The sequence below is a fragment of the Pleurodeles waltl genome, chromosome 1_2 (assembly GCF_031143425.1).
Source record: "Pleurodeles waltl isolate 20211129_DDA chromosome 1_2, aPleWal1.hap1.20221129, whole genome shotgun sequence".
NCBI lineage: Eukaryota > Metazoa > Chordata > Amphibia > Caudata > Salamandridae > Pleurodeles > Pleurodeles waltl.
The window spans coordinates 1224112637-1224400994 of NC_090437.1; the positions used below are offsets into that span (position 1 = coordinate 1224112637).

Genomic DNA, 288358 nt, shown 5'->3' on the forward strand with positions numbered 1-288358 from the left:
GAAGCCTTCTAGTGCGGAGACCTCACCCAGCCACTTACCCCGCCAAAGAGGGGTCTGCTGAGTGAGGCGGTTCCACCAACCCGTTATCCTCTGGGCCGCCCGCCACCCCAAGAGAATCACTCTGGTCACCTCTGGGATATTTTTCAGGATCGAGCCCCCATATAGTGCATTAAAAATTCCGTTATAACCCATTACTTGGAGTTCTAATCTGTATGTTGGGTCTGTCCATCCTCCAGCTAGCCATGCATTAACCACTAGTAAGTGCATAGCCAAATAGTAAAAATAGATGTTAGACATCCCTAGCCCCCCGTTGTGGACATCCCTCTGGCATGTGGCGAAGGATATTTTGGGCCGGGAACCTTGCCACAAAAATTGGCGCGCTGTTGCCTCCACATCTTTGAACCATTTCCGGGGGACCGGGAGTGGGAAGTTCTGTAATTGGTAAAGAAATCTGGGGAGTATCATCATTTTATATAGTGCTATTCTGCCCAATAAATTGAGAGGTAAATTCCGCCAGCGTGTGAGATCTTTCTTGGTGCTCTTAATGAGTGGGGCGGCATTTAGTTCCCATGCAAGTTCAGGTAACATAGCTATATGGACACCTAAGTATTTGAACCTATTTCGACGGATCGGGATGTTTCGTTGCCAGTCAACACAGTCTCTGGAGGGATGCAAAGGGACCAGTAGGGATTTGCTCGGATTCAAAGTCAGACCAGAGGCCTGAGAGAACAGGTCTAGAAGTTGCAAGATTCGGGGGCCACTTGTGGCCGGGTTAGAAAAGTATATGAGGACGTCGTCCGCGTACAAGGGTACCCGGTCTTCTGGGCCCGCGGGCCACGACCAGCCCTCTAACAGGGGGTCCTCCCTCAACAGCTTCGCCAGTGGTTCAATCGCAAGAGCAAACAGCAACGGGGACAGTGGGCATCCCTGTCGAGTACCACGACGAATAGGGAATGGTTCGGATGCTACCCCGTTCACTTGAATGCATGCGGTTGGGTTGGAGTAGAGAAGCCTGACAAGGCCACGGAATTTGGGTCCGATTCCATTATGTCTAAGGACTTGTTCCAGGTAGGACCAGTCCACAGTATCAAAGGCCTTTTCAAAGTCGAGTAGGAGAAGGGACAAAGGGGACCGAGTCAGAATGTTGCGGTGTGCCAGTGCGACGTTCAACCTTCTAATGCAATGTCTGGTGCTACGCGACGGCATAAATCCACACTGGTCTGGGTGTACCAGCGAGGGGAGCGCTTCCTTCAACCTGGTCGCAAGTGCAGCTGATAACACCTTAATCTCGGTGTTCAGGAGTGAGATGGGTCTATACGCCGAGCGGTTACGCGACGGCGGTTGGGTCTTCGGGATTACTACTATTGTAGCTTGATCGATCCCAGCAGGGAAACAGCCGGACTTCTCAGCTTTGTCATACATGCTGAGCAGGTGGGGGCCCAGAATGTCAATGTCTCCACATCTGTTGTAAAGTTCAGACGGGAAGCTGTCTGGGCCGGGCGTTTTGCCCGAGGACAGGCTGGATATTGCTGCTGTAATCTCGGCCAGCGTTAAGGGTTCATCTAGGTTTTCCCTGGTCGCTGGTGATATCTTAGGAAGGGCAATGTCGTTCAAAAGGGGAGACTCCATCTCAGCCGGTGGTCGTGGGCGTTCCGCGTATAATTGTGCGTTGTAGGAGGCAAAGCTCTGAGCGATTTCGGTAGGAGTCTTCGCGAGTGAGCCCGTTTCATCTGTAACCTCGGGGATATCTCTGCCAGCTAATGGGCGCGAGGCTAACCAATGTAAGAGTTTGCCGTTCTTGTCTCCCCAGCCGTACACGCGGGCTGCCGATGCTCTCCAGGCATGTTTTGCAGAATCTAGTACTAATTGTTTTATTTCCTCCCTAACCCTGGTAAGGCGTCTCAGAACTGACGCTGAGGTGGAGGAGGTCTCCAATCGCTCAAGGTCTAATGCCTTGGCTTCGAGATTGCCACCTGTGAGTTGCGTGCACGTTCTCGGGCGCGCGCGCAGTGTTTAGCGTAGCCTCTAAGTGTGGCCTTACACGCCGCCCATATCGTGCCCGGAGACTTCACGGACCCTAAGTTCTGTTCAAAATATTGAGTAAGATGGTCCCTTATCTCTAGGGTATAGTCGTTGTCTTGCAGGTACCACGCATTCATACGCCACGTTGGGCGTTGGGTCGGGTCGACGTCATCTAACCGGATACGTACCAGGGAATGGTCTGAGACACCGCAAGGTAATATCTCTGCGCCGGTGACCATAGAAATATCCAGCGCGGGCATAAACACGAGATCGATCCTGGCCTGTGAGTGGTGGGCGGCTGAGGTGTGTGTGTATTGTCTCGACCTGGGGTGTCAGGTCCTCCACACTTCACAGAGGCCCAGACCCGTGGCCCATCCGTTCAAGGTTGACGCCCTCCCAGAGCGAGTGGTGTATATAGATCCAGACACATCGAGTTTTGGGTCCAGGACAGAATTGAAGTCCCCCCCAATTAGTGTGAGTCCCTGGGGGAGGCCCGTCAGCACCCGGCGGAGTGTAAGTAAAAAGGTGTCAAAGCCGGCTGGTGGTGCATAGGCACACACACGATTAAACTGCAATCCCTGCAGCGTGCCGGTCACCGTTACAAACCTACCCTGTGGGTCTGAATGCGTGGTGGTAACCACTATGGGTAGTGAACGGTGTAATAGAATAGCTACTCCCCTAGAGCCTCTTGCGAATCCTGCATGGAAAACCCTGTCAAAGCCCCCCCGTGCCAACATGGGGCATTTAGTGCCGAGTAGGTGAGTCTCTTGTAGTAGGACCACCGAAGGGGCATATCTGCGCAAGGTGCTGAATACTGCGGATCTCTTAATTTTGTCCAAGAGACCGTTCACATTCCACGAAAGAATCTGTGTCAGAGAGGGAACTGTGTGCATAGTGGCCATGTGTTGAAGTGTCGTGAGCCCACTCGGGGACTCGAGGACGAATGCTCTAAGTGAAGAGGATCGTTATGACAGGTGTAGGTGCAACTAAGGAAACTTACCAAAACAACTTTACTAAACCCTAATGAAACCTTTGTACCCTTCAACCTCCCCCCACCCCATACTTCTACCCTGGAAGCATCTGTCGCCCAAAAACCCAACTGAGGTGTCACAGTCATAAGGACTGTCACTAAATGGAGTGTTGGACCCCTCCTTCGTAACGGATCATTTGCAATCAACTAATGAACTCCTGCCCTAAGGGGGAATTGAAACATGTTGCGTTATGTCAATATGTATGTGGTCCTGTTCCACCTGAACAGCTAAGTATCCTTTGTAGTTATTGTAGTCTGGCCCCTGGCCAGCCGGAGCCCAGTATATTTAAAGCCACATTAACCAAGTGCTGGGGACTGTCTCAGACGATCGGCTTCCGCATCTCCTTTTGGTGCCCGGGATACTGAGGAATCCTTACCCCCCTCAGTCGTCGGGGAGTTCAAGTCGGGTTGAGCGTCCCCCTCCGCTGGTGCACCAAAGTTCCTTTGCCTCCCGCGCCTGGACCTCGTGCGCTTCCGACCTCTTCGCGTGTCATCTCGGGGGTCAGGTCCCCCCTCCAGGGGCCCCCCGGAGGAGGAGCCGGCGTGACCCCTTCGGGCCTCAATACTTTCCTCTGTGAGCCATTCCGACGCCTCCTCATGTGATTCAAAAAAATGTGTTTTGCCGGCCAGGATGACCTTTAATCGTGCGGGAAAGAGGAGCATGTAGGAGAGTTGCATCGCTCTTAACTTTTGTTTTACCTGTTCATACGAACGACGCCTGGCCTGGACCTCTCGGGTGTAGTCTGGAAAGATAAAAATTTTTTGGTTATCCCAGAGGAGGTCGGGGGAGCGCCTGGCTTCTCTGAGGATGGCGTCTCGGTCTTTAAAATTGAAAAAGCGTGCGATCATGGGACTCCGAGGCCCGCCCGGTGGAGGCCGCGGGCCAGGGCTCTGTGTGCATGTTCAATCGCAAACCATGGTGAGAGAGTGTGTTCTGGCATCCAGGACCTAATCCAACGTTCCAGAAACTCAGTGGCTTTGCTGTCTTCTGCTCCCTCCGGAATGCCAACGAAGCGTAGATTGTTGTGCCAGGAGCGGTTTTCGGCATCCTCGGCCCGGCGGTGTAGCTCGCCAGTTCGAGTTTGTAGTTGGGCCACCTTGGTTCTGAGGTCAGTCAAGTCGTCGTCTGTTTGGGAGACACGGCTCTCCACCTCCGTGATTCGGCCCACTGCATTTCTAAGATCTTGTCTCATGAGGCCCATGTCTTCCCTCACCTCTCCAATTTTGGTTTCCACTGCCCGCTGTGATGTTTGGATTGCCTGAAGGATAGCATTGACCCCGTCTGGGGCAGGGTCGTTGGACGAAGTGTCGCCACCATTCCGAGGAGCCGCTGGTGTGGTGAATTGATCAATCCTCTGCTGGGAGGGCTGCGTTTGTCTTGAGGCTCTGTCTTTTCCCATCTTTCTTTGGGGCAGGCGAGGGCAGTTGGCACGCTGTTCGTCCGTGTGAACCAGGGTTGGTCACGTCGCGGGTCCTCCCCTTACCCCCACAAGGCAACTCCAGGTCCGCCAGACCGCAGTGCGTGAGCAGCCAAAGATGCCGGTGTGCGGATCAATAGTCACGGGGCGGGGTATCAAGTTCTTCGACGAATTCACGATACCGGAGGCAGAGAGGTTCTCCACCCCCCAGTCACAGCGAGCTTCCCGGCCCGTTCAGCGGAGGGGGACTCCCCTCCCGTCGGGTCAGCAAAACCAGGCAAAGTTTTTAATTGGATGGCCGGGGCCACTTACCGGGTGTACCCAGTGCTGTTCTGATCCAGCGGTTGCCAGTCGTTGGTCATCTACGGCGTTCCGGTGCCCTGGTGCGCTTTCGCAGACTCTGGTGTGGCGGACACCACAGCCTCCAGAATTGGTTTCATTTCTTTCTTTCACTTGCGGGGACAAAGCTGTCCACGTGCATCCAGGCCGTGCGGCGGGGATCCGGGGCCCCCAGTGGTCCCTCCAGCCCAACGATGTCGCCTCTAATCGCTGCCGGGTGGGTCCCGTCCGACCGCCACCCAACACAACGGTGGGCCGGCCAGACCACCCAAGTCCCTCTGGACGATTCACTTTGTGGGCGCCCAGGCCCGGTTTCTGCCACCGGACCCTCCTCGTTCAAATTCCCGCTGGGGGGGGGTGGATCCCACAGCCCCTGCATCCCCTCCCCGACCTCCACAAAAGTCAAGTTCTGACCCCCGAGGGCCCGAGGTGACTCCGCGGCCTCTGCTCCAGCCTCGGGCCTAAGGGGGGAGCGTCCAGGTCTCGGGGGGGAGGCCAGCCCCCAAGAGGATCAGGTGTGCGCGGGCCGGCCGGCCTCGCAGTCCTTCCGACCCGGCCACAGTCAATGGGAACGCGCCGGGTACCGCCCAGGCCCCCGGCCGTCCCGGCGCAGCACACGCGCCCAGCGTTCAGCGCCGGCAGCCTCCGCTCACCCTCGTGGAGATGCTCTGGCCGGGGGCCGATGCTTTAGCCCCAGGCGCTGGGCGGCCTACTCCAAGCGCTGCGCACCAGGTCTGTTTTCGGAGCCGCGTGGCTCCCGGGCGTCCCCGCTTTCGGCCCACCAGGGGCTACCGGCACCAGGGCACTCTTGGCATGCTACGGAGCCGGGGAACAGGACCCAGGAAGGCAGAACGTTCGGGCGGATGACGGAGGGGTCCAGAGCACTCTCAGAGTGTGACCGCCATCTTGACGCCCGTGGCCACGCCCAAGACTCCCTCAGTATTCTTTATGCATGACTAATCCTCTACTGTGTGTACCTGCAGACTGTGGGAACTTTTTCAGGAGTTTAGGCCTGTCATGGGTTACTGGGCCCAGATCATGAGATTTAGAGGCAGTTACCACTGGTATCCCAGGCTCTGCTCGTACTATTGGACTTAAAACACTCACTTAACTCTCTGAGAAGTGTAGGGGACCAGTCTGAGGCTTACTCTGAGAGCTGGTGGGGGGCTGGAGACTCTGAACTCAACAAGAAGCAAGTAATATTGAGTGATAAATAAATTGTGATTCAGCAGGTACTTTGGTTTATCAAAAAGTACTTTATTACACTATCCTACAAATATACTTTTTATGCATAATGAGCAAAAGACATTCCCTGTTACTAATGGATAAATTGCCCAGGTGGATCAAAGGGACATTCTTTGAGGGTAAATATCTTGCTTCTTAGCTATTTGAGAGGGACATCTCAGTGATATTAGGTGGGAGAACCAATCCTGTTGATTATCTCACACACCCAGTCACGAGTTATTACCTTCTAACCACTACCCGTTTACCTGGAAGTCAAGCTCGCAGTACTTGGTGACAAGGAAGATCATGCAGTCTCTTTGGCTGGAAATTCTTGCTCTGTTGTTGCCATCATGAGCGGGCCTCGTCCGTGTATTGGGCTGTGCATGGTCTGCTGTGCATTAAAGCTCCATTCTGGCTAGAACCCACAACCTTTCTGCAAGTAACAAGCAGTAGTGCCAGCACTTACTGGAAGTGTGTGATCGAGCTCGCTGTTGCAGGGATCTTGCGGTTTGTCTTCCTTGGGCCCAATTGCAACTGCCCCTCCTCGCAAACAAACAGGTACACATGTCTGGTCTGAGGGGTGGCCATCCTCAAGCTTGTTTGACCTTTCCTTGGCACATGTAGATTCGTGAGAGTCCCAACTGCTTTGGACGGTCGCAGTTTGTAGAGTTTCAGCTCTTGCTGGTTCTTTTGGCATGTGTTGTGAGGTGTGTGTCAAAAGGCTTCATCTTGCTACGAAGTGGGTCCTTTCTCCAACCCAGCACATGCATATATCTAATTTTCTTTAGTGTCATGTATTGTGTGACACTCGGCATGCCTGCACCTAGCATCCTTGAAAAATAAAATCCTATGCAACTTCTTTTTGTATTTATTCAGCCTCATTTCACTACCAAATATTCTAATGTGTAAATTATTTTGACTTAATGTACATCAACTAACACCGTGGTCGGACTGGGACAGAAAATGGGCCCAGGCACCAAAATAAAAGGGGCCCTATTAGTGAATTAGGTTGCTAAAAAGGTGTTTGCAAATGAGGAGCAGTTTTGAACTTGTAAAGATGCATTACATAAGTGTTGTTCAAGAAATGATAAACTGTATGAATTTGAAATTGCTGCAGGCAATTTTTTTTTTAATATCAGAGAAATCAACAGTAAAGACCAGCCCAAAAGAATATAAAACAGACTCACAAACCGCTAGAAAACCGGCCCACATTATCACTTATCACACTAGCCATTCGGCCAGTGGTTGATTGCCTTATAGACCAGTCCGACCCTCACTAACACTCTAGTTTCAGCTATTAATTTGTGCATATATTAACAATAAATCAAATTTGGAAATTCTGGGCTACTGACACAATTTTAATTTGTTGTAGGGTATTAAGGAGCATGAGCGCAATCTCTTGGACATTCACTACCTTGAAATGCAACTTGGGGCCCATGTGTAACGGGACACCAACGTGGTTTGACCATTAGGGACAGTAGTTGCATGTGATAACTTATGCGATAATGTGCCCCTATGTATGTAGTTCTGCAGTGAGGTGTAGCAGATTCTTTTGGGGATTATGCCACCCTATTTCTGTAAGTGTGCATTAAGTACCTTTTCCTCTTTTTGCCTTGTATCTGATAGCCATTATTGTGATTGTATGCGTGATGCCAGGGTAGATACATCTTGTTTCCTTTTAATGAAGAAGTTAGTTCATAAGAGGTCTTGACCATTGATAGTTTAATTTACCGTTCCAAGATAGGTGTTTGCCATCTTAAAATAGTAGGTTTAGAAAGAAAATCAGGCAAAATGAAGGCACTTCATGACTCATTCCAGCCGCGCCGACATGCGTAGTCATTTATCTTGTTGTATGAATTCAAATGGTACTGTGAAGAAGCATTTTCAAATCCAGTAGCTTGGCCATTTAAAGCCGAGACTTGTTAGCTTTACCAATGATTGTATTTTATTGATGCCATGCATGCTCAGCAGTTTTGAACTCACCAGGCAGTGACAGATGGGACTGGAGCAATGTCAGGAAGGTGCTCACATAGGAATTCAGTTGCTAATGGAATGAGATGCAATTTTATGGGATGCATTGACAGGGATATTGGAGCATTTGTTGGAAGCCTCAGCGAAGATGTTCAGATGTGAGAGCAGTTTGTGCAAGTATAAGACTCCAGTAGTAAGGATTTTGTCATAGTTATATGGATATTTTCAAAGTAGGAGTAAATGATGACCAACTATGTTACAAAATGTTTGGTTGAAGTTGTGTTGTCTTTTTTCCTTAGTGGTGGAGGCATGTCACATTTTGAGTTAGTGTTTTTGAGTGCTCCATGCTGTGACTGTAAAATGAGGGGTGAGAGAAGGATATGTGTGACCTGCTCGGAATGGTAGTTGGATTCTGTACAGCAGAGTGAGTGAACTGCAGCTGGTATTTGTATTTGTCCCATGCCGTGTTCTGCTGTCGTAACTTTTGAAGAATAAGTCGAGCAACCTTTATTCTCAAGCGGGTTGCCTACTAGTGTCTTCTGATAAGTGTGGTAGACTGGTAATCACTTGGTAATGATGGGATTGCCTGGTCTCGTTGGTAGGAGGATCATTACAGAGAATTCTCATTGTATACATTATTTGGTCTCTGTGTAAATCTCATCTGTTTAGCTTAATCTTTTACAGGAAAGAAAGAAGAATGCACAGTTTGCAGGGCTCGTTGTCGCATCATCTTTCTCACAGAGCAGGTACTACAAATTGTATTTTCTTGTATTGGATGTATTTTGAATGTGCAAAGGCTTTTATATTGCTTAAGGAGCAGGAGCGTGACTCAGTAACAATAATACAGTGTTTTAATGCTATCATGAAAACAATAAATCCAAAACGGGGCTAAGGGCCTGATTTAGATATTGGCGGACGAGTTACTCCGTCACAACGGTGACGGATATCCCATCCGCTGAAATCTAAATTGCATTATGCCTTGTGGGATTTAGATTCCAGCAGATGGGATATCTGTCACCGTTGTGACTGAGTAACTCATCCGCCAATATCTAAATCAGGCCCCAAGTCTCATTCCTCCAGGGAGTTTGGGTAGATTACAAACTTAAAAAAGTAAAATTGTCCCTAAAGAATCAATTTCGAGCTCCCTTGATGATTCACATAGGCCACAACTAAATTGTTGTCCTATGAAGAAGTGCTAGATGCACAGCATTCAATTCCCTCCAATTGGAAGAAAGCCTCCAATGTGCTGCAGACCAGGTTCAATGCACTAACTGACTCTCCACTATTCCTCCCCAACCTGTCCCACTCGCATCTGTGGTTAAGAGATATCGCTTTGGTCAAATTCTCCTGATCTACCCACCACTACAGTGCTTAAACTACAAGTTGATTGATGGAATGCTTAAATTTATCTCAGCCACTGGTAATCACTCGGGCCGCATCCCAATCCATTGTTTTTTTGCTCACCATGCCATCCCAGTTTGGACCCACCCATATGCAAATCAGTCTTGACCCTACTCCCATGGGAACAGTTCAACCCAAGCTGCCAGGCCAGTCCTCTCTGGACTGGGAACAAGCATCCTGGGACCAGTTTCAGGATACCACCCCTCATGAGCCAGACTAGCTTGAATCCAGTAGCACAGCGAGCCCGAGACCCATATCTGGGCATGCCCAGTGCACTTAAGGCAAAAAATGCAAAAACAACAAGTGCAGTACATGCCTCGTATTCCCTGCTATAATCCTGGTCTTGTATTGCATTGATTTGCGCTCCTAATGGTCTAGCAAATTGTTGACCAATGGATACAGGTGTGTTCTTGGCCATATTAAGATAAACACAGTTGACACCATCAAGCTTTGTACTGTCAACCATTCACTTGCTGTGGGAGGTTCTTTAGAGGGTCCAAATGAACAAAACTAGTCTGATTCTTCTGGTGATTGGCATAGAACGCCTTCCCTGACGTCCATTCTGAAGTGTGCCCTTATATACTGCAAATCCTGCATCAGAGTTAGATGGGATTTCTTGCAGTTTAGTAAAAACATGTGTTCTTCCAGAATGCCACATACTTCATCCAACAGCTGTTTCACCCTAAAGAAACAAAAAAAAAGCGATCAACCAATCATCAAGGTGAAGGAAGACATAAGTCCCTTAAAATGAATCAGGCCCACCAACTTTGATAAATACTCTTGGGGAAGACTTCAACCCAAAAGGCAGAATTTGAAACTGATAATGCATGCCTGCCCTGCCACTGCAAAGCGAAGACATTTCCGAGAATCCTGATGTACCAGGATGTGAAGGTAGGTGTCCAACAATTCTAACAACTCAAAAAGGTCTCTAGTCTTTATATATGACAGACATTTCTGTAGAGACGTCTTTTGGAATTTGATGTGTGCAACAAACTTGTTCATGTTCTTCAGATCCATCATCACCGGCCTGAAGTCTCTTGATGGCTTCTACACCAGAAAGACGAGCGAGTAAAATCCTCTCCTCTCCTGAGGGACTGGCACTGGTGTTATTGCATTCTCGAGTACTAGACTGTGAATTCATTTGAACAATTCCCTTTGTTTCACTGTATCCTACAGCAATTGTGTTAGACAAAAAAAATCATCTGGCTTTTCTTGAAATGGTATTCAGTACCGATGTTGTACAATGTTGAGTACCCATTTTTCCATCAGCAAGGTTTTCTGTTTGATGTGAAACTTCAGTAACCTTCCACTCACTTACAAGTGATCCAGATCCCCAGCATAGCAGTGTGTGGAGGAATGGCAGATTTGAAGAAGAAGCTCTAGCACCATGTGTATGGGATATGTTTGGATGAAGAGACTTTCCGGCTAGGTCCAATCTCGTCTGGAAAGCTGCTTTGAATGATCTTTATTCCCCAAAAGTTTTCCCTTTTTTTTTTTTTTTTTTAGGAGGTTTCACGGGCGTCATCAGTTTTCAGTCCTCTACGGACATTTTGACAAGAGTCTCCAGCTCTGTGCCAAATAACCTTGCTCCTGCAAAGGGAAAATGCATAAGCAAATGAGTTGTGTCTTCTTTCCACTGTCTCATCTATATCTGGGGCCTTTCTGCTTTTATTGACCCTGTGGCCATTGTTGAAGTCCCCAAAGAGGAAGCAGACCTGTTGCTCCATCATTGAGACAGTCACAGATATGTCAGAGCCCTGCTCAATTTGTTCTGTAAGCCTCTTTACAAATACTGGATAGCACAACTGGAATATACACGGAATATGCTGCTACTGTGACCCCAAAGTTAGCAGCTGAATATGTTCTCTTGCCAGTTCAAATTTCTTATCTATCAGATCACAGGGTGATGCCTCCTCCAAGATTGTCTTGCCCTTCTAGGACAGCCCGCCATTAAAGAGTCAGCTTTAATTTGGGAAGGAAACTCTACTGCAAAGGAACGAGGAGCCCAAAACATCAGGATTTTTACCTGGAGTTCTGTCTTGAGGCAGGAGGAGTACACTCTGATGGCCAGACAAGAGTCCAGGACCTGGGATCACCTTTTGGGTATCAGTACTCACTTTATCATAGGCCAGCAGCATGGCTCAGGCAGGTCCAGGTGGTGCTGGGCAGTTGCAGGTAGGCCTCAGAAAGTGTGTTGTGTCCTTGTCGGTCTCTCAGGAGGTCAACCAAGTGACCCTTGGAGTCATTAATGGGGATCCTCGGTTCAAGGCAAGCAGAACCAGTCTTCCTTTTTCACACAAGGCAGCCCTCCTTCAAAATCTTCCACAAGTACAGGAGTGTTCTGATAAAAGGTTTTGAAGGTGCCACATTTATACCTACGCCAGCCTTTCTGTGGGAGAAAATTCCTGGCTTACTGGTCAGTTTTTCCTGTTCCCCCTAGGTTTGGCTCCTAGCTGTCTAGGGTGGCAAAGGCAAGGGCAGCCCAGGCCTCGTGTCAGGTTCCTTTGTGTGTGCTGCAGGCAGGGTCTTTTGAAGTGTAATCGGGGCATGGCACAGCTCCTCCCTGCCTGTCCTGTCAGAAAGATCCGCTCCTTCTACACCTAGGCCCCTTTTGTCTGCATGTCTGGAAACAATACGCAAGACACCACACGAGAACCATCACAACCATGTGACCATGGGCACTGGTAGAAAGGAACATTTAGTTTAGCCTGAAAAAACTAACTTCACAAATGTGGCATTTTCATGATAGTAATTTATAAATCAGACTACAGTTAGAGAGGATTTTAAATCCCAATTCAGATGAGTGAAAGAAACATTTCTCTATCTTTTCCCAAAAGAAAGTTATCACTGATAAAGTATAATAAGGTAACCCAGTGTTAGTCTATGGACAAGATAGCAGCAGTCATCCTTCTGGATCTAAGTGCTGCTTTTGACAAAGTGGACCACGCAATACTGATCCAGAGACTCTCATGGGTAGGGATAAGCAACTGTACGCTAAAGTGGTTAATGTCCTTCCTCAAAGGTAAAACTTTCCAAGTACTGGACCAAACCTGCCACTCGGACAGTCTACCCTTGAAATGCAGAGTACCTCAGGGCTCCACATTAAGTCCTACCCTTTTTAACCTTTGTTTGCATCCTTTAGCAGAGCTAGTCCAATCTTTTGGTCAGACTATTGATTCCTTGGTGGACAATACACTGTAAACACTGTAAACAACTTGTTTCCTACTTAAAGGAGGTAGCCAGCTGGATGGCCACTTGCGTCCTCAAAGTAAGCGGAGACAAGACAGAGCGCATGCTGTTAAATAACAACAAAGCCAAGAGGGGGTTTCTCCCTTCGCAAGAATGGTTTGGGACCACACCGAGCCCGAAAAGCAAAATAAAACATTTGGGTGTCTGGTGAGATGACACTTTCCATGGATTCCCAGGCCAATACACTGGAAGCTAAGTGTCTTGGAATACGCAGACTACTAAAAAAAGAGTTAAACCTTCTACCCTTCTGTCATAGAGGCTCATCATTCAGACCCCGATCATTTCCCGGCTGGAATATGGGAATCTTGGATCTCAACTCCACATCAAAAGAAGGTTACAGAGCATCCAAAATGCTGCCACCCGCCTCATTTTCAAAATTCTAAAGAACCTGTCCATAAGATGTGCCTTGGCTGACCTTCATTTTGTTCCCATAGACCAGCGGGTGTGGCTGAAATCTCTTTACTTCATATTTAAGGCCTTCACCAGAAAAAGGACCTCAAATACTATACGCTCTCATCGAACTACATAATCCTGGAAGGTCCCTAAGATCCACCACCTATTTCCTCACTATGACACCCACAATCTGCAGATCTAGATGGGGTTTATCAGAGATGTGTAATGTTGTGTGTGGTGTGTGCTAGAATTTACCGCTGGTATTCCGGTGCTTTAGGTAGTCTTGCACTCCGATTGAGTAACCAACTTAACTAACCCTTTATACACTTGATGGAACAGTAGAAGCTTACTTCAGGAGGTGGTGGTGGAGTTTGAAAATTGAATACTGCATGACACAATACATTGCACTCAATAAACACAAGATCCAGTTAGCTTTATATACTTGAAAATGTATATTTACCATTTATTTTCTGATGCCCTACGAGCTAGGAAAGCAACATTACCTCCACATCCCTCATCTTCGACCCAGTCGTTAAACATGAGGATTGCCACTCAATCAAAGGACAGGAAACAGAACAAGAATAGAGTAGCATTCACTCAGCACTACCTGTCTAGCAATCTAGGATGTAGGAATGCTGAAGCTGGTGCTGGGTTCCAACTTCCAACTTGTTTCCTGTTGGGTTTGGAGGAATCTCTTCTACTTTCATGTGAGCATCACAGTCTGTGGAACAGTTGTAACGGATCCCCAAGTTGTTATGGAAAGGCTGCTGAACTGTGTATTGCATGGCACATAAGCATGCTAATTAAATGGCTACTTTCCTTGTTTGCCTTTGCCGTGGCAGCACTTCTGTTAATGATTCATCCATCCGCTTTTAAGTATAAAAAATATATGTAGTTTTGCATTTCTGGTGCAACGCACAGATGATTCATTAACAGCTATCGGATATAGTATTTCTGCACATGCACGATGGATCAGACTGCAGTGTCTGAGGCTCGCACATCCATAATGGATCAGACTGCACAATACCTTGTCCGGGAACTTCCAGTTGTCAGCGCTTACGGAGCATGTGGCTGTCTCTTTATTAAGAGAAGAAGAAACATGGTAGGTATTATGTTAGTATTGTTAGTATTGGATGTGGTTGGTGAATTTTTCTCTGCCATTTTTGATGATACAAGGCCTGAGAGCTTAGGTGATATTATTGGGAAGCGTGTCGTTTAAAAAAGGCACCTGTCGCCCTTCTCTTCTTCTGGCGGCAGGTCAGTTTCTTCGACTCCACCTTAAAAGAGTAAATCTTCATCGGAGGATGACAGACTTAAGACACTAATGCTAGAAACCTTGGTCTTACTCAAAAATAAGTAGAAGAAAAGGGATGTTCTTGAGAGCTTAGGTAATGAGAGTATTTGTTCTGATTTCTCTGTGATTCAGACATATCAGATAGTTCTTCACCGTCCCCCCTCCCCCCTCTTGATTTACTGACTCAACTTAAGGATGATATGGGTTTTCCAGCTGAAGAGGTCACTTGTTCATCTAAAGAGATAGTTCGGAGAAAATTTTAAAAACCTGATAGTGTTGAACTTCACGTCCATTAGTTTATTACGGACGTTATCCTCAACAAAAGAAGAGATCCAGATAAAATCAACATCCCCAAGATTACGGCAAAACTTTAGCCCCTGGAGGATTCTGTTCATGCGGTCTCGGTTGCTGCTACCCTAGTGGGAAGATCCTTGATGGTAGAGGAGAATATTTTGGGGGAGCCTGTGCATAAGAATGTAGATGCAGCTATACAGAAGGTCTTTACAGGATTTCACTCTGTGATAAATGGGGGCCACACGGCTCAGTTTGTCCTTACTGACTCAAACAATTTCAATGTATGCAGGAAGGTGTACAATGTTCCCATTTCTTGAAAATATGGAAAAGCAAATGGAGTATCTCTTGGACCTTTCTTTTGGTCCAGTGTTAGCCTCTGCATGGTGTGTGGAGCCTCTCTGGTGGTACGGGGAAACCTTTTCTTGGAAGACTGGAATACTGATTCAGCAGACAGAGTTACAGCTATTAAAATTCCTTTTCAGGCATCCATGTTATTTAGTTCAGAGCTTGAAGACAGATTAAATAAGCTTTTAAAAGAAAGGGAACATTATTTTTCTTTTCATAAACAACATCAACCTAAGCCTTCTTTCTAGTTTAAGAACAAATCTCTTTGCTAACCGTCTAGAAGACGGCAGAATATTGAAAAAAGAAGAATTTCTCATCACAATTTCAATGGGAACCAAAACAAGATTTGTCTAACACAACCAAGGTCAGTGCTCTTCTCCCAAAGTTCTATTCCAACTTTTTCAAAATAAAACATTCCAATTATCCCACATTGTGAGCCATACACATTCTGACTGCCCAAAATGTATTGTTCAAGTTAAGAACCCAACAGGTAGGTCTTCCCTTTTGGCACAGGAGGATACTGTTATCTCCTCTGTGGGTAATGGCTCTCTAGCCCCCTTCTATTCTGCCTTGTATTCCTTCTCCTTGAAATCTTGCAACCTTCTATTTCCTTTACATCTCACCAAATCAGTTTGGAGGTTGAGAGGCTAAGTTGTAAGAAACAGAGTTTATCGTCTCATTAACTTAAGGTCGTTCAGGTTTCTGGAACGGCTTCTACTCTGTCTGCTCACTCCAAACATCGGAGGACTTTAGATACATGGTGTACTTTATGAAACATTTGTTCTGTCTTTTTTTTCTTCTGTTCTTAAGCTTCTTTTGGATGACTTTTAAAAGTACACATCTCTATCCACTTTAAAGAAACAGTGGCCTTTCGTGCCGTTAAGGATGTGATTAAGGAAGCAGAGTTTTGGTAATAAGATGTTTAAAAACTTTACTATTTCTCATTCTAGTTCCCACTCTCCAGTACCACCCTGGGACCATCCTCTAGTCTTGAAAGCTTTGCAGGGTTCTCCCTGTGAACTCTTGAGTTCTATTGAGTTAAAAGTTTTTACTTAAAAAGTTCCTTTTCTAGTAGCTATGACATCTGCTAGAAAGTTGGGGGAACTATCTGTACTACTTCGCTGTCTGCCTTTCTTTGTTCTTGGATGATGCAGTGGTATTAAAATTGGACCTAATCTATAAACAGAGTGTAACAGTAGTTGGCCATGCGGGGGGAGCATGGAGACTGGGTTAGGTCGGATTGACCGCTGTATGCTAGGACAACATTTTTTATTGGAGGAACTGCTAGCGTCCATATGATCAAAGTGCCTATATTCCTGTATCTAAGAGGGTCCCTGCATTTTGATGAATAAATCCCTATCATAAGGTTCCAGAGGTCAAATACCTAGTTGACAAGGAGTATTCTTACTCTCTTAGTGAGGATTAGGAATTCTGTTGGTTCCTGATGAATCACTGAGAAACATGTTGCCCATTGGCTCTGTAATGTAGGGAATACCCACACACAGATTCTCCACACATACACCAACAGTTGAGGTTTTAGGTATACACGTTGTCACTTTATGGTGAACCAGACCATTATAATCTGCTGTTTTCCCTCTCTCTGTTTTTATTCTTGGCACTGATGTCAGGTTTGAGTAAAGATTGTTTTGTTGACACCTATAGTAAACTTTAGTGGTTTTTGTTCCTGTTCCTCACACATCCATTCATCATCAGCCATTTCCTCAAAACGATCTCAGGCAAAGAGCCCTCTAGAAGGGCCCATCAGGTATTGCAGTGCGGGCCAATGAGGACCATGGGCCGATGATGAAACATGTCACCTAAGGGGGAGTGGGGGCTATAGTTCCTAGTAAGCTAATGCTTGTGGGGACTTAAGACTTCCTCCCAACTAGGTAGAGTGTAGTCTTGAACCCGGAACAGTGCATCTCGATTTATAGATTAGGTTCACCTAGGGAGACTAATGCACTCGACCATATAACTCTCCCTGTTTTACGACAGCCTCTTCTTTTTGCAACAGTATTAAAATCTGATCCTGCCTTTTTGCCTGAAATCAAAACCTGAATTTCAGGAGCTTAATCCTTCTCCTTCCTCTGAGGGAGAACATATGTTGAATCTGTTGGATGTTAAGCGTACATTAACTATTTATCTTAACCAGTTCAGCAAATACAGAACAAAAAATATGTGTAGCCTTCCTGTAAGAGGTATCAAGGCTTCTAAAATAACTTTGAGTAGAGTAAATTGATTAGGTGACAGTTAGATTTGCTTACTCTGTTTCTGATCGGGAGTTTCCACACAATCTATAAGGATGCTCTACAAGGAGAATGGTGGCTTTATGGGTAGAGTTTCAATGTATTGCTGTACGGAAAATTCTAAGAGCTGGTACTTGGGCTTTAGAGCACATCTTCGCAAGACATTACAGACTACGTAATGTTCAACAGTACTGAAAGTACTCAGAGAAACTTTATTGAAGGGGTTTTACAATCTATACTACCTTGATCGAATATACTTTCTCTCTGAATGTTTAGTTTGTCATGATAATTGCAATTTAATCAGAGGTGTTGCATTACATCTTGATCTGGAGTGTGTTATTTTGTCAAAGGTCTTGTTGGTTGCTTTAGTATATCGCATGTGTTTAATGACTGGGTCGAGGACGAGGGACGTAGAGGTAATGCCCTGATTATTTACTGGGTACTTTGATTACACTTAGTTCTTCCTTTCTTCGACCTAGTCATCCTATCCACACAGCCCCCGATGCCTGGGTCTTACTAGAACACCTCACAGATCCATTCGAAATCTTGACCAGGATGTGGTGCTCCCAGGAAGGTAGACTCCCTTATATGTTTGAGCACAGCAACAACTTCAGAATTAAATACTTGGAGTTAGTGGGGCAGAGGTGCCAGCCAGTTTGAAGATACAACATATCCAATGGGAAGCTCATGCAGCTTTGATTCCAGAAAAAAGTCTGAAAAAAAACGAACACCAAACATTCATTGCCCAAAAAAGGAATGTGGTTCCTACCAGTCCACTTATAAAAACGTCTTGATATGCCACTGAGGTCTGATAGTCTATATCCACACAAGACTTCAAACCAGAGAGAAACTAGTTAAGAGCTTAACTGGCTTTAAGTCGATGTAGTGGTAGTGGGCTCTGGAAAGGGGCTAGCACTGACAACTGTGTTCTCTAGGACTGCCTGATGTTAAAATCTGTATCTTGGAATCAGTGAGTCCTAATTAGTATACCTGTTGGCAGATAAACTAACTGGAATATGGAAACCCATTTGATCCATGCGTTTGAACAGTATGGTCTTAAAGCTAGAGTTCAGAGTCCATCTATGACTCAAATAAGGTACTAGCTCTGTAATGGCCGTAGCTAATCTGGTGACTATCCACAACAGGTGGGTCACTACTACACATCCTGAATTGAACAGGAAAAACCTAATTTCCCTTCGTGTGCTACTAGAATGGCTCTACTTGGTTGGAGCTGGTCTTGGGCATATTGGTGACAGTGCTTCACAATAGCAGTCCTGTAATGCTTTTGTGTGGGTCTTTGACCTCTGTTCTCTCAAATGATTTTCAGGTTGGTTATGGCCAGCTTGGCTACATGGTTTTGGGTGCCCCTTCCTCCGGCCCTCCATATTCCACTGTGCCGCCACCCACCCTCCCTCTTGAAGGCATTGTCCACTGGTCTGCGACTCCCCTCCCCGTCTGCCCTGCATGGCCAGCTTGTTGTCCCTGCATCTGCCCCTGCCCTTTTTCCCTGCTCTGTGTTGTCTGGGTTCATGCTCCTATCCCTTCCCTTCTGCTTTCCATGGTTCATTGAAATGCTCCTTCCGCCTCCCTCCTGTCCTTTAGGGCCCATTGAGCTGCCACTACCACTTCTGCCCAGCCTGCATGTTCAGCTTGCTGCCTGTGAGAACTCAGTCAACTGGGCCTCAATATGGTCCTCCTGATTGAGGAATGCACTCTTCACCACTCTTCTCACACCTTGTCAGTACAGCTCTGCCTTTTCTGTGTCACAGTAGTTGACCTCTCCAGTTCCTAAGATTTGCACCTGAACATTATAGGAGTACTCCAGAAGCATGAACCTTATCAAATGCATCTGTGCTGATGCAAGGAGTTTCCTTCAGATGTCCCAGAGAGTTCATTCACTGGGCCACCAGGGTTTTTTTTCATGTGGGGGGAGTGACCCCTTAGACAAGGGTAGCTCCCCAAGGGGGAAATGCACTTATCCTTGTTTTGGCTCCCCTTGGGGTAGATAGGCTGTTTTGTTTGGCTGATTTACCTCCAGGGGGGCCAAAACCTTCTTGAATGCCACGGATAGATTTTGCTGCCATAATTTACCAGGAGCAACCCCTTGGGCAGTGGTCACTCCCTTGGGGGAAGCATGTATTTAGTTATTCCAAACCCCCACCTCCCCTCCAAGAAGGCAGATCAACTGTTTTTAGGCCGATCAGCCCTCTGGGGGGTGAAAGCACACTAAACCTCCAAGGACTTCTTTGTTTTTAGGGTAGCAACCCTTTGGGCAAGGGTTGCTGCCTTTAGGGGAGATTTTATGTAGTAATTCCATTCCCCCCCCTCCTGAACCCCCCACCCCCCAAGGGCGTATTAGACGTTTTAAGGGGGTGGAAGTCCACTAAACCACCAGGAATGTATTTGTTGTTATGGTTGCAACCCTTAGGACTGGAGTATTGCTGGTGATGTGTGTGGCTGGCATTAGGTGGTCATGAGTAGTTTTTTTATAACTGTTTTGTTTCTTGTCATCGTTTGCATTTGTGATTGTAATGCTTATATCTCCTTTTTATTCTATTGTAAAGCTTTTCATTTCCTTTGCTGCGGCTCTGTTTGCACTGTGTAGTTGCATGCGTTTGGTATGAAAATGTTTTTTGTACTATTTACTCTAAATGAGTATCATTTTCCTGCATGAATGTGTTTTTTTGTAAATGGTGTACCAATAGCATCATGTTTAGCTTTTGTTTTATGTGTGCTAAATTCTCCTTGCATTTGTGCACAATCTATGTTATGTTGTCTTGTGAGTAATTGTTTTTGTTTTTCTTTCCCAGTGGGATATCGTTGGTGCTTGCTTTGCCTGTGCACAGTAGGTGCTGGTGAGTCTAGTGGCAAGCAAGTGGTATTTTTTTTGAGTAATTAGGTCTTTGTGATAAAGCCACACTTTCTTTATTACTTATTTTACACTGTGTTGGTTATTATTGACTTGTTTGTCAAGTTACTTTCATTAGTAAGGATTATGGAAAGCTGCAGAATTACTGCTCAACAGGTTTATTATGCTTTTCTAATCTTCCCCTGACCATGATTCTGAGACTGACTCTGCATCTGAGGCAGAGGAGGAAGTACAAGATTCTGGCAATTAATTTTCTGTCTGAGAGGAATCATTTGATGATGAAGTATCTCTGTGAGAAAGAAGTGTCTTTTAGAGGAGGACACTGATGTGCAGTAAGAGGCATCTGGATTGCAGCCTGGGGCTTCAAGGCTTCTAATTGGAAGATCTGAGCTCTGGGTTGCCCCAACCATGGTGCATACAGTGTTGCCTGCCTTTACTGGTGCCGCAGAGTGTTGAGTGAATACTAAAAACTTCTTGCCTGTACATTTCGTTAACTTGTTTATGGACGATGTATTTTAGGATGAGATTTTGAGCAGGCTAATTTGTATGCTGAACAGTATGTGAGGGACAACAGTGCTAGAATTAAGCCCCACCATAGAGCTTAGCCGTTGGACTCCTATAAATCTGGTTGAGGCAAAGAAGTTTTTGGGGGTATCTTTTTTGATGGCTTTGATAAGGAAGGCATCAATGTCTTCATATTGATCTACTAGTCCCTTAATGGCAATAGCTGTATTTTCTGCAACCATGAGTCATGATCAGTATTTGCTGCTGCTTCAGATGTTGCATTTTGTTGATAATGCTTCAGCATTGCCAGAGGATCACCCTGACTGTAACCGTCTTTTTAAAATTTGGCCTGTCCTTGATCACTTTTTTGATCGTTTTTCAGGGATCTATCTTTTCAGGGAAAGAAATAGCTGCAGACAAGTCTTTAGTCCTGTTCAAGGGCTGTTTGTTTTTTAGGCAGTACATTCTTAGCAAGAGAGCACGTTATGGAATTAAGATGTATATGCTGTCTGAGAGTGGAACTGGACATGTCTATAATTTCAGGGTGCAAAGTAGGGATTCCAGTGTTGACCTTCCACTTTTGGAGTTGGTGAGAAAATTGTGGGGGAACTTGGTAGAGGACTTTTTAACAAAGGTTCCTATTTATATAGATAACATCTATGCTAGTGTGCAGTTGTTCAGGGAATTGGTCAAAGTGGACACTGTTGCTTGTGGCGCATTCCACTCTCACCGTAAAGGTTACCCAAACTTGGGTAAAAATCTTGAGTGGGGATAGTGCAGTGCCTTGCATAGTGATGAACTTCTCCCTGTGAAATTTGCAGACAGGAGAGATGTCTACATTCTGAGTACCATCCATGATGAAAGTACTTCACCTGTGACTGTTTGGGGTCAGGTTGCTGAAGTGCACAAATCTGTGTGCATTTTAGAGTAAAGCACATGGGTGGTGCTGACAGAGTAGATCAGAGGTTGGATCCCTACACTGCTGTTCAGAAGGCTTACATTTGGTATAAGAAGTTCGCTATTCATCTTTTCCACTTCACAACCTTTAATGCTCTTGTGGTGTTCAAGGATTGCTGCCCAGAGTCAAAGATGACATTTGTTCAGTTTCAGGAGTCTGTGATAGGCAGCCTTGTTGTAGTGGAACAGGCGAGAGTTCCTGGAGTTGTAGCGGTGCAGGATGTGGCTTGACTGAAAGATCGCCACTTTGCTGATCACATTCCTCCCACGCCCAGTAGGAGATGTAGAGTCTGTATGCTAAGAGTTATGCGGAAGGAGACTTGTATGTACTGCCCTGACTGTCCTTCCAAACGTGGGCTGTCTGTGCCCGCATGTTTTAGACAGTAACAGATGGAAAATATTGTTTGGAAGCAACTGTGAGCATAAAAGTGAACTGCTTGGTCTGTATCGTTTTTTATTTTTCGTTTAGTTTCACGGTTGGCATTAGTGTGATGTATTTAGTTACAGTGTTTGTAATTCTGTATTTACGGATAATTGGTTTGTATTTTTTTTTTTTAAAGTGTGATGGTGGTGTTAATAGACTGGTGCTTGGCTGGCAGTGTGCGTGGACTGGTGCTTGGCTGAAGATGTGTGTGAGCTGGCACTTGGCTGGCAGTGTGTAAGTAGTGACTTGCTAATGGTCACTACACACTCCGCTAGCCAAACATCACTGCACACATTCCATCAGCCAATATGATTGCTATGTCAGGCAGTGGGCGTATGAAGGTGATGGGCCATTGAATGGCACTGTTTGCTGATGTGAGTGTTGTAATGTGCTGGGCCCATGGCTGGTGACGTTAATGGTCTTTTGTGTGTCATGTAAGAAAGGTGTGTGAATGGACTGTAAAGCAAATGGTGCCTTGACGCAGTGAGTCATTGGTTCAGTTTTTTTACCTATCAATTATTAATTCATTTTTGTGAAATCTCTAGTTAATACATTTTTTATTTATTGAACCGTCACTCACACCAAATCCAACCAGCACGCGTGTGTACTTGATGAATATGTGGCTGTGTAGTAATAATAGTTTTCCTGTCTTTCTCTGCCACAGTGAACATTGTCTGTACGTTTTCTCTTGTTGTGAATATTGTAATGTGCTGTGCTGGCGGTGTGAATGGTCTTGTGTGTGTCACGTATCAAAGGAGTGTGTGTGAATGGCCTGTAAAGCAGTTGGTGCCTTGTTGCGGCTTTACAGCTAACGAGCTGTGAGTCATTGGTTCAGTTTTTTACAATTATTAACGGAGCGTTTAATTTCTGTGAAATCTCTTATTAATAAAATTGTGTATATTGAACCATCACTCACACTCGTGCCAAATCCAATCAGTAAATATATATGTTATAGGAACACTGGGCAGCCACAAGACCATATTATTGCACTTCTCCTCTCAGTTGAGAATTCTACTCATGAAAAAAACCTGCTCCACTATACAGAGTTGTCGAAGCACACCCCTGACACCTAGATATTTTGGGCGGGAGCCCAATAATGAAGCATGCCACTAACTAGGTTGGTGGGGGGAGGGGTCATTTCAACAAACCCTAAGGATGTTTTTTTCACACTTTGAAAGTTTGGGACATCACAGAAGTTAGAGACTTGGTAGCTTACTTGCCTCTTGTCTAGGGAAAATCTACCATCTCTAGAGATGATTAAAAAAACTACACACACAGGGGAGTACAAGGTGGTGTGTCTCTTGTGGACAGTAACACATTTTCTTACCCACAGTGCCCTGCAAACCTCCAAATGTGACTTAAATCACACATTTTTCTTGCATTTATGTGCCATATTCTCCCAGTGACAGATATAAAACACAAATTTCCTACCACCCAGCATACCTATAGGGCTCCTGATAAGAGTGATACCTCACTTATGTGGGTGCCCAAAGCAGAGTCAGCCTAATAACGTATTTTAAAAAACCTGCGCTTTTGGGCCTGCTTTGGTTTATCCTCAAACTCTACACATTTTTGACACCTCGATGTCACATGCACTTCACCCACTCACACACATGAGGTACCATTTTTATCGGGAGACTTTGGGCAATGCTGGGTGGAAGAAGGTTTGTAGCTTTTGTCAGATTCCAGAACTTTCCATCACAGAAATGTGAGGAAAAATTGTTTTTTAGACAAAGTTTGATGTTTGCAAGGGATTTTGGGTAACAAAACCTGGTGAGAGGCACACAAGTCACCCCACCCTGGATTCCCCTAGGTGTCTAGTTTTAAAAAATGTACAGGCTTGCTAGGTTTCCCTAGCCTAGGTGCAGGCTGTGATAGGGCCCAAGATCCGCAGCTTGGCACGCTGCAAAAAATTAGTCAGTTTTCACTGGAAAAATGTGATGTGTCCATGGTGCGTTTTGGGCCATGGTGCGTTTTGGGCCATTTCCTGTCACAGGCACTAGGCCTACCCACACAAGTGATGTACCCTTTTTTTGGGAGACTTGAAGAAATACAGAATAGCAGAACAAGTGTTGTTACAAATTGTCTTTCTCTGCATTTGTGCCTTCCAAATGTAAGACAGTGTGTAAGAAAGAAGTCATTTTGAGAAATGCACTCTAATTCACTTGCTAGTATGGGTACCCCCAAATTCAGAGATGTGCAAATAACCACTGCTTATCTTGTGCTCATTCCAGAAATACATAGGTTTCCTTGATACCTAATTTTGACTTTTGATATTTTACCAAATAAATTGCTTTATACCTGGTACGTAACAAAAAACAATTGCAAGGTGTAGTTATTGGCTCTGGGTATTTCGAGTTCTTGTTGAACTTACTCGCCCTATATATCCCCAAAACCAGAAGGGTCCAGCGGACGTAACAGTATATTGCTTTCGAAAATCTGCCATACTTAGAAAAACTTACGGCGTAAAACTTAGACACTAAGGGCTGTTTTTTTTTTAAATCAATTTTAATATCTTTTCATTTCAAGTGTTACTTTCTGTAGGAAAATTTTGAAGGATCTACACAAATGCCCCTTTACTGAATTCATAATTGTGCCTCCTTTTCAGAAATATATAGCTTTCTGGGATCCAGCATTGGCTTCACTCACATTTCTTCCACTAACTGGAAGGAGGTTAAAAGCACAAAAAACAGGAAAAATAGGGCATGTCCCATTAAAATGCCAAAACTGTTGAAAAATTTGGTTTTCTGATTCAAGTCTTCCTGTTCCTGAAAGCTGGGAAGGTGGTTGTTTTAGCACCACAACCCTTCGTTTATGCCATTTGCAGGGGAAAAAACTGATGCTTTCTTCTGCAGCGCTTTTTTTCCCATTTTTCCCCAAAAACCTAAAAGTTAGCTGTATTTTAGCTAATTTCTCGGTCCCCTCCAGGGGAACCCACAAACTCTGGGTACCTTTAGAGTCCGCCGGGTGGTGAAAAAAAGCTTATGTGGACAAAACGTTATGGGTGCCTAAGCACGAACCACCCCAAATGACCAAAAAAAGGCTTAGTCAGGGGGTTTGTGAGGGGCAGGGGGTGTGAAGAAGGCTTAGCAGCGAAGAGGTTAAAATATTTAGAGCAAATATACCATCAACAAGTTTTGGTTTTAAAAAACCCATGAAAGCTAAAAACAATACAAGTCTAGTACAGAATAAAAAAAACAAGAAAGTCAAAGAAACACAGCAACCCCAACTTCGGCTCTAAAGGTTAATATGTGAATGGGGGTCGTGCTTATCGACTTTTGTGGCCAATGGCCAAAAGCAGGTGCCAGTCTAAAGGTGAGCTTTACATACTTTTTGAACCCTCTGCCAGCCCTAGCAGATTCCCAGGCTTTTGTAAATCAGTGGGAGCATCTCATGTCCACTTACTGGGCTTGCAGTGTGCTGATACCAAAGTGAGCCAAAGTCTTCTCTTGCCAGGCTGCACCGAGCACAACGCAGCAAGGGAAAAGATGGTCTCTGATATTGAAACAGTGAAAGACTGATCGCTGGGAGCATATGTGCATTCTACCACTTAACGAGGTAGCTACTAATATTTAGAGCTCTTGGTTGTGAGGAGAATAACATGTAGGTTGTCACATGTGCAGTGGGACAAAGACAGCCTGGATGCAGTGCTTAATCTGAGCCAGTGGTTCCTGGTGGGGCCCACCGGAACTTATTTCTGGGGGTGGTGAGGCCCACAAGCACTTATTTTTCCTTACCATTCATTTCCGAGAGCAAGAGAAGGAAAGACACACAGACAGGGAAGAAGACCATGGAGAGATCAGTAGGTCCACTCACCTTCAGAGATAGAAATAAACAGGTCCATGTCTCTTGAGTACTTGTGAAGTCTTCAGATAACCTGGTCAAAAAAGGAAGATATCTAAAACCAGCAGAGTCTGATCAATGCTGTGAATCCCTACACCTTGCATTACTGTTAGGTCTTTTGACCCCATTGTAGCATCTGAGGGGGTTGCTGGCTTCCATCATCCACCATCCTCCCCACCAAATGGAGAACATTTTAAATCAAGCTTAGAACAGAGTCACCTGTTTTGTTCACTCTGCTCAGTCATGGTTTGTTCATTGTTTGAAGTCTCAATCAGAATTACTTCCATGTGGAAGTGAGTGAGCCTCCAAAATAAATGTTGACTGGGAGAGAACTAAAACTTTTATTCACTGTGAGAACAGAGAACAGACCAAAGTTTAAGTTCTTATATTCACTTTTCAGCCTGGGCTTAGGTGTTTCTAATAATGAAAAGCCAGTCATTTCCTCCATCGGTTGCTACAAATGGTTGTCTGTTGTGCATTCAGGTTCCTGGAGATGCTTCCTCACACCTCCGAGTGGTCTCAAAGGTTTGACCTTTGGTCCCAAGCTTCTTTTGGCCAGCCTCCCATTTCAACATCACTGGTTGAAATGTACCCCTGAGCTGGGGCCCTTCCATCTTGAACAGGAACTCTCAAGAATCAGGTGCTGGACTCTGTCACCCTCAATCTTTGGGATCAGACAGCTGCATTTCAGAACATTTTATGAGTCTCCCACAAATGACTCCTCAGGTAGGTGCTCATCAGTCAGGGTAGGTAATGGAGTGTTATACCCAACACATTTTCCTCCTGGACCAGGACAGGCCACACATTGGGTCTGATTGAATGCTTGGAATACAGGAAGATCATCTCATATTCTCCATTTTGTATCTGAATGGCAAGCAAACTCAAACCAAGGGATTCCTGATGGGTTTTTCCACTGCTAATTTAGTCTGTGACTTATCAGAGGCCCTTCTTAAGTGCCACATTTGTCTGGTCACCCACTGTTCTAATGACCCCAGTATATGAGACCAATCAGCCAGTTTGCAGAACTCCTTGGGAGTTGATTTATTCTATGATGGAGACATGTTGCTCATCCCCACTTCTCAGGGTCATTAGTTCTATTTGGTTGGGGGCAGTGTGGGCTTCTCTTGCATGTGAAGCAGAGTACTGTGTATTCGTTATGAAATTGAACACTCAGTTGCATCTTTCTCATTGGCCCTGTTCATTACAGTTAAATCAACCATCTGTGTGCTTCCAGTGGGCTTCTTTCCACTTTTGATTTTCTGGTACTGTACAGGTCAAACCTAATTTTCTTTTTGAAACAGTAAAATTCTGCCTGTAGTTCAATACCACAGAGTACTGTAGACCCAAGGCGCATTCTGGTTCCTCGTCTTCCTCACAAAGTCTACAGAATAAGAGCAGGAACTTCAGTGTAAAGATCAAACCACCTCCCCCATCCTCAGCTAAAGCCAAAAAGTCCCAGTGAATTTCTCGTGAGTCAGCCTACTGTACCTTCTCAGGAAGTTCGCTCTATGCTACTAGCTTAGTTGCATCTGCCCCAGTTCTGAGAAGTTTTGCAAGAGGTGCAGAGGATCCTCTTTTTAGCAGCTATCAAGCCACTGCTACTACTTCCTTGTAAAATTAAAATGGAGTGAGTTGTGTTTCATTGCATGTGGGATGTTCATGCTCACAGCCTTTTCCTCCCTGGCACAAGTTCAGAATGCTGACTTTGTCTCGTGTGCTAGGCAATGGCTAGACGTGCTCATTGGATGAAGCCTACTCATGTGCCTCTATGGAGCATAGGTTGTACTACCAGGTACATGTCACTGTGGGATACTAACATTCCCTTCATTGCCTTGTGTGATAAGTCATATATGTCACTGTATTTAACTTGTTAGAGCTAAAGACATTATTCTTGGCATTATGCAACATCCTGCTAGTAATGTGGTCAAGGGTAGAGGTAGTTTACACAGACAATGCTAAGACCCCCTTCTATTTAAGAATACAAGGAATAACAGCTCCCCATGACTCTGTTAGCTAGGTTTAGCTCTGAGAGAATGTGTACTGCAGCATGCCATTTTCCTGCTAGACTGCTTGTGGGGATCATCAAGACCACAGTTGACAGCCTAAGCAGGTATCTGTACTTGTTACATGAGTTTCTACTTGAAATCTTAATTTACATCTTCAAGTATTGGGTTCAACGTCTTATTTTAGATGCATACAGCCTATCTCAAGTGCAATTAATTAGCTTTGTGGTTGGACAGAGGACTGGTGAGTTCTGCTCATCCACACTTTTTCAGGGGAACGATCTGTGCATGAAGGTAGAAAGAGTTATCAAACCCTTTCAACCACCACTGAGCGTGCACACCTGGTTCATGAGGAGTTGACCTTTCAACATCTAGACCTCTTCTCAGAGAATATGAAAGTACTGAGGCTGCTTGAAAATCCTGCACCAGAACCTAGTGTAAATGTAAGGTGCTGAAGATGTGTCATTGGACTATAGTGAAAAACATCAATATCTCCTCATGCTTAGTCATCTGTCATGTTTTTATACCACCTGGCTGAGATGTCTACAGCAGCACACCTGAGAAAATTACCTCGCAGCCGTCAACACCTACCAGAACAGGACTGGCGAGTCATACTTGCCCAATAAGTCGGCCAAAAGGTTTCTGACAGAACTGGTGCTGTTATTTCCACTGCCGCAGCATTCCACCACCCTTTGTTTCCTTAATTTGGTTCTTGCCAGGCTGATGCAAAAGCGGTTAAAACCACTGGCATCATGTGACCTAAAATATCTTTTCTAGAAGACAGCCTAGTCAGAATAGTGCTGTCAGTGTTTCTAGCCTTGAACAGAATGTAGTGATTATATGTCGAGAAAATCCCAACTAAACAAGCAAACCTTACACTATTTTCCTAGAATAATATCATGCAAGCAAAGTATGTAAAATATCACTGCTAAAACGTGTAAAATATAAAATGAAGTTAAATAGAGTACCATTGTGGGTCCAAGAGGGCCTCACTAAATCATAATGCTGGAGTCCGGACGTCCCAGTGCAGTGGGTGTGTATTCCCATACTCCCATTAGTGCTACTATACAGTCCTATGGTTTTCCGGCATTAGTTCATCTCTCACTGGCTTTCTTAATGGGTAGCATTGCATATTGTCATGAATATCCACAGAATGCTCAGAATAGCCCAGGTAGAGTTGGAATACTACAGTTTTTAAAAAGTCACTACTACTCAGTTGGTGTTCACTGACAATTGACCAGCAATGTGAGAAGGTGGTAGCAGACTTCAATAGAGACCATGCACACAATGGTTTCTCAGCTCCCATAGGTATCCCAAAATATACAGCTCGTTTAGTAGACAGCTACTGCTGGATTCAGTGGTAGTATGCAATATTATGTACAAGGCTATGGGGGTCATTCTGAGTTTGGCTGGCGGCGGTTGCCGCAGCCAAACGGGAACCGCTACTTGGCCGCTGAGGCCATTCTGGCTTTCCCGCTGGGTCGGCGGGCGCCCGCCAAAGGAGCGCCTGCCGGCCCAGCGGGAAAGGCCCTGCAACATTGAAGCCGGCTCCGAATGGAGCCGGTGTGTTGCAGGGGTGCGACGGGTGCAGTTGCACCCGTCGCGATTTTCACTGTCTGCAATGCAGACAGTGAAAATCTCTCTCGGGCCCTGTTAGGGGGCCCCTGCACTGCCCATGCCAGTGGCATGGGCAGTGCAGGGGCCCCCAGGGGGCCCCCGACACCCGTTTCCGCCATCCTGTTCCTGGCGGTAAAAACCGCCAGGAACAGGATGGCGGGAAGGGGGTCGGAATCTCCATGGCGGCGCTGCTTGCAGCGCCGCCATGGAGGTTCTGCCCAAGCAGGGGAAATCCGGCGGGAAACTGCCGGATTCCCTTTTCTGACCGCGGCTTTAACGCCGCGGTCAGAATGGGCAATGAAGCACCGCCAGCCTGTTGGCGGTGCTTCCATTGCCCCCGGCCCTGGCGGTCTTGTACCGCCAGGGTCGGAATGTGGCCCTATGTGTCCCCACACTCATGGAACTTCCCACGGAGACCTATGTCTACAAAGTCAAGTTGGCCCCCCAGCACAAAATGCAAATGTGATGTGTTGATGTAAAGTGACATTTGGGCTGGATCATGGCCGCCTAGCTCTGGTGCAGTTTAGCTACTTCAACATATATAAGTGAGAAGAGAAACTTGATGAATTAACACATGATAGTTTTGAGAGAATTTTGATTTGTAGGTTTTGGATTAAAGAGTGGACTACTGCCTGGAACATACACGCAGATATTGTTGATTGTATATTTTCACACAGCTCAGAGTTTTTCTTTGTCACAATCTTCCTGTCTTCACAGCTCAGTCCAGATGTCAGATCTTTTTTCATGGATGTCAACTTGCTATGCAAGAAATACGCAAAAGAATTTGCACAGGTAAGTGACATAAATCATGATTTACATTTTTTAGTTCTGGTTTGTGTCCAATTTCTAAAAATAGATGCTTCAATTACTTTGAATTTCCTCGCACATTTCAATTTGACCAGTGCAAGACAACAAATGTTACAGTTTAAGTAAGAAGCAAAGGGTAAGATGTACTAAGAGACAGGTTGCAAATAGTCGCTGCAAATTGTGCACCAACGTTTAGCAGTCTGCCTGTCATTTTGAATTGTGACCTGTGTTTTTAGAGGCCACGTTACAAAATACTCATTTGTAGAGGGTCACAGAACGACCGGATCAGTGATCACAGGTGCAATTTCTACAAACTCAGGAATTTTGACCTACAAAGAACAGCAGACCTCGACCCCTGCATCGAATTTACATACGGGTATATACTTTTTTAAGCAACCTGTGTTACTTAAAGGAAGAGACACTGCTTTAAACAAGCATTTGCAATGCAATGGGTCTCGCGTTTGCTCGAGGTAGAGCTATTAGTGTTGCAATTTCCTAACTAGACTTTACTTAAATTGAAAATGGAAAGTAAAGTTGACATAAGTGAGTCAGTTCAAAGAGCCGTAACCGCCATGAGCATAAGCGCGAAGGAGAGACACAAAAATAAAACGTTTGCTAGCAGTCAAACTTATCGGCAATCGTGCAATTATCAACGCCACAGGGTGTCTGCAAGGCGGTAACAAAGCCACCCTAAGGAGGGACAAATGTAAAGCATTTACCAATGATATCAAAGGATTTTTAAAAGGCAAGCCCAGGAACAAGTGAAAATGATAGACGTACGGTGGGTGTGGTTAAAAGCTAACAATACTTACAACAGGTCAAAGTGCTTGCGCGCTTGACCTAAAAATGCCATTGGCGTAATTTATAGGCATAGATTTGTAATAATGCATGCGCACAACTACAAAATGATGTGAACACTGTGGCCAAGTCATTGCACCTTTTTTCTGGCTTTTATTTAATTTTGGCCATGCTACACAGCATTTTGCCCATTATCAAAAGGTGTTGGTAAAGCCTACAACCCCCTCCCAAAAAAAACTGACATATTCAATTTGCTAATGCTTGTGCATAACGTGGCCTTGTGCAGAAGCTCAAACCAGGCTCAAATACCAAGCACTTGTATGATCTCTGAAGGGTGCATGCGCCATAAAGGTATATCTACAAGGACAGGTATCTAACACCCAACTAAATTAAAAAGCAGAAGCGTTAAATAAAAGGAAGTGCAGCAGCATTTTGGCAGCCAAACACATTCCTCCACCTCGATCGGCCACCTCGAAGATTTCACAGGCAGATTAATTCCAACAGCTTTGGCCAACAGGGCCCAGCAGCTTGCTTGGCACGCGCACTTCACTTGCGAGACGTGGGCAGAGATATTTTGTCTACAGTCCCGGGGAATATCAGTGCCTCGTTAGCCCAAACTATTCATGATCGCCAGGGCATTGCAAAGTGTTCTGGGCTGGCCTGGACACGACTCAATTTATTGGCAAGGCAATTGACACAAACATCATGCTTTGAAGGAATGGGGTATACCAGGGTTTCTGGTAACATCTGTCAGAGAAATGCTCTTTGATGGTTCACACTATTCGGGGAGAAGTTGATTTGCCACTGGAATGATTTAAAGATAGCTGCACCACAGTGAGTGTGATTCTTTGGTTTATTCATGCCAAGGAAAGATTTTCCCCACATGTTCAGGAATTACAGAGGCTACTTCATGGGGCCAGCTTATAGACAACCTGAACCCTCACAGCCAGTTTTACAGCAGCCAAATTACCCCTTTTGAGACTGCAGGTGTGACATCTATAGGATTTGTGGGACTCTTCAGGGACAACATTTCCTCCTCTACAAATTCTGCCACTTGGTTTGGTCTCAACAACAAATGGCATGCCTGTGCGATGCAGAATCCAACGTTTCCTTCCCGGCTCAAAAGTGTTATGATCTACTTTTTTTTTTTATATACTTTTACCCCTCCCCACCATTCTCCCATACGAGTAGCATTCTGGAAGAACACTCTGGGACCTTGATGTAGGAGGTCAGGCCAAAGGTATTATGTAGAGCGTACTTGATTTGGAGAGAGTGATGGGACGTTACTCCTTCTATTTCCTCTTCCGGAAGAAGAATAGAGGTCTCAGGCCTATTCTAGACCTTCTCCCGTTGAATGTCTTTCTGTGAAACGATAAATGCTGGCCTGGATTCTTTTGGCTCGGGAATCAGGAGATTGGATGGTGTCCTTGGGCTTGCAAGGCATGCATTTTCAAATACCCTTCCTGCAGTCCCTTAGGGTTTACCTTCACTTTAAGGTGGGTTAAGGCCCCTAACAGTTTGGTGTGCTCCACTTTCGCATTACCTTTGCCATTTGGGTGGTCTTTAAAGTGATGTTGGTGATTGCTAGCCATCTTCTAAGTTTAGGGTACATCTGTTCCTGTACTTCCATGACTGGCTCCTGAAGATGGGCTTACCAGAGTTTGTCATAGATCACCTCTAGACAACAGCCACACTCCTGATCTCTTTTGGATTCACTATCAACGAACAGAAGCCACCCCTGAACCTCACACAAAGGATCCTCTCTATTAGGTCATCCTTGATGCAGTGATGTTGAAGGCCTTCTTTCGACTGCAGCACGCCTGAACATTCAGCATATGATCCAGATATTTTGTGACCAGTCGTGAGTCACAGTGTAGATTGTTCTGAGACTTCAGGCTTCTTAGTCCCCTGACCCATGCACTCTCCTCATGCTAGCTAGCAAAATTGGGCACAGCAGAGGGACCTCAAATCGCAATGTGCCTAGCATCGGAGTTGCCTCTCTGACTCCATTCAGATCGCGAAAGAGACTGCACAGTAGCTGCATTGCTGGCAGCTGGATCCCAGCTTCACTTGCAGCAGGCCTCTCCTTTCCACATACGGTGCTTAAGGTTGTGACGTTTGTCACTGCATAGTTGGGGCAGCGGGGAGTCACCTGGGAATGGTGGATATCAGAGGTATCTGGTCTACAGAGGAACACCAGCTCTGTATTAACTTGCTAAAGTTTCAAGCAATCCATCTGGCTCTGAAAGGCTTCCTACTAAACAAAACAACCTTCATGATGTGTTGCAACATGCAGGGTGGCGTGCGCTCAGTAGGAAACTCACCCTGGTTGGAATGGAAGGGTGAACTCCTGTACACCTTTCCTATGCTACCTCTCTTGTCTCTGGCTCCGTGGAAGATCGAGTCAGACCAGTCGCAAGTCACTCTTATTGCTCAGATCTGGGCATGGGAATTGTGGTAACAGATTCTCCTGTGCATTTGCCCTCCTGTAAGGCTTCCACTTCTGGAGTACATATATAATTTCCTTCTTCTCCTTTTGTTATTCCAAGGTGGGACCTTAACTTGGTCTTTAAATTAATGCGGAAGCTTTTTGAGTCTATGTGCAGCTGTTCTTTGAAATTACTCACCATTAAAATCGTCTTCCTCTTCGCGATTTCATATGCATGTGTAACAATGCACTGTATGAGCAATCATTGCATGCTCTGCATGCCACCTTCTTTCCGACAAGCTAGCGCTTAGGACATCTGGCATAATTTCTACCAAAAGTGATGTTGCCTTTCCATGTTAAGCAGTTTATCATGCCCCCCACTTTCCTCTCTTCACCATATCCCTCAAGCAAGGAGGAGTGACTTCACCGGATGAACCCAACAGAGCCCCCTAGCTTTTTGTCCCATGTGGAATGAATCTTCATCAGGAGCACCAGACCCACCTAATTACTGTGGGGTACCCTAGTGCTAAGACTGGAAGGTCAGTGCAGTAATTGACCTTATCCAGATGGACTGTTTTTTGTTTTTTGCATAATGAGCTATACTTTGGACAAAAATGACCCTTGTGGGGGTATTCAGGCTTATTTGACAAGAGATAAAGCCACCACTACGAATGTGGCTAGAGGTGTTGTGGTGCTGAACATTGCCAGGCGACTACATTGGCGTCTGTCCATACCTTCACCAGACATTTCTAACTTGACTCTGAGATCCACCGGGAGGGTCAGTTTGCCAGCTTGGACCTGCAATATTTCCTGGTCTGAAGTCTTTTCAAATCCTCCACCATTAAGGAACTGCTTTGGTATCTGTTCAGAAAACAATGAATCTTTGATTATAAGTAGCCATCAGGCGAACAAGTTACATATCGTTTTTTTAGATCTCTTTTTGGTGGAAGCTCTATCTAAACCCATATTCCTCACTGACCCGTCCTTCTTCCATTTCTGTGCAGTGACCCTCTAGGTGTTAACAAGGTTACAAGGTAGATTTTGTGCTATGTCAGTTCTCAATCTGTTATTGATGATCTGTTTCTATGGGCACAGAATGTTTGCCTGAAAACTGACATCAGTGCAGATTTGGGGCCTTCTGCAGCTGCTCATAGGCACTTCTGTAGATGGGTAGAGGCTACTTGGAAGTTGCATGGCACCAACTACCAGCATGCTGGAGCAAGTGCTGGGAAAAGGTTTCTAGATTTGATCTGGCGACTGGGGAAATACAAAAGGTGAGGAATCAGCAGTTAACCAGTTTCGTACTGAGGACCTCAGTCACAGTGCCCATATTGTGAGGGCTCTTGAGGTATTTCTTCCAACTAAAAATAGCCTCGGGAACTGGGGAAGAGCTTCCCCAGCAACTGAGAATATTTCATTTTTTTCACTGAAATGACGATTGTCGCGTATTGCGCACTGACATAATTTTAATGAAAGTGAAATGAACTGATTGGCTCATTTCACTTTCACTGCATCGGCGCTCGGGGTGCGGGAACTAGCTAAGCCCCCTGAGGACCGATTCATGGGGTAGGTATCATTGGAAAGGGGAGAGTCTCCCCTTTCCAATAGTACCTTTCCCTAGTGGATTCCTGCTTGGGGATAACCGCAGGAGGGCAATCCCCAAGCAGGAATCCACCCACTAGACACCGGGGGGGTGGCCCCTTGGGAAGGGCTTGTGCTCCCCCTAAAAAATTGATTGTAGTCTTTCTGCCCCCACTGGTTCTAGATGGGGGCCAATACCCCCCATCTGCCCCGGGGCAGAAAGCCCACTAGAGAGCCAGGAATTTTCATTTGTAGGTGTAGGGACAGCACACCATGGGCACGAACATTCCCTGAACCCCCAAAAAAAGGCAATCAGTCCTTCTGTCCACCCCTCCAGCGGCAGATGGGGCAATTACCCCCATCTGCCCCTAGGAGGTCAGAAACCCCACTAGATACCAGGGATTACTTTTTTTTTTATTTGTAGGGGTAGGGGCTGCCCAGCATGGGTTGCCCATACCCCTGACCCACCCCCAAAAACGGGAACAGTCTTTCTGTCCCCACCTGGGGGGAAGATGGGGCAACTATCCCCATCTGTCCTGGGGGGATGGGGGGAGGGAGGGGGGTGACAAAAAGCCCACTTAATACCAAGGATTACTTTATTTGTAGGTGTGGGGGCTTCCCAGTCTGGCCATGTACTCCCTCCCCCAGTCCTTCTGCCTCCTGGGGGGTAGATGGCGGCAACTACCCCATCTGCCTCTTCCCCCACCCCCCTAAAATGGGGCAGAAAGCCCACTCTATGGCAACAATATATATTTTTAATAAAATAATGGGGTGGGTCTTTCCCAGCCTAACATCAGGCCCAACCATCACCGTTAAAACCTCATTTGTCTTTAGGCCCCCTTGCAGATTAAAGCATCTCATCCCAGTGTAAGCAAGAGGATATTTGATTCTTTTGGGTGTTGTTTTTACAAATGGGCCAGGAGAGTTTGGTTAGCTCCCAATATCATCCCACTTGCATTGGTGAACAGCTGCACTCTTTGGGCTTAAGTAGGCTGCCACCTGGAAAAACCTACTAAACCCAGGCAGTTCTGAAAACTAGACATCTGGGAGAGTGTAGGGTGGTGTGCTTCGTATGCATCCCACACCATTTTCTTACCCACAGTGCCCTGCAACCCTTAAACGTTGACCAAAAACATACATTTTCTTCACATTTCTGTGATGGAAACTTCTAGAATCCACAGAAGCCCACAAAATTCCTACCACTCAGTATTGCCCAACTTCTACCGGTAATAATGCCACTCCACTTGTGTGGTTGGGCCTAGTTCCAGAGACAGAAACGTATCCAGTCAATGTCAATAGGAGTCCCAATGCAAGAGTCATTTCAGGCAAAGTTTGAGGTTTGCAGGGCTTTCTGGGTAAAAAAAAAAAACCTTCATGGAATCTCTGCAAGTCACTTCATTGTGGATTACCTTAGGTGTTTACTTTTCAAAAATGTACAGATTTGCTAGGTTTCCCTAGGTGCTGGCTGAGCTAGGGCCCAAAAAATACAGCTACCCACTTTGAAACCTGTCAGTTTTGAGTGGAAAAATTTGATGTATGCATGTTGCGTTTTGGGCCGTTTCATGTTGCTGCCACTAGACCTACCCACACAACTGAGGTACCGTTTTATCAGAAGACGTAGGGAAATGTTGGGTGGGAGGAAGTGTGTTGTTCCCAGCAGATTTAGAACTTTCCATCACAGAAATGTGAGGGAAATGTATTTTTTTAGTCAAAGTTTGAGGTTTGCAAGGAGATTCTGGGTAAGCAACCTGTTACAAGCCACACAAGTAACCACATCCTGGATTCCCCTAGGTGTCTAGTTTTCAAAAATGTACAGGTTTGATAGGTTTCTCTAGTGTCGGCTGAGCTAGAGCCCAAAAAACACAGCTACCCATTTTACAAAAAAAGTCAGTTTTCAGTGTAAAAATGGAATGTGTCCATGTTGTATTTTGTGCCATATCCTGTTGTGGTGTACCCACACAAGTGAGGTACCAATTTTATTGGGAAACTAAAGGAAACACAGAATAGTAGAACAAGTGTTTATACCAATTGCATTTCTCTCCATTTGCTCCTTCCAAATGTAAGACATTATTTAAGAAAGAAGTCATTTTGAGAAGTTCCCTCTAATTCACACACTACTATGGGTACTCACCAAATCAGAGATGAGCAAGCGGTTTCCCTGTGTCTAAACTTCATATCTTGTGCCCATTTCAGAAATACAGAGGATTTCCTTGATAACTATTTTTTTCATTTATATTTTAACATGAATTGCTTTATACCCGGTACAAAATGAAAAACCACTGTAAGGTATAGCTCAGTTATTGGCTTCGGGTATCTCGAGTTCTTGGAAATCCCACCAACCCTAAACATCCCCATAACCAAAAGGGTGTAGCAGATGTAATGGTCTATAGCTTTTATTAATTGGCCATCATCATGAGAAGGTACAAATGAAACTTATCACAAATGCCTGTTTTTTCCTACTGTGTTTCAATATTTGAACACTTAGGTGTCGATTATGACTTTGGTGGACGTAAAAGGCCGACCGGCCGAAGTCCTGATGGTCATGTTTCTGCCAGTGCGGCCCCCTTTCCGCGGGCCCCATTTAAAGTTTCCCGTGGGGTCAGATAGCATTGGCAAAAAGAAACCAATTGACTCTTCCAATTTTTATTTAAAGAAGAAAACGCTGATGCTTGTGTGTGACCCCTTTTGTAATACTGATTGCCCATTGTACACCATCACCGTCTTTATCGGGAGTAGGCTTGTGCAGATGAGGGAACAGCTCTGGCCCTTTACTGCCCCTGTATTACTGACTCAAGCACATGAACAAACAGTGTTGCAGGAGGCACACTAACTGTGCCCTCTTGAAAGGTAGCACTGTGGTCTAGGCAACTTTGTCATGTAACTGCAAAGCTTTGCCAGCTCAGGAGCGCCCGCACCTGCTCTGGGTCAAGAGATTGTGTTTCATAATCGGGGGGCAATGTATTGTTCTGTGCTGCATGTCCACAATAAAAGTCCACCCCTGTACACATCGGAGCGTTTAGCTCAATAGGTAACTGATGAAGCATACCTGGGGGCCAGGCAGATATGGGCACATAGTGAGTGCTATCCAGAAAAGCAATTTTGAAATATTTGAGCACAGAGCTAAATGAAAAAGACATAACAAACACGGATGGCATAACCCAAGTTAAAACGGGAACCTCAATTAATTATTAAAACAACCTAAATCATTGTTTTAGCATACTCATTGCAGTGGAATCGTGAAAACGTGTGACTCCTGTCTTGTTCTTTGAGCAAAAAAATGCAAATAAATGTTTTCTTTAGATAACTGTTTATATTTAGGTTTCAGATTTTCAAGAAAGTCACAGAAGACGCTGTTTAGCATTTTATAAGGAAAAGGTAACGTCACATTTTGTTTGTACATCTTGTTTTTGATTTTTTATAGGCCTCAGGCCCTTGAACATTTTAGTGAATATGTAATAAAAGAAAGAGCTGTGTAATTCAGTTAGGGAGAGTTAAATGATTTTGCAGTTACTATATAAAGGTTTACTGCCTTAGATGATGTAGAACCAATTTCTTTCAGGTTTGATGCAAGACTAGTTAATGCTGAGCAATCAACAGCATTGAAGTAGCTGTGGAGCATGTGCAGTATGTTATTGACTCAACTACATCAATTAATATTTTAGAAAAAACACTAATAGATCCTGAAAGTGTGATTTTCTCCATCATCTTTTAGTATATACAAAAGATACCACAACTTCAATAAAATATGCAGTTTTAATATTAAACAGTTTTTTGCTACTTACAGTGCTCCACACCGGGCCAAATTATTGAAAACAGTGCGTTTTCTCCAAACATTCTTTGTCAGTGTAGGCCAACCAAAAATGTAATAACCTCTGTGACTTTATTTCAAAAACATATATTCCTCCCACTTATGGTTCACAGATACATTGAGTCTTATCCATCCGAGATCAACTAGTGACCAACTACAAAATCTTTACAAAAAACTGACCCAATGATGGCATGTGGAATGCCATTGATATACTGTTATGCACAAAGCCATGCCATTACCAAGGAGCCTCGTATCAGACGCCACCTTGCACATTTCTCTGCTTGTGCGCAGTTCTAAAATGAATTTGGCAAAACACCCCATTGCTTATCATCTAAGTTCATGTTTTATGAGTAACTGTTATGACACAACCTACATTGATGATCTTTAGGAAGCAAGCTAGAGTTCTTTTGACTAACTCCTCAAGTGCATCACCAGCCTTAAGTTTTCAGTGTGTGCCGTAGTATGTTGTGTCCTTGCTCCCTTCCAAAACCCTAATACCGATCTTATCCCCCTAATTTATCAGACCAGTAGTCTCTAAATTACTATCAGTCGCTCCTCTGATCTGATCTGATTATAATCTCATCAGTTTTGCCAACCAAGCACATACCGCACTTTCATGGTGGCCACCGCCAAGCTTTTCATGTACCATAACCTTAATTCTGTTCATTCGTACTGTCTCATCACTGTATTTGCTACCATTCAGTTGGCTTATCATTGTTTCCCTGCTGGCATCCTGAAGGAGTTAGAAAAGGAAGTTTCCCAGATTGTTAACAGTGTGGCAAATTTCACACAAGATATAAAACACTGATAAAGCCATCACCCACATTGAAAGACCCTGTAATACCAATTGTTATTGAAAAATGTTGTGCTAAAATGAGAGTTCCAGCTTTCAAAACTTTGATAAAACAGGCATTTGCAATGCAATAGGTCTCGCATGTACTTGAGTTGAAGCTATTGGCTTTGTAAACTTATAACTGGACTACTTTTGCCACATTAATTGATCAACCTTGCCGCATTTTTGGTCCTTTCTGCCACATAATTCCAAGTTAAGTTAATCATTGAGAAATGCACTATTGTACATTATGAAACATCTATTGTTTAATACACTGCAGGGGTCTATTTGTGTAACTAGAGAGCCACAGAATGTAATCCTGCTTGGTGGAGTGGAGAATAGTGACTTGTGTGTGTTTAGTGCTATGAGGTCCCACTCTGACAGAACCCACTGTGAATATTATTTGAAACTTGCTTTACACACAGTATAAGGGTGCCGCAAAATGTGCACACATTTTAAAATAAAAATGTGCTTCTAAAACATAGATTTTATAAATACCCCAAATGTACGTTGTGCAGATCTTTTTATAACTCCTTTAAAATGCACAAACTTGACAGCTCAGCAGGTAACTCTCTTGCAGTGCCACTTATAAAGTGTAAATCAGTGTTATCACGAAGCTTCAAGTTATTTCATCAACTAAAGCCAATACCAGCTTCCAGGCATCCTTTCTATTAGCAGATTGGTCAGTTGAGCACATTTACATTTCTTTCTTTCAGGCAAGTAGGCACCCTGGCAAGAAGGCCTGTTTAGCTGGATGCCCCCAAAACATTTCAACTCTCGGAATTAACCACCCCAGGACTGTTGTCTTTTCACAAAAAGTAGGGAAATGGTTTTCTCACAATAAAAAAAAAAGTATGGGCACTTCCTGACCCTCAGTTCCCACCTAATGGTAAATATAAATATATACATTCATATGTCTATAAAAATATGTTCGATGGCATGTGTAGCTGCAGATACACATGCTATGCGTACGTCTGCCATCTAGTGTTGGGCTCGGAGTGTTACAAGTTGTTTTCCTTTGAAGAAGTGTTTTCGAGTCACAGGATCGAGTGACTCCTCCTCTTCGGCTCCATTGCGCATGGGCATTGACTCCATGTTAGATTGTTTTCTTTCCGCCAAAGGGTTTGGACGTGTTTCCTTTCGCTCCGATAGTTCGATTCGGAAAATCTTGAAAACTCTTCATTTCTCGTCAGTATTGTTTCGATCGTGTTACACCTTTGATTGACACTTCCATACCGTCAAAACAAACATCTTTACACGCCCTTCGGGGCTCGCGTGTGCCCAACTCGAGCCTGGTCGGGCTGACCGCGTGGATGCCTCATGGATCGGACTCCATTCCGATTCTGTCCTCGGTGCCACGCCAAATTCCCTTATACGGACCAACACCTCAGCTGTAATCTCTGCATTTCACCCGACCATTGGGAAGAAAATTGCGAGGCCTGCAGATCCTTCCGGTCAAAGAAGACACTCCGGGACAGGAGAGCACGGAGACTCGAGATGGCATCAAAAAGCACCGAGCATCTCGACATCGAAGAGGAAGAAATCATGCAGACCGCAGTCTCTGTTCGAGGATCCGACTCCGACCAGATTTCTGAGGAGGACAGACCGGTCATGGCAGGACAGCATGTGAGTACGCCTGCCCCTGTGTCATCTAAGCCCAAACATAAGGCCTTGGGGATGCCACTGCTGGAAGGCCATGGGTCGACCCGAAAGAAAACGCTCGGTGACCAACCCACCAGCTCGGCACCGAAGAAGGCCACCCCTCCGAAGCCATCGGACTGAAGCCGAAGCTCCGTCTCCGAACCGAGCAAACACCGCTCTTTTGAGTCGAAATCTCGAAAATCATTTTCGGAGCCGAGACCATCTTGAACCCCATCTTTTTCAATACCGAAAAAGCCGGCTTTCGAGCCGAAAAAGCCTAGTTATACTGAGGAGCATGGACTTTCAAAAGCACTTAGAGAAAGCCAAAAAACTACTGAGGAGGACTCACAAATGGAACCAATCATGGAAGCAATGAATGAAAGGCAAGCCAGCATTCATATCCATAAAGAAACTGGCAGAATTTTAACCGCACCTCCTCCAAAACCAAAGAGGAAATTAGCCTTTCAAGAGGAATTGGACACTACACAGCCTCCAGCTAAAGTGAGACCTCCACCTCCTCAATTTTCTCCTCCTCAGTCTCCTCCTCACTCTCCACATCTACATATCTCTTCTCTTACCAGTCCTACACCTATGCAGTCACCATCGCACTCATTTGATTTTCAGCAGGACAATGTGGACCCATGGGATCTTTATGATCCAAACCCCATTCCAGACAATAACCCAGATTGCTATCCCTCTAAGCCTTTAACACCAGAGGATAGTACAGGCTACACTGAATTGATAGCTAGGGCGGCAACATATAATGTCACCATTCATACTGAGCCATTAGAGGATGATTTCTTATTTAATACACTCTCCTCCACGCATGCAACATATCAGTCGCTTCCTATGCTCACCGGCATGCTAAAAACATGCTGATCAGATATTTAGAGATCCGGTAAAGGCAAGAATAATTACTCCTAGAGTGGAGAAGAAATATAAGCCACCTCCTTCCGATCCTGTCTATATTACCCAACAACTACCTCCAGACTCAGTAGTGGTAAGCGCTGCCAGGAAGAGGGCGAACTCACAGTCGTCAGGTGATGCACCCCCACCAGACAAAGAGAGTAGGAAGTTTGATGCTGCAGGGACGAGGGTGGACTCTCAGGCAGCCAACCAGTGGAGAATAGCCAACTCACAGGCGTTGTTGGCTAGATATGACCGGGCCCACTGGGTCAAGATGAAAGATATAATCCAGCATCTCACCAAAGAACAGCAAAAAAAGGCACAACAAATAGTGGAGGAAGGGCAAGCCATCACTAATAATCAAATTAGGTCGGCCCTAGACTCTACAGATACAACAGCCAGAACCATCAACACTGCTGTAACCATAAGGAGACATGCATGGCTTAGGATTCAAACCTGAAATCCAACAGGCAGTGTTGAATATGCCATTCAACCAAAAACAGCTTTTCGGCCCAGAGATCGGCACTGCTATAGAAAAAATGCAGAAGGATTCAGACACCGCAAAAGCCATGGGTGCACTATACACCACACAATACAGGGGATCCTTTCGTAAACCCCAGTTTAGAGGTGGATTTAGAGCCCATACTGCTGAGGCATCCACATCACAGCCAACGCCGGCCTACCAACCTCAATACCAACAAGGTGGTTTCAAAAGCACTTATAGAGGCCAGTACCCCAGAGGCAGGGGAAACTATCAAACACCAAAACAAGACTCACAACAAAGTAAACAGTGACTTGTGCCATTCCTTTCCAATCCACACCTCCCCTGTGGGGGTAAGACTGCAAAAGTTCCACAACAATTGGCTAAACATTACCACAGACAACTGGGTACTATCAAGTATCCGCAATGGCTATTGCCTAGAATTGATACAACTCCACTAAACATTCCACCAAAATCACATAGGCTATCTACAGACCACATCACTCTGTTACAGGAAGAAGTCAAATCTCTATTACTCAAACAAGCAATAGAAGCTGTGCCACAAAATCAAGTAGGGACGGGAGTTTACTCACTGTATTTCCTCATTCCCAAAAAGGATGGAACCTTAAGGCCAATATTGGATCCCAGAACCCTCAATCTTTACATCCTATCACTTTCATATGGTAACACTACAGGATGTTATCCTACTACTTCAGGAACACGATTTCATGGCAACATTAGACCTCAAAGATGCATATTTTCACATACCCATCCATTCTGCGCACAAAAAATATCTCAGTTTTGTCATTCAAGGAAAGCATTATCAGTTCAAAGTGTTACCCTTTGGAATAACAGCTCCAAGGGTATTCACAAAGTGCCTGGCGGTAGTCACAGCCTACCTAAGAAGACAACACATTCATATCTTTCCACATCTAGACGATTGGCTAATAAAATCAAACAGTCATACGCAGTGTCAAAACCATGCGCATTATGTAATACAAACCCTACACACGCCAGGGTTCTTAATAAACTACCTAAAGTCACAACTACAGCCTGCGCAAATACAACAGTATTTAGGGGCAATACTAAATACTCAAAAAGCGCTTGCAAGTCCAAATACGCAAAGAATACAAGCATTTCACAATATATTGCCACAAATACAGACAGGTGAACAGTACACTTGTCAAATTGGTCATGAAAGTATTAGGTATGATGGCATCATGTATTGCAGTTGTTCCACATGCAAGACTAAACATGCAGCCCTTGCAACAGTGCCTTGCACAACAATGGTCACAAGCACAAGGTCAACTTCAAGATCTAGTGTTGATAGACCGCCAAACATACATGTCCCTTCAGTGGTGGAATTCCACAAATCTAAACAAAGGGTGTCCATTTCAAGACCCTGTGCCTCAGACCATACTTACAACAGATGCATCAATGATTGGCTGGGGAGCTCACCTCAACAATCACAACATTGAAGGACAATGGGATGGCCAAGACAAACAGCTGCACATAAATCACTTAGAGCTGTTAGCTGTCTTCCTAGCACTCAAAGCTTTTCAGCCTCTCCTTATTCACAAAAATGTCCTGATCAAAACAGACATGACCACCATGTATTACCTAAACAAACAAGGAGGGACACATCTGTCCCAACTCTCCCTCCTAACTCAGAAAATTTGGAAATGGGCACTACACAACCAAATTCACCTGGTAGCACAATACATTCCAGGGATACACAATCAATTAGCGGATGTTCTCAGCAGAAATCATCAACAGACACACAAGTGGGAAAATCACCCTCAAGTACTTCAAAAATACTTTCAACAATGGGGAACACCAGACATAGATCTGTTTGCCACCAGCAAAAACGCAAAATGCCAAAACTTCGCATCCAGATACCCACATCCCCCATCCAAGGGCAATGCTCTATGGATCAATTAGTCAGGGATATTTGCTGACGCTTTTTCCCCTCTCCCACTCATTTCATTTCTAGTCAACAAATTGCCTCAAAACACGCTCAATCTGATACTCATAGCGCCAACATGGGCACGTCAGCCGTGGAACACAACACTACTAGACCTGTCAGTAGTACCACACTCCAAACTCCCAAACAGACCAGATCTGTTGACACAAAACAAAGGGCAGATCAGGCACCCACATCCCAACACACTCAATCTAGCGATTTGGCTCCTGAGGTCATAGAATTTGGGTATTTACAACTACCAACTGAATGTCTGGAAGTAATTAAGCAAGCAAGAAAACCCACTACCAGACAGTGCTATGCCAACAAATGGAAACGATTTGTATATTACTGTCAATCTAAAATTGCCCCTCTTTCAGCATCAAAACAAGATATTGTATGCTGTTTACTTCATTTACAAAAATCAAATTTAGCATTATCTTCTATAAAAAAACATCTCACTGCAATTTCCGCATATTTGCAAAATAAACAGCACAGCTCCTTATTTAATATAGAGTTCTGTTATTAAAGCCTTCATGGAAGGTTTAAAACGCATCATCCCACCCAGAACACCTTTAGTTCCTTCGTGAATTTAAACATAGTGCTTACACGACTTATGGGCCCACCATTTGAACCTATGCACTCATGTCAAATGCAATTCTCAACATGGAAGGTTGCCTTCCTAGTTACAATTACATCATTGCGAAGAGTTAATGAAATTCAAGCTTTCACTATTGAAGAACCGTTCATACAAACATAAAGTCATACTACGAACTAACCCTAAAGTTCAGACAAACAGTGGAACTACCAGTCTTCTACCCAAAGCCAGATTCTGTAGCAGAAAGAGCTTTACATACATTAAACATTAAAAGAGCTCTAATGTACTACATAGATAGAACAAAACCATTCAGGAAAACTAAACTGCTATTTGTAGCTTTTTAAAAACCCCATACTGGTAACCCCATTTCAAAACAAGGTTTAACAAGATGGATATTAAAATGCATCCAAACATGTTACCTTAAAGCTAAAAAGCAACTCTTAGTTGCTCCTAAGGCACATTCCACAAGGAAGAAAGGTGCTACAATGGCCTTCTTAGGAAATATACCAATGGCTGAAATATGTAAAGCAGCTACTTCGTCAGCACCACATACATTTACTAAACATTATTGTGTAGATGTTTTAGCAGCACAGCAAGCCACAGTAGGTCAGGGTGTACTAAGAACATTATTTCAAACAACTTCAACTCCTACAGGCTTACCACCGCTTTTATGGGAGGAATAACTGCTTTCTAGTCTATGCATAGCATGTGTATCTGCAGCTACACATGCCATCAAACGGAAAATGTCACTTATCCAGTGTACATCTGTTCGTGGCATGTTCCGCTGCAGATTCACATGCACCCTCCCACCTCCCCTGGAGCCTGTAGCCGTCTAAGTTAAACAAATACTTGTACGTGTGTGTGTGTGATATATATTCCATTAGCATGGACATCTCTTTTCTTTATACTCTATCACTCCTACCTTAACCTCTGCGGGAAAACAATCTAACATGGAGTCGATGCCCATGCGCAATGGAGCCGAAGAGGAGGAGTCACCCGTGACTCGAAAACACTTCTTCAAAGAAAAACAACTTGTAACACTCCGAGCCCAACACTAGATGGCAGACGTATGCATAGCATTTGAATCTGCAGCTACACATGCCACGAACAGATGTACACTGGGTAAGTGACATTATATATATATATATATATCTATATCTATCTATATATATATATATATATATATATATATATATATATAGATAGATATATATATATATTTGGAATGTAATATGCTATTAAGTATCACTGATGGATGTGACATAACAACCAGGAGGTAACGCTTTGAGAGATTCATGATGTCCTTCCGACAGCAATGGTGATAAGTAGCATATTACACATTGCACTTCTGCATGCATGGTTTATGCCAGAGTATTTTTTTTTTTCATGTGTACTTGTTTTAACAAAAGGTATTGTAGCCGGGCGTACACCGCCGCCACAGCTCGACATGACGCATCGGAGCAGGCCGATGCGTCATGTCCGCGTCTCCCCGTTGTCGGGGCAACGCGCTCCGACCGAGGCAGGGGGCAGGCCGTTGCCCGGGAAACCGGATGGGTTTCCCGGCGCGGCGAATTTAAAAGGGAGGACGGCACCGACAGAGAGGGAGAGAGGAGGAGAGCGGAGACGAAGGAGCGGAACGCCGAGGAGGAGGGACAGGAGGAGGACGTGGAGAAAAGGAGCCCTGAGGAGACCCAGAAGGAGCAGGAGAGGAGAGCCCAGGAGAAGGAGAGGAGAGCCCAGGAGAAGGAGAGGAGAGACCAGGAGAAGGAGCAGGAGCAGGAGAGGAGAGCCCAGGAGAAGGAGAGGAGAGCCCAGGAGAAGGAGAGGAGAGACCAGGAGAAGGAGACCCCGCAAGAGACGGAAGGAGAAGAGACCCCATCAGAGGAACGCTACAACGCCAGCCACGACCCAGGAGGGTCGTGGCTTACCAAGGTACGGTCCTTGTGGACCAAAACCAAGTCCACTGTAGACTAAGGGAGGGGGAGGGAATATCACAGCGTAAAGGGAGGGGATAAAAAGGGCACGGTAACAAGCACATTCGGGCACACCACAAAATCTATCATTGGAGAGTGAGAGCACTTACAACCCTTAGTTTTTTCCTCACAGACACCCTCCTTACCGTTCCTACCCACACCCAGACAGGAATACAGAGAAAGTATGAAATAATCCGTTTGGTAAAAACCCCATATTTACCCGGGTGTTGTGTCCTTTTTTTTTGTGTTTTCCGGTACCGAGATTCCACCTGAGGGAACCGCCAGACGTCTCCCAGGAAAAGAACCATTGCAACTATATCAACTAGATCGACACTGCAGGAACTGTACCGCAACCCCTAAAGAAAACCCGGACACTTGATTACCTAGCTTTAGTATTTTTCTTTATTCCACCTTAACCTTAGAATAAACTTCAACACAAACTAAAACGCATATCTCGTCGTCATTGGTATAGTGTTCGATCTGTCACAGTGGTGTCAGAAGTGGGATCAGACTCTGGATCCTCCTCGACAATCGAACGGTATACACAATGAGTGACAACCCCTCGCTGGAAGACATGATAAAACAGTTGGCCGAAGGCCAACGCCACCTACAATTGGTGTGGGAGGCCCACCAGAGGGAGGCTAAGGAGGACCGTGAGGCCTTACAGTCGGCTTTGAAAAGTCAGGCAACCATACTGGCCAATAATCAACTAGTCCACGAGACGGCCATGAAGAAGCTAACCGAGACAATCGCTACCACTAAGGTACATCCCAATGTCCCAAGCTCCGTCCTACAAAAATATCAAGAAGGGGATGATCCCGATTCCTTTTTCACTAATTTTGAAAGGGTGGCCTCAACCGCGCAATGGCCAGAAGATAGATGGGGCCAGTATATCGCCCCATTACTTACAGGAATCCTACAAGCCGCCTACCAAGCTGCGAATCCCGGGGGAACAACCCCATATTCCGAAATAAAAACCAGTATATTAGAGCGGGTGGGACATGACACGGAATATTATAGGATCAAATTCAGGAAAATCAAGTGGGGACCGAATGAGGATCCCCGAACCTTCTACTATCGGGTAAACGATTTGGCTTTAAAATGGTTGGGTCCGTCAGGGAATAGCCGGGAAGACGTAATCCAAACCATTGTTCTCGAACAATATTTAGATGCCTTGCCTACGGCCACAAAACACTGGATCCGTCAACATCCCAAAGTGAATACGGAGACAGCAATTGACTTAGCCTGTGCATACCACCGTTCGGCGGATGTACGAAATATGCCAACCCGCCCCATCATAAAGCCAGGCCTCCCCAACCCCAAAAGCACTCCCAGAGTCCTTCCCGAAGAAACCGTCCCTCGCAGAACCTACGAGCATCCACCAGTACCGGGTCCCCAGTGTTATAACTGTGGGGAATGGGGACACATTGCCCGTATGTGTCCCCGGAAACAAGACACTAGTGAACCCATGGAGGTTGGAGTTACCCGACGACGGGTGCTGTGTACAGGCCAGGGCAACCCCAAGTTTAAACATTCCTTAAATGTCAATGGTCGTATGGTTTACGCCCTTATAGATTCCGGATGCAGTCAATCCGTGATAAGGAGGGATCTCCTAACCCTAGCAGACCAGGAAGTCGATCATTGGGTAACTATTTGCTGCATTCATGGGGATAAGGAGAGATACCCCTTACAGGCCCTGACCGTAGAGTGGAGGAACTACAGGGATAGCCTTCCGATGGGTATAATCTCCGACCTGATAGAGGAATGTATTATTGGGACAGATTATGAACATTTTCAGGAGATCCTGGATCACGTTCGACAACCAATCCTGACCCAGGATTGGTGGAAGGGTGCCCCCTTCTCGGACAGCGACATAGAGCCCCCCCCTAACCGAAGGAAACTATCACGTAGAGAGAAACGTGTTGGAAAAGCAACCCACCGAGAGAACGAGGCACATAGCACCCCCTCAGGTCTGATTGCCGAGACACATGAAGTACCTGTCGGGTTTCCCCAAAGACAAAGAGAAGATCCTTCTCTCGCTCACGCTTGGAAGTCAGCCAAAGCAGAAGAAACCGAAGAGGTGGGTCCCTACTTCTTAATTAAAAAAAACCTCTTATACCGCATAACCACTACTCGCTCCGGGGACCGTAAGCAACAGTTGTTAGTCCCCGAGCACTATAGAGAACATGTTTTAACCCTAGCCCACTGTCAACCCGGAGGAGGTCATTTCGGGAGGGAAAAAACAGAAGAGTATCTCCTCCGGCGGTTTTATTGGCCGGGGGTTTTTTGCCCACATCCGAAAATTTTGCTCTCAATGTTCCAGGTGCCAACTTACCGAACCCGGTAGACCTAGAAAAGCACCTCTTATACCATTACCCATAATAGACGTTCCATTTAGTAGAATGGGGATGGACTTGATAGGTCCCATAGTACCTTCCACGAAAGGACACACCTATATCCTAGTCATGGTAGATTATGCCACCCGATATCCAGAGGCCATTCCATTAAAAAGTATGACAACCAAAACAGTAGCCCAAGCAATGATTAATGTATTTTCTCGAGTAGGATTTCCTCATGAAATACTCACTGATCAGGGAACCCCTTTCATGTCTACCCTCATGAAACAAGTGTGCAAAACGTTAGGCATTTCCCAAATTCGCACCTCAGTGTACCATCCACAGACCGATGGCCTGGTAGAACGGTACAACCGTACCATAAAAACTCTGCTGAGAAAAGTAGTAGAGGAGTCAGGAAAAAACTGGGATCAAAAATTGCCCTTGGTATTGTATGCCATACGTTCCCATGAACAGGCGTCTACGGGACACAGTCCTTTCGAACTCGTGTTCGGGAGACAGCCCCGTTCCCTACTAGACATGGCTATAGAAACTTGGGAAGAAGAGGCGGAGGAAGGGGGGAAACCCTTGTTAGAATATGCCCACGACTTACGATCTCAGTTACAAGGGTTATGGGATACAGTTCGAGTAAATATGGAACAGGCCCAACAGAACCAAAAACAATATTACGATCGAGGGAGTAAATTAAGAGTTCTACTGCCAGGAGATCAGGTACTTATAATGCGCCCCACGTCTGAACGCAAATTGGTGGCAAAATGGCAGGGTCCACATAAAGTATTACGAGCCGTTACCCCAGTCACTTACCTAATTGAAATCTCGACCACTCCGCAGAAAACCCAGATTTATCACATAAATCTATTAAAAAAATGGGAAGAACCCGAGGGCTCTAACTCGACCGAAGCCGTGGGCCGGTTCCTATGTCCCAATGGGAGAGTTCAAATTGAATTTTGCCCGACCGAGACCACTATTGGGGAGAATCTACCCACAGTGAACTCCTCGTTAACAAAATTAGAGAGGGAACAGGTATTCAGCCTACTAGAACACTTCAGATCGATTTTCTCCATAGTGCCAGGCAAAACCTCTTTGATCACCCATGAAATACGGACTGCCCCAGGTACAATTGTCCGGTTACGACCATACCGTATACCAGAGGCCAGGAAACAGATTATGGAGGATGAGGTCCAAAAGATGCTAGAGTTAGGAGTAATAGAGCCTTCTACTAGTCCCTGGTGCTCCCCAGTTGTCCTGGTACCAAAACCTGATGGTACTATCAGGTTCTGCATCGATTTCAGGAAACTCAACGAACATTCCATGTTCGATACTTATCCGATTCCCAGGGTGGATGATGTATTAGAAAAACTAGGAAAAGCAAAATACATGTCCACCCTAGATTTAACTAAAGGATATTGGCAGATTCCACTAGCCCCAGAAGATAAAGAGAAAACAGCCTTTGCCACGCAGTCAGGCTTGTATCACTTCACAGTGTTGCCATTCGGACTACATGGAGCCCCAGCCACATTTCAACGGCTAATGGATAGCCTCCTAAAACCCTTTCGACATTTTTCGGCTGCTTATTTAGATGACGTAGTTATTTTCAGTGAAACATGGAATGATCATCTACTACATTTGCAGCAGATATTCCACACTCTGAGACAGGCAGGGTTAACTGCCAATCCAAAAAAATGTGTTATCGGCCAGCCTGACATATTGTACTTAGGATACAAAATCGGTCAAGGGAACCTCCAGCCACAATCTAAAAAGGTAGAGGCTATTCTCAATGCACCTAACCCTGCAACAAAGAAAGATTTGCGTTCCTTCCTAGGATTGGTCGGCTACTATCGAAGATTCATTCCCAATTATTCCACCCTAGCCGCCCCCCTTACAGATCTTCTGGCTAAATCTCGTCCTAATCAATTAGCCCCTTTCTCGGATCAACAGGAGACTAGTTTCGAACAGTTAAAAGTCTTTCTGACTAGAGAGCCCATCCTACGATGTCCCGATTTCTCGATACCGTTCCATCTCTATACAGACGCCTCAGATGTCGGACTAGGAGGGGTACTAACCCAGCCCGATGGGGAGGGGAGGGATCATCCGATAGTATACATTAGCAGGAAACTGTTTCCTCGGGAACGCCATTACCCCACGATTGAAAAAGAATGCTTGGCCATAAAATGGGCTGTAGACACCTTACAGTATTACCTTTTGGGTCGCCCTTTTATCCTCTATACGGATCATGCTCCCCTCACTTGGTTGTCGGCTCATAAAGATACGAATTCACGGATCTTGAGGTGGTTCCTTGAACTCCAACCCTTTTCGTTTCAGGTCCGTCACATCCCTGGTCCCCAACAGATCCCGGCTGATTACCTCTCCAGGTACCCGAACTCTACCTCGGTCCTCGATCAGGACCGTTCTTGGGAAGGGGTGTGTAGCCGGGCGTACACCGCCGCCACAGCTCGACATGACGCATCGGAGCAGGCCGATGCGTCATGTCCGCGTCTCCCCGTTGTCGGGGCAACGCGCTCCGACCGAGGCAGGGGGCAGGCCGTTGCCCGGGAAACCGGATGGGTTTCCCGGCGCGGCGAATTTAAAAGGGAGGACGGCACCGACAGAGAGGGAGAGAGGAGGAGAGCGGAGACGAAGGAGCGGAACGCCGAGGAGGAGAGACAGGAGGAGGACGTGGAGAAAAGGAGCCCTGAGGAGACCCAGAAGGAGCAGGAGCAGGAGAGGAGAGCCCAGGAGAAGGAGAGGAGAGCCCAGGAGAAGGAGAGGAGAGACCAGGAGAAGGAGCAGGAGCAGGAGAGGAGAGCCCAGGAGAAGGAGAGGAGAGCCCAGGAGAAGGAGAGGAGAGACCAGGAGAAGGAGACCCCGCAAGAGACGGAAGGAGAAGAGACCCCATCAGAGGAACGCTACAACGCCAGCCACGACCCAGGAGGGTCGTGGCTTACCAAGGTACGGTCCTTGTGGACCAAAACCAAGTCCACTGTAGACTAAGGGAGGGGGAGGGAATATCACAGCGTAAAGGGAGGGGATAAAAAGGGCACGGTAACAAGCACATTCGGGCACACCACAAAATCTATCATAGGAGAGTGAGAGCACTTACAACCCTTAGTTTTTTCCTCACAGACACCCTCCTTACCGTTCCTACCCACACCCAGACAGGAATACAGAGAAAGTATGAAATAATCCGTTTGGTAAAAACCCCATATTTACCCGGGTGTTGTGTCCTTTTTTTTTGTGTTTTCCGGTACCGAGATTCCACCTGAGGGAACCGCCAGACGTCTCCCAGGAAAAGAACCATTGCAACTATATCAACTAGATCGACACTGCAGGAACTGTACCGCAACCCCTAAAGAAAACCCGGACACTTGATTACCTAGCTTTAGTATTTTTCTTTATTCCACCTTAACCTTAGAATAAACTTCAACACAAACTAAAACGCATATCTCGTCGTCATTGGTATAGTGTTCGATCTGTCACAGGTATTTCCTCAAAACCAGAATGCAAGGGGTAACATTTGTACAGTATGGTAAAAGCCCCCGGAGAGTCCTTATGATTAATGGGAGTGCTTTCCCTGTTTGAAGCAACTGTTACATATAATCAGCGAGGCAGTAAAAATTGTTTGCAATAAATGTAGCAATAAATATGTAAATGTGATTTATTAGTACAGTTGCTCTAAATAACTAGGGCAGCTAACACTGGACATGGAAAAAAAGTTTAGATTTCACATCCTTTAATAAATTGTTGATAAAACAGTCAACAACGGAGGGGGCAGTCGATTTGTCTGATTCTGTGACTCAGACTTGATCACAAAATTTGGTCCTTAAGAAATTGGCCACATAAGTTGGAGATTTAAAAAAAAATGTTGTTTCTGTTTCAAATGGGCGGAAATAATACCGCCAAAGAGGGTGCCACGTAATTTTACACATCTACACACTCTGCACTGTTTATAATTGTCCATCATGGGTTGTAGGGTTCTCTACCAGTACTAGATAAACCAACGACAAGGTTCTGGCAGCAAGCACTAAATGAATGAGCTGATTCAAAGCGCTACCACCGCCGTGAGCGCGAAGAAGACACAGAAAAGGAAAAATGAAAAGTAAAACAGTTGACATAAGTGCCACGGTTGCCATGAGCGTGAGCACGAATGAGACACACAAAAGGAAAAATGAAAAGTAAAACAGTTGACCTAAGCAAGCCGATTCAAAGTGCCACGGCCACCACGGCGCGAAGGAAACACACAAAAGGGAAAAAAACTGAAAACTAAAACAGTTCACATAAGTGAGCCGATGCAAAGCGCCACGGCCGCTATGAGCACGAGCATGAAGGAGAGACACAAAAGGAAAAAGAAGTTTGCTTGCAGTCAAACATATCAGCAAGCATGCAATTATTCATGTAACATGGTCGGCCCCCAAGGCAGTAACAAAAACTGCCCCAAGGAGGGACAAAAGTTAAGCATTTACCAATGATAACAACGGATTTTTGAAAGGCAAGCTCACAATCGAGTGAAAGTGATGGACGTGAGGTGGGTGTGGTTAAAAGCCCACATAGATATCAACACTTCGGAAAAGCAGTGCTCGCGCGCTGCTATGCTCAGCCTAAAAATAAACTTTAAGCGGAACATCGGGCAGAGGGATACAAACACTACATACATGCATCTGAAAAAAAGATATCTTGAAGCCCATATTCCAGAAACTGCCAGCACCTTTTCAGCTATCTTTAAAATCCTCTCCAAATTGTTAGATCTAATCCACATGCAACAAATGTACAGTGACCTGTCTTTTTACATCACAAAATATATGTGGATTTATATAGTGCGGCTTATCACCTTTTAGGGTATCCACGCGCCGAAGCAGGTGTATAAGTGTGGGCCTGAGGGTGTATTGAGACACCCTTGTAGAGTTAGTTGAAGAGACAGGTCTTCAGTGCCTTGCAGAATTCAAGAAGCGAAGAGGAGCCCTGATGCGTAGATGGAGATCATTCCAGAATTGGGTGCAGGAAGCAGAATTGCAGTTCTCCTGTTCTGCATTTGCGGATACAGGGTTGTTAGAAATGGGGTCTCTGATCCTGGCTGTGAGCAGAGGCAAGATGGTGCTCATGTAGACGGCTGTCAGGCCCCGCCCACCACAGACACCGGCGGTCACGGCAGCAGCAACCGGGGATAGACGCGGTGGAGGCCTCCATGCGCATCTGAATTTCCTTGGGGGCTTCTTCCCTTCCTGGCATAGTGGAAGGCCCGGGGCTGGCGCTCCCCGCTCCACATTTCAAGATTGTATCGCCATTCCCCCGTAGCGACGATAATGTTCGGAGAAGTTGCGTGCGCAGGCTAGGCTGAGCATTCCGCTCCATCCGGACGAGGTGCAGATCTTTGGCCAGCAGCAATAGAGGCACGCTGTGAAAGACGCTGGGAAAGACGCTAAGAGAGACACCGGGAAACAATGGATCTACCACACACGAAGCAGGCCCCCTCCCTTAAGTTCTAATCTGCAGCGTCCTAACTTGGCCTGGCTTTTTAAAAGGACACAGGAAGCAAAGAGATGTGAGGTGAGGTGCTGTATTTCGCCAAATACGATATTCCTTTGCACAATAAGGTGTTGGTGGATACTTTGAGCGCATTCAAGCCATGCTAAGTTAAAGTGGCATGTATGGCCGGGCCTTCTTGAAATTAGTGAGTGCTCATCTCACAAATACCTTTCGACTGCTCACATGGAGTGCTGGATTTTGGCTATGAGATTTGGGGAATTTTGTGGCGTATCACCCAGCAACTTCAGCATAATTATGGCCCCACAAAATAGCAGAAACCTTGGCGAGAAAGCGGAGGCGGCCCGAGGGGCACGAGCTAAGAAACTTAACGGGGAAATGATCCCCGGAAGCAGACGCCCAGCCTCGGCCTTGGGGAGATTGAGCGGAAAAATGTCAGCAGGGGCAGTAAAGGATCCTAAGAGCAGCATTCCCCCAGCATCTTCCCTAGTGGAAGATAAGGCACAAACCACGATTACGGGCTTTTGGAAAGAGGGCCCACAAAAAAATAAACCCGAGCATATCGCGCCCCATCAAGGCAACACCCAAATGACACTAAACGGGGAACTTGTGGCGGACAGCAGGGAGGGGATGCATGTCGATGGCGCAAGCAAGGGGAAGGCCTCTCTCTTAACCTGGCTGCAAGCTCCGAAAACCCAGAGACCGAGCTGCTTGTGTGCGACAAGGATCACCTGGCACCATTAAAGTATAACGAAATACACACACCCCCTCGGGGAAAATATGCAACCAGGCTTCGTTGAGCAAGAAACTGATAATCCCCTTCAAGCCAGCCAGGGGGAAGTTACTAGCCTGCTGACGGGTGATGCAGGGAAGCCAAGGCCTACGGCCCGAACATCTGTGGCTGGAGTTGAAGAAATTGGGACAAAAAAGAAAGGGCCTGACTGGCCTAAAGATGGAGGTGATAAATGTTATTCTTTCACGGAGGATTCAGATTCCTCCAACAGTGACCAAAGTTCGAGTGAAACTGGAGCCAGTATATCCTTCGAATCAGGGAGTTTTTTGTCACTAGCAGACTCCACAGTGCGACAGCGATGACGAGAAAGTAAGGGGCGGGCTTCTATTAGAGACAGTGCGGAACTCTCTGGCCAGAGCAGAAAGACACTTAAATGGGACTACTCAAGAACCAATCTGATGAGTACGGCAGAGGTGCATATTCCTGAGGCTCGGGCCAAGGCGGAGCAGGCTAAGAGGGCAGATGCACCGGTATGTAGCTCGGTCCTTTGTAGCGGTACTAGGAACACAGACTCAGAAATGCTACAGTCTATATACGACTCAATTAAAAAACTGCAGACTGAGACAAGGGCAGAAAGGCGACGGGCAAGGATGGCCACAAAATGTCTACAAGGGACTGTTCGCAAGGTGGTACAATCATGTATAGAAATTGAAGGGAAACAGTGTGATGGAGGAGAGAACGATGGCAGTAGAGGCAGACGTGGTGGCTCTCAGAGAACAAACTACGGCACATGATGGACAATTGACTGATATTATGTGGAAACTGGAGGATCAGGAGAACAGGCAGAGGAGGAATAACCTACGGTTCTTAGGCATTGGAGAAGGGGCAGAGGGAAATGAAATCAGGGCATACATGATTAAAATGATGCAGGATGCTTTTCCGGAGTTCACTAATTGGGATTGGGAGTCTGAGGTTCAGAGGGCGCACAGATTCCCAGCAGTACGACGAGAGGGTCATATAGGTGAAACTAAACACCCTAGAGCTATATTGGTTTATTTGGGGAATTACCTCTTGAGATAGGCTATATTTGAAAAAGCCCGTCCTGATGCCCCACGTACTAGGGGGGTAACTTTTTTCACTCGACCCGACTATTGCCATGTCACTGTAGAGCGATCAAATCCTTTCAAGACAAAGGTGGAAAGGCGTATCTGCTGGCACCCGCTCGTATTAAGACTGTGGTCAATGGGAAAGTCAGACTATTTAATTCAGAGGTTCAGGCAAAAGAATATTTGCTGGGGCTCAAAGCAACATAATGTGGGGAGGGGCAGGAAAGGGTCAGAGAAAGGAAAAAGGCAAAAATGCGAGGACTTGGAAGTCTGAAGGGAATACTGACTAAGAAAGTTTGGGGCTTTTTGAGGGAGAAAAGTCGGACAGTCTGGGGTGGGGTGGCGGCCCGCACCTGGGTGACACCTACATTCGGGCCAACGCTGGTCTGATTGCCTTTGCTGAATGATTCTCTGTATATGCAGCATATGAAAATGCGGTTGAAGGAATTTTTGAAGTTTAATATGGGAACCGCCTCAATAGAGATAGTGTGGGACACATTAAAGGCAGTTATAAGGGGGGAAACCCTCGGATTCAGCATAAGGCGACAAAAACAAGCTGCAGCTCAGTCACAGGTACTCATGGGGGAATTACAGGTTGCAGAAGAACAGCTGAGTAGGGCAATCAAGAACGATGTTGGGATTAAAGACGCTTTGCAACAGGTATCAATAGCTAAAATGCGGTTAGGAAAATATTCAATGGAAAGAATGGCTGAAACATTTTGAACAAGGCAATTGGAATGCCATGAATTTAGTGAGAAAGTAGGGCATAGTTTAGCAATGCGGACCCGCCAAAGGGTCTCTTTAGGCTCAGTTTTAAAAGTACAGAACAGGGCAGGGGTGATAGTCACTGGACCCGACACCATCAGGGAAGCTTTCCGTGAGTACTACTTAGAACTATATAGGGCTGCAAATATTGGTCAGGAGCACATTGATAGCTGCTGGCTGACTACGACTCCGGGTGGTTGGATCACAACAGAGGATCAAACAGCATTAGGGCAGGAGGTAACAAAGTTTAAAGTTCTAAATGCTGCTTTCAAAGATTGGGGTCCTTGGTGGAAGAAATTCGGCTTTGGAAGATATAACTACTATACTCTGATTAAGAATAATACCTTTCTCCCTGAGATTTTTGGAGATAATATCATGGCAAGGTGGAACCAACAGGGGATACAAAGATTAGGTGACTTTATGGAGGGCACTACAATCACCACATTCGAGAATCTTTGCAGGAAGTTCGATTTAGCCCAAAAGGGCTTTTTTAAATATTTGCAAGTAAGGGACTTTATTTCTCGGAAAACCGGTGGGGCAGCAGGATTTGTAAAGAACCCTTTGTTAGATATGATGATCTCCTGTGACAAGATTACGATACGGTCAATATATGCTAGACTGACCGATGATTTACCTGAGGATTTGTCTAAATATAACAAAAAGTGGGGTGATAAGCTGAATGTGGAAGAGGAGCATTTCTGTGAGTCTCTTGAGTTAGGGCGGGCCTCCCTGATATCAGCATCCCTTCAGGCACAACATTATAAAACAATCTTCGATCTGTATATAATGCCTGGGAAATTAGTGCAATGGGGCCGGGTCGAGGGGGTGCACTGCCCAAGATGCCAGCTATATGGAGTAGACGCAATTCATATGTTTGCCACTTGTACAATGCTGGCGAATCTGCGTGATAGAGTGAGGCAGTTTATTAAAGAGGTTGCCAAATTAGAAATAGAATTAAAACCTGGGGTGGTGATACTCGGGGTCCCAGAGATCAGTGAGTCATCTGTCTCTAAGTTTATCTTCATCGTTATGACAGTGTATTGATTGTGCATTTCCTCCGCAAGGTTGGATCAACAACCCCGACATATCAAAAATGGCTAAAACGCCTTTTGACAATATACCAGTTGGAACAAGTACTGTATGATCGAAAGGAAAGAGAGGGAGACGTAAAGGGCAAGATATATGGGGGGCAGTAAGTGAATGGTTAGCTAATAGGAAATGATTTTAATGTGGTATTGCATAGTAATTACTAACTATTAGGCACATCACAAAGTCCTTGTTAACAGTCCTTCACATTGTGATATATTATAATTGTCCAGATCGATGAAATATGTATGTATTTGTTTTTTTGGGTACTGAGAATTTAAAAGAAAAAAAAAAGGAAAAAAAAAAGAAATGGGGTCTCTAGTTGGCAGTGGTTTGTACCCTGTCTAAGTAGGGACCCTCACTCTAGTCAGGGTAAGGGAGCCACACAGCTAAGATAACTCATGCTCACCCCAGTGGTAGCTTGGCACAAGCAGTCAGGCTTATCTCGGAGGCAATGTGTAAAGTATTTGTACACACACACGCAGTAACACAGTCAAAAAAAAAACACAAAAGTACTCCTCACCAGTTTAGAAAAATAGTCAATATTTATCTGAGTTAAACCAGACCAAGATAACAAAAATTCAACATGCACAAGCAAAGACATCTCTTTGAAAAGATTAAATGTAATTGTAGTTCCTTGAAATCAATGAAACGCTTGACTGAGACAAAGTACCTGAGATGCATAAAAAACCAAGACGATGCGGGCCGCAGGGGAGGTGATGGGTCGAAAGGGCCAGAGATGCATCAGTTCCTTACTCTTGCATCAGTTCCTTACTTCATCAGATGAAGTCTTTGATGTCTCTGAGACTTCTTAACAGGAGGCAAGCTCAACTGAAGCCCCTGGAGAACCTTGGAAAGCAGGAATTAGAAAGCAAAGTCTAGTCCTTTTACTCGCAGGACAGAAGCAGCAAGCAGTAGGTCAGCATAACAAAGCAAAAGGCAGAGTGGCAGTCCCTCCTACAGCATCCAACTGTTCTTCCTGGCAGAATGTCCTCAGTCCAGAGGTGTTCTCACTATGTGGGGTCAGAGGTCCAGTACCTCTACCCATTTCTGTCTTTGAAGTAGGCAAACTTCAAAGAGAAGTCTTTGTAATGCACAAGACCCTGCCTTTCCTGCCCTGGCCCCAAATACACTCCAGGGGGTTGGAAACTGTTTTGTGAAAGGACCGGCACAGCCCTATTCAGATGCAAGTGTCAGCTCCTCCCACTACTCTAGCTCAGGAAGACCCATCAGGGTATGCAGGACACACCTGAGCTCCTTTTGTGTAACTGTCTAAAATGAGTTCACAAACTGTCTTCTGACCCAGACATGTATTCCTCAGATGGGCAGGAGCACAGAATGGGTAAGCAAAAAAATGCCCACTTTCTAAAAATGACATTTTCAAATTTACAATTTAAAAACCAACTTTACCAAAAAATTTATTTTTAAATTGTGAGGTCTGAGACTCCAAACTCCACATTTCTATCTGCTCCCAGGTGGAAATTACGTTAAAAAGATATTTCAAGGTAATAGTCCTTGCAAAAGTGATTTTATTTTTTGGCAATTTATTTTTTTTAGCAGTAGTTCACTATAAGGAAATGTAAAACACACCAGTACATGTCCTACCTTTTCAAATATACTGCACCCTGCCCCTGGGGCTGCCTTGGGCCTACACTAGGAGTGATTTATAGGTACTAAAAAGGAAGGTTTGGGCCAGGCAAGTGGGTGCATTTGCCAAGTCAAAATGGCAGTTTAAAACTGCACACACAGGCACTGCAGTGGCAGGCCTGAGACATGTTTGCAGGGCTACTCATGTGGGTGGCACAGTCAGTGCTGCAGGCCCACTGGTAGCATTTGATTTACAGGCCTTGGGCACACCTTGTGCACTGTGCTAGGGATTTACTAGAAAATCAAATAAGCCAATTGTTCGACCTGGCCATTTGACAGGTTCATCCTCTGACTTTTTGCCTCCTTCCTCCTATTTTTTCTGACCTCTCGCTGTTGGCTCTAGGACTTTAAGCACTTTATCACTGCTGATCAGTACTAAAGTGCAGGTGCTTTCCCTTCTAAAGTTGGTATGATTGGCTTATACCTAATTGCCATATTTAATTTAGCTGTGAGTCCCTTGTACAGTGGTATCCCTATACACAGGGCCTGTAAATTAAATGCTGCTATTGGACCTGCAGCACTGCTTGCACCACCCACTGAAGTACCCTTTCAAACGTGTCTCAGGCCTGCTAGCGCAGGGCCTGCGTGCAAAGTTTTTTTCCACAGGGTCCTGGAATCTTAATTTACTTGCCAGGCCCAGAACTCCATTTTTACTACATGTAAGTCACTCCTAAGGTAGGCCCTAGCTAGCCCTATGGGCAGGGTGCTATGTATGTAGAAGGCAGGACATTTGCCTGGTTGTGTGGCCTGTCCTGCAGTGACAAACAGCCTATTTGGTTTCTCACTGCTGTGAGTGCTGCCTCCTCATAGGATTGCATTGGAATTGCCCTGCCTTATGTCTAGGGGGTATTGTCTGATTTATGAGGGGTAGCGTAGGCATATTTGGTATGGGTGTAATGGTAGTGAGAAATGCTGCTTACTGGTGTAAGTGGATTTTTTATTACTATTACAGAAATGCCACTTCTAGAAAGTGAGCATTTCTCTGTGCTTATGACACTTGTGTTTTGCAGCTTAACTCCAATCCACGTCTGGGCAGAGTGACAGTTGGGCTTTGTGCATACTTTTCAGACAGCCTGTACACAGAGAGGGTGGAGGTGTCACATAGGTGCATCTGCATACTGAATTGTCTTCCTGGGCTGAGAGAAGGGAGAGGCGGGGCACACCTGCATTTGTAAAGGCTGTGCCCTGGCCTCACACAATAGGGTCGTTTACCCAAAACTGATATGGGAGTTTTCCCTACAATTCGGAGACACTTTGGAACTTGCTTGTAACTGGACACAGAATGCTGCTGGAGGGACTCACCAGGAACCGCCATGGACTTCTTCTGCTGTGCTGACCTGTGACCTGCTTGGTCATGAGGAGGAACTGCCAACTGTCTGCATCCACCTGTGTGCTGGCCTGCTGCTGGGCCCTGCCGCCCTGTGCTTCCTTTTTGTGTCCCTCAGCGGCTGAGTGCTGTGGCCTCTGCAACCTGTGAGCTTCCACTGTTTCAGCGCACGAAGAGTGCTTTTCTTTATGCCCCCGGCGGCTGGTGAGAGAGTTGCGTTATCGGTGTCGCGATTTTCCGCCGTCACCGATCACCGCCACAGCCCGGGTGGGATGCTCTCTTCAAGCGTGAGTGACACAATCATCGGAGTGGCCCCCCAGAGTGAGCACACAGAGCACCGGAGGCGCTGGAAATGCCTTTCATCATGATAAAGGAAATTTTAAAGAGACACATACTTTTCTAAATGTTCCTCATATGGTTGTTATGGCTTGATGTGTTAACCTGCTTATTTTTGATGTAACATATATGTTTGCTAATGTGCCTTTTATGGGCATAACATGCTCATATGTTATCCTGACTTGCCATTTGTTTTATAATGTTCCTGATATGGGCATTTATGATATTTCTATGACAAGTGCATTTGTGTAGGAATGTGATTCCTGACCACTGCTTATGTTGCAGAATAATAATTAACCTGTGTGTTATATGTGACTACTGCTGGTTCTGCAGTGTAACTAATGTGTAACGTTCTGACAACTGCTTGGGTAGTAGGATATTACTGACCTGTTGTGTTTGGTCTAATAATTGCGTTGTGTACAATACAGTATATTTTCATATAAATTGGTGTTGTGTTTCCTTTGTGGTGGGGATAGTGCATCGTATGTTGTGAAAACGCTTTACACATTGCCTCTGGGATAGGCCTAACTGCTCGTGCCAAGCTACCAAGGGGGTGAGCAGGGGTTACCTTGGGCATGTAACTCCCTTGCCCTAACTAGAGTAGTTGGGTTCTGCTTGGCTTAGGTGCATACCCTAGCCAACCAGGAACCCCATTTCTAACACCAATCATGGAGGAACTAATCACCAATGTATTTTAGACAGCAAACATATATACTTTAGCACTAATTAGCAGTGGTAAAGTACCCAGAACCAAAACAAGTCCGAAAAAATAGGCGGAAGAAGGTAAAATGGTTGGGGATAACCCTGCAAAAGGGGCCAGGTCCAACAATGGTATGTGCGCAAATTAGAGTTAGGCTAGGCGCAGGCATCTGTTGGGTTGGTGGACATAAAGGCAGGTATTAAGGTATGGTGGGCTTTTGTTGTGCAGTGCCTCCCAAGCATGCATGAGGAGTTTGAATTGTCACTGTTTATGTATGGTGAGACAGTGGAGCTCTCTAAGATGTGATGTGGGTGTGCCATGGGAGGTCTAGGATGAATCTTGTGGCATTCTGTGTAGTCTGGAGTCAGGGTGGAGGAGGTGGTTGGAAATTCCGGCGTGGAGTGTGATGCCAAAGTATATTCTTCGTGTGATAAGGACTTGTGTGATGGTTTGTTTCAGATTCCTGGGTAACCACAAGGAGCTGACTACGTTGACCTATGCTGTCATGTTGAGTTTATTATTGAGGATGATTCCCAGGTTTCTTGCATGGCTGGTTGATGTCAATCCAAGCTCTGAACACAACCAAGTGATGTTCCAGTGGGAGTTCTTGTTCCCAAAGGTCAACACTTCCATTTTGTTGGAGTTGAGTTTCAGGCAGTTGGCTTTCATCCACTCCGATACGTTGATCACAAAGTCAGTAAAGTTGGTTCTGGAGGTGGTGGACTTGTCAGACACTGATAGGATGAGTTGGATGCTGTTGCATAGGAAATGATGAAGATGTCATGTGCTCTGATGATGTCAGTGAGCACAGTCATGTAAATGTCTAACAGGATTAGGCTGAATGATGAACCCTGGGAGATTCTGCAGATCAGACAGTGGAGCGCCTATCTAACATAATGTAAATACACTCCTTATTAATGTGTCACGTAATCCAATCTCCTTAACACCCAAGTTAGATCCCTTCTAAATATGGGCCTGCTAGCATCTGTCTCCATCCGCTCAACCCATGCGAGTGGGAATGAAACATTGCCAGTCTTCCCAGCATGTTTAATTAAGGAAGTGACAGGTCATGTGACCATTCCAGTGTCCATGGTGGCCATCTTGAAATGGTAAAGATGCCTAACTAATACTCAACGTTTGTAATGATAAATACTCTATAATGGGAAAGTCTGATTTATTGTTACAATTTTGAAAAGTCCACTTTTAGAAAGTTGGCATTTTCCTGCTCTTAGCCTTGTATGCCTGCAGCCTGTCTCTGATCACTTGTCTGGGGTGGGTAACAACTGGTCTTTCTGTACTCATCACCGCTGCTGCGTGGAGAAAATCAACACATCTCTGTTACTACTCGGTAAAGATCAACGCATTACCTCCACTGCAGGGATTGACACAGACACATCGTTTCAGCCTGCTCCCCGCATGTTAGACTTCGACGCATCCAGTATTAAGGTACTTTTGTTCAGCGGACTTACTGTGTCCTTGTAGCCGGCACACACTCCATCGCAGTAGGCCTGAACCTTTGACTTTGACCAGGTCTGGCACGATCAAAAAGACCCATTTGGCACTTTTTGCTTCTATGTGCTTTTCTAAAGATTATTTTGTAAAAATTCAAATCTAAAGTTCCACTTATTGGATTTTTGTCATTTAGGTTTTGTTTTATTTATTAAATTAAGTTCTCTTTTTCTAACCATGTGTAGTCTCTTTTTGTGAGGTGTTTTCACTGTTATACTGTTTGAATTTTGCACAAATACTTTACACATTGCATCTTAATTTAAGCCTGACTGCTCTGTGCCAAGCTACCAGAGGGTGAGCACAGGTTAATTTGTGCTGTGTTTGTGACTTACTCTGACTAGTATTGTGGTTCCTGCTTAATCAGGGTGCATTCCTCTGTCAACCAGAAACCCAATTTCTAACACTAGTTAACTGCAGAACCCATAAAAAAACACACTTTAACACATCATAATGATTTCATTTCAATTGCAGTAGCTCTACGTCAATGTACATGTGTAAAGTGAGGTGCAGAGCAAGTAACTTTAATGAACATTTTTGTTCAACTGCACATAAACGTTATCACAGGCAATTTCACTTTAATTGTCTTTATAGACTGTATTACACACTGCCCAGAAGCGACTGTTTAGCCCCAGTTCTGACACTTCATGTAGACGTAGTCACTGGTCTCAGTTTTCCACGTTGCTTAGTCATGTTCTGCTGTGCAGAAGTGGTGGCAGGATTTTTTCTTTGATCTTTCATCGCCTACCCCCTACTTCCTTTGTTAGGGTATGTCCCATCTACTGTGTGCAGGATCATGGCCCTTGTATTGGTAATGACAGAGAGAATGCTGGTCCTGACCATTCAGATGTAGGAACATCATTAGTGCACTGTAAATGTTTGTCGGGTTCTTATGCAGCACTGCCTCCAGTAGCATCTCACGCCATAGACAGTGGAGGACCACTAAGGCCAAGCCTGTTGGATAAGGGAAAGCTGATAATGCCCTAGATCTTACTGCTTTTAACATGTGCAGTATTGTATGGGGCGTTGTTCTTGTGGTGCTGCTGTGATGAGGTAAGGTGGAGGGATGGGGATTAGTCCTTTCGATGTTCCACATTTTTGCGGGATTTGGGTATTCGCACTCTGCTTAGTGGGAACATGGGAGGAGTTACAATTAACTGATGTTCACATGATGGGTATGTTCAGGATGTGTTGATGTGCAAACTTTATGGAATATCACTTTGTGTTTCTTGTAGCTTGTTCTGAAAATCTAAATTAAATTTTTGCCCAAATCATATTTTGAATCATGTACCTACAGTGGAAGCAAAAAAATATAATGTATAAAGTAAAGGTATTTGCTGAGGCTCGCCTAATGGTTGAAAATGAAAACAATACTTATTTAAAATTTAGATTGCAAAGCTGGAAGAAATGAATAAGAAGCTTTCTCGACAGATTGAACAGCTACAAAGGTAAACATAAGCTGTTATTAGAAACCTTTTCAATCGATCATCTTAGGACCATTAAACTATGTCATTTCTGGGAACCTTTCTCGCAAAAAAATGTTTTAGGGTGGGTGTTAAGGCACACTATGTTGACTTTACTGATGTTAAGTGCTTCTGTCAAGTTCCAAGTGAAGACTCTTATGTATTAAATGTTGGCATGGGTTGGGTTCACATTTGTTCAGATTCTAAACCTGCCGATATGAAGTGACAAATAACACAAGTGAATCTCTGGTACAGATATACTAAAAAAAAAAGTACATTTGCAGGAAGTGGTCACAGATTGCTCACGGAAGTTGTGCAAACGGACTGTGATTTTGCAATGTGACTTATGTACTAATGCGTCACATCGCAAAATCACCATTTGCAGAGAGTTTCAAAATGACCCGCCTTATGAATATTAGGCAGGACTGCAATCAGGGCTGTTGGCCTGCAAGCCACAGCAAACCACTACCCCTGTGTTCTCATTCCCAAATGGAAAACCTTTTTTTCAATCCAAAAAACCACCGGTCCCTTCTTAATTGTTGTCAGAGGTGCAGCAGTGCACATATGGATTCAAACACAGAGCAGCCGACTATATACTGAGAGGATTACCCATTGAGCAATGTCTCAGGTAAGAGGTGCCAAACCTCTGTGAATTGCTAAGCATCAGTGATGTCTGCTAGCAGTCAGCCAAAGGTTTGCTTTCTGTTCTGCAACTGCACAAAGGTCCCGGTTCATTTTGTAACAGAAGTCTAACTCTTCTTGGTTTGAACTGTGGATATGCAGCAGCACGGGCGGTGTAACCTATGCTGCAGCCTATTCTGATACAGTAGTCTCTTAATATTCAGAAGGTGTGGCCTAAAATTGTCGAATGCCAGTGTACTAATGTGCCTGACATACAGCCAATCTGGAGCAACTCACATGATATACATTCAGTTGTTTCATCATGGGATCCTCCCTGACCTTGACGAGCATTGAACGTCTCTATGTATGCACATGATCTCAGAACACTTTCAATAGATAAACTAATCAGCATATCTGAACTTGAAAAGTATATGAATTTAAATTACTGTTTTGCCATCAAATGTTTCTTACTTAACTAGTCGTATTTGTTTCTTAAATATATGTTAGGGGAATCACATAGGCAGTTGATTTTGGAGTGTCATCTCTTTAGAAGGCTTAAAGAAATGAGAGCAAAGACCAAATCTTCTGGAAAGCAGATTCTTGAAATCCAAAACGTATTCCCATACTGATGCCTGTTGATTCACTGGCAATATGACGACAAATTAGAACCTCGGATACCCTGGAAGATGACCTTAATTGAAGTGATAAGTTGTGATAGCTACTAGAACTAGATTCTGTGGCTGATTTGATGGAACATAAAACTGAGTGATTGTACGATGGGCAAGAGTGACGCGAGACACCTAATGGTGTTTTAATTTTTCTTTTCTTGTTTTTGTTTTTGTACATTTTATGCAGTTTTATATAGAGCAAACTTTGCCCTAGGACAGTAGAGCACTTTACGCAAGCACCAGATTACAGTAAAGCTTTTTTTTTTTTTAGGTATGGGGAGATTAAGAGATTTGTCTAGAATCACTGGATGTTGAGCCGAGGTTGGGACTCTAGCATAGTTTTCAGTTTCCAAAGTGGCAGATCTGTCCGTTAGGCTTACATTTTCTTGCTTGACATTATAGTATGTAATAAACAGTTTGTTTTGTGTTTTTTTTTTTTTTTTTTTTTTACACTGTTTTACTGAGTTGTACTCTACAAACTACTACACATTCCCAATAATCACACAAGTCAATATCCTTGAGAGTGATTCTTCTACAGGTAACTAGACCTCCCTAGTATTTTTATGCACATGATCGCAGAATACTGTTTCAATAGATCGTAAACTTTTATTCTAGTAATCAGGATATCTGTCCTTGCCAACTATATGAATTTAAATGCCTGTTTTACCAACAAATGTTTCTTAACTAGCCCTATTCGTTTCTTAAACACAGATGTGATTCATTTTAAGGTTCCACACCCTTCAAACTCCCTCGTACCCCCTAGCTCTTGGTATCCCTCTTCTCCTCTTTGGAAGTCAGAAGATAGCACGACTGAAGGACAAATGCATCCCTCAGACCCAGAGTCGAATGGGTACCCAGTCTTTTAAGTCTTACCCCTGCTTGATATGGGAGATATATTTTGAGTCCTCTTGTTGAAGTGGTGTTCCTCCTACATGCTTTCTGTGGGGGCCGCATTGAACAGAAGGTGTTTTGCAAGCAAGACATGGTCAACGTTAGTCGGCTGTCCTCTAAGCCTCAGATCACGGAGTCCATGCTGATGCCGCAGTCTCCAGAGGTTGTGGCGATGAGGCTTTGCCTAGGCTGAGAACGGATTCAGTCTGGGTTGGATCAAGGGTGATCACTGCAGTTGTGGTCCTGATCAGACTGGAGGTAGATGGAGACCTAGGGCTTGATTACGATCTTGGTAGATGGAATACTCTGTCACAAATGTGACGGATATTCCATCCGCCGTGTTACGATCTCCACAGGATATAATGGAATCGTAATACAGCTGATGGGATATCTGTCACGTTTGTGACGGAGTAACCCCATTCTCCAAGATCGTAATCGGGCCCTAGTCTGGCCTATGTTGATGAAGGCAGTTGTAATCCCTCTCTGGGCCTGTGTTAATGACAACAGTTGCAGTTCCCCTCTGAGCCTATGGCAGCCACACATTTGCAGCCCTGACCGGGCCCAAAATGATCCCACAATTGTGTTTTCTGCAAGGAACTTAGATGGGGGGCAGGTCTTATATAGCTCTCTTTTGTGCAGTCAGCTCTCTCTTGATGTCCCACCGCCACAGGGTACACTGATTATCTCGCTCTTTCTGGACAGTCTCTCCTTCTACAGTGCCAGACAGACTGATTGAGAGGTGGGTTTTGGAGTGGTAGTAGGTCAGACTTATCTCCGTCTAACATAAGATCTGTCCTACTTTGAGTTTATCTGGGAAGGTTATTTGGTTGTAGAAGGCATTGACAATGTTCCGAGTGGTGTGAGTGCATTTCCATGGATTCCTTTCTTGATGGTTGAGGCTAGGATGTTTTATTCTTATTTGATGGTCTTCATGGAGTCTGTTCTGATCTTGGGGACTGATTTTGTTTTTGTTCTTGATGAAGTAGTGGTTGATGGCATTGTACTTTTCAATTAATTTTACAGGTGGAGATTGGGGTTGCTGTAGTGTTTGACGTGTTTGAAGAGTACTTTGTATCTGAAGAAAGCTTCATTAATGATGGTTTTGTAGAAAGTGGTTTTGGCTGAGGTGATGAGGAGAGTAAATGGAGTTTAGGTAGACGTGAGGTCTTTTGGGTCTTTTGTTGATCTTCATTGGTTTCAGGCATTTGTTCTTTATGAGATAATCTGAGTAGTAGTAGTACAAAAACTTTATTTGACTTTCCACAAGTCATAAAAGTATCAAATATTCTACATTTCAATATACAATAAATACAATAAATAAGCTAAAAATATTTAATAGTTTGCAATAATGAAAAAGATCCGTAAATGAGAAATGTTTAAAATTCTTTAAGGAGAATATCCTAAAAACTAACCATTGGGTGGACTAGATAAAATTACATTGCTGCCCCCATGCGCTTTCTTGTGTTTAATACAGAGCATAGAAAATTGGCCAGGATTCCGCACATCTCAATCGAGGATAGCACCTGGAGGCTGGCATACGCGGTGCGACACTGGGGGAGATTGATTAACCTTAGAAGAGGGGCAACTAAGCGCTTTCTTTGCTTGGCATAGAATTTACAAAATAAAACCATGTGAATTGTGGTTTGGAGTGCCATTGCATCGCATGGACAAGGCTTCAGGGTGGTACTCCAGTCATTCATAGTTGGAAAGGTCACTAGACGATGGAATATGTCTAGCCTCAATCTGGTGAGAACAAAACGATGGCGGGGGATTATCACATTCGTCAAATAAGGCTGAATGGCCTCTGTTGACAAAATTATTTGATTATAAATGACGGTAGGCTTTTTTGATTCGACTTCCCATCGTAGATCTTCTAGATGTTTTAATGCCAAAGCAGTCAAGTCCTTCCTAGAGATTTTCTCCAGCGAGGCTGGGTTTGTGTAATAGGCTTTATTGCCCATGTTATCAAAGAAGGTCATAATGTATCGTAGCCAGGGCACCCTTGCTGCGTATATGGACTCCATACAGTCAGTCAGAATGGCCTTATTTAGTTCAGTATGTTCCGAGGTCCAAACTTTGTGCCATAGCAATAAGGGTTGGATCTTTATCAAGTCAGTAATAAAGGGGAGCCCCAGTTCTGAGTGGATAATGTATGATGATGTACCTTTTGGTACCATCAATAGATGTCTCATAAAATCGTTTTCAGCCATCTGCACCAGATTACAATTGGTGTATCCCCAAATTCCAGACCCGTACATGGCAGCTGGGGTGCACTTGGCTTTATACATTTTTATCATATTTGGCGGGGTGATCCCCCCTATCCTTTTGGAGAAAAGCCTTAAAGCCACCGTTGTTTTAATAAGCTGAGCTTTTTTCATCTCCCTGCAGTTAGCCCAGGAACCTTGTTTGTCAAACATTATGCCCAGGTAAGAAAAGGTTTGCGCAATTTCTACTCTCCCATCTGCCGTAGTAATATTATAGGACTTGCCGCGTTTCCCGCCACAGTTCATAATGAAAGTTTTTGAGCGATTGACAGTGAGACCCAGTTGTGACATGAATGTGATACAGGTAGTTAGGAGTTTTTGTAGGGCTAGCGGGGTCCTGACCATTAAAACTGCGTCATCTGCATAGAGTAAAACCGGAACAGCACGATTGCCTATTTGGGGTAGGTCTTTATAGTTACTAGCCAATACGTTTTCTAAATTATTTATACATTGAAAACAAAAACGGGGCAAGAACGCAACCTTGGCGCACGCCTCTATGTATGCCGAAAGGGCGAGTACTTTCCCCCTTTAGGCCATACCTCACTCTTGCACTACATCCTGTATACATTTCTCGTATAAACTGAATTATAGCTGGTTCTACCCCCATGGTACTTAAAATATCCCATAGTTTGTCATGTAATACACAATCAAATGCTGATGATAGGTCGATGAAGGCCAGATGCAGGTTACCTTCTCTAATCCTTGTATACTTTCCTATAATAATACTTAGTACCAGAGCATAGGGTTTGGAGGAATGTATTTTCAGTGGAGCATTACATTTCCTGCCTTCCCTTTGAATTCAGCAGTCTGTTTTGGAGAACAGCATTTTATAGCCTTGCCACTCAGGGTCAGCTGTAAAAATTAACTGAAGTGTTAACTACAATTACAGTCTATTGTTGGCTCCAGTAGATGCCTGGCTGCCTTAAGATTTCAGGAGGAGTAGTATTTCCTTTGGGTGACCTATTGATTTCTGTTTTTCTCTTTTTATTCATTCAAAATATTCCCTTTCAGCTCTTAAAAAAACAAATTGATGCCTTATAAGCTACTTATTACACTGTTTAAAGAAGAATGGTCTCTCTATTCATAGAAAGGTTCAGAGATTTGATGAAGAAACCCATTCTGATTTCGGACCCCAAAGAATATGAATAAGTAATGTTTTATTTCATCGCTTCTGACCTGACAAACCATATTCTAGCACTGTGAATGGTCCTGCAAGCAGTAACTGCAAGATTGAGTAGGCATGCAGATCTCAAACACCAGAGTTCTCCTGACTGGCTGAGCGTGTTGCTATTGTAAAAACTTTATGGTGCCCCAAGTCTTTCATAGAACTTTGCATATTTTTACTAAAGAAAGTTTTCAATGGCTGTATGAAGGTTTTTGTTCTTTAAATGTCTTCCCTTTTTCTTTAATCTAGCACAAGATCACCCCAGGCACTTTCTCGAGTGCAGTCCTCAACCACAATCAACAGCTCTTCTTCAAGTTAGTGAAACAACGTACTGTTTGGTTAGCAGATATTTTGTAAATGTAACAAGTTTCATTTCATTGCCCTAAAAGGTAATTTAATATTTTACTTAGGTCATCTAGAAAAGCAAAAGGGATATTCATCATGTCTACATCCTCTCGCTCATCAATTATCTTCAAATGTGTACGTAAAATTTGTTTAGCATTTCTACAGTTGAACCCTAATTATGACAACTTGTGTGATTCAGTGGAATTTATTTTTCTAATGCCATCATGGTGTGTGTGCTACGTCAATAGTGTTTGGTACAGTGAGATTTAAAAAAAATATTTATGATTACACATTTGTTGTTACATATTCGTTGTTAACCGGATGCTTTTAAAATTAAATCTGCAAAACTGAAAAGAGACATGTTAAGATTTCATATACCTCCTCTCCCAAATCACCACTTAATAAATCATTCTGTTTTTGGAGATTCAGTAGTCAGTGTGCGTGGGTAAACAGCATTAAAAAAAGCAGAAGATTTCGAAGACAAAAAAGACTGCATAGCACCAACCAGCTACAGCCCTTCCAGACATCAGATACAGTTATTGACTTAACTGGAGGGCTGCTATCACCAGGTGAATTAAACCTTTTGAGCAAAGGCCTCTATTTCTGTCCTGTACCTAAGGACCATAATACAGCCAACATGTAGAGAGACCTAAAAACCTTCGAGAGAAGATGCAGACTTTCAGCATACTTTAACAATAATTCTAATGTTGATCTTCCAAGCTACCTTTCAGATCCATTTAAGAAGCTCCGCCATCCCAAATCATGGACTCCTCAATGTGGTAGAAATCCTGTTCTTGATACATAAATGTTATCCATTAACAAACTCATCAAAGAATCAACACCTAAAAGGATTTTTGATAATATGACCAGAGAGGAAAGAAAAGCTCTCCACCACCTTCAGCAGAGAACAGATTTTATTATAAAACCGGCAGACAAAGGTGGTGCAGTGGTTGCCATGAAAGTATGTGATTATATTGAGGAGGGAATGAGACAACTGATGGGTACCAACACTTACACACCTGTAGAAACTGATCCCACAGAAGACTTGAACAAAGAAATCAAAAACCTGGTTGAAAAGTACAGGAGCTTAAACTTTATTAATGAAACATCAGCAGATACACTTGTTCACCCCAAACCAAGACCTGGGAGATTCTATATGCTTCACAAAATGAACAATCCTGGCCACCCCATCATCTCTGGCAATGATATAGCCACTGAGAGACTATCTTTATTTGTCGACCTGCACCTCCAGCCCATTGTCCAAGAACTTCCATCATTTGTTAAGGACACCAGTCACTTTCTTCAGATTAATGAAAAATGAAATCAAACCAACACATTTGATGATGACACTCTTCTGGATACATTTGATGTTACATCATTATACACCAATATACCACGTGATGATGGGCTTATGGCATTATCTGAAGCTCTTAATAAAAGAACCGTAAAAGAAACATCAACAAATGTGCATACCAACTTTGCAAGAGTTATTCTTAAATCCAACAATTTCACCGTCAATGGTGAACACCATCTGCAGACACAAGGGACATCCATGGGCACTCGGATGGCTCCTTCCTATGCAAATATCTTCATGGGCAAACTGGAGGACTATATACTTGCATGTTCTAACATCAAACCACTGGTATGGCTACGATACATTGCTGACATATTCATAATAATTGAATGCAGGAAGCAGAACACTGGAGCAATTTACAGCTTTTATCAACAGTATCCATCCTACCATTAAACTCACTGGCAGCAATACTATACAGAAGAGTCATCTCCCTTTTCTGGATGCGTTACTCACCATTCATGAACACAAAATTATAACTGATCTGTACCATAAGCCTACAGATACTCCTTTGTATCTAAACTGGACTTCATGTCAGGGGGCATGGCCTGACCGCCGGGCAAGATGGCCGTCACTACGTGAGGCTCTGCCTGGCCCGGGGCCATTTATCCGTCCATTACCCCATCCGACGTTGCTGGCGGGTGCGAGCCTAGCGCGCTCTTCTAGGAGGAGCCCCTGGGCTGCTTTTGGCGGCTCGGGAGCGGCGGAGCGACCGGAGCGGCCGTGAAGAGACGCGGACGGGCCTGCTGGCGGCCACGCCCGCCCGCCCGCGCGTGCAGGGCAGGGCAGGGCAGGGCAGGGCGTGCAGGGCAGGGCGTGCAGGGCAGGGCAGGGCAGGGCGCGGAGCGGGCGGACGGACGGACGGACGTGGAGGCCCATGGCTGCTTCTGGAGGTGTGTGGCCGGGCGCGGAGCTGCGCAGGGTGCAGAGCGGGCGGGCGGACGTAGTGGCCCGCGGCCGCTCCCGGAGGAGTGCGGCCGGGTGCGGGGCTGCTCCTGGGGGCTACTCGGCGACGCGGTCGTGTCGCGGCCCTGCAACACGCTTGGTTACGGTGGCGCTGCCGCAGAGGAAGCACTGCTGGGCCCCGTGGCTCTCCTGGGGCCTGGCGGCTTAAACAGGCGAGGAGGAGGCCCGAACGGAGACAAGCCGTTGAGGTGAAGCCTCTCAGGGGGCCTTTGAAGTTCGTAGTTGCTCTCCCTTGGCTTCTGGGAGGAACTGCCCGGAATATTCAGGCGGGCTCCCCGGGCCGCTAATTTGAGGATACGAAGTAATGCCCGGTTGAGGGCGGTGAAGGCTGTGATCGAGGTGGCCCGAGGAGGGTGAACGAGTGGCGACTATCCGGCTGGGCAGTGTGGGCCAAGCGGGCCTGAGCAGACTGGCTGACGTTCTGGGGCCCCACTATTTGATGACCTCTGCTGATGGTGTGGGGGACTACGGTGAGTTTTGCGCTTACTGGAGGAGTCCCTGGATTTCGGGCTTCCCTTTGATTGGTTCTAATTGCCTGGGCCTGGTCGGAGGTGTTGGTGCAGAGTGGAACGATGGGCAAGGCTGATCAGCGCCAGACCAAACTTACCTTTGAGGGGGGGGAAAAGAAGAACGCTGCTGCCAGATCCCAGCCCTGTGAGGAGCTGAACGGAGAGGATAGCTCTGAGGTATCGGTGAAGTCCATGTTCTTGGACCTTAAGGCCAGCTTGGCTGGCATTGATGCCAAACTGGACCATGTAACTGAACAACTTGATCGCATTAGGGCACGTGTAGACGATCATGACTCCAGGTTTGAAGTCCTGGAGTCACGCACATCTGAGATAGAGGACGCACGCCAGGGTGACAGGGATCAGATTGCACGAATGGAGCGAATTCTTGAAGTCATACGTAACAAGAACGAGGACTTGGAATCAAGATCCCGCCGCAATAACATTTGCATTGTGGGGCTGCCGGAGGCGACCGATATGGGTCGAATGGAAGACTTTATAGAGCAGATGTTATCTGATCTGTTTGCTGGTGAGCTTTCTCGGATGTTAGTGGTTGAGAGAGCTCACAGATCTTTGGGGCCTCACCCCCCGCCCGGGACCCCCCGAAGCCCAATCATTGCGCGTCTACTGAACTACCGTGATCGTGACACTGTACTCCATCTGGCAAGGGAGAGACGTCCGTTGCTTTATAAGAACTCCGAAATAAATTTCTTCCCAGACTACACTCTTGGTGTGCAGTCCCAGAGACGTGCTTTCCTGCCGGTTAAGCGACTGTTGTCTCAAGCGAGAGTAAGCTTTACCCTGCTATATCCTGCTAAGCTGAGGGTGCGTCATGAGGGTAAGATGCTCTACTTTACGGATCTGAAACAGGCGACCAAATTTGCTCGGCAGCTGGCTAAGAGGCGGGAGACCGCGGAGCGCCGGGGCCGTGGCGATGACGACGTTGCCCTGAGTGACAATGACTAATACGCTCCGATCGACCTGATACTCATTGTTGGAACTGCTTGGGTGCGCTGGTTTGCTCCTTGCCTGGTCCCGTCTGCTTAGTGACTTGTAGTTGGCCCACGGGCCCCTCTCTCCCGGTGTCAGCTGGGCGGGGAGGTATGAGGCCGGTCACAGCCCCTGGGATGAGTCCTGTCATACACTGTTCTTGTTCTCGAGGAGGGTTTTTGGGGCCAAGATGGGTGGGTCATTGGTTGGGTCCGATTGGGGGGCCTGAGTGGGTGGGGGGTTTCTCACATGTTCGTGGGGTATTGTTCCTTCTTCTTTATATGGATGTTTTATTTGTTCCTTTGCTAAATTTATGGCAGGTGGAGGTAGGCCTTTGCGTGCAACAGTGGCTGTTTGTTGATGGGGCCGAGGGGTGAGGAAGTGTCTGTGGTCAGATGTTTGACTTGGAACGTGCGAGGGCTTAATGATAGTAGGAAAGCACGTCTTGTGGCTGCATATGTTAAGAGACATGCAATTGATGTCTGTATGCTTCACGAGACGCACTTGGTGAGGTCCACAATATGCAGACTAAAAACTGGGTGGGTGGGTGAGATGCATTGCTCCACGTACTCGGGTTACTCCCGTGGAGTTGCAGTCCTTCTTCGTAAGGGTCTGCAGTGGCGCACGAAAGAGGTCCTGGTGGATCCAAATGGCAGATACGTACTGATGAGTGGTGTGCTACTGGACAAAGCGTGTCGCTTAGTTGCTGTGTATGGGCCGAATGTTGATGATCCAGGTTTCTTCTTGGAGCTGTGGCGCCTGGTGGAGTCGCTGGGGCCGGTTGCGGTGCTTTGGGGGGGGAGATTTTAATGTCGTACTTGATGCCAAGATGGATAGGGAGAGCTCGGCCAGGATACAGCATGTTGCGGTGGCTAAGGCATTGGAGGCCGTGATGCGGGATGGTGCGCTGGCGGACCTGTGGCGGCAGCGGCACAGAGAGGCGAGGGAGGGTACATGCTTGAATTATGTGCATGGTAGCTGGTCACGTATTGATCGGTGGCTGGGCACCAGGGATATGCTGGCCTGGACTAGAGCGGTTGACCATCTTCCTCGTACGTTGTCAGATCACTCGCCGGTGTGTCTGGAATTGGAGATACCGACTGAATTGGGTAGGTCGGCTATGTGGCGGCTGCCTAGGGGGGCGCTTCGGGATGCGGCCTTCCGAGAGGAACTGCAGGAGGCGATTAGACTGTATTTTGCCGAGAATCAGGGATCGGTGAGGTCCCCAGGAACTCTTTGGGAGGCGTTTAAAGTTGTTATCAGAGGGGTTTGTCTTTCTAAACAATATGGTATAGTTAAAACTCTGAGGCGAGAGATGGCTGAAATTGAGTCACGGCTTGCTGAGTTGGAAAGGCGACTGGCATCTCACTGGTCCAGTGATGTTCTGGCAGAGATCCGTTGAGAGGTATCGCGGTATGAGGAGGTCTCCCTTAGGGAAGTTAGCTTTCTCGGGAGGGAGGCCCGCGCTCGCCAGTATGGGGAGGGTGAAAGGGCTGGACGTACGTTGCCAGCTTTGCTTCGCAAACCCTGGGCCAGTGACTATGTCTCCGAGGTCATGGATGGTGAGGGCGGGAGTGTGTCGGGATCGGGTGGAGTTATGCAGGTGTTCAATGAGTTCTACGCGAGGCTCTATGCGGCTCCGGCGGGCTCTAGCGCGACTGATGCACAGGTGCTCTTCGAGGATATTGCGCTAGTATGGTTTGATGAGGTGCACAGGAAATACTTAGACGAACCATTCTCAATAGAGGAGGTGGCTACGGCCATATGTGGCTTGCCTGGAGAGAAGTCTCCTGGTGTGGATGGCCTGACCTCTGCGTTCTATAAAGAGTATGTGGATATTTTAGCTCCTCGGCTGTTGGAGGTCTATGCAGAAGCCCTGGAGACTGGGTCGCTCCCGGCCTCGCTCCGGGAGGCTTTGATAGTGACGATCCTGAAGCCTGGAAAGGACCCGACCCGATGCGATTCGTATCGTCCGCTCTCCATGATAAATATTGATAATAAAATCCTAGCAAAAATGATCGCGGCAAGACTACAACCTCTCCTCCCTAGTTTGGTGCTTCCGGATCAGTCGGGTTTTGTCCTGGGAAGGTCTACAGGCCACAATTTGCGCACCTTTTTCGCTGTGGCGGGTACACTGGTAGAGGATGATAATGCAGCAGCTGTTTTCCTGGACGCAGCTAAAGCGTTTGATTCCTTGACATGGGACTATATGTTTGCTCTGTTGGGTCGGGTGGGACTTAGGCGGTCATTCTGACCCTGGCGGTCATCGACCGCCAGGGCCTGGGACCGCGGGAGCACCGCCAACAGGCTGGCGGTGCTCCCAAGGGCATTCTGACCGCGGCGGTATGGCCGCGGTCAGAGACGGAAAACCGGCGGTCTCCCGCCGGTTTTCCGCTGCCCTGTGGAATCCTCCATGGCGGCGCAGCTTGCTGCGCCGCCATGGGGATTCCGACCCCCTCACCGCCATCCTGTTCCTGGCGGTTTTGACCGCCAGGAACAGGATGGCGGTGAGGGGTGTCGTGGGGCCCCTGGGGGCCCCTAAAAGATTTTCAGTGTCTGCCATGCAGACACTGAAAATCGCGACGGGTGCTACTGCACCCGTCGCACCCTTCCCACTCCGCCGGCTCCATTCGGAGCCGGCTTCCTCGAAGGGGCAGCCCAGCGGGAAACACAGAATAACCGCGGCGGTCTTCTGACCGCGCAGCGGTATTCTGGCGGCTCCCGCCAGCACCGCGGTTACCGCGGCCGGCGGGAGTCAGAATGACCCCCTTAGTGTGCGCTTCCTTAGCTGGATTAAATTGTTGTATACGTTGCCCACTGCTAGATTGCGTCTCAATGGGAGCGTGTCTGCCCCGTTCCCTGTTGCGCGCGGCACGCGCCATGGATGCCCGTTGTCCCCTCTCCTTTTTGCTGCGGCGATGGAGCCCTTGGCGGCCCGGCTTCGACAGAGATATAACGACAGAGGATTGCAATTCCGGCAGTGCCCTATTTTGATATCTCTGTACGCAGATGATATTGCATTATATGTACGGAATCCTGACCAGAATCTGGATACGTTACTGGATGAGATCGTACGTTTTGGTACCTTTTCAGGTATTACTATTAATTGGTCTAAATCTGTGGTGCTGCCGTTGACCCCCAAGGTGTCGCGGTATGACTCTCGATACCCTCTGGTGTGGGCGGATGGGCCGGTGCGGTATTTGGGTATTCAGCTGAGTTGCGATGTAGAGGAGTTGTGGCTGGCTAACTATGGCGCTGCTCTGGCGTGGCTGGAGGGGAAGGTAGAGGCCTGGCGAGCCCTCCCGTTATCATTGATAGGGCGTATTGCTATTGCAAAGATGGTGGTCCTACCGAAGTTTTTGTACTTATTTGTGAATCTTCCTCTCCCACTCCCGAGGAACTACTAAAAACGTCTGCGCTCGGCACTGATCTGCTTGGTATGGGCGGGCCGACGCGCGCGCATTTGATGGGAGAGGCTGACGCTGCCGTTTGAATTAGGTGGGCTCGCTGCGCCAGATATGGAACTATACTATCTATGCGCTCAGGCGCATTTTACGTATTACTGGCTGAATCCTATCCGTTATCTGCCGCACTTGGCGCCTGAGAGCAACTCTGTCTGGCCATATGACCTGGCGAGGGCATTTGGTGGACGTGTTCCGTCCCTGGTGCGGGAGATTGATACAGTGGCATGTACGATGCGGGCGTGGGGTATGCTGATGCGGTCCCGTGCGCTCCTTCTTTGCCGGTCATGGCGATAGCCGATGGACAGTTGTACCCTGACGGTGGAGTGCGTGGGTTTCTCCGAGATGCTGGTCTGACCGAGATGAGAGATTGGATGGTGGACGGCCGCTTGCTTGATGTATCTGAGATATTGGCTGGTCGCGAGTGCACGGCGCTTCAGCGTATGTATGTGATCCGAGTTCGTTCTTTTTTGCGGAACCGCCTGTGGGGTTCGGCTGAGACCCCTGTGGAGTTCCGTGCGCTGGAGGTCCTTTGCTGCGCGCAGTCGCCTAATAGGCTGGTCACCAAATTATATAACTGTATGCAGGAACAGAGGAACAATCTCCGGGAGCCGTCTAGGATCGCGTGGGAAGCGGACCTGGGAGAGCCCATCTCGGAGGCTCTGTGGCGTGACTGCTGTGTGCATATGAGAGCGTTGACACCAAATTACAGGTTTAGATTGTTGCATTTAAAATTTTTGCACAGACTATATTACACCCCAGTGTGGTTGCACTCTTTGGGGTTGCGTGAAGATGCGCGTTGTGTACGCTGCCGGGCGCCGGGGGCTGGTTTTCTACATTTGGCATGGGAGTGTGCAGATGTCTACGCCTTTTGGGTGGCAGTTTTCAATGCAATCTCTGAAATAGTCGAAATGGAGATACCTGCCACTCCTAGAACCGCGCTGCTTGGGTGCGTGGAGGATATCCGTACAATGCATGGGCGCCTGGTGGGCCTGCTATTGCTGTTGGCCAAGCGTAGAGTGGCCATGTGCTGGGGTGGGACTAGAGTGCCGCGCCGTTCTGAATGGTTAAGCGATGCTGCTTTTTGTCATGATCAGCTCATGGTCTTCTGGAGCTTGATGCCTGAAGGGTCTAGACCCAAAGATATTTGGGCCCCGTTGAATAACTTCTTAGCGGCCCAAGACGTGTGAGTGATATAACCGAAGAAGCCCGGACTGAGTTATCGCCCCCTCTGTCTGTTGATATCTACGTCAGGAAAGGTGAATGGCTGCTGATGACTGGCTGTATGCCCCACCTGCCTATTTCGTTTGTATCTGTTGATGTTCCCTTCTTCTGTTGTACGTTATTACCAATGCATCACTGCTAGAAAGCTGCCCTGTGGTAATTTTGTACGGATCTTGTTCCCAATAATGGATGGGGAAATTTAATGGGCAAACTGGATTGTAATGAGCAATGTGTACCTGTCTGATTTTTTTCCCACACGAAATGTACGCTGATGTTGCGAAGGATGGCTATTATTCTCTTGATGTGATGTTGTGAAGGGACTGTTGCTTTTCTTTTGTATGTTCAATACGATAAAATCAATAAAAAAAATATACAAAAAAACTGGACTTCATATCACCACACACTCACTCAGCATCATCTACAGCCAAGCACTCAGAATAAGACGCAGCTGCAGCAATGAAGACACTAGTAAAGACCATCAAAGGAGCTTGTTACATTATTTAAAAAGCGAGGCTATCCTCTACATATCATTCTGCATCAAATTAACAGGTCTTTGCAGTTACCCAGGGAAGCACTTATTTGGAATACCAACAGAAGAAACAAAAGTGACCGAATCCCATTTGTGGTTGACTATCATCCATCAGCTCCCAACTACAGAAATATAATACAAACAACTTTTCCCTTACTGTCCACTTGTGAAAAATTGTAAAAGCTTTCACCAAAACCACCAGTCGTTGCTTACTGCAGAGCTCCCAATTTACGATTGCTTATTGTGAGAGTTGAACTTAAGCAAGCTGTAACAAAGGCAGGAGTTCATTGCTGTGATTCTAAAAGGTGCATCACATGTGAATACCTTTTACAGACATCATCAGTAACTAGCTCTGTTACAAGAAGGACCTATGGAATAAGACAGCATCTTACATGTCGCTCAACATGCATTATTTATGTGATTCAGTGCCAACGCCAAAGCTGTAAAAAAACAATATGTGAAACAGTGAATGACCTCCGTACACGATTCAGGAACCACGACTCAGCAATAATTAACCAGAAACTTGACCAGCCTGTAGCCAATCATTTTATCCTTGTGGACCATTTACTATCAGATTTGAAGACTTTTCCCTGTGGAACCTGTTTTAAAGGAGAGAAAACTTCTGGATGTACCGTTTAAAATCACTGCATCCAGATGGATTGAACATCACTGACAATACCACTTGATTTCTGCATATCTGAAGAGTTTTCAGGACTGCATTGATTCCACATTCCAATTGGCATCTTCACTCGTGATGTTTTTTGAAAATCCACCAGTGTCAGCTGTGCAGCCACTGAGCAAACCATCTTGTACTACCTGAGGAAGGCGGAAGCTGAAACGTTGTAGTAGAAATATATTTTTGTTCTTTTGGTGAGATCATATGTTTCAGTCACTTCTTTCTTGGATATTACATTTTCTTGTGACTCATTGAACCTTTGGGGTCCAGATTTTTGCCTTGGCTGTCTGTTGTTTTCTTGTGATCCTTCATCTTCTATTGTGTTGTTAACCATATGAATACAACAACAACAAATTACCTTAGAGAACTAGGGTTGCACACTAGGGATGTAGTCAAAATTATTTCTGTACTTGTAGTAGCTGTGTGAAAATGTATTTTATTCAGAGATGACCTTGATCGTATATCCCATTCTTTTATCCTTAAAAAAGAAACTTGTATCCTCATCGATGGTCTGGGCATGTGATCAAACCTATTAGTAGGTTATAGTTTATTTTTATCTGTTTAATTTTTCAGTTTGGTTCATTGCAGTGAAATTGAGAATGATAGTCATTGGCCCAAGCCTGGCTAAATATTTCTAAATTTCACTTGTAATCAGGAGATTCATTAAACATCACCAATATGTTTTAAGTAAGGTCAGACAAGGTGATTATTTGAGAAACGATTTTTCTCTTGAATTTTGAAGTGGGAACTGGTGCCCAGCCGCTGACTGCAAGTGTCCAAGTTCCCTGTCCTCCTTTCAAAGTTTTGCCGATTGGGTGCTTTTTGCAACTCTGTCATGGGATTCTTTGGTGGGAACAAAAATGTTGTTCATTCTGTTGGCTCTCCAGTATTGGTTCTTTTGTAGATTCATATGCTTGAATATTCCCCATTGTACAGCAGTGCTCGCCTACACTTAGATTGCACTGAAAATAGCCATTGAGTATATGCAGTTTGTACTGCACTCTGGCTAGTGAACTCCAGCTTCTTACAGCAGCTGGGCAGAGGCATTCTAAGGCAAGGGCAAAGTGGGCAATTGATGAGGAACCCCACCTTCTGTGGGTCTTTCTTGGAAAGTGAACTATCACACTGTGTATTTTTGTATTTTACTATCTAATGTATACATCAATTTTGGTAGGCAAAGTAGCATGAATTAACAAAAAATGGAAAGTTGCTACATACAGGTGCCCCAAAATATTACTTGCCTGGGGCCCCAAAATCCCGAAGATGACTCTGTGGCTCAGCTGCTCAGATTTTCTTCTTTATTGAAGCTAACAGCAAAGAAGTCCTCAGAACTTTGTTCTTCACTTTATAGCTAGTTTTTCCTCTGCTTGGGTGTTTGTCTGTTCTCTTCTCTTATCATCATTTAGAGAAGGTAAGCAAGATTAATGCTTATTCTGAAGGAGATGTCACCTGGCGCAGTTTCTTCCTGAATGCCACTATTCGACAAGGTGCATACACTGGCCTAGCTTCCTCATCTGAGACTGGCAACCTCTAATCTAACACCCTATGTGCCTGACACTAACAGGCAGACTCCTGGTGCAGTTAGGCAGCCCTAAGAAAATAAGGGGCTTGAGGGGGACCACTAGTAGCCTGTAATGTAAGGATCTCAATGATTGTGAAGGGAAATATCTCTTGAAGTCAGAGACCAAGAAAGGAGGTGAGTAGGAGGTAATAGCCTTATACACAATAACATGTGATTTAAAGAAGATTACTTTAATATTTTGCTAGGCCTGATGCATGATCACACTTAGGCTGTCATTGTATATGTCTAGTTGTCACTAATTGTAAGTGGCTACTGTCTTTGTGTGGGCTGCCAGGTAAGTGCTGTTTCCATAGTCTAAGTGTGACTGGATAAGTGCATTCAACACTGTAGAATGTAGATCGAGCTGTTAATGAGGCAAGTTTCCACAAAGTGTTTTAATGTTGTAGTAACAGGTGCAGGTGACTTATGCAACCGGTTTAGCTAAATAGTCCCTTGGCTGGTTAGCCTCCGATTATACACTTCCTGAAATGGAGTAGGGTAAAAGACCCACCCATTTAAAACAGCCAGATGGGGCTACCCTATTAATAGAGTTCCTGATGGTCTGCAAAATGTATTTTTATTATTTGATTTTAAGCATCCTGTCAACATTAATCAGTGAATAGTATCCAAACACAGGGTGTTAACAATGTAGGATCAGACTCACTGACATCACTTTACAGTCTGATTGGCAGTTAAAATTAAAGTGGTGTGCCATGGGTACATATGAAATGTACCCTGTACCTTGTGTGGGAGCCGATCTCAGGCTCCGCTCTCCTCGTGCTGCTGCATTGCTCTTGCTCCTATTTTCTTCTTGCTTTATCCTCTGTTTTTTAATGTTTTCTCCTTGCTTTTGTTTGTTCTCACTACATTCTCTTTGCTTTTCTTTCCATTTTTTCCATTTCCATTTTTTTGTGTGGTTTCTACTTGCTTTTCCCTGCTTTCCCATGCTTTTGTGCATTCTCCTTGCTTCTCCCTCATTTTCACTCCTTTCTCCTTGCTTTTGTTGCCGTTTTTTGTGTGCTTTCTCCTTGCCTTTCACTCGTTTTCACTGCTTTCTCTTTGCGTCTTCTGCTGCTTTTTTGTGTGCCTTCTTACTTTTCCCTTGTTCTCACTGCTTTCGGTTTGCCTTTTCCCTTGTTTTTGAGATCCTTCTTGCTTTTCCCTCATTTTTTGTATTTCTTCTCCTTGTTTTTTCCCCCGTTTTTGTGTGCATTCTCCTTGCTTTTCCCTCATTTTGACTACTTTCTCCTTGCCTTTTCTGGTGTTTTTTGTGTGCCTTCTCCTTGCTTTTCTCTCTTTTTTTGTATGTCTTCTCCTTGCTTTTTTCTCCACTTTTGTGTACATTCTCCTTGCTTTTCCCTTATTTTTTGTGTGCCTTCCTGCTGTTGCCCCTATTTTTTGTGCGCCTCCTCCTTGCTTTTCCCTTGCCAGTCCTGCATTTTGCCAGTTACTTCCCGCCTAGCCCCACCCACTGCTTCCCAGCACCCCTCCATCCACCCAGGACCTACTTAATGGAGGCTGCAGCACGACCCCATAGAGCCAGTACCAGGCACAGCTCTCCTGTGCTGCTGAATTGCTCTTGCTTTCTCCATGTGGCATAGAGTGGAGTGGCTTAAAATAGAGGGGTGTACAGTAGAATAGCGTGCAGTGCTATACACTGAACTGGCATAGAGTGGAGTGGCCTACAGTGGAGTAGCATACAGTGTAGTGTCACAGAGTGGCGTTGTTAACAGTCGAATGGCGTACAGTGGCGTAGCATAAAATGGATGGATGTACAGACGAGTAGGGGTAGGATGGAGTGGCATACAGGGGATTATCACAGAGTGGAGTGGCATATAGTGGAGTGATGTATAGTGTAATAACATAGAGAGGAGTGGCATAGAGTGGATTGTGGTCATTGAAACGGATATCGTGAAAGTGAGTAAACGTATATAGATGTAATGTGGCAGGAATATGCATTATGAGTTGTAAATGGTAATTTTCTGAAGTATGTGTAAATACTAAGTAGTGTTAAAGGTATACATTTTAAAATACTGAGTTAAATATTGTGCCACGGCATACCACAGTAAGTGTGCGGTATACCGAGGTACATGCTGATAAGATGGCAGTAAGTGATTGACTAATGGCTGTTTACCAAACGTAGAAGGCAGCCATGCCATTTTCAGCACATCTCTGCTGCGTTATGAGGTTTGCTGCATTCTGGAACATACATGTAGGTAAGTATTAGATTTTATTTGTGTTCTCTTCGTATTACCGCTTTATTAAACTGGTAATAGGTAGAAGAATGTATTTATAAGTTTCCATATATTTTTACAGCAATTTACAGAGGACCATGCTTTTTCCTTAAATTTTTGAAAGTAGAGCAGTAATTGTTTTGTATTACTGCTGAACTCTGTAGACTTTTTTTGTAAAGAATTAAATATATAAGACATTGAAGCTACACTAGGTTATTTTTATTTTGTAACATATCTTTTTTAAACTTATTTTATGTACCTCATTACTTCCAAGGAAGTACCGTAGTACTCCATACATTTTTTTTCAAATATATAAGAAACTTATACCACAATTTTCCTTCATATTACCACTTTAACAAAGTGGTAATAGGTAGGGAAAAATATCAAAGCTAATGCTTACCTAAATTTAAGGTTTTAATGCAGAGCACAGCCAAAGAGTATCTAAAAACAACATGGCTGCCTTTTAATTTTTGTAAAAGCAGTCATTCACATAATGCCTTGTCTTCTCTAAGTACCGTGGTATTGCAGTGAAATGCCATGGTAATTCAGTGAAATATCACTGTAAAAGTTTGCAAAAGTACTGCAACAACAGATATCACTAAGTTAAATTGCTTTATAATGTAAAAGATACCCTGCTTAACTGTAGTACCCACAAGGATCATCTGTACACCATAATGTCTATTCCTGCCAAATATCTTGTAAATCCTTTTAGCTGTTTTTGCGCTACGGGAGATACAAAAGTCTGTGGAAAATGCTTTGATAGAAAAACAATGTTTTGTGAACTCCTTTTATCTTTGCACCCACTTGACCAGTCAACAAAATACATTCCATCCTCTGCCAGTTTAGAAAAAAGCTATAGGTCTGAATGGTTTTACGGAGATTCGTCAAAAGGGGCAAAGTTATTAGTAACCAAATTTCCAAGGAATTCCTTTATTTTAGAATCCTAACTAAATACAGAGTGGCAACTGCAACTCTGTAAAGAGTGTGTATGTGCTTAAGTGTATAGTGTGAAGGGCTTGGTTTGCAGAATACACTGTAATACGAGGTTTAACTTAGCTTAGTTGTGCTGCGTGAGCAAATGTGAAGAACGTGCCCTTAAGTATTCATCCAAACCTTATAACATTTCCTTGGGGCCAGGATACCCTGACCAAATTTGGACGTGTACATGTTGATAAGGACGGACGCCATAGTTATGAAGTTTTCTACATTAAATTGGTATGACAGGACAAGAAGAGAATGGATTGCAATATGATTTATGAATACATGGATATCAGACGTTGTGTTCAGACTCTTATAGAGCAGTGATTGGAGCCACCCAGAATGACCATGGAAACATGTACATACTAGATCAGTGAGAATACTATAACATCTGTGACCTTTAATGTCATTGAGACTTCATATGCAGGATAGAGCATTTAACTCCATGCCAAGCTGTTTGTGAAAACCTTCAAATGGTCTCCAGCATTGCTTCATAGGGGTGTAAGAGCCTTCACTTTTAGCTTCAGTTTAATGTTAATGATCGTTTAGTCTCTGAAATTATTTAACACCTGAAAACATTAAGTGGCCTCACAAATGCTTTTCGAATAGTGCTACTAATAATTAAATTACTGCTGCTATCAATTATAATTGCTATAGGTGTCTGCTGTTTCTACATTGCCATTCCAATGTGCACTCATTGAAAAGAGCATTTTTTAGGGTAGGTGCTTACAAATGAGCACACCTGTCCAAAACAGTTAGAGACTGGCCCGGTGCCTTGACTAGAAAATATGGCCTATTCATATTTCTGAAGTCCTCCTAATTCTGTGTAATACGTAGTCTCTTCTCAGTTGGATAGTCACTCCAACAGTCAAGAAAAAATGTTATTAGTCTATGTCTTTGAGGCAGCAGATGAGACTCTGGGCCTCATTACAACTTTGGCGGTCGGAATACTCTAACCGCCAAAGCTGTGGGGAGGAGGCAGTCCTCATACCGGCTGCCTCCCCCCAGTCGTATAACGATGTTCAGGCCAGTCAGACCGGCGGGAACAGTGCTACGGTATTGGCCTAAGGGAGCAGAGGCCAATACCATAGCACACCAGCACCTGCGGAATGCACACTGTCTGCAAAGCAAACAGTGTGCATTGCGAGGGTGCTGGACAGGAGGGCCCCCTGTACTGTTTCCAACAGCCTTCCCATGGCGGGGTCCCCCCATGGAAATGCTGGCAAAAACACGAGTCGTGATCAGCACTGGGGTGCTGAGTTCAGCGCAGCTGTGGCTAAACACGAGTGTAGGAGGCTGGCCTGGTTTGTAGTGGTACCAAGGGGTACTTACACTCTGCACCAGGTCCAGTTATTCCTTATTAGTGTAGAAGAAGTGTCTAGCAGCTTAGACTGATAGAAAATGGTAGCTTAGCAGAGCAGCTTAGGCTGAACTAGGAGACGAGTGAAGCTCCAACAGTACCACTAGTGTCATATGCACAATATCATAAGAAAACACAATACACAGATATACTAAAACTAAAGGCACTTTATTTTTATGACAATATGCCAAAGTATCTCAGTGAGTACCCTCAGTATGAGGATAGCAAATATACCCAAGATATATGTACACAATACCAAAATTATGCAGTAATAGCAATAGAAAACTGTGCAAACAATGTATAGTCACAATAGAATGCAATGGGAGCACATAGGGATAGGGGCAACACAAACCATATACTCTAGAAGTGGAATGCGAACCACGAATGGACCCCAAACTTATATGAGCTCATAGAGGGTCGCTGGGACTGTAAGAAAACAGTGAGGGTTAGAAAAATAGCCCACCCCAAGACCCTGAAAAGTGGGTGCAAAGTGCACCTAAGTTCCCCAGAGAGCACAGAAGTCGTGATAGGGGAATTCTGCAAGAAAGACCAACACCAGCAATGCAACAACAATGGATTTCCAGACAAGAGTACCTGTGGAACAAGGAGACCAAGTCCAAGAGTCACGATCAAGTCGGGAGTGGGCAGATGCCCAGGAAATGCCAGCTGTGGGTGCAAAGAAGCTGCCACTGGATGGTAGAAGCTGTGGATTCTGCAAGAACGAAGAGGGCTAGAAACTTCCCCTTTGGAGGATGGATGTCCCACGTCGTGAAGAAGCTTGCAGAGGTGTTTTCGTGCAGAAAGACCGCAAACAATCCTTGCTAGCTGCAAGGGTCGCGGTTAGGGTTTTTGGATGCTGCTGTGGCCCAGGAGGGACCAGGATGTCGACAATTGCGTGAGGAGACAGAGGGGGCGTCCAGCAAGACAAAGAGCCCACTCAGAAGCAAGCAGCACCTGAAGAAGTGCCGGAACAGGCACTACGAAGTGGAGTGAACTGGAGCTCACCCGAAGTCACAAAGGAAGGTCCCACGACGCCGGAGGACAACTCAGGAGGGCGTGCACTGCAGGTTAGAGTGCCGGGGACCCAGGCTTGGCTGTGCACAAAGGAAATCCTGGAAGAGTGCACAGGAGCCGGAGCAGCTGCAAAACACGCGGTTCCCAGCAATGCAGTCTAGCGTGGGGAGGCAAGGACTTACTTCCACCAAACTTGGACTGAAGAGTCACTGGACTGTGGGAGTCACTTGGACAGAGTTGCTGAGTTCAAGGGACCTCGCTCGTCGTGCTGAGAGGAGACCCAGAGGACCGGTGATGCAGTTCTTTGGTGCCTGCGGTTGCAGGGGGAAGATTCCGTCGACCCACAGGAGATTTCTTCAGAGCTTCCAGTGCAGAGAGGAGGCAGACTACCCCCACAGCATGCACCACCAGGAAAACAGTCGAGAAGGCGGCAGGATCAGCGTTACAAGGTCGCAGTAGTCGTCTTTGCTACTTTGTTGCAGTTTTGCAGGCTTCCAGCGCGGTCAGCAGTCGATTCCTTGGCAGAAGGTGAAGAGAGAGATGCAGAGGAACTCTGATGAGCTCTTGCATTCGTTATCTAAAGAATTCCCCAAAGCAGAGACCCTAAATAGCCAGAAAAGGAGGTTTGCTACTTAGGAGAGAGGATAGGCTAGCAACACCTGGAGGAGCCTATCAGCAGTCCAGTGTGCCAGCAGCACCTCTGTTTCCAAGATGGCAGAGGTCTGGAGCACACTGGAGGAGCTCTGGGCACCTCCCAGGGGAGGTGCAGGTCAGTGGAGTGGTCACTCCCCTTTCCTTTGTCCAGTATCGCGCCAGAGCAGGGCTGGAGGATCCCTGAACCGGTGTAGACTGGCTTATGCAGAAATGGGCACCATCTGTGCCCATGAAAGCATTTCCAGAGGCTGGGGGAGGCTACTCCTCCCCAGCCCTAACACCTTTTTCCAAAGGGAGAGGGTGTAACACCCTCTCTCTGGGGAAGTCCTTTGTTCTGCCTTCCTGGGCCAAGCCTGGCTGGACCCCAGGAGGGCAGAAACCTGTCTGAGGGGTTGGCAGCAGCAGCAGCTGCAGTGAAACCCCAGAAAAGGCAGTTTGGCAGTACCCGGGTCTGTGCTTAGAGACCCGGGGAATCATGGGATTGTCTCCCCAATACCAGGATGGCATTGGGGGGCAATTCCATGATCTTAGCCATGTTCGGAGTTACCATTGTGAAGCTACACATAGGTAGTGACCTATGTGTAGTGCACGCGTGTAATGGTGTCCCCGCACTCACAAAGTCCGGGGAATTTGCCCTGAACAATGTGGGGGCACCTTGGCTAGTGCCAGGGTGCCCACACACTAAGTAACTTGGCACCCAACCTTTACAAGGTAAAGGTTAGACATATAGGTGACTTATAAGTTACTTAAGTGCAGTGGTAAATGGCTGTGAAATAACGTGGACGTTATTTCACTCAGGCTGCAGTGGCAGGCCTGTGTAAGAATTGTCAGAGCTCCCTATGGGTGGCAAAAGAAATGCTGCAGCCCATAGGGATCTCCTGGAACCCCAATACCCTGGGTACCTCAGTACCATATACTAGGGAATTATAAGGGTGTTCCAGTATGCCAATGTAAATTGGTAAAATTGGTCACTAGCCGGTTAGTGACAATTTGGAAAGAAATGAGAGAGCATAACCACTGAGGTTCTGATTAGCAGAGCCTCAGTGAGACAGTTAGTCATAACACAGGTAACACATACAGGGCACACTTATGAGCACTGGGGCCCTGGCTGGCAGGGTCCCAGTGACGCATACAACTAAAACAACATATATACAGTGAAATATGGGGGTAACATGCCAGGCAAGATGGTACTTTCCTACAACGCGTCCACCCACCATCAGCCCATCAGGAATCTTGTTCCCAGCGGTGATGGCAGTCCCCTGGTGGTCCGACCGGCACAGTCGTAATACGGCAGTCAGATCGCCTGGAGTGCAGCGGTTGAACCATCACTGCGGGGCTGGCAGTCTCAAGAACGCAAGCCTCATAATGAGGGCCTCTCTCTTTCCCAAACTAAAATGAATAGTTGTGGCCACAGTTCCAGACAGGGTTAGAAAGATTGTAGATTAGTGTTGACATGTTTACATGAGAGTGATTATCTGACTTCCAACCCCAATCAATTGAAGAAATTAATTTGCCAGTTTTGTCCCATAAGGCTATGTTGTTTAGTTAGAAGAAATTGACCTCTCTTACATTGTGATGAGATTAGAAGCATATTAAGAAAGAGACACACAAGGGCGTGTCTGAGCTGCTGACAAGCATGGCTGTCTGAATGTGGATCTCTGCTCCCTTAGCTATCACAGCATTAATATCTTCTTTAACATATACAAATGTTAGGTGGCTAAAGAGGCGGAGGCCTATGCTGCAAATCATGGACTTGAGCCTCCCTTAAGCACTCTCATTGACAATAACGACTGCCCCAAGAGACCCATAGTGGTGCACAGGCTCAGAGATTTGATTGTGACAGTCTGTTGGAGAGCTTCAGGCAGTGCCCATCCTACTGAATTGGGCTGGCTGATGGACCATTTCCAGTCGGTAGGGGTCAGTGCAGGAGTAATGAATCGCTTGGTTTGTGTTCTGACAAGTATAGACAAACAACTAAGCCCTGGAGTATGACGCAAGGGCCATCTTAAAGCATCCCCTACAGATTGGGATGCTGACAGGATTCCCAACTGGGTTGCCACTTAATGAAATAAATGTTAAACAAGAGAAATAACAAATAATTTTGGATATCAAGTAAAACTGATTTTACGCGTGGCAGCAAGGTCGTTAATGCTTTCTCTCCTCATGTGATACTGCCGTTCTTGAATTTCCTGGCTTTTGAATGCTGTGATGAGTTAATGGTGGAATGTGGTGTTTGATTGATTTTGAGATCCTATACGTAACCCGGGCTTTACTATTAAAAACTTCTCCATGTGTGACACATTTCACCAAGCTGCAGATAACAGTGAAGAGTGGGACCTGCAAAGCCTATCATTTTGGATGACACCCACATTCCAGAAACAGCGAAAGTGCAATATCAGTTGACAAACAAATTGGTGTTTAACTCAGCTGCCTTCCTAGTTAGGTATATACCTACTTTGTTTGTATCCTTGTAGATATTGCGTAAATGGGAAATGTGATCAAATACAAAGTAAACTGTTCTTGAGCATAGGAAAAATTGTAAAATGACTGGGGATACCTCACTGTCTTGCAAAGAGAATTAAAAAACTGAAGGAGCTGATTACAGTAAAATAGAAGCCATCCTTATGCATGTGAAAGGCAACTTCAAAATTATTGTCAATAAGATTGCTGCTCTTACTGCTAGGAAAGATCAAATGAAGGACCCCCAAGACAAATAATCCTCAAATTGAAATAAAAGAAACCCACATTTCTGACTTGAAGGATAGTGTGCCTGCTCCCAACACCATCTCAAACGTATTGTCAATAAGATTGGTGCTCTGACTGTTAGAAAAGATCAAATGAAGGAGCCTCAAGACAATCCACAAATTGAAATAAAAGAAAGACAAATTGAAATTGAAGGACACTGCGACTGCTCCCAACACCACGCTGTCACATATGGAAAAAACACTGGCTTTGCAGAGCAAGGAATGAGGAATAGGAGACAAGGTCTTTTCCAAACAGCATGAGGATTAGTGGGATGGCCGAATCCACCAACATAGGGAAGTCTGAACTCTTCAACGATATCTTGATGGCAGACCTACTTTACTGCATTACATTTTCAGAAATGTTTGTTGTTGAGTGGGCACATCAACCCCTAGCCCCCAAACTGCCTCAAGGTAACCCCCTTCCAAGACCTTTTATTGCAATACATATGAATTGTCAGGATTGTGATGCCATTCTTATATTGGCCAGGGAGAAATGGTGTTTAGAAAACAGGATGCTGTCTTATCAATTTTCATTGATTTCAGAGTTTGTGGCAAGGAGTCATGGCTGACTTGCATATCAAGAAGCCACATTATGTGATGAACTTTGGATATGCTATGTCATATCCAGCTGTACTCGGGGTGGATTTCGCGGGTAAAACACATCTATTCAACTCCCCGGATGAGGCTGCAAATTTTATCAGAGCTTGTTTAGGCAAGAAAATGAGGAGAAAAATAATACACAAGAAGACGCTGAGGAGCCTGATAGTACTATTGATGTAGACTTGTTGTTATGTCATGTTTGTGATGTTTACATTATCTTACTTAGATTAGAATAGAACATAGACTTTAAAACACTCTGGTGGTCATTCCAACCCTGGCGGTCCATGACCGCCGGGTTGGAGGACCGCGGGAGCACCGCCGACAGGCCGGCGGTGCTCCAATGGGCATTCCGACCGCGGCGGTAAAGCCGGACCGGTCACCCGCCAGTGTACCGCCACCCATTGGAATCCTCCAAGGCGGCCCGCCGGGAACCGGATGCCGGTAGGGGGGGTCGCGGGGCCCCTGGGGGCCCCTGCAGTGCCCATGCCACTGGCATGGGCACTGCAGGGGCCCCCGTAAGAGGGCCCCTAAATGTATTTCACTGTCTGCTGCGCAGACAGTGAAATACGCGACGGGTGCAACTGCACCCGTCGCACAGCTTTCACTCCGCCGGCTCGATTCCGAGCCGGCTTCATCGTGGAAGCCTCTTTCCCGCTGGGCCAGCCCAGCGGGAATGTCAGAATTACCGCCGCGGTCTTTCGACCGCGGAACGGTAACCTGACGGCGGGACTTTGGCGGGCGGCCTCCGCCGCCCGCCAAGGTCAGAATGAGGGCCTCTGTCTATACTGACGCAAATGGTAAACCTTTGTCCACTATATGTGTGTGTGTGTATTCTCACACACATGCAGACGTCCTGACGTAAGAACACAGCTAAGTCAACATGGTCATCCTTTAAAGGACAAATGCTGGTGGAAAAGTCAAGCCTCTATTTGTCCAAAGTAATGCACTCTTGCAGTCCTTTGCAGTGGTCGTGGACTGGGAAATGCTGTACTTGGGCAAGCATGCACTTGCATGTGACAATGATGTGCATTTCTTAGACATGAATCCAGGATCTGGGCAACATCCCTCTTATCCATCAGGGCTGTCCAATGCTGCTGCAGCTTAGGATAGAGTTGAAGACTTACCTCTTTAAAGATCACTACATCACAATTTAGTAATAGCCCACAAGCAAGGTACCTCTCCTATCACTCGTTCATTTTATGGTTATCTTTGATGCATTACAGAGCTTGCCTTCCTATTTATGCTACAGGAATACTATATACAAACAGATATACATACACTTATTAATTCCAGCTGCTGCAGATGTGCCAATTTCCCCCGCGGATTTCATGCAGTTGGTGTTGTATTGTTCGTATACTTGACATATTTAGCAACCTGTTATTGATAAGATATGTAACATTACTGCACCATTGTTATTTTGTGCACAATACCAATTTGAGAGTGAGGCCAAATGTTTTTTTTTTCAGGTTGTGTCCTAAATATGATTATTTTTGTTGCAGAACATGAGTATATGTAGAGATTGAATTTTAAATTTGATTTATTTTTTGTATAATTTCAATAGAAATGCTAAATTAGATAATCTGAAATTTGGTCTGATTACATCAGTATCTCTAGTAATTGACACAGTCCATAGTGTGCCTCCAAAGAGGTAGCCATTCATGATTTTCACTACTTTATCTCGTGAATACTATTAATCCACTAATCTTAAAATTTATGCTTCTGAGACACTAAAATGATCCCTAACGGAGAAGTTGGAGGAAAACGTAGGACTAAGTATGGGATCTAGTCCTAGACTATCTTTATTTCTGAGTTGAAACCTTCTTTAGGATCAGTACTGTTCTCCTATTCTTATTTTTCCTTCTCTTTAATGGTTTTTTTCTGATGTTCCCACCATTGCTCTGAGTCTTTGTCTCTTATCTTTTCTGGTATTTTCATTTCATATCTGTTTTCTTATCTATAATTTCTACAATAGTACTTTGTAAACTTTTCTCTCTTACAGCCTCTTTTTCAGTAGAGATAAATGTTTTTTTTTTCATTACTCGACTTTCCTTTCCTGTACTTTGCTGTCGACCTGAGGACATTTCAAACTTAGTACGGCTTCTGTGGTTCTGTCATATCCAGTCAAAAAGTTACAATATTCACCTTATCTTTGTCCTCAGCTTTCATACTATGGGAGACATTATCTTCCAAAAAGTGTTTTAGATTCTCCAAGAGTGGAAGGGCATTCAACTTAAGACATCATTGTTAGTTACAGCCTTCCATTCACTGACAGGCCAAGATTGTCTCTTTCCTCCCAGGCACCTGTCCAAGATGCTATCTGACATCCAGGGAAGGGTGAGGAGTCCCTCGGCAGTTTGTCCCACCACCTTCTCAGGTGTCATTAGATTGACTTTGAGAACTTATATTGCATTGAGATTCTTCATAGCAGTGAGGACCTTGATGCCTTGATGTCAGTACATAATTCTCTCCAGTGTTTGACAATTTTGTCTTGGGTGTAAGAGGCCAGGACAATCCTTACCATTTTCAGGATCTTGATGAACATTTTGCTTATTCCACCCACCCTTTAAAATCTGTAAGTATATCGTAGGCCGCGTTGCTTTTGATTACCTGTACCTATGTCTTTGGGGAATATAGTGGTTGCCTGTTTTTATTTTACATTTCTTGAAACTTCGTATCTCCTACATGGTCTGTCTCCCAGTATAAAGTATTTGGCAGGCTGTCTCGATTTTATTGCCAATAACCACAGCCAGTAGATCTTTGGAAACGCATATTGCTGTGAATGTGTTCCTGAGAGAAGGAGTGTGAAAAAAAAAAAAAAAAAACTACTTCTTGGTATAACTTTGCGAACATTATGAAAGCAACATGTTTTTCACAAGGTTCTGGCCAGCCAGGCGCAGTAAAACTGGTTTGTCATAAGTTGATTAAAAATGACATATGCCTGCTTTGCCACACTGAAGAATCAAAAAGTAATCAATATATGGAATCGCATTTTTGAGGGACATATTTCTGTGCAAAGGAACTGGATGAGAAGTACTATCTTTTATAGCATTTAATGTAAACGTAGATAAATGCCCAACTAATCCGAAAGCATGTGCTCTACATTCCACATCTAGATACCATTAGGTTGTGGAAAGTATATCAAGGGTCGGATAAGTTGCCAAACTGAAAAACCAGGAGATTGTGGTAGTTCACTGGGGACTCTGCACCAACCTCCATATGTTACTGAGGCGTGTATTCTTTTGTATGAGAAGTTGCCAAGACAGTCAACAAAGTGGAACCCCATCAATATGCAGTAGATGTTGTCCTGCACCTACAGGGTTACACCTTCCAAACTGCAGCCAGCACGAACAGTGCACCAATTGAGTCTCATCAGGTTCTTTTGTCAGCTACCCTTTTGTCAGACTGCCATATGTGTCTTTAAAACAGGCAAGTGGTTAATTGGACATGGCTCGAAACTATGGCATCCGATGAATGCTCTACATTCATTGGCTACATTCAATTCCAGAGAATGAAAAAAGCTAGCCTATTATTTTATGACCTTTGAGGCATCATATTTAACAATTTCCAAGAATATCTCATGGTATACCAGGCTTCTGATTTTGGTCCAGATATTTTTAGATCAATGGGTTCGATTTTGTAAATCCAGTGGGGTTTTCTGTTACAGGGCGTCTGGGCCTGCCCCTTCAGTTATTCAGCAAGTTAGATTGCATTGCCTGTATCTCAAAAGCAATGCTACAAGTACCTGAGTGCCTATCCCTTGTACTAAGCCTAATCATGTATAAATGTTCTGAAAGGCAACCCACGGCACATGTCCAGGCTTACCTTCTCACAGCCCATTGATATTATAGAGGGGCTGCAGCAAAGACAAGACTGGTGCTGAAGGAATTTGGGGCTACATGTACGAAAGAATTGATTTGCGAGTCGCAAGTTGCTAGTCAGAGCGACTCGCAATTTGCGAGTCGCAAAACCTTATGTTGAACAGTGTCAATGACAGTGTTTGCGATTCACAAGGGGGTCGCAAATGCCCTACCTCATGAATATTCATGAGGTAGGTCGCAATTTGCGACCCCCTTGGGAATGGCCGCCCTCACTGGGATGGTGGCCAGCTGGAGACAGCAGACCACCATGTCTGTAACTGCTTTTAAATAAAATAATTTTTAAATGCAGCCCGTTTTCCTTAAAGGAAAACGAGATGCATTTAAAAAACAAACAATGTTTTTACTGCCATTCACAAAGGGGAAGGGGTCCCTTGGGGACCCCTTCCCGTTTGCGAATGGGTCACACTGGTGCTAACTGCGATTGTTTTGCGACCGCATTCTTGGTCACAAAACAATGGGTTAGCACCAGTGTGACACTGGTGCTAACTGCGATTGTTTAGCGACCGCATTCTTGGTCACAAAACAATCATACATGGGACTGCGACCCGCAATTAGGAAGGGGACACCCCCTCCTAATTGTGCCTCACAATCCCTTTTTGCTATTCGGTAAATAGTTTACTGAATCGCAAAAATGGGTTTGAACATACCAAAGCACATTTTGAACATCGCAAACGGCCTGATTCGCTGTTTGTGGTGTGCAAAATGCTACATACATGTAAAGCATGAGGACGATTTACAGTTTGAGACAAAAGATGATTCATTCAGTCTAGTCAAACAGGGCCTTACTAGACAACAATCTTATTCTTACATATCAGCCGATCCAAACGTTGTTCCAAATGTGTTGACATGTGACGGGTTGGGTAAGAATGTAATTCGGTAAGCATTAATTTAGCCATTTATTTTTTCCTGTTATTCTCAGGAAATTTCCTAATGTGTTTGCTAATTTAAAAACATACTTTATTCCCTTTCTACATTCAGTTTGTCATCTCCAGCGCCTTCTCAACTTGCTCCTTCAAGCGTTGCAAACAGTTCTTCAGGTTAGAGAAATACTGCTCTTGTTACAAATATATCATTTTTATCTATGGTTAATTAAGCACTCATTTAATTTTATATTTACATTAGGTCATTCAGCAACTTTTAATGGATTCGCTAAGTATTCACTTCCTCTTACTCGGCCAGTGCCTTCGGATGTGTACGTAAGATAAATTTCAGATTGTTGTGTGAAAGATACAGTTAAATTACAGTTGAGTTCCACTAAACTCATATTTTCTTTATGGTATTTGGATACATCCAGTCTTTCTAGTGCTTACATTTTTTTTAAAATGCATCAACTCTTACACATAAGTTGTATGCTGTAGTAAGTAACTATAATGTGTTGCTAGTTTTAAAACACACAAGGGACAACCCACCGGTACTAAGAGACATGGGGAAGGTATTTTATAAAGGAACAAGGGTCCCTTAGATAAAAGGACTATAGATTTAAATACCACATAGAATCACAATGAAGTCTGTGGAAAACATGCAATAAACCAGTGTATTTATTCCAAGCAAAAGTAAGAAAACAGTGCAGTGGGAAAACAAAAATGTCTTGGAAACCATAAATCATAATTGCTCAGACATACCCCATGTGATAGAAAGCACAGTTAAAGTCACAATTTTACAGTACTCTTGCTCATATCAAAACTTATATTGTTGTACAGAGTCCAAGTACTAAATGTCGACGATGTTTCGATCCCTTATTTGATTGTTGAAATCATCATCAAGACATACAAATTATGCCTGGGATGCACATAAGTAGTCACTGACTATATAACCAAGACCTGTTGAAAGCAAGGGAATAATAAAAGGAGAAAAGAAAAAAGGTTATGAGCGAGAAAAAAGAAAAAAAAGTGAATAGATCAGATATTGCTGTACATAAAAAATATAATATAAATGTGCTACACACTATGCATCACATGCGGGAAATATTCGCCATGCAGGGTCTAATGCTATAGCAACACTCAAATAAGGATGAGTGCAAGTAAAGCACTGAATGTGTCCTATAACAGTAAGGAATCGGGAACAATGTATATAGCTACAGGCGTCACAAAAATTGTCAGCCCAATCAATGCTTACACAAACCAATCACTTTTTGTTCTGTGGGTACACCAATGCAAGGCTATTTGCCAAGTCATTCCATGCGTAAGCAAACTAATCACTCAGTGAGTAGCGCAGCAGAAGGGCTCTAATGGTACAACCCACAGGAATAAACCTTTGTAGAGGCATCTATCAATTAAGAAGTCTTCAATAAATCGAATGTAGTTATGATCCTCAATCAAGCCCCTCGGTGAGCAATTAGCAGTAATTACTGGAACCCCAAAAACAAATTACTACCAAATTATCAGCAAAAAAAAAAAACAATTGTGCAGCATGCGTGTTACCAACTGACCTTATGGCAAAACAAGTTACTAGATGTCCCCATCGGAACCAAGAGTCTAGAAAATAGCAGGGCAAACCAATTATTACATGCAATCAAATTGCTATTTTATAACCTATGTTACCAGCTAAATCACTCACCTCAACAGCATAAGGTGTACACATGTGCCAGCATGCAAGCGAATTATTGGCAAAGAAAGCCTGGAGTCAAAAGCAGTCATGCGTTCTGCACCCAGGGTTGTACGCCAGGGTCTGCCTGTAAGTGAAAATGGCAGCCATATTGAGGAAAATGTGATTAAAAAGTTAAGAAAACGTGGCAGCCATCTTGGAAAGGAAGTTTTCTCCATTCCGGGTCAAACCAGTTCTAATTGTAATGGATTCTGCATTCAAAAGCCAAATAATACCAACGATAGCTCTCACCTAAAAAATATTTAAGTGTACACATGTGCCAGCATGCAAGGGAAAACAATGCCTGATGCCCAAAGCAGACACGCATAGCGTGCCCAGAGGTTATACACCAGGGAGTGCATTTAAGTTAGAGTGGTGACCATTTTGAAGAAAATTTAATGAAAAGTTGGAGAAAGCATGGCGGCCATCTTAGAAGGGAGTATTTCTTCATGCCAGGAAATAGCATACATACGAATAAATATCGAATTAACAATTCCTTAGAACCCCAGGATTGAATAGGACAACATAGCCCATACAGAAAATTTCTAAGCAAGAAATGCTAACAATACAAAGGAATGCCAACCACATTAAATGGAAATAGCATTAGACATTAGTGAGAAAAACAGTGAGTAGCATGTTTGACATCTTACAGATCTAATTCCATCACAGCTATAACCCAAAAATAACTCCGAATAGTCTATGTATACAGAGACCCATAACATACTTACAATGAACGATTTAGAAGGTACCAACCATTAAGATGGTACACGATAGCAAGGTTAGTCCAAAACCAAAGAGCTGATAAGCCCACCAGACACAGTCACTGTGTCTGGCAAGTTCATAAGCCTCAAATGAGTGCAGTCCAGTCCTCCATTTCATTCAACCCAGAATGTAAATTATTGGTGCGTAGAATCCATTTTAGTTCTTCCTTGTTGAGAAGCGCACTCAGATCAGTACCCTTCTCTGGTGGTTTGACAGCAGTGATTACCTACCAGCGAAGGTAATTTACAGTGTGTCCTTGCTCCATAAAGTGATCCACCATTGGGGCATTAGCAACCTCACATTGTAGGCAACTACAGTGTAGACAAATGCGGATGCGCACCTTTTCCGTTGTTTGGCCAATGTAGATTTTATTACATGGACAAAAAATAGCATATATAACATTGATAGAATTACAATATGAGAACTGCTTCAACTCAATTTTAGTATTACTATATGAAAATTCTTTAGACTACCGTAAATTGGAACACCACACAAGTTCCACACTTGAATTGACCCACCAAGGGAGCTAATCCTCAAAAATCAGTGAGAGTGGAGTTTGTGGTTTTAAGTGGCAAACTGGCTCTAACCAAATGATCTTGATATTGACCCTCACGTGACCACACATCTTCCGAGATTCCCGGCCTACATCATTCTGGTCCTACCGAACCCTTTGACATTTCCACTCAAATCAAGGACACCAGATTAGCCTTGCACTTCACGCTGCACTCCAGAACATCTTAACACACTGGGGCTCCCCACAGGTTCCCACTCAGCTGGGCTGGCTGCATCGGCTGTGGCAGATTCTGGGAATGGAACAGATTTCTCTTACTCTGCAGGCGTGGGGCCACTCATATAGAGAACTATGGCACCCTTTTCTGACTTTACTCGCTGGGGAATTCTGAGAGCTGACCTGCCCTCAATACCTACGACTCCTGTGTCTCCCAGAAGGCGGCAGTCCACAGAGCAACGAGAGCTAGTGGGACATAATAATAGTATTGCACGCACTCTCCCATGTTTGTGGGTCATAGATGCACCTTGGGGGGAGGGGAAGGAGGGGAGTGGTTGGGAGGCGGGTTAATGGCCGTGGGCTGTTTTCCTCCGTTGTTTCTGTACCTGTTGGAGGGTGGGTTTCTGCCCTTGTTTATATTGGTTGTTGAAACTCAATAAAGAAATTTGAACCATAACCAAATGATCTTTAATGTTTCTATTCCTACGGAATGCAAACAAGGGAGGTTTCAAATTCAAATCACTTGTATTAAGCACCGGCCAATATTTGATTGGATACAGTAGAAAAGGTAGTGACACATGTTAAGCTGTCAATCCTTTCCCTATACTTAGGGGTCAAAAGTATATCCCTTAGGCAATACAATGCCCTCTTTACGGCCTGTTTTACTAATTTCCTAGGATAACCCATGGCATACAATTTATTTGCCAGAAAATTAGCCTCCAAAAGAAATCCTGCTGGAAAAAACGGTTCCTACTGATCCGAAGGAATTGTGAGTATGGTAAGGAATCTCTCAGAGCCCGGGGGTGATTGCTTTTATATGACAGTGTAGGGTATACTTTTCCGTAGGTTTACAATGCAAAGATGTGATCAGTTCACCCTTAACACATTTTTTTTTCAAATCCAGGAAGACAATTTCTGGTCTGCTATGTGTAAGTGTAAATCTAAGCCTTTTACAACTGCCATCAAGGGTTTCTTCCGAGAGGTAATCAATATGCCGTTTCCAAACAGCAATACTGTCCCGGTATGTGTTATTATGAGTGAGAATTTGATGTGTCTTCAGATTGTCCATGAACAGAATCGCAAAATTGGGGGCAAAAAAAAAATGAACATTGTGGGGATGAGATGTGGATGAGTTCTGTGTTAAAGAATGCCCTGAATGATCTTGATCCCCTCACCCCGTGGAATGTTCGGGTCTAAGGATTCCACATCCATGGTGCAGAGAATACAAGTGTTAGGGTCAAAAGGTAAATGTTCAGTCTGATTAATCATGTCCATAGAATCCCTAACATAACAGTGTGTGGTTGGAACAAATTCCTCAAAAAGGAAATCTACATAATTGCCTAAAGATTTAAGTAAGGAGCCACACCCTGAAACAATTGGACTCACTGTTCTTATGGACTTTAGGTAATGTATAGATTACAGGTATCCTGGGAGATCTAGAATTCAAACACTGAAACTCATGCTGAGACAGAAAACCCTCTCTTTCCTTTCTCAGTAAATATCAAGGATTACTTTCTGAACAGTAGAAGAAGGATCACCACCAAGTTTCTTGTAATGATCTGTATTAGTAAATTGTCTGGCAATTTCATTTTTATAAGGTTCATTGTCCTGGATCACAATACACCCTCATTTATCTGCTGGTTTTATGAAAAATGAATGATTGGATTCTAATGTATTAAGAGCATTCTTCTCTTGTAAAGAGGTGTTGCAGGGAATGAACTTCCGTTTATTTTCTAAAGTGTTGAATTAATTGAGAATCAATTTCTCAAAGGTATGTATTTCAGGAGGTATGGAACTATGTGGAGGTGAAAAGGTGGATGCAACACAAAGGCCAATATGTCCAGTAAAGGGAATGCAGGGATTCTGTCTAAAAAAGCATGTAGTCGAATTTTCCTAAAGAAGTGTAGGACCTCTATCTGAAGTTCAAGAAAATCAGGGCGAGTTGTGGGGACAAATGAAAGGCCCTAATAGTAAGGTTTCAGCCAAGGAAAGTTGATGATAGGAGAGGTTAAAAATCTTTTTCCAACTTTTTGTTTCATTTTCTTCAAAATGGGAGCCAATCTAACTTAAATGCATTCCCTGGTTTATAATCTGTGGCAGTGTCTGCTTTAGGCACCAGGCATTCTTTTCCCTTGCATGCTGGCACATGTGTACACTTGTATATTTTTTAAGTGAGAGATGTTGTTAGTATTATTTGGCTAGCTAACTCTGATTCCATTAGAATTAGAAACTAGTTTGACCGGGAATAGATGAAACTTCCTTTCCAAGATGGCCGCCACGTTTTCTTAATTTATGAATCCCATGCTCCTCAATATGGCCGCCATTCTAACTTAAAGGCAGTCCCTCTCCTACAAACACTGGGCGCACAACGCATGACTGCTTTTGGCTCCAGGCTTTTTTTGCCAATAATTTGCTTGCATGCTGGCACATGCGTACACCTTCTGCAGTGATATAGCTGGTAACATGGGTTATAAAATGGCAGTTTTAATTCATGTAATAATTGGTTTACCCTGCTATTTTCTAGACTCTGTTGGTTCCAATGGGGACATCCGGTAACTTGTTTTGCCCCAAGGTCAGTTGGTAACTCGCATTCTGCACAATTGGGTCTATTACTGATAATTTGGTAGTAATTTGTTTTTTTGGGTTCCAGTAATTACTGCTATTGCCCATTGAGGGCCTTGATTGAGGATCATAACTACGGTTGATTCATTGAGGACTTCTTAATTGACAGATGTCTCTACAAAGGTTTATTCTGATGGGTTGTACCATTTGAACCCTTCTGCTGTGCTACTCACTGAGTGACTCGTTTGCTTAAGCATGGAATGACTTTACAGCTTCATGGCACATAAACTTGCATTGATATACCCACAGAACAAAAAGTGATTGGTTTGTATAAGCATTGATTAGGCTCACTATTTTTGTGACACCGGTGACTGTATACGTTGGTTCTGATTCCTTAGTGTTCTAGGACACGTTCAGTGCTTTACGTGTTGGTACAGCATGAGTCCCTGCATGGCAAATCTTTCCTGCATGTGATGCAGGGTGTGGCAGCACATTTATATTATATTTTTGAGCTATAGCAATATCTAATCTATTCTCTTTTTCTTTTTTTGCTCTCTCAATCTTTTTTTCTTTTTTCTTGTCTCCTTTTTTCTTCCCTTGCTTTTAACAGGTCTTGGTTATATAGTCAGTGACTATTTATGTGCATCTCAGGCATACATGTTTTTGTCCCAATGATGATCCCAACAATCAAATAAGGGATCGAAACGTCGTCGACATGTAGTACTTGGACTCTGTACAATAATACATATTTTGACATGAGAAAGAGTATTGTAAAATTGTGACTAACTGTGCTTTATGTCACATGGGGTATGCCTGAGAAATTATGATTTATGGTTTCCAAGACATTTTTCTTTTTCTTTACAATGTTTTCTTACTTTCGTTTGGAATACATACACTGATTTATTGCATCAACTTCATTGTTATTCTATGTGGTATTTAAAATTATAGTCCTTTTATCTAAGGAACCCTTGTTCCTCTATAATATGTTGCTAGCACGCTTCATTGACAGTATACACTGAGAGAAGTATATTCTATGTTGGAACTAAGTGTCAGTGTTTCCCTCCTTATATGTGCTTTAAACTTGTAATATTGAAACACGCCATTGCCAATGCCAGTAGGCGTGGCTCACAAATGAGTGTCTTTCCAGTTACTGGTGACTTTAGGCCCTCAATAAGAAATCATAGATGCACTCCATACCTTATCCTAGCGTCCATTGATTCACCCAGTGCCTCACTTTTGCATTCACCCACTCACCCATCACAGTTAAACACATATGAACTGAACAAGCATATGCAAGATCAACTAAAAAGAAAAAGGTAGAAAAAGACAATTTGCTGCTGCTTAAACAAGACGAGCATATGCTTTAAATAAAACATAACATTCATAACTAACACAGTACTTCTTTCTACTTTCTCCCATGCCCATTTTCTCTCCCAAATCTGCCTCCCTTTACTCACACATGCTATCCCTTCCTTTCCTCTTCTCCCTCTAATCTTCTACCCACTGCTGCATGCTCAACCCCATATCTAGACTGTCTCTCTGCCCCAAATCTTTCTTACCTACAGTAACGTACCTCAACAGAGCTCCTCTTCTTAACTTCTCCCTCTGCTTCCCACACATCTGTAATAAAAAAAGAAATGCAATACCTTCTCACCTCTTTATAAGCTTTACAGCTCCCAAATTCACAGCCTCTCACGCTCCACATAGCACTAGTCACACACAATCTCATTCCTCATCTGACACTATTACCAACCAGACCACCAGATAAGATCACAATCTTTCCAATTTTTGCCTCTCAGATTCTCTTTGCTTATCTAACACCTTAATCGCTCAGCACAGCACAGCACAGCACATCACAGATCTACCCATCCACTACTCATCAGTTGTTGAATGTAGATCGTTAAAACTAGACCCTTTTGCTGTGTCGCCACCACCTACAGACAACCCTATCTACTTTCAACAAACATACAAGAAATACAAGCATCTTCAGTCACCCTAACTTTGCATCACCTGTACGATGTGAGAACAGCACTCAACTCAATTTCAATACATCACCAAAGGACAATCTACACATACTCCCGCTCAAATAACATTGTATCTCTACTAAACCTATTTGAGCAGCAGTGTGATTGGGAGGAAAGCAACAATCAGTCCAGGCCCACTGATTACTTCCTTACCTACTCATGCACAAGGAACAAATCTCATCCAGCAATAACATACCTACAAAAAGCTCATTGGATGACGTCAGTTACAACCCAGACACAATCCCTTCCTTCAGCAAGAGAAACTACATATAAATTGTTTGCTGATGGACTCTTAGTCAATGGACAAAAACAAATATGTCTTTCATCTACTGATAGATACAGAACGAGATATACTATTAATTACAGAAACCTGGTTGGGAGAATATATGGCCCCCGTCTTTGAAGAAGCTATCCATCTGGATATCGAGCCATTACACACAATTACCAAGTAAAAGAAAGGAGGCTGACCAACAACCTTTTTTTAAGGATACCATAACAGTCACCAAGATGGAAGAGGTAACAAGGAGATGATGTTCTTTTTACTTGACCCAAACACAGCACCTATAACTTTCTTTTGCTTTACTGACCCCTATCTGACAATGGATACTGTCTTGGACACAGTATCAAATCTAGCAACAAAACTGTCTAATATATTATAATTGGTGACCTAAGCATCTGGTTTGATAAACCAAACATGTATTAACCAAATACCATTATGTCAGGACTAAACATAAAGAACTTACACCAGATTGTGTCTGGTCCCACACACTTAGGAGGTCGTACAGTGGACTCCAATGCCGAATGGATGAAGAGCAGCTGCCTCAAACTCAATTCCAACAAGACTGAAGTCCTCATCTTTGGCTCCACCCCCTCTGCCTATGATGACTCCTGGTGGCCTGCAACTCGGAGCCGCTCTAACTCCCACCGACCACGCATGCAACCTAGGATTCATCTTGGACTCATCATTATCCTTGACCTAGCAAGTCAATGCCATATCCTCCTCCTGATTCAACACCCTCTGCATGCTCCAAAAGATCTACAAATGGATACCCACCAAAACCAGAACACACCCAAGCCCTCGTAAGCAGCAAACTGGACTACGGCAATGCCCTCTAAGCAGGAACCACGGCCAAACTCCAGAAGAGGCTGCAACACATCCAGAACACCTCAGCACACCTCATCTTGGACATCCCCCGCCGCTGCCACATCACTGACCACCCAAGAAAACTGCACTGGCTCTCAGTCAACAAGAGAATCACCTTCAAAGTCCTCACCCACGCTCACATTGCAGTGCACATCACCGGACCAGAATACCTGGACAGATGGCTCTCCTTCTATATCCCGACCCGGCATCTCCGCTCCCCCAACCTCGCCCTTGCCCTTGCAACCGTCCCACATGTCCACAGAACTACAGCCGGAACTCGCACCTCGCCGCCAAAACGTTAAACACTCTTCCCACCCAACTGCGCCAGACGAAAGACCTCCTCACCTTCAGGAAACTTCTCAAGACCTTTCTGTTTGAGCAGTAGCAGCACCTCGCCTCCCCCCCCTCAGTGCCTTGAGACCCTCACGGGTGAGTAGTGCGCATTACAAATTCCTGATTGATTGACTCTCTATCTTAGAACAGCAGTTCTTAACCTGGAGTCCACTGACCCCTGGACTATACGGAGCCTACTCTTTGTCCTTGAGCATATATATATATATATATATATATATATATATATATATATATATATATATATATATATATATATATATATATATATATAAAATGTGTGTGTGTAAAACAAAATGAAAATTTTGAAAACAGTGTAAATATGAAGAAATTTACATTTAATTTGGAATTGGTTTGTATCCGTAGCTTAGTTTGTGGGAGCAGTTCAAGTACAGCGGACAGAATCTGCTGTGGACGATTTGCGGCCTCAGTTGACGCATTGGTATGCTGTGTGTTATGAGTCTGGCATATTTTTTTATTTTTTTATTTTTAGAAATAATACCACATTTTGAAAATCTCCACCCACACATGCTGAAGGATCGCAAGAGATCTTAGAAGCAATATGAGGGCTTACATAGTAAAAGGAACCTTTAGGAGTGTCTTGACTACTGCCAGCACATGCACATCCACAGGGAGCCCTTTACCAGCGATCCTGGGTACAACCCCTATCTCTCTAGGACCACCTACTGCAAGCTTGAAGAGGGATAGAAGCAAAGACCGACGCACCGGCCATTGGACTTCTCTGAGAAACATGTCAGAACAATCCCACATGTAGGTGGTGGGAGAAGATCAAGGTAAACACCAGAGACAGAAACATCCGCAACGGTCTGCAGAAAGCAAACATGCAAAGGCCCAGTGCAGGTTGAATGGTGCAATCAAATTAATCTTCAAGACACTCGGCAACAAACTGATTACAGTCCGTGCCCTCGTTTTGCATATCCTGGGATTCTCGAGCAGATCACAAGACATGCTTAAATGCATCTCTCGACTAGGCATGTACAAACATTCCGCTGCTGAATAGCATCATGTATTTGCTCCAACACGAGAAGACCTTTTAGCTCCACATCTAACAACCCTTCTGTCACAAGTGAGTGTGCTGCGGCCGCTTCTAGAGTCCCCTGAACCGGTCATGTAGCTCGTTATCCTTTTGTCACAGCCCCCTGGATATCTGAGATAGTGACCGCCCCTTGAAACAGAAGGCTGTGATGACAAAACTGTAGGCTGTGTAGGCCTTCTGTAGGAAGTCATCAGTAAGAGACTGATGACTCCTCGCCATGAGTTGTGTGCCCACATCCAGGCCTCTACCTTGGTGTGCAGATGAGCCTTAGGCACTCGGGTAGGATTTGCCGTGTAAATTAATATTTGAATAATATTTCCTGGCATGTAGCGTCTAGTGTGGCTAGACATAGCAGGACACTGTTCAAACCTTACTGACGGGAAGAATGCAGGCGTGGCTATGTGCCAAGGACCAATACACTGACAGCTGGCAAGGGCTCGGGTACCCGTGCTAAAGACGATGCCAAAGCGCTATACAGAATACGAAATTGTCTAACGGACCGGGCGCAAGGTTGGACAGAAACTTCTGTATGTCTGATGCGATAAATGACATGTTCAAGTCTATATTGGAATTTAGAAAACTGCCACCAATTGGATGGCCCAGCACATTGTCTGCCTTACATTTTAAATATTCACACTTCACATACTGGGCGCCCCCATCTGAACCATGATTCTTCTGGTTGCATACAAAAAATGTAGATCTCCGGTGCTTATTCTCAGTACTGCATAGTTTCCAACATGGAAACGATCCTTAGTTGGCTGCCTACCAAGAGCTAGAGCGAACTACAAGAAATTAAGGTAAGTACTTTCTTTTCTTTCAATTCCCAGTTGAAAAACACTCTCAGAGCTGTACTTCTCTGTCAAGGTCAATTACTGACAATAACCCTATTTACACACACATGCAGATTTGAATGGTCATTGTCCATTAAAGCTGAGCCGACTGACGAGGTGAGGAGAAAAGGGAGAGACAGCATACTTTTTCTTTTTAGGTCGAGCTTACTAAGCAGCTCAAGCTATCAGATAGCAAAAGCACTGCTTAGCATTAGTTGGCTATAGTGTCCTCTCCTTTGCTTGCTTCTGATTCGATTGCTTTCTGTGCCCCAGTTTGTCCATTTTTTTTTTTTCCTCATCCACCTCAGACTCCAGGTGAACACCATTCTCTTCCAGGGGATCCTCATCAAAGTCATAAACATTGAATATTCCCGCCCTTGTGCGGGGACCCCGGAGCATATATAAAATACACACATATTATACATGTGTAAAACAGCAATGCAGGCTATAATGTTAAAACAGGCTAAAATGCTTTATTTCTATGATTTTTTTTTTTTTTTTTATATTATAAAATTACAATATACAATAGAGAATAAATATCTACCCAAGCCCCCAAAACTGGGCTTAGGGAAGTAAGCAGCAGTAAACTCTAGAGAAAAAACTGCATTGAAAAACAATGGAGCATTCTTAGCCAATAGGCTGCATGCAGGTTAACACAGGAGAACCATAAAAACTTTGGCACCGTGCCTTTAAGACCCTGAGCACCTCCAGTATCCCACCATGCCTCAGGGGTGAAGGAAAGGTGACAGTTGGTTCACAGTTAGGTCAGTTCTTTTTTCCGGCTTCTTCTGAGAGGATCCTGGAGCATTGAGCTCTCAGTTTTTCTGAGTTTTTTCTCAGAAAAATCCTTTGAAAAAGCGTTTTTTCCTTTTTCATTCGACAGATAACATCTTTGTCTGAGCTTGGCAGTTTTTTCCTGACAGAAAAATGCCTTCACTTTTTGTCAAATGCCCTGCTTGTGGGAAGAAGAAGGCCCAGTCAGACCCACACTCTCTGTGTATAGTGTGCCTGCCTCAGAGTCACTGCCCTGACACTTGTAAGCACTGCAAGAATATGTCAAAGAGGACTCTGAAAGACAGAGAAAAGATCAGGCTACATGGGCTTCAGGAGAGGCAGAAAACATCGTCCTCTTCACTTCCCAGACAACCAGCAGGCCTTTCTCAGGAGAGAATGGCTAGGTCGACGTCAGCAGGTAGGAAAGTACCTGTTTGTTCCCCGTCGATGTCGTCGCTACCACCGTCTCACCGGCATAGATCGCCGTCGACGGCGAGACACCCGACGTCGAAGGAGACGGCGTCGAGGGAACACCATCGCAGGGGCAGGTCTACGTCGACGGCAGCCCGCCAATCGACGTCGAGCCATCGCCGGCGTGCCCGGTCGCCGCCAAAGGCTGTGCGCCCCCGACGTCAAGAGACACGACGTCGAAATCGCCACGACGGCATGAGAGACATCCGCCGTCGGTTTCCCACCGCTCCACGTCGAGGCACACGACGGCGAGCAGGTCGAGGTCCAAAGATCGCCGTTCGACGTCAAGACACTCAACGTCGAGACACTCAACGTCGAGGCATGAGCAACCGGTGGGGCGCCCTTCGACGTCGACACAGCCATCGACGACGACACAGGTTTTACCTGTCCCGCAGGGAGTAGAACATCGCCCCACGCCAGACAAGGCCGCGCCATCTCCAGTGGTCTCCATACCGAGCGACTCTTCTCGGTCAAGAGCGGCATCATCTGGGCATGTCTCGCCCATCAATCTATCTCCAAGATGGCTGGAGAGCCTTAACAGACCAGCGGCCTCCCCAGATTCGCAATATTCGCGAATGTACTCGCCTACTGCCTCCCTGCCAAGAACGCCATCACCGACAGCAAGGGCAGGACGGGCTCGTTCTGCTCCTCGTCAACCGGCCGCGAGGCCTGGGCGCTCTGCTACAGCGTCTCGCAGCAGGTCTCGTTCTCAACGACGATCCAGGTCTCGTTCACGAAGAAGATCACCCTCTTGGTCGTCGTCAGGATCATCTGTCGGGCGTTATTCACCCACCCTAACAGATTCACCACCTGCTAGGGTCTCACCGGTGGATGACATCACCACGTTTAACGAGGTGCTGCTAAGAGGAGCGCAGAAACTAAACATAGAAGTTCCAGAGCCATCTACCTCCTCGTCGGTCATCTTTGAGACTCTACAACAGAGATCAGCATCAAAAAAGCTGCTGCCTCTAGTGCCTGGTTTGTTGCAGCCAACCATGGACACTTTTCTGGCCCCAGCCTCGCTCAAATCTGCCCTGGCTAGGATTCTCAAAAAATACAAGGCTCCCGAACAGGACCCTCTGTTCCTAAGGAAGGATCCGCCACCGGACTCGGTAATATTAGCCGCAGCCCGAAAGACCCACTCGGTGGCATCATCATCCACGGTCCCCCCGGATAAAGAGAGCAGGCATCTAGACTCTCTGGGGAGAAAGATATGCGGGACGGCGGCTTCGGCAATGAAAGTCTCCAGTGCTTCTGCACTCGTGGGCAGGTATGATCGTTCTCTGTGGGACTCTCTCAATAGATTCACAGAGAAATTGCCCAGAGAGGATAGACAAGATTTCCAAGAGATCCTGCAAGAAGGATACCTGGTATCCAACCAGGTTATCAGCGCGGCAGCAGATGGGGCGGATTTAGCTGCGCATGGGTACGCGCATGGAATCTGTGCAAGGAGGTCTTCCTGGCTGAGGCTCACTGGCTTAAAGCAGGAAGCACAACAACGCATCCTGAATCTCCCATTCGCCGGGAACTCTCTATTTGGTGCCCATGCAGACGAGGAAATGGCCCGCATGAAGACCGAGGTGGATACCATGAGGGCAGTGGGCCTGGAAAGAAAGAAAGATTTCAGGCGGAGGTACAGGCCTTATGACAGGCGCCCTTTCCAGCAGAGGGTTCAAACCCCTCACTGGTCCCAAAGGTCACAGCAACGACAGGGACGCCCTTTTTTTTTCAGCGAAGGAACACAAGGGAGCGAGGGTCAAGTAGACCTCAGCAGTCCACTCCGAAAGCACCCACCAAACAATGAGATCTCGCTTCCCTCAACACTGTACACCACTCCGGTGGGGGGAAGTATTACAGCTTATCTTCACGATTGGCACTCTATCACAAGAGACAAATGGGTGCTCAATATTGTCGAACATGGCTACTCTCTTCTTTTCAAACAGCCTCCACCACACTTGCCACCAACCAAAGGCAATCCATCTCATCTCAGCCTGCTGCGCAAAGAGGCTCTCGCCCTCCTACAAAAGAATGCCATAGAAAAGGTTCCACCTGCGCACAGAGGAAAGGGGGTTTACTCCCGTTACTTTCTGGTGGCGAAGAAGGGTCGAGGGGGCGTTTTCAGGCCAATTCTGGACCTACGGCTGCTGAACAAATACATAAGGAAACAGAAGTTCAGGATGCTAGCGCTTCACCAGATTTTCCCTCAGCTACATCAGGGAGACTGGATGTGCTCCATCGACCTGCAGGATGCATATTTTCACATCCCAATAGCTCCAAAACATCAAAAATTCCTGCGCTTCCAAGTAGCGTTACAGCATTACCAGTTCAGAGTTCTGCCATTTGGCCTGAAATCTGCCCCACGCGTCTTCTCGAAATGTATGGCAGTGGTAGCGGCGCATCTTCGAAAACAAAAGATATTCATATATCCATACCTAGACGACTGGTTACTGAAGGCTTCTTCTCCGGAGCAGGTGAGAAGCCATTGGGACATTGTGCTCGGAGTTTGCGAGTCTCTAGGTCTTCAGGTCAATTACCAAAAGTCAACCTTGATTCCAACACAGAACCTTCACTACCTGGGAGCTATCATAAACACAGAACTCCTAAGAGTGTATCCTTCGGAGGAACGACTATCCTCAATAGACAGGAAGTGTCAGGACCTGTTGAGAGCCAACGCACCTATGGCACGTCAGGTGACATCGCTGCTGGGCTCCATGGCATCATGCATTTTTATTGTCCCAAATGCCAGACTCCACATGAGGCCCCTCCAAGAGGCATTGGAGAACAACTGGAGCCAAAGGACAGGTCGCTGGGAGGACAGAGTGCGACTACCGGCAGTAGCACTTCAGTCATTGAGATGGTGGATGCACAGACCTCACCTGTCAGTGGGTGCTCCATTTCACCAGGTAGTTCCATCCGACACTCTGGTAACGGATGCGTCTCTTCAGGGATGGGGGGCTCATCTGGGTCCCCTTCAAGCTCAGGGCCTGTGGTCAGACAAGGAAAAGCAGTACCACATCAATCTGCTAGAACTCAGAGCGGTCCATCTGGCTCTCAAGTCTTTCATACCACTAATTCAGGGGAAAGCTCTCCTAATACAAACGGACAATACAACCACGATGTATTATTTGAACAAACAGGGGGGGAACAAGATCCCTATCTCGAAAAGTCCCAAGCGATATGGCATTGGCTCCTGGCCAGAGGAATGTCACTTACAGCGGTTCACCTGCCAGGTCAACAAAACGTGGAAGCAGATTTTCTGAGCAGACACCTAGAGGACGCTCACGATTGGGTCCTACACGGCGAAGTCGCAGAATACATCTTCGCTCAATGGGGTCGGCCTCAACTGGACCTCTTCGCAGACGAAGTAAACAAGAAATGCCCAGACTTCGCATCCAGGTTCTACCGTCCGGGATCTCGAGGGAATGCCCTGTTGATCCACTGGTCAGGGATATTTCTCTACGCTTTTCCGCCGATTCCCCTCATACTGGCAGTGATCTACAAACTTTATAGATCCAGAACCAGAATGATTCTCATAGCGCCACAATGTCCCCGTCAATTCTGGTACACAGATCTCCTCAACCTATCGGAACAACCTCACAGGAGGCTGCCGTGCAGACCGGATCTTCTGAGCAGGATGGAGGGCAGGGTTCTGCATCCCAACCTACCCTCTCTGAGCTTGACAGCATGGCTCCTGAATTCCTGCAGTATGGGCACCTAGGGCTCTCGCAGGAGTGCATGAACATCTTGAAAGAGTCCAAACGGCCTTCCACGCGGCGTTCTTACGCTTTTAAGTGGAAGAGATTCTACATATGGTGCTGTCAACAAGGTAAGAATCCCATACGGGCTCAGGAGGATGTCATACTGTCCTATTTGCTTCATCTGGCAAAGTCCGGTCTGCAGGTATCATCTATTAAGGTACATTTGTCTGCTATTACAGCCTATCGCAAGTCACCTTCTCAGGAATCCTTCTTTACGAAACCTGTAGTAAAGGATTTCTTAGAAGGTTTGAAGAAAGTTTTCCCGCCCATTCGGAGACCTTCTCCTCCATGGGAACTGAACATAGTATTGGCAAAACTTATGGGCCCTCCTTTTGAACCTATACATAAGGCCTCTTTACAACACCTTACGTGGAAGATGGCTTTTTTAGTGGCCATTACTTCAGCGAGGAGGGTCAGCGAAATCCAGGCTTTGTCTTCCAAAGAACCGTACACGGCTTTTCATGACAATAGAGTGGTTCTGCGAACTCACCCATCTTTCCTTCTGAAGGTGGTGTCAGAATTCCATATCAATCAGACTATATCTTTACCGACTTTCTTTCCCAATCCGGAGACTCCGGCAGAGAAAGCTTTGCACTCCTTAGACTTGAAAAGAGTGCTGAAATTTTATCTGGATAAGACAAAATCGATTAGACACTCTAACCGCTTGTTTGTAAATTATGGTCATTTGAGGAGGAGAGGCAGCATCTAAACGAACGATATCAAGATGGATAGTTTCTTGTATTGTTAATACTTACCAGCTGGCTAATAAACAATTACTAGCGAGGCCTAAAGCGCATTCCACAAGGGGAAAAGCGGCTACTGCTGCCCTCCTTAACGATGTTCCAATATCTGAGATTTGTAAGGCTGCTACATGGAAGTCTGTACATACGTTTACTAGACATTACTGTTTAGACTCAGATGCAAGAGCGGATGCCCAAGTGGGGCAGGCCTCTCTAAGAAACTTATTTGCATAATACGTATCTATTCCTGCACTTCAGGGATGGGCTTGCTAATCTATTCAATGTTTATGACTATTGATGAGGATCCCCTGGAAGAGAAGGATAAGTTACTTACCTGTAAATCCCAGTTCTCTTCCAGGGGTATCCTCATCAAAGTCATAAACAACCCACCCTCCTCCCCGGACGCACGTCTCCTAGAAGTGCAGGACAGACTGTATCTTTAATCAGTTACACAGATTGTCACCCTAAAAAAGAACTGACCTAACTGTGAACCAACTGTCACCTTTCCTTCACCCCTGATGCATGGTGGGATACTGGAGGTGCTCAGGGTCTTAAAGGCACGGTGCCAAAGTTTTTATGGTTCTCCTGTGTTAACCTGCATGCAGCCTATTGGCTAAGAATGCTCCATTGTTTTTCAATGCAGTTTTTTCTCTTTTTCTCTAGAGTTTACTGCTGCTTACTTCCCTAAGCCCAGTTTTGGGGGCTTGGGTAGATATTTATTCTCTATTGTATATTGTAATTTTATATTTAAAAAAAAAAAAAAAAAAACTTCATAGAAATAAAGCATTTTAGCCTGTTTTAACATTATAGCCTGCATTGCTGTTTTACACATGTATAATATGTGTGTATTTTATATATGCTCCGGGGTCCCCGCACAAGGGCGGGAATATTCAATGTTTATGACTTTGATGAGGATACCCCTGGAAGAGAACTAGGATTTACAGGTAAGTAACTTATCCTTCCTTAACCTTCACGTCCTCTCACATATGGAGGTGACCCTTTCCTAGGGAATCTATTCTCTCTCACTCAGCCTTCTCCCCCAAAGGAGGGGGTGGGGCATTGTCACTATGGAGAAACAGGTGTATAATCATCAGACTTCGACTTTTAGACCAACTAGACTCCCTCGGCCTCCTCTCCACTTTACCAAAGGGGCCTACAATTTCTCCCTTTTCTCTGTCGATTCTCCCGCTTCCGTGTCCAATTTTGACACATGGAGAACAGCTGTCAGCCAATCCCTATAAAGGAGAGCAGGCTCAGACACCCATTTACAACAGATCTCTCATCTCTCCAGGCTGACAGAATAAAAGAGCAAATTCCTCCCTTCTCTACTCCTCATTTCAGGTTCCTTTGGGTGCCCAAAGATAATCAGGGGAAGGCTTACCCTAATTTCCCACTTCAGTATACTCTAAAGCATTCCGCACACTTCTCTCCAAAAAGAATACACCCCTTGGCAATCCATAAACATATGAATATCCATCGCGTTCTTCATTCCACTTCATTCCACATTTACCACATTCCACAACTTCTCCCTTCTTTATTTGGGGAAAGCTTCTCCGGGGATATGTAAGCCCTATGCATAGCGAAGAGATAGTTTCTTCTTAATGGGGCAGGCTTAACTATCTCAAACAGCATGCACATTGACACCTTCCACCACTCTTGTACCCGATCCTGGGACATATGGTCACTCTACAGAGTGCCAGCCAATTTAAAATCACCATCTAATACCTCTGCGATTGCCCAGTACCAGGCTGAGATTTTCTTAGAACTAACAGATTCTCCCATTACATTGTCTTCCAGTGGATTTGCTGATCCCACTCCCCCTGCATACTCCGGGACCAACCACTCAACTGGATATACTTTAATCTGGAGAGGCTTCCTCCTGTTATTTCATGAAGCTCATCCCAAGGGAGTAGGGACCCTTCCCTAAAGAGGTCCCCCCAGAACTCTATACTGGCCTGTCTAATAGGACTAGCTAACACATCCTTTAAACATTCCAGCGTGCCTGTTGAATACCAAATGGGCACCCTATTAAAGTAGTAAGCAATCTTTGCTGCTGATCTTAACTGATGCCAACTCCTAGCGAGCTCCCACAATACTTTTAGTTTTACCTTTTTGAAGAACTTTGGGTCTCCAAACTTGTATAAGAAATGCTTTGACGTCCCTTTCTCACCACGTAACATTGCTTTAAACATACTCCCAATTGGTCCAGAGTCCAGTAGGGAAAAATGCATCCTTAACGATCTAAGTTGAAATGCCAATGAGTAATAATGTAAGTCCGGCAATGCTAAACCCCCTTTTCCCTTCTCCTCTGCAGCTTTCTCCAAGCTAGTCTGGGACACCTGTATGCCCATAGAAAAGCATTGATAGCTTGTTGATTTTTAGCTAAATATTCTTTATTCAACTGTACCGGAATAGCATTATGTAAAAAAAATATTTTGGGAAGTATCATCATCTTAACCAGATTAGCTTTCCCAGAATTGTCAAAGGGAGGTGTACCCAGCTTGTCATTAATTTACCGAACTCTTCAACAGCCTTTTCTGATTTGTCAATGCAAGTTGCTCAATATCCTGGGTGATCTGAATGCCTAAGTATCTCATCTCCTTCTTCTCTTGGCCTAGTACCTTCTTCTAGTTCCAGGACATTATCTTTGTCTTCCCGGCATTCACATAATAACCGGATATTTTTCCAAAATCTCCTGCAATCTCTAAAAGTACAGGGAGAGCTGTATTTTGGTCAGTTGTGTATACCAGAAGATCATCTGCATATAGCACTGTCCTCCTCTCCCACCCCATGCACCTGAAAAGAGTTATTCTGACATCCTGCCTAATCTTCCTAGCCAAGGGCTCCATATACAAGGCAAACAGCAAAGGAGACAGGGGACAGCCCTGCCTAATACCCCTAGTAATCTTAAAGGATTTGAGTAGATTTCCATTCACCAATACTCTGGCTGAGGGTGCACAGTAAATCCGCCTGATAGCCCTACAAGATCTGTCTTCCAGGTTACAATGTCTCAAAATCATATTTAGGTACTCCCAGTTTACTCTATCAAAGGCTTTTAATGCACCCAGGGCTATGACAGCAAGAGGGGCTTCTTGCGTGATGGCCAAATCTGTAGCTCCAATCAAATTAAAAGGTAATTTGTGCAAGTATCGTCCTCTAATAAAACCTCTCTGATCCGGATGAACCAAACCGTCTACTGTTCCACTTAATCTATCTGCCAGAATTTTAGAGAATATATTATAATCGCATTTTAATAGAGATATGGGTCTATATGATTCACACTTCACAAGGCTTTTTCTAGGCCTCAGGATCAATGTAATAATGGCCTCATTCCACTAGGCCGGGATCTGTGCCCCATTCCCGAAGATCCCTCCAAACACTTCTAACATGGCTGGTAAGATTGACTCCCCTAAAATCTTTTAGAGCTCAACCGGGATACCATCTGGGCCCGCTGCCTTCCCTCCCTTACTTTCCTTCAACACCGGCCTAATTTCCGAAAGAGAAATCGGTTTCTTCAGTTTCCTCTGGTCCTCTTGTGTTAGACTCGGGAGAACATCTTGCTCTAACCAGCTACCCACCTCTTCCTCCCTCACCACTAACTCTTCTGTATAGAGCTGTGAGTAGAAACTTTGAAAGGCATTCTCTATGTCCCCACTATTTGTGGTCCTACCCCAGTGGACTAAGCTCAGTTTCTTTTGTAAAATTCTTCACTTAGGTTGTCTTGCTCATCCATGCCAGTAGCTTCCCAGTGCTGTATCCATACTCAAAATTAACCAGTTTACTCGCTTCCCACCTACCACTTATACTCTAGCTTGTAATATATCCTCTAACTGCTGCCTCAGGTCACTTACCCTAATAGTCAAAGCCTCTTTTCCACCCCCTCTGTGATCTTAACTAGTTGGTTCTTGCAACATTTTATTCTGAAAACTCTTAATTTCTGTAACTGGCCAGACTCATGATTTTCCCCCTAATGACTGCCTTAAAGGTATCCCATACCACCGCCATTGGATCCGACCCCAGATTTATTTGACAAAACTCCTCTGCTTCTACACATAATTGAGAGAAAACCTTGTTACCTAATAGCAAGGTGCGGTCTAGCGTCCATCTCTTATTCCTCGTGCCTTGGGCTAGGTTCATACTTAAAACTACTGCTGCATGGTCCGATAGGTGACCTGGCAAGTAGACAGTATCCTGAACTGCATCACACAGATTCCGATCTACTAAAAAATATTCAATCCTCGAAGCAAGTCTATATTTTTTATTACTGTAGGAAAAGCCTTCCTCAACCCAGCGTTTAGCCTCCAAACATCACTCAGCCCAAATTTTTTCATCATCTCTCTTAAATATCACAGATAGTTTGGCTTACCCACTGATCTACTCTTAATTGATCTGTCTAGTTTATTATCTAGAACCACATTAAAGTCCCCTGCCATAATTATTGGATCCGGGAAATCCAGTAACTGAGAGAACATCCTTCCGTATCATCGCAGTTCGGACCATAAAACCCCACCAAAGTAACTCCTCTACCACTAATCTTCAATTTAACTATGACCAATCTTCCTGCAATATCGGACTTCACCCCCATAAGCTCAGAATCGGCCTGGTTTTTAAGCAAGATAGCTACTCCCTTACTATTAAAATTATGCTCAGTGCATACGCACTCCCAAACCCAATTATGTGATTTAAATAGCTTCATGCATTTAACCTTGGTTAAATGAGTTTCTTGCCACATCAACATCTATGCTGGGGAGTCTCTCAGATACTGTAAAATCGTATCACTTCTCCCCCTAGTTCTCAAAACATTGACATTCCAAGACATCATCTGGGGCAAAATGCCTTTTTCCCCCTGGGACCTCTCAGAGTTACCCCCCATTTCCAATTGAAGTAATCTTAACTATGGTGAATGAGGATTTTGTTTTTCTTGCAACCCCTCTGTGCTTCCCACCTGAAAACTCCGCTTTCCCCCTCATTGTGACCCCTCCCTACCTCAACTATCCCCCTTCTCTTTCCCCACCCCATGGAGAACCCCCCTTGCACTATGGATTAGTGTTAGTCCAATTCTAGGGTGGGCCTAACCTTACAATAATTAGTCCTTACTTCTTTCAGCCTGCTTACTCTTAATATCTTCCAATAACTCAACCGCAGCTTTGAGATCTCTTATGTTAAACATTCTGTTATTATACCTTACACGTAGTGTAGCCAGAAACTTAAGGTGCGCTACCGGGTCTAATTCTTTGAATTCATCCAGACGCTTTCCCAGCTCCCAGTGTTTCACTATGGTTACTCTAGAAAGGTCTGACCTAATCTCAAATGTAAATCCCTCCCCCCGGATAGTTTTAAGTTTTAACACCTTTGCTAATATTTTCTCCTTTAGCACATATGTATGGAAGTTTATCAAAACTTTTCGGGGCTTTGTACTGTTGGGGTTTTTCCGAAAGGGGTCTCTATGACTCCTCTGGATGTCCTCTGCAATCGCCTCCTCATTTTCACCCAGAGAGACCGCTGACTTAATAAGAGTGACCATAAATGATTTGAGGTCTGCCCCTTCCACTCCTTCTGGCACATTTAAGATTCTTAAGTTGTTTCTCCTCAAGCTATTTTCCAACAGTACTAGTTTATTTGTAAATCCTGCTCATAAATTTTCAATGCTTGAATTTCGTATTTGCATGCCTTCAGTTCCTCTTTTATAACTCCAACCCATTCTTCAAGAGCCTGAGTTCTCACTGCTAAAAGGTCAAAAAAAATTCTCAAGTACCATACAGGCTTCTCTTGGATGGACTATATCATTAGGTACTTCTGTTCCCAAGTCAAGGTGAAGCCTATAGAACACTGGAATGGATTCTCTTAATAAGAGGTCCACTTCGCTATTCAATAGTATTAGGGGCAGCCCCCCCCTGCACCTCTGAGCTGTCTACTTCGCTGAAAGGTCGCTACACGCTGCTCTCTGGTTCTCAACCTTCCTCCCCCTCAATATCACACCCAGCTTGGTCTTTCCCTTTTGACCCAGTTGTCATTGGATTCCGAGTGACCTCCATGCCCTCCGGTCTCACCTTAAAATATGATTTCAGCGGGGGGTGATTTTAGGGGTTAATTTGCTTCCAGGGGCTCTTTTCTGTTTTTTCCTGCCACTGCTGACTTTACCCACATTATCCACTTCCTATCTAGCCAATGTTTTATTTCCTAAACTCCTATTATTTCTCAGATAGTTTCCTTTGGGCCTCTTCACTCTGGCCTCTGGATCCCCACCAAGATACCCTCCTACCTTCACAACATGCTCTCCTTCCTCCACACTGCCTCGGTGCCCCTCGTGCCTTTGTTGTTCCTCCTTCCCTCCTCTGTTCTGACCACCGTTTTTACTAGCACGCCAGCATGTATGCCTGTGCTGACTCTGCCCCGTTGCCTCGCAAGGAAACCTGCGCTGTCGCTCTCTGGAGTTTCTGCAGCTCCAGGACTGCTCGATACCAGCCAGTGGCTCCAGAGTCTTCGGGACCTCCACACTGCGTTCCCGACCGCTTCAGAAGACACCAACATATCGGACTAATCGGGAAACCACCACCTTCCTCACTGCCCATGAGTCCAGGTGACCTCTCTAGCACTCTGCTACTCTCTTGCAGCCGTCATGTTCTCCAGTCAAAGCAGGTCCCCAGTTTGTCCATCTTGTGTTTGTCTCTTCCCTTGAGAATATCCTGTTTACCGTGTCTTTTACTGGCCGGCTCCTATCCCTCCATTGCTCACTTTTAGAGAATTAATTGTTTTTTTTCCTAAGAATCTGTTTTCCAGCTCTCTTACTCGTGTGCTTCTCCCATTGCCAAATAACGCCCTGTGTTCTATGTAACTTTTTCCTTCATGTTGCAATCTCTTTCGTGTGCTCCCCACCAAACTCCCTCTCCCGCTTTCTTGCTCATGTGCTTTTCTCACTACTCCCTGTGTTGTTGTTCTGTGCTACTTTTCTTCTCCACCTCTTAATCCCCATTGCTTCCCCCCACCCTCTTCTCCCTTGCCATCAAAACCGATATCTTTTTAAAAAATAAATACTTTATTTATATTGTTTGGGGATGGATAGGAGGACCATGCAGCAAAATGTTTGCACTATTTTTTTTATTTTATTTTTTATTTACCAATACACCGTGGCACGGCTGCATCATCACACCTTTTTATGGCCAAAAGGCATTGGAAAAGCCAATTGATACCTAAAGATTAAATTTGACTTTGCCAATGCTTGTTTTATACACTACCATGCGCTTTTATAGCCTGTTTAATATATTGGTGCATGGACGTGCTGCCCTATATAAAAAAACATATTGTCTCTCCATTGTGTTCAGTTGGCTAAAACACCGTTTTGTGAGGTTCTGTGCCACACAGGGAGGAGGAAATAAGCATTGGCAAAGCCAGTAGGTATCACTTATGTGAGAGCTATTGGCTTTGACAATGTATTTTAAGCATGTTGTACAGCAGCCTGGCTACTATTAGGCATGGCTAAAAGTTAGTGAAGTGGTGTAGAGGAGAGTGGAGTAGAATGGCATAGTGGTTTGGAGTGGAATAGTGAATAGTTGCATATACTGGAATGTAGTGGGATAGAATAGAGTGGCGTCGCATAGGGTAGAGTGGCATGGAGTAGAATGGCAAGGAGTGGCATAGAGCAGTATAGAATGGTGTGGTAGAGAGTGGGGGGCCGTAGCGTGGACGAGACGTGTAGACTAGAGTGTCAGTGTGTGGATAGGGTGGCGTGGACTAGAGATGAGTGGAGTGGCATAGAGTAAAGTGGTGTGCTGTGGTGTGGAGTAGAGTAGAGTAGAGTGGCATAGTAGAATAGAGTGGTGTAGAGTGCAATGGAGTGATGTTGAGTAAAGTCATGGAGTGGTGTAGAATGGAATTGATTAGTGTGGCATAGAGTGGAATGGAGTGGCATAGTGTAGAATGGATTGGAGTGGCAAATAGTGGAGAGGCATAGAGTAGAGTAGCATAAAGTAGTTTGACATGGAGTGCGCTGAGTGGAGTATTTATACATTTCTTTATTGACATGTTCCATTGTCAAGTCAGTTATGATATTGCAATCATCATTGTACAATATGCAAAACCACACCAATACAACAGGATTGTAGCATATTTCAGGGGTTCCTTAGTTCAGAACAATTGGGAAAATTACATTACTTAACCTAATCAAGAGCAATAAACAGGGAAAAGGTCCTGTTGTAAACAATATCCCTGTCCCCCACCACCACCCCTGTGCTTCCTTTCAGGTATTGAGCACTTCACATGGGAGAATCTAGGTAATGTGCTTACTCCAAATATCATAAAGCCATTCTGCATATGCATCTGAGTGCACATAGTGGGTTAGAGTGGCATAGAATGGTGTGGAGTGGAGGGGAAGGGAGTAGAGTGGCGTAGACAGGACTGGAGTGGAGTGGCAAGAGTTAGAGTAGTGTGAAGTGGTCTAGTGGTGGCAGGTAGAATGGTATGCAGTGGTGTAGAGTGGAATCGAGTGGAGTGGCATAGTGTGGGATGCAGTAAAGTGGAGTAGAGTGGAGGGGCATAAAGTGGAGTAGAGTGGCATAGAGTAGTGTGGCATAGAATAAGCGGAGTAGATTGGAATAGAGTGTTGTGGGGCAGAGTGGAGTGGCATAGAGTGGAGTTTTAAAGAGTACCATAGACTACAGTGGCATGGAGTGGTGTGGTGTAGAATGGAATGGCATAGAATGGAGTACTGTAGACTGGCATAGTGCAGCATTGTGTGGTGTAGAGTACAGTGGCATAGAGTGGACTGACGTGGATTGGTGTAGGGTGGTATAAAGTAGAGTGGCATTGTGTAGAATGTAGTTGAATGGTGTAGTGTGGAGGGGCATGGAGTGACATAGAGTGGGGTGGAGTAGAGTGGCATAAAGGGAATGGCATACAGTGGTATTGTGTGGGGTGGAGCAGATTGCATAAAAAAAAAAGACTTCCTGTGTTTATGCGCAATAGTCCTAGTTTCCTACATGGAACAATCCTTAATCTGCTGCCCACCAAGTGCTAGAGTGAACTACAAGAAATTAAGGTGAGTACTCTATTCCTGCAGTCCCAGGCTGAGAAACACTTTCGGTGCTGTAGTTCAGTGTCAAGATCACTTGCCAATGGTTACCCTGTTTACACAAATGCAAATGTATATAAAAGTTGATCAAAATATCCATTAAAACTGTGCCGACTAATGAGGTAAGGGGAAAAGTGGGAGGCAACATGCTTTTACTTTTTAGGTTGAACCTTCTAGATAGCAGAAGCTATCAGGTAACAAAAGCATTGCCTACCACTAGTTGGATTTAGTGTTTTTCTCCTTTGCTAGCTTTTTATTCAATGGCTTTCCTTTCCCAGTTAGTCAATTTTGTGTTTCTCTCCCCTTGAGCATGGCCACTTTCCTGTGTCTCTGATTGAATGGCTTCTATCCTTCCAATGTCCACTTTTAGCGAACACTCTTATTTCTGTTTGCATAAACACTGCATGTGTTTTTCAGCTCTCTCATTCGAGAGCATCTTCCACTGCCAAATAACGCCCTGTGTTCCATGTCACCTTTTCCATCTTGTGCAAGCTCTGTCTCGTGTGCTCCCTGCCAGAACTCCTGCACTGTGCTTTTTGCCCCTGTGATTCTCTCGCTGCCACCTGTGTTGATGTCCCTTGTGTGCTACTTCTCTCTTACACCACCCACCCCCCATTGCTTCACCCACCCGCTTCTCCATTGCCAATACATCCAACATCTTTTTTTTCCTTTTATTAATGTCTGTTGCTGTGAGATGTTAGAACTGGAGTCCCTACTTGTCAGTGGTTTGCACCCTGTCCCGGTAGGGATCCTCACTCTATCTTATCTTTGTAACTCTCTTACTATACCCTGCTGACCCCCTTGGTAGCTTGGCACAAGCAGTAAGGCTTATCTCAGAGGCCATATGTTAAGTATTTGTGTGCGCACACACACACACACACACACACACAATGAAAACTCTACAGAAGGACTCCACACCAGTTTAGAAACATAGCCATTCTCCAGTATTGGATCTTTCATAGATTCACATGCTTGAATCATCCCTGTCGTCGAGGTGGGAGCCTCACGGTAATCTCAAATACACAAAGCAGTAGGTTTAAAACCACTAGGCCCAAGTAGGCCCCACAGGCTGTTTTATAGCCTATCCATTTTGTTTTGTGAAAAAGACCCAAACTTGAGTCCCATCCAATCAGGCTTCGACACCCTCTAGAACACTCCCAACAAAGGCTGTTTTCCCTCAGATTTTCTGCCGCACGTCGTGTGAAGGGAGTCTCCCTGAGCTCTGCTCAGTTTACCTTTTCTGACAGAAATTCTTCTCTCAGAGAACCCAGCTTTTCAGTTATATGATGTCTGAAAAAACAAAAAAGGGTCTGTTCAGAGATTGTTGCAGTTGTGGGAAGAAGAGACTACATGTTAATGACCCCCACAAAATGTACATCTACTGTCTCCATCCAGACCACAAGGTGGGAGCCTGCAAGATCTGTCGCACTTTCAGTCAAAAAATCCTCAAGGACCGTGAGGGTAGGCTTCTGTTGTGGCTACAGAGACAAAAAGCCATGGAACATCCTTCTTCAGATGAGAGCAAAACGTCATCTCATGCTTCTCACTCCTTAAAAAGAACAGGTGAGAAGGGAAGACTGCCTGATGAGCCACAGAGGAAGATGGCCAAAAAGATGAAACATGTCTCTGCTGAGAGACAAAAGAGACATGAGAAGGTGACTTCTGAATCAGAGACCCACACAAGGTTGCCAAAAAAGGTTCGTTCAGAGCCTACTTTGCCTCTGCAGAAAAAGGTTCCCACTAAAAGTGCATCCCTGTCTCTGTCACTGCAAAAAGATCCGGTAAGGCTCTCCTGAGACGAAAAACGCCCGTCGACGACCACAACGGTGTTGACAGTGACATCAACGACAGTGTTGTCGACGTTTACAACGGCGGTCTCACCAATGATCATGACATTGTCACTATTATCATCGACGACGATCATTACCGCAAATATATTTAAAAAAACTTTGTTGATGAAGGCATCGCCGACAGCGGAGGCATCGTGGGTCCATCAATCGACAAAGGCACTACCGTCGAATAAGCACCTGTCGATGAGGCTTAAAAAGACACTGTCGTCCAGCACACCGGCGACGACAGCACCGCCGGCGAGACAGCTGCCGACAGGGGACTCGTCGACGTGGGAAACGTCAACGACACAGCCGTCGACTAGGGAACCGTCGACGGGAGCACCGTCGACAAAGGCACAGTCGACGAAGACACCGGCGACGAACATGCCATCGACGACAATGACGTCTGATAAACCGTCAACCCTTCTGGGGATTTCGTCGGAGCAATCTTCGGCAATGATGCCATATTCTGAAGAGCAGGATTCAACAAGATTCCTACCTCTTTCACTGATCACCATGGGGGAGAAATCATCGCACATTCTTCCAGTACCTCCCCAAACAAGGTATTGCCATATGCCCCGCAGCATCTCTTGGATGACGACGATGACATGTATTCCCAAGATGACAGGATGTTTGGGGCAGCTAGTAGTCCATCTCAGCTGCATGTAAAATGCCAGGACTTTGATGAGGAGGATGAAGGGCAGTACCAGCCCAACTATTCTTCAACTTCATACCCACCGAAGGGACAACAATTATCCCTCCCCATCCCTAGCATATTAGGCGCAGATCTTCAGTGTATGCTGAACGACTACTACAGGAGATTTCCACCATCAACACCCATAACGCCACCCAGGCCTGACAGTCACCAGACACCTCGTCAAACCCCGAGGACCAGTCTCCCGGGTGCGCCGCATACTGGCATACCATTGAGTAGCCATCCATAGGAAGATCATCCCTCGACTGACGACGAGAGAGAAGAGGGTGAGATAATGGAGTCAGTGGCTAGCAAATGGGATGAATATCTTGTCCCCACACCATCTGTACCTCCAGCAGGACCGGTTGATTCGCCTCCTGAAGACATAGGAGGCTTTCATGATTTGATTGAGAGAGCGGCAAAGCGATTCGATCTGCCTATTGTTTCTCACGAAACAGAGTGTTTTCTATATGACTTCAAGGAGCCATCAAAGAAGTCGGTAAGAGCTATACCAGTAGTAGATTTCCTATGGCAAGAGGGGTTGAAGGCGATGAAGAATCCGGCGACAGTGCCTTAACAATTGCCAAGGCTAGAAAAGAAATATAAAGCACCTGATAACTCTCTGGCCTGCTTAGTGTTGCAACTGAAGCCGGATTCGATAATATCTCAGGCGGCACAGCGTCGTTCTAGGAACCCTTCCACACCTATAGCATCTCCTACAGACAAGGACGGGAGGAGGTTGGATAATATTGGGAAGAAATTCTCCTCAGTAGCGGCGATCACTGTAAAGGCAGCTAATTCCCTGGCCATTCTAGGGAGGTATGATCGCCAGATGTGGGCAGACATGTCTGCTTTCTTGGATCTCTTGCCGGAGCATGTCAAGGTGGAAGCAAAGAAAGTATTACAGGAAGGTGAACGGATTGCGGCCGAGATTATAAATAGCGCAATAGACATTTCCTTAACAGGTTTCAGACAACTAGCAGGGGCAGCGGTCTTGCGTAGGCAAGGGTGGCTAAAGTCTACCTCCTTCCGCCCGGAGGTCCAGAGCCGGGTTCTGGACATTCCGTTTGAAGCTAATAAAGCTATCATAGTGCTATCAGACTACGTTCTCTCTTCTAAGTTCTATTTTGAGCACAGCATGTTAAGCTCTAAGCTTGGCTTTCAGGTTCCCTGGGAGGACATCAACCCTCATACCTGAGCAAAGGCCTGTGATCTGGATCAGCATCTGCAACAGGGCAGGTAGCGTCTAGTTGTGGTTCCCTGGTCGGAATCGCCCTCTTCCGTGTACTAGGACTAGGAAGTGTTTTTATAATCAACACGCCGGTGTTCTGAGAAACGTCCCTACGTAAGAATGTGTACTGTCTACGAACTCTAAAGACTAAACTCCTACCACGTCTATCGGCAATGTACCAGACTGTATCCTTGACTGAAGCACAGAGCGAGCAAGAATGTATTGTTTGAGAACTCCGGTGCTGAAGTAAGCTAAACAGTGTGATAGAATAAAATAAAACAAGACCGTAAAACTTGTTATTGAAAAATAACAGTACGAGGCTGAATAAAACGCATCTAGAACAAAGTGCACAGAGGCCTAATGCTTTAAGCAAACGCGCAAAGGCTATATTAAAAATGGCTACACTACACCCTCCCCTTGTCGGTAGAAAGTGGTCCTAATCGAATTTAAAAAAAAAACGCTCTATGTTAAAAAAAAAAAACTACTAAAACCTTATATAATTTCAACAAGTTAAGAGGACATTAAAGCACAATAATCCTAAATTTAAAAATAAGCATGCGGCTAAAAAGCCATATTTATATAACAGTGTCAATTTAAACCAAATCCAATTCAACTGGTGGTCAGTGAAAGCAGGAGGTTCTCCCCTTCTGCAGATGATAAGACCGGAAAATCCACGCCAAAGACTATTAAGGAGCAGGTGTGTTCCAGAGCCTCAGAATCAACCAAGGCGGCATCCCGTGCAGGGCCTATGAACGAATTGATATCAGCTTCCTCCAGGAAGGGTAATTCGTAATCAGCCTCTTGAAGCAAACGCAGCCGCAGCGCGCATGTCTGGGAATGAGCCCTCATCGGGAACATCAACAGATCAGCATCAACCACTGGGGGGGGCTTTGCCGTGAGAGACAGACGACAAGTGCCTGTTCAAAAGAGCACCAACCGCACCGAAACACGGGCTGCACACAATCCAAAACCGGTCTGAATGACAGAGACCAGTCACACCCCAAATGTTCCAGGAGTGTTGCTCCGAAGTGCTGCATCATGTGTTCACGACACAGCTGCGCTGTTGGGAGCGCCCACATTCGTTCTTGTTGTGGCGGGACAACCATTGCGGAAAAACAACAGCAAAACGCCGGCTAATAAGGCCAAAGTGATCGGAAAACCCCCAAAAATGCTTCTGAAAATTGAATGAATAGCCAAAGGTACCAAACCGAATAAGGAAGAGAAGGTGTGAACAAAACCAGCACCCACGGCTTTAAAGAAATGTGCCAATCCAGCTGTGCTGGACGCATTAAATATACGTCCCACGAGTTCACCAAAGTGACTCGGAAAGTTCATATTTAACAGGGACTGTATTTCCGCTGATGACCTTGCCACCTGAAGTGCGTAGGTCTCGCGCGCAGATGTAAGGGCCACATGCTTTTGAAACAATAAAGCCTTTAGTCTACTTAACTTGTAGAAATTCACCTTGGAAGTAGCAATGTGAGGCCAGATATCCGCTACCTCCCTTAATTTAGTGGGGGGAAACATCACATTCCTGCAGCAAGTAACAACCTTGGTGACCAAAACAACGTAAACTATTCCGGCCCGCATGCCACAACAGTCTTCACTATTGAGGAGGACGTAGCTGCCGTTTGAAAGCACCTGGAATGTGCGTTTAATCAAAGGGAACGGAACTCCCTTCAGATAGCAAGCTAAATTCGCAACCGAAGCATTACATGCCCCATGCAAGGACAGCTGCTTACAAACCATCGAATGGCTGACTGAAGTCTCGCAAGCAGTACCGCTAAGAAAAACCTCTCATGCCATTAAGACATTTGTACAAGAAGGGAAGTTCCCACACCTCATGTATATAACTGTCTCCCAATTTTTCATATCTGCCTACCGGAACATGTTTTAAACAAGAAGTGAATTGTAGTGTAGCCATTTTTAAAATGGCCTTTGCGCGTTTGTTTAAAGCATTAGGCCTCTGTGCACTTTGTTCTAGATGCGTTTTATTCAGCCTCGTACTGTTATTTTTCAATAATCTGTTTGGAAAGCATGTCGACAATATGTTACAAGCCATCAAAACAGATACCGATACGGCTAAATCACTGGGTACCCTGCAGTACAGGAAGCAGCCCTTTCATGGAGCAAGGGGTAGAGGAGGTTATTCCTTTCGAGGGGGCTACCAGCAGTACAGACCCCAGTATCAGTCTTCTTTGACAAGACCCCGACAACAGTACAGCCAACAGCAGCAGCATAATCGATTGCCACCTACCGCTGCTTATAGGCACCCAGCGAGAGGGAGGGTGGCTGCCTGAGGAAGGGATGCAGGCAGGAAACAATGACCTACCAGCCACACCAGCATACTACCCCACAGCAACCTCGAAGATTGGAGGTCACATCACTTCTTACTTCCTTCAATGGGCAGCAATAACATCAGACAGGTGGGTGGTCGATGTAGTGGCCAGAGGCCATACTCTGGAGTTCACACACACACCTCCGGATGTCCCTCCGTCAGGCCCTCCACTCCCGCGAGTGAGCCAACTCCTCAAGGAAGTGCAAGTGATGCTGCGCCACGGAGCGTTAGACCTGGTACCTGTTCCTCACAGGAACAGGGGATTCTATTCCCGCTGCTTTCTGGTAAAGAAACCTTCTGGTGACTGGCGCCCCATTCTGGACTTAAGATCACTAAACAAGTTACTAAAGAAACAATCGTTCAGGATGGTGACGCTACAGGACGTCTTGCGCCTTTTAAATACCGGAGATCATATGGCATCCCTAGACCTCCAGGATGCTTACTTTCATATTCCAATACACCTCAATCACCGCAAATTCCTCAGGTTCAAAGTAAGTGGTATACACCTACAATATCGAGTCCTCCCCTTCGCATTGAAATCGGCCCCCAGAATTTTCACGAAAATGTTGGCTCCTGTGGCTGACACCTCCGCCAGTCGGGCATGCAGGTATTTCCCTATCTCGACAACTGGCTCATAAAGGCACCTTCAAAACCTCAAGTGGTGCGCCACATTTCGGTTTGCCTCCAGTTGTTCAGCAACTGAGGGCTTATCGTCAATTATCAAAAATCACATCTTCACCCCACACAAACATTGAATTTCTTAGGAGCGATACTAGACACGGTCCGCAGCAAGGCGTATCCATCTCACGAAAGGAAACAAAAGCTAAGCTCCTTAGCACCAAACTCTCTACAAAAAAGTTTGTTTCAGTCCGCACCTACAAGTCATTGCTAGGGATGATCTCGTCATGTGTTCCGCTGGTCCCAGGTTGCAGGCTGCATATGCGACCCCTACAAGAACAATTGGATGCACAGTGGACTCAGGTGCAGGGCTCTTTCGAGGACAAAATTCGCATCACACCAATAATGCAGACCACCATGGCTTGGTGGGCAAAGCTGACCAATTTGTCCAATGGGCTCACATTCCTTCATCAGGTGCCCAGTTATATAGTAACGATGGACGCTTCTATCGAAGGATGGGGTGCACACTGCGAGGATCTACTGATCAGCGGATCCTGGAATGCAAAAGAAGTTCAACTCCACATAAATCAACTGGAGCTCAAAGCAATATGTCTAGCTCTCAAAGCCTTTTTGCCAAAACTTCAAAACTCAAGGGTATTAATCAGGACGGACAATACTACCAGCATGTTTTATCTAAACAAGCAGGGAGGCGCAAGATCTCTGCAACTCTCGCAACAGGGTCAGAAAATCAGGAAATGGGCCATCACACACAACATTTCTCTGAAGGCAGAGCATGTGCCAGGGCAGACCAACGTTCTGGCAGATACCCTGAGCAGGACAATTATCCCCTACCACAAGGGAGCTAGACTAGGAAATTCTCAATCAACTCTTCCTTTTATGGGGCAAACCAAATCTCGATCTGTTTGCCACGTTCAAGAACAAGAAATGCCATTATAATGCAAGTTGGCTTCCCCAGAGAGGGTCGTGGGGGAATGCGTTTTCGATGAGATGGTCTGGGGTCTATGTCTACTCTTTTCCTCCGATCCCGCTGATACTGAGAGTCATCAAGAAAATGAAGACAGAGGGTTGTCGCCTCCTGTTATTAGGTCCCAGATGGCCCAGACAGATGTGGTACACGGAACTCCTAATACTCTCAGAACAGCCACTTGTGCAACTCAAACAGAGTTCAACCCTCTTGACGATGCACCAGGGACAAGTCAGACATCCGGATCCGTCATCTCTTCACTTATCGGCTTGGCTCCTGAATTCAATGAGTATGCAACTTTAAACATCTCCTCGGAATGTAGGGAAATCTTATCCAGGGCTAGAGCTGACACTACAAATAAGACTTACAAATTTAAATGGAAATGTTTTTGTGTATGGTGTGCAGCAGAAGGAATACATCCTATCTCTTCTCTTCCAGAGCAAATACTGCCATATCTGTTACATCTGGCAAAGTCAGAGCTTTCATACTGCTCTATTCGAGTACATCTGGCAGCTATCTCGAGATACCGTAGATCACAAGATATGGTCTTGTTATATTCCACCAGGATTGTAAAGCAATTCCTGAGCGGCCTGTTCCGTGCTTTTCCACCAGTTTGGAGACCTCCGCCTTTATGGTCCTTGAATGTTGTCTTAAAGCAACTCATGAAAGCTCCTTTTGAGCCAATCCACAGAGCAGATCTCAAGTTCATCTCATGGAAAACTGCGTTACTACTGGCTCTTACTTCGGCTAAGAGAGTAAGCGACATTCAGGCCTTCACTATTAAAGAGCCTTTTCTCCAATTCACTAATTCTGGCGTAATTTTGAGGACAAATCCTAAGTAAATCCCTAAAGTTCCCTCAACTTTCCACTTGAATGAGCCGGCCATCTTAAACACCTTTTTTCCAAATCCGCAGACAGTAGCGGAAAAGACATTACATTCACTGGATATTAAAAGGTGTCTAAAGTTTTACCTACAGAAAACGCAAGGCATACGTAAATCAGACCAGTTATTCGTGGCCTCTGGAGGGACAAAAAAGGGCCACTCCGTATCCAAGCAGACTATAGCCAGGTGGATTGGCCTGGTGATCCAATTCTGTCATACTCAGGCTGGCAAACCGCTCCGCAGCAGAGTGAGAGCCCATTCTACGAGGGCTGTAGCCACTTCGGCCGCACTCTTCGCAGGAGTACCACTGCACAACATTTGTAGAGCGGCCACATGGTCCAGCCAACATAACTTCACAAAGCACTACTGTCTCGAGGAAATGAGTAACATGGACACAGCGGTGGGGCAGGCAGTGCTCAGGCATTTATTTCGCTAAGGTGAGCCTCTTAGGACATCCCACCCCCGCAGACAAGGTATGTGAGATATGGTTATTTCATTTCATTAAGATTTACTTTTATATTACAGTGCTTTTAGTACTTATTGGTATCATAATTAGCTTGGTACTTGTCGTAATACCAACGCTTATTGATATTGTGCTTAATTTTTAAACTTCATAGGAACATGGATACATTTCTATAGCTTAATACCTAGAGATACGATTATTCTTATTCCTGTTATATTTATTATGATTATTATTATTCTTAATATCATTCAGAGGATTGCTATAAAAGCAAGATACAGATTAATTCACTGGTTATCCAACATTACTGCTCGCTACTCTGATTCAAGCATGTGAATCTATGAAAGATCCAATACTGGAGAAGAAAATTAGTTACTTACCTGAAACTGCAGTTCTCCAGTATTGGTATCTTTCATAGATTCACATGCGACTCAGAGGCTCCCCTTATATACGAATATTTGACTTCACACTTGTACTAGAAAATCTGAGGGAAAACAGTCTCTGTTGAGAGTGTTCTAGAGGGTGTCAAAGCCTGATTGAATGGGACTCAAGTTTGGGTCTTTTTGCACAAAACAAAATGGATAGGCTGTAAAACAGCCTGTGGGGCCGACTTAGGCCTAGTGGTTTTAAACCTACTGCTTTGTGTATTTGAGGTTACCGTGAGGCTCCCACCTCGACAACGGGGATGATTCAAGCATGTGAATCTATGAAAGATACCAATACTGGAGAACTGCAGTTACAGGTAAGTAACTAATTTTTTTATCTGAATAAAACAAGACGACCACAACAAGAATCCAACATACACAAGCAAAGATATCACTTTTAAAAAGTTGTAAAGGGTCTTATCCATAGGAATCAATGGTTGCCTCTTCTTAACACACAATACCTGTGATGCCTCAGAAACAAAGATGACGCGCAGAGGAGGTGAGGCACCAGAAAACAAAGCGATGCATTGGTTCCTTACTGCGCAGCGGAAGTGTTGCGTTGGTTCCTCGCTGACGGGGAGGTGATGCGTCAATTGTCTCCTCGCAGCAGAGTCAATGTGTCGGTTCCTTACTGGCAGGGGAGGTGATGTGTCCGTTCCTTACTGGTAGGGGAGGTGATGTGTGGGGTCTCTCCCCACAGGAGAGGCAATGCATTGGTTTTGGTAACGCAATCCCAGGTCCCTTGCTGCGGTGTGGGTTTGTTGCACCGTCTGTCACCGCACCCTAATAACCCGCCTCCGCTCCACCGGGATCCAAGGCCAGGCCCTGGACTGGATCGCCTCCTTCCTCTCCAACCGCTCTCAAAGAGTTTACCTCCCTCCTTTTCGCTCAGACCCCACCGAGATCATCTGTGGCGTACCTCAAGGCTCCTCGCTCAGTCCGACACTCTTCAATGTCTACATGAGCCCCCTCGCCGACATCGTACGCAAGCACAACATCATCATCACCTCCTACGCCGACGACACCCAACTTATACTCTCCCTCACCAAGGACCCTGCCAGCGCTAAGACCAACCTACAAGATGGCATGAAGGAGGTCGCAGATTGGATGAGACTCAGCCGCCTAAAGCTGAACTCTGACAAAACGGAAGTCCTCATCCTCGGCAACACCCTGACCGCATGGGACGACTCCTGGTGGCCCACGGCCCTTGGCACCGCACCGACCCCCTCAGACCACGCCCGCAACCTCGGCTTCATCTTGGACCCTCTTCTCACCATGACCAAACAAGTCAACGCCGTGTCCTCTGCCTGCTTCCTCACCCTCCGCATGCTCCGCAAGATCTTCCGCTGGATCCCTGCCGGCACCAGAAAAACCGTGACCCACGCACTCGTCACAAGCCGCCAGGACTACGGCAACACCCTCTATGCGGGGACCACCGCTAAACTCCAAAAACGCCTGCAACGTATTCAAAACGCCTCGGCCCTCCTCATCCTCGACGTACCCCGCAACAGCCACATCTCCGCACACCTGAGACACCTACATTGGCTCCCAGTCAGCAAAAGGATCACCTTCCGACTTCTCACCCACGCACACAAAGCCCTCCACAACAAGGGACCTGAATACCTCAACCATCGCCTCAGCTTCTACGCCCCCACCCGTCTCCTCCGTTCCTCTGGCCTCGTGCTCGCTGCCGTCCCCCGCATCCGCCGCTCCACGGCGGGTGGGAGGTCCTTCTCCTACCTGGCAGCCAAGACATGGAACACCCTCCCCACCAGCCTCAGGACCACCCAGGACCACTCCGCATTCCGGAGACTCCTCAAGACCTGGCTTTTCGAGCAGCAGTAACCCCCCCTTTCCCCTAGCGCCTTGAGACCCGCACGGGTGAGTAACGCGCTTTATAAATGTTAATGATTTGATTTGATTTGATTTGCACAGTTGACGCCCAGGGACAAAGTTGGGGAAAATCCAGATGCACTGGAATGATAGAGTCGCGGTGGAACAGGGGCTGCATTTGTCCTACAGGTGCTGTATTGATTCTTCCTCCGCATAGCAGGTGCTGCGTCGATTCTTCAGCCGCAAGGCATGTGCTGCGTTGATTTTTCTGCTGCAAGCTACGTGTTGCATCACATTTCAGCTGCAGCTATTCGGTGCATGGATTTTCTTCCTCAGGACACCAATTTACACTTCCAAGAGCCCAGGGACTAGATTTGGCAAGTCAGGACTGTCAGAAGAAGAGTCCAGGCACTGGCAGATTAAGTCTTTGATGTCCCTGAGACTTCTAACAGAAGGCAAGCTCAATTCAAGCCCTTGGAGAACCTTGGAAAGCAGGATGTAGAAAGCATAGTCCAGGACAGAAGCAGCAAGCAGCAGGCCAGCACCCCAAAGCAGCAGGCAGAGTGGCAGTCCCTCCTTCGGCATCCAGTTCTTCTTCCTGGCAGAATGTCCTCATTCCAGAAGTGTTCTAAAACTGTAGTGTCAGAGTCCTCATTTCTGCCTTTGAAGTAGGCAAACTTCAAAAGAAAGTCTTTGTAGTGAACAAGACCCTGCCTTTCCCTGCCCTGGCCCCAAACATACTCTAGGGGGCTAGAGACTGCTTTGTGTAAGGACAGGCACAGTCCTTTTCAGGAGCAAGTGTCAGCCCCTCCCACCACTCTAGCCTAGGAAGACCCATCAGGATATGCAGGGCACACCTTTGCTCCCTTTGTGTGACTGTCTAGAATGAATTCCCAAACAGCTCAACTGTCATCCTGACCCAGAAACCTATTCCACAGCCAGGCTGAAGCACAGAATGGTTAAGCAAGAAAAGGCCCAATTTCTGAAAGTGGCATTTTCAAACTTACAATTTAAAAAAACAACTTCACCAAAAGATGTATTTTTAAATTGTGAGTTCAAATACCCCAAACGCCATATCTTGGTGTGCTCCCAATGGGAAATTACACTTTCAAGGCAATTCCAATGTTAACCTATGGGAGAGATAGGCCATGCAAGAGTGAAAACTGAATTTGGCAGTATTTCACTTTCAGGACATGTAGAACACACCAGTACATGTCCTACCTTTTAAATACACTGCACCCTACCCATGGGGCTGCCTTGGGCCTACATGTAATACATGTAGTAAAAGGGGAGGTTTGGGCCTGGCAAGTGGGAGCACTTGCTGGGTCGAACTGTCAGTTTAAAATTGAACACACAGACACTGCAGTGTCAGTTCTGAGACACGTTTGCAGGGCTACTCTTGTGGGTGTCACAATCAGGGCTGCTGACCCGCTGGTAGAATTTGATTTACAGGCCCTGGGTACACATGGTGCACTTTACTAGGGACTTACTAGCAAATCAAATATGCCAATCATGGATAAACCAATCACCAATAATACCATTTAGATAGAAAGCACTTGCACTTTAGCACTGGTCAGCAGTAGTAAAGTGCCCAGAGTCCTAAAGCCAACAAAAATAGGTCATAAAAATAGGAAGAAGAAGGCAAAAAGCTTGGGGATAACCCTACAAAAAGGACCATTTCCAAGAGGGGTCATTTGGGAGGAAGGACCAGGTAACAATTTGTTGCCAGCCCCTCTGCCTTAACGTTGCTCTAGTTTTTCATATTTGTTTTTAATTACCAGTCCATTATGACATCACCGCATCACTGCACCTTTTTTTATGGCCAGAAGGTATTGGAGAAGCCAATTGATACCCAAAGGTGAGATCTGTTGACTTTGCTAGTGCTTGTTTTGCACCTTAGCACATGCTCTTTTATAGCTTTTTTATAGTTGAATACATGGGTGCATGGACATGCTGTTCCCACATCAAAAACCGTATGAGTCTCCCCACAATGTATCAGAGGTGCTGTGCCATGAAGGGAGTAGGAAACAAGCTTTAGTAAAGCCAATATGTCTGCCTCTGTGAGAGCTATTGGCTTTGCGAATGTCTTGTAACTGTTCTACTGCAGCGGGGCTGCTGTTCAGCCTCGCTAAACGTTAGTGAAGTGGTTTAGAGGAGAGAGGCGTAGAGGAGAGTGGCGTAGAGTGGAATGGTGTGGAGTGCTGTGGTGATTAGTAGCGTGGAGTAGAGTGGCATGGTGTAGAGTAGCATGGATTGACATGGAATAGAGTGGTGTGGAGTGGCATAGAGTGGACTGGGGTAGATTAGGGTGGCATTGTGTTCCATATAGTGACATTGAGTGCCATAAAGTGGAATTGGGTTGAGTAGAGCGGCATAGAGCCTAGTGGCATAGAGTAGAATGGAGTGGAATAGAGTGCAGTAGATTGGCATAGATTGGTATGCAGTGGCATAAAGTGGCATGGAGTAGAGCAGCATAGAGTGGGATGGAGTGGCATAGTGCATTGGCTCGGAGTGCATAGAGTGGGGTTAATTAGAATGGCATACAGAGGCGTACTGTGGAATGGTGTAGAGTGGTGCAGAGTAGATATGTGTGGAGGGGCATAGAGTGGAATGGATTGGCGTAGAGTAGAATTAAGTGGAGTGGCAAAGAGTAGATTGGCATGGAGTAAAGTGTAGTAAAGTTGAGCGACTTGGAGTGTTGTGGCATAGATTAGGATGGACTAGAGTAGTGTGGAATGGTTTAAATCGGAATGAAGTGGTGTAGAGTTAGTGGCGAGGAGTAGAGTGGCATAGAGGGGAGGGGTGTGGTGTCGGGTAGAGTGGAGTAGCATAGCATGGTGTGTAGTAGCACAGAGTAGAATGGCGTAGCTTGGAGTGGTGGAGACAGGCAGAGAGCGGTGTGGAGTGGTGCAAGGTGCATAAAGTAGAGTGGAGACGCAGAGTGGAGTGACAGAGTGGAATTGTGTTGAGCGTGGTGGAGTGGAGTAGCGCAGAGTGTAGTGGTGTAAAGTCACAGAGGGGATTGGAGTGGTAAAGAGTGATGTAGGATGGAGTTGTGTGGTGTAGAGTAGTACAGTTGTGGGTGTAAGTAACTACAGTGTCAATAGAGTGGTAGATAGAATGAAAGTGACATTATTAAGCTGTAAAACATGTCAGATGAGCAAATACATGAAGTGTCATGAATTGATTTATTGTAAAAAAAAAAACAGTGTAAAATAAAACTGCACCTTTTGAAAGCATGAAAACCCATTGTAAAATAAAAGCACTCCTTTTCAAATAAAGAAAAGCAAATGTAAAATGAAGGCACATATTTTAAAAGCATTCTTCAAAATAAAAGCACATCTTTTGAAATCCTTTGTCACCCTTCTTTTGTAATTATAGAGCATAATTTAATGTGCTTGAGTGGTGTCTCACTATTACTAAAGAGGCAGCAGATAGGGTAAAAGCAAAATTAATAAGAACCCTTATGCCAGTGGTAAAAGTAGTAATACATGTCCTGTCCAGGAATAATACTGAAGTGCTTATTAAAAATATATTGTGATGCAAAAAGACGATGAAGAACACATGTACTGGACCGCGCTCCAAGGATGAGTTAACAAAAGAAAGGAAGGGAAGGCTGTGGGAGCTGAGCAATCAAAAACGAAAACAACCATTGGTATGCTGTGGCCTGGTTGTATGCCCACAATAAATCTGATAGAGACTTCTAGCCACAGATTCTTTACCTTTGACTATTCCCAGGTATCAGGCTGGATCTAGAAGATTTTTTAGTAGTACCCCTGTGTGCCAGTAGGTGTTATCGGTCAGCTCCACTTCAGCTTCTTCGCACTGGAAGTGATGTGCGCGGTACTTATATAGGTGCCACCTCGACATGCTGACATTAGTTGTGTAGAGGTGATCTGAATTGAGCTACCTCTCAGTCACTTTTTGACTTTTTGTTTTTTGTCGACCCAATGAGACGAGGGAACATCGGCAGTCTAGACCCTGCGAGTTGGCAGCTCCTCAACTTGTTTCCGCTGCGCACTTCCCACATTTCCCAGAGCGATCCCCACCCAGCTCAACACATTTTTGAAGCCATGTACCTCATCTTTGGGCTGCCCGGCCCACTGGAGCACCTTCGGGCCCAGTGGGAACTGCGGTGGGTTTGCCCTTGGCACCAATCAGGCCCCAAGGATCCCTCACTGGATCTGGAGCAGGAGCAGAGCAGCCCACGAAACGGAGACATTCCTCATCACATGCTCTAGTGCCTACGCCCCCGGTGTAGCCAACACCCCTAGGTGAAGATCCAGTTTAGGAGGACAACTGATATGAGGAACTGGGTGAGGCTAGAGTGTTAGACTCCTTGCCTGACACTGCCCTGGTCCTACTTTGGCTATAGAGGAGGGAGCCTCTTTTGTTATGGTGGTGCACAGAATGGCTAACGTCCTGGACTTTAACCTGCTCTCAGTGGCAGACAAGACTAATATCTTGACAGAGGTGCTTCTGCTGAGACTCACCCTGTCAGGACCTCTACCCCCTTTCCGTGAAGTCCTTATGGGCATCCTGCTTGGCGGCTGGTCCCCGCCCTGCACAGTGGCTCCTGTGAATAGGATGTTTGCCCGCCACCATCGCCCTGCTTCTGGGGATCCCAGTTTCCTTACTCACCCCACCCTACAGAACTCCAAGCCTCCTCATCCCGCATTCACCATGGTGCGTTTCTTAACACCCCACATATAGGGACGCCATCAGCAAGAGAATGTTCTCTTCTATCAACCTGGCACTGTGGTCGGTAAACAACCCAGTGCCCATTGACCCATTATTCCCATGCACTATGGGATTCAGATGGATAAGTTCTGCGTATGGTCCTGGAGGAGGCCCAGGCCATACTCTCTCAGGCTGTTGCCTATGGGAGAGATACAGCAAAGTTCTCCATCTGATGAGGACTTGACACGACCAACTCACCAGTCAGAGTGATTTCATTGTTGGTGGCCTTATGGTGCTGGCAACATCTGTTTTTTCATGGGATGTCCAGGTTTCCCTTATAGACATGCGCTTTGATGACTCGCGCCTCTTTAGACACCAGGTGGATTCAGCACTGGAGCACTTAAAAGACAGCAGGGCTACAGCCAGGTCATTGGCTTGTCTGTTGCCCCTATTCAGTCCCAATCTGCCTTCGGCCCCTTTCATGTCTACGCAACAGGTCTCCAACTGCACTCATACCCCCCAGCCACCATGGCCGGCAGGCTTCCGAGTGATTTTGTGGCCATCGGTGCTGGTCCCAGAGACCACATGGGTCAGGCGGCCAGTGATCAGGTGAGCCTTCCAACCCCTCGGGAGCCGCTGCCTACAAGCCTCTTTAGTCTTTTTGTTAGTATTTTTGTCCTATTGAAACAGAAGAAAAAAAAAAGCCACACAAGGTAGACATGGCACTTACATCTTCCGTCATGCAGCAATGAAATGGACTACGTTATTCATGCTTTAAAATCAGTGCTAGAGACTGTCTTGGTTCAATGCCACAATAAGATGGATTCTCTGTGAGTCATTGTTGAGACAATGTTACTAATGTGACGGTGCACTGTGTGCCTTAAAGGAGTTCGGACAGGATAGAACTAGGTAAGCGGAAAGTCTGGTGGGCATGGGCTATATTCTTGTCTTACTGAGCTGAATTGGATGGTATGGTGTGTTGCACATTCAGTAATAGTTGAGAGAAAGAGAGAGATACTCAGTTGGTGGAAAACGTGTGGTCTAGACAGCGGGTCCAGGGGGATAATGAATTGTTCATAAGAGTGGGCTCAGTGACTTCTCAGTTAAGGCAGAGGGTGACTGTGCCAACGGGGGTGGAAGGGTGTCATAGCTGATCTATTTTGTTGAGTGCAGCATATCAGGGCAGTAGGGTATCATTGTGTGTTGCTGAAAATGGGCATGATTCACTGCCCAGTGGCTGGAGATAGGACTGCGGTGGAGGGCACAGACTTCTTAATTGCGCAATGCTTCTTCGTCCGCTGTTCTCCATTTATTCAGGGCCCCCTTTCAAGCCTTCACAGGAGGCAAGGAGGGTGTTCGCCAATTCAGGGTAAGCATGCGGACTCTTAACAGGAGTGCTAGTTCTGCGAAGAGGGATCACACCTTGTGTGTTTTTTTTGTGCTTAAAACTACCCATAGCGCAGGCTTCCCATGTTTGGAGGTTCGGTAACTCTGTCACTTCTCTTAATGTGTTGTGAATTGAGGTCCCGTAATGGTGCAGTGCTGGGAAAGTCAACAGCATGTGGTAGAGGTTGAGTGGAAGTGGAGTGTTTGCCAGAATGTCATCTGAGCCATAATTCCAGCAAGTGCCTTGCAAAGGTTTCCCTCATATAGGTCCAATGCAGAGTGATAGAGTCGAAGTCCTAGATACTGGACTGCCTCTGACCTCCATTGAAGGTGCGTTTGGCCTAACACGATGTCATGTTTTGGAGTTCCTGGGTGAAAGGGGTAGAACGCAGATTTGGCCCAGTTAATTTAGAGGCAGAAGACCGCTCCAAATTTTGTTAGGGTGTTGTGCAGAGGGGTGAGGGTCGCCTGTATGTCTTTAAGATACATTAGCATGTTGTCCGCATAAAGGGAGACCTCATGGACCCTGTCAAGGGGATGCCTCAGTGGTGTCCCTCTTCTCTGATGCGGATCGCCACTGGTTCCATTGCTAGTATGAACAGCAGGGGAGACAATGGCCAGCCCTGCCACATACCTCGTTGAATCCGGAATGAGCTGGTCACTAAGGGGCCTAAAAAGTACTCTGGAGGAAGGGTCGCTATATGGTAAGTGAGTGTATGCAAAGAGACGTTTCTCCACCCGCATGTGGGCTAGTACCTGATATAAATAGTCCCAAGAAAGCGTATCAAATGCTTTTTCCACATCCAGGACCAGTGCCACAGCATGAGGAAAGGAGTCTCGTACTTGGTCCTGGAGCTTGAACTGTTGTGTAGCCATTCTAGTTATAGTTTTATACACGTTATTTTAGCAAACTATATTATTTTAACAATAGTCACATTTGCGGTCTTGTTTTATTTTCTCTATCTAGCTGTTTTTCGCCTAGGTCAGCACTACGTTCATAATCAAGACATTTCTTTCACTCTGTGCTTTTCTCAAGGCTGCAGTAAGATAGGTTTCCGGCAAAAGTGGTACGCTTTGTCTCCAATGTTCACAGACACATACACACTCTTACGTGGGGATCCTTTCTTGGAACATCAGCTGTTTTATTATAAAAACACTACTTTGACCCATGTACATTAGAGGGAGATTCCAGCCAGATGACCACGACTGTATGCTGATTGCTGAGTGCTTCGCTGCAACTGCTTATGTAGATTACAGGCCTCTTGCTCAGGTATGAGGGATGATGTCTTCCCAGGGGAAACCTAAAGGGCAGAATTAGAGCTTAACATGCTGTGCTCTAACATAGACTAGGTAGGAACTATCTCTACAAACTCTAGTGACAATATGGTAGCAATAGTTTTGTGCTTTACTCTCCTTGTCACAACTTTAATCTTATTGTGCATCATCGTCCTAGTTATTGCAATTTGTGCTTTATTATCTAAGATGCAGGTACTTTAATAAAACCCAGTTGAACCATACTGGGCGTCTGAGTGTCCTCGCATATGTGAGACTAATGTAACTGAGAGAAACAGATGAGATCTGAGTGACCACGATTCCCCTGAGGAGTCTTTTATGTCTTGTGCCCAGTTGCCCCAATCATCCCTGCCCTTGGATGGAGATGAGACACTAACCCAGATTAGGCCGACAGGTGTCACATGGTGTGGGATCAGACTCAGTCCCCAGCAGTACAGGTGATTCTGCTGCCCGAATTCAGTAGTCTTATTAGGATAATGAGAACCTACGCGACAGAACAAGCAACGGATATTTTGCAAGATATTCCACCTGGGAATCAAGCCATTTTGGTCACCATGTACTAGTGCAGGGATGACCTGGGAGAAGCAACTTGCCAATATTTTGCCCAGAATTTTGTAGTCCGCTCCTAATATGGCTATTGGCAGGTAGGAGCTCAGCAAAGATGGGTCTCGATTGGGTTTTGGGATCAGCAGTGACTCTCAGAGGGATCCGGCAGGTTTCCCAACCAAGGAGCCTCCTTATATACTGCTGCTAGACGTGGGGCTAGCTTGGACACCAAGATGGAGTGCTACTCAATTGGTAGGCTATTGAGCAGTGGGCGGAGGGGCTAAGGTCGGTGCCTTATACATGCATGCATAGTATTTGGTGCATTCCCAGAGTATCAATTCCTGGGTGCGGATCGTTTCTCCAGTCTGCGATTGAACTCTCTGTGATTGGGGTGGGGTGGTAGTCGATTCCTGCCATACCAACCAAGCTAACGGTTGCCCAGCCCTGTCACCTTCCCGGTGGGCCCTGGCTATGTATGCTGTGAAGTTGAAACCCCGCTGGGGTTCTAGCTGAGACGCAAGGGCTTCTTTTGCTCTAATGCATTGAGTAATAATGTCTATGTGGACCTGGGGGTGCCTGTCCAAGTCGGACTCGGCTTCACCTATCTTCCCTTCGTGTCCTCCGGACACCCACTATTTCCTTTATGTAAATGCCCCGTGGGAGGACTTTGAAGGCATCCCACTCTATAGCCCAACTCCAAGTAGTGTTATGGTTGACTGCAAAATATTGCTGAATGTGGGCATCCTGTGTGTCCAGGAACACTGGATCGTCCATGGTATTGTGTTAGAGGCACTAGAGAGGTATTGAGGGTCATGGAGGTAGCCCGCCCAGGTCTACTATTTGACTACCGAGGGAGAATCATGGCAGATCACACAGTACAGAGTGGCTCACACTTGGGAGTGTAGAGCTTGAACACAAAAAACAGTTAAGATGAACATAGAGTATGTGGGGTGCAGAGTAAAAGGAGTAAAGTCTATCAGTAGGAAACACCGTACCCCATATATCCACAGGGACCAGTGTTTGGCCCACGTGTGAAGATATGTTGCCTGATGGCTTGGGAGTGTGTGGAGGGAATGGGATCTATCCAAGGACGTATCTAGGATACTGTTGTAGTCTCCCCCTAGGAGCCAGGGCAGGTGGGTCTTGTGTGCAAGACGTTCTAACCGCTCCTCCCAAAGGATGTGTTAGTTGATGTTGGGGTCGTAGCTACTATCCATCATCAATGACTTGCTATCTAGTCAACCCTATAGGAGGACATATCGACCCTCCGTGTCAATAATGAACCCGTTGTCCTGGAAGTGGAGGCCAGGTCTCACCCCAATCAGTGCCCTGCTCGTGTGTTTGTAGAGTAGTTGGTGGCTTGAATAGTCCCTTGCCGACGGTGTCGTATCCTTTGCAGTTTGTCTGTTAAGGTGTGCGTCTCTTGAAAGAGTACTATGCTAACATTATGGAGGCGTACATCTAAATAGACTGAGTATCTTTTCCCCACTGTGTGCATGCCCCTCATATGAAGTGTAAGAAATCGGATACTTAAGAGTGTTTGCATGTGGAATCGGAGTGAGGGGCAATGTGTGAGAGCCTGCCCGTTCCAGCCCCCACGTTAGGTTCTGTTAGTTGCACTGTTCGTTGTAAGTATAAGGGATACGCAACTTGCAACCACTATTGGGGAGGGAGTGTTTTTGCTGACGGGGTGGAAAAGTGTTTGGGATACAAACAACACGGAGAGCACTTCGCAACAGGTAGAGAGCCCAAACCCGCTGTGGCCGCTCCCTTAGGGCAGAGGAGCCTTCTGCTGCCAGCGCCGCCAAAAAGTGAAAAAAAAAATGGTAATAAAATAAATTTATTACCATTTTATTTTTCCCTTTCCCCAGCTGAGCCATGTTTGGGGGCGGGGCCACTGCTGCTGACTGGCACCAGTTTATGCACAGTGTAAACTTCTCCACTCAGCTGTGGCCCTCAGTGCCTGCTAGAGTATCGAGGCAGCCTGCTCCAGCCAATCCTGACACTGCTCTCATGCTGCAAACATTATCAGCAGCATAAGAGCAGCATCTAGATTGGTGTGGAGACTTCAGTTGCTGCACTTAGAGCGGCAAGGGACTGCAGGAGGACCAGAGGAAGCGAGCCATCGGAAGTAAGTGCATTTTTATTTTTCATATTCCCTCCCACATGTGGCTGGTACCCTAAATATTTGGTTGGTTGCCCCACCAAATGTTTAAGGTACCAGCTGCAACTGGCCAAAACTGTAGCTGTACAGCATTATCTGCCCCTTTACGGGGATGGAGTAGCTTAGGTGGGTCAGAGTGAAGGCCTCATATATGACTACACGTAGTTGTGCAGATGGCGCAGTGGCATTAAGTGTGCCAGAGGAGCGGGGAGCCCTGCCTGTATAGGGGTATGAACAGTTCCCATATGCAGTGGAGGACAATAACTAGGCATCCAACAGTATTTCAGGTACTAGAGATCATAGTACATTACACTTATTGTATAGCAGACAATAGTTAGCTGCTGCTTCCTTCATGGACTCGATTTTAGTTCTGTGTGAACAGGAGAAGGAGAGAAAGGATACTGGTAATGGGTGAAATCCGTTAGACTACGCAGTCTGCAGTTTGTGGAGTGACAGCAGGAAGTGTCTGTGAATCTTGAGGCGTATCGACTGAGTCCATCGGGTCCTCGTCTGACGAGAAGAGATGCGGTCCTGTATCTCTGTTCGTGCAGGTGCTCGCAGTGCCAGAGTTGGCCGCCGCATTGAGTGCTGCCTTGAGTTCCTTGATGATTTGTTCCAGGTGTGGAGAGGTATTTGCCCCCATCTGAGGAATCTTTTTCTTCTGTGGTTGGGCTGTTTGACGCCATCGAGGGCAATTCTGTTTTATGGGGCCTTGGTGTTGTGTGTGTAGTGCCGCCGTCCTGTTTAACCAGCCATTCCCAGGCTTCCATGGGATTGGTGAAGCTAAGACTTGTTTCATTTACAATGATCTTTAAGCAGGCTGGAATGAATACTGCAGACCAGCTTGCCAAAGGCGGAGTTTGACAGAAATGAAAGGTGTGTTGTTGTTGTACTAGCCTTGTGTAATCAGGGAACAGCATCACAGTCTTATCTTCATACCGTAGCAGGGCCGTCAGCCTAGTCGCATGTAAGATGCTCTCTCTGTCCTGGAGGTGAACGGCATGCCAGGACCCAGTGGGCCCTCTCCACAGTCTAGAAAGGACTGAGATCAGAGTTTGGAGTGAAGGATTTGAACCAAGTTTCAAGGAAGGACAGGGGGTCCCAGCCCTCCACTCCCTCTGGAAACCGGAGTATCCTGATGTTGCTCCTTCGGGAGCACCCTGCAGCGTCGTCTGCCCTCACCTCCAATTGTTGGACCTGGCTACGGAGGTCGCAGAGTGTTGCATGGTGTTCCCCAACTGTGGCTGCAGTTCAGTAAGTGTTTTTTCCCCTTTGGACACAAGTTTGCAGTAGCCATTGCCAGAAGACTAAGCTCGGTAGTGAGCGATCCTAGTTGTGTCTCCATGGATAGTCTAGATTGATCAATTATGACTAATACTTTATCAAGACATCAAGGGTCCACCAGTACCACCCTGCGTTGAGTCGCTGCATTCGTGGCTGGTGGTGGGCCTGATGCCATGGTCGGAGGGGCTAGTGGATGGGTTCGCAGCCTGCCCATGGCGATGCCTGATGGAAACTTAGTGGATCCCCATGGCTGTTCTCTTGGCAGTGTGCGATGTCCCGCTGGTGTGGAAGGGGTGAGTAGAGTTTGCCTTCCATGCAGTGTGGTGGTGTTGATGTGGTAGCCTTCAGTGTTTATCTGTAACATGTGTCTGCTGTCCCCTGGTTCATGGACTGTTGATTGCAGTTGATCTTCTGTAGTAGCGACTCTATGAATGTTGGCCCCAGGTAATTATTGTCTCTTGCTGCTTGTACTGGCCAGGAAAGTGGAGGGACCGGGTGAGAACATGTGTTGGTACTTTGAGGTCCGGATGGCTCCCAATACAGCGCCTGGGATTGTGTTTGAAGTGTAATAGTCACCAGTCACCGCTCACTCCCAGTCTCTCGTATGCTCTCTAATCTCTAGGACAGGGGTCTCCCCCACCCCCTCAAGATTCCTGCCGCCACTGGATGGGTAGTGGAAGGGCATTAGGCCCTGCTGTCCCACTCAAGCGCAGGTTCAGGGGTCCAAGAGGGGGCGCCTTGGATGAAGTCATTGCGTGGCCTCCACAAGTCCTACGGTGGCATTACCTATTCTATGGCACTGATAATAGTTGGTATGCAGGCCCGCCAGGCTTTACATGTGGGCCTCCAAGTTAGGAAGAAAGGCTCTAATCTCTGTAGGTTGGGAAAGGATAAGGGGAGGGGCCATGGCACAGAGATACTCATGGTTAGTTCTTGGCTGTCCAAAGGCCGGCAGACAAATCACCTGTGGCCAGTGCGGTGCCCCACAGCCTGTGACGCCGTGCACGTCCACCCATGTGGAGGCTTCTTGTTTTTGGCAGAGGCGTTGCCATCTACCCCAGTCTTCTGGTGGGGGGGCTGTTACTCCTTGACTCCCTCTTGTGTTCAGTTTGCCCATTTCAACTCGACTCCGGCCTTAGGCAGGCGCGCTGGTCTGGGCGTGCCTAATCTATAGCAGGCGCGCTGGTCCGGGTGGGCCTAATCTATAGCAGTCCTCAGGGAGTGGAGCTCCGGTCTCAGCAGCCGAAGGTTGGTGGAGGAACCGCAGTGCAGAGGCACTCACTGGTCATTCCTGCCGGCCAGAGGCCGGGAGGGGAACCACCCTGCTATGGCAAATCCCTGTGACACAGGCTGCAGGTGGCCGCACAGGCCCGGGCATGCCCAAGCCACAGGTTTAGTGGAGCATCGGATGGACAATGATGCTGCTTCTTCGGCTGAAATATCCACCACCATCTTCAGGGTATCGTAGGACGAAGGGTGTGGGTCAGCCATGTTGGCTCGCTCGGCCACGCCACCCTCAGACCATCATGGGAAGCAGGATACACCATCACCTTTCCCAATATGGGTCAATAACATCAGACAGTTGGGTACTATACTTACACCAAAGGGGCTACTCCCTCCATTTTATGACACCTCCTCAACCCATGAAACCCACTTACGATCGACTCTCAGAGAGCGATCTCTCCTTATTCCATCAAGAAGTGCAGGCTCTCTTGGCACAGAGAGCCATAGAGGGGGTACCTGCATCATGAGTAGGTTGTGGTTGCTATTCCCAGTACTTTCTGGTGCCAAAGAAGGACGGATAACTTCATTTTATCCTAGATCTGTGCCCTTTCAACCTCTTAAAGAATGAGAAATTCAAAATGCTCATGTTAACTCAAGTTTTGTCTGCCCTAGATCTGGGAGGCTGGATGGTATCATTGGCCTTGCAGCATGCCTATTGCATATCCCTGTCCTGCAGGCCCACAGACACTATCTGCGGTTCACCGTGGCCCACAGGCACTTTGCTTGCTGTGCTAGCTGTCGGCCTCACCAGCGCCCCTTGGGTGTTTGTCAAGATGATGGCAGTGGTCGCAGCTTATCTGCGAAGGTCGAGTATTTCACTCTTCCCCCTACCTCCATGACTGGTTGTTGAAGGTGGGCTCGCCCCAGCCAGTCGCATTCCACCTTCAGACTACGCCGAAACTCTTGCACTCACTGGGGTTCAGTATCAACATGCTGAAGCCACACCTGACTCTTAGATGCTCCCTTTCATCTGAGCTGTTCTGGAAACAGTGCAGTTTTGAGCCTATCCTCCAGAGCGGCGAGTCCAGGATATTCAGGCTGTGATACATGTGCATCAGCCTCTATCCTGGATTTCAGTGAGACTGACTCTGAGGCTATTGGGCCTCAATGCCTCCTGCATCTTGCTGGTTTTACATGCCAGTCGGGATGTGAAAGCCCAATAGGCAGAGCGTTAGGCAAATTTCTCCAACATGGTACAGATCTCAGAGGGAACTGCAAAAGACCTGCGGTGGTGGCTAGCAAACCACGATTGGGTCAGTGGCAGACCCATCTTCCTTCCCCTACCACAGCTGACTATAGTGACTGGGCTGCGGTGGCCATCTGAGAGAGGTGGAGATCAGAGGACTGTAGTCTCCAGTGGAGTCCAAGCTTCACATAAACCTGTTGGAACTTTGGGCTATTCGCTTTGTATTAAAGCTAGGAAAGGCTGCTGCAGGTGTTCATGGTCAACATGATCGCCATGTGGTACTGCAGCAAACAGCAGGATGTCAGTGCAGATTCTTTGTCAAGAGGCTCTGCGCCACTGGACATGGCTGGAATGTGAGAGCATTTCCCTGGTGGTGCAGCATGTGGCGGGCTCTCTGAACATCACAGTGGATAAATTCAGCCCAAGATGCCTTGCAGATCATGAATGGCGTCTCCAGCCTGAGGCGTAGTAAGGGCTGTTCCAGCAGTGGGAAGGGCCTTGGTTAGATCTGTTTGCCACGATTATATGACGGAACACCGAATTAAAAACAACTACTAACCTTAACAACGAGGTCGGAACACCGACCTCGTCCTTACTACTAATGATTTTACCACGAATGCCTTAACAACGATATTTTGTTGTAAAGGCATTCCTGATAAAATCATTAGCAATAGGCACCATTCACCCTACATCCCTCACCCCACCCCCCCAACCCCACCCCAAAACCTAAAACCCCCTGACCCCCCACCCACTCCCCAAAACCAAAAACGCCCCACCCCAAAACCTAAAACCCCCTGACCCCCCACCCACTCCCCAAAACCAAAAACGCCCCACCCCCCCAACCCCACCCTAAAACCTAAAACCCCCTGACCCCCACCCACTCCCCAAAACCAAAAACGCCCCACCCCCCCAACCCCACCCCAAAACCTAAAACCCCCTGACCCCCACCCACTCCCCAAAACCAAAACCCCCCCACCCCCCCAACCCCCCCCCAAAACCTAAAACCCCCTGACCCCCCACCCCCTCCCCAAAACCAAAAACGCCCGCCCCCCAACCCCACCCCAAAACCCCCCCACCCCCTCCCCAAAACCAAAAACGCCCCACCCCCCCCAACCCCACCCCAAAACCTAAAACCCCCTAACCCCTCACCCCCTCCCCAAAACCAAAAACGCCCCACCCCCCCAACCCCACCCCAAAACCTAAAACCCCCTAACCCCCACCCCCTCCCCAAAACCAAAAACACCCCACCCCAAAACCTAAACCCACCACTTACCTTTGCCAACTCCCTTCTTTGTACCTTAACCACACATGTTCGTTGTTCAGAACATACGTAGTTAAGGCACAAAAATACGAAGTCGTGGTAAAAAAAGCGTTGTTACGCTTTCGTTAACCACAACTTTCCTAATAAAAAAGTCGTAAAAAAGGATGTTTACCGTTTGCCACTGCCAAAAACACTTATTATCTGAACCTTGTGCTTCAGTTTCCAAGGCAGCTCTCCCTCTGAGACGCTTCATCTCGAGTGGAGCTTAAGCCTCCTGTTCGCCTTCGCGTCAATACCACTCCTGCCCAGAGTTCTCAGGAAAATCAGGAATGACTGGACCCAAGTCATTCTTGTGGTGCCAGATTGGGCACGAACGAGAGTCTGGTATCCCGAGCTGTTGAATATGAGCACGGGTCCTACAATCAGGCTGCCTCTTATGGAGGATCTTCCATGGTAGCAACAGGGCAGGGTTCTGCACCCGAACCTGTGCACCCTCCACCTGCATATGTGTAGATTGAGAGGTGACCGTTGACAACTATCATCCTTCCTCCCGAAGTCTCTGATGTTATTCTGGCAACCAGGCGCTCCTCCACCAAGTCGGAATACACCTGCCATTGGGAGAAACTTGTCATGGTGTGCTTCTCACAGCGTTGACCCCCTATCTGCACCTCTCTCATAAGTTCTCGTGTTTGCATTGTCTTCAGCCCAGCAAGGCTCAGTTTTGAGCTCAGTTAAGGTTTACCGTTCTGCCATCTCAGACCAACCTCCTCTCTTAAGTCACCTGTTGTGGCTAGGTTTCTTAAAGGCCTGCAACATATAATTCCATCTATGCCCTTCATCATGGCTCAGTGGGACCTCAATCTGCTGCCACCTTTCTCATGTGTGCACAGTTAACCTCTTAGGCTGTTCATCATCAAGACTTCCTTTTTACCGGCCATAACATTGGCCAGGAGGGTCAGCAAACTGCAAGCGCTCTCTGAACACCATCCTTATAACTTCTTTTACCCAGACAAGCTGGTTCTCCAAAGGTAAGTAACTTGTTCATCTTGCACCACAGATCTAGACAGGCTGGTTCTCCAGACGCGTGCCCTCTTCCTTCCAAAGGTAGTGACTCCATTCTATGTAGGCTAGAGGACCATCCTGCCTACTTTCTTTGCTCCACCTGTCCCTCCAAACCAGAAGAGAGACTCCTCCACCTGGACCCAAAAAGAGCTTTGTCATTCTACCTTGACCGCACAAGGGAGTTGTAGTTGATGAGCAACTCTTCATGGGCTACGTGGGAGCAAAAAAAGGAAAGCTGTACCGAAAAGAACCATCGCACGATGGATTGTCCTGTTCATTAAGATCTGCTGCACATTGGCCAAGAAACAGCCCGTAAGCCAAAGCTTTAACCACTGCATTAGCTTGCGTTGTTCCTCTCCTGGACATCTGACAGGCAGCGATGTGTGCATCACTGCAAACGTTCACGGAACATTACTGCCTTGACATCAAGTCTGTCATGATTGACACTTGTCCCGTTCGGTCCTGCAGAACGTTACTGTTTATTCAGGTGTGCAGACCCAGCTCTGGGGAGGTATTGTTTGGGTATCTATTCAAAGGTAAGGAATCTGCAGCTAGAAGTCTCTATCAGGTGAACAGGTTTCCGCTGTATCCTTACCAGTCCTCCCATCCTTCCTGCTCTGCGAACCGGTTCTGGTGTAAGGGACACAATTGTCAGGACCTTAGTCTTTTCCACATCATGTTCTCATCATGGTTCCGAGTTCCTGGCATGGAAAGTTGTGAAAGTAACTGTCATCCACACGCTGAGGTGGGGCCTGTATAGATACCGTGCACATCACTTCCAATGCTGGTGATGCAGAGTTGATCAACCTCCACCTACTGGCGTGCAGGGGTACTGCTCAGAAATCTGCCGGATCCAGTCTGACATCTGGGGATATTCAAAAGTAAGGTATCTGTGGCTAGATAGTCTCTACCAGATAAGGTGTTACCGAAGGTAAGCAACTTGTTCATCTTCCCGCACACATCATGCGCTGTGTAGGTGACACCTAAAAATGCATTTTATCGAACCACTTGCCTTCCGTATGAGAAACCTACATTCTGTCACAAAGCTACATTCTCTTATTGAATAATGGTAAAAAGACAGTCCAAGTGAATGAGTTCTTTTCAATGTTTAGAAGTCAGTGATATTTGTTTTAGAAGTGCTAAAAGCTGTAATTGTTAGATATTGTTATTGTTGCTTCAGAACCCTGTCTCCTGGAGAGAGTAGTGATGAGTACCAAGTGATCTGAAATTAACGTTCACACCCATTGGCAGCTTGGTTAGGAAACCATTGTGTTTTTGTGAGATGCAGCATCATCTTTGGTGGAGGCACAAAATGTGAACATGCCAGTGATCAAACTCATAGGTTTGAATGCTTGTTACCTACACTTATGCATTTTGTGAATGGTAAAAAAATAGCTAAAGCCTCCTGTCTCCCACTGGCCCTGATGAAGTGATTTTCAGAAGTATTCATTTTAAAAGGAGTTTAACTTCAACGTACCTAGTCACGCTTGCTGTTGTCCACAGCAAATGTAGAGTCATTGAATCCAGGTAAGTAGAGCTCAGGGGGTAGTATTGCATGTATTGGCTGAATGCTGACTGGCGTCACTGCTAATCACTTGCATGCAGGGAGCTATTATAAAAGCCAGAGTGATGTGCAGAGGCCATGGTGCTATCTGCAGGAAACAAAGAAGCATTAAAAGCACGTTTTTCTCGACAGGTTTTGAATATACTTTTCATGAGGAAAACCGCTAGTGTGTGTGGACTACTTTTTTAGGTAGGTCACATCCGCAGCATGCAGTGGAGTGATACCAGTGTTGATGGACCTCAGCTCCTAATGCCAGTGCTTAAAGCCGCCAGGTGAACTGCTGTAGCCACTGGCAGAAAGAGACTGTCCAAAAGCCCCTTTCTGTATCTGATTGTGGTATACATGTGTGTATGTTGTGTGATGACATGAGCTCTCGCCATATATCTAAAACTGTTTGTTGAAGAGACCTAAAATAAAGTTGTGCTGTAACAACTTAGTTAATCCCTGAAGCATGTAAACCAGGAAACAGAACAAAATGTCTATTGGATTGAAATGTTGAGGTGCTGAAATGAGCTAAATCACTGGCTTACAGTAAAATATTAGTATGAGATATTTCTCACAAAAAATATTTTAGCTTCCAACATGAATGGATTTAAGAATATGAAAACATGTACTGAAACTCAGACTTGTAGCATTCCTGTGTTATTGGTTTTAAGTGATGCACAGGATCTGTCTTTAGAGTGCATTGTCTGTTCTCAAGCTGGATGCTGGGTCTTTCCCTAACTGGATCCATGTACATTAGTATCAAGACCCAAATGTACCCATTGCAGCAACTGTGGAGAGAATGAACTGTGTGCGCCATCGTGTAATATTATGACCCTATCTTTATTTTACAGGGATGATTCAATGGAAGTTGACGCATCTTCACAGTTTAAGAAAGTGAGTGTTTTTAATTTTAAGTGTTATTGTACACAATTGTTTAAGAATGATTAATGAATTTACAACCTTAGATTACGAAACGTTACTGTTTTCAGGCATTTTAAATGGGCATACATACTGTCTTTTTTCAGAGGCGTTTGATGGAAACCAGTTCATACAAAATGTGCAAACATATTCCTATTCGCTTAACAGATGAGACATTCAAGGCACCAAAAACTTCTCTGACCCTTTCCAGTATACCCCCTATGGCCCTCCCTCAATTTTCTACCCTTTCCCGATCAGTCATCTAAACAAACTGATCTTTTCACTACTGAAAAAACGGTTGTAGCAATGACAAAGCCAGTAGATCTCATCCATAACGGCCACAGACCAGTTGCCCTTGAGAATGCTTATTTCCCCAGAATGCTTTTTTTCCCAGATGGGTGGCCATATTGGTTTGCTTTTAAAAAAAGCAAAGGGTAAACAATTCCAAGATGGCCACTGCTCGCACTGTGCTCACCCTTTCATTGCATTTTCTTTAGCATTTACAAAAAGCATTGCAATATGGCTCTCATGCATGCACTCAAGACTTGACTTGGTCTAAAAAACCAGTGGACCCACCGGGGATGGCCTTTTATTTGATTAAAAGTGATCAAGAGTTGTGTAGTTATTGCATTTTAAAGGTTCTCGTGGACATCCCCTGCAAATAAGGATGCATATTTATTGGGCTGATAGTTATGCAACCAGTGTAGATTGCCTTGAATTGATTGCCATATACTTAAAGATGTTTCTTTGCAGGGGAATTTAATGCAGTCTTATTCTTGGATCAGGAAAAACACACATAATTTAATAGTTGCCTATTATTTCGAGGCATGCTTTGCATTCGTTATCCGAGCCTGAAAAGTATTTTTTCCCCTGGCAAAGGCTTAACTTGTTTACTATTAATACAAAAGTATCCCCACACCTGTCAGGTCATAGTAGTGACCTTGTTAAAGGAATAGTTGCAGTTGTCTCTCATTCAAAATATTTTTTCTTTTTTAGTCACCCTCACCCACTCTAGTAGTGGCATGCTTCATCATTAGCTCCTAAAGATGAGGGTGGGCTCAACTGACTTGTGGGAGCACATATGAAGATCCTACCGGGGCCTAAAGATAACAATACCTTACTGTTAACCAGGGTGCCCTTTTGTTCAGAGTGACAGTAGGTATGATTAAAACTAGAATCAATAAGGGGTACTCTATGTTTTTATGGACTGTTTTTCAAACAGTTAAGTTGATAATATTGAATCATGCATAGTACATTGAAAATTGCATACAAGACATGGAACCTTCACTTGCCTGTCAAAAAAATTGCTGCACACTTGTGGTCCTGTAATAAAAAGAGACATACAACAGCGTATACAATTTGCCATCTCCTGGGACCTTTATGGCCCTCAGAGGGGCTGAAACATGTTGATTCATGAACTAGGACCATAAAAACCTAGAAAACATTTAAAAAAAAACTAGAGGAAATAAAATCCTAGTTTTTACAATACTATGACCTGCCAGAAGGTGTAGGGATACTTTTGTATTAATAGAGTTTGAAATTGGGAGTGCATATCCCCAGCTTACCTTTGGGAAGTTATTTATTCCCTTTCCCCCCCACCCCCCCATAAAATCCTTCCAACCCCCTGGAGCGATAGAACTGACCTGTTGTTCGGTAATCTGTCAGCTGTGAGAAAAGACTTAACTTGACCATGCAATCAACACTCATTAAAGTCGGCTGTCTCAGTACTTTCTCCTTCTGTTTGATCTCAAGGAGTACTTTTGGTTGTGTGTAGTAGTGTTGCTTGGTTTTATGGAGATTAGTTGGTTGGTTGAGGGTTGTATACTAACATTCTGCATTGTCAGATCCTCACTATGCTCCCCTCTCTGCACAGGGACTCCAGAAGACTTCTATTATATATATGAAAGCCAATCAGTAATTGTAGGTTGATACCCCGTTGTTAAACAGTCTGGTGGTACCTCAGCCAATAAATAGGCAGCACAGCATTATCAGCATTTGTTTTCTTAAAGGGAAAAACCTCACTTAATAGGACATAAGACCACACTGCAGCACCTTTCTAAAGATCCCAAATAACCTTTTACTTTTCCAATCAAAATGCAATGAAAGGGTGCCTATGCCTATTAATATTTAATATACCTATAAAAAGGAAGCCAGCAGCATCCCTGTCCCAGCAGGCACTGTACTGGCAGTTTGCTTTATAACTTCAGTTTCTTTGCACAGCTATATAATGTGAAACTTACAATCCAAAAGCTGTTGACAACCAGGGAGGAAGTTGGTTTGTGTACGACTTCACTGAGGATTCCTACGATTTAGAAGCATGATTAGAAGTAAGTTTCATTTTCTTCTGAATCATAGGATCCTCACTGATGTTCATAAATGTAGAATAAAATAGTAAACATACCCTTAGACTGTGGTTGTCAGTAAGTCAAATACTTTAAAAAAATATTAGAATTGGCTATGTGTAACTAACATAGAAGTATTAACCAAACAAATGATTTACAGCTGCTTGACCTATTAGTGTGCCAGCTCTTGACTCTTCGTCCAAACAGCAATATTTTGTGAAAGTGTGTATTAGTTTCCAGGCAGCTGTTTTACAAATTTCTGTTAAGGGTACATTTCTTAACCAAGCACCAGCATGAGCCCTGGCTTTCTCTGGGATCGTTTTATTGGCTAGTGTACAGCATGAAATGCAAGACAATTTATCCTTCTAGCAATGGATTGCTTGGAAGAAGCCAGAACGGTCCTAAGTGAACCATAGGTAACAAACAGTTGGTTTATTTTGCGCATATCGTATAACCCTGCTGACATCTAACTACTGTAATGATGTTTTTGCTGAAGGAGCTGGATTGCTGAAAAATATTGGCCAAGAAATAAGATGATTTATTTGAAAATCTATTACTACTTTAGGTGAAAAGGAAGGATGTGTTCTAAGGACTACCGTACTGCTGTGAAAAAAAGGGTAAGGTTTGACTGCTGAAAGATCTTGAATTTCAGTGACTCTTCTCGCAGGAGTAATTGCAACTAAAATCACTACCTTCCATGAAAGGTGCTGCATAGAGGCAAAATGTATGTGCTCACAAGGTGGAGCCATTCATTTTGACAAAACCAGATTCAGTTCCCAAGAAGGAGGTGGTGGTCTAATTGGAGGAAACTTTTCTTCAGTTCTTTCGAGGAAGTCTTTAATTTGGTAAAGAATGATTTTTGGGTTGATCCTTTCCTATAAGTTGTATTTGATAACTTGCCCGAGTGACTTACACATGGCCCTAACTGCACACTGCCAATTGTAGAATATTGAGTTTTAAATTATTAAAACACAAATAGAGAAGCTCTATAAGCACATCCAAGGGTGCAAATAAAGGAACTGACATCTGTGCACAATGTGGCATCCTAAATGACTCCATGTCATCCGATCTGAAGGTTGGCATGATGGATCTTCCTCGGTCATTTGACAGTGCTGCTCTTCTCTCAAGCAAATATTTCTGTGTAGTAGCTGATGCTAATTTGGATTTAGTTCAGATTTTCTGCAGCTTGCATACCTCCCTCTAAGATTGGTCTCTCTTCTTTGCTTTTATTTCATACATTTAAGTCCAGGTAGTAGTAGTTGTTTCTTCATCCTATTTGTTAGACCTGACAGCCTTAGGGTGGTCCTCCCCCAACTTTTTGCCTGCCTCCCTCCATTTTTCTGACCCTGTTTTTTATGGTTTTAGGGCTCTGCACACTTTACCACTGCTGGCCAGTGCTAAAAGTACATATGATGTCTCCCCTAAACATGGTAGCATTGGTTCCTAGCCAATTAGCATATTTAATCTACCTCTAAGTCCTTAGTAAAGTGCACTACATGTGCCCAGGGCCTGTAAATTAAATGCTACTAATGGGCCTCCAGCACTGATTGTGCCACCCACATAAGTAGTCCCTTAACCATGTCTCAGGCCTGCCATTGCAAGGACTGTGTGCAGTTTTACTGCCACTTCAACTTCGCATTTACAAACTACTTGCCAAGGCTTAAACTCCCCTTTTTTTTTTTTTTTTTTTTACAAATAAGTCACTCCTACGGTAGGCCCTAAGTAACCCATAGGACAGGGTGCTATGTAGGTAAAAGGCAGGACATGTACTTATGTGTTTTACATGTCCTGGTAGTGAAAAACACATAAATCTGTTCTCCATTACGGTAAGGCCTGCTCTTCTCATAGGCTAGCAGTAGATCTGCCCTCATATACTTTGTGGTAGATTCTGATCTGGAAGGATTAGCCCTGTCATGTTTAGTATTGTCAGAATAATAATAAAAAATTCTGCTTACAGGTGAAGTTGGATTTATTATTACTATTTTAGAAAGTTGGCATTTCTCTGCACTTACTGCCATCTGTGCCTCACAGTCTTTTTCCAATCCACGTCTGGTCTGTGCTGGTTGACAGCTCCCATTGTGCATTCCTCCCAGACAGCCATAAACAAGGGACACTCAATCACATCTGCATTCATCTGCATACTAATTGGGTCTCCCTGGGCAGGAAGGGTGGAGGGGCTCTCTCTTACATTTCAAAGGCCAGTGGCCTGCCCTCACAAAAGGACTGATAACCCCACGCACAGGGATCCTGGCAGACAGGACTGGGCTGAAGGGGGAACTTGTGCATTTCAAAACCACTCTTTGAAGATTCCCGCACTTCAAAGGCATTTTTGGGTATGTAAACTATGTCTCTGACCCCACCTGGTTCTACACCTGAACTCTGTCAGAGGACCTGCCTGACTGCCCAAAGGAATCATCTGGACTGCTTTGCTGAGAAGGACTGCTGCCCTGCTGTTTCCCTGCTGCTTGTTGGCCTCTGACTTTGCTAGAAGAACTCTTCCTTACCCAAAAGTGCTCTGCAAGGGCTTGGATTGAGCTTGCCTCCTGTTCTGAAGTCTCAGGGCCAACAAAGACTTCACCAGCTAGATTTTAGCTAGTTCACCGACTTCAGCAATGCCAGGAACGACTTCAGCAACACCAGAAATTACTTCAGCCACGGCAGCACCAACGCCGCAGCGGCTCTCGCTCCATGGTCCTCGCTACACGCAATAAAAGTGATCTGTCTGCCGTCACGCAGTCTCAACACTGCAAAGTCAACTAATCATGTCTTGACCGACTCGATTCATCGACCCTGCTGGGTCACAAGGAGCCGATGCTGCACCAGCTCCCTCTGCAACCGGACGGAACCAACGCCTTGCCTTCCCTGCCTCACAGTACAGAACCTATATCTCACCTCCCCAGACGATGTGAGGGACTGACGCTGCACCGACTCCAGGGACGCTTCATCTCCACAACTCTGCATGACGTCTTTGTTTTTTCGTTTCCAAAGGTACTGTGCCTGGGGGTCAGTGCGACTCCGTGACCGGCACCTGTGGCACCAGATTATTGGGAACGACTCCGTCAATTACGCTGTGATAGCCCCAGTTGAAGCTATTGAGTTTCTAAGCGCTTTAGTGGGATTTAATCGTTAAAAATTCATAATTTTGCTTGTGTACATTGGATTTTCATTGTTTTGACCTTATTGTATTCAGATAAATATTATCTATTTTTCTAAACCTGTGTGGTGTATTGTTCTGGTGTTTTCACTGTATAAGTTATTTCACAAATACTTTATACATTGCCTTCTAAGTTAAGCCTGCCTGCTCTATGCCAAGCTACCAGAGGGTGAGTACAGAGTAATATGGGTTGTGTTGTGACTTACCCTGACTAGGACTGTGGTCCCTACTTGGACAAGGGTGTATCTCTGTCAACGTGATACCCAGTTTCTAACAATATTTAATAATCCAAGTGTTTTCAACATCTTAGTTTAATAATGTTCCTGGTGCTTGAGTAATGTAGATATCACCATGTTTTTCACATTTACTCTTTAACCCTTCCTACCTGAACATTCTCTTAAATTGTCAATATTACCCATGTTTTCACACAAACCGGCACCTATGAAACCAAAACTATTGCCACAGCTGGGGAGTTCACTCATGTACCTGAACCAGTGGATTGTCACCCAGTTATCAGTACTTTCTGTATGTAACAGAGACCTAACAAATGTGCTGAAATCAAGAAGCACTGTAATGCAAGAATTTAAAGATCTACTAGTGAAAATACCATATAAGTCTGACAACACCTATGTACCCTCGACAGATACCTTGTCCCCACACCACTGGAACAACTCTCTTAACAATACAAGATATCCATTTCCTAATTCGTAGGTCCATGGTTTTATGTTGTTGCAGAGTCTGGAGATGGAAAAAGATGGAGTTTACAGTAGTGTTGATGTTAGTACAATGCATGCTATTCTCCTGTTGCCTAGGACTTTTAGACGTCAGAGAAGGTTTTCTCTCCCCCTAGACCCGGTCTGCAAAATTCTAGAAACAAAAGACAAATTGGACCTCTGGAGTTCCATTTCTTTTCTGTCTGGCTGTCTGAAGAGTGGTGGTGTTGCTGCCAAAGTTTCCAAGATGAACAGGGATTGGCCTACCCAGTAGGCCGGTGTATGAAATGGATTAAAGGGAACCTAAGTCACTTTTTTTTTTTTACTATGTTGCAGGGCGATTTGGGGCTTATTATGCACTTTTAGGAAAGCTTTCGCTTTTAACAATTTGTATATTACTCTGCCATTTATGGTTGATTCTAATTGTGTGCCTGTAGCTGTAGTTGTACATATGACAAAGTTCTCTATGCTACTGTTAAATCTCCCTTCCAGAAATTAATACTGTTGAGTTATGATATTGTAATGTGTGCTGCGAGAGCTAGAGTTAGACAAATGTCTATATAAAAGAACTCTGCCTTTGGCCTCATTCCTTTATGTGGTCACATAACTCCTCAGTGACTTATGATAGTCATGTATTACGTGGCAGGGGGTGCTTTATCCCATATATATTGCTGCCATCCGAAAGGCATCAGCTTGAGTTTTCTACATGGTAAATGGCATCATCTAGAGCGCAACTGTCTTGTCACCACATGCATTTTTCTAAATGGCAGTGGTGTTGGTGGTGGTTCTCTTCATGAAGCTCTAGAGTTCTCTAACTTTTTTTAGAATAGGCTCCAAAGTTGGATGACCTGGACGTTTTTTGGTAGGAGTGGGCATTTGAGATGGTTTATGGGGCCAAGTTGACATCTTTCCTTATATCTCCCACACTCTGACATTGAAAGAAAGGGATGCACTAGCTAGTATAAGAAGAAATCAATATTACTGGCAAATCCATGCCATCCAGGAAACAAACCCCAAAAGTCACCAGCTTATTCACCTTTCCCACAGGTCGAACACAAAGTGACACGGGTGTCTCTCACAGAATTCTGTAATACTGACAGCAGTTATGAGTTGGACAGCAATAGCCGGCAGCAAAGAGGATTTGCTGACCAGTCTGCTTACATTGAACAAACACTGGCAATGCCAATAGATCTCGCCTATGCAAGAGCTATTGGCTTTACCAATGTGTTTTAGCCATGTTGTACACCAGCGTGGCTCCTGTTTAGATTGGCTAATTTTTAGTGGTGTAGAGGAGAGTCATGTGGAGTGTCGTAAAGTGGAATGGCGAAGAGTGTAGTGGAGTGTTGACGAGTGGACTGGGAGAGTGTGTTGTGTATTGGAGTGGCACAGTGTGTGGGGTCACGTAGAGTGGCAAACACTGAAGTAGCAGAGTAGAGTGAACTGGCGTAGAGTGCATTGGCGTAGTTTTGCAGAGTATAGTGGCATAGAGTGCAGTGGCTTTGAATTCAGCAGCATTCAATGCAGCAATGCAGTGGTGTAGAATAGAGTGGTGCAGAATGCAGTGGCATAGAGTTGAGGGTTACAGAGTAAAGTGCACTGGCATTGAGTGTAGTGGTGTAGAGTGGAATTGTGCAGAGTAGATTGGTGTGGCCTAGACTGGAGTGACGGTAAGTGAAGTGGTGCAGACTAGAGTGGCAAAGAATGTATTGATGAGAGTAGAGTTGTACAGGGTAGATTAGAGAGGCATAGCGTGAAAGGGTGCAGAGTGCAGTGGTGTGGAGTGATGCAGAGTAGAGAGCAGTGGTGTGGAGTGGGCCAGAGTACAGTGGAGTGGTACAGAGGGAGTATGTATGGTAGTGTACTGCCATTACAGACAGCACATTTTCAATTGAAATGACCATTACGTTTGTGCAGACATACATTTTTACAAATATAACTATATAGTGCACAAACGAAAACATGCGGAAATTACATCACCTAGTGCAATGATTTGTTTTGATCATAATAAAGTATATCTATCCAACACACTTCAGAAATAGCAAAAACTGTGCTTTATTTGTGTTCCTAATTCTGAAATATTCTGAAATACTTATACAGTTCATTTAAATGTTGTCATGTGCTAGAAAAAAACTCTTTCCTTCCAAATCCAGCCAGATTGTCACATAAATCGTCTCACCTTGAAGTCAGAGATAGAAAAGTAAACACGTGCCCTTGGAAGACAGTTCCTGACATTTGACCTTGGTCCATGAATGCACAGCAAATGTGACAAGATAAGAACAAGATTTAAAGGCCTGTTTTCCAGAAAAGGAGTTTGAGGAAGAATACAGTAAACACGGTTTAGGCAACTGGAAGGACAAAATGAACCTGAAGATCCTAATGCAATAAAGCCAGAAAATAGTAAGCCAAACAATGTGAGTTACAAACCACAAAGCCAGTGGTAATCAACAGGTGAATGTATTCCTGGGTCAACTTTCTGAAAGTCCCCAAGATATCTTTAGCAAACCAGACAGCTGCGCTATCTCGAAGGCTGGAACAGGGCCAAGACTGATTTGCATATGGCTGGGTCCAAACTGGAATGGCATGGGCAGCAAAAAAACGATGGATTTAGGCCCAGATCACTGTACTGGGGGTGAATGTTTGACAATGTTCAGCATTCCGTCCACCACTTGTTGTTTTTGCTTTGTCGCCCTAAGTAGGAAGGGTATGCCCAGACGTGGGTCCCGTGCTTCCCATGCCACTGGATTCAAGCTAGCCTGGCTGATGAGGGGTGAAACCCCGAAACCGGTCCCAGGATGCTTGTTTCCAGTCCAGGGAAGACCTGGCCTAGCAGTTCGGGCTGGACTGTTCCCATGGGGAACAGGGTCAAGACTGATTTGCATATGGCTGGGTCCAAACTGGAATGGCATGGGCAGCAAAAAAACGATGGATTTAGGCCCAGATCACTGTACTGGGGGTGAATGTTTGACAATGTTCAGCATTCCGTCCATCACTTGTTGTTTTTGCTTTGGTGACCTAAAAAGGAGCCAATAGAGGAAATAAAAGTGGATATGCTGCAAAACATGACAACCCTAAAACTAGACCTTGCCAAGATCTGAACTCTGTAGGTACCACAATGTTAAAAGCTGAAACCAAGATCAAGAAACTTGAATGAAACAAAATGAAGCTAAATACAGAAATTGCACCATTACAGGCGCAAGCAGAAACCGCAGTTCTTGAATGTGAAGTTCTTGATAACAAGTTAAGGTGGTGTAATGCTATCTGTATTTAACCACTGGCTCCATCTTGACCACTGACTCCATTTTGTGCTTAGCTTCGCTTCAAACGCCTTCACATTGGTGCTGCAGGTATTTTTCTGCGCTCAACTTGTTAATGCGTTTTCGCTTTTCCTCACCAAGTGAGGGAACATAACATGGGGGAGGAATACAGATAAGGATGTACAAGGCTAAGAATGTTTATGGTTCAGCAGTACAGCAGGGTACAGCTCGGTTTTGGAAATACACTGTGAGATCAGGCCCGTCTCTATCGTATTTTTTCAACACTGACCTGGTACGGCCAGCACTTCAATTTCAGAACTTACTCGGGGGTGTGTGTTCTAGAACCTTCCTCTTAAGTTTGCTTAAAGTGTATAAGGTGGAGTAGCTTCACAACAGATAGAGAAGGAACTCATCTCTGGGGATGGACGCACTGCTCAGAGAGTAATCCCATTGGGGTTGTTCTCATTTGCCCTGGTAGTCACTATATATATTATATTCATTGTTGATGTATTGCATTTTTTTATTATCATTATTATTCCACTGCTGTGATTATTAAGAGTTGCACGTGTGTTGCTCACATTATTATCTTCGTGTAACTTGGGAAGTGCCTTAATAAATTCATTACTCAGACTAAGAGTGCTGCGTTCTTTGCATTCCTTTCACTTCATTCCCTCTTGGTCTGAAGTAAATCAGAACAGGTGGTAACATATCTGGATTCAAAGCCTAGAAGAAGGCACAGACAGGACCAATGTGGGGAAACTTTTATGACAGGTTTATTTTCATACCTGTTTCGAAAAGCCACCCAAATGTCACTATTGAAAAAGCTCATAGAATGGGACTCAAACTTGCAAAATAAGAAGCCTTCAGTTTTGACCAGTAAAAGAACAAACTTTCATCTGAATAGGTCCGATATTGATAGACATATCCTTTTGATATTACCTTTGGTTTCCAACAGAAAAGACATCATTTCACAGATGTAGTTAAAGCATTACAGCTTCTGTGAGTACAAGTTTGAGAAAAAGCAAGGATGGGGAACACCATACTGAAACTGCTAGATACGCTGAAGAGGATGAGCAAATTGCACCTTGGAAGAAAACTAGCGGACAGAAGGAACGAAAGGAGAAAAGACTGCAATGAGCTACCAAAAAAACCCATGAGCTCAACACCTTCTTCTGAACTAAGTTGAAAATGTCCAAGGCCTCCCCTGAGGGCTGGTTTCTACCCCACTCTGTACCTTAAAAATGAATGAAAGCTGACCAAGACACATGTGAGACTGAGAAACTGTAAAATATATAACTCTTATTGTGCCCTTTTCCATGCACAGGTGAACATTACTTCTTCTGTATGCAAAATAAAGGTTGGTATTCTGTTCTGTAGATAAGAACACATCTGTTTGGCCCAGAGACCACGTCTCTCACAGTGCAATGCTATTGGCCTGCACTGGTTCAAAAAAGCCATGCACAGTACAATAAAATCACATTTTGTTGTATTGCTTGCACAAGGGGTTGACATGTTTGAGGAAAAAAGGGTTCCTTGCTAACAAAATGTCAAACACCATAACTTCAGGCAAGAGAATTGCTCTGACAGGCATCTCACTTGTTAATTAAAACTGTGTCACAGAAAATGATGAAATGCACACTACTGTCAATCAATTCAAAATGGCTAATTCATCCAGTAAAAATATTCACCCAGTTAAGCTTTGGCCCTAAATTTGGGAGGGGCGGTACAAAATTATTGTTGTTCAAGAAATTAATTTACCCAGGTGGCGTGGCCGCGCCAAAGACCGTAATAGCCTCACGGTGTTGAAGTTTCGGCAGCGGGGCCCCCAAAGACCTGTTCAATGGACACCCACCATGGACCCACATTGTGAAGAATGCGGTTGGGGTGTGTCTGACATCTGTTGGAGAGGCAAAGGTAGCAGTTGAACACTTCAGTGTGCCCAGTTGTGTTGCAACCACAGTGCAACCAACTTCATACCAGCCAGCGCACCCCAGAGGCCCCAAAGCAACAGGAGCCCTGGGTGAGCATGAGGTGCACGTCTGCCAGAGCAGCACAGTGCTGCCTGTATACCTAGTGGCGGTTCTCTGCCTTTCTCCTTCCTCCCACTCACCCCTTGGCTGGGCCCATAAGAAGATTACGGGCCAGCGGCGGTGACCTGGCTACATGCCTACAGCCTGGCTGAGCCTGCACACCTTGTTATGCGGCCTGCAGGCCCCGGATGTGGCCTGGCAAAACTACTGCAACTGCTGCCGCCAACCCTGAGGGAGCGAGCAGCTTCAACACGGAACCTGAGGTATGAAGGCTTTTTCCCTCTGCATATTGCACCATTGGCGGCACTGTCTGCAAAAATGCTTACTGCCTTCGCACCCCCCTGGGCTCCTCTGGGGCACAGTTAACCTCAACAGGCCTGCTCCTCACTGCCTTAGTGCTGACTGGGAACACTGTTGTGGAGGGGGAGGGCCCACAACATCTACCCTTTCACATTGGGAGTACTATAAGCCAGCTCTGCCCCAAAGAGGGACGGAATAAAGGGCCATCAACTCTTGCATTATAGCCATTAGACTATTGGAGACCCCTCTTCCCGGCCTCACCAGGACTCCTATTTACACCAACCCCTGCACTGCTACCCCTCAATTGCCTGTGTTGTCTAATCAGGGGGATGGGGCAGGGGTGGGTACTGTACCCCTCTGGTGTCCCGCCCCCTCCTTGATTGTGCTGACAGCTTGCATGGCCACAGGGGATTTTGATCTCCAACACCAGTGCCTTGGGTGAGTGCACTCCATCACATAGCACCGTGTGAGTACAGATTACAGGCTCTCAGCGAAGACACAGTACGCTGCGACCTAAAACAGCACAAACTCCTCTTCAAGAAAAATAAAGCTACAGACACAAGTGCCTCTGCACCTGCCATGGAGGCGAGTGCAGCGTGTGCAGTGGGGGCACTGCACCTGGCCAGCTGGTTGGCACAGATGCAATAATGGTGGAGCTCCGTGTGGGCTTCTGCGCCATTGATGCCCTCACTACCAGACTTGACAAAAAGGGGGAGTGTTTGAACCAGCAACAAACCCACCAAGAGGTTGCAGTGCTGCAAGAACAAAAAAGTAACTGGAGAAATTGGAATCCAGTCTCAAACCGGTTGCAGTAAAGATTGAAGACCTGGAGGCAAGGGACCACCGTAACAGTCTGCATATTTCTAGCATCGCAGGAACTACCAACACTGGCCACATGGACTTATTTGTAGAGGGCCTCTTCGCAGAGCTGTTGTGGCGAAAGAACTTTACATCTACTTTCATGGTGGAGAGGGCGCACCACACTCTTGGTCCGTGACCTGCGCCGGGAGCCCCTGCTCGCCCCATCCTTGCAAGGCTACTTAACTATAGGCACCATGATATGGCGCCTAGACTTGCTACGGAACTGGGTCCACTCCACTACAAGGGAACTGTGGTCTCACTGTTCCCAGACTTCAAACCAGCAGTCAAGGAGGCCAGATGCTAATTCTTAGATGTCAAGAATGCCCTTCGCAAATTAGGTCTCAGCTGTGACAAGCTTTATCCGACCAGTCTATGGGTGGATGTGAATGGCAGACCACTGTTCTTCGACAACCCTGCGGATGTCCTGGCTTTCTGTAAGCAACATGCCAAAAACAGCACCGTACCTGGATGGGCAACCCCGGACCACACATCCCCGGATACAGCTGCCACCGCCAGGATGGATCTATTTTCCCCCACACTGGCACCGTCACCTCTCTTCCGAAGATGTACATTACTTACTCCCAACGTCACTTTTACAATCTACAGATGCTAGGCAGACTGCTTGTTACTTTAACATGCAATTTGCCCATTCACACTCTCTCTTGTTACACATGCCCTCTCCATTGAGGGGTTTGCTGCCACTGCGTTGCCACGCTCACATGGTTGACACCAAATTACTAATTGTTGGGTTTATGTTATTGTTTTATTGGGATCAATGGGTTCCACGGGGCAGGTGTGGGTGGGAGGTGGTGAATAGTCACCAGATGTGATGTTTGTTTTCGCTTTTCTAATACGCTTCAGTGCTGGTTACACTTCTCATATCATAGACTGCTATTGTTAAAACTCGTAAACAGATGACAAGCAACATTCACGATAGGAAGCAAGCTGCAGACATGGGCCCTCATTACGACCCTGGCGGTGAGTGATAAAGTGGCGGTATTATCGCCAACAGGCTGGTGGTAAGTTCCCCCAAATTATGACGATGGTGGTGATAATTTCCATAGACAGCCAATGTACCACACTAACCGCCAGGGCAGAAACAACACTCAACACGGTGGTAGCCAACAACAGCCAGGCATAAGACAAAGTACCGCCCACCATATTAAGACACGGCAAACCTCCACCTTTTCCGGGGCGGTACTAACGCCAACAAAAGCCTGGCAGAAACAGAGCTGAGAAGTGAAAGGGCTCACCATTGGAGACACAGGGAAGAACTACGCCGCCATGGAACCCAAACTGCAAGCCTTCCCGATGATCTACGTAATGCTCCACCTGGAACACCAACTTCTATGAAGATGACTACGGTGAGTGCAGCCGCCTAGCACACACCATTCACACACACACACACCATACACACAACCAGCTGCACATGTAAACCAATGGCACACGACACACAGCATAATAAAACACGGACCAGATTGCTGAAGTACTGACAATATATTAGCATAGCAAAACCCACCACACGAACCACATATATTTACAGACGTTCATGAAGGGCCAGTGCCCAGTCCAAAGTCATAAGGGCACACAAGGCCACAGGGCAAAGTCCAAGGCCCAACCTGTATCCTGACACATCCGGAGAGAACACTGCAGGGGAATCATTTGGAAGTGGGAAGGCATCTCAGGGGGATGGGGTGGGGTGGTCACCTCAGCCAAATACGGGAACTTCCCCACTGGTTCTGGAGGGGGCTCCATGCCCATTGCTCTGTCCTGGGGAGTGCAAGGTCACAGTCTCTGGTGTGGGTGACTTCCCCACTGGTTCTGGATGGGACAACATGCCCATTGCTCTTTCCTGGGGAGTGCAAGGCCACAGTCTCTCAGGTGGGTGACTGCCCCACTGACTCTGGTGAGTGCAACATGCCCATTGCTCAGTCCTGGGGAGTGCAAGGCCACAGTCTCTCGGGTGAGTGACTTTCCAACTGATTCTAGAGGGGGCTCCATGCCCATTGCTCTATCCTGGGGAGTGCAAGGCCACAGTCTCTCAGGTGGGTGACTTCCCCACTGGTTCTGGAAGGGGCTCCATGCCCATTGCTCTATCCTGGGGAGTGCAAGGCCACAGTCTCTCTGTGGGGTGACTTCCCCGCTGGTTCTGGATGGGCAACTTGTACATCAGCCCCTGGAGTGTGGCCTACATGGCGTCCGCTGGTGGTGACGGATGAACTGTGGTGGTGGATGAAGGAGCCTCCTGGGCAGCCTCTGCACTGTCTGATGGCTGCACTGTGGTGGTGGATGGAGGAGCCTCCTGGGCAGCCTCTGCACTGTCTGATGGCTGCACTGTGGTGGTGGATGGAGGAGCCTCCTGGGCAGCCTCTGCACTGTCTGATGGCTGCACTTCCTCAGCTGGCGATGGGGGCCCCATGACAGCTGGTGGTGGTGGAGGTGTCAGCCTGACAGCCTCTGCTGGCGAAGAGTGCTTCGTCTCCTCCAGTACATGGGGAGTGGATCCTTTACCCTTCCTGGCAGGGGTGGATGGGATCTTCCCCTCTCTGCCTGGTATTGCAGGCTCCTTCCCCTTCTTTCCTGGGGCTGCTGGCTCCTTCCCCATCTTTCCTGGGGCTGCTGGCTCCTTCCCCTTCTTTCCAGGTGGTGCAGGCTCCTTCCCCTTCTTTCCTGGTGGTGCTGGCTCCTTCCCCTTCTTCGATGGAGGTGTGGTATGCTTACCACCACGAGTAGGTGGTGCTGCCACTGTTCCTGTGGACTGTTTGGCTGAGGTGTTGGGCTGTGTCCTTGGTACCCTGCCCATACGGGCAGGACAGGGGGAAGGGAGGAGGGTAGGGAAGAGGTCATATTGGGAAAGGAAAATCTTTTTAGGGACGGTGGTGCGGGAGGAGTAATGGGAGTGGAGGATGAGGGAGTGGTTGTTGGAGGTGTATGTCTGCCGGACTTGGGTGCAGGTGCATGGGCAGTATGCTGATGTGAGATGGATGGCTGTTGGGTGTGTGAATGCTTGCATTTGTGTCCTTTAAAGGGGGGGCAGACAGGGTGGGAGAGGGCAGAGGGGACGCGTGCATGGCTGATGTGGAGGTGTCTGCCAGTGAGGTGTGTGTTCTGCTTGGTGTGGTGATGCTGGTAGTGGATGTTGATGTAGTGCATGCAGGTGTGAGTGTGGACGTGACTGGGAGGTAGGCGGTGGAGGAGGGGGAGGCAGTGGATGTTGTCGTGTCTGCGTATGGTGTTTGTGTGAGTGCTTGTGTGATGAAGTGTGGTGCTTGTGTTTGCCTGTGCCACTCTTGGGTGTTAATGCTCGTCTGTATGTTTGCCTGGGCTGGGTTCGGTTGGGGTTGAGGAGAATGGGACTGGGAAGTGGTATTTGGAGGGGGGACGGTAGAAACAGGGACAATGCTGCCATCAGAGAGGAGGCCAGAGCCTGAATCGATCTCTTTTGGGCCGCCAATCCACAGTGAATGCCCTCCAGGAATGCATTGCATTGCTTCACCTGGGATGCCAGCCCCTGGATGGCATTTACAATGGTTGACTGCCCTACAGAGATGGATCTCAGGAGGTCAATATCCTCCTCACTCAGGGCTCACTGGGGGAGGGCCTGAGGTGCCTGGGGCGGAGGAGATGCCCACCCTCCTGGGTGAGCGGGCACAGGCAACTTACTGAGGGGCTACTGGGAGGGCGGTGCTGGTACGCGGGGTGGTGGCTGTACCTGCAGCTGGCGTGGTCACAGAGGTGTGCGCCACCACCAGGGAGCTCCCATCAGAGGAGGCATCAGAGTCTGTGTTGTCTCCGCCATGGTGCTCCCCTCGCCCTCCGTCCCACTGGTTCCCTCGGCGTCTGTGGACTCTGCCACCAGGGTCCTGTGGGATACAGCACCCTCTGTCGCCAGTGCCCCTGTTCCTCCGCCAGATGATGCTAATGCACACAAGGACAGGATGACAAAACAAGAAAGGGGGGGAGACAAAGGATACACTTGGTCAATGACTGCACCGACACCACCATTGGCATGCACATCACCGTCACACACAGGTAACAGGCTTAAGCACTATGCATTGCCCTACTAGTGATTTGGCTAGGCAAGATGAGGACCACATACCGCCAACTGCAGCACACCCGGGACCCACGATGCCCTGCCTGAAATGGACTACTAACAAGCTAGGTTACCTCTATTTGCCATGCAACCATTACCCTTCACCTGATCCACGCTGCAATGTCTGGTCTTGCCTTAGGGGCACCCACTAATACACATCCACTACCCGGATACCACCCCACCAGCCAAAATATGTAATGAAACCCACTGTACTCACCCCCTTGTGGGTGCTGTGACTCCCTCAAGCGCCCATCCAGTTCAGGGTAGGCCAACGCCAGTGGGTCATCAGAGGGGTCAGGGTCCGACAGGCACCCTTACCTGGTTGGGAGGCCATCCCCAGCTGGGCCTCTGCGGTCTTCCGTGCCCAGCGTCTCGGGTCCTCCCACCGTTTCCGACAGTGGGTGCTCCGCCTGCCATAGACCTCCAGGGCCCGCATATCCTTGGCGATGGCATGCCATAATCCCTTCTTTTGATGGGCACTGACCTGCAGAGGTAATACATACAGGAGAACTCTATTAAACAAACAGTCCAGCCTGTCACACACATGGGCCACCATACCCGATTCCATCACCATTGGCACACACATTGGCCAGCTCACAACATGTACACCGCCAACTTACAATACCCCCCACTTCCCCCGCCCACCCTTACACAATGCCTTCACACACATCTCCATACATCCATGCCACATGCATCGTGCCCAAAGTGTACTCACCTGTTGGTCTGGAGGCCCATACAGCTGTCCGTACTGGGGCAGGACCCCATCCACCAGTCGCACCAACTCCTCCGAAGTGAAGGCTGGGTCCCTTTCCCCGGTCACACGGGCCATGGTAGGTTCCAGACACAGGTCACAGCAGTACACGCATTGTAGGTCTTCTCCTGTTGATGGTCAGGAAATAAGTGAGGATTGAGTTAGAAAATGGCGGTCTCGTCCGTGGCGGTGTACACCGTCACCGCTGACGTACATCCCCATTGGCCACTGTACTGCATAGGGCCCAATATTATCTAGTGAGGAATTGCACAGTGGTGCAAGACTGTCTACTGCCACAACGCCCAACGTCAGAGGAATTACCTCACTTCCACCTGTCCCTCCATACAGGACAGGTGGTCGCCATTTCATGGGGGTGGGGAAACAGGCCTATCGACAATTACTGCTTCACAGGTTAAATAGGCACATACTTCGACATTTAAACTGTCTCAATACAGAAGTTCACTGATGTGGACTGATGTTGTGGTTTAGTGTTCAAATTGTGACAGCCTCCTCACTCTTGTATCCCTTAGATACCTACCGCTGCGGATGAATCGGAGGTGGAGACAAACCCCCATGTACAGACCCCTGGTGGACTTAGCTACACTGGAAGACAGGCACATTATACTCACCTATAGACTGGATAGGGCCACAATCACAGAACTGTGTGCCCAGTTGGAGCCTGACCTGATCTCATCTATCCGTCATCCAACTGGGATCCTCCCCCCCCCCCACCCTTGTGCAAGTGCTATCAGTGCTCCATTTCCTGGCAACAGGTTCTTTCCAAATGACAGTGGGCTTGGCAGCAGGACTGTCACAGCCAATGTTCTCAATCGTGCTGGCAAGATTGTTGTCTGCCCTGGTTAAACACATGTGCAGCTACATAGCTTTCCCCCAGGTGGAAGATGTGGCCACTGTGAAGGCCAGATTCAATGCAATGGGACATATCCCCAATATTATTGGGGCGATTGAAGGGACACATATTGCATTTGCCCCCCCCGCCAGAATGAACAGGTGTACAGGAATCGTAAGAGTTTCCACTCACTGAATGTGCAAATGGTGTGCCTGTCGGACCAGTACATCTCCCACGTCAATGCTAAGTATCCTGGGTCGGTGCATGATACCTTTGTCCTGAGTAATAGCAGCATGCCAAATGTGATGGCACAACTACAGAGGCACAGGGTGTGGCTAATAGATGAGCCTTGGTTCCCCTCCAGTGTATGTTAGTGTTTGCCTCTAGTGTTAACCTCCTAGGATAGTGTGTGGCTAAATGTTGTCCCTCAGTACCTGCAGGTGACTCTGGCTACCCTAACCTATCGCGGCTGCTGACCCATGTGAGGAATGCCAGGACAAGGGCTGAAGAACGGTATAATGAGACACATGGGTGACCCAGAAGGATCATCGAGAGAACCTTCGGCCTCCTGAAGGCCAGGTTCAGGTGCCTCCATCTGACAGGTGGATCCCTGTGCTACTCACCCGAGAAGGTCTGCCAGATAGTCGTGGCATGCTGCATGTTGCACAACCTGGCCCTCAGATGCCATGTACCTTTTCTGCAGGAGGAGGAGACTGGAGATGCCCCTGTGGCTGCAGTAGACCCTGATTACAGTGAGGATGAAGAGACTGAAGATGAGGATGAGGACAACAAAACCACAGTTATCCATCAGTACTTCCAATGACACACAGGTGAGTCAGTGCAACTTCACATTTCTATGACTTGGTGTATTCTGTGTGGCTGTGGCTGATGGCATTACCCACTTTTTACCTCTACTTACTGTCACCTATGGATTATCATTTTACAGATGTTGGTGCAATGACAACTGTGTACTGATGTGCTGACTACAGCCATCTACAGGTCTCGCACTGTACAGTTCATTTGCAACGGATGTAACTGTTTCCATTAATACACTGTTTCAACACATGACATACAAGTATTTGAGTTGTCTTCAAGGGTGTTTATTGTAGTGCTAAGAAATTGAGGGAAAAGTGCAATGAAATGGGGTGATGATGGAGGGAAGTCCAGGGTATTGTTCCAGTCTGTTTGTAGCAGAGGTGCAGTGTCCAAGTGGCCATAGGAAAGGGAGCAAAAGCAGTTCAAGGTGGACAAGGTACCAGTGTGGGACACAAGGGTGACAATCAGGAGAATCTCATTTCCTGGCAGTAGTCTTGGCAATTGTCTCTGGCTTCTGTCTGGGTTGCAGGGAACGTTTGCGGGGTGGTTCACCTTCTGCAGGGGGAGGGATGCTGGGGTCCTGTGGCGGGTCTCCTGGCCACTAGCGGCAGTGGAAGTGGAGGGCTGTTCAGTTGACTGGCTAGTGGTAGGGGCCCGCTGGTGTGCTGTTGCCTCCCTCTTGATGTTGGCCATGTCTGCCAGCACCCCTGCTATGGAGATTAGGGTGGTGTTGATGGCCTGCAAGTCCTGCCTGATTCCCTGATACTGTCCCTCCTGCAGCCGCCTGTTCTCCTGTACGTTGTCAAGGATCTGGCCCATCGTATCCTGGGAATGTTTGTAGGCTCCCAGGATCTCGGAGAGTGCCTCTTAGAGAGTCGGTTCCCTGGTCCTGTCCTCCCCCCGGTGCACAGCAGTCCTCCCAGTGTCCGTGTTGGCCTGTGCTGCTGTCGCCTGAATGGTGTGCCCACTGCCACTTACCCCTGGTCCCTGATTGTCTTAGGGGCGAGGTGTGGCCTGGGTTCGATGTACAGGTGGGCACACTGCTGATTGACGTGTTCTGGGGACAGAGGTGTGGGTACGCTGGGAGGGTGCTGTGGTGTTGGATCCTGATGGGGGAGGCTCTGCGGTGGTCTGTGAGTGGGCTTGGGTAACCCGCTTTCCAGTGGTCCCTGATGGGCCAGGTCCTGCTCCTGAAGTCCACAGTTACTGTCATCACTGGGGGCATCTTCTGTTGGGGGACTTGATAGTCGTGGCACCTCCTCTCCACTGACATTGACTGGGGCACCTGTGGGGATGTAAGTTATGTATTATGCTACATGCCGGTGACATATTGTACATCCCTGGCTTCCTCTCAGTCGTTGGTGTTGCCCTGATACCTTTTGCTTGTGTATGGTGATGTATTGTGGGAATGTTAGTGATGGGTGTCCATGCAGGGCTGGGAGCGGTGTCCATGCATTGGTATAGTATGCAGAGCTTGGCATTGGGGTTAGTCATCTGTGTTGGTGTAGTGTGTGGGGTGGAGTGGAGTGATGGGAGTGAGGGTGAGGGGGTGTGATGGCATGCAGGTATGCGGGTGATAAGTGTCAAATGTTGACTCACCAGTGTCCAGTCCTCCGGCTACTCCAGCGAGTCCCTCAGGATGCAGTAATGCCAGTACTTGCTCCTCCCATGCTTTGAGCCCCGGGGCGGGAGGAGGTGGGGATCCACTACCAGTCCGCCGCCAGTCCGCTGTATGGTGAGCTGGTGCCTTGCTGCTATGGAACGCACCTTGCCCGTAGGTCGTTCCACCTCTTCCTGATGTCGTCCCTTGTTCTTGGGTGTTGTCCCACGGCGTTCACCCTGTCCATGATTCTCCACCATAGCTCCATCTTCCTGGCAATGGAAATCTGCTGTACCTGTGCTCCAAACAGGTGTGGCTCTACCCTGACAATTTCCTCCACCATGACCCTTAAATCCCCCAACGGGGGTGCCTTTGTGGTGCCATGGGTGTTGTGTGAGAGTGTGTTGAGTAATGTGGTGGGGTGTGTGATGTGGAGTGCGCGAGGGATGTATGGGTGCGAATGGTGTGTGTGTCTAATTGTCTTGGTGCTGTTCGTGTCAATCTCCGGGCAGTAATTGTTGTTGGTAAAGGGTTGTGGGTAATGTGGTTGTGTGTTTTATTGTGGTGTGTGTGTATGGGTGTCAGGTGTGTGTTTTTGGTATTGGCCAATGTAGTGTTGTTTTGTATGTGGGTGTCCATTCTGACCGCGCGGGTGTGTACCGCCAATGGTTTACCGCAGTTGAATGTCCACTGTGGTGATTTGTGGGTCCTAACCTGCGTAACGGTATGGCTTTTGGGACCACCAGGTTATCACTGACCTTTGGTCTGGCGGATTTGTGTATGTGGCTGTATTCTGTCAGATTGGTGTGTGTGTGTGTCATAATATGGTCCACGGATATTCGCCACCGCGGCTGTATGTTGGTGGCCGTCAGCGTGCGTTAGGCGACATTTATCGCCAATGTCATAATGAGGGCCATAGTCTTCATGTCATGGAACATACGTGGCCTCAGTCACCGTAAAGGTAAACTAGTCCTGCAATACCTGACCAGACATAGGGGGTCATTCCGACTCCCGCCGGCGGCGGTAACCGCACGCCTGGCGGGAGCCGCCGAATGACCGTGGCGGTCATTCTGAGTTTCCAGCTGGGCTGGCGGGCGACCACCAGAAGGCCGCCCGCCCAGCGGGAAACCCCCTTCCACGAGGATGCCGGCTCCGAATGGAGCCGGCGGAGTGGAAGGGGTGCGACGGGTGCAGTTGCACCAGTCGCGATTTTCAGTGTCTGCCAGGCAGACACTGAAAATCTATGTGGGGCCCTGTTAGGGGGCCCCACGACACCCGTTCCCGCCAGCCAGGTTCTGGCGGTGAAAACCGCCAGAACTAGGCTGGCGGGAAGGGGGTCGGAATCCCCATGGCGGCGCTGCTTGCAGCGCCGCCGTGGAGGATTCCCTGGGGCAGCGGGAAACCGGCGGGACACCGCCGGTTTCCCGTTTCTGACCGCGGCTGTACTGCCGCGGTCAGAATGCCCATGGAAGCACCGCCAGCCTGTTGGCGGTGCTTCCGCGGTCGTTGGCCCTGGCGGTCCATGACCGCCAGGGTCAGAATGACCCCCATAGCGTCCAGGTGGTCTTCCTGCAAGACCTGCATTTCCCCTCGGGCACCATGCACTCTTTTGCCAATGCATGGGGACCGCAGCATTATTTTTCTAGCTACAGCACATACTCCTGTGGCGTCTGTATTCTGTTCCACAGGAAACTTCTGTTCCAGCCAGGCGCTAACTACATTGATGGGGGTAAATACGTGCTTATAGCAGGGGTGCTCGCTGTACAAAGTCCTACTCGCAAATGTCTACATCCCTAACACCAACACACAAGAGTTTTTCCAGTCGCTCCAATCCCATATAGACCACTTTGGTTTCAATCACATCATTCTGGGGGGTGATTTCATGATGATACAAGACCCTATGCTAGACACCTCAGCTGCTCTGTCTACTAATAAACCCCACTCATTACAAATCCTTAAAAGTATATGTGACACCTACACCTTATTAGACCCCTGGCACCTACACAACTTGGATGCCCTGGCCTATATTTTTCACTCCGGACCCCATGGCACCTGGACACGTATTGACTACTTGTTGCTCCCCACCAATAATCTCTCAATGGCATGCCTCCATTACACACCTCCCCCGCACGTTATCTGATCACTTCCCGGTTGTGCTGACACTCCGCATCCCCATATGAGGCAGTCTGGAGAGCCCATGGCGCTTCCCAGTCACGGCACTGCATGACACGCTCTTCCACATCGAACACCGCAAGGCAGTCACAGAATTTTTTACTTTAAGTAATGGATCAGTTAGCACCCAGGTTACATTGTGGGAGGCCTTCAAAGCTTACACTAGGGGTGTCTATATAGCCAAACGTTCTAGGGTATTTCATTCGCGGCATATGACACAGCTTGGCTCACGTGGAGGCGCAATTGATGGATCTTGAGAAAACCGCAATCGACCAGGTCACTGACTCCCAACTCTATCTGCCTACACTTCTTCTAGGCATATTTCGCAAACTTGCAAAATGCAAGGCTAATTATACAGGGAAATATGCTTAAGCCTGCAAATATGATGTGGGGAGCAGCTGGGACGCACATTGCCTAGAATACTACGCCCACCCAGATCCTCTGCATACATGCATTAACTGCACAGAGAGGCTGGTACTTGCGCTGTGGGAATCGCAGAGGTACAGATAGTGTTTCAAGTACTATACTAACCTCTTCTCGGCACGCCCCACCCCATCCCATCATCTGTTGAGCTGGAACTCTACATTGCAGAAATAGCAATGGTATGGCTGACCACAGCCCAACAACAATTCCTTAGTGAGCCCTTCACCACAGAGGAGATAGTACAGGCCATTGACGACCTGGATGGATCTAAAGCTCCAGGCCTTGACGGCTTCACAGAAGTGTTCTATTGAGCATAAAAACATGTACTCGCACCGCACCTCCTTGCCGTCTATGTGGAGGCTCTTGAGATAGGTGAACTACTGCCAACATTGCAGCAGGCAGTTATCACTCTTCTTCCCAAGCCTGGGAGAGACCTTCTCCTGTGGGGCTTTTACCGCCCCGGTCTCTCCTTAACTTTGACAATAAGATAGTAGCCAAGTTATTAGCTATGCGCCTCTTCCTCCTAATTGACCAAATCATCTCCCCTGCCCATTTGGGTTTTATCCCCTATTGTTTTATATCTCTAAATCTCTGTATCTCACTGTATTCTCTGTGCTGAACAAAGTATCCCTAATCACATAGGCAGCAATCACACTGCTAGACGCAGAGAAAGCTTTTGATTCCATTTATTGGTCCTTCCTCAATGCCTCACTTCGTAAGCTTGGGTTCCCCTGGGATTCACATCCCTGGTTATGTTGTTACATGTGCCCAACAGCTACCATATGGCTAAATGAGTGGCCATCCCCAACCTCCTCTTTTGAGAGAGGAACTCTGCAGGGGTGTCTACTGTCAGCCCTGCTCTTTGTTATAGCAATGGATCCTCTAGTGTGCCATCTGTAGGAGAAACATCTCCAAAGGGGCTTGCAATGTTCTACCGGTCCGTTGCTGATGCCATTATATGCAGATGATATTCTTCTATTCATCTGTCGTCCTAGTGAAAACCTAACACCAGCACTTGAGGAGATTGTCGGGTTCAGCTAATTCTCAGGCTTCCATATCAACTGGGGAAAATCTGAACTTTTCCCTCTTACAGACGTCACCACGCTGGTGCAAACAGACTTTCCCCTAAAGTAGTGTAGTGATCTCACCAAGTACCTAGGCATATACATACAGCGCGACAAAGAACAAGTCATACGGCTGAATTATGGGCCGGTAGTTGAGAAACTGACCATGCAGGTGAACCGCTGGATTTGCCTCTCTCTGTTAGTGGCAGGCCGCATCTCTTTAATAAAAATGGTGGTGCTGTCCCAATTCTTATATCTGTTTCTAAATGTTCCCATTCCACTTACGAAATCCTTCTTTCACACCCTTTGTGGATTATTATAGCGGCTAGTATGGGCGGATACACGCCCCGCATCAGATGGGAGGTTTTGGTCCTCCTGTATGAACGCAGCAGATTAGGGGTCCCACATTTCCAACTTCATCATCTTGTAGCGCAATGTAGATTTTCCTAGTTTATGACGGAAAGTCTTAATTTTATTAAAGACACGGAGGTGAGTATTATGCGTTTCTTTTCTCGCTTTAATAAATGAGCAGCAGTCAAGAAACTACAAATCCCATAAGGCTTAACACAGACAGCCAATGGGATTAAAAACGTAGTAAAAAACACATATGAACCAATAGGAATAGTGCCATGCCATTGTGATGTCACTTGACTGCAAGCAGCCCTCTTTGCTTGTGAATAAAGTCAATTAGTGATGAATAACGGGAATAATAAACAAAGAATAAACAATGCCATAAGAAATGCAAACACATCAGAACAAAAGTCCAAAATTCTGCAAAGGAAGGAATGTTCCGGCAAAACAGGAGAAGACGATCCAAAACTTGAAATAAGCGGAGCATTCGGATGATGCGAAGAGGTCCAACTAGGACGTTGGTTGAGTGGTCGAAACCGGTGCTGGAAGAAAGGGAGGGAGAAAATAAAGTTATACTAGAGGTGGGATAATACTCGCCTCCATGTCTTTAATAAAATTAAGACTTTCCGTCATAAACTAGGAAAATCTACATTTTATGACAAGACCGGAGGCTCCTATTATGCGCGTTGAAAGCATATTAATTACATTCAATGAAACATTGTCAACAGGTTTGCAATAAAAAACTTTTAAAGTATTATCATTAGACCAGTCTGCAGATTTCAGAATATCCTCCAAACGAGAGCCTGCCCAGAAGGCTTTGGAAGCCATAGCCCCTCTGGAAGAATGAGCTCCAAATCTGGAAATGTCAATACCCGCTAAGGACATAATCCATCTCACCCAACGAGCTAATGTAGCAGACGAAACCGGGTTATAGGGTTTCCTGAAAGAGATAAGAAGTTGGGAGGAGAATGTTCTCAAATCTGCAGTCCTTTGTTCATAAACCTTGAGACACTGACCTGGTCTTGGTACGTCGTACAGCCGAAAACAACACTCCCGAAGGAGTGAATTGACGATTGGAGACGTCCAAAGCTTTAACATCTGATAAACGTTTAATAGAAATCAAACATAACAACATTGTTAATTTAGCTGATAACAGTTTTAATGATAAAATTGGATTATCTGGCAAAGAAATCAAATATTTCAAAACAATATTGACGTCCCACAACTGATTATACTTTGGTAGAGGAGGTTTGGAAAATTTGACTCCCTTCAGTAATCGGCATACCATTGGATGTTCGCCTACCGGTTTCCCATTGACATGGCTATGGTTGGAAGAAATAGCAGATCTATAAAGATTGATAGTGCGGAATGCTTTGCCTTTACTGGCTTCTGCGGCCAAGAAATTAAGGACAAAAATTACATCTGCTGAAAAGGGATCAATTTGCCTTCCCAAACACCAGCAGTCCCATCAAGACCAGGCTGCCTTATAGGCTTTTTTGGTGCCTGGGGCCCAGGAATTTGAGATGTATTGGGAAGCCTCTGCCGAAATGACAGGGGAAGATTGGGAATACCTGAGATCTTCCAAGCGGATAGAGTGAGGGTATTGTCCACAATAAGGGGATGAGAATGTTGAAGAGGGTCTAGCAGTAAATCTGGGAAGGACGGAATTAGTAAGGGAAAATCTATCGACAGTTCCAACAGAGTGGGAAACCAAACTTGGGATTGCCAAGACGGGACTATGAGAATGAGACAGGCATTCTGACGTCTGGCGTGTGCCAGGACCCTGTTGATCATTATAAAAGGGGGAAAGGCGTAGTTGAGGGAATGAGACCAATTTTGTAAGAAAGCATCTGATGCTAAGGCTAAGGGATCTGGACGCCAGCTGTAAAACTGAGGAAGCTGTGTGTTCAGTCGAGATGCGAATAGGTCTATGGAGAACGGGCCCCATAAAGATTGTATGTTGTGGAAAACTGAAGGATGAAGTCTCCAATCGCTGGAGTCTCAAAGATGACGAGAATGCCAATCTGCCACAGTGTTGAGAACTCCTGGAAGGTACTCTGCATGAACCAAAAGATGGTTTGAGAGGCAGAACTACCAAGAACTCTTGGCTAGATCTGCCATAGGTTTGGACTTAGTACCCCCGAGATGGTTTATGTATCTGACTGCAGAGATATTGTCCATCCTGAGAAGGATTGCACAATGCACTTTGTGTTTTGCTAGGCTTCTGATTGCAAAGGAGCCGGCAAGCATCTCTAAACAATTGATGTGCAATTTGGACCCCTTGGTTGACCATGTACCTCCAGTCGAGATGGGACCACATCGGGCCCCCCAACCTAGATGACTTGCATCGGATTCTAACACAAGATCTGGGGCTGATGGAAAAATACTTTTCCCGTTCCAAGCATCTAAATGGTCTATCCACAATTGAAGCTCTGTGCGTGACTCTACGTCTAATGGAACGAGGTCGGAATACGATAGCCCCTTCCTCAAGTGTTGAATCTTCAGTCTTTGAAGTGAGCGGTAATGAAGGGGACCTGGAAAGATTGCCTGGATAGAAGAGGAGAGAAGGCCTACAATTTGAGCTAAAGTTCAAAGAGAAATGAGAGAACTGCGAAGAATTTGTAAAATTTCTGATTTTATGGATTTCATTTTTGTCGAAGGCAGAAGAAGGGTAGCCGAAAGAGAATTGATCTGGAATCCCAAGAATTCTATGATTTGAGAGGGTGTTAGGAGAGATTTTTCTCTGTTTATTATGAAACCTAAGTCTTCTAAAAGAGAGCAAGTCGTTTGTAAGTGAACTAGAAGAGTTTGAGGAGACTGACTTAAAATGAGGATGTCGTCTAGGTAAATTAATAGCCTTATCCCCTGAGCTCTTAGAAAAGCTACTACGGGCTTCATGAGTTTGGTGAAACACCACGGGGCAGACGAGAGACCGAAGGGCAGAGAGGTAAAGTGATACGTTTGACCCAACCATTGAAATTGAAGACATTTTCTGAACTCCGGATGAACAGGAACCACTAAATAAGCGTCCTGTAAATCCAGTCTGACCATCCAGTCGTTCTGAAGAAGTATATCTCTGAGATGGAGAATTGTCTCCATTTTGAAATCCCGGTATACCACGAACCGGTTGAAATGTTTTAGACTGATGACTGGACGCATCTTTTTGTTCTTCTTTTGAACCAGAAAAATTGGGCTGATAAATCCCAACGGATGAGGATGAGTGATTGAAACCGCCTGTTTCTGTAACAGAGTGTTTACCTCGAGAGATATTAGATGAACCATTTCTGCGGAAAAATGGGGAGGATGTTGGAAAAAAGTTTGCACCGGAGTAGAATAAAGCTCTATTTTGTAACCTTGCACCGTGTCTATCACCCACACATCTGCGGTAATTGTTAACCAATTTGACAGAAAATGGAAGATACGACCCCCTGTCGGGAAAAAACCAACATGAGGGCTTACCTGTTGGATTGGAGACTCTGGAATGTCTGGCGGACCTGGAATGATAACCTCTGCCACGTTGGGGGTAGAATTGTGGTCTGAAGTCCTGCTGGTAGGAACTGTGGTAACCTTTGGAGCCTTGATTAGCGAATCCGCGACCGGTAAGGCGACCCCTGCCTCTACCGGCCCTGGCAAAAACACGTTGGTGAAACATCTTCCTCATGGACTGTTGAGCTTTGTCCAACGAGGTAAATGTAGCCACGTATTTGCTGAGGTCTTTTATGAAGAATTCTCCAAAAAGTTGTCCATTTGTTTGAATGTGAGTTTGTACGGCCGCCAAATTGATTAGTTTGGGATCCAGTTTAATAAGAAGGCCTTTGCGCCGCTCATGAATAAGAGAGGAATTTGCATTCCCCAGTAGACAGAAGCAACGTTGAACCCATAACGATAATTCTTCTGGATCTAAAAAGGTACCCTCTAGACTGGTCGACTCAACCAGATCAAATATCCTAGTAAGCGGACCCGTAACGTCCAAAAATGTGTCCTGACAGGAGGACCACGCTTTGTCCACTCCTTTGCGAGGATCTTTACCCTGCTTAGTAAAGAAAGTCAACATTTGTTGATCAATAGAAGGGGTAATGGTAGCCTTGTTCGGAAGTACAGGACAAGGGCATTCTGACTTCAGCTTGTTTCTAGTTTGCTTGTCTAGAGGTGAAAACTATTTTTGAGCCACATAGCGACCCACATGGTCAGCTGGGAACCATTCCGTAGAATTAGGGTGATGAATTTGAGAGGGGTCCAACATGGGAAACCCTTCCGAATCAAATAGAGAGGGAACAGCTGAGGCTACTTTTGATTTCTTAGGAGGAGGAATGGAAAAAGTATCATCATGCACCTTGTCAGATATATAAGAATCTGAATCCACATCAGGCATGTCCTCATCTGTATCCTGGATGGCGGAAGTAGGAACAGGAAGAACGTTACATTCTTTAAATTTATGTTTTAAAGAAGATTTTGAAGCCATACTATTATACTCCTTGGCAGGAGCCTTGTGAAGAACCGCGTCCTCTGGCATGTGTGAGATAGACTCACTCTCCTTTTGCATCCCCACACCTGACTTTGTTGGTGGACGTTTACTGCATTCCCCCGCAGTCTGGGCCGAAGATTTGGATAACAAATTTGAAAAATTGGTTTCTAAATTTTGTGATAATTTTTGTATAGATGACGAAACTGCCTGATGGACAGAACTCCTAATGAAATTACAGAGTTCATGTCTTATGTCTTCTAAATCAGTGGAAACACCCTGTTCCATTGTGGAAGTGCCAGGCTCCATTGTAGGAAACAATAAAATAAAAAAATAAGTACTGGAAATAAATCAAACTACAGAAAAAACTGTAGTAAAAGGAGGAAAATGAAGCTGTTTCTGTAGAAAAACTTGCCAGGAAAACAGGGGGTTAATACAATAAATAGGGGTTCAAAAAAAATCCAAAACCTCATACCGTACCGTGTTGGCCCAACGAAACGTTGTTGCCAGACGGGAAACAAAGCGGAGACTCAATTATAAGTGTGCGTACACTACCGAACTGTTTTTTCACCTCAGGAGCAACCTGAATGACGGTTGCTGCCTGAGGCGAAAGAATCTCAGGAATGCTGACGCGCGCGTGAAGCGCGCAAGAATATAAACAAAGAACGAAACGTTCGGCTCAGAACAGCGCGACCGCTGTGTCTGAGCGAAAGAAAGCTAATAGAGAGTGAATAATTAGAAGCAAAATGCGGCAACCTGCCGACAACATAAAATGTTTTTACGATAGAAAGTAAACATGAAACACCGTGTATTGAGTAAATAGACAAGTAAAGACATGAGAATATGAAAAAGGCGACTTATCTTGACTGCAGCAGCAAGAAAAGAGGGCTGCTTGCAGTCAAGTGACATCACAATGGCATGGCACTATTCCTATTGGTTCATATGTGTTTTTTACTATGTTTTTAATCCCTTTGGCTGTCTGTGTTAAGCCTTATGGGATTTGTAGTTTCTTGACTGCTGCTTATTTATTAAAGCGAGAAAAGAAACGCATAATAGGAGCCTCCGGTCTTGTCATAAAATGCCAATTTTCCTATCATTGGTATCACCCTGATGCACTTTACCCTAGGCCATTCCAGAGTGTGACTTAGCTGCCCTGACACCACTGCGGGCGATTCTCCCGCAGGGAGTCCCTCTGGATTCCAAAGATATACAGACATTATCCACCACTATCTAGGCATGGTGCATACCTGCCCCTCTCCTAAGCTGCGAGTTGCCTTACTCCCCCACAATACCGTTAATCAATAACCCACTACTTCCCATTACTCAAGAGGCACGAGTCCAGCGTACATTGAGAGGCTTAAAACGCCACACATTTGGAGATATATTTCCTGATGGTCATGTATCCTCTCTCATGGAAAATGAACACTTTTACAATGCCACATACCTGGACCACTTTGTACTTTGAGGGCTTAAAAGTGCTCTTCTCGCTTAATTCCCATCATCCCCACTGGCCCCAGCGGATTTTACACCATTAACTCTGGTTATCACTGAGGATTCTGCGGCTAGGCTTGCCTCCAGACTGTATCACACATGCATTGATCTCCTCCCTGTGTCAGACCTGAAATTCAGGACAGCCTGTAATGCAGACCTTGGGTGCCTGCTTTTTGAAAAAATTTGGTTGGCGTGTTGTGCCGAAACCTGGTTAATTTCTTTCAACCACCGTTACAAGCTTATACATTTTTTATTCCTCCGCAGGGCCTACACAACACCCGTTGAACTGGCATGTATTGACCCATCCTGCTGTTCACACTGCCCTTAATGTCCCACACCTGTGGCTGATTTTTCGCTTATTACTTGGACATGCAGCTGTATTTTCCCATTTTGGACCAATGTATTTACCCATTGGGCATGGTGCTCCAGCCAGACCCGCTCCTCGCTCTGCTGGGTTATGTGGGAGATGTCCCTAAAGATGCAAAGCACTTTACTGTCAAAGCCCTGCTCCTAGCTAAGAGGGAAATAGCACTACACTGGGGCAGCAGACACCCACCCAAAACACAGGTGTGGCTGGAGAGCCCCATCTACTACGATAACAACATCAAACTTTACACATCTCTCCAACCAAGGCCTAAGTATATCTGGCAACTGCTTAGGGTCTACTTATTCACCCTGGTCGATTCGTATCCGGGAATGTAACGTCTATTACTCCTTTTGGTATGGTCTCCTGCACTATCACTCACATCATGCTCACAAACTGCAGATATTTCTGGCGTAGATGTGTTTGCCTTCCTATTTGCTTCCAGAACATGTGACACTAAGCTTGTCGTGATTTCCACTCTTCCACTCTTGTATGTCAATAATATTCATTGATGCACTGTACATTCCCCTCACGTGGGGCTTTGAAGTCATAATTAAATACTTGTATGGTATGAAAAATAAATAGATAAAATTCTAGAAAAAAATGTATTTACAAAAACAAGTTGAACATTGCATTAAACACAAACCATGTCCTTTGGTTATCTTCCAAATTGAAACATAATGGGTTGGCATTGTATTTTCTAGAGACCAATGGGTTTTGAGCCAATGTCCTACAAGGCTACATACACCAAAACAGACACCTCAGCTGCGTTGTGTGCTTCACAATTGCAACAAAATACAAGCTGGAAATCTCATACCATCACTAACTACAACTATATCCTACTAATCCTCACTGAGACCTGATTCACTGACACTTATCACACCATTCTGGATCTTCTGTTCCTCCCTCAACTATTCCATTACCAGGAATGATAGGCTAGGTAGAGTCGAGGGAAGCATCGCTGGCATCTTCAGAAACTCCCTTCAATGCAGAAAACTACCCTGTAGCTCTTAGTGTTCATTTGAATGCCTTACTCTGGAACTTCGTGTGCAGCACAACTCCCCTATCAAGATTAGCGCCATTTAACACTAACCAGATGACAACTCTGCATTTATTGAGGAGTTCATTGCCTTTGCAAGTGACCTACCTTCACTAAGCGATAAACTGATCTTTCTAGGAGACTTTAACCTTCACTGGGGTGTCTCAGAGGACTCGGCTACCAACCAGTTTGTCACATTTCACTCTGGAAATGCTCTTTTAAAACAAAACTCTAAACCAACACACTCCAAGGGCTCCACACTTGACCTGCATATTTCCAAAGATTACCTGCTCAAAGTAGATGATCCTGTATCAGTAGACTGGTCCGACCACTTCCTCATCCCTTTCTTACTTCACCTCTTGCATTTTGCAATCCTGGGCCTTCCAAAAAGTGCAACTAAAGATCATCCTCAACACTCAGCAACACCGCTGAGAAGGTACTACCAGGCATCAGTCCCAACTCTAACATCAATTACCTGACTACTCACTGTTTTACCAGTTTATCTGTTTTGAGAGATAATTTAGCTCCACTACAAAAGCAAGAAGAAAAGGCCTATATACTCTGCCCCATTGTTCAATAAGTCACTTAATATTGAAAGGAAAGAACTACGAATCCTAGAGAAGAAATTGAGACAGTTTCCCTCTGGCAATAATCTTGTATGCCTCGGATACGCAAGATCGCGTTATCACAAGCCTATAGCTTTGTTCAGAAGAGACTCTTACTGGGGCTCTGCTAGCGGGTTCAACTTAGGTGGCAGTCGGGCCCTCACGATCCTATGGTAGATCCGGATCGGCCCCAGCCACGACTTTGCTACCTCCTCTGGAGACCATCCCATTGGTGCTCTTCCTGATGCTGCCAACACCCACCAGCAGCGCTAAACCCATCATGATTCCTGAGAGCAGCATCACGACCAGGCCTACACGACCCGAATTAAAGACAGAACCATCTTTCCCTGACGGGCCCTCTGAGGAACGCAAATGGAGGGGGATCTGAGAATCTCAGTGGCTATTCCGACCAGTGGCTATAGCAGAGTTCATGGCCAACGACACCAGGCATAAGGACCTGGCTAACACCAGTGGTCCGGACACCTCATCAGACATTGGTCTCCTCTCTCCTCCCACAGTGGCTGTGGAGGAAGGGGCTTCCATTGCCTTGGTGATAAGGAAAGTGGCTGAGGTTCTTGACTGTCTTCTGCCCACAGTTGAGGTCAGGACCAATGTCTTGACAGAGGTGCTTCAACCAAGGTTTTCCACATCAGAACTTCTTATCCTTTTTAATGAAGCCCTCACTGAAGACCTGCTCATGGCCTGGGCAAAGGCCTGCAAAGGCACTCCTGTGCACAGGACTATCTCCTAAGCCCAGGACTACTTCCTATGCCCGGGCTCAGCCTTCCTCTTACAGCACCCAACCACTGATAGCCTGGTTATCCAGGCCTCAACCACCTCCAGAATAGATCCAAGTGTGTTACCTGACAGACCACCGGATATGTAGTCCAAGAGGCTGTATATCTTTAGAAAGAGGCTATTCTTTTCCGCCCACCTAGCACTGTGGTCAAGGAACACTGTGTGCTTATTGGAAAATATATATGCACATATTGTGTGGGATACAATTGTGCAATGCCTATGGTCTTCGATCAGGCCCCAGCCATACTCTCCCAAGCTATTGCTGATGGGAAAGATGGGGCAAAGATCATGATCAGATGTTGCTTGGATACAACCTATTTGCTGGGCAGAGCCACGGTGGCGCTCCAATGCCTCCCCTGGCTTTTTGGGTGATGTCCGTGCATTCCTTGTGTACATGCCCTTAAATTACATTCATCTTTTTGGTGACCAGGTAAATTCGGCACTATAGCATTTAAAAAATAGTAGGGCCTTCACTTGGTTTGTGGAGACTCACCATCTCCCAATGACAGCCACATTCCACCTTTCATGACTATGGTAGAGTGTAGGAAACAGGCTCTCTATATAGTGCACTAAAATGAAGTGCACCGTGCAGAGAGTCCAGTAGATAGGCTACAGTAGATAGGACTAATGCTTTACTTTGTGATAGTGTGGATGAGCAGTTAGACTTATCAGAGGGTAGTGCTAAGCATTTGTTGTACTCACAGAGGCAATAAGTGAGACACACACTCAAAGAATAAATCTGAGACCAATTTAGAAAAATAACAGTTTTTTTAAATGTATGTTTCAAACCCAAGAACTCCGTAATAAGATAAGTAGACTTTTAAGCATAGATACTTTGCAGTTCCAGAAATCAACACAGTGAAATTTTCAGAGTTCTCTCAATGTTATCCAATGGAAGAAAAATAATGTTCAGCAAATAGAGGGTTAGCAATGACTTAAGAGATCGAGCTCAGGGAGCAAAGGTAAGTAATGGGCACTGATTAGAACCACATCAACAGGTCACACAGGGTGGCACTGATGCGGCCGGGTGCAGTAAGGCATCGGGTGCCCAATGGTTCTCTATGGGAGTTTGACCTCGTGACAGACTGCAGGCTCTGGCTAGGAAGCCAGTCAGTGACAACAAGCATGTAGGTAGTAGACTTGCGGTGCTCGGGGACGTAGGTGCACCTTTGATCCTCTTCTCCTATGCCCAGGGACGACAGATGCAGAGGTGTTTATAGCTGTTGTGTTTTCACATCCGGGAGCACTTGCGGTCAGGGGGTCCTGTGCATTGAGGCTGCAGGCGTCGTCAGGGAGTCAAGCAGGGGTGGACCCAGGGTGTAATCAAGCTCTTAGGAGCTAGGGGACATCGTTGGCACAAGTGACCCATCTCAGATGGGTGACGGGTGCAGTGGTTGCTGGAGATGTCAGGTTTTCTCTCACCACCAGGCTGTGGGAGAGGGGGCCTGCGTGCAGAGGCTGCAGGCATCTGAGGGGAGTCCAAGACAGGTGAGACCGCACTGGAACCTGTCTCTGGACAGCTGGGGATCCGCGTTAGCACAGTTGGTTGGCTTCACCTGGGTTCGTGGACGTCGGGTGCCATGGTCACTTCAGGTGTCTACCTTCTGTGGTTCCAGCAGCTGCAGAGTATTTTCCTTGGAGACTACACCCTTCCTATGACCACTTCCTCTGGGAAGCGGGCCTAACCCTAGTGGCCTAATTCCTTACAAGCAAGATGGAGGAATTTGAAAAGTAATTCCCACTTCAACTCGTCCACCTTAGGGGTGGGACTGCAATGAAGTGGGTACTACTCCTAATTTGACTCATTTTTCTGCCTGTGCTGCTGCCAAAAGTGGGGTGAGGACAGGGGGATTGGTCATCTGCACTATTTTGGGAGACCTGGGTTGCATTACAAAGGCGGCAAGGCCTTTGAAGCTTCCCACTCTGGAATGTCCATCTTGCCTGGGAGTAGAGGTCACACCTCCGCTCAGTGCATGCTTTTGTCTCAGACCCTAAAGAACACTGGCTGTCACCTTGAGGGGCCAGAAACGTGTTGGTGGTGGCTGAACTGATCAGGACCAGTCAACTCACTAGTAGTTGGTAGGTTTTCAGGGGCCACTTCTAAGGTGCCTTCTGTGTGCATTTATAAATAAATCCATCACTGGGGTCAATGAGGGGTTATTATTCTGAGATGTTTGATACCAAACATCCCAGGACTCAGAGAAGCCATCATATAGTTCTGGAACTCGTAATGACCAGTGTCCAGCACATGCATTTAAAATGACTTCCCTGTGCATTTACTATGTCTAAGAATCAACAAGGCACATGTGCGGGCATATATACTGATGGATATATGCCCTCACATGTGCCTGGATGCACCCTGGCTTAGGGGTGACTTACACCTGGTACATGCAGTGATAGGGGACCCGGCACACTGGAGTGTGTGACAGGTCATGTTTTCAGTTTAGCCTGCACCAACACACACAGTCTGCAATGGCAGCACTGTGTGGGTTTGGTGAGAGGTCCATGGGGTGGCACAATTGGTGCTGCAGCCATCAGAGACCTTACTTAGTACCTCAGGCCCTAGGTACAAGGGGTACCATTTACTAGGGATTTACAGTGGTAGCTAAAGAATTTGCCAGTTGTGCAAAACAACTGTTCAGTTTTGGGGAAAGATGTCTGGCACTGGAGACCTGGTTATCAGGGACCCAGTGCAGTAACAGTAAACACCACATCAGAAACCAGGCGAAAGGTGGGGGCTAACCATGTCAAAAAGGGTGCTTTCCTACATAGAGGCTATAAGTTGCGTACCCCCCCCCCCCCAAAGCTATTGCGTACCATTCTCCCAGGCCACCCCGTCCCTTTCCCCTAGGCCACCACGACCAAAAGGCATCACAGTTCTTTCATGGCTGTGGACGCAACTCCCACAGCCCTCGTGAGATCCAGAGCCAGAGGTCGACCCAATCCACCCCACTCCCTTGTCAACCGCAACCTCAAAGTCTCTTTAGTTTGCCAATAGGCTAAGCTAGTTAGAAAGGGGAGATTCCCCGCTTTTCAACAATACCGCTCAAGAGAATCAGTGCTCGAGGTCTGAGATATGCCCCCAAACACTGATTTAGTGAAAGTAAAACAAGCCTATCGGGTTGTTTACTTTCACTTTTCAGAAGTAATGGCGTCAGCACACCCTCTACTGGGATCATCATTACAAACTAAAAAAAACACTCTGGCTGCCCGGGAAGCTCTTCCTGTGCGGACCGAGCTGCAGAAAAAAAGGAAAACCTGTGCTTCAAAGCACCAGAGGGACCTTTGTAATCCTCACCAGTGTCAGCAAGTGGCTGCCAAGTGCACTGTTGTGGGAGTGCTGCTGTCAGCCATTGGCCTAAGCCCGCTCTTAAGGGGTTACAATATGCTAGGCGGTGGCTAAGAGTCAAGACCGTGACAACTGCTTTAGTGAGAGGAGTCCCAGTACTGGATATCTGTCAGGCAGCTATGTGGGCATCGCTGCATGCGTTTGACAAACACTACTGCCTAAATAGCCAAGTCCAGCAGGACGGACATTTTGCCTGTTCGCTCTGCCAGGAAACCCAGTCCGCAGTCCCTCCTCCAGGAAGAGATTGTTTTGGTATCTGTTCTAAGGTAACGAATCTGCAGCTAGAAGTCTGTATCAGATGAACAAGTTACTTACCTTTGGCAGCGCCTTATCAGATAGGGACTCTGACTAGCTGCAGATCCTTTACATACCCTTCCAGACTCCCTAAAGGACCTCACCTTGGAACACTGCTCATTCCTCCTCAGTTTGGCTCTTCTGGTGTGGAAAAAGTCAAGAACTGAGGTTGGCACACTGGGGTAGTGCCTTTATAGGAACAGTGTAAGATACTTGTGGAGCAGACAGCGCCGAATAACTCCCCCTATCGGTGTGCAACAGAATTGCTAAAAAAATTCCAGATCCATTCTGACACCTGGGCAATATTCTAAATTAACAAATCTGCGGCTAGATAGTATCGCTAGCACATAAGGTTACTAAAGGTAAGTAACATACTCTTAGATGCCAGGTTTACAGGGTTCATGTCAACATTTACAGAGGTTATGGACAACTAGAAGAGACTTGTGGTTCTTGTAGCCCTTACTGGTGAAAATGTAATTCTTTGGTGAGGTAGTTTAAGACTTTTGCTTACTGCTGGACAGTTTATCATTTTACATTGGTATTTATGTGGTATGCAATTTGAGGTGATTGAGGACCACAGCTCTATCCTGCATTTATTTACATGAATAGGGATAAATCACAGTGCTCTTCGTTATAGTAGAAGGATGCTGGGTGTGATGCAGTACAGTTTTAAAGAGCAATACCTACACGGGTAGAAAGCTCAGCAGCAGAGTGCCTCTCCTTACTCAGTTTGTTTGGTTAGGATATACTAGAGGACGTACAACCAAATGGGGTTATTTTGCTGATGCAGATTGTGTTTTTCTTGTGAGGATAGGGCAGACGTCAGCAAGAAGGATAGATGTTAAGCTGATGTAAAAAGATGGATTGCTAATAGTGGCCTAGTTTGAACAGTCTGAGTCAGCTAGATAGTTTTTTGAGTTTTAGTAGCTGAAGAACAAATTATTCTTCCCAAAAGGTTGTTTGATGCTACTATCACCCTAGCACACGCAACAAATAAAATGTGAAAGGCATTTAAACGTGTTTGTTCTGCGTGTGTCAACTTACAATGTTTGAGTGACTGCAAGCTGCCTGGTCTTATCTACAGTATAGAAGTGTTTGACTCGTCATGGGTGAAGCTGGCACTAGTGAGTTGGGTGACTTGTTCTGAAAGTTCTATCTTGGTACTAGTAAACTACCTCATGAGTTCGAACATGGCCAGACGGTGGACGTTCCCCTAGGGGAGAATGTTTTGGGGTGCATTTCATCTCAGCAGAAACTTTAATGTTTTGGATAACAGCACTATATTGTCCGTAAAGCTTAAAGAAGTTTCTGTATGGGAAAGTAGTGGAATGCCGGTGGAGTGTGGCTTGTAGGACACATGATGCGAGCTTACCACATCACTCCAAATACTGCGACAGGCATCTCTACATTTGTTTTCCTGCACTGCAGTGAAGCTGGAAGCAAGCTCTCCCAATTCTTGGCGCACTGTTAGTTTTACTGACGGAAAAACATGGAGATGCCGGGACAAAATAAGGAAGTCTTTTAAGTTAAGTATCAGAAGTGAAAAAATGCCTGAAAGTGGGAGAGACGTTAGGGTGTTGGCTTGAACATGTTGAGAAAGGGTCCTATAGGTTTGTGGCCCCTCTTCTGCTTATTTAATTATGGAGTAACATTGTTTATAGAACTGACAAACATGGAATGTAGCAAAGTTGTGCACAGCTGTCTCGTGCAAGAATCCTGTTTTGCAAAGAGTTGAGCGATGAGGTAGATACTCTTATTTTCAGAAGAAGGTATCCAGTGAAAGATCCAAGGCAAAGGGACTTCATCCCTCCCTCGAATTATAACTTATGTTTCCTTCTCGATCTGTTTGCCATGTTTAAATGTGTGATAATATCCTATTTATAACCGCTTTTCCCTCTACTTCTGTTTGCTGCTTTATAAGTTTTCTGTAGTTTGAGTGTTGTTTACTTTTGTTCTTTTCACTTGGTGGCATGCTGGAATTTCGAACGTAGATTGTGCACATATTGGGGGTTACCCTGTGCACTGTACCGCTGGTCTTCTATAACGCAGTTCATCCTCTGCTTGGTTATCTTGAAATAACTTCCTTTTTCCTAATATCCAGCATGTTTACTACGTTTCAGCAACCTTTTTAAACTGAAGCATATCATAGACATTAATATTCTTTACATGTTTCTAGCCAGAGAGCATGCCCGGTCCGAATCGACTGTCATTGATAAGCCCTCCACGGGATGGAAGAATGGGTGAGTGTCAAACATATACTAGTATTGACAAGTCGTATACATGCACTTATTGTATTGAAATTGACTAGGTACATAGCAAGTACAGTGTTGGTGGCACAGTAGTTTAAGAGAAGCTTACATATTTCTGACCAACGTTTTTTCTTGTTTTTGAGAATAGCTTAATTATGTTTATTTCATTTCAGTACCTCTTTCTGCTTGTATAGCGTTTTACTGTTAAGTGTTCTACTGTTCTTAGTGTTGATTGTGGTATCACTCTTTATTTTTGCAAGCAAAAGGACAACATAGTTATGCAACTTCCATACCTCATTCACATAAATTAGAATTGTTGGACTGATGCACGGAAAGTACATTTTTATATGGAAAGAATCCCACACTGTGGTAAAAAAATTCCTCATTTTGCAAATGTAGTGCTGTCTATCGACGACTCAAGTATTTCTCGATGACACTGTGCAAAAGTAGATGAATGCCTACACGCATTTAAGGTTTTGGGAGGGGGGGTTGTTTCTCTTTGCAGATAGTTTCTGACACTGGAAATGCACACGAACTTACCCTAATGCATGCACAGTAATATGTAGACTACACTGAGGTATACAGACATTTCTATAATCATATCTTATATTGTGTGGTAATATTTACTTGCAAACATTTTAATACAGTTATCTCATCATAGCGGGCAGAACTATGCATTCTGATGGATGCTTCTATCAGCAGATTCCTCACATTTATAATTTTCCCAGGTGCCTGCCTGAATCCGAAGATTTTCGTGGCATGCAGCTCCCCAGTGGCACCGAACTGCCCTGAAAGTGGAGTTGCATATCAGCATCACAACCGTCAGTTCCTTTCTTTCCCTGCCCTGTGACGCAGCTCCAAAACTCTGTTGCCTCTTTGTTGGTGTTGGTCTTACCACGACTTCTGATTTCTACAGCAGTGTGCTAGGGCACAGTTTCTGCACCAAAAACGACAGGATTTAAGCAGGGAGCAGATGTCAGTCACAGATCCGCATATGGTTTGGTTTGTGATGTTGAGCTCCTGCCACAACTTTTAAGTCGTGCAACAAGTGTGCTATTACGCACCACATGAGAAGAGATCATGGTTGAATTGCAGATCCAGCTCCTGCTCCAAGTCTTGGGCCCAGTTCAGGTCTGACAGCGTGCTTGAAAAGCCCATTTCCCATTTCAAGTCTTCCTTGAAGTAGAAGTCTAAACATAAGTGCAAGATGACCAAGTAGTATTTGACCCCACCCTATCATTCTAAATCTAGATCTTGTTGTTCAACTGTTTGTTGATTATGGTGGAGTGAAGAAGGGTATGGCTGTGCTAAAACTAACCATCTCATGATGGAAAGTGATCTGCATAAAAAGGCGTAAGCTCACATTCCATTAGTGTCAAGGCTGCGACCACTGCTTTGCTCGCGGAGTCCCTGTCCTGGACATTTGTCGGGCAGCAATGTGGGCGTCATTGTACACGTTCACCAAATATTACTATCTGGACAGTCAGGTCTGGTGTGGTGGGCATTTTTTCCTTTCTGTCCAGTAGGACCTTTTGATCTAATCTGCTTGCAGACTCATCTCCATAGAGGTATTGCTTGGGTATCTATTCTGAGGTAAGGAATCTACAGTTAGAAGTCTCTCAGATGAACAAGTTACATACCTTCGGTAATGCCTTATTTAGCTGCATATTCCTTACTGACCCTCCCATCTTCCCAGCTTTAGAATCTGATTTAAGTATTGGGTTATCCTTCTGAGGCCCTTAGCACTGCATACCAGTGCATCAGCATTCTTTGTGGCTCTACATTTCTGGCGTGACAAGTCCTGAAAATAAACTGATGTCAGCGAGCTGGGGTTGTGCCCATCGAGGCACCGTGCACTTCACATCCTGCATGAACGCCACCGACATGGAGCCAAATGATGCTACCTACCTGCATAGAGGAGTACTGCTTGAAAATTTCTGGATCCAGCCTGACCCTTGGGGATAATTCAAAGGTAAGGAATCTGCTGCTAGAATCTCTGCCGAATAAGGTGTTGCTGAAGGTAAGTAATGTGTTTGATACTTTTAGAAAGAAAATGTTTTCTTCAACCAGTTTAGCGCTCAGATACTTAAGTCCTCAGACCCATTAACACAATTTTTCTCCTGAGAAGGGACACCCATGCATTGTAAGATGACCAGTGAGCTCTTGCTGATTATCCAAGAGGACCGCAGTCCAAACAATACATAATGGTCAGTTTGCTGCAAGGTATGTTGTCCAAGCTGGCCTCTGTACTACTTATTGTGCAGGCAGAGCTATTAGCAGAAGTGCTGTGCTCTCGTGGCACGTCTAAATGACATCAACTGGTGTAGGAGGCTGGCCTGGTTTGTAGTGGTACCAAGGGGTACTTACACTCTGCACCAGGTCCAGTTATCCCTTATTAGTGTAGAAGAGGTGTCTAGCAGCTTAGGCTGATAGAAAAGGGTAGCTTAGCAGAGCAGCTTAGGCTGAACTAGGAGACGTGTGAAGCTCCTACTATACCACTGATGTCATATGCACAATATCATAAGAAAACACAATACACAGATATACTAAAAATAAAGGTACTTTATTTTTATGACAATATGCCAAAAGTATCTCAGTGAGTACCCTCAGTATGAGGATAGCAAATATACACAAGATATATGTACACAATACCAAAATTATGCAGTAATAGCAATAGAAAGCAATGTACAGTCATAATAGATTGCAATGAGAGCACATAGGTATAGGGGCAACACAAACCATATACTCCAAAAGTGGAATGCGAATAACGTATGGACCCCAAACCTATGTGAGCTTGTAGAGGGTCGCAGGGACTGTAAGAAAACAGTGAGGGTTAGAAAAATAGCCCACCCCAAGACCCTGAAAAGTGGGTGCAAAGTGCACCTAAGTTCCCCAGAGAGCACAGAAGTCGTGATAGGGGAATACTGCAAGGAAGACCAGCACCAGCAATGCAACAACGATGGATTTCCAGACGAGAGATCCTGTGGAACAAGGGGACCAAGTCCAAGAGTCACACTCAAGTCGTGAGTGGGCAGATGCCCAAGAAATGCCAGCTGAGGGTGCAAAGAAGCTGCCACCGGATGGTAGAAGCTGTGGATTCTGCAAGAACGAAGAGGACTAGGAACTTCCCCTTTGGAGGATGGATGTCCCACGTCGTGAAGAAGCTTGCAGAGGTGTTTCCGTGCAGAAAGACCGCAAACAAGCCTTGCTAGCTGCAAGGGTCGCGGTTAGGGTTTTTGGATGCTGCTGTGGCCCAGGAGGGACCAGGATGTCGCCAATTGCGTGAGGAGACAGAGGGGGCGCCCAGCAGGACAAGGAGCCCACTCAGAAGCAAGCAGCACCCGCAGAAGTGCCGGAACAGGCACTACGAAGAAGATTGAACTTGAGCTCACCCGAAGTCACAAAGGAAGGTCCCACGACGCCGGAGGACAACTCAGGAGGTCGTGCACTGCAGGTTAGAGTGTCGGGACCCAGGCTTGGCTGTGCACAAAGGAAATCCTGGAAGAGTGCACAGGAGCCGGAGCAGCTGCAAATCACGCAGTACCCAGCAATGCAGTCTGGCGTGGGGAGGCAAGGACTTACCTCCACCAAACTTGGACTGAAGAGTCACTGGACTGTGGGAGTCACTTGGACAGAGTTGCTGAGTTCCAGGGACCACGCTCGTCGTGCTGAGAGGGGACCCAGAGGACCGGTGATGCAGTCTTTTGGTGCCTGCGGTTGCAGGGGGAAGATTCCGTCGACCCACAGGAGATTTCTTCGGAGCTTCTAGTGCAGAGAGGAGGCAGACTACCCCCACAGCATGCACCACCAGGAAAGCAGTCGAGAAGGCGGCTGGATCAGCGATACAAGGTTCCAGTAGTCGTATTTGCTACTTTGTTGCGGTTTTGCAGGCGTCCAGAGCAGTCAGCGGTCGATTCCTTGGCAGAAGGTGAAGAGAGAGATGCAGAGGAACTCTGATGAGCTCTTGCATTCGTTATCTAAAGAATTCCCCAAAGCAGAGACCCTAAATAGCCAGAAAAGGAGGTTTGGCTACTTAGGAAGGAGGATAGGCTAGCAACACAGGTAAGAGCCTATCAGAAGGAGTCTCTGACGTCACCTGCTGGCCCTGGCCACTCAGAGCAGTCCAGTGTGCCAGCAGCACCTCTGTTTCCAAGATGGCAGAGGTCTGGAGCACACTGGGGGAGCTCTTGGCACCTCCCAGGGGAGGTGCAGGTCAGGGGAGTGGTCACTCCCCTTTCCTTTGTCCAGTTTCGCGCCAGAGCAGGGCTGGGGGATCCCTGAACCGGTGTAGACTGGCTTATGCAGAGATGGGCACCATCTGTGCCCATCAAAGCATTTCTAGAGGCTGGGGGAGGCTACTCCTCCCCAGCCCTGACACCTTTTTCCAAAGGGAGAGGGTGTAACACCCTCTCTCTGAGGAAGTCCTTTGTTCTGCCTTCCTGGGCCAAGCCTGGCTGGACCCCAGGAGAGCAGAAACCTGTCTGAGGGGTTGGCAGCAGCAGCAGCTGCAGTGAAACCCCGGGAAAGGTAGTTTGGCAGTACCCGGGTCTGTGCTAGAGACTCGGGGGATCATGGAATTGTCTCCCCAATGCCAGAATGGCATTGGGGTGACAATTCCATGATCTTAGACATGTTACATGGCCATGTTCGGAGTTACCATTGTGACGCTATACATATGTCGTGACATATGTATAGTGCACACGTGTAATGGTGTCCCCGCACTCACAAAGTCCGGGGAATTTGCCCTGAACAATGTGGGGGCACCTTGGTTAGTGCCAGGGTGCCCACACACTAAGTAACTTAGCACCCAACCTTTACCAGGTAAAGGTTAGACATATAGGTGACTTATAAGTTACTTAAGTGCAGTGGTAAATGGCTGTGAAATAACGTGGACGTTATTTCACTCAGGCTGCAGTGGCAGGCCTGTGTAAGAATTGCCAGAGCTCCCTATGGGTGGCACAAGAAATGCTGCAGCCCATAGGGATCTCCTGGAACCCCAATACCCTGGGTACCTCAGTACCATATACTAGGGAATTATAAGGGTGTTCCAGTATGCCAATGTAAATTGGTGAAATTGGTCACTAGCCTGTTAGTGACAATTTGGAAAGAAATGAGAGAGCATAACCACTGAGGTTCTGGTTAGCAGAGCCTCAGTGAGACAGTTAGTCATCACACAGGGAACACATACAGGGCACACTTATGAGCACTGGGGCCCTGGCTGGCAGGGTCCCAGTGACACATACAACTAAAACAACATATATACAGTGAAATATGGGGGTAACATGCCAGGCAAGATGGTACTTTCCTACACAACCCCCCCCCCCCAAACGAAGGACAATAAGACTAGCCATGACCTGATGAGTCTTCATTGTCTAAGTGGAAATATCTGGAGAGTCCATCTGCATTGGAGTGGGTACTCCCAGGTCTATGTTCCACTGTATAGTCCATTCCCTGTAGACATATGGACCACCTCAATAATTTAGGGTTTTCACCTTTCATTTGTTTTAGCCAAAGTAGAGGTTTGTGGTCTGTCTGAACAATGAAGTGAGTGCCAAACAGGTATGGGCTCAACTTCTTCAGTGCCCAGACCACAGCAAAGGCCTCCCTCTCTATGGCAGACCAACGCTTTTCTCTAGGGGTCAACCTCCTGCTGATAAAAGCAACAGGTTGATCCTGGCCCTCAGAATTAAGTTGTGATAAGACTGCCCCTACCCCTAATTCAGATGCATCAGTTTGGACAATTAATTTTTTGGAGTAACAGGGGCTTTTTAGGACAGGTGCAGAGCACATGGCCTGTTTCAGCTCCTCAAAAGCTTTCTGACAGCTAGCTGTCCATAATACCTTTTTAGGCATTTTCTTAGATGTGAGGTCATTAAAAGGGGCTGCTATGGAGCCATAGTTCTTTATGAACCTCCTGTAATACCCAGTGAGGCGTAGGAGGGCTCTCACCTGAGTCTGAGTTGTAGGGGGAACCCAATCTATAATAGTTTGGATTTTCCCCTGAAGTGGTGCAATCTGTTCTCCACCTACCAGGTGTCCCAGATAAACCACTTTTCCCTGCCCTATCTGGCACTTTGAAGCCTTGATAGTGAGGCCTGCCTTTTGCAGGGCCTCCAAAACTTTTCATAGGTGGACCAGGTGATCATCCCAGGTGGAGCTAAAGACAGCTGTATCATCTAGATATGCTGCACTAAAAGCCTCCAACCCTTGCAAGACTGTATTCACCAACCTCTGAAAAGTGGCAGGTGCATTTTTCAACCCAAAAGGCATTACTGTGAATTGGTAGTGCCCTCCAATGGTTGAAAATGCTGTTTTTGCTTTATCATCCTCTGATAACTTGATCTGCCAATACCCTGCAGTCAAATCAAAGGTGCTTAGATACTTGGCAGATGCCAGTGTATCTATTAGCTCATCTGCCCTGGGTATAGGGTGAGCATCAGTTTTAGTTACCTGGTTGAGACCTCTGTAATCAACACAAAATCTCATTTCCTTCTTTCCATCTTTGGAATGAGGTTTTGGTACAAGTACCAAAGGAGAGGCCTGTGGACTTTCAGAGTGCTCAACCACTCCCAGTTCAAGCATTTTCTGAACTTCTTGTTTTATGCAGTCCCTGACATGGTCAGGCTGCCTATAGATCTTACTTTTGACAGGCAAGCTGTCTCCAGTATCTATAGGGTGCTCACACCAAGAAGTGGTGCCTGGCACAGTAGAAAAGAGTTCAGAAAACTGACCCAGGAGATTTATGCAGTGGTCTTTCTGCTCAGCAGTAAGACAATCTGCCAGAACTACACCTTCCACTAGAGAATCTTGTTCTGTGGAAGAGAAGAGATCAGGGAGAGGGTCACTCTCTTTTTCCTGTCCTTCATCTGTTGCCATGAGCAGGGTGAGATCAGTCCTATCATAGTAGGGTTTCAGGCGATTGACATGGAGCACCCTAAGGGGCCTCCTGGCAGTGCCTAAGTCAACCAAGTAGGTGACTTCTCCCTTTTTCTCAACAATAATGTGGAGACCACTCCATTTGTCTTGGAGTGCTCTTGGGGCCACAGGCTCCAAGACCCACACGTTCTGCCCTGGTTGGTACTGAATCAGAACAGCCTTCTGGTCATGCCATTGCTTTTGGAGCTCTTGGCTGGCCTGAAGGTTTTTACTGGCCTTTTTCATGTACTCAGCCATCCTAGATCTTAGACCAAGTACATAGTCCACTATGTCTTGCTTAGGAGCTTTTAAAGGTTGTTCCCAACCCTCCTTTACAAGTGTTAGAGGACCTCTTACAGGGTATCCAAATAGGAGTTCAAAGGGGCTGAAGCCCACTCCTTTTTTGGGTACCTCCCTGTAAGCAAAAAGGAGGCAAGGTAACAGGACATCCCATCTCCTCCGGAGTTTTTCAGGGAGTCCCATTATCATTCCTTTGAGAGTTTTATTAAACCTCTCAACCAGTCCATTTGTTTGTGGATGATAGGGTGTGGTGAACTTGTATGTCACACCACATTCCTTTCACATGGCCTTTAAGTAAGCAGACATGACGTTGCTACCCCTGTCTGATACCACCTCTTTTGGGAAGCCCACCCTGGAAAAGATTCCCAGGAGGGCCTTTGCCACTGCAGGAGCTGTAGTGGTCCTTAGAGGAATTGCTTCAGGATATCTGGTGGCATGGTCCACTACCACCAAAATAAACCTATTGCCTGAAGCAGTAGGAGGGTCAAGGGGGCCAACTATGTCAACCCCTACCCTTTCAAAGGGAACCCCAACCACAGGCAGTGGAATAAGGGGTGCCTTTGGAGTGCCACCTGTTTTGCCACTGGCTTGACAGGTTTCACAGGACTTACAAAATTCCTTTGTGTCCTCTGACATTCTAGGCCAATGAAACAAGGGGACAAGCCTGTCCCACGTTTTCATTTGTCCTAAATGTCCAGCCAAGGGAATGTCGTGGCCTAGAGTTAGGAGGAACTCTCTGTATTGCTGAGGAATCACCAATCTCCTGGCTGTTCCAGGTTTTGGATCCCTTGCTTCAGTATACAAGAGGTTGTCCTCCCAGTAAACTCTGTGAGAGTCACTGACATCCCCATTTTGCTGTTTGACAGCTTGCTGTCTTAGACCCTCTAGTGTGGGACAGGTATGCTGTGCCACACTGAGCTCCTCCCTGGCAGGCCCCCCTCCACCCAAAAGCTCAGCAGTGTCTGCTTCCAGCTCCCCTGGTGAAGGTTCTGCACAGGGTGGAAATTCTTCTTCCTCAGAAGTTGAATCCACTGTAGAGGGAGGGATAGTAGGTAGTCTTTTACCTTTACTAACCCTAGCTTTAGGGAGCACTTGGTCCATTGTTCCAGGATCCAAGTCACTCTGTCCTTTTTGCTTTTTGGCCTAAGCCCTTGTCAAAGCAAAAATATGCCCAGGAATGCCCAGCATTGCTGCATGAGCCTCCAACTCCACTTCTGCATTAGCTGATGTCTCTAAATCGTTCCCTAGTAGACAGTCTACAGGTAAATCTGAGGCAACCACAACTTTCTTTGGACCAGTAACCCCCCCCCCCCAGTTGAGATTCACAACAGCCATGGGGTGGCTAAGAGTGTTGTTATGAGCATCAGTCACTTGGTACTGGTGACCAAGTAGGTGTTGTTCAGGGTGGACCAGTTTCTCTATTACCATGGTAACACTGGCACCTGTGTCCCTGTAGGCCTGAACCTCAACACCATTTATTAGGGGAAGTTGCTTGTACTTATCCATATTAAGGGGACAAGCAACCAAGGTGCCCAAATCAATGGCACCTTCAGAGACTAACACAGCCTCTGTGGTCTCCCTAACAAGACCAACCCCAACTAAATTACCAAAAGTGAGCCCAGCTACTCCCTTGGATTGGCTATTAGTAGGTTTGCTCCCACCACCACTGATATTACTAGGGGCACTAGGTGTAGCAGTAGGGGTTTTGGTAGTGGGAGGCTTGGTGCTTTTCTTTGGACAACTGGGATCAGTTGTCCAATGGCCTTTTATTTTACATAAATAGCACCATGGTTTCTTTACTTGATTTGAAGAGGATTTGGGCCCACCACCCCCACCAGAGTGTTTTTGTGGGCCTGATGAAGACTCATTTTTAGATTTGTCCCCACCCTTGTCAGAAGACTTACCATCCTTCTTCTTGCCATCCTTGTCACCCCCTGTATGAACTTTTCTGTTCACTCTTGTTCTGACCCATTTGTCTGCCTTCTTTCCCAATTCTTGGGGAGAGGTCAGATCTGAGTCCACTACATACTGGTGCAACAAATCAGACACACAATTATTAAGAATATGCTCTCTCAGGATTACGTTATACAGGCTTTCATAGTCAGAAACTTTACTGCCATATAACCACCCCTCCAAGGCCTTCACTGAATGGTCAACAAAGTCTACCCAGTCTTGTGAAGACTCCTTTTTGGTTTCTCTGAACTTGATCCTGTACTGTTCAGTGGTTAAGCCATAACCATCTAGGAGTGCATTCTTAAGAACTGTAAAATTATTGGCATCACTTTCCTTAACAGTAAGGAGTCTATCCCTACCCTTTCCACTGAAAGATAGCCATAGGATAGCAGCCCACTGCCTTTGAGAGACCCCCTGTACAACACAGACCCTCTCAAGTGCAGCAAACCACTTGTTAATGTCATCCCCCTCCTTGTAAGGGGGAACTATCTTGTGCAGATTCCTAGAATCATGCTCTTTCACAGGATTACTATCTGTAATACTGCTGCTGCCACCATGGGGTCCAAACCCCAACCTCTGCCTTTCTTTTTCTAAGTCAAATGCTTCCCTGTCTAGATCCAGCTGTTGCTTTTTCAGCTTCAGCCTGGACTCTTCCACTCTCAATCTATTGAGTTCCCTTTCTAACACTCTGTCATCAGGATGGGTGGGTTGGGCATGCCTTGAAACAGAAGAATGATGTGAATGAACAGAGGGAGACCTGTCCCTAACAGATGGCACCCTAAAAACCTGGCCTAAAGGAGTAATCTCTATACTGTGATGAGAACTCACATAAGTTCTCGCCCTGCTAGGTGGCCTGCTAAGGGGCAGGTTGGGAAGGTTCCCTTCTAACACTTTTACTGGGGCTACCCCAGAATCAGAGTGTGAACCATCAGCTAATTTCTCACCAGATGTGCCAGCTATGGTCTTATCATGTTCAATGAGCATATTAACTAACAATTCTCTAGAGGGATTCTTCCCTACCCCTAAACCTCTATCAATGCAGAGACTCCTTGCACTTTTCCAGCTAAGGTGGTCATAAGCAGTGCTGGCCAGATCTAGAGTTTGACCTGTACTAGACATGATAGAAAAAGGTTTATGGGACAGAAACAGAAAGAAAAAAGTTTCAGAACTTTTTAAGGAACAGAAAAAAAACTTTTTTTTAACTTTTAAGAAACTTTTTGAAAGTTTAGAGGTACTTTTCAGCACTTAGCAATAGAGTAAGAGGAGAAAAGTAAAACTTTTTGGTTAGGTGTACATACACTGAACTTGTTTTGTATATTTTTCTCTTATGAAAAGTACAAAATGACAAAGTGGTAAGTAGTTGCAAGTACTTATTCCACCGCTGCGCAACCAATGTAGGAGGCTGGCCTGGTTTGTAGTGGTACCAAGGGGTACTTACACTCTGCACCAGGTCCAGTTATCCCTTATTAGTGTAGAAGAGGTGTCTAGCAGCTTAGGCTGATAGAAAAGGGTAGCTTAGCAGAGCATCTTAGGCTGAACTAGGAGACGTGTGAAGCTCCTACTATACCACTGGTGTCATATGCACAATATCATAAGAAAACACAATACACAGATATACTAAAAATAAAGGTACTTTATTTTTATGACAATATGCCAAAAGTATCTCAGTGAGTACCCTCAGTATGAGGATAGCAAATATACACAAGATATATGTACACAATACCAAAATTATGCAGTAATAGCAATAGAAAGCAATGCAAGCAATGTACAGTCACAATAGATTGCAATGAGAGCACATAGGTATAGGGGCAACACAAACCATTTACTCCAAAAGTGGAATGCGAATAACGTATGGACCCCAAACCTATGTGACCTTGTAGAGGGTCGCTGGGACTGTAAGAAAACAGTGAGGGTTAGGAAAATAGCCCACCCCAAGACCCTGAAAAGTGGGTGCAAAGTGCACCTAAGTTCCCCAGAGAGCACAGAAGTCGGGATAGGGGAATACTGCAAGGAAGACCAACACCAGCAATGCAACAACAATGGATTTCCAGACGAGAGAACCTGTGGAACAAGGGGACCAAGTCCAAGAGTCACACTCAAGTCGTGAGTGGGCAGATGCCCAAGAAATGCCAGCTGAGGGTGCAAAGAAGCTGCCACCGGATGGTAGAAGCTGTGGATTCTGCAAGAACGAAGAGGACTAGGAACTTCCCCTTTGGAGGATGGATGTCCCACGTCGTGAAGAAGCTTGCAGAGGTGTTTCCGTGCAGAAAGACCGTAAACAAGCCTTGCTAGCTGCAAGGGTCGCGGTTAGGGTTTTTGGATGCTGCTGTGGCCCAGGAGGTACCAGGATGTCGCCAATTGCGTGAGGAGACAGAGGGGGCGCCCAGCAGGACAAGGAGCCCACTCAGAAGCAAGCAGCACCCGCAGAAGTGCCGGAACAGGCACTACGAAGAAGAGTGAACCGGAGCTCACCCAAAGTCACAAAGGAAGGTCCCACGACGCCGGAGGACAACTCAGGAGGTCGTGCACTGCAGGTTAGAGTGTCGGGACCCAGGCTTGGCTGTGCACAAAGGAAATCCTGGAAGAGTGCACAGGAGCCGGAGCAGCTGCAAATCACGCGGTACCCAGCAATGCAGTTTGGCGTGGGGAGGCAAGGACTTACCTCCACCAAACTTGGACTGAAGAGTCACTGGACTGTGGGAGTCACTTGGACAGAGTTGCTGCGATCCAGGGACCACGCTCGTCGTGCTGAGAGGGGACCCAGAGGACCGGTGATGCAGTCTTTTGGTGCCTGCGGTTGCAGGGGGAAGATTCCGTCGACCCACTGGAGATTTCTTCGGAGCTTCTAGTGCAGAGAGGAGGCAGACTACCCCCACAACATGCACCACCAGGAAAGCAGTCGAGAAGGCGGCTAGATCAGCGATACAAGGTTGCAGTAGTCGTCTTTGCTACTTTGTTGCGGTTTTGGAGGCGTCCAGAGTAGTCAGCGGTCGATTCCTTGGCAGAAGGTGAAGAGAGAGATGCAGAGGAACTCTGATGAGCTCTTGCATTCGTTATCTAAAGAATTCCCCAAAGCAGAGACCCTAAATAGCCAGAAAAGGAGGTTTGGCTACTTAGGAAGGAGGATAGGCTAGCAACACAGATAAGAGCCTATTAGAAGGAGTCTCTGACGTCACCTGCTGGCCCTGGCCACTCAGAGCAGTCCAGTGTGCCAGCAGCACCTCTGTTTCCAAGATGGCAGAGGTCTGGAGCACACTGGAGAAGCTCTGGGCACCTCCCAGGGGAGGTGCAGGTCAGGGGAGTGGTCACTCCCCTTTCCTTTGTCCAGTTTCGTGCCAGAGCAGGGCTGGGGGATCCCTGAACCGGTGTAGACTGGCTTATGCAGAGATGGGCACCATCTGTGCCCATCAAAGCATTTCCAGAGGCTGGGGAGGCTACTCCTCCCAGCCCTGACACCTTTTTCCAAAGGGAGAGGGTGTAACACCCTCTCTCTGAGGAAGTCCTTTGTTCTGCCTTCCTGGGCCAAGCCTGGCTGGACCCCAGGAGGGCAGAAACCTGTCTGAGGGGTTGGCAGCAGCAGCAGCTGCAATGAAACCCCGGGAAAGGTAGTTTGGCAGTACCCATGTCTGTGCTAGAGACTCGGGGGATCATGGAATTGTCTCCCCAATGCCAGAATGGCATTGGGGTGACAATTCCATGATCTTAGACATGTTACATGGCCATGTTCGGAGTTACCATTGTGACGCTATACATATGTCGTGACATATGTATAGTGCACACGTGTAATGGTGTCCCCGCACTCACAAAGTCCGGGGAATTTGCCCTGAACAATGTGGGGGCACCTTGGCTAGTGCCAGGGTGCCCACACACTAAGTAACTTAGCACCCAACCTTTACCAGGTAAAGGTTAGACATATAGGTGACTTATAAGTTACTTAAGTGCAGTGGTAAATGGCTGTGAAATAACGTGGACGTTATTTCACTCAGGCTGCAGGGGCAGGCCTGTGTAAGAATTGCCAGAGCTCCCTATGGGTGGCAAAACAAATGCTGCAGCCCATAGGGATCTCCTGGAACCCCAATACCCTGGGTACCTCAGTAACATATACTAGGGAATTATAAGGGAGTTCCAGTATGCCAATGTAAATTGGTGAAATTGGTCACTAGCTTGTTAGTGACAATTTGGAAAGAAATGAGAGAGCATAACCACTGAGGTTCTGGTTAGCAGAGCCTCAGTGAGACAGTTAGTCATCACACAGGGAACACATACAGGGCACACTTATGAGCACTGGGGCCCTGGCTGGCAGGGTCCCAGTGACATATACAACTAAAACAACATATATACAGTGAAATATGGGGGTAACATGCCAGGCAAGATGGTACTTTCATACAACTGGGTTTTCAGAAGATGTGGAAGCATTCTTAATTGACATTCCTTTTCTTGTCCGCAGGCTACTTGGTGAAAAGGCTGATTATGTGCTCTATCAATTTAAACACAGTCGTGCCACAGCTAAGTCCTTGGAGCTGTTACTAGCCAGCTAAGCAATTTCCACAGAAGAAGAAGAAGCTCAGGGGACTACTCCACGTGGGCGAGTTTAGAGACCACACTGACATTCCCAACTTTACTACAGCAACTGACACAGTCCATTCGAGGCCAAGGGCTTGGCAACAGCTGAAACTGTTTGCACCATGCAGTGGCACAATCCTCCAAATCGTCCCCCTTTTCTGCAGTAACTGGCAAGCTACTTTAGTTGTCCTAGATTTGCCCATGCCTGGCTGGAATGAGGCAGAATCATTTACTCCCAAACTGTAGTTCCATCCCGTCATGTAGGTGGCGATATAGATTTCAAAATTTTGAATAGGGCCCTTCCTTTCATTTCTTCCCCACCCGGCTTCCACCTATGTCAGAATGACTTTCAAAGTACCACTCCCTAATCCTGATTTAGGAAGTCATTCAAGTGGGTTCTTTTCATGCTGCTTCCTCGTTCAAAAGGGGAATGGAATCCTCCAACCCATCTTACATTTATGCTGTACCTTTTTGAGTAAATACAAGTTCAAATGCTCACCTTGGCTCATGTCTTTTCAGTTCTAAACCCAGTACAGTGGATGGTGCCCTAGACTTTCAAGGTTCATCTTACCCGACCTGCAATCACACTGGTGTTTGCAGTTCAAGGTGGACTGGGAAAATGTTTTGTTTACTGTGCTGTCTTTCAGCCTTACCTTGGCCTCTAGAGTCTTCAGGAAAGTGATGGCAGTGGTTGCTGTCCATCTTCAGATATCTGGGATACATGTATTTCTGTTCCTTGATGAGTGGCTACTAAAGACGGACGAACCGCAGTCAGTCATTGACCACCACCAGCCTAAAGCCAACCTCCTGACATCCTTGGGGTTTTCTCTCAGTGAGCTGAAATCCCACCTGTTCCCCATACAAATGGTTTACTTTATTAAGGCTGTTCTGGACACAGTGACGTTCAATGCCTTTCTACTGTCACAGAAAGTCTAGGGCATTCAGAATATAATACAGGTATTTACTGCTTAATCCTGGATCTCTGTGAGAACAGCTCTGAGGCTTCTTGGACTGCTCAAATTGGGCATCCATATGTCTTCAACACAAAGTGAATACAGACCCTGCAGTGGAACTTCATTTTCAGTGGACTCCGCATCAGGGCTCCCCTAAGACTCCAGCCAGATCTTGCAGGAGATGGCTCAGGATCTTCTGTGGTTGCTAAGAAATGCCAACCGGACCTGCAGCAGGCCATTTTCTCTTCCTGACAAAGACTTTACAGTTGTGATCAACATGTCACTGCTGGGGTGAAGAGGTCACCTGGGGAGATGGTCTGTGGCAGAGAGCCAAGCTCCATACCAGTGTTCTGGAACTTTAGGTGATCCATGTGACACTAAAGGTCTTCCTCCTCTCCATTAAAGGGAAGCTGGTGCAGGTTCTCACGGGCAGCATGCCTGCCGTGTGGTACTGCAACAAACAGGACCATGTGGGTTCCTAGATCATTTGTCAGGAGGCTCTACACCTCTGGAGGTGACTAGAGCAACATATCATCTTCCTGTTAGCCAAACACTTAGTGGGGACCCTGAAAGCCAGAGTAAATGAACTGAGCAGGTGCCCTCTGGCGAACCACAAATTGCATTTCTCTCCCGAGGTGGAGGATGGTTTCTTCAAAAAGTGGGGTTTACCTTGGCTAGATCTACTCTCCACTGCTGAGAACGTGCAGTGTCAACAGTTTTGCAAGGCATCCACTCGGAGACACATTCTGACTGGACTACTTTACATGTTTCCACCTCTACCTCACCTGGCTCAGGTTCTGAGGAATAACAGGGTATATGGAGCACAAGTCAACTTAATTGCCTTAGACTGAGCTAGAAGGTTGTGGTACCCACAGCTACTGAGCTTGAGCATTTGCCCTGTAATCAGGCAACTGCTTTTGTAGGACCTCCTGTTTCAGCAAAAGGACTGTGTCCTCTTTCTGAGTCCCCACTTCTCCATATATGGAGATTGGATTGTGGTTTTAGACCTAGCATCCTTAGCATTGTTTTTCCTCTAACTGTTTGCCTTCAACCCTCCTGTTTTACTGACTGTGTTTTTGCTTGCTTTAGGACGCTTTGCACTTTACCACTGTTAACGAGTTCTAAAGTGCTTGTGCTCTCTGCTTAAAACATGGTAGAATTAGCTTATACCCCAATGGCATTTTTAATTTACTTGTAAGTCCCTAGTAAACTGGAACTACCTGTGCCCAGGGCCTGTAAAATAAATGCTGCTAGTGAGCCTAGCATGCAGCACTGATTGTGCCACCCACTTAAGAAGCACTTTAAACATTTCTCAGGTCTTCCTCTGCAGCCTATGTGCAATTAAACTTTTCCATTTTGACTTTGCAAAATAAACTTATTGCCAGGCCCAAACGTTCCTTTTTAATTGCATAAGTCACCCCCATGGTAAGCCCTGGGCAGCCCATAAGGCAGGATGCAGTGTATTTAAAATGTGGACTTGGACTTTTTAGTTTTACGAGTCCTGTAGTGAAAAACTCTTAAATTTGTTTTTCACTTCTGCAAGGTCTACCTCTCCTGTAGGATAACATTGGAGTTACCTTATTGCCTTTAATAAGTGATAATTTCCAAATGGGAGCAGGTTGGCAGTTCATGTTTGGTGTCTTTGGAATTGTAATGAAAAATGTTCTCTTATGATGAAGTCAGATTTTAAATTACAATTTTCAAAATGCCACTTTTAGAAAATTACTGTTTTCCTGCCTTAACCATTTAGTGCCTGCAGCCTGCCTCTGGGTCACATGACTGGGAATAGTTGGCAGTTGGGCTTAGTGCATTCCTCCTAGACATCCACACACACACAGAACTTAGCTGTGCCTGGATAGGTCCTTACTGCCAGGGTGGAAGGACGGAGCTGTGAACAGTCCGACTTACACTTGAATAGGCTGGGTCCTGCCTCCACACAAAGGGCTGCATTCCCTGTAGTTAGTCTGGAGCCAGGGAAGGGAAGAAGCCTGTGGACTTCAAAGAGAGACCTCAAAAAGCTTCTCCCACTTCAATGGAAGGCCCAGTTATAAATATTGGACCTCATGCGCCAACTCTTCAGTACACATTTGGACATGTTGATACTGTGGCAGGAAGAAGTGCTGTGCTGCTGAAAGGACTGCCTTTCTGCTAGAATGCTGCTCTAAAGTACTGCTGCCCTGACCTGCTGCCATCTTGCATTGGTGAGAAGGACTGAACCTGTATCTCTTAAACTTAGGACCCCAGAGTGACTACAAGAACTAGTTTGCTTGCTTCCCGACTAGAGCCTTAGGGACAGAAGGCTCCAAAAACCTTGATCCCAGCCTCAGGATGCGGCCATCTGCAAGTCCTAGCCTACCAAGTGGTGGCACCCCAGTTCTTAGCCTTCGGAGGTGAGCCTGAAGGTGCTCTGCCAGCCAACCTGTGGATCCAGCAAAACTGATGCATCTCACTGCTGCGCCGTGCAAACCCAAGCTGAACTGACGTATGCACCTATTCTGCTCTTGGAATTCCCTCCCAGACCACTGCGCGAAGCTACCCAGATGCAGGGCCCTTACATTGCATATCTCTAGTAAACTGCAGCTTCTACGACAATGCAGGTTCTTGCATCGCAGCTTCATAGCTCTTATGAATCGCCTTGACTGAGTGACGCTTCTTTGACGCTGGACTTTACATCGCAAGCCCTCATCGACTGGATCCTGGACAATGCAGGACCTTGCAACTTCACAGCTAATTGGAACAGATGCATCGCCTCAGCTACACAATGCATCCTCGATTCTCGACCTCGCAACGTTTCGCAACCAGGATTTAAGGTAGTCTTGTTCAGTGGGCCTACCTGGGTCTCTGCAAACAGCCCGCACTGCATCACAGTTGGCCTAAACTTCTGACTTTGTCCTGGTCAAGTACGACCAGAGATCCACAGTTGGCGCTTTGTGCTTTCTGGCGCTATTTTCACATAAATCTTTAAAATTGCATATCTCGAGTTATACTCATTGCATTTTTGTTCTTTTTGTCTTGTTGTATTTATTAAATATATATATATATTTTTTTATTGTTGTGGGATTTGTCATGTGTTGTGTTTTCATTAGTTTTCACTGTTTGAAGTACTGCATAAATACTTTACAAATTGCCTCTAAGTTAAGCCAGACTGTTCTGTGTCAAGCTTCCAGAGGTTTGCGTACAGGTTAATTTGGGGTTTGCTTGTGTGTCACCCTGACAAGGATTGTGGTTGCTCCTTGAGTGGGGTTTCACACCCCTTAGACAGTAACCCAATTTCTCACAAGTGGCAATTAAACACTTTTTGCTTACTGACCATGTAAATTAATGTTGTTCTTGCAGCTAAACACTCTTCACAAAGTCTATCTACACTAGGACAAATATGTTGCTTACTGCAGGCCTGAATCACTGACCCCTTATGAACCAGATTTTCAAATGTTTTTTTGTTCGGACTTTTGTTACCCCAGTGAGGACTTGCAGTGGGCCCTTTCAGAGGTTATTATTTGGCCCTTTCAATGTCCTCCTGATCAACTGTTGTTGTTTAAATCAATTTGATTTAACCCAAGCTTTCACTGAATACCCAGTCATTTGGATTCATCCTGGACACCAACATCATCTTGAAGGAACACATTGCCAAAAAGCAATGGCAGCTTGGTACCAGCTCTCTCTTCTGAAGAAAATCAAACCGAACTGCTGTTCACTTCTTGTTACTCTCACTTCTGGGTGGGTCATAGTGTCCTTTTCCATGGCTTCACATACTCCAAACTTCCATCCCCTAAGGGCATCATAGATGCTACAGAACACTTCATACAGGGCCTGAAGAAATAAGATTGCATCACCCACATATTGGTTGAGCTCTATTGGCACCCCTTGCCAACTCCTCAAAACCATCAATTATAAAGTCATTGCAGCCAGCACCCCTACTGATCTAGCAGGCAAGCTCACCCTCTCTGGTAGTTCTTGTCATACCCACAGCCAGGACATCATCAGACTGAAGCTTAAGAAGTGTGAAAAAGAAAAAATAGGGCACAGCATTTCTGTCTATGAATGAAAAATGTCCTAGCTAACGTGTAAAGGAAATATTCAATTCCATTAAGGACATGGAGGCAAGGATTATGATTTCACTTACTTCCCTTCACTTTATTGACAGCAGCCATGATTGACAGACATCAACCAAAAAACTACAAATCCCATAAGACACTGGGAAACAAGAACAGTCATTACATCCAATCAGCAGATGATGGTCCATTCATAATCCCTTACTGACCTTCCTTCCCCCCATTTCTTCGTGTGATGTCAGCCAGAGTGGATCCAGATCAATCTTGCTTGATGGATTTGGCCCCTATGGAACAATAGAGATCGTTAATTCAGCAATCTCAACTGTGCAATCTAAGCCACTAATAAGTGACCATAATCATTGAAAGTTACTGAGGCCACTACTATACCCACGCTCCACCTTAAAAGGATACATACTTACTATCAACATACTGTCTCCTCACTTATCAACTGAAAACCCATGCAGGGTGGGAAGTACTGGTCCTTGACATGAGGGTGGGATAATCCTCGCCTCTGTGTCCTTAACAGAATTGAAACTTTTTATTAAGTTAGCTAGGACATTTTTCATTCTATGTCAGGACCTGAGGTGAGGATTATGCTTGTTCAAAGCTTGTCCACACCTAAAGCAGCCACATTGATGAGAGGCTTAATGTAAAACCGTTTGAACATTGAGTCTGAGAACCAGTCAGCTGCGTTTAGGATATCCTCTAAGTGTGCTACCAAGGTGAACGCCTTGGACTCCATAGCACTCCTCGTGGAGTGTGCTCTGAACACTTTGCTGTTGATTCCGACCTCTTGCATCATCTATCTGACCCACCGTGCAGTCGGACAGGAGAAAACCCCTACTGGATTCAGGTGCCTTTGGCTACACCAACCCATCCATCAAGACCAGGCGGAGCGATAGCGTTTGGTAGTCCTGTCCGCCCACGCCTTGGAAAGTACTTCTGTAGCCTGGCGCGAAAATCCTGGGACTTTCCATCATCCCCAGTAATCCTCCACGCTATAAGCTGTGGAGAACCCTCCAGGAGCAGGCGATGTAGATTGCCAGACGGATCCTTGAGAAGATCCGGAAATGGGGGTAGACAGATTGGAGAATCCCAGAAAAGTTCTATTAGAACTGGACACCAGGCCTGTAATCTCCAGAAAAGAGCCACCACCACACTATGGACTCTCCTTGTCTCTAAATCTGTGCTGTGTGTCTTGTTCTCATTGTAATTTGGGGAAAACCACGTCCCTTTTTTGACGTCCAGTCCTATAGGAAGGTGTCCGTCGCCGGGGCCATGGGATCCAGATACCAGCTGAAATATCTGGCAAGTTGGTGAACCAATCTGGAGGCAAACAGATCCACCATGAAGGGGCCCCATCTGGCCAGGAGGGCTCTGGACACTGAATGATTCAGCTGCTGAAGGCTGAAGTCCTGAGGATGTCGGGAGTGCCAGTCCGCCACCTGATTGGTGGAGCCTGAGAGATACTCTGCTGTTACTGAGATTTAGTGCTCCAAGCAGTAATCCCAGAAACTCTAGACCAGATTTTGTTGAGAACGGAAGATGGCCCGGATGTTCTAAGCCTCCTTGTGTGTTAGCCACCAGCTGATGTCTACCTTTGCCTCGTCAGATAGGGGCACTGTTTGAGAGTGTGAGAGGCCTTTCTGAAGGTGGGAAATTTTTAGGCATTGAAGGGCCAGGTGGTGTAAGGGTCCTGGAAAGATAGCCTGAATGGATTAGGAGAGGAGGCCCACTACCCTCGCTATTTTACTCAGGGAAGTGGATGGAGCGGCCAGCATACACCACAGTTCATGCCGTATCTTGGCTACCTTCCAAGAGGGAACTTTGGAGATTGAGAAGGGAAGAACACCGATTTTTGCTTGCTTGTGACGAACGATTGGAACAGGTCGACTGTGAATTGGAAATGTTCCAGCAAGGACTTTGGGCATTGATCCATTAGGAGGAGGTCATCCAGCTATATGATCAGACATATGCCCTTTGACCGAAGGAGCTCGATAATAGGCCTCGACCTTCGTGAAGCACAATGGAGTGGACGATAGCCCGAAAGAGAATTCCGTGAATTAGAAGGTTTGATGGTGCCATTGGAATTGCAGAAGCGCCTAGTGAGGTGGGAAGAACGGAATCATGAGGTATGTGTCCATGAGATCCAGGCACACCATCCAATCTTTGAGACGCAGAAGATTCTGTAGAAGGTGTGTACCCTCCATTTTGAAGTGGAAAAAGACCAGCCACTTGTTGAACGCTCAGATTCATAATCGGGTGCTGACCTCCGTCCCTCTTTTCCACCAGGAATAGATTGCTGGCAAAACTCTGAGAATGCGAGGTTGCAGGAGCAATCGCTCCCTTGCGGAGGAGATAATTCACCAGAGCAGGTTGCACCTTGGAGAACCGTGGGGAGGAGGAATGGATTGTATAGGCAACCCATAGATTTCTATGTGGAAACCTTGGATTGTCTTCAAAACCCATGCATCGGATGTCACAGTTTTTTAAACATGGACAAAATCTGCCACCCTGGCCCCTAATCTTACGAGGAAAAAAATGGAGTACACTCAACATGTGAGGAGCCTTTGGAGTAGCTTTCTCAGGGGCTGCCTCTGGAGCTCCTGTGTCTGGGGTAGCCTCTTGTGGGGTAGAAGCCTCCAAATCTGGTCTGGTCCTGCCAAGGTCCCCGGCTGGAGGAGAGCCGTCTGGAACTGGCTTGGTGCTCAAAACAACTGGCCGAGCGCCCCCTACCACGACCAATCCCGGTGAATACACATTGGTTGAAGATCTTTTTGATGGGGGATTGCGCCTTATCGAGGGTATTAAAAGTTGCGACAAATGTACTCATCTTCTTTATCAAGAGCTCCCCAAAGAGGCCTTTCTGTGCAATCTGCCCAGCCTCCAAGGTCGCCAAGTCTCCCAATTCGGGGTCAATCTTAATCAAAAGGGACTGTTGTCGCTCATCAAGAGGGCGCAATTGGCATTTCCAAGAAAGATGATGGCTCTCTAGGCCAGACAGCGTGACTGGGGCCATGAGGGACCTCGAGGCTTTGGCATCCTTTGCCATATCCAGGATTTTCGTTAAAGGACATGCTAGGTTGAGCAGTTTGTTTTGGCATGACCGTCAAGAGCGGTCAATGGCCTTCTTGGAGTCACAGATATATTTGGCTAGGAAAGTCGCCATCCAGGGATCTATCCCAGGGGTGAGCACTACCTTACCCTCTAGGAAGGGCGGGGACACTTCGCCCGTAGGCTGTTGTGGAACTCTTTATCTAGTGGTTTACACAGCCTCCCTGCCACATAGGCAGCCACCTTTTCTGCCAGAGCCTAATTTGATGACCGTGGGTGAAGCAGATCGTCCAGGTTCAGCATGTCTGACCCTTGATCTTGGGTGTTTCTACACATCGTGAATACCTTAGGGTCCGAGGATGGGCACCATGGTCTATCAGTCTCAGTCTCCTCATCCGAGGCCGTGGGGGATTCATCGCCCTCCATCCGTTCTGTGCACGAGGGTGGACTCTCAGGGTTGGAGACATTCTCTTCAGGGGCTCCCACCAACGGGAGTAAGGGGGGGATCCAGCTCTAGAGGGGTGGCATGTTCGAAAAAGCCTGTTTGAGCCTATCAAAGGTATCCAGGTCAATCCCTGGTCACGTTTACGTTTGGACTTACATCCAACCAGTGTCTGCCCTAGAGGTACAGGGGCGGAAGGCCCTTGAAGTTCCTCCCCTCGGGGAGAGGGGTTTTAGGCACTGTTGCACCATCTTAAGGAGTTCCTGCTCTAAAGGCACCACTGCTACGGATAGTGCTTTATGAATTAAGGCATGAATTACCTCATAGAAGGAATCGTCTATAGGGAGGTAGGATACGCATGCCTCCTCAGTGCATAAGTCCTGTGACTTCTGCTTGTCTGGGGCAGTAGTAGCTAATCAACCAGGCCTGAGGCTGGATCACGGTGAGAGACCAGGAACATCAAGATGCCGTGTAGTTTTTATTGGACCATCGATATGTTATTGGAGCCTGTGTCAGTGTCCCTACTGGATGGTACAGCTCTAAGCAGCTGTTTATCACCTTAGGCAGTGATAGGGGGCCTTTGATCTCTACCCCAAGTCTGGGTATTTCACGCCAAGGGAGCCTGATCTCCGGCTCTACAGATTCCTGCTGAGTGTAAGGCAATCAAATTCCCCTGAATTGCAAGCAAGGCCTCCAGACCTGACCCCAGGATCGGGGCATTCAAGTATGCGTATGCCTGTAGATTCAGGCAACTACAGCCCCCTCCTGGGGTGTAAGACTCCAGGGTTGGGGCAGAAGGGGAGTGACTTGGCCGGGCGTGCTGCTTCAGTGCTGATTTGTAACTCAGAATGATTGTGCGCGCCTGCTGGGCAAGCTAAGAATCGCTTCCCGAGGGGAGTGCAATCCGTGTGGTGTGGGCCCTGCCTAGCGCTAAGACCGCCTGCACAGCCCCGTAACGGTTCAGCGGCGTGCTAAGTCACCGATGAACCCAGGCGGCCGCATGAGGAATACCGGAGTGTTCCCATATCTGTCAAAGCTAGAAAATAAAGGAATTAATCGAGGTAACGTATCCACAACAATATCAACTACCAAAAACACAGAATAGAAGGCAGTGCGACCCGGAAGTCACAAGCGCTTACCTGAGGCTGTTGAAGCAGCGAAGAAAAAGGGGGAAGGAAGGTCAACAGGGATTATGAAGGGACTGATTGAATGCAGTGATCGCTCGTTTCCCAATGTTTCTTGGAAATTGTAGTTTTTTGGTTGATGGCTGTTAAATATGGCTGCTGTCAAAGTGAAGAAAGTGAAAGCATAATCCTCGTCTCTGTTCCTGACATAGAATTCAGGACTTGGATCAACAGTCGTGTATCCAACAGGACTACCCCAACACTACTCCAATTTAGGAAAGAGTCAAATATTCACCTCATTAAGGGCACCACAACACAATGTATTAACTGTCCACAGCCCAGCTTCTTTTCCTATCATTCATTGACTTTATGCTTGTCTTTAATCCTGTACAGTGCTCTGCTGCCTTTTGGCTCAGTTCACAACTGTGTTTCATATGCCACAATGGGACATGAACTTGGTCTTAACATTCCGCATGTGTATGACTTTTGAGCCAGTGCACAGCTATTCTTTGCTACTCGTGACTCAAAAAACAATCTTCCTCATTGCAATTACATCAATACATCAAGTGGGTGATCTACATGTGGCTTTGCTGTAATCGCCCTATACCAGCTTCTTTCTGGACAAATTGGTTCTGAGTTTCAGGGAAGTCTTTCTACTGAAGGCTTTGACGCCATTCCACAATGGCCAATTCATTACTCTTCCAGTGTTTTTTGCTACATCTCGGCCCTTGAAAGAGGAGAGAAGAGAGTCTCCATTGACTTAACCCTAAGAAGACTCCTAGCTTTTCCAGTGAGCAAACGAAAGGCCATCACATGGTCTTTATAAATTTCTCTGAGGCAATAAAAGACAAGTCTGTGCAAAAACGGACCCTGTCAAGGTACTTAGGGGGTCATTCCAACCCTGGCGGACGGTGTTAAACCAGCGGCCAAACCGCAAACAGGCTGGCGGGGAAAAAAATGGAATTCCGACCCTGGCGGAAACCGCCAACAGAGACCGCCACATTACCACACCGCCCGCCACGGCGGCACAAACAAACAGCGCGGCGGTCACCGCCAACAGACAGGTGGGAGACAATGTACCGCCCACCCTACCACAACCTACCAATCCGCCACCTTTTCCGGGGCGGTATCCCCGCCGATAAAAACACGGCGGAAACAGCTATTTCGAAGGGAAAACGCTCACCTCCATACAGCCCACGAGGAATAAGGACAGCATGGAACCCGAACTCCACATACTCCCAGCGATTGTGTACCTACTCTTCTACCAGGAGCACGAACGCCGGCGCAGAAGACAACGGTGAGTACTGCACCTACGACACAGGGGAGGGGGTTGGAGAAAATATTACGGGTACACACATACGCGACACACCCACCCTCACCCTCACCCACTACAACACACACATCAATGCGTACCAACACATCAGAGTGACACCCCCCAAACCCCCCGGAAGAATGCAAACACAAAAGGAAATGATTCTAAACATAGGAATATATTGTATTACTGGCTGAAAAATATAATTCTACATCAAAAACTGTTATAGACATATATGTACAAGTCCGAGCATTGTAGCATGTATTGTCCTTGGACCACTGGGCCCAAATCACATGGGCAAAGCCCACACAAGATACCTGACTCCAATGGAGAGAACACTGCAGGGGCATCAGATAGCAAAACTACAGGCACCTCAGGGGGAAGGGAAGGGGGGGCACCTCAGCCAGATGAGTCCACGACGCCAGATCCACAAGGGGCCTCCATGGCCACTGTTCAATCCTGGGGAGTGCAAAGCCACAGTCTCTCAAGTCTCTACAGTGGGTGGCTTGCCCACTGTTATATCCTGGGGAGTGCAAAGCCACAGTCTCTCAAGTCTCTACAGTGGGTGGGTTGCCCACTGTTATATCCTGGGGAGTGCAAAGCCACAGTCTCACAAGTGGATAACAGTCTCCACTGGTTCTGGGTGGGGCCTGGTGCCCAGACTGCTTCGTGCAGGCCTGCCCGACTAAGATGCGGGCCAGCCCCTGGCGCTCATGGTTTATCGGTGCTTGAGATGAAGGGCCCAGTTCAGCGGTGCTTGAGATGGCAGTGCCCAGTTCAGCAGTGCCTGAGACGGCGGTGCCCAGTGCAGCGGTGCTTGAGATGAGGGCCCAGTTCAGCTGGTGCTTGAGACGGCGGTGCCCAGTTTAGCTGTGCTTGAGATGAAGGGCCCAGTTCAGCGGTGCTTGAGACGGCGGTGCCCAGTTCAGCGGTGCCTGAGACGGCGGTGCCCAGTTCAGCGGTGCTTGAGATGAAGGGCCCAGTTCAGCAGTGCTTGAGATGAAGGGCCCAGTGCAGCGGTGCTTGAGATGAAGGGCCCAGTTCAGCGGTGCTTGAGACGACGGTGCCCAGTGCAGCGGTGCTTGAGATGAAGGGCCCAGTTCAGCTGGTGCTTGAGACGGCGGTGCCCAGTTCAGCGGTGCTTGAGATGAAGGGCCCAGTTCAGCGGTGCTTGAGACGGCGGTGCCCAGTTCAGCGGTGCTTGAGACGGCGGTGCCCAGTTCAGCTGTGCTTGAGATGAAGGACCCAGTTCAGCGGTGCTTGAGATGAATGGCCCAGTGCAGCGGTGCTTGAGATGAAGGGCCCAGTTCAGCGGTGCCTGAGACGGTGGTGCCCAGTGCAGCGGTGCTTGAGATGAAAGGCCCAGTTCAGCTGGTGCTTCAGACGGCGGTGCCCAGTTCAGCGGTGCTTGAGACGGCGGTGCCCAGTTCAGCGGTGCTTGAGATGAAGGGCCCAGTTCAGCGGTGCTTGAGACGAAGGGCCCAGTTCAGCGGTGCATTGAAACGGCGGTGCCCAGTTCAGCGGTGCTTGAGATGAAGGGCCCAGTTCAGCGGTGCTTGAGACGGCGGGGCCCAGTTCAGCGGTGCTTGAGATGAAGGGCCCAGTTCAGCGGTGCTTGAGATGAAGGGCCCAGTGCAGCGGTGCTTGAGATGAAGGGCCCAGTTCAGCGGTGCCTGAGACGGCGGTGCCCAGTTCAGCGGTGCCTGAGACGGCGGTGCCCAGTTCAGCGGTGCTTGAGATGAAGGGCCCAGTTCAGCGGTGCTTGAGAGGAAGGGCCCAGTTCAGCGGTGCTTGAGACGGCGGTGCCCAGTTCAGCGGTGCTTGAGATGAAGGGCCCAGTTCAGCGGTGCTTGAGATGAAGGGCCCAGTGCAGCGGTGCTTGAGATGAAGGGCCCAGTTCAGCGGTGCTTGAGATGAAGGGCCCAGTTCAGCGGTGCTTGAGATGAAGGGCCCAGTTCAGCGGTGCTTGAGACGGCGGTGCCCAGTTCAGCGGTGCCTGAGACGGCGGTGCCCAGTGCAGCGGTGCTTGAGGTGAAGGGCCCGGTTCAGCGGTGCTTGAGATGAGGGCCCAGTTCAGCGGTGCTTGAGATGAGGGCCCAGTTCAGCGGTGCTTGAGATGAAGGGCCCAGTTCAGCTGGTGCTTGAGACGGCGGTGCCCAGTTCAGCTGGTGCTTGAGACGGCGGTGTCCAGTTCAGCGGTGCTTGAGATGAAGGGCCCAGTTCAGCGGTGCCTGAGACGGCGGTGCCCAGTTCAGCGGTGCCTGAGACGGCGGTGCCCAGTTCAGCGGTGCCTGAGATGGCGGTGCCCGGTTCAGCGGTGCTTGAGATGAAGGGCCCAGTTCAGCGGTGCTTGAGATGAAGGGCCCAGTGCAGCGGTGCTTGAGATGAAGGGACCAGTTCAGCTGGTGCTTGAGACGGCGGTGCCCAGTTCAGCGGTGCTTGAGATGAAGGGCCCAGTTCAGCGGTGCTTGAGATGAAGGGCCCAGTTCAGCGGTGCTTGAGACGGCGGTGCCCAGTTCAGGGGTGCTTGAGATGAAGGGCCCAGTTCAGCGGTGCTTGAGACGGCGGTGCCCAGTTCAGCGGTGCTTGAGATGAAGGGCCCAGTTCAGCGGTGCTTGAGACGGCAGTGCCCAGTTCAGCGGTGCTTGAGATGAAGGGCCCAGTGCAGCGGTGCTTGAGATGAAGGGCCCAGTTCAGCGGTGCTTGAGACGGCGGTGCCCAGTGCAGCGGTGCTTGAGATGAAGGGCCCAGTTCAGCTGGTGCTTGAGACGGCGGTGCCCAGTGCAGCGGTGCTTGAGATGAAGGGCCAAGTTCAGCTGGTGCTTGAGACGGCGGTGCCCAGTTCAGCGGTGCTTGAGACGGCGGTGCCCAGTTCAGCGGTGCTTGAGATGAAGGGCCCAGTTCAGCGGTGCTTGAGATGAAGGGCCCAGTTCAGCTGTGCTTGAGACGGCGGTGCCCAGTTCAGCGGTGCTTGAGATGAAGGGCCCAGTTCAGCGGTGCTTGAGACGGCGGTGCCCAGTTCAGCGGTGCTTGAGACGGCGGAGCCCAGTTTAGCGGTGCTTGAGATGAAGGGCCCAGTTCAGCGGTGCTTGAGACGGCGGTGCCCAGTGCAGCGGTGCTTGAGATGAAGGGCCCAGTTCAGCTGGTGCTTGAGGCGGCGGTGCCCAGTGCAGCGGTGCTTGAGATGAAGGGCCCAGTTCAGCTGGTGCTTGAGACGGCGGTGCCCAGTTCAGCGGTGCTTGAGACGGCGGTGCCCAGTTCAGCGGTGCTTGAGATGAAGGGCCCAGTTCATCGGTGCTTGATACGGCGGGGCCCAGTTCAGCGGTGCTTGAGATGAAGGGCCCAGTTCAGCAGTGCTTGAGATGAAGGGCCCAGTGCAGCGGTGCTTGAGATGAAGGGCCCAGTTCAGCGGTGCTTGAGACGGGGGTGCCCAGTTCAGCGGTGCCTGAGACGGCGGTGCCCAGTGCAGCGGTGCTTGAGATGAAGGGCCCAGTTCAGCGGTGCTTGAGATGAAGAGCCCAGTTCAGCGGTGCTTGAGACGGCGGTGCCCAGTTCAGCGGTGCTTGAGATGAAGGGCCCAGTTCAGCGGTGCTTGAGATGAAGGGCCCAGTGCAGCAGTGCTTGAGATGAAGGGCCCAGTTCAGCGGTGCTTGAGACGGCGGTGCCCAGTGCAGCGGTGCTTGAGATGAAGGGCCCAGTTTAGCTGGTGCTTGAGACGGCGGTGCCCAGTTCAGCGGTGCTTGAGATGAAGGGCCCAGTTCAGCGGTGCCTGAGACGGTGGTGCCCAGTGCAGCGGTGCTTGAGATGAAGGGCCCAGTTCAGCTGGTGCTTGAGACGGCGGTGCCCAGTTCAGCGGTGCTTGAGACGGCGGTGCCCAGTTCAGCGGTGCTTGAGATGAAGGGCCCAGTTCAGCGGTGCTTGAGACGAAGGGCCCAGTTCAGCGGTGCATTGAAACAGCGGTGCCCAGTTCAGCGGTGCTTGAGATGAAGGGCCCAGTTCAGCGGTGCTTGAGACAGCGGTGCCCAGTTCAGCGGTGCTTGAGACGGCGGTGCCCAGTTCAGCGGTGCTTGAGATGAAGGGCCCAGTTCAGCGGTGCTTGAGACGGCGGGGCCCAGTTCAGCGGTGCTTGAGATGAAGGGCCCAGTTCAGCGGTGCTTGAGATGAAGGGCCCAGTGCAGCGGTGCTTGAGATGAAGGGCCCAGTTCAGCGGTGCCTGAGACGGCGGTGCCCAGTTCAGCGGTGCCTGAGACGGCGGTGCCCAGTTCAGCGGTGCTTGAGATGAAGGGCCCAGTTCAGCGGTGCTTGAGAGGAAGGGCCCAGTTCAGCGGTGCTTGAGACGGCGGTGCCCAGTTCAGCGGTGCTTGAGATGAAGGGCCCAGTTCAGCGGTGCTTGAGATGAAGGGCCCAGTGCAGCGGTGCTTGAGATGAAGGGCCCAGTTCAGCGGTGCTTGAGATGAAGGGCCCAGTTCAGCGGTGCTTGAGATGAAGGGCCCAGTTCAGCGGTGCTTGAGACGGCGGTGCCCAGTTCAGCGGTGCCTGAGACGGCGGTGCCCAGTGCAGCGGTGCTTGAGGTGAAGGGCCCGGTTCAGCGGTGCTTGAGATGAGGGCCCAGTTCAGCGGTGCTTGAGATGAGGGCCCAGTTCAGCGGTGCTTGAGATGAAGGGCCCAGTTCAGCTGGTGCTTGAGACGGCGGTGCCCAGTTCAGCTGGTGCTTGAGACGGCGGTGTCCAGTTCAGCGGTGCTTGAGATGAAGGGCCCAGTTCAGCGGTGCCTGAGACGGCGGTGCCCAGTTCAGCGGTGCCTGAGACGGCGGTGCCCAGTTCAGCGGTGCCTGAGATGGCGGTGCCCAGTTCAGCGGTGCTTGAGATGAAGAGCCCAGTTCAGCGGTGCTTGAGATGAAGGGCCCAGTGCAGCGGTGCTTGAGATGAAGGGACCAGTTCAGCTGGTGCTTGAGACGGCGGTGCCCAGTTCAGCGGTGCTTGAGATGAAGGGCCCAGTTCAGCGGTGCTTGAGATGAAGGGCCCAGTTCAGCGGTGCTTGAGACGGCGGTGCCCAGTTCAGGGGTGCTTGAGATGAAGGGCCCAGTTCAGCGGTGCTTGAGACGGCGGTGCCCAGTTCAGCGGTGCTTGAGATGAAGGGCCCAGTTCAGCGGTGCTTGAGACGGCAGTGCCCAGTTCAGCGGTGCTTGAGATGAAGGGCCCAGTGCAGCGGTGCTTGAGATGAAGGGCCCAGTTCAGCGGTGCTTGAGACGGCGGTGCCCAGTGCAGCGGTGCTTGAGATGAAGGGCCCAGTTCAGCTGGTGCTTGAGACGGCGGTGCCCAGTGCAGCGGTGCTTGAGATGAAGGGCCAAGTTCAGCTGGTGCTTTAGACGGCGGTGCCCAGTCCAGCGGTGCTTGAGACGGCGGTGCCCAGTTCAGCGGTGCTTGAGATGAAGGGCCCAGTTCAGCGGTGCTTGAGATGAAGGGCCCAGTTCAGCGGTGCTTGAGACGGCGGTGCCCAGTTCAGCGGTGCTTGAGATGAAGGGCCAAGTTCAGCGGTGCTTGAGACGGCGGTGCCCAGTTCAGTGGTGCTTGAGACGGCGGAGCCCAGTTTAGCGGTGCTTGAGATGAAGGGCCCAGTTCAGCGGTGCTTGAGACGGCGGTGCCCAGTGCAGCGGTGCTTGAGATGAAGGGCCCAGTTCAGCTGGTGCGTGAGGCGGCGGTGCCCAGTGCAGCGGTGCTTGAGATGAAGGGCCCAGTTCAGCTGGTGCTTGAGACGGCGGTGCCCAGTTCAGCGGTGCTTGAGACGGCGGTGCCCAGTTCAGCGGTGCTTGAGATGAAGGGCCCAGTTCATCGGTGCTTGATACGGCGGGGCCCAGTTCAGCGGTGCTTGAGATGAAGGGCCCAGTTCAGCAGTGCTTGAGATGAAGGGCCCAGTGCAGCGGTGCTTGAGATGAAGGGCCCAGTTCAGCGGTGCTTGAGACGGGGGTGCCCAGTTCAGCGGTGCCTGAGACGGCGGTGCCCAGTGCAGCGGTGCTTGAGATGAAGGGCCCAGTTCAGCGGTGCTTGAGATGAAGAGCCCAGTTCAGCGGTGCTTGAGACGGCGGTGCCCAGTTCAGCGGTGCTTGAGATGAAGGGCCCAGTTCAGCGGTGCTTGAGATGAAGGGCCCAGTGCAGCAGTGCTTGATATGAAGGGCCCAGTTCAGCGGTGCTTGAGACGGCGGTGCCCAGTGCAGCGGTGCTTGAGATGAAGGGCCCAGTTTAGCTGGTGCTTGAGACGGCGGTGCCCAGTTCAGCGGTGCTTGAGATGAAGGGCCCAGTTCAGCGGGGCCTGAGACGGCGGTGCCCAGTTCAGCGGTGCCTGAGACGGCGGTGCCCAGTTCAGCAGTGCTTGAGATGAAGGGCCCAGTTCAGCGGTGCTTGAGATGAAGGGCCCAGTGCAGCGGTGCTTGAGATGAAGGGCCCAGTTCAGCGGTGCCTGAGACGGCGGTGCCCAGTTCAGCGGTGCTTGAGATGAAGGGCCCAGTTCAGCGGTGCTTGAGATGAAGGGCCCAGTTCAGCGGTGCTTGAGACGGCGGTGCCCAGTTCAGCGGTGCTTGAGATGAAGGGCCCAGTTCAGCGGTGCTTAAGACGGCGGTGCCCAGCTCAGCGGTGCTTGAGACGGCGGTGCCCAGTTCAGCGGTGCTTGAGATGAAGGGCCCAGTTCAGCGGTGCTTTAGACGGCGGTGCCCAGTTCAGTGGTGCTTGAGATGAAGGGCCCAGTTCAGCGGTGCTTGAGATGAAGGGCCCAGTGCAGCGGTGCTTGAGATGAAGGGCCCAGTTCAGCGGTGCTTGAGACGGCGGTGCCCAGTTCAGCGGTGCCTGAGACGGCGGTGCCCAGTGTAGCGGTGCTTGAGATGAAGGGCCCAGTTCAGCGGTGCTTGAGAGGAAGGGCCCAGTTCAGCGGTGCTTGAGATGAAAGGCCCAGTTCAGCTGGTGCTTGAGACGGCGGTGCCCAGTTCAGCGGTGCTTGAGATGAAGGGCCCAGTGCAGCGGTGCCTGAGACGGCGGTGCCCATTTCAGCGGTGCCTGAGACGGCGGTGCCCAGTTCAGCGGTGCCTGAGACGGCGGTGCCCAGTTCAGCGGTGCTTGAGATGAAGGGCCCAGATCAGCGGTGCTTGAGATGAAGGGCCCAGTTCAGCGGTGCTTGAGATGAAGGGCCCAGTGCAGCGGTGCTTGAGATGAAGGGCCCAGTTCAGCGGTGCCTGAGACGGCGGTGCCCAGTGCAGCGGTGCTTGAGATGAAGGGACCAGTTCAGCTGGTGCTTGAGACGGCGGTGCCCAGTTCACCGGTGCTTGAGATGAAGGGCCCAGTTCAGCGGTGCTTGAGATGAAGGGCCCAGTTCAGCGGTGCTTGAGATGAAGGGCCCAGTTCAGCGGTGCTTGAGACGGCGGTGCCCAGTTCAGCGGTGCTTGAGATGAAGGGCCCGTTCAGCGGTGCTTGAGACGGCGGTGCCCAGTTTAGCGGTGCTTGAGACGGCGGTGCCCAGTTCAGCGGTGCTTGAGATGAAGGGCCCAGTTCAGCGGTGCTTGAGATGAAGGGTCCAGTGCAGCGGTGCTTGAGATGAAGGGCCCAGTTCGGCGGTGCTTGAGACGGCGTTGCCCAGTTCAGCGGTGCTTGAGATGAAGGGCCCAGTTCAGCGGTGCTTGAGATGAAGGGCCCAGTGCAGCGGTGCTTGAGATGAAGGGCCCAGTTCAGCGGTGCCTGAGACGGCGGTGCACAGTGCAGCGGTGCTTGAGATGAAGGGCCCAGTTCAGCTGCTGCTTGAGACGGCGGTGCCCAGTTCAGCGGTGCTTGAGATGAAGGGCCCAGTTCAGCGGTGCTTGAGATGAAGGGCCCAGTTCAGCGGTGCTTGAGACGGTGGTGCCCAGTTCAGCGGTGCTTGAGACGGCGGTGCCCAGTTCAGCGGTGCTTGAGATGAAGGGCCCAGTTCAGCGGTGCTTGAGACGGCGGTGCCCAGTTCAGCGGTGCTTGAGATGAAGGGCCCAGTTCAGCGGTGCTTGAGATGAAGGGCCCAGTTCAGCGGTGCATTGAAACTGCGGTGCCCAGTTCAGCGGTGCTAGAGATGAAGGGCCCAGTTCAGCGGTGCCTGAGACGGCGGTGCCCAGTTCAGCGGTGCCTGAGATGGCGGTGCCCAGTTCAGCGGTGCTTGAGATGAAGGGCCCAGTTCAGCGGTGCTTGAGATGAAGGGCCCAGTGCAGCGGTGCTTGAGATGAAGGGACCAGTTCAGCTGGTGCTTGAGACGGCGGTGCCCAGTTCAGCGGTGCTTGAGATGAAGGGCCCAGTTCAGCGGTGCTTGAGATGAAGGGCCCAGTTCAGCGGTGCTTGAGACGGCGGTGCCCAGTTCAGGGGTGCTTGAGATGAAGGGCCCAGTTCAGCGGTGCTTGAGACGGCGGTGCCCAGTTCAGCGGTGCTTGAGATGAAGGGCCCAGTTCAGCGGTGCTTGAGACGGCAGTGCCCAGTTCAGCGGTGCTTGAGATGAAGGGCCCAGTGCAGCGGTGCTTGAGATGAAGGGCCCAGTTCAGCGGTGCTTGAGACGGCGGTGCCCAGTGCAGCGGTGCTTGAGATGAAGGGCCCAGTTCAGCTGGTGCTTGAGACGGCGGTGCCCAGTGCAGCGGTGCTTGAGATGAAGGGCCAAGTTCAGCTGGTGCTTGAGACGGCGGTGCCCAGTTCAGCGGTGCTTGAGACGGCGGTGCCCAGTTCAGCGGTGCTTGAGATGAAGGGCCCAGTTCAGCGGTGCTTGAGATGAAGGGCCCAGTTCAGCGGTGCTTGAGACGGCGGTGCCCAGTTCAGCGGTGCTTGAGATGAAGGGCCAAGTTCAGCGGTGCTTGAGACGGCGGTGCCCAGTTCAGTGGTGCTTGAGACGGCGGAGCCCAGTTTAGCGGTGCTTGAGATGAAGGGCCCAGTTCAGCGGTGCTTGAGACGGCGGTGCCCAGTGCAGCGGTGCTTGAGATGAAGGGCCCAGTTCAGCTGGTGCGTGAGGCGGCGGTGCCCAGTTCAGCGGTGCTTGAGACGGCGGTGCCCAGTTCAGCGGTGCTTGAGATGAAGGGCCCAGTTCAGCGGTGCTTGAGATGAAGGGCCCAGTTCAGCGGTGCTTGAGACGGCGGTGCCCAGTTCAGCGGTGCTTGAGATGAAGGGCCAAGTTCAGCGGTGCTTGAGACGGCGGTGCCCAGTTCAGTGGTGCTTGAGACGGCGGAGCCCAGTTTAGCGGTGCTTGAGATGAAGGGCCCAGTTCAGCGGTGCTTGAGACGGCGGTGCCCAGTGCAGCGGTGCTTGAGATGAAGGGCCCAGTTCAGCTGGTGCGTGAGGCGGCGGTGCCCAGTGCAGCGGTGCTTGAGATGAAGGGCCCAGTTCAGCTGGTGCTTGAGACGGCGGTGCCCAGTTCAGCGGTGCTTGAGACGGCGGTGCCCAGTTCAGCGGTGCTTGAGATGAAGGGCCCAGTTCATCGGTGCTTGATACGGCGGGGCCCAGTTCAGCGGTGCTTGAGATGAAGGGCCCAGTTCAGCAGTGCTTGAGATGAAGGGCCCAGTGCAGCGGTGCTTGAGATGAAGGGCCCAGTTCAGCGGTGCTTGAGACGGGGGTGCCCAGTTCAGCGGTGCCTGAGACGGCGGTGCCCAGTGCAGCGGTGCTTGAGATGAAGGGCCCAGTTCAGCGGTGCTTGAGATGAAGAGCCCAGTTCAGCGGTGCTTGAGACGGCGGTGCCCAGTTCAGCGGTGCTTGAGATGAAGGGCCCAGTTCAGCGGTGCTTGAGATGAAGGGCCCAGTGCAGCAGTGCTTGATATGAAGGGCCCAGTTCAGCGGTGCTTGAGACGGCGGTGCCCAGTGCAGCGGTGCTTGAGATGAAGGGCCCAGTTTAGCTGGTGCTTGAGACGGCGGTGCCCAGTTCAGCGGTGCTTGAGATGAAGGGCCCAGTTCAGCGGGGCCTGAGACGGCGGTGCCCAGTTCAGCGGTGCCTGAGACGGCGGTGCCCAGTTCAGCAGTGCTTGAGATGAAGGGCCCAGTTCAGCGGTGCTTGAGATGAAGGGCCCAGTGCAGCGGTGCTTGAGATGAAGGGCCCAGTTCAGCGGTGCCTGAGACGGCGGTGCCCAGTTCAGCGGTGCTTGAGATGAAGGGCCCAGTTCAGCGGTGCTTGAGATGAAGGGCCCAGTTCAGCGGTGCTTGAGACGGCGGTGCCCAGTTCAGCGGTGCTTGAGATGAAGGGCCCAGTTCAGCGGTGCTTAAGACGGCGGTGCCCAGTTCAGCGGTGCTTGAGACGGCGGTGCCCAGTTCAGCGGTGCTTGAGATGAAGGGCCCAGTTCAGCGGTGCTTTAGACGGCGGTGCCCAGTTCAGCGGTGCTTTAGACGGCGGTGCCCAGTTCAGTGGTGCTTGAGATGAAGGGCCCAGTGCAGCGGTGCTTGAGATGAAGGGCCCAGTTCAGCGGTGCTTGAGACGGCGGTGCCCAGTTCAGCGGTGCCTGAGACGGCGGTGCCCAGTGCAGCGGTGCTTGAGATGAAGGGCCCAGTTCAGCGGTGCTTGAGAGGAAGGGCCCAGTTCAGCGGTGCTTGAGATGAAAGGCCCAGTTCAGCTGGTGCTTGAGACGGCGGTGCCCAGTTCAGCGGTGCTTGAGATGAAGGGCCCAGTGCAGCGGTGCCTGAGACGGCGGTGCCCATTTCAGCGGTGCCTGAGACGGCGGTGCCCAGTTCAGCGGTGCCTGAGACGGCGGTGCCCAGTTCAGCGGTGCTTGAGATGAAGGGCCCAGATCAGCGGTGCTTGAGATGAAGGGCCCAGTTCAGCGGTGCTTGAGATGAAGGGCCCAGTGCAGCGGTGCTTGAGATGAAGGGCCCAGTTCAGCGGTGCCTGAGACGGCGGTGCCCAGTGCAGCGGTGCTTGAGATGAAGGGACCAGTTCAGCTGGTGCTTGAGACGGCGGTGCCCAGTTCACCGGTGCTTGAGATGAAGGGCCCAGTTCAGCGGTGCTTGAGATGAAGGGCCCAGTTCAGCGGTGCTTGAGATGAAGGGCCCAGTTCAGCGGTGCTTGAGACGGCGGTGCCCAGTTCAGCGGTGCTTGAGATGAAGGGCCCGTTCAGCGGTGCTTGAGACGGCGGTGCCCAGTTTAGCGGTGCTTGAGACGGCGGTGCCCAGTTCAGCGGTGCTTGAGATGAAGGGCCCAGTTCAGCGGTGCTTGAGATGAAGGGTCCAGTGCAGCGGTGCTTGAGATGAAGGGCCCAGTTCGGCGGTGCTTGAGACGGCGTTGCCCAGTTCAGCGGTGCTTGAGATGAAGGGCCCAGTTCAGCGGTGCTTGAGATGAAGGGCCCAGTGCAGCGGTGCTTGAGATGAAGGGCCCAGTTCAGCGGTGCCTGAGACGGCGGTGCACAGTGCAGCGGTGCTTGAGATGAAGGGCCCAGTTCAGCTGCTGCTTGAGACGGCGGTGCCCAGTTCAGCGGTGCTTGAGATGAAGGGCCCAGTTCAGCGGTGCTTGAGATGAAGGGCCCAGTTCAGCGGTGCTTGAGACGGCGGTGCCCAGTTCAGCGGTGCTTGAGACGGCGGTGCCCAGTTCAGCGGTGCTTGAGATGAAGGGCCCAGTTCAGCGGTGCTTGAGACGGCGGTGCCCAGTTCAGCGGTGCTTGAGATGAAGGGCCCAGTTCAGCGGTGCTTGAGATGAAGGGCCCAGTTCAGCGGTGCATTGAAACTGCGGTGCCCAGTTCAGCGGTGCTAGAGATGAAGGGCCCAGTTCAGCGGTGCCTGAGACGGCGGTGCCCAGTTCAGCGGTGCCTGAGATGGCGGTGCCCAGTTCAGCGGTGCTTGAGATGAAGGGCCCAGTTCAGCGGTGCTTGAGATGAAGGGCCCAGTGCAGCGGTGCTTGAGATGAAGGGACCAGTTCAGCTGGTGCTTGAGACGGCGGTGCCCAGTTCAGCGGTGCTTGAGATGAAGGGCCCAGTTCAGCGGTGCTTGAGATGAAGGGCCCAGTTCAGCGGTGCTTGAGACGGCGGTGCCCAGTTCAGGGGTGCTTGAGATGAAGGGCCCAGTTCAGCGGTGCTTGAGACGGCGGTGCCCAGTTCAGCGGTGCTTGAGATGAAGGGCCCAGTTCAGCGGTGCTTGAGACGGCAGTGCCCAGTTCAGCGGTGCTTGAGATGAAGGGCCCAGTGCAGCGGTGCTTGAGATGAAGGGCCCAGTTCAGCGGTGCTTGAGACGGCGGTGCCCAGTGCAGCGGTGCTTGAGATGAAGGGCCCAGTTCAGCTGGTGCTTGAGACGGCGGTGCCCAGTGCAGCGGTGCTTGAGATGAAGGGCCAAGTTCAGCTGGTGCTTGAGACGGCGGTGCCCAGTTCAGCGGTGCTTGAGACGGCGGTGCCCAGTTCAGCGGTGCTTGAGATGAAGGGCCCAGTTCAGCGGTGCTTGAGATGAAGGGCCCAGTTCAGCGGTGCTTGAGACGGCGGTGCCCAGTTCAGCGGTGCTTGAGATGAAGGGCCAAGTTCAGCGGTGCTTGAGACGGCGGTGCCCAGTTCAGTGGTGCTTGAGACGGCGGAGCCCAGTTTAGCGGTGCTTGAGATGAAGGGCCCAGTTCAGCGGTGCTTGAGACGGCGGTGCCCAGTGCAGCGGTGCTTGAGATGAAGGGCCCAGTTCAGCTGGTGCGTGAGGCGGCGGTGCCCAGTGCAGCGGTGCTTGAGATGAAGGGCCCAGTTCAGCTGGTGCTTGAGACGGCGGTGCCCAGTTCAGCGGTGCTTGAGACGGCGGTGCCCAGTTCAGCGGTGCTTGAGATGAAGGGCCCAGTTCATCGGTGCTTGATACGGCGGGGCCCAGTTCAGCGGTGCTTGAGATGAAGGGCCCAGTTCAGCAGTGCTTGAGATGAAGGGCCCAGTGCAGCGGTGCTTGAGATGAAGGGCCCAGTTCAGCGGTGCTTGAGACGGGGGTGCCCAGTTCAGCGGTGCCTGAGACGGCGGTGCCCAGTGCAGCGGTGCTTGAGATGAAGGGCCCAGTTCAGCGGTGCTTGAGATGAAGAGCCCAGTTCAGCGGTGCTTGAGACGGCGGTGCCCAGTTCAGCGGTGCTTGAGATGAAGGGCCCAGTTCAGCGGTACTTGAGATGAAGGGCCCAGTGCAGCAGTGCTTGATATGAAGGGCCCAGTTCAGCGGTGCTTGAGACGGCGGTGCCCAGTGCAGCGGTGCTTGAGATGAAGGGCCCAGTTTAGCTGGTGCTTGAGACGGCGGTGCCCAGTTCAGCGGTGCTTGAGATGAAGGGCCCAGTTCAGCGGGGCCTGAGACGGCGGTGCCCAGTTCAGCGGTGCCTGAGACGGCGGTGCCCAGTTCAGCAGTGCTTGAGATGAAGGGCCCAGTTCAGCGGTGCTTGAGATGAAGGGCCCAGTGCAGCGGTGCTTGAGATGAAGGGCCCAGTTCAGCGGTGCCTGAGACGGCGGTGCCCAGTTCAGCGGTGCTTGAGATGAAGGGCCCAGTTCAGCGGTGCTTGAGATGAAGGGCCCAGTTCAGCGGTGCTTGAGACGGCGGTGCCCAGTTCAGCGGTGCTTGAGATGAAGGGCCCAGTTCAGCGGTGCTTAAGACGGCGGTGCCCAGTTCAGCGGTGCTTGAGACGGCGGTGCCCAGTTCAGCGGTGCTTGAAATGAAGGGCCCAGTTCAGCGGTGCTTTAGACGGCGGTGCCCAGTTCAGTGGTGCTTGAGATGAAGGGCCCAGTTCAGCGGTGCTTGAGATGAAGGGCCCAGTGCAGCGGTGCTTGAGATGAAGGGCCCAGTTCAGCGGTGCTTGAGACGGCGGTGCCCAGTTCAGCGGTGCCTGAGACGGCGGTGCCCAGTGCAGCGGTGCTTGAGATGAAGGGCCCAGTTCAGAGGTGCTTGAGAGGAAGGGCCCAGTTCAGCGGTGCTTGAGATGAAAGGCCCAGTTCAGCTGGTGCTTGAGACGGCGGTGCCCAGTTCAGCGGTGCTTGAGATGAAGGGCCCAGTGCAGCGGTGCCTGAGACGGCGGTGCCCATTTCAGCGGTGCCTGAGACGGCGGTGCCCAGTTCAGCGGTGCCTGAGACGGCGGTGCCCAGTTCAGCGGTGCTTGAGATGAAGGGCCCAGATCAGCGGTGCTTGAGATGAAGGGCCCAGTTCAGCGGTGCTTGAGATGAAGGGCCCAGTGCAGCGGTGCTTGAGATGAAGGGCCCAGTTCAGCGGTGCCTGAGACGGCGGTGCCCAGTGCAGCGGTGCTTGAGATGAAGGGACCAGTTCAGCTGGTGCTTGAGACGGCGGTGCCCAGTTCACCGGTGCTTGAGATGAAGGGCCCAGTTCAGCGGTGCTTGAGATGAAGGGCCCAGTTCAGCGGTGCTTGAGATGAAGGGCCCAGTTCAGCGGTGCTTGAGACGGCGGTGCCCAGTTCAGCGGTGCTTGAGATGAAGGGCCCGTTCAGCGGTGCTTGAGACGGCGGTGCCCAGTTTAGCGGTGCTTGAGACGGCGGTGCCCAGTTCAGCGGTGCTTGAGATGAAGGGCCCAGTTCAGCGGTGCTTGAGATGAAGGGTCCAGTGCAGCGGTGCTTGAGATGAAGGGCCCAGTTCGGCGGTGCTTGAGACGGCGTTGCCCAGTTCAGCGGTGCTTGAGATGAAGGGCCCAGTTCAGCGGTGCTTGAGATGAAGGGCCCAGTGCAGCGGTGCTTGAGATGAAGGGCCCAGTTCAGCGGTGCCTGAGACGGCGGTGCACAGTGCAGCGGTGCTTGAGATGAAGGGCCCAGTTCAGCTGCTGCTTGAGACGGCGGTGCCCAGTTCAGCGGTGCTTGAGATGAAGGGCCCAGTTCAGCGGTGCTTGAGATGAAGGGCCCAGTTCAGCGGTGCTTGAGACGGCGGTGCCCAGTTCAGCGGTGCTTGAGACGGCGGTGCCCAGTTCAGCGGTGCTTGAGATGAAGGGCCCAGTTCAGCGGTGCTTGAGACGGCGGTGCCCAGTTCAGCGGTGCTTGAGATGAAGGGCCCAGTTCAGCGGTGCTTGAGATGAAGGGCCCAGTTCAGCGGTGCATTGAAACTGCGGTGCCCAGTTCAGCGGTGCTAGAGATGAAGGGCCCAGTTCAGCGGTGCTTGAGACGGCGGTGCCCAGTTCAGCGGTGCTTGAGACGGCGGTGCCCAGTTCAGCGGTGCTTGAGATGAAGGGCCCAGTTCAGCGGTGCTTGAGACGGCGGGGCCCAGTTCAGCGGTGCTTGAGATGAAGGGCCCAGTGCAGCGGTGCTTGAGATGAAGGGCCCAGTGCAGCGGTGCTTGAGATGAAGGGCCCAGTTCAGCGGTGCCTGAGACGGCGGTGCCCAGTTCAGCGGTGCCTGAGACGGCGGTGCCCAGTTCAGCAGTGCTTGAGATGAAGGGCCCAGTTCAGCGGTGCTTGAGAGGAAGGGCCCAGTTCAGCGGTGCTTGAGATGAAGGGCCCAGTTCAGCGGTGCTTGAGATGAAGGGCCCAGTTCAGCGGTGCTTGAGATGAAGGGCCCAGTTCAGCGGTGCTTGAGATGAAGGGCCCAGTGCAGCGGTGCTTGAGATGAAGGGCCCAGTTCAGCTGGTGCTTGAGACGGCGGTGCCCAGTGCAGCGGTGCTTGAGATGAAGGGCCAAGTTCAGCTGGTGCTTGAGACGGCGGTGCCCAGTTCAGCGGTGCTTGAGACGGCGGTGCCCAGTTCAGCGGTGCTTGAGACGGCGGTGCCCAGTTCAGCGGTGCTTGAGATGAAGGGCCCAGTTCAGCGGTGCTTGAGATGAAGGGCCCAGTTCAGCGGTGCTTGAGACGGCGGTGCCCAGTTCAGCGGTGCTTGAGATGAAGGGCCCAGTTCAGCGGTGCTTGAGACGGCGGTGCCCAGTGCAGCGGTGCTTGAGATGAAGGGCCCAGTTCAGCTGGTGCTTGAGGCGGCGGTGCCCAGTGCAGCGGTGCTTGAGATGAAGGGCCCAGTTCAGCTGGTGCTTGAGACGGCGGTGCCCAGTTCAGCGGTGCCCAGTTCAGCGGTGCTTGAGATGAAGGGCCCAGTTCAGCGGTGCTTGAGATGAAGGGCCCAGTTCAGCGGTGCTTGAGACGGCGGTGCCCAGTTCAGCGGTGCTTGAGATGAAGGGCCCAGTTCAGCAGTGCTTGAGATGAAGGGCCCAGTGCAGCGGTGCTTGAGATGAAGGGCCCAGTTCAGCGGTGCTTGAGACGGGGGTGCCCAGTTCAGCGGTGCTTGAGATGAAGGGCCCAGTTCAGCGGTGCTTGAGATGAAGGGCCCAGTTCAGCGGTGCTTGAGATGAAGGGCCCAGTTCAGCGGTGCTTGAGACGGCGGTGCCCAGTTCAGCGGTGCTTGAGATGAAGGGCCCGTTCAGCGGTGCTTGAGACGGCGGTGCCCAGTTCAGCCGTGCTTGAGACGGCGGTGCCCAGTTCAGCGGTGCTTGAGATGAAGGGCCCAGTTCAGCGGTGCTTGAGATGAAGGGTCCAGTGCAGCGGTGCTTGAGATGAAGGGCCCAGTTCGGCGGTGCTTGAGACGGCGTTGCCCAGTTCAGCGGTGCTTGAGATGAAGGGCCCAGTTCAGCGGTGCTTGAGATGAAGGGCCCAGTGCAGCGGTGCTTGAGATGAAGGGCCCAGTTCAGCGGTGCCTGAGACGGCGGTGCCCAGTGCAGCGGGGCTTGAGATGAAGGGCCCAGTTCAGCTGCTGCTTGAGACGGCGGTGCCCAGTTCAGCGGTGCTTGAGATGAAGGGCCCAGTTCAGCGGTGCTTGAGATGAAGGGCCCAGTTCAGCGGTGCTTGAGACGGCGGTGCCCAGTTCAGCGGTGCTTGAGACGGCGGTGCCCAGTTCAGCGGTGCTTGAGATGAAGGGCCCAGTTCAGCGGTGCTTGAGACGGCGGTGCCCAGTTCAGCGGTGCTTGAGATGAAGGGCCCAGTTCATCGGTGCTTGAGATGAAGGGCCCAGTTCAGCGGTGCTTGAGATGAAGGGCCCAGTTCAGCGGTGCTTGAGATGAAGAGCCCAGTTCAGCGGATCTGGCCATGGCGTGGAGCTCATTTGCCACCTGTCCTGTGGCTGGCGGGGCCCTCCTGGGCTGCAGTGCCAGGCATGTTGGTGGCCTCCTGCCCACCTGGGATGGGGCTGGCGGGGCCCTCCTGGGCTGCAGTGCCGGGCATGTTGGTGGCCTCCTGCCCACCTGGGATGGGGCTGGCGGGGCCCTCCTGGCCAGCTGGGCTCATGGCGGTCTTGTCGGGCGTGCTGCCCTTCCCAGCCTTCCCTGATCGCCTGTGGCCCTTCCCCACCTTGGGCGGTGTGACAGCTGTCTCCACACCTCCTGCCGGAGCCATGGTAGGGGTTTTTGTGCCTGGTGTCTTCACCCTCTCGCGCCGGCCACTGCCTATCTTTGATTGTTTCTCCGGGGGTGGGCTGCCCGTGCCTTGGCTCCGTCCTGAACTGGCTGCCCTGGAGGGTGGGGGACTCCATAGTCCATGGCAGACTGTCATGACAGGGCCCGGTTTTGTGGTGGCTGAGGTGCTGATTGGAGTCCTATGACATGGACTGGGTGGGGGAGTTGGTGGAAAGAGGTTAAGTTTGGACAGGAAAAGCTTTTTAGGAGCAATGGGAGGGGTAGGTGTAGTGGGTATGGGAGTGAAGGAAGAGGATGTGGTTGTAGGAGTTTGAAGTCTGGTGTCTTTGGGTGCAGGTGCTTGGGCTGGAGGCTGTCGTGAGGTGGATGGCTGTTGGGTGGGTGGCTGCCTACGTTTGTGCATCTTGGAAGAGGGGGTCACATACACACTGGGAGAGGACACAGGGGACGTGTAAATGGCAGTGGGGGTGGTGACTGCACGTGTACGCGGGGTTCTGGTGTGTGCTGGTGATGGACGTAGTGGCTGAAGATGTAGTGCATGCAGGTGTGAGTGGAGACGTGACAGTGAGGGAGGAGGGAGACGAGGAGGAGGGGGACACAGTGGAGGCAGTGGGTGTTGGTATGTCTGTATGTGGATGTTGCTTGGGTGAATGCCTGTGTGATGTGTGGTGCTTATGTCTGCCTGAGCTTCCCTTGGGTGTTGAGGTGTGTGCAGGCTGGTCTGATGGTGTGCCTGGGATAGGCAGAGGTACAGGTGATAGGGTCTGGGTGGAGGAAGTTGGAGGTGGGAGGCTAGAGACAGGGACAATGGCTGCCATCAGTGCTGAGGCCAGAGTGTTGAACGATCGCTGAAGGGTAGCCTGACCAGAATGAATGCCCTCCAGGTATGCATTACTCTGGTGCACCTCTCTTTCGACACCCTGGATGGCATTCAATATGGTAGACTGCCCAACAGTGAGCGTCCTCAGTAGGTCAATGATCTCCTCACTGAGGGCAGCAGGGGTGACTGGGGCAGAGCCTGAGGTGCCTGGGGCGAAGGAGATGGACACCTTCCGGGGTAGCGGGCACGGGGCAAACGCTGAGGGGCTGCTGGGAGGGCGGTGCTGGTGCGCTGGGTGGCGGCTGTACCTGTTGTTGCGGGGGCACAGATGTTGCCGCCACCACAAGGGAGCTCCCTTCAGAGGACGAGTCCGTGTCACTTATGTCTGCCCAAGTCCCCGCTGTGGAGCTCCCCTCGCCCTCCGTCCCACTGGTGAAATCGGAATCCGTTACATGGCCCTCCATGGCCATGTGGGATGCAGCTCCCTCGTGCTCCGATGCCACTTCTCCTCTGCCTGATGATGCTAATGCACACATGAACAGGAAAGCCACAAAAAAGGGGGGGGGGAGAAAATAAAGACATGTTGAGTGCATGCATTGGCGACACCGTTGGCGGACAGGACAGACACAGAAGCCCCCTGCACTACGCCGCGCACTTGGGGTCCACTACTCAATCCGTGGGACATGGCCTACAAGCCTATGGACGACATCTGCACACATAGATGACACAGGGCCATGAATAGCTGTATTTGGCACCCTACAGAGGTGGGGGGCGGGGGCACCGGGCCATGCCTTACGGAGGGGCCTAGCCTACAGAATTCGCCCTGGCCTAGGGATACCCACAGCCCTCCTCCCCCACCCAGACACCTCCACTGCGCGCAAAGTCACCAGAATGAGAGTGTACTCACCCCCTTGTGTCTGCTGTGATGTCCTCACGTGCCTATCCAAATCGGGGTAGGCCACCGCCAGGATCCGGAACATCAGGGGGGTCAAAGTCCGACTGGCACCCCTCCCACGTTGGGAGGCCATCCCCAGCTGAGCCTCCGCCGTCTTCCTGCTCCAGTGTCGGATGTCCTCCCATCTCTTCCGGCAGTGGGTGCCCCGTCTCTGGTGGACCCCCAGGGTCCGGACGTCCTTGGCGATGGCACGCCAAATATCAATCTTCTGGTGGGCGCTGACCTATGTGAAATGTACAGGGGTAGAAAAAGAGTCATCACCTTCTGCACCCTCAATGTGAGTGGCCCCCCATCCCTACCCTTGCCATGTGGCACATGATCTCATCCGTCGTTTGATGCATGCCTCAATCGCTCCCCTCCCCACCATCTTTCATCCACCCCACTCAACACAGGCATTGGCCACTAAGAATGGCCCCAGTGTACTTACCTGTTGGTCTGGAGGACCGTAGAGTAGCGCATACTGGGGGAGGACCCCATCCACGAGTTTCTCCAATTCCTGAGCAGTGAAGGCAGGGGCCCTTTCCCCAGTCGCATGAGCCATTGTCTCTTCCAGACCGAGGTCACAGCAGCACTTGCAGTGTAGGTCCTCTCCTGTCGAAGATCAGGTATCGAGTGATTAAGCAGATAGAAAATGGCGGTCACGCCCGCGGCGGTGCGTACCGCGACCGCCGGCGCACATCGTCATTGGATCCTGAGACCCATAGGGTTCAATGTCAACCAATGCTGCTTCGCACCGCGGTCTTTGACCGCCTACCGCCACGGTGTGCCACGCCAGCGCATTTACCTCACATCCCATTGTCGCACTTCACAGGTCAGGCTGCCGCCATTTCTAGGGCCCACATGGCTTACTTTTTACTGCGTCACACATACCTAGGCCTTGCATCAACACTCATACAAGCCATTCAATGCATTGGGAATCGTGTTTTGTGCAAGCTGTGGTTACGTACCTGTGGGTTGATTGACTCTGTGCTCGCTGTTGTCCTTCATAGGCACCGTCCGCTGGGACATGCGAGGAGATGGAGGAATCTTCCAGTGTACAGACCGCTGGTAGACCTGTCGACAATGGAGGAAAGACATGTCATACTGACATACAGGCTTGACCGAGCCACTATTCATGAACTGTGTGCCCAGCTGGAGCCAGACCTGATGTCACAAATCCGCCAACCCACAGGGATCCCCCCTCTAGTGCAGGTGCTGTCAGTGCTCCATTTCCTTGCAAGTGGGTCATTTCAAACAACAGTGGCCATATCATCAAGGATGTCCCAGCCTATGTTTTCCAAGGTGTTGTCCAGAGTGTTGTCTGCCCTGCTGAAACACATGCAGAGCTACATCGTTTTCCCTCAGGTGGAGGATTTGCCTACAGTGAAAGGTGACTTCTATGCCCTTGGACATATCCCCAACATCATAGGTGCCATTGATGGGACCCATGTGGCTTTAGTACCCCCCAGCAGGAGTGAACAAGTGTACAGAAACAGGAAGAGTTATCATTCTATGAATGTACAGATGGTGTGTTTGGCAGACCAGTACATCTCCCATGTTAATGCTAAGTTCCCTGGCTCAGTGCATGACGCGTACATCATGCGGAATAGCAGCATCCCTTACGTGATGGGTCAACTCCAGAGGCAACGTGTGTGGCTAATTGGTGACTCTGGTTACCCCAACCTGTCATGGCTACTGACCCCAGTGAGGAATCCCAGGACAAGGGCAGAGGAACGGTACAATGAGGCCCATGGGAGAACTAGGAGGGTGATCGAGCGGACCTTCGGCCACCTGAAGGCCAGGTTCCGCTGCCTCCATATGACAGGTGGATCCCTATTGTACTCACCAAAGAAGGTGTGCCAGATCATAGTGGCCTGCTGTATGCTTAACAACCTGGCTTTGCGACGCCAGGTGCCTTTTCTGCAGGAGGATGGTCCAGATGGTGGTGTTGTAGCAGCTGTGGAGCCTGTGGAGAGTGAAGACGAGGAAGCCGAAGAGGACGACATAGACAACAGGAATGCAGTAATACAGCAGTATTTTCAATGACACACAGGTAAGATTCCAACCCGGCATATTACATGTACTCAACCCCTACTGCCTCTCTACTGTCTGACCTTTTCCCCCAGTGTATGGTAACTGAGTTGTGACTTTCCCTTCCAATTTCACAGATGTGGGCCCCACTGCGTGACATCTGCTTTGTTTCCCCATGGACTACAACTGTGTGACAGTGATATGTTGGCATCACAATGTAAATATGCATTTTTGGCATGGTAATGTCTAATACATTTGTACAAACTCACAGCCAGACTCCTGATTGTTTTGTGCAATAACTGTGTTTATTTCAGTGCTCTATATTGGTGGGTGGTTGCAAATCGGTGAGGGGTGATGGTGGAGGATTGTCCATGGCAGAGTCCATACTATTTGTATCACAGGTGCATTGTCCAAATGCCTGTGGAAAGTGGATCAGGGGCAGTTTAAGGATGGACAGGGGGACAATGTGGGACAGTGGGATGACAATCAGGGAGGTATCCTTTCCTGGCGGGGGTCTTGGCATCTTACTCTGTCTTCTTCCTGGATCTCAGGGCCCGCTTGCGGGGTGGTTCTCCTTCTGTAGGGGGTGGGGTGCTGGTGGCCTGTTGGTCCTGTGGCGGGGCCTCCTGTCCACTAGCGCCGGCAGAGGTGGTAGGCAGTTCTTGGTCCATGCTAATGTCGGGGCCCTTTGTGGTGCCACTGTGTCCCGCAATGTGGTGACTATCAGATTCAGAGCCCCTACAATGGTGCCCATGGCGGAACTGATGTTTCGTAGTTCCTCCCTGAACCCCAGATACTGTTCCTGCTGCAGGAGCTGGATCTCCTGAAACCTGGCCAGTACCGTCGCCATCGTCTCCTGGGAATGTTGGTAGGCTCCCATGATGGAGGAGAGGGCCTCGTGGAGAGTGGGTTCCCTGGGCCTGTCCCCCCCCCCTGTCGCACAGCAACCCTCCCAGTTCCCCTGGGCCTCTGTCCCCTGGACCGTGTGCCCACTACCACTGCCCCCAGGACCCTGTTGTTGTTGGGGTGGTGGGTTAACCTGGGTGCCCTGTAGTGGTGGACACACCGCTGATTGACGTGTCCTGGGGACAGAGGTATGGGCCTGCTGGGTGGGTGCTGTGCTGGTGTTCCCAGAGGGGGGAAGGTCTGCTATGGGCTGTGGCTGTCTGAGGGGAACCGACTTTCCAGAGGTCCCTGATGGGCCGGGCTGGTCATCTAGATCCAGGTCGACAGAGCTGCTGTCCTCACTGTGGGCCTCTTCTGGGGGTGGAGTGGACATTTGTGGACCCTCCTGCGCCGTGGCGTTCGGGTCCTGCAGGGGTATAAAAGTATTGTTGTAGCATTTGTGTGTGCATTAGCGTGTAATAGGTGGGTGCCTGTGTACCCCAGTGCTGGCATTCCAGTGTGGGGGCTTTTGTGACGGTGGTTTGGGGGGGGATGGGTATGTGCAGTGAGCATGCTTTGTTGATGGGTGTCCATGCTTTGTGGTCGCATGCAGGGCTTGGGGTTGGGATGGGTGGGCTGTGATGGGGAGACATTAGCAAGGAGTAGGATGTGATGGGGGTGAGGGTGAGGGTGGGGGTATGAGTTGGCATGCTGGTGGGGTGGGGGGGATGAAGTAGTGAAGATGAGACTTACCAGAGTCCATTCCTCCTCCTACTCCTGCAAGGCCCTCAGGATGCAGGATTGCCAAGACCTGCTCCTCCCATGTCGTAAATTCTGGGGGAGGAGGTGGGGGTCCACCGCCAGTCCGCTGCACCGCAATGTTGTGCCTGGATACCGTTGAACGCACCTTCCCCCGTAGGTCGTTCCACCGCTTCCTGATGTCGTCCCTATTTCTTGGGTGCTGTCCCACAGCGTTGACCCTATTGACTATTCTGCTCCATAGCTCCATCTTCCTGGCAATGGTGGTGTGCTGCACCTGTGTTCCGAAGAGCTGTGCTTCTACCCGTACAATTTCCTCCACCATGACCCTGAGTTCATCCTCCGAGAACCTGGGGTGTCTTTGTGGTGCCATGGGGTGGTGTGGGTGATGTGTGGGGTGGATTATGAGGTGATGTGTATTGGTGTGTTGTGTGAAGTGCGTGGAAATATCGCTGGGTGAAAGTAAAATGCGCGTGTGGGTGCTCAGTTCTCTTTTTCTCAGTGCGTGGTCCCGATTCTGTAGGAGTGGGGGTTTGAGGGTGATGTGGGTGTGTGTTTTATATTGTGTTGGGTGTGTGGGAGTGGTGTGTGTATGTGTATCAGGTGTGTGTATTTGTAATTGTCCAATGTGGCTGTGTTTTGTAGGTGTGTGTGTATTTTGAGCGCGCCGGTGTGTACCGCCAATGGTATACCGCGGTTGAAAGACCGCCACGTGGATTCGTGTGTCGTGATAGTGTGGGCGTATTTCTGTTGGCGTGACGGTGGAGGTTTGGTCATCGCCAGTTTCTCGCTGCCCTTTGGTGTTGCGGACTTTTGTGGATGTCTGTATTTTGGCGGTTTGCCTGTTGTGGGTCAGAATGACCGTGGCGGTTTACCGCGGCCGTGGCGGTATGTTGGCGGTCTTCTGACAGCGGTAAGCGCCTTTTACCGCCAAGGTTGGAATGACCACCTTAGTGTTCTGTAGCACTGCAAAGCATTGGTCAGGAAACAACACCCTGAAGGCCTGCAAACCCACTTCAGCGGGGCCAAGGCCTCCACAACAGCATTGTAGCTGGGGTTGCTTGTTTTAGACCAGTGGTTCCCAACCTTTTGACTTCTGTGGACCCCCACTTTATCATAACTGGAACCTGGGGACCCCCACTGAATCATAATTGGAATCCAGTGGAACCCCCCCCCCCCAAGAGTCATTACTGAAAGCTGGGGACCTAATCTGTTAATATTATTTAATTTTCTAAGCAGTCGCGGACCCCCTGCGGAGACTCCACGAACCCCCAAGGGTCCCCGGACCACAGGTTGAGAATCACTGTTTTAGACGTCTGTTAGGATGCAAGATGGACATCAGTCCGTACGTTTATGAAGCCCCACTGCCTTGAGAATATGGTCCAGCAAAAAGAGCACTTTACCCACTTGATCTTGCAGGACTTTGTGATCACAATCCACTCCCCAGACCCACCATCTTGGGATGTACTGCTATGGTGTCTATTCTACAGGGGAGGAATCTGCAGTTAATGTATAAATCAGAAGAGAAAGTTACTTACTTTCAACAACGCTGTTTGTGGTAGATACTGTATATAACCTCAGATTTCCCTAATATCCTCCCACCTCCCTTTCTGTGGATCGGCCTCTCTTACATATAAAAAGGTCCCAAGTTACAGTGCAACACAATGTCAAGTGTTCCACGATTCTTGTCTTAAGGCTAAAAAGGAAAATGTTGATCAAGCTGTCAATGCATATAGAGGTCAATGTTTATATGTGGCTCTACTTCATCACTTCCGTGGCAGTGCGGAGCCACCACAGAGCTAGACGAAGACAACTACCAACACGTGGGAGCAGTGTTACAAAAACCTCTAGTTCCAGTCTGGTATCTGGGGATATTATAAAGGTATGGAGTCTGAAGTTTATAGACTGTCCACCGGAGACAGCATTACCAAAGCTGAATAACTTATTCTTTACTAATTACCTATGCCATTTGGAAAAGAGTACTAAGACGATTGATGAATCCACTAAGTGTAATAGTAGCATTGTGGGAAATTCCATTAGGTTGTTTCATTTGGGTAATTTATGCACCTTGAGAGAAACCGCTACTGACCTTTAGTCCTCTGTCCCATGACTCCCCCATATACGTCTGTGAAACCACACCTCCCTTACAACAGTCCTTAAATGGTTGGTTTCTAAGGATGAAGAATAAATCACTCCTGTTGCATAATTCTCTTAGTACCAACTCACCCTATAAAAACAGAAATATTTCAAACTGCTACTGCTAACACAGGAATGGACAAATCTGGTCAAATATATTCTTACACAAAGTCTGTCAGTGTTAAAAGTGGGATCACCAATAACTGCCACCCTAGTAGTTATGGACAGTCTAGGGACAACCGAGTACTTCTGCAGTCTCAGGCTGAAAACTTCTTGGCAAGGTTTATTTACAATACTGCTAAGGAGGACCATGGAGGTGTCAGTGGTCCTCTACAAACCTCACCAGAAACAGCCAACACCCCTTCTTTAGTTTGCCTGCCTCCCCTGTGAAATGGGTATAAGTCACTATCGCACGTGAGCACGTTTGTACCCTCCCATTTCTGTGCCATGGTTAACCTACTGTCAACATCATATGTCGCATAGATAACCTTAAAATATATGAACAGAAGGACATACAGGCGTTCCCCTTAATTCAGTCCAGTCTCACTGCCCAGTTGATCTGCATTTTCATCAGTCACCCTACATTAGGGTAGAACTTTCTTCTGCCCTACGCCTTGGATGAGATGTGAACCAGCTGCCATAGTTTTTGATAATCTTACTGGATAAAAATTCTGCCTCTGCTGATTCTTGAAACCCTAACATGGCACTGGGTGGTGGGGAGCAGTTTCTTGAACTCCTCCCTGATCCCTAAACCTACCCACATGTGGACCATTCCTTTCTGTTTCAGTGCCCAAGGTTCAGGATAGTTAAACTTGGAAACATATTCAACCCTCCTGTGACAAGGATTAAGATCTGTGCCCATTTATCTCAGAACCACTTACCTGTGTACTGCAGTCACAGATGAGCTGTGAGCACAGCCACCCCCCCTTGTGCTGTCTCCGTTTAGGAAGGTTCCGACGGATGGTGTGATTGCGAGTATCGGTAGTTCAGGGATCGTACCCAGCACAGCATTACAGATTCTGAAGCAGGGGCCTTTGCTCCGCAAGCCATAAAAGGGGGGAACTGGTTATTAAAGGGGAGATGCCAGAATGGGGCCTCATCCACGAACACCCAATTGCTGGGGGGTGCAAACACCAGGTTATGTTGATGTCATTTCCCTGACCTATCTGATCCAGTGCCTGCAGAAGTGGGGAAGGACATTATTTATCAGGTATGGACGTAAAAGATATGGATGCAAGGATGTTGACAGGACACCAGACAGGTCATTAACAGCCGGCATCTGTTCTCCTTTTCAAGGTCCCGTCCCCCGTTACGCCTAAGACATGAGCTAAGACGTTGAAGTGCTCAGAATCTGAAGAAACATACCTGGCCCTATGTAGAAGGAAAGTCCTAAGAGGCAAATACATCTTGAATGCCCTAAATACTGGATATGAAATTAGTGTCCTCAGACCGTGCTTTAGTGGTGTACTAATAAATAACTTTAACCAAAACGTAATAGTCACCCTCATTGCCTGTTCCCAGATGCTCTGTCAACCTCCATCTCTTTGACGCAATCTTCCAGAAAGATGTTCTTGTGATGTCTTTTACAGTAAGTTCCATCTTACTCACAGTTTTGCTCTCCTTTTCTGGCACTCCGAAAGAGGAGGTTGCATCTGTGTTGCCTATTTGTGATCGAACTTCAGGGTGATTACTCCTCTTAACTGTTCAGCTTTGGCTCTCATCATATTGGTCTTCAGCACCTGAGCATGAGTCAGGTCCACCAGATAGGACTGCATTTCTTCTAAAATGCCTTTAATTTACCTTTCCACAGCAAGCCCTTTTCCCTCAGTTTTGACAGTCACCATGAGTTATGGCAGGGCCTGTCCATCCCCTCTCATGGGGAGACCCTTTCAAAGTTGTTGTCTTTGCAACTTATGTGTGCCCACACTATGACTAAGCTGCTCCCCCTTCAGTCCGTCACCATTTACTATGAGGAACCTCACTGCATGTTACCTAGGGGAATTCTTGCTACCTAGTCATATTGAAGGAACACAATTGCCACATGAACTACTGACCATGCATGTATCAACCCTAAGTGAATCCAACAGCTTTGGCCTTTTGCAGTGGCTTGTTGCTTTTCCTTAATGGCTCTCTTCAGACGGACGGGTGTAGGTGAACATTCCCTCACATAATTATAGCCCAGGTTTGTCACACTTCCCTATCAGTTCTCCAGTAACTCATCACCATGACATACGGTTCCCCATGTTTGTGGTGCTCCTCCGTGGGAAAATCTCTGCTGCTCCTTATGCTGCCATACTACATGGTAAAGAGTTTCTCAGGACTGCCAACAAGGGTGCTGCCCCTTAGTTCTAAGCCTCTGCATGTGATTAGACATTTTTTCACTTCCACTTATATCAAGTGCTTAAGGTTTTCACTTCCTTACGCCACCCTTACACTATTGTCAGTCCTTTTTCATAAAAAGGCTAGAGCTTCTCATGCTACTAAGCACAGATGGGGAGGGCCTCGGTTATCGCGAGATGCCATCCCCGAGGCTTGGCGGAATTACAGGGCGACCCTAAAGCTTTAAAATGATTGAAAGGCCTCCAGCTGGTGATTCCTGGAGCCATAAGCAATTCCTCAGGCCACTGGGAGTCTTTACGGCAGGGCCTGGGGTGACGCGACGGCGCTCCTTAATCCCGCAAGGGACAGATCTGAGCAACTGTGGAGACTGGCTTGGGTCTAAATAATAATAAATAAAGGAGGAGAGTGGTAAAACCACGATAAAGTAACAAGCTGTATGAATCTAAGTACGTTGGTGCAGAGAACACCAGACAGAACAGCTCTAGCTTTCTCAGGATGGATTTTTGGCCAATGTTAACGAACTCATCTCCGACACCGGGATCGCCCGTAAGCTAACCCAACCTGTGTAATCAATAAACTTGTGACATATTATACCCACAAGAATGGTGTCCTGGGCGTTTTATTATGTTGCATGCATTGTATTGTTGTAAACTCCAGTTGCGCACACCCTAGTGGCTAGGGGTAGCAGCGCTAAGCTAAAAGACAAAGGGGGTCATTCTGACCCTGGCGGTCGGTGATAAAGCGGCGGCCAACCCGCCAACAGGCCGGCGGACAAAAAAATGCAATCCTGACCCTGGCGGGAACCGCCAACACAGCCCGCCGCATTAACACTCCGACCGCCACGGCGGAACAAACAAACAGCGCGGCGGTCACCGCCAACAGCCAGGCGGCAGACAATGTACCGCCCACCCTATCACGACCCACCAATCCGCCACCTTTTCCGGGGCGGGAGCCCCGCCGATAAAAACACGGCGGAAACAGACATTTCCAATGGAAAACGCTCACCTCGAGACACTCCACGCGGAATCCGGACAGCATGGAACCCGAATTGAACATCATACCTGCTCTCGTCTACCTGCTCATCTACCACGAGTACGAACTCCGGCGCAGACGTCAACGGTGAGTACTGCACCTACGACACACGGGAGGGGGGAGGAAGAAAGGTTATGGGCATACACATATGCGACCCCCCCACCCCCCCCCAATATGTACACACCAATGCAGAGCAGGAAGTCACAGTGACACCACACAAAGACCCTTCAAAAATACAATGACACAACCAAATTTGGAATAAATTTTCATGTACAAAAAAAGCACCTGGTAATAATTGAGCAACCGTGAAAAATATTTACAAAAAACAAAAAGATATACACATCAGTGTATCACTGAAGTAACAAGTCCTGCACATCCTACGAATCTAACATGTCCGTGGGCCAAGGTTCTGCGAAACAAGGGCAAAGCCCACACACGAGACCTGAGTCCTTTGGAGAGAACACTGCAGGGGCATCTGATGTCAAAACTACAGGCACCTCAGGGGGAAGGGAAGGGGGGGCCACCACAGCCACATGAGTCCACGACGCCAGATCCACGAGGAGCCACCATGCCCACTGTACCATCCTGGGGAGTGCAAAGCCACAGTCTCTCAATGTCTCTACAGTGGGTGGGTTGCCCACTGTACCATCCTGGGGAGTGCAAAGCCACAGTCTCTCAATGTCTCTACAGTGGGTGGGTTGCCCACTGTACCATCCTGGGGAGTGCAAAGCCACAGTCTCTCAATGTCTCTACAGTGGGTGGGTTGCCCACTGTACCATCCTGGGGAGTGCAAAGCCACAGTCTCTCAATGTCTCTACAGTGGGTGGATTGCCCACTGGACCATCCTGGGGAGTGCAAAGCCACAGTCTCTCAAGTCTCTACAGTGGGTGGATTGCCCACTGTGCCATCCTGGGGAGTGCAAAGCCACAGTCTCTCAAGTCTCTACAGTGGGTGGATTGCCCACTGTGCCATCCTGGGGAGTGCAAAGCCACAGTCTCTCAGGTGGATTACAGAGTCCACTGGTCAAGGAGGAGGCATGGTGGGCACAGTGAACCATAAACAGTGCCTGAGACGGCGGGACCCAGCGCAGCGGTGCATGACATGGCGATGTCCAGCGGAGCGGTGCTTGACATGAAGGGCCCAGCGGAGCGGTGCTTGACAGGAAGGGCCCAGCGGAGCGGTGCTTGACAGGAAGGGCCCAGCGGAGCGGTGCTTGACAGGAAGGGCCCAGCGGAGCGGTGCTTGAGACGGCGGGGCCCTGTTCAGCGGTACCTGTCTTCACAGCGGGGCCCTGTTCAGCGGTACCTGTCTTCACGGCGGGGCCCTGTTCAGCGGTGCTCTTCTGCACGGCGGGGCCCTGTTCAGCGGTACCTGTCTTCACGGCAGGGCCCAGCGGAGCGGTGCTTGAGACGGCGGGGCCCTGTTCAGCGGTACCTGTCTTCACGGCGGGGCCCTGTTCAGCGGTACCTGTCTTCACGGCGGGGCCCTGTTCAGCGGTGCTCTTCTGCACGGCGGGGCCCTGTTCAGCGGTACCTGCCTTCACGGCGGGGCCCTGTTCAGCGGTACCTGTCTTCACGGCGGGGCCCTGTTCAGCGGTGCTCTTCTGCACGGCGGGGCCCTGTTCAGCGGTACCTGTCTTCACGGCGGGGCCCTGTTCAGCGGTACCTGTCATCACGGCGGGGCCCTGTTCAGCGGTACCTGTCTTCACGGCGGGGCCCTGTTCAGCGGTGCTCTTCTGCACGGCGGGGCCCTGTTCAGCGGTACCTGTCTTCACGGCGGGGCCCTGTTCAGCGGTACCTGTCTTCACGGCGGGGCCCTGTTCAGCGGTGCTCTTCTGCACGGCGGGGCCCTGTTCAGCGGTACCTGTCTTCACGGCGGGGCCCTGTTCAGCGGTGCTCTTGCAGTATGTCAAGGGAGTCATACCTGGCCTGGACACCCTGCTCAATCGCCCTCCGACCGTGCTGTGTCAGGCCCCTTCGGGGAGTGAGTCCTGGGCCCTTTGGTGTCGTCCCTTGCAGCCGGGATGGGGCTTGTGGGGCCCTCCTGCTCCGCGCTCCTGGTGGTTGTCCTCTCCGCCCTGCTGTCCTTCCGCTCCTTAGACGGGGCTCTCGGGACCTTGCCTCACCTGGCTGCTGTGGCCGGTGAAGTGGCCGGAGTCACCTCCTTGGGGGCAGCCGTCTCTGTCCGCTCACGGCGGCCCTTCAATTTCCGGGTCCTCTTGCCTGGGGGGGGGGCTGGCTGTCCCCTTGCTGCTCACCGAAGTGTTACTGCCGCCAAAGGGTGGACTCCACATGCCATGCACCACTTGCACTGTAGAAGTTGGGCTGGTGGTGGCTGAGGTGCCCTTGGGACTTTTCCCAGTTGGAGGGGGTGGGTCGGGGGAGGGAAAGAGGTCAAAACTGGAGAGGTAATTTTTCTTGGGACCAAGGTAAGGGGTAGGAGTAGTGGTGAGAGAAGTGGAAGAAGAGGATGTGGTTGTATGAGAGCCAGGTGTGCTGTCCTTGGGTGCAGGTGACTGGGACGTAGGCTGTGGTGAGGTGGTTGGCTGTTGTTTGGGTGTCTGCCTGCGTTTATGTGTCTTGGAAGAGGGGGTGACAGACACAGTGGGAGAGGACACAGGGGACGTGTAAATGCCAGTGGGGGTGGTGACTGCAGGTGTGCGGACTGTAGTGGAGGGTTTGCTGGTGGTGGAAGAACTGGCTGATGTTGGGGTGCATGCAGGTGTGAGTGTAGACGTCACAGGGAGGGAGGAGGGAGACGAGGAGGACGGGGACACAGAGGTGGTAGCGACTGTTGATATGTCTGCATCTGTGTGTTGCTTGGGTGAATGCTTGTGTTTTCTGTGGTGCTTATGTTTGGATGAGCTGGCCTTGGGTGTTGAGGTGTGTGCAGGCTGGTCTGATGGTGTGGATGGGATAGGTTGAGGTACAGGAGACAGAGAAAGGGTGGAGGCAGATAGAAGAGGGAGACTGGAGACAGGGACAATGGCTGCCGTCAGTGCTGAGGCCAGAGCAGTGAACGCTCGTTGATGGGCAGCCTGACCCGAATGAATGCCCTCCAGGTAGGCATTGCTCCGATGCACCTCCCTTTCCACCCCCTGGATGGCATTCAGAAGGGTAGTCTGCCCAACAATGACCGTCCTCACCAGGTCAATGAGCTCCGCACTGAGGGCAGCAGGGGTAACAGAGGCAGGGGCTGAGGTGCCTGGGGCGAAGGAGACGCGCGCCTTCCTGGCCGAGCGGCCACGGAGCGAAGACTGAGGGGCTGCTGGGAGGGCGGTGCTGGTGCACTGGGTGGCGGCTTTACCTGTTGTTGCGGGGGGCACAGATGGTGCCGCCACCGCTAGGGAGCTCCCAAACGAGGACGTGTCCGTGTCGCTGGTGTCTCCACCGGCCCCCGTTGTGGTGCTCCCCTCGCCCTCCGGATCACTGGTGCCCTCGGTGTCTGTGTCAGTGCCCACCGGGGCCTGGTGACCTGCAGCTCCCTCCTGCTCCGACGCCAAATCTCCTCCGCCTGATGATGCTAAAACACAAGAAGACAAAGATTTAGGGTGGGGGGAGAAATGAAACAAAGTTGAGTGCATGCCTTAGCAATACCCTTTGCGGAGAGGACAGACACAGGTGCCTCGTGCACTAAGTCGCGAACTTGGGGTACACTACTCAGTACTTCTGACTAGGCAAACAGGTCTAGGGACAACACACGCGCACATGTGTGATGCTGGAGCATGGGTAGCTGCACTTGGCACCCTACAGAGGTGGGGGGCGGGGGCACAGGGCCATGCCTAAGGGAGCGGACTACACTACAGAGAGCGCCCTGGCCTAATGTCACCCACAGCCCTCCTCCCCCACCCAGACGCCTCCAATGCGCATACAGATAGGAGAATGTGCGGATACTCACCCCCTTGTGTCTGCTGTGCTGTCCTCAAGCGCCCATCCAAATTAGGGTAGGCCACCGCCAGGATCCGGGACATCAGGGGGGTCATGGTGCGACTGGCACCCCTCCTAGGTCGGGAGGCCATCCCCAGCAGTGTTTCTGCGGTCTTCCTCGTTCCGCGGCGGATGTCCTCCCACCTCTTGCGGCAGTGGGTGCCCCGTCTGTTGTGGACCCCCAAGTTCCGGACTTCCTCGGCGATGGCATGCCAAATATCGATTTTCTGGTGGGCGCTCACCTGTTTGACATGTACAGGGTGGGAAAGAGAAACCGTCACATATCTGCATGTTTGGAGTACATGCCCCCCCCTCCCCAACCTTGTCATGGTTCCCATTCTCTCATCTGTCGTGCGTTGCACTCCTCATTCCCTCCACACCCCACCAACTTACATCCCCCCCCCTCCACACAGGCATAACCCATTCAATGTGCACTGAGTGTACTCACCTGTTGGTCTGGAGGACCGTAGAGTAGCGCATACTGGGGGAGGACCCCGTCCACGAGCTTCTCCAACTCTTCTGAACTGAAGGCGGGGGCCCTTTCACCAGTAACAGCAGCCATTGTCACTTCCAGACCGAGTTCACAGCAGCACTTGCAGTATAGGTCCTCTCCTGTGAATGATCAGGTCTCGAATGATTGAGCAGATAGAAAATGGCGGTCACGCCCGCGGCGGTGCGTACCGCGGCGGTGCGTCACGCGACCGCCGGCGCACATCGTCATTGGCTCCTGAAACCCATAGGCTTCAATGGTAACCAATGCGTCTTCGCACAGCGGTCTTCGCCCGCCTACCGCCACGGTGTGCCCCGCCAGCGCAGTGACCTCACATCCCATTGTCCCACTTCACAGGTCAGGCATCGGCCATTTCAAGGGCCCACATGGCTTAATTTCTAATGCGTCACACAGGCCTAGGCCTTGCAATGGCACACATACAAACATATCAAACCATACATTTACCTGTACTGTGCAAGCTGTGTTGTACGTACCTGTGAGTGGATTGACTCTGTACTCCATATTCTCCTTCCTAGGCACCGTCCGCTGGGACTAGCGATGAGAAGGAGGAATCCTCGCGTGTACCGGCCGCTGGTGGACCTGTCCACAATGGAAGAACGCAACATAATACTACGATACCGACTTGACCGAGCCTCCATCCATGAACTGTGTGCCCAGCTGGAGCCAGCCCTGATGTCCCCCATCCGCCAACCCACAGGAATTCCCCCTCTAGTGCAGGTTCTGTCTGTCCTCCATTTCTTTGCAACTGGCTCATTCCAGACAACAGTGGCCATGTCATCTGGGATGTCTCAGCCTATGTTTTCCAAGATCTTATCCAGAGTGTTGTCTGCCCTGATGAAACTCATGCGGAGCTACATCATTTTCCCAGAGGAGGGTGATTTGCCTACAGTGAAAGCTGATTTCTATGCCCTTGGACACATCCCCAACATCATTGGTGCAATTGATGGGACCCATGTGGCTTTAGTCCCCCCAAATGACGATGAACAGGTGTACAGGAACAGGAAGAATTACCATTCAATGAATATCCAGGTGGTCTGTTTGGCTGACCAGTACATCTCCCATGTAAATGCCAAGTTCCCAGGGTCAGTGCATGACGCGTATGTTATGCGAAATAGCAGCACTCCCTATGTGATGGAACAGCTACAGAGACAGCGTGTGTGGCTAATAGGTGACTCTGGTTACCCCAACCTGCCGTGGCTATTGACCCCAGTGAGGAATCCCAGGACCAGGGCAGAGGAACGGTACAATGAGGCCCATGGGCGTACTAGGAGGGTGATTGAGCGAACCTTTGGGCTCCTGAAGGCCAGGTTTAGGTGCCTGCATATGACAGGTGGATCCCTAATGTACTCACCAAAGAAGGTGTGCCATATCATCGTGGCGTGCTGTATGCTCCACAACCTGGCTTTGCGACGCCAGGTGCCTTTCCTGCAGGAGGATGGTCCAGATGGTGGTGTTGTAGAAGCCGTGGAGCCTGTGGAGAGTGAAGAGGAGGAAGACTCTGAGGACGACACAGACAATAGGGACAGAGTGATACAACAGTATTTCCAGTAACACACAGGTAAGAATCACCCACGCCATTTCACAATTGCTTATAGCCTCCTGCATCTGTACTTTCTGTAGTTCCCCACAGATGTTTTTCATTAATTTTTGCCTTTCCCTTCCCTTCTCAGTGCTGTCTGACTCAGTACCTGACTTCTGCTTGGTTCGCCCATGAAATACAGCGTATTGACATTGGTATGTTGTCATGACTAATTGACAGAACAGAAATTGAACAGTAATATGTAATACATTTGTTAATAATACAGCATGACTCAAAACAGATTTGTGTGCAAAATGTGATTTATTTACAGTGCTAGATATCGGTACATGTGATTCTAAGGGTGATGGGTGGGGGTGGAGAAATATCCATGGCAGAGTCCAGTTCTCAGTCTCACAGGTGCATTGTCCTTTTGCCTGTGGAAGGATGGAGCATAGGCAGTTCATGGTTGGACAGGGTGGCAATGTGGGACAGTGGGAAGACTTGAGGGGGTATGTCCTGCTGGCGGGGGTCTTGACTTCCTACTCTGTCTTTTTTTTTGGTCTCAGGCTCCTCTTACGGGGTGGTTGTTCTTCAGCAGGAGGTGGGGTTCGGGGGGCTGTCGAGGTGTTGGGACCTCCTGTCCACTAGCGCCGGCGGAGGTGGTAGGCTGTTCCTGGTCCGGGCTAGTGACAGGGGCCCTGTGTGGTGCACCATGGTCCCGCAACGCGTCCTCTATCCTGTGGAGGGCCAGGACGATGGTCCCCATTGCGGTCCCGATGATTCTCAGCTCCTCCCTGAACCCCATGTAGCGTTCCTCCTGCTGTGCCTGGATCTCAGTGAACCTGGCCAGTACCGTCGCCATCGTTTCTTGGGAGTGGTGGTATGCCCCCATGAAGGTGGTGAGGGCCTCTTGGCGAGTGGGTTCCCTGGGCCTCTCCTCCCCCCCCTGTCGCACAGCAGCCCTCCGAGCTGCCCGGTTTCCCCCGGCCTCTGTCCCCTGGACGGTGTGCCCGCTACCACTGCCCCCAGGTCCCTGTTGTTGTTGGGGTGTTGGGTTAGCCTGGGTGCCCTGTAGTGGCAGACACACCGCTGATTGAGCTGTCCTAAAGACAGAGGCATGGGCCCGCTGGGTGGGAGCTGTGCTGGTGTTGGCAGAGGGGGTCGGGTCTGGTGTGGCCTGTGGCTGCCTGAGGGGAACCGACTGCCCAGAGGTCCCCGATGGTCCGGGCTGGTCATCAGGTTCACTGTCGACAGAGCTGCTATCCTCAGTGTGGGCCTGTTCCGGTGGTGGGATGGACACTTCTGTACCCTCCTGGCTGGTGTGTTGTCGTTCGGGTCCTGCATGGGGTAAGAGAGTTTGGTTATTGTTTCTGTGTGTGCAATAGCGTGCGTGTTATGGGTGCCCTTGTCCCCCAGTGCAGGCATTCCCTTGAGGGAGGTGTTGTGAGGGTAGTTAGTGGGGGGGGGGTTAGTGCAGTGGTCATGCTTAGGTGATGGGTGCCCATGATTTGTGTTGGCATGCAGGAGTTGGTGTTGGGATGGGTGGGTTGTGCTGGTGAGACATTGTCAGGGAGGATGTGTGCTGGGGGGTTGGGGGTGAGGGTGGGGGTGTGGGTTGGCATGCTGGTGGGGTGGGGGGGATATAGTAGTTGAGATTGGACTTACCAGAGTCCATTCCTCCGGGTACTCCTGCGAGGCCCTGAGGATGCAGGATGTTCAAGACGTCTTGCTCCCACGATGTGAATTCGGGAGGGGTGGGTGGGGGTCCGCCGCCAGTCTTCTGGACTGCGATGTTGTGCCTGGAGACCATCGACCGTACCTTCCCCCGTAGGTCGTTCCATCTTTTGCGGATGTCCTCCCTATTCCTGGGATGCTGTCCCACCGCGTTGACCCTGTCCACGATCCGCTGCCATAGCTCCGCCTTCCTAGCTATACTGGTGTGCTGCACCTGCGAGCCGAAGAGCTGGGGTTCCACTCTTAGGATTTCCTCCACCATGACCCGGAGTTCTTGGTCCGAAAAGCGTGGGTGCCTTTGGGGTGCCATGGGGTGGTGTGGGTGAGGTGTGGGGTGGTGTATGTGATGATAAGTATGTTGGTGAGTGGTGCTTTGTGCTACTATGTGGTGTGTGTGATGGTGTAGTGTGCCTCAGTGTGTCTTGCTATGGATTGTCTGCTGTGTCTCTCTCTCCTTCTCTCAGTAATTATGGTCGCAGGGGTTTGTGGGTGATGTGGGTGTGTGTTTTATAGTTGGTTGATTGTGTGGGAGTGGTGTGTGTATGTGTATCAGGTGTGTGTATTTAAAATTGTCCAATGTGGCTGTGTTTTGGTGCTGTGTGTGTATTCTGAGCGCGGCGGTGTGTAGCGCCAATGGAATACCGCGTTTGAATGACCGCCGTGTGGATTCGTGGGTCGTAATGGCATGGGCGTATTTCTGTTGGCGTGACGGTGGAGGTTTGGTCATCTCCAGTTTCTCGCTGCCCGCTGATGTGGCGGGCTGCAGTGGAGGACGGATTTTTGGAGGTTTGGCCGTTGTGGGTCAGAATGACCGTGGCGGTTAACCGCGGCCGCGGCGGTGTTATGGCGGTCTTCTGACCGGCGGTAAGGGCCTTTTACCGCCGAGGTCAGAATGACCCCCAAAATGTAATTAGGACACAGGCCTTGTTGCCAGAGTGTCTCCTTCCCTAAAGAAATGCAAGTGTGCGTAACTGGTAAATCTGCAAATGCAAAGGGGCTTGGAAACCTGGATTGACTTTAACCAAAAGAGTCACTTGAAGCTTTCTGATGGCAAAGATATGTTCTTTTAGAGATGTAATGTAAGGGTGTTCTGAGGTGAGCTGTTGAGTGTGTGGTCTTAATGGACTGTTATAAAAAAAGTTTGCAGTAGGTATAATCTGTATATTATTGACATTTGTATTTTAGAAGGACTTCTTTTTAATTTAACCTAATTGTATTTGCACATTTTGTAGCAGCCTATATTATGGTGTGTGTAATGCATGTTTAAAATAAGGACTTACACATTCACAGTGCTTTCAGGGACCTCGGTATCACACAGTAGTAACAAACATTGGCAAAGCCAATAGGTCTTGTCTTTACAAGAGTTATTGGCTTTACCAATGTGTTTTAGCCATGATATACACCAGAGTGGCTGCTGTTCAGCATGGCTAAAAGTTAGTAGCATAGAGGAGAGTGTCGCAAAGTGTCGCAGAGTGGAATGGCAAAGAGTGGAGTAGAGTGTTATAGACTGGAGTGGCAGAGAGTGTCGTGTTTAGGAGTGCCATACTGTGGAGTCACATAGAGTGGCATATAGTGAGGTGGTATGCAGTGAACTTGACTGATGTAGAGTGCATTGGCGCAGAGTGTTGCAGAATATAGTGGTGTAGAGTTAAGTGTCATTGAATGCAGCGGCATAGAATTCAGCGGCGCACAATGTAGTGTCAAAATGCAGAGGCATAGATTAGAGTGGTGCATAGTAGAGTGCAGAGTGGAGTGGTGCAGAGTAGAGTGGCACCGACGAAGAAACTGAAAAGACAATGAACTCCATTCACTCTGGCTCCCCCTCCGACCCATACCCCCACCGAATATACAACAAGGCCAGTCCCACCATAGCCCTATACGCCGAGCCATAATCAACAGCTCATTCGCAACCGCCACCTTCCTGACCCCTGGAAACACGCGGAAGTTACCGCGCTCCTAAAAAAACCCAAAGCCAACCCAGACGACCTCTCCAACTACCGCCCCATCTTCCTCCTCCCTTTCCCAGCCAAGGTCACGGAAAAACTAGTCAACTCCCGCCTATCCCACTTCCTCGAGACAAATCACACACTTGACCCCTCCCAATCTGGGTTCCGCAAGAACCGCAGCACGGAAACCGCTCTCATCGCTTGCACCGACGAAATCAGATCCAGAGTCGACATGGACGAGACCGTAGCGCTCATACTCCTCGACCTCTCCGCAGCCTTTGACACTGTCTGCCACCACACACTCCTTACACGACTCCATGACACCAGGATCCGCCACCTAGCCCTGGACTGGCTCACCTCCTTCCTTACCGACAGAACCCAAAAAGTCAGTCTCCCACCCTTCCAATCATCCACCACCAAAATCACATGCGGAGTTCCACAAGGCTCCTCCCTCAGCCCCACCCTCTTTAACATCTACATGGCCCCACTAGCCAACATCCTCAAACCCCACGGCACCACCATCCTCTTATACGCTGATGACACACAACTCATCTTTTCCCTCACCCGCAACCCCTCCACCGCCAAAACCAACCTACACGCTGCACTCCTTGACACCGCTGCCTGGATGACAGCCAACCACCTGAAACTCAACTCCAACAAAACCGAAATTATCATTTTTGGTCCTCACAAAAACACGTGGGACCCCTATTGGTGGCCCACCACACTAGGCCCCGCAAACCACGCACATGCAACCTCGGCATCATCATGGACCCCTCCCTCTCTATGACCCAACAAATCAACGCACTCACCTCCTCATGCTTCAACACACTCCGCACACTGAAGAAAACATTCAAATGGATCCCCACAGAGACCAGAAAGACAGTCACCCACGCTCTCCTCAGCAGCAGGCTTGACTACGGCAACGCCCTCAACGCCGGCACCACACAAAAACTCAAACGCAAACTACAACGAATCCAGAACTCAGCAGCACGACTCATCCTCGACCTGCCCCGACATGAACACATCTCACCACACCTCAAATCCCTCCACTGGCTCCCCATAGACAAAAGGATCACCTTTAAGATCCTCATCCACGTGCACAAATCCCTCCACAACACCGGCCCAACCTACCTCAACGAGAGAGTGACCTTCCACACTCCCACACGCCACCTCCGCTCCGCCGACCTCTCCCTCGCCTCAGTCCCCCGCATCAAACACACCACCACGGGGGGCAGATCCTTCTCCTATCTGGCCCCCAAAGCCTGGAACACCCTCCCCACCCACCTCCGCAAAACCCAGGACCTCCTACTCTTCAGAAAAACCTTAAAACCTGGATTTTTGAACAGTGATCTACCCCCCCCCCAGCGCCTTGAGACCCTAACGGGTGAGTAGCACGCTCTATAAATCTCTTTGATTGATTGATTGATTGATAGAGTGCAGCAGCATAGAGTAGAGTGGCGTACAATAGAGTGGCAGAGTGTGCAGTAATGTAGAGTGTTGTAGAGTGCAGGAGCATAGAGTGCAGCAGAGACTAGCGGCATAGATTGTAGTGGTGTAGAGTGGTGCGCTGCAGAGTACAGTATAGTGCTGTAAAGTGCAGTGACGTAGATTGCAGTGATGCAGAGTAAAGTGGAATAGAGTGCAGTGGTGTAGAGTATTGGCATAGAATGTAGTAGTACAGAGTGGAGTGTTGTAGAGTGCAGTGGCGGAGAGTGCAATGTTGCAGAGTAGAATGTCAGTGAAGTGGTGTAGAGTGGAGTAGAGTGGCGTAGAGTGCACTGGCATACAGTGAAGTTGTTTAAAGTGCATTGGTATAGAGTGCAGTGGTTTAGAGTGCAGTGGCATGAAAGCAGAGTAGAGTGACGTAGAGTAGAGTGGCGTACAATACAATGGCAGAGAGTGAAGTAGTGTAGAGTGGTGCAGAGTAGAGTATAGTGCTGTAAAGCGCAGTGCCTTCTAGTCAAGTTATGCCGAGTAGAGTGGAATAGAGCTCAGTGGCATAAAGTGCAGTGGTGTAGAGTATTGGCATAGAATGTAGTAGTACAGAGTAGAGTGTTGTAGAGCGCAGTGGCATAAAGTGAGTGGTGCAGAGTAGAATGTCAGTGAAGTGATGTAGAGTACAGTGGTGTAGAGTGCAGTGGCATACAGTGAAGTTGTTTAAAGTGCATTGGTATAGAGTGCAGTGGTTTAGAGTGCAGTGGCATGAAAGCAGAGTAGAGTGGCGTACAATACAGTGGCAGAGAGTGCAGTAGTGTAGAGTGGTGCAGAGTGAAGTAGTGTAGAGTGGGGCAGAGTAGAGTATAGTGCTGTAAAGCGCAGTGCCATCGAGTCAAGTTATGCAGAGTGGAGTGGAATAGAGCGCAGTGGCATAGACTGTAATGGTGCCGAATAAGGTAGTGCAGAGTAGAGTGGTGTAGAGTTTAGTGGCGGCGAGTACAGTGTTGCAGAGTAGAGTGTCATAGAGTGCAGTGGTGTATAGTGGAGTAGGGTGGCATAGAGTACAGTGGTGCAGAGTAGAGTGCAGTGGGGTATAGTGCAGTTGTTTAGAGTGCATTTGAGTAGAGTACAGTGGGGCAGAGTGGCGTAGAGTGCAGTGGCATAGAGTAGACTGTTTCAGAGTAGAGTGCAATAACAGAGCGGAGAATGGCAGGGTAGAGTGCAGTGGTGCAGAGTGCAGGGGCGTAAAGTAGATTGTTTCACAGTAGAGTGAAGTGGTGTAGAGTGGAGAGGTGCAGGGTAGAGTGGAGTTGCATAGAGTGGCATAGAGTGTGATAGCATTGAGTAAAGTGGTGTAGAGTGTAGTGGTGCAGAGTAGATTAGAGTGACGTACACTGTATTGATGTAGCATGCAGGGGCATAGAGTTGAGTAAAGTGCACTAGCATAGAGTGTATTAGCATAGAGTGCAGTGGTGTACAGTGTAATGTTACAGAGTTGCATAGAGTGAATTTGTGCGGAGTAGATTGTTGTTGCCTAGACTGGAGTGGTATAGCATGCAGAGTGCAGTGGTGTAGAGTGGCATAAAGTGCATTGGCATAGAGTAGAGTGGCACAGAGTAGAGTAGAGAAGAGAGGCGTAGTGTGAAGTAGCATATAGTGCAGTGGTCTAGAGTGGAGTGGTTCAGAGTGGAGAAGAGTGCAGTATCCCACAGTGCAGTGGCATGGAGTGGTGTAAAGTGGAGTGGTGCAGAGTAGGGTGCAGTGGTGTGGAGTGGTCCAGAGTAGAATGGAGATGAGTATGCATGGTGTGGTAACACTGCCATTACAGACAACACGTGTTTGATTGAAATGACCATTACGTTTGCACAGACATACAGTTTTTCAACTAAAACTATACAGTGCACAGATGATAATGTGTGGAAATTGCTAATGTAATGATTTGTTTTAATCATATAAAGGTACTGGTTTCCAGCACAGTTCAGAATTAACAAAAATGTGCTGCATTTGTACTCTTGATTCTGATGTATTCTGAAATCCTTGCAGTTTATTTAAATGTTGTCATGTGATAGAAAAAACTCTTTCCTACCCCTAGTATCCAGCATGACTGTCGCATAAATCCTCTCACTTTGAAGTCAGAGAAAGCAAAGTAAATACTAGGTTCCCTCAGAAGACAGAGCCTGACATTTGACCTTGTTCCTTGAATGCACAGCAAATGTGATGAGATAAGAGCAAGATTTACAGGCCTGTTTACAGAAAGGGAGTACTCGGAAGGATACTGTAAATAAGGTTTGGGGAAGGGACAAACTCAAACTGGATAGCCTAAAACAAAGCCAGCAAATTGAAAGCAATGAAATGCGACTTACAAACCACAAAGCCATTGGCAAGCAACGGGCAGCATGCATTCCCAAGAAAGCTCTATGAATGTACTTAAAGTGACAGCAGTGGGATACTTTGTGGGGAAAGTCCAGTAGTTTAGTCCAGTCCGTATCTTGCAGATGTTTGGCCACATAAGTCACCCAGGTATTATGACGAGAGAACCTGGAGTGGTCTCCATGTTGCAGGAAAGGTCTGTGCACCCATCTTATCAGTTTGCCACCAGTCCATATGACTGTTCCTCTGCAGGGCTCTTTGTGCAATATTCTGCCAGTGCGTGGCTCTATACTCGGTACTGTACTAACATAAATTGCAGTGCCTAAAGGAATTTATGCTTCCTGCTGTTGGATATTCTGTTTAAGGGAGCTTTTAACATCGCCAGTGAGGCAGCCTGAATAATCAGTTTCTGCTACTACAAAGGTAGTAGAATGGCTCGTAGTGGTTATTTTAAACTTAAGAATGAATTGGTGTAAAACCAGTTGGTAGCACTTTGCGCTGAACGTTTGAAGGATATCCTAGATACGCATCCACGGTTGCAGGTGATTACTCTTTTATACTCTACCAATACGAATTGCACTCTAATGTACCTATCTATGTATCCTCGCTCAGAGGTATGTTTGTTCACTTTACAGGTTGTGTTTCACATCGAGTATCTCATGCGACTGGACTAGGCTCAAGTCAGAACAGCTTTTCAGGATCTGCCAGGTAAATACATATCTAAATATTCATAACATCTCCCTGAATGTGCATGCTGACTGGATGAATATAAAAAGTGAAACGTTTGTTGCGAAATATCTGACCAAGCCCCCCCACTTCTGGGGAAGTCAGAAGCAACTATGCAATCCTTGTGATAACCTTTTCAGTTTCCACTAGACCTACAGATGTTAAGAACTAATGCATGCTTACTTAATGGTCAAATACCTCGTCTAGGCTTTGACTTTCGGGGTAGGGCATTCAAACAGTAGTTTCAGCCAGCACATTTCTCTCTCTCAACAACTTAATTGTCAACGGTTTGTTATATCCTGTAAGAAACTAAATGATATATTTTTCATGTAAATTATAAACGCTTAGAAAAAGTAATCAAAAGCCAGGAGAGGAGGAAAACTCTGGTTTCTGATGAATACTTGTAACTGCAGATTACTCACCTTTTAAATGTATTTCTAGGCACCAAACTAGATCACAAAGATTTTACAGCATTGCTCCTGTGCTCTGATAGGAGGCGTTGTGTGGTGACACCCCTAATTTGTTCTGCCCCAAAAGTGACAAATGGAGCCCAATATTAGTACTCTTGCTGTGTGCTGACGTCAGTTCCTTTCTTTCTGATCATTCCAAACTTTATCCCTCGTCTTTGACAAGTTTTCTCACCACATTCCTTGTACCAGTGTGCAGGGGCTATGTCTCCTCCTAAAACTACAAGGTTTAAGCCCTGTAGGGATTGTCGCACACAAATGTCTGTGCAGATCACCGCAAGGCTTGCTTTTAGTTTGAGTTTGGTGTGCAACTTCAAGTCCTGAGACGAGTGTGCCCTTATGAACTCAAAACTTATTTGAGTACATAAAGCAAAGCTGTACGTTGCGGAACACTGAAACAAGCCCCAGAAGTCTCACTTCTGTCAAAAATTGGGTGTGTGGAGCTGTTCCAGTTCTCGAGGACACCATCTGGCAGGTTCTCATCAAAGTCCAAGTTTTCCGTTAAGTCAAAGTCTAAGCAGAAGCACGAAAGCCCAAGCAGGGTTTATCCTAGTCCTGCCTCTCTTAACTTCGGAAGTTGTGTGAACGCCAGGGAGCCTCGCGGTACTACTGTCAGTCCTCTGACGAAGAGCTGATCCTAGAACTGTGATGCACTGAGGTTCCTGGTCTATCTGCGATGTTGGAATAGTTTGAGGCTTTAACAGAGGGCACATGGTGAATTTTTGGCACCCCTCTGGCCTCTCGTGACCTTTTTGGGCCTCACAGATCCGAGGAGGCCTCCAGTCTATATACTTTTTTTATACTCCAGTCAATTAGCCTTCACCACCATCTGTGCGTCCAGAAACTCTCTTTGGGTTCCACTCCGCTGCTGGAGCCAACTTCCAATACAGCAACAAAATCCACAGTGCATGCCTAAGACATTGAGTCTGGCACCAGAAGATGACTCTGTATGTCTGACATATCATTTGTGTCAAATCCATCTCAGCCTTGACAAGGTCGCATCTCAGTTGGACTTTAGTTCGGACTTTGAGCAGAGCCAACAAGCCTTTTGGGATGACAATGATGGTGAGAGGGAGTATTTTCCCCAACGTAATGAGGATGACAATCTATATCTGGATTTTCAAGATACCAGTGGGTTGAATACTTCCCCAGACACTAAGTTGTTTTATCCCTCCTTTGACCACCAACAGAAGTAAGTGGCTCCTTCGCCGTGGTAATGAGAGATGCTTTGCAGCAGTTCTGGACTTGCAATTGCCCTCAATAGCAGTTTAAACCAATGTACTTACAGACATATTGCAATCAGAATAAACAGCGTCAGAACCATTACTCACATTTATTGAGGCTCTTACTGACACCCTTGTGCACCTGGTTTAAAGTCTGTTCCTGCCCTCCAGTAAGGATACATGTTGCCAGATGCCAGAGCCTTGGCACCCTACACCAGAGAGTCTGGAGGCTTAAGCTTACTTCAGTAGGGTGAGCCCTATTCTTTCCCCCCAACTCCTCCTGACAGAGAGACGAAGCAACTTGAGACCTTTGATTAGCGGATGTTTTTCTAGCCGGGCCCTGGCATGTCCCTAAAGATTTCTGGGACATTAGCCTCACCAGTTTTGCCCGTTTCAAGGCTACTCCAGAGTATTTGGGATACTGTCCATGCAAGACCTACCACTCCCACAACAAGCATAGGACTTCTGGGATCACCACTGCCATGTCTCCCACCCCTCTGGCATCCACCTCCAAGGCACTTTAGTTTGGCCTTTACAGCACATGAATGTCCTGTGGAAGTCGGAATCAAATTCTTTCACCAGGGATGGCAAAATATCACATTTGACAGGTGAGTTTCCAGATCGTCCAATGGGCTATAACCTGCCACCCCTTTCCAAATTGCCATACCTCCCACTTACAGCTGACCATCTCCCAGCAAATCAGATGTTCAGCTTGTTCCAAGAATTGTAGGCTCTTTTGGCCAATGGAGCTATAGCGAGGGTTTCATCCAAAGAAATAGGAATTGGCTGTTTGCTCCTATTATTTACCCTTGATGAAGGAGAAGAGCGGCTTTTGTCCCATTTAAGATCATTGTGCTTTGAATGTCGACTTGTGGAAGGAAAGATTCAAGGTGCTCACTGGTTCTGTCTGCCCCGGATCTAAAATGGTGGCTTTAGACCTTCAGGATGCCCACTTTCTTGCACCCGTCCTGCAGTCTCACAGCTGCTACTTGTAGTTCAAGGTGGGCCAGGAGCATTTTCAGTTTGTTGTGCTTTCCTTCAACCTCAGCAGTGCCCCTCTGGTTTTCACAGAAGTGATGGTGGTTGTCGCAGCACACCTTCGCAGGTCAGGCTACCAGTTTTCCCTTACCTTTGTGACTAGCTGCTAAAAATGGGTGCGCCACAGTCCGTTCTACACCATGTCCTGATGAAGGTGAACCTCTTAACATTATTGGCGTTGTCTGTCAACATGATGAAACCACACTTGTCCCCTTCGCAGAGGCTGCCCTAAGTTGGATCCATCCTCGACACTGCAGTTTCAGGCCTTCCCTCTCTACAATGGGTCCAGGACATTCAGGCTGTTATCCCAATGTTTCTGCCTAGGTCCTGGGTCCCAGTGAGGGTGGCTCTGAGGTTCTGAGCCTCTTGGCATCCTGCATTCTGCTAGTCAACTATGCTGGGTGACATATGCAGACCCTGCAGTGAAACCTGGAGTCTCAATTGACTAAGGCTTCAGAGGAGACTGCAAAAACGTGCATGCTGGCTCAGCCACAGTTGGAACCGTGCTGAACCCTCTCTCTACTCCACCCGGAGCTTATGAATGGTGAGAGACGGCCTCACTATTGGAATGGGGAGATCATTTGAGAGAGGTGGAGACTAGATAACTGGTCTCCAGCAGAGTCCAGTCTCTAAGTCAACCTGTTGGGGTTGTGGGTCATTATCCTGGCACTGAATGCCTTCCTACCGTCTGTGAAAGGGAGGCTGGATTAGATTCGCACAGACTTCACTGCTATGTGGTACTGCAACAAGCAGGGCGGGGTCTGGTCTTCGGGCTTGTGCCAGGATGTGTTTCTCCTGTAGAACTAGCTAGAGCAACAGGGCATTTGCTACCAGGGCAGGTGAGCTCAGCTGGAGAGGCCTGGAGCATTACAAATAGTGGTTACTCTCCCCAGTAATGAAGAGAACTCTGATTAGATTTTTTGTTATGGTAGAGGACGTGCTGTATAAAAATATTTGCATGGTGGAGTTTCCAAGAGGACTATCCGTTAGAGACATGTTCCGGATAGATTGGTGCATGGTCCTCCTGTATGCCTTCCCACCACTACCTCTCCTGCCCTGAATTCTGAAGATAAGGAATGATCAGGCCTAAGTCATCCTAGTGGCTCTAGATTGGGCAAGGAAAGTGTGGTACCAGGAACATCTGGGCATGAGTATCTATTCTCCAATTAGACTACGCCTTTGGTAGGTCCTTCTGTCAGAGCAGCAAAGCAGGTTTCTGCACCCGAATCTGCACAGTGTATATGCATGTATTCAATGTATATTGTATTTCTATAGCGCCAACCTACATGGTCAAAAGCAGTCTTAAAGTAGGCAAGTAATAGGAGAGGAAGCTGATTTGTTGACAGTTAATGCATTGTGCTGGACTGTTTTTTAAAGAGTTGTATCATCAACTCTTTCCTCAATTGGAGCAGCAATGGGGCATTCTTGACAAGGAATAGTTAGATCCTGGGTGCATAGATGGAAAAGCCTGATGTGTTTTTTTTTTTGTGTTTTTTTATACGTCTGCATTCAGATGGTGTCCGGGCTGAGGGTGTGCCAAGAACCACAACCACAGATCGTTAACTTGTATGCAAGATAAGCTGGGTACAGATCATGATGGCTGAAGCTTGATCTGAAGCCAGACTGGTAGTTGTTGATGGGATGAGTTAGCAGTGATGTGATCTTGGGAGTTGAACATAGACTGCTTTTTCAGTGATCTTGCTGATTAAATGGTAGGTGACTTTGTGAGGTCATCAGGGTCTACTGTAGGATTGGGAGGCTCTAGCCAGTCTTGAGAGCGTCTGAGAAGATGTGTTGAGTGGGGGAAGAGTTGAAAACCAGTAGGGATAAGAGAACATCCCCAAAGACAGCTTTATTGAAGGATGACAAGACCTCATCTTCATAGGAAGTGGAGTTGAGGGAGTTAAGTATGTAAGCCAGGTTAGGGAGAGATAGAGCTTTGAAGGCTCCATTGCGGATTCTGTGGGAAGGAGTGTGTGTGAGAGATGAAGCCGACTTGGTATTGTGAATGTGCTGTTGGATCTTCTGTATTTTTTTCACCTGAAGAAGAGGTGGATGGCATTGCACTTTTCTGTAGAGTGAGGAATAGGCGAATCTGGTGGGGGTGTAGTGCTTGACTATTTTGAACAGTGTTCTGCTTCTGTTGGTGACTTCATTGGTGATGATGGTGTAGTATGAAGAGGTCCTCAGGAGTACTGTTTTTTTTTTCCTGTCCATGACTAGATCGCCTATTGTCAGCAAGATCGTTAGAATACCATGCAAGTGAAGGCATTGGCTTTCACTTTGGTTTGTTGTAATTAAAGCGTGAGCGATAACAGAGGTTTTTTAAAAAACTGTCGAAATATTTTTGAAGGGTGTTGGCATCACACATATAGAGCAGTTTCTGCATTAGGTTGTTTATAGAGAAGTATTTGAAGGATCTTAAGTTTTGAGCTTCTCTTTTGTGTTGTGGTTTGTTGGTAGTGTGCTGAACAGGGGGATAGGGATGACACTGTGGTCATCCGAGTCCAAGAGTATGGGTGGTTTGCCCTGGATTGTTGGTGTTATTGAGAAGACAAGATTGAGGATGGAGCCTTTGGAGTGTATTGGTTGTGTGACATGCTGTACCATGTTGAGTGTATCAGTGAGTTTGAAGAGGATGCTGCTTAGGCTACTTTTGAGCTTGCATTGTCTGGGAGGTGAAGTCACCCAAGAGGGTGGTGTGGCCATGCCGGATAGGAAAGGTGGTGAAGGGATCTACAAATTCATCAGTGAAGTCCTTGTTCTGCCTGGGAGGACTGTAGATAAGAAAGGATGTGGTAGAGATAATTAAATTGTATGTCTTCAGCTCTATGGAGTTGAGTGTTACTTGTTTGCCTAGATTGCAGGACCTAGACCAGCTGGCTTGACTGAGAGTGTGCTGGGATCTTGATAACCAGTCCCCAACACCAGTGTTCTTTCCCTAAAAATGTTCCATTGCTTCCACAACTGGCACACCCCTGGCACACAGTTAAGTCCCCTGTAAAAGGTGCCCATGGTACGAAGGGCCCTGTGGCCAGAGAAGGTCCCCAAGGGCTGCAGCATGTATCATGCTACCCTGGGGGACCCTTCACCAAGCACATCCACACTGCCTTTGCAGCTTGTGTGTTCTGTTGGGGAGACAAATACAAAGTCGACATGGCCTCTCAGAGTGCCATGTCCACAAACCACTATCTGTGGCATAGGTAAGTCACCCCTCTAGCAGGCCTTACAGCTGTAAGGTAGGGTGCACTATACCACAGGTGATGGCATAGATGCATGAGCAATATGCCTCTACAATGTCTAAGTCCATTCTTAGACATTGTAAGTGCAGTGTGGCCGCGTAAAGTATACGGGCTGGGAGTTTGTCATTACGAACTCCACCGCTTTATAGTGGCTTCACTGAAGTCTGGAAAGTTTGGTATCAAACTTCCCAGCACAATAAACCCACACTGATGACAGTGTTGGATTTATTGAAAAATTGACCCAGGGGACATCTTAGAGATGCCCCCTGAATTTTAGCCAAACTTCTATTGCAGGACTGACCAGTCTGTGCCTGGCTGCCACTTCCAGATGAGTTTCTGACCACATGAGTCGAGAGCCTTTGTGCTCTCTGAGGCCAGAAACAAAGCCTGCACTGGGTGGAGGTGCTTCACACCTCCCCCCTGCAGGAACTGTAACACCTGGCAGGGAGCCTCAAAGGCTAAGGCCTCTTGTAACACTGCCCAAGGGCAATCCAGCTAGTGGAGAGGCCCGCCCCCGGACAAAGCCCCACTTTTGGCGGGAAGTCCGGTGGGAAAATTAGGGAAACAGGGAAGAGTGACCACTTCAGCTGGGACCACCCCTAAGGTGGCCAGAGCTGAAGTGACCCTCTCATTGCAAAATCCTCCATCTTGGTTTGGAGGACAGGGACCAATAGGGTTAGGTCTGTGTCTCCCTCCCCAAAAGGAGTGGACACCAGAGGGTGTGGTCTCCCTCAGGGACAGTAGCCATCGGCTTCTGCCCTCTGACCCCTGTAACACCCCTAAATCAAGGATTAAAGGGCTCCTCTGAACCTGTCAGATTCCTGGCGACCTCAAGAAGAAGAAAGAAGAAAAGGAGGACTGCTAAGCCAACCCCTAGCAGAGAAGCCTGAAGACACCAACTGACTTGGCCCCAACCCTACTGGCCTGTCTGCAGCTTCCGAAGCCCTGCATCCAAAAGGTGACGCATCCTTTAGGACCAGCGACCTTTTAAAAGCCTCAAAAGAACTGCCTTTACCCCAGAGGACCAAAAACTCCCATGGACAGCAGCCCTGTCCAGAAAGAAACACCAACAAGGGATTCCAGAACTGCCCCAGATCCCCGAGCCCTGCCTGCTCTGCACCCAGTGCCCATTTCTAAGTGCCTCCTTCGACTAGAGCTGGTCCCCAGGCGATTCTGTCCTAGTGTCCACCCTGGGTTGACCCCTCCTGTCCAACACGACAATGCCTGCAGTCTGAATCCGGAGCATAACCTTGACCATAACAGTACCAGACGAAGATTCCGGACGCCAAAAGATACCCCTGAACCAGCAGCCCCCTGGCCTTGGGGAATCCGACCTTTGGCGCAGTAACGTCCAGCAGGCAGCCTTCCTACTTGTCTAGCCTTTGATTTCCTGGAACTGACCTCCTGGATTTCACCTGCAACATCTCTGTGACCCATGGGGTCTCCTTATAGGAAAGCATTGGGAGCGCAATGCTGTTTGCACCCGCCCCCCCCTGCGCTTCTGAGGGTGTGTGTTTGGTGCTGACCTGTGGCCCCCCTCCCGGTACTCCTCTAAAGCCCCCAGGTCTGCCCTCCTAAGACGCAGTTACTTGTCTGCAAGCAGACTTGAATTCAAGCGCCCCCGGCCTCCATAGGTGCCAGTGTTGCTGGTGGTGGGTGTTTGGGGTTAACTTGAAACCCAATCTGTGGACATCCTAATCCCCGGAGACTTACCTTGAACTGTGCTAACTTTTCCTCCCCCCCCAGAACTGTCTTTGTAAATTCCACTGTGTCGACTTCTGAAACAGATTACTGCTTTTTATTCAAAAACCATATAACTTGCCAATTTGAAACAAAGTGGTATTGATACATATGTTGGATATTTACTTGCAAATGTACTTCCCTGCAACTTGAATCTTGTGGTTCTAGAGATAAAGTAACCAAATATATTTTTGCTAAATAAAAACCATTGGCCTGGAGTTAGTTATTGATCGTGTGCTTCATTTATTGCCTGCGTGTGTACAACAAATGTTTTGCACTACTATCTGATAAGCCTAACTGCTTGACCACACTACCACAAAAGGGAGCATTAGTATTATCTACTTTAGCCTGGGGAACCTTTGGCCTCTGTGCACACTATGGGGGTCATTATGACAGGCAGTACCGCGAACAGGCTGGCGGTACATACCGCCACATTATGAGAATGGCGGGTTGGCAACGGCCAACCCGCCACTTCTCCACTCAGTCCGCCATGGCGGTAGCAGCCTCTGGGCCGGAGATGTCAATCTCCAGCCCGGCGGCCGCTATAGTATAGCCGGTGGCATTTTGAGCCAGCCAACCACCATGGTTTTCGTGGAGTTAGCAACGCCACAAAAACCATGGCGGTAGGCCCTACCGGTGACAGGGAATTGCTTCCCTGTCACTGATAGGCGGCTCACCCACTCCCCCAACACTCCCCAGACGCCCCCCACCTCCATCCACACTCCCCCCCCCCCTTCTGACCCTCCAGCCCCCCTTACATGCACACACCCGCAGACACCTACCATGCTTACACCCACTCACTGACACTGGCAAACACTCATTCCTAGAAGCATGCATCCAGTCATGCTCGCACACATTCGTACACACATTCACTCTGACATGCAGACACGCACTCACGTTACAATTCATACACACATTCACACACATGCATACACCCACACAAACAACACCACACACACCGACGCATTCATGCACACAACACACACACAACACCCCCCACCCCCTCCCCTGTCGGAAGCCCAACTTACCTTCTTCCAGGTGGTCTTCCGTCAGGGAACGGGTAGGGGCGCTGCTACTGCCAGCAGCGTCCGCCAGCAGAACACCGCCAGGCCAAATCACAGGTCATGATACGGCTGGCGGCGATCTACTGGCGTGGTGCTGCTAGTGGTAGCAGCGCCACCTTACCACCATCTGCCACTATGATCACTGCCAGATTTCCACCCCTTCTTGTTGCGGTAGTTCGGCAGGGATCCTAGTATCGCAGACGGATGGTAGCTGCAGTGACAGTGTTTTGGTGGTTGTCACCACGGCGGTAGGCGGTTTTTACCACCAATGACATAATTAGGGCCTCTATCTCATTTTGATATAGTATATACAGAGCCAGCTTCCTACATTCTAGGTGCCACAGGAACAGGGGTTTTGGCCCAAAGCCCTCAGAGGCCCAAACAGGCTAAGCCCTTGTGCATGTCTGCTCTTTGTTGGGGACTCCTGAAGAATTGAAGTAGTGAGAAGGCAAGAAGTGATGTCACTTCCTGTGCAGATTGATGATGGGAAATGCAGTGATATCACTTCCTCTGCTGATGAATTTATGTCAAGTGAAGTCCTCTTGCTTTGCTTCTTTTTTTAAAGGTGATTTTGACGGTAAACCTGTGATGTCACTTCTGTGCCAGTGGTTGAAGGGACATCCAGTGATGTCACTTCCTGTGCAGCTGGATGATAGGACAGTCTGCATCTCCATGTTTGTCTGCAGTCGACGGTATTCAGACTCCCTCCCAAAGTTCTGAATGTTATTCTGTCTGCTTGGTGTCCATCTACTAAGTCTGTCTGTGCCTGGTGCTGGGAAAATGTTATAGCCTGACATGGCACCTGCAATACTGATCCCTCTCAGGACAAACTGTTGTACATCATATTGCTCATTCTATCTCTGGCCTAGCAACAAATTGCATTGGGCTCCATTAACAGTCATATTTATGCTCTCTTGGACTTTTCATGGTAACTGGCCCAACCATCCCTGGTCAGCTCACCCATTGTGTTTTTTTAAGGTTTGATTTATTTGTTGCATCCATAGCCCTTTGTGATTCCACAGTGGGATCTTAGTTTGGTTCTCACTTTTCTCATGTCTATGCCTGTTGAAAAAATGCACAGCTGTCCATTACGTCTCCACAGTCTTAAGGACTGTGTTTCAGGTGTCAGTGATCTTGGCACGTTGTGTGAGCAAACTCCAAGCTTTCTTGGTGCACCCACTTTATACCAACTTTTTTCTGGATTAAGTGGTACTGCAGACCAAGGTGGCCTTTTTGTCTAACGTTTTTGCAGCTTTTCAGGTTGGACAATCCATTACTCTTCCAATATTCTAAACCCCTATTTCTCCCCTTGAAAGAGTAGGAAAGACTCCCATCAGCTGTATCCTAGAAGAGCTTCAAATGTCTACATCAATAGCACCAAAGAGTATTGAGTGAGTGATTATCCCTTTGTTGGGTTCTAAGGGGCAAAGAAAGGCTGTCAAGTTGAATAGTCCTCTGCATCAAGATCTGCTTGCACTGGCCAAGAAGCAGCTTCCTTAGGTTTTGAGAGCCCATTCTACATGTCCAAGGTTGCTCCCACTATCCTGGCGTGCTGAGTGCTTATACCTGACATCGGTCACTTTGCGACGTGACCGTTGATACACATGTTTACAAAACTTACAAAACCCTACTGTCTTGACAGCCAGGTCCATCGATAAGGGTATTTTACTCCTTTGATCCTGTATAACTTCTTGATGTGAGCCATTCCACATACCCACCACCTTGAGAGGTACTGTTTAGTATCTATTCTGAAGGTGAGGGAGGGTTAGAAGTGTCCATCAGAAGAACAAGGTACTTACCTTTGATAACTCTCTTTCTAGTGCATACTCTGTCTAACTGCAGATTCCTCATGACTCTGCCACCTCCTCATCCTTTTCAATCTAAGAAGGTCTCAATCCAGGACCCTGCCCACTGGTATAGACAAATTATTGTTGGGCACCTAGGGCACATGTAGAGTTGAGAAATAAACTGACGCCTGCATGCAAAGGGAAGGCTGATATGTGGCTCTGTTCTTTACTCTGGGATGTAACAAAGGTGGTGCAGTGCCGCACAACTTCACCTACAGGCACGTGGGATTAATGTTGTGAAATCTTCTAGCTCCAATCTGGCACCAGGAAATAGTTTAAAGGTGCAGTTAGATAGAGTATCCACCAAAAAGAGTGTTAAGTAACTTGTTCTGTATGTCTGTTGATACTCCATTTGTACTACTGTGTTCTGTGCAGGTTCTGTGAAATCATTGTATGCAGTGAGGTGGGGAAAACAAGCCATAACACCGTTCTGGGGTTCTTAAAATGGATGAAGTGATTTCCAGCTCTTAGCCTTACTCAGTACTGTCATTTCATGCTTACCTCAATCAGATTTGCAGATACCGGCCGTGTGGGTGCGTGGATTGCTCATGTATCTTCTGGTTCTCACTCGAGGTAGAAGCATCCACATTGAGGGCCATGGTATTGGTGGTGCAGGAGTGCTCCCTGCACAGGAATAAGGTATGCTGATCAGGTGCCATTTGAAAGGCTAAATGGTCCGGGCCAAGGGGCAGAGGAAGATATATAATAGAACAGGGCCTCCTTGCGCTCCATGAGTTGATGTGTGGACAAGACAGGCAACACACGATCCGAGCCCAAGGCCAAAGTAGAACCTGATCACAACGTCTTTCCAGATGGAATGAGCTCGCCCCAGTATATCAGCTTATTCAGTTGCCCACCATCCTCAGTAGAAAAGGGCTTTTATCAGTAAAGACTGAAGAAATTTCAGACCGGTGTCTTTGGAAGTAGTGACTGAAGGGGAGTATAAGTGGGTATAGCATTTCTGAAAGATTCGGAGAATGTCACTCATATTTGGTTCGATGTAGCCTAAATGGTCTTTAATGTTAAAAATTAAAAGGAACTCCACAATAATTTCTAAGTAAGTGGCTAGGGTTTTCCCAGCTTTATTTATATAAAACAATGTTTTACCCTTAAGTGAACGTGTTTAGTTAGAATTTTATTATATTCATATTTCAGATTTGTTTTTTAGAGTTATCAGGGCAGCAGGGTCTTTTGAGCCGCGGAATAACATTTCTTGAGCCTTAATATCAGCCCATAATTTGTCCATGGATGTTCTAATTGTTTTGTTTTTTATTAGCCATTCCCTTTATAACCTGTTCCCGAAAAAACACATTTCAAAGTGTCCCAAAGAGTAAATGGAGAGGACACCGAGGGTGTGTTATCTTTTAGGAACAAGGCTACTTCCTTACTGAATTCACCTACATCAGATTCGATTTCCAGAATGGCGGTGTTCATTCCAATAGTTTTTGGATTGAGGGGGTAGTAGCCTAAACGACATGTGATGGCTGCATGGTCAGAAGTAGTGATGAGTTAAATATGATGATATAAAATCAGTTCTGGAGAAACTATTAGGTGGAGGGGAAAAGAAGGTAAAGTAATTTTCTGTGGGATTGTGTAGCCTCCATACATCTACTAAGCCATGCGAAAAACAAAGTGAGCGCATCACCTTTTCTGCTTTAGGGATTCTATATTTAAAGGGTGAATTCCTATCCATGAAGGTGTCCATTGGTAAGTTAGTTCCCTCCCAAAATTATATGGTCCTTCGTGGGAAGCAGTGCAAGTTTGTCTGCCAGCTGGGACCCAAAGCCAGGATCACCAGTGTTCGAAATGTATAGGTTTATTGCAAACACCTCCAAGCTTCCAGCATGGAGTCGGATAATCAGCCACCTGACACTGTCATCCTGTACAGAGTAATGCTTGACAGACCAGATTTCTTTGCTATTAGATTTACCACCACATTTTTAGCCATTGCCAAGGAGAAGGATAAGTCATGCACCCAGCCATTGCACATAGAGAGTGCTTCTTTGTGACCTCTCTTTGTTTCCTGTAGAAACACTACGTCCCCATTCAGGGAGGGAGTAATCTGGGACCTTCCTGCTCTTCGATGGATGCCTCGGCCCTTTCGTATTAAAGGAAATTAATTTCAGTGTAGACATTAGTCAGGTATATAAGGACTACTTAGTTAAGGGAGTAATCACGGACCCCCTAACAACGAGAGGTGCAATGCACTGTAGGGAAAAACATGGCTTTGTAAAAGAAGAAGTTGAAGCGCAGAAAAGAGGTATGTGTAGGGCTAAAGCACAGAATATGAAAACTTGCTAGATTATGGGAGAAGCGCCTCAAGGAGGCAAAAAGTACAGAGAAGGCAGTGGCTACACGCATAAGATGGAGGCAGGAGCCCTACACACCACCACATGCAAAGTATAACAACTAATAGCTAGATGACCGGGATGTGTGTGTAAAGCAGAGTAGCTAATCAGCACATATTACATTTATATCACTGTAAGCAATTGGGTTGTTGGTTGACTTGGGTGTAAACACTGTTCAAGCAACAGCCACAATCCCTTGCAAGATGAACCACAATAAGTCAGTAAACTAACCTGTGCTTAACTCTAGTTAGCTAGGCACAGAAAGCAGTCAGGCTAAACTTAGAGGCAATGTGTTTATGCAGTACACAAACAGCAACACAGTGAAAACACAACACAATTAAAATCCCAAACCAATTTAGGAAATAGAGAAATTGTTAATAAATTATTTAACACCAAAACCATTAAAATCCAATTAGTAGAACCAGTTATGATTTTTCTTCTTACGTTTAAGGTTCAAAATATCAAGTCCTCAGTTTAAAAATTGGCGACCTGGACACCTTTAGCACCTCAACCAAGGGTCCAGGAGTGAAAGGAGACTTCTTGAAAGACTCACTCAGTCTGGGTCCAGATGCCTGTTTAAGATGGTGGGAGTCTGTTATGCCCCTATGGCTCAAAACAGGAGACCAGCTGAACTAGCCCTTGGAGTCACTTCTGGAGTCCTGGTTGTAGGAGGTGATGCAGGACTCTGAAGCAGAGTTGGTCTTTGAAGCTCCCTAGCAGACTCCAGGCAGCAAAGCAGTCCTTCCAGGTACAGCAGCAGCCTGGCAGAGTGTGCAGCAGGTCACAGCAGCAGGCGTTCTTTGAGAGCCCTTTCACAGGTCCAGAAGTGAACTGAAGAGCTGGTGTGCGAGCACTCTTTTTATACCCTGGTGCCCTGCTCCTAGAAAGCAGGAGAAGTTTCCGGAAGGGTTCTATGAAGTTCCAGGAATTTTCTGCCTCCCCTGCCCTGGCTCCTAGCTGGCTTCACTGACAATACAGGGTCATTAAGCCTATTGTGTGGTGGCAGAGCCCAGCTTATTCAGTTGCAAGTGGGGCTGTGCTTAGCTCCGCCCCTCTCCAATCAAGTCAATTAATGACCAATTCAGGCTCCGCTAATCCCCCTATTGTGTGACTGTCTGAGATGAATTTGCTAAGTCCCAAACTGTCAGTTACACCCAGTCATGTGACTTACAGCAGGTTGCAGACACAGAGACCTAAGGGCAGGAAAATGCCAACTTTTTATAAAAGTGGGATTTTCAAACTTGTGATGATAAATCTGACTTTACCATTAAATAGGGTTTATGATTACAAGTCCAACGGTACCAAACATGACATATCTGCCACCTCTGGTTTAGGGATTACAATTTATTAATTTTAATAAGTAATCCCCAAGGTCACCCTAAGGGAGGGCTAGGACTCCCTGTAGATAGAAAACACATTTGGGAGTTTTTCACTACTAGGACATGTACAGCTTAAAAGTACATGTCCTACCTTTTAATTACACAGCACCCTGCCCTATGGGCTACTTAGGGTCTACTTTAGGGTTGACATATGTGTAGTAAAAAAGGAGTTTAAGGCTTGGCAAGGGGTTTTAAATGCCAAGTCGACATGGTAGTGGGCCTGGGTCAAGTGTTACGGTGCCATTTAAGTGGGTGGTGCCATAAATGCTGCAGGCCCGCTGGTAGCATTTAATTTACAGGCCCTGTGTATATGTTACATCACTCTACAAGGGACCTACATGTAAATTAAATATGCCAAGTCAGGTATAGGCCAATAAAGCCATGTCTGGGGGAGTTAGCACATGCATTTTAGCACTGGTTAGCAGGAGTAAAGTGCACAGAGTCCTAAGGCCAACAGAGTAAAAATGCATACAAAATGGAGGCAAGCAGGCAAAAAGTTTGGGGGAAGACCACCCAAAGGCTGACAGGCATAACAATTTCATAAAGCAAGAAACATCAACAACTGTAATTATCAGGCGACATCCACCATCAACACCTGAAAAAAATGGTAGTGAGGTAGAGCGGTGGGGCACATGTTCCTGCATAACACACTGTAGGAAGGTGAAAGGCTAACCCACACTGTGACATTGTTAACCAACACATTGAACATTGCAATCCCCAACCCCAAGTACCCTGAACAGACCTCCCAGGTCAACAGTCACTATGTACCTGCCCCTCAAGAGAAGCCAGCTTCCAGGGAGGCCATACTGAACAATGAACTATATAATAACCAATAGGGGTTGATAAACCTGAGAACTGTAAGGACAAGGAAACAGGTACAAACTTGTCAATGCTGCCATAAGGAACACAAGTAAAGCCAACCAGGATCATCCGCAAAGAGGCTTTTTGTCATGGTACTTAAATTATGAGTTTGGCCCAGAGAAACATGATAAATGCACACAAGTGTAAGTCCACAACCATAGAATGAAGTCAGAACACACTGAAGCAGGGCATAACAATATTCCATATACAATGTTGAAATGCAATGGGCCAGAGAACCGAAAAGGAGTTAAACATGCAAAACATTATTAATAAGATACAAAGAACAGATCCTGAGACCACCAACTGTGTCTGGTAAGGGGTCAGGCATATCCCAACCCATTAAATCTGCAACCACCTAAAGCAAATTGGATGTTAAGATAGCAGGACTGTATCAAGTTAGTAGACTTAAGGAAATCAAGCGACCACCATCACAAGAGTGTACACTCCAGGGCGACAGATGGAGATATATAATAGGAGAACAGGGCCTCCTTGCCCTACATGTGTAGAGGTGTGGACAAGACCGGTCTCACTCTATCCAAGGCCAAAGTAGGACCTGACCACGATCTCATCATTCAAGTGAGCCAGGTTTATCATTACTCTCATCCATCTGTGACTGCAAGGTATTATCAAGAAAAGTTGCTAGTTCTGCTGCTTCCAGATGGATGTGCATTCACCCTTTGAAGACAATCCTGAACCTGGATGGCCCTACAAAGGAATGCTGGATTGCTATGTTCGCAAGTCTCTTCCTTAGTGCCAAGAAGCCCTTCCTCTCTCGCAAAGTCCTGAGAGATGGTGATCCTGATGCCTCTCTATTGGAATGTCTTGATTTTCCTCACGTGCTCTAGAATTTCCTCAGTATGTTGGTGTTGAAGAGGTTTGAAGATCATCACTCGTGGAGACGACGCAAACTTGGTTTTGTGGGTGGTTTAGCTGAAAGGTGTAGAGCTGGCCAAATACCAGGCCATATGTAATGATCAGAGATATCGCTGGTGTCAGAGTGTGAGCGACTGATGATGCTCCAGCAGGAGGGCTCAGTGAGAGAGAGGGACCGGCCGATGTGCATTGCGCTGAGAGCGACAGAGTCAAAAGGCATCCACAAGGTGACGGTGAAAAGCAAAATAGAGAGGGAGCAAGTGTCTGATTCCCCTGACAGCTCACAGAGGTGTTAGCAACCAGCTCACAGTGAAATTAAGATCCATTGCGGCGCCACCATCTTCCTCCCAGGCGTCCTGCATATGGATGAATAGCCTTGCAGGCCTGGTGGTGAGTTCCCAGAGTTGCTCATGTTTTTAGGTTTTGCTTGCACAGCGCTTGCTCTGTGCTTGTGAAATCTATTGTTAATATATATCATAAAAGTGGCTTACATCCTGCCCCCTTGGGTTTCATTGGTTCCTGTGATTGCCACTTACTTTTCCTCTGTTTCTATCGGCTATAGCACATTTTCTGCATTTACCAATGCTTGTTCCTCATGTGTTTGCTCTTCTTAGTGTCCCGAGGCCCAAGTACTGTTTACATTCGCCTTTGGGGAACTTTTGCGGTTTTGCTGTCTTCCACCCTTTATCTTATTTCCCTGTGGCTACAAGCATTTCACGAGCAAGCATGTTCCTCAACCCGCTTCTACTGTGCTGTTCATTGTTTTATTTTTCATTCAACGTATGCCTTCAGCCCGCACGGTATCTGAAGAACGTAAAAACAGACTCGGCTCATCTTGTTTGCCTTTGTTGATGAAAAGTTAATGACTAGGGATGCTGTTGACTGAATACAGGAACACCAGCTTATCGTTCCCAATTTCACAACTGCTGCACCTCACACTAGTGCACTACTGGAAAGGATACATGGCTCAAAATAAGCGGTTTCAAAATCTCATTGTGCAGACAAAGCACTGTGGCTGTTTTTCACCGACCTCAGCGCAGTGTAAGCTGCTAATCAAATCGAGGACTAGGGGGCTAGAGTATTATTCAGGCATACTCTCAGGTACCATCAAAATGAAACAGAGTAACTTGAAATGGCACTGGAAAGTGGCAGCAGTCTTCTAAAACAAATAACTTTGCAGTGTGTTTAAACATTTGGGTATTTTTTTCTTAGCAGTTCCCTCACGCGTGACATCAGACTACAGTCAGCAAGAGTACTTGTGCCGATCCATGTGCCGATCCATGTGTCAACGCTGTCAAGCCAGTGGTGCATGGTGCACTCACCCATTGGAGAGCAAATAAGTGGCATTCGGCCAGCAGTAGTTTCTAGGCAAGCCTAGCATAGTCTGCAGGCTTCTGGCGAGAGAGCAAGAAGTGGCATTTAGCCACTATTGGGTAGCGGGGGCAGTGACCAAGGGTGGAAGAATTTACACTCTTCGTGAACTGTGCTTATCACCAATGACACATAGCACTGTAAGCCTCACAATAGAGAGACATTGACACAGTGGATGATACACGGCACCCTCTTTCAAACTTCCAACCAAGTCAAAGACTAAACCACCTGACTTTAATGCAGTTAACAACTCCCTGAGGCTAAGTATGCATGCGCGAGAGATGTAACAGATGCTTCTTTAAAACTCACAGGAGTATTGTAAACCACCTTCATATTAAACAAGCATTGGCATTTTGTGATGTTGCTTTGTGCGCCCTAAGTGGCAGGGGTATGCCCAGACGTGGGTCCCTTGCTCACTGTGCCAATGGATTCAAGCTAGCCTGGCTGATGAAGGGTGAAACCCCGAAACCGGTCCCAGGATGCTTGTTTCCGGTCGAGTGAGGACCTGGCTTGGCAGTTCGGGCTGGACTGTTCCCATGAGGAACAGGGTCAAGACCAATTTGCATATGGCTGGGTCCAAACTGGGGTGGCACGGTGAGCAAAAGAACAATGGATTAAACCCAGATCTGTGACTGGGGGTGAGTGTTTGCATTGTTCAGCACTCCGTCCATCATCCTTTTGTGTTGCTAAAGTTGCCCTAAGTGGGAAGGGAATGCCCAGACTTGGGTCCCTTGCTCACTGTGCCACTGGATTCAAGCTAGCCTGGCTGATGAAGGGTGAAACCCTGAAACTGGTCCCAGGATGCTTGTTTCCAGTCCAGTGGGAACCTGGCTTGGCAGTTCAGGCTGGACTGTTCCCATGAGGAACAGGGTCAAGACTGATTTGCATATGGCTGGGTCCAAACTGGGGTGGCATGGTGAGCAAAAGAACGATGGATTGAACCCAGATCTGTGACTGGGGGTGAGTGTTTGCATTGTTCAGCACTCCGTCCATCATCCTTTTGTGTTGCTTTAGGTATTGGTTGACATTGTGGTCCATCAGCATTGCTATCAGCCTGCAGCTTCTCGTGAATTTAAACAATAGTCATGGTCATGGCTTGCTCCTCCCTTTCTGTCTCCTGTTCTCCACCTGCTCATCAGTTGCCCCTCTTTCCTTCTATGTTCCCTCAACACTCCTTGGCAGACCATAAGGGCTAGGGCTGCTGAGATACTGAATATTAAATGAGCTGGTCTGTGTTGGGTCTCAAATTGTTAGATTCCACCAGCGCAGGGAGTGCAAAATACATTAAGGAGGGGTTAACAGTGCTATGGGATTTTTCTATAGTGTGTGCCCTCTGCTGCATGCCATTCTGTATATATATTTGCAAATTTGTGCTGTGTATTTAGAAGTGAGCATAATAAAAAAGGCAAAGAGCACTCACTGGACAGAAAATTATTAACTGTTGTTTGTTTAGTTCCTAGAGGCTGCATTTCTACCTTCCATGAGTAAGCCTGAGTACTGCTCTGCTTTACTACCTTGAGAATCAAGTGCCAAAAAAGGACACTTGGGTTGCAGTTATATTAATAACTGTAAATGTCTGCAAAACACTGATTCTTTTTCACTGAACAATCCACACCCGCTCCAGTCATAGATGAGCAGAGGCCTCAACTTATTTCTTATCTGACGCAGAAACATGCAATATAGCTACAGAGAAAATTAACTCTGCTTGTGAGGAGTGCAGTGCATGGAAATCAGCACACGTGTTTGCGTGTGCGTGCTGGGTTGCATGCGTACCTTTTTATGGTACATTACATGAGAGCCTGTGTGTGTGGTGTGCATGCCTGCTAGGGCATATGTGTGAATGCAAAGTGCACAATAAATGGGGGTCTCTGAGTTCCATTTTGAGAGGCTCAGGGATTGCTGGAGGAGCATATGGAGGCAGAGTGCCCCAGACAGATTTGTGGATTTCTGCATTCCTGAGAGCTGGGCAGGGGACACACTTGTAGGAAGGAAGTGGCCAGAATCTTCAGTGCACTTCAAAAGGGCTCTTTGATACTGAAGGAGGTCAATAGTCAAAGGGGCATAGGCACATCTCAGGTGATGGGCTGATAAATGAATCATAAACTGTAGGGCTGGAGAGGCTTTGTAACCTTTTGATAAACATGCATCAGTGAAGCTCACATTCAGGCTTGATCCTCAAGTCACTCCCATGGCCTGTGTTTGGGGTTATCAGGTTTGGAAACATCCCTGCTGTGATAGACTGCTCTCTGGAGGAAGAGCCTAACAGAGGAGTTGGGCATAACAAATTGGGAACCCATTAAACACTAGCTTCAAGGACAGAAACACTAAATCATATTTGTGTGTAGAAATAGATTATAAAAAGGGGAGCTCTAGATTCCCAAAGTGTCAGACTGAAGCATGTCTTCTACATGTTGTGACCAGGACCATGGACAGAGGGTCTCCCAGTCTCCCTGCTGGGTGAGGGGACATCACCCAGGAGTATCAAGAACACTTGCCTGGAGACTGAAGCAGCAGTTTCCACCTGATCCAAGAGCAGTGGACCCCATGAAGAGAAGGAGATCACCTGGAGGGAGTGAGATTCAATGGGGATCCTTCTGAGTGGATCCCAGGAGAGGAGTGTGAAATTCTGGTCCATTGATATCAGCACACTGATCAGGGTGGCCACCCCTATGTGCTGTCGGGACCACCTTATGCAAGGTATTTGCCACTATGAAGATTGGACCGCCATAGAGACTGGACCATGTGCGCAGTGCGACCACCATATTCCAGGTGGGGCTGCAGTTAAGAATAAGGGCTGGGTTTGTGACTAGTGAGAGGCCATCGTCCTATGCAGCACTGTGACCCGAAGAGGGCCATCACCTTATTTGTGCTACCCATAACCCTAATATGCCAAGTGGGGTTCATGGTGAACTTTAGGGGCTGTTGCCCTAGTGCACTGCAGTATCAAGAAGAGGGTCCTCACCCTGTGCAGTGCTGTGACCTGAAAGAGCTGTTGCCTTCTGTGCCTTCTTATGACTTCCATATACCAGGAGGGGGCTCTGATGAAGTGAGAGGGCCTTATCACTAGGACAGTGGGCAGCCATGAAGATGGACCGAGTTATAATGCATGAGGAAGAGCAGTGATTCAAATACCTGAATCCAGGAGCACCCAAGACTTGCCGCAGGACTCGGCGAGAGACATATTGCATGACCTGAGGAGTGCAGTGGGTGCCTGCTACGTCAACCGCAGCATCCAGACTTGTGTTCACCTCCTGTATGCATGCGTGTGGTCGGACGTCCTGAAGTTCCACTCCAGCAATAATGGGTAAGAGGGAATACCCGTCCGCTGGGTCTCGGGGGAACTTGCTCTGAGTAACACACTACGGCAAAGACACTGACGTTCGCAAAGCCATTGATTGACTTTAAGACTTGAACTCAGAAGAGGGCATAGCTTGGATGTCGTCTCATGTAACTGGCCAACAGCTTCGATGGCATGTGTGGCTGTAGATGCTCTGCATACTCCTGCCATCTAGTGTTGGATCTGGAGTGTTGCAAGTTTTTTTCTTCGAGGAAGCATTTTGAGTCATGGGATCCAGTGACTCCTCGTTCTCTGTGATACGCCACATGGGCATCGACTCCTTTGTCAGATTGTTGTCTCACCACCATCGGGTTCGGACATGTGTGTCTCAGCTCCATCTTATGACTTGCTCCAGTTCGATATCTTTTTTTTCTGTTTTTTTTAGTCAACTGTATTGTTTCTCCATCACACATTTCTATCTTTGCGTTCATCTTTGCTCGCCCAGTCCAGGCACCGACCACATCCTTGCTCTTTTCGGGCCTACTTAACCACGCGGCACCAACCATTATGCTGAGCTGATGGAACAAACGCTATGTTGGTTCTGTCCGCTGTGTCGCGCAAAATTTCCCCACACCGACCAACATCTGGTGTGTAACTTGTGCCTCGCTCCCAATCACCAGGAAGCTATCTGCGACTCCTGGAAATCCTTCTGGGCATAGAAGTCCCTTCAAAATCGAAGAGCTTGTCAGTTGGAGATGGTGCACAAGACCCCAGATAACACCCCGGACATCTTTGGGGAGGAACACACCCAGGAAGAGCCAGAAGAAGAGGAGACCTTCTCGATCCAGGACTCCGATGTGCATTCGGATATCGAAAGCTAATGGGTAACATCCACACAACCCGTGAGTGCTGTGTCCCCTCCTGCCCACCCTGAGACTATTAAAAAGCCCCTTGCAGAGGTTGCTGGACTGCCACCAGGCCATGGCCGGATCCGAAAAACTGTTCCGACTGCCCTGCCCTCCGGCTCTGCTCCAAAAATAGCCAAGACAAAAACTATGTCTTCGACCTCCGGTACCTTGGTTTGAGACATCATTGCCATCTTGGACCCAACTTCAGCTCCGAGTGCTTCGGCTCCGTGGTGACCAGCCACCACTTCCGATTCGGTGCTAACAAAATTGCAACAACTGAAAACTTCAGTGCCAAAAACCACAGAACTGAAAACGTTGGAGCAGAAGGACTCCAGTCAGTTTTCAGCTACACCTTTGCCTGTGAAACCCATTTTGGAGACGATGGACGCTCGTCAGTGCCACCTTTATATCCAGGAGGGTACAGGTCTCATTATTGCTTCTCCCCCTGTACTTTTGAAGAGGACACCTCTCCAACTCCAAATAAGACTACCAAGCAAAAGGCTACCAGCATACCTCACAAGCCTTCTCCACCTCCTCGTGATCCACCCTCTCCATCTTCTCTACCCCATTCTTCTCCTCCACCTACCTCCCCTCCTGATTCACCTGCCTCACCTACTGCAGCATATTTTTCCCCTAACGGATCCCCTTTATATACTGGGGAAGTTTGGGTGAGACAAAAATGTGGCAATAGCCAAGCCACAGGGGTCTCTCCTCCTGACAAGGAGAGTAGTAAGTTAGATGCTGCTGACAAAACAGTGGCTGCACAAGCAGCTAACTATTGGTGTATCGCCAATTCACAGGGCTTACTCACTAGGTATGACCTGTCTCACTGAGATGAAATGGAGGAGCTCCTCCAGTTGCTCCCAGAAGAGCACTGCAACAGTGTGCAGCAAATTGTTGCTGAGGGGCAAACCATAACTAATAACTCCACTCTGTCCTAGACGCCACAGATACAGTTGCACGCAGCATTAATACAAGTGTTCTGATAAGGAGGCACACGTGGCTTCAATGCTGCAGGTTCAAACCAGAGGTCCAGCAAGCAGTACTTAACATGCCATTTGATAAGGAGTATCTTTTCCCCCTTAAGTGGATTCTACCCTTGAGAACCTGACAAAAGACACAGACACAGCTAAAGCCATGGGTGCTCTACAGTCCCCCACACAAAGGGGCTATTTTCATCGCCCCACCTTCAGAGGTGGTTACAGATCCACATCCTCAGAGGCGTCTACTTCACAAAGACAGCCTCCACCCTCCTATTCTAGGGATTTCTTTAGGAGGTCCTATAGAGGCATTAACAACAAAGGCAGAGGTAAAAGCACTGCCTCACGAGGCTCTACCTCCACTGCAAAGCAGTGACTACTTCGTCTTACCCCCCACCCACTCCACACCTGTTGGGGGACGGCTTCAGAATTTTCATCCAGAATAGGTCAACATCACCACAGACCAGTGGGTCCTTTCCATTATCCATCATGGTTATTGTCTGGAGCTCATTCCCACTCCTCCAAACGTTTCCCCTCACTCTCACAGGCTATCCCACAAGCACCTCACCCTTCTCAAGCAAGAGGTTCAATCCCTTCTTCTCAAAGGGGCCATCAAGCCTGTTCCCTTACAGCACCAGGGACCAGAGGTATACTCCCTATACTTCCTCATTCCCAAAAAGGCAGCTCTCTCAGGCCTATTCTGGACCTTAGACCATTAAACCAGTACATTCTCTCAACATTTTCCTATAGTTACTCTTCAAGACGTTATTTCAATTCTACAACCGGGGTGTCTTTATGACTGCTTTGGACCTAAAGCACACCTACTTCCATATTCCCAATCACCGTCTACACCAAAAATACCTAAGATTTGTGCTTACAGGCAGACATTACCAGTTTAAAGTCTGGCTTTTCTTTCTTAGTAGTAGTCGCTGCACACATCAGAAGACAAACCATACATGTGTTCCCTTACCTTGACGACTGGCTCATCAAAGCCAGCACACTACCACAGTGCCAATATCATACTCCGATGACAGTGGACCTGTTTAGTAAACTGAGATTTACAATCAACTGTGCCAAATCCCACCTCCACCCTCTTCAGATACTGCTTACCTGGGAGCTATTCTCAATGCAGAGTTAGGGCTAGAATACCCCAATCCGGCTTGGGTTCACAGTTTTCAGTCTTTTCTCCCCCAGTTTCAGGAGAATCACACATTTTTTTTTTTTTTAAATATTTTTTTATTAACATTTTATCATTCAATAAACAGTATTATGTTTACAGCACCATCTTGTTTGCTTCGTGTTAGTGCATAACAGTGTTAATATCACTACTGTCTACATTGTTTGAATGTTCTACTTCATTAATTATTCAATAACCTTTATACTTTAAACGTATGCAAGAATAGAACATCAGTGGCGCTTCTTCTCGTATGGGTTGCCCAATTGGCCTAGTGTAGCAGAGTCATGTTTTTCTAGCTATTATACAACACCTTTAACTCGTTTCAAACATTAATTAAATTAAACTTAAACACGATGGCAAAGTGGGGTGTGGAGGCTGCTAATGCAGGGGGATGCCATTTCTTGGCTTTTCCAGTATGTATGGTGTCATTACTCATAGACTTGTCTGGTTTCAGGTGGGTGGGGTGTACCGGGTCCAGCCTGTCTGTTAATCAATGTCATGGGCTCTGTCCCCTGTTGCCCGCCTTTTGTTTAATCTCGGCCTTATCGTGTCTTCCCTTATCATGTCCTAGAGGGCGAGGCAACATTTCCTCCCTTCCTATGTTTATCCAGTCTCCACTCCTGTTGGAGTGTCTGCGTCCGCTGTTCTCAATATATTGTCCCAGCTTGTCATTGCTACTTCCCATTTCTGTGCTATAGGGTGGCGACGCAGTCCCCTCCCCTCCTCGCTCTTCAGGACCTGGAGTTCGGCTCTAGCCCATGTTGTAACGTCTTGTCTCCACCCAACCCTGGGGGGCCGAAACTGTGCCTTCCAGTTCTTTGTGATCTGTCTCCTATATAATACCAGTGCCAGATTCAGAAATCGGGTCTCCACTTTTCCCCGCGGCAACCCATTCCCAAAGCCCATCAAACATCTGTCAGGGGTCGGAGTCAGGTTCATATTAAGGAGTCTCGATAGGTCGGACATCACCTCTTCCCACCCCAGTTGGATCTCTGGACAGGTCCATACCATGTGGTCAAAATTTGCGTCTACATTTTTACATCTGGGGCACACCCTAGGAACTCCCCCATAGATTACTGTTAGCCGATGTGGGGTGAGGTACGTTCTGTGGAGATAATTATATTGTATATATCTCAGGCGCGTACTGCGAGCGACGGACCGGGGGTAAGCCAAAGCTCTGTTCCATTCCGCATCTGACGGTTCCCTACCGACTGTCCTCCCCCATCTCTCTCTCAGTGGCCGCAGGGAATCTAGTGCATCCTCAACTTGAACTCGGTATAATTTAGATATCAGATGGGACTCCTCTCCTGATGTCAATAGGAGATGCAGCACCCTGTGGGTGGCTGGTTCCGCGTTGACCGTGATCCAGTGCGTTTTCAGCACATGTATCAGTTTATGATACATAAAGAACTGACCCGGGGAGACTCCACTGTCAACAAGATTAGTGAGAGATCTCAACACTCCCTCCTGAAACAGGTCTCCCACCGTTTCTATTCCTGCTCTCCTCCAGGTTCCGAGGCTCATGCCTCCCAGGTTCCTCTCACCAGCCTCGATCGTAAGTACCGCCAGGGGTAGGGCCGGAGAGTACGGGGGGACAGTGCCATCCCTTTTCACGCACCTCTTCCAACATGCTGACGCCACTTTTGTCATCGGGCTGTGCATGTGGGGATTAAGCTTCCTATTTGTCATTCGAGCAATGAACTGATTTATGTCCTCCACTACTCGGTCGGCGTACCTCTCCAGGTGACCCTTACCTGTGAGCCACCCGGCAACCCATTGCAGCTGGGATGCCAGGTAGTAGGCTTCAAAATCTGGTGCTCCTAGACCCCCCTTGTTAGTTGGCCTGCATAGTATCTGGAGCGAGGTGCGTCTACGGCCATCATCCCATATAAGTTCCCTGAGTAGGGTGTTAAGTTCACGAAACCACGCTGTTGGAATCAGAAGGGGCAGGTTAGCGAAGTAGTATAGAAGCCGGGGCAGCATTACCATTTTGGACAATGCTACTCTGGCCATTATCGTCAATTTCAGCGATCGCCAGAACCCCACCGAGGACTTCAGAGATCGTAGAGCTCTGCCCAGGTTACCCTCGCGCAAGTCTGCCCTGTCGTGAAACACCTGTATGCCCAAGTACTTAAAGGTTCGAGGGGCCCAAATCATATCCCCAGGGCATGTTGTCGGGCGTCCGCCGCCCGGAGCCATAGGGAACACGCATGTCTTGCTACGGTTGAGGCAAAGTCCAGATATGTTCCCATAGTTCTCCAGCACTCCCAGCGCCCATGGGAGATCCTTCTCTCCGTCCCTAAGGTAGACAAGTATATCGTCAGCATATAGCGAGATGATATGTTCTTGGTGTCCCCATTCCACTCCTCTACCCACGCCCTCCCGCCGCATCTGGGATGCCAGCGGCTCGATGGCCAGGGCGAATAACAGAGGGGACAATGGGCAACCTTGTCTGGTTCCCCTGTGAATTGGGTAAGTTCCGGATACTGTTTTACCTGTTCTCACTCTTGCCAGTGGGGACGTGTACAACAAGTCCACCCATTTGACCCAATCTTCACCCATTCCCATACGGAGCATCACTGCTCTCAAGTAGTCCCATCTGATCGAGTCAAATGCCTTCTCAAAATCCACCGCGAGCAACACCCCTGCTGCAGGTTTCATGTCGCTAGGCATATTCAGGACCGCAAAGAGACGTCTCAGATTTAAGGAGGTGCTGCGATTCGGGAAAAACCATTCTGGTCTACATGTACCAGAGTTGGTACAAGAGGGAGTAAACGGTTGGCCAAGATCTTGCTTAGTATTTTAAAATCACTGTTTAGCATTGACAGGGGGCGGAAGTCAGTCACCGAGGGTTGCCTAGATTTTGTCTTAGGGAGTGGGACTACCATTGCCTCTCTCATGGTGCACGGCATTATCCCATTCTGTAGCGATTCTGTATACATCTCTACCAACTGGGGGGTCAGTTGCTTCTCGAATTTTTTATAAAAGTCCATGGGGAGGCCGTCCGTTCCCGGGGTCTTCCCTGAGGCTAATTGAGCTATAGCTTCACTGACCTCCGCCACCGTCACTGGGCCCCCCAGCCTATCCCTGTCTCCGGCCATCAGGCTCGTTATAGGTATATGTTGTAGGTAATTATCAAAGACCTCCGTACTGATTTCAGCCGGTTTTCCATATAAAAAGGTGTAATATTCCTTGAATGCGTCATTTACAGGGCCTGGTCTACTTCTGCATGACCCTTCCTTATCCAGCACATTTGAGATGGGCTCAGCATCTCCACCCGGCCTCACCAACCAGGCTAACATTTTCCCAGACCTACCCTCTTCAGATTGTAGGGAGGCAAAGTATTTTTGTGTGCTGTGGCATCTAAGTTGTTCTTCGATCTGGGAATGGTCTCTCTTTGCCTGAGTATATTTCTCATTTACTAGTGTGCCAGTCCCCTGAGTAAGTTCTCTCTCATGTATTATATTCTCTAGCGTAGTCAGCTCCCTTTCAAGTGTGCGTCTCACTCCGGCCGATTGTCCAAGACAAAAACCCCTTGTCACCACCTTGAGGGCCTCCCATTCCGTAGATCTAGAGGTGGTGGATCCACTGTTAAATTGAATATGGTCAGTCAGATGCTGTCTCAGGGCGTCTCTATATGCTGGGTCCTCAAGTGATGTAGGGGACAATCTCCAGGCCGGAATGGGGGGCCTAATCTCTGCAGCCCTCCATGTTACCAATAGGGGGCTGTGGTCGGACAGTGTACGGCCCAGATATTCTGAGTGAACCATCCCACGTGCAAGGTCTGCCGTACACGCCACCCTGTCGATTCTGGTGTGGAGTCGGTGAAGGCCCGAATAATATGAGTAATCCCTGTCGTGTAAGTGTTGTTCCCGCCATATATCCACTAGCCCCCAGTAGCTCATCCATTCACTAAGTTTCCCAGCTATCTTACTTGACATTGCACCCTGTAGTGGAGGGGAGGATCTATCCAAGTCTACATCTAATATACTATTGAAGTCCCCTCCAACCAAAAGCTCTCCTCTCCTCTGGCGGGTGAGGTGGCTCGATAATTTCGTCAAAAAGGGGATCTGGTCCTGATTTGGGGCATACATGCAGCACAGGACAATCGGTGTGCCGCATAGCTGTCCCTCCAGAATCACGAACCTCCCCTCACGATCTATGTTGGAAGCTTCTATCTCTAGGGGAACCCCTGCACGGATCCAGATCATTACTCCCCTTGCGTACGCTGAGTACTCTGTTGCGAACACCCGCCCCCTCCACCTACGTCTCAATCTCTCAGGTTCACCAGCCGCCAGGTGGGTCTCCTGTAGCATTGCTACCTATATATTCCTCCTTTTTAAATAAGCCAGTATTTTGTGTCGCTTGGCCGGTGACCCCATCCCTCTAACGTTCCACGTTAAGAAATTGTATTCTACCATGTTGGTGATTTTTAAATTTACATTGGCTACTCTTTGCTACTTTTACCGTCTGCTGTCCCCTGATCCTTAGTGAAGCACTGTTGTTACGCAACCATTCACCACCCCTTGCCATCCTAACTAGTAACTGCTTATCCCAACTCCCCCTCCCCAGGGCACCTCTCAAACAGTAGGCTGCCCAAAAACAGAAAAAACACCCGTGCAACAGTGCAGCATGTTTCATCTTTTAGTTGCAGTTCTCGCCAGTCCACCTGTACAGGTGAGATTCCAGTAGGGGGGTGGCCCTGCACGGAGGGGCCATTAGAGCATCATTTGCGCCCGCCCCGGGGTATCCGGTAAGCCTCTGGGCCTCAGAGGTCATCTGCAGTTTGTGGGGTCACTACCGGGGCCTGCACCGAGCTGCTCGAGCCCCCCGCCGATGACATCACAGTCTCGTCAGATTCACCGCCAGAGTCCTCCCGGGGGGTCCCCTCTCCG

At 47.7% G+C, this 288358-nt stretch overlaps 1 long non-coding RNA gene across 1 annotated transcript; it reads left to right on the forward strand.

Annotated features, from left to right (window-relative positions):
* Positions 1-38393: 38393 nt before the first annotated feature.
* On the forward strand, positions 38394-153167 carry LOC138296119 (uncharacterized). The gene is made up of 3 exons (XR_011203767.1): positions 38394-38432; positions 65684-65742; positions 153130-153167. It is a non-coding gene; the product is annotated as an uncharacterized lncRNA (long non-coding RNA).
* The last annotated feature ends 135191 nt before the right edge of the window (positions 153168-288358 follow it).